General features: G+C 38.1%; 1 protein-coding gene and 1 long non-coding RNA gene across 7 annotated transcripts; one reads left to right on the top strand and one right to left on the bottom strand.

Moving 5' to 3' along the window:
• Nucleotides 1-96,504: 96,504 nt before the first annotated feature.
• On the bottom strand, nucleotides 96,505-247,885 carry Pcnx1 (pecanex 1). 6 transcript variants are annotated; one of them, XM_004837289.3, is made up of 36 exons: nucleotides 247,386-247,885; nucleotides 216,548-216,756; nucleotides 208,709-208,814; nucleotides 203,471-203,516; nucleotides 202,688-202,777; nucleotides 195,675-197,381; nucleotides 187,182-187,314; nucleotides 181,007-181,191; nucleotides 167,115-167,205; nucleotides 165,766-165,823; nucleotides 163,750-163,967; nucleotides 156,776-156,929; nucleotides 153,864-153,896; nucleotides 151,201-151,372; nucleotides 150,632-150,742; nucleotides 148,398-148,489; nucleotides 140,645-140,754; nucleotides 140,198-140,303; nucleotides 137,927-138,019; nucleotides 134,763-134,913; nucleotides 132,065-132,206; nucleotides 131,059-131,236; nucleotides 129,161-129,269; nucleotides 127,869-127,998; nucleotides 124,822-124,880; nucleotides 122,807-123,022; nucleotides 117,289-117,542; nucleotides 115,334-115,564; nucleotides 113,061-113,161; nucleotides 112,175-112,325; nucleotides 109,301-109,531; nucleotides 108,226-108,500; nucleotides 106,434-106,639; nucleotides 102,661-103,100; nucleotides 102,103-102,243; nucleotides 96,505-101,917 (listed from the first exon to the last, which is right to left on the bottom strand). In XM_004837289.3, the coding sequence occupies exons 1-36, from the start codon at nucleotides 247,536-247,538 to the stop codon at nucleotides 101,777-101,779; spliced, it is 7,023 nt and encodes a 2,340-aa protein (XP_004837346.2). In that variant the 5' UTR covers nucleotides 247,539-247,885; the 3' UTR covers nucleotides 96,505-101,776. The 6 variants fall into 6 exon arrangements, with proteins under 6 accessions (XP_004837346.2, XP_012922917.2, XP_012922914.2 ...); XM_013067463.3 differs by having other exon boundaries at nucleotides 163,750-163,952; XM_013067460.3 differs by having other exon boundaries at nucleotides 187,182-187,311.
• Nucleotides 216,062-220,659, top strand: LOC110346338 (uncharacterized). The gene is made up of 3 exons (XR_002390319.2): nucleotides 216,062-216,111; nucleotides 217,316-217,360; nucleotides 220,343-220,659. It is a non-coding gene; the product is annotated as an uncharacterized LOC110346338 (long non-coding RNA).
• Nucleotides 247,886-250,069: the final 2,184 nt, after the last annotated feature.

Here is a 250,069-nt window from a genome sequence, read left to right as displayed (position 1 = left end):
TTTCCTTTCACTGTCAGACCACAAAATCAACAGCTGCACACGATCTGGTACCAACATATAGGGGGATGATCCCCTGTTTGCGCAGGAAGCTCTGTTGTGCTATGATTTTGCTTTAGAATCATATCAGCAAGCCAGCCAAGGTCTCAGCTCTGGCCCTGATGCACGGTTGGCCTTGACATGGCTTTCTGAGTTCACCCTACTCTGGGTCACCTTCCTAGTAAAGACAACAGTGCCATATAATGGCCTGAGGCTGCCTTCTGGTCGATGCAATGGTCAGCTGGACACGTTCACTATTCTAGGATGGGACTTGTGGGTCATTAGCTTCCTCATATCCTAATGCTCTCCCTCCATTTCTCTTGTTTTTGTTTGTTTGTGTTTTTGAGACAGAGTCTCATTATGTAGCCCAGGCTGTCTTTGAACTCCTGATCCACCTACCTCAGCCTCCTGAGTGCTGGGATTACAAGAACTTCATGGTACCTGACTCCTCCATCTCAGTTTCTAATCTGCCCCCATGTTTATCTGTGCTTCTCCATCAGTAAACTCCTAAGCATTCTTCAGACTTTAGCTCAAACACACTTTCTCTAGGAATATGCCCCCAAAATCCAGGCAGAGATCTCTACCTATCCCTCTACATGATGATTTCATTTCATTTTAGATTATAGTTCATTGTTTCCCTGTCTTTTTTTACTGATTTGATAGCAAATACCTGAATAGAAAGAGACATATTTATTAACTCCCTAAATCTTGTATAAATATAGATATAATAACTATTTTTCCTTATGACATTTACACATTCATTTAAAAAGGAATACTGTGTAGATGGAAAGTAGGGAAATAACTTTCCAAGTAGGGATATTTGCCAAGTAGGGAAATAGCTGGCTTTCAAGAGATCATAAGTTATCCAGGTTGAAAATTCTGGTAAAATTGGCTATGGAAAGATAATGTTTCTTTAAAAATCATAGCAAAATACACATAATATAAATTTTACCATTTACACCATTATAAGCATACAGTTCTGTGGTATTAAGTACCTTACACTGTTGGGCAGCCATCTACCATTCATCTCCAGAACTTCATTATCTCATACAGAAACCCTGTATCCATCAAACAATAACTCCTTATTCTCTCTTCCCTCAGTCCTTGGCAACCACCATACTACTTTCTGTTTTAATGAATCTCACTACTCTAAGTATTTCATACACATAGAATCTTACAATATTTATCTCTTTGTGATTGGCTTATTTCATCTAGCATCATGTCTTCAAGCTTCATCCATGTTATAGCATGTGCCAGAATTTCCTTCTTGTTTAAGGCTGAATAATATTCCATTGTATGTGTATACATTTGGCTTACTTATTCATCTGCCAACAGACACACTAGGTTGCTTCTACCTGGTGGTCGTTGTGAATAACGCCATTATGAATGCGGGTCACCAACATCTGTTCAAATTCCTACCTTCAATCTTCTGGGTACATACTGAGAAGTCAAATTGCTGGACCATATAGTGATTCTGAGTTTAGTTTTTTCTTTCTTTCTTTCTTTCTTTTTTTTTTTAACATTTTAACTGTCATTGTTTATTACTGCCTTGGCTACATTCTCTACAATTTCAGCATCATCTTAAAGAGACAATGTGTCTATGTACAATGAAAAAACAAAATGGAAGTTTTTTCGTGATTCTCTATACTATTTTCCATGGCTATGACAGCTACACACAAGTATTCTCCTTTCCATATATCCTCACTTCTGTGGTTTGGATATGTCTGTGAGAGTGTGTCCATCAAAGTCTTGTTTTTTGGAAGCTTGGTTCTCAGTGTGGTAATAGTCAGAGGTGATTAGTTCACTGAGGTAGTTCTTGTGGGATGGTGGTTAGTTCCTAGAAAGGATTGCTAGAAAAGAACAGGACTGACACTTCCCTTCTCTCTGGCTTCCTGTCTTGCTATACGATCTTTCCCTCTTGAATCTTCTCTCACTACAATACCATCTGCTATGGTGTTCTACAACCAAGGGGGTCCTCACAGAGGCCAAGCCAATGGGGCCACTTGATGTTGGACCTCAGCCTCCAAAATCATGAGCTAAACAAGCCTCTTTTCTTTATAAAGTATCCAACTTTAGATATTTTTGTTACACTAATGGAAAATGGACTAATCTACTAACACTTCCTATTTCTGTTTTTTTAAAAATTGTAGCTATTCTAATGAGTGTGGTATTTCACTATGGTTTTGATTTACATTTCCCTAGTGACTAATGGTGCTAAGCAAAAGATAAACTTCTTTACTACATACGTTTTAGATTATTAAAGAAACACATTATGAACTACATAACACTTGGAAAATACAGAAACACAAATGAAAGTATAGAAAAATACAAGAAAGAAAAAATCTTTAATTCAATTACTTAGAGATGAATGTGGTTAATATTTTGGGATATTTCCCCATGTGAATAAATTTTTATGGCAAAAGTTGATTTTCTTGTAGTAACTCCCCACCCAATCCTATCCCCAGAAGAGACCTTTTCTGTTCAGTGAATTATTTGCCAAGTTAACTCCCTGATGGGTATGCTGGAGGAAAAAAATTATTAATTTTTGGTTTACTACTATGTTTTTGTTTTGCAAAGTGTGTATGAAACAAAGGGTTACAGGCCGATTGCTTACACAATGTGCCTTCTAGGGGCTGTTAATATTGGAATGGACACCCTTGGCCACAGAAGAGTAACAGGTGAGGTGTGGTTGCTGGCAAGGGAAGAGAGCTCTGGAGGAAAGAACAGATGTCCATGGAAGAATGTGATTACATTTCTGTACTCAACATAAGATCATCAGTAAAATCTTTATTGTTCACCAGTGCATGGTGGAATGTATTTGTTTGCTGGAAACATTGTGAATGTGCCAGAAGTAGAACAAAGATGGAGGAGCATAAGAACAAAGCTTGTTGTGGGGTTGAAACAGAAATAGATAGAACTTATGTGCTTACTAAATACAGACTTTTAGAGAACTTGGGCTGATACTATGTACACTGCTCTGTTAGCATTTTCCCATGTAATTTAATAAACGAAAGCACCCCATCTGTTGTTAAAATTGTGAACAAGTTATCAACAATCCATTCTTTCTTCCTGGGCTCCTTGATAGTCAGATATGACCATGTGACTAAATTTCAGCCAAGGGAGAGCCAGTTTGGTTGGTACCGTTCCTGGGCCAAGGTTTTCAAGAATTAGTGGTGCTCCTTTATCCTCCCTCCCCACAACCAACTTAATTGACTAAGGGGATGAGGGAGCCAAAAAATAGATGGAGCCTGGATCTCTGAGAAGCCAGTGGAAATCTGAGAGCCATCTGCTAGCCAGGATCATTTGCTTCAGAATATTATGTAGAAGTAAGTTTATGAAAAGCAAATTTCTGTTGTTATAACAGCAAGTCTGCCCTAGCTAATATACCATCAATGGATGCAATTTAGGTGGTCAATTTGCTATAGTTGGACGTTTAGACTGATGAAGTACATGTTGAGGTATACAATTGTGTGTGAGCTTAACTGCCCAATGTTGGGTGCCTTAGATAAAATACTTTGGCAGTAATTATTGAACACCCAATTGAAGCTCATAAACTAGAAGGGATTTACTGGTTAACTGGGAGGCCAGAGATGCAGTGGACTACACTGATGACTATAATGATGTGAGGACTTGATTTCTTTCCAGTGCTCTTTTATGTCAATTTTGGTTGTATCCTGGGGCTTATTCCATGGTAACTATAGGATTGGCTACAGTCAGGCCTTCACATTCCTGTGCTTTATGCAACAGGAAAGTGTATTTCCCACAATCAACCAACATAAACCCAAAGCTGGTGTTGATCGGCTCATCTTTGAGCCAAGCTCTTGTGACCTCAAGGGTTGGATGACCCAGTATGGCTTGGACCAATCAAGCATATCTACTGGAACTGAGGCTAGGCATGCTCCTGAGGTAGGTCAGAAGAAATAAAGATAGGCAAAAATGATACAAGAAAAATAATAGTTAAAAACTGTACTTTTAAGGAAAACTACAGCTTTAGGACAAAAAAGTTACACAATTTTCCCTTCCAGAAAACTCCAAAACAAACAAACAAACAAACAAGCAAAAAACTCCTAAGGCTCTTAAAGACACAATAAGCCTGTAAATTGGGCTGTAGGCCTGATTTTCACCTGAAAATTGCTCTTCTCCCGCAGACCTCTATCCTCCAGGAAGCAGCAGTATTAGTAACTAGTGTATCTCAAATTCAAACACTTGTAATTGGTTTCCATTCTAACATAGCCTGCCAGTGGGTAACCTGAAAGACAGTAGAAATACACATCCTAGATCATCCATCTTGTAGACCCTCCCATCACTAAATATACCCAGCTCCAGACCATAGTGGGCCTCTCCCTGGAGGGCCCACACTCTACTCTACCTGTGTGTGTACTTTTAAAATTCTGCCTAATAAATCTCTTTATGCCTCTCCCCGATGCATCTTGAAAATTCTTTTTCTGTGATAGAAGTTGGCAAGCCTACAACCCACCCTGTAGGTGGGAAAAGTTGAGGTTCCCATCTCCTGTTTGAGGGCTTCCTTGGACCTAGTCCAGTGACAGTCCCACGCAGACCACATGACTATCAGCAATGATGTCTATGTCGATATAGGGAAAAAGAGGCTATGCTGCCCAGATATACAGGGGAGAAGGTCTTGATCTCAGCTTTCTCTGAAATAGAAAAAGTTCTTTTGGAGAAGATAAAGAAAAGTGAAGTCATTTCCCTCTTACACAGATTGAAGTAAGTCTTTGGAGAAATTACTTTCTGCAGAAGAGACAAGAGGATTGAAACTGTGAATGAGGTAGATGATTTAAAGAGAAGGACACAGATTCAGCAACCTGGGGAAAATTAAATGACTTTGGAAACAAATTTCAGATATCTCAGAAATAATATTTTATCTGAGATACTTTCATAGTGAGATACAAAGCAGAATAAAAAGATATTGTAGTAGGACTGAGTATAATCAGGCCTACATGTTCCCTTGTTCCACACAACAGGAAAATATGTTTCCCACAATCAACTAACAGCAGCCCCACATCTTGATGTCATGTGTAGAATATTTAAGTTCAAATTTGTTTTTCAGACTTGCCAAATGATTTATATCTGCCTATGAAAAGGAATTGGATTATGGGGACACTACACTAATCAGTGGATTGATCCATTCATGAGTTCATAGCTGAACGTGCTGTTAGGGTATGGGGACGGGTTGGAGGTGGTTATTAAGGGCATGACTTGGAAGGTGTATTCTTGTTCTTCTTGTGATTCCTGGCTGCCATGTGTTGAGTATCTTCCTTCTGTCTGGCTCTTCCATCATGCTGTTTCTGCCTTGGAGCCAACTGACCATGGACTAAACCCTCTGTCACCATAAGGCAAATAAACTGCCCCTCCTCTAAAGTTCTGGGTATTAGGTATTTTGTCCCAGTGATAGGAAAGCTGACTAATACAAGACTGTTGCCTCTGCATTATCAAAACATTTTACACACTTATCATGTACATTAAGCCATAAGTCAATGACACTGTTTCTGTACTGAGTTTAAGCTGATCTTAGCTCTTTCTTCAAGCAAGATAAACTGATTTTTCTGAATATAATAATACTATGTACTAGAAATAAAAGAGAGGTAGTTTGGTGAATGGTTTTCTTCCTATATTGCATTCCTTTGAAGAGAGCAGTTAAATAGATTTTCCTTGTTGGTTCAGAGAATTGGGCCAATTATTTTAATGCAGACAAAAATAATTTCTTTTTAGCACAGATGCTCTTTGATTGACTTAAAACCCCTGCCTGTAAAATCAGCACAAACAAAACAAATGTAAAGAGATTTGCTATAATAAGATTAAGCTCAAATGGCAAGGCAGGTGTTGAATTTTAAATTGATTGGCAGTGCCAACTTCAAAGTGGTCTAATTCACCTTTTCTACTGCCCTGTGAAGGGAGTCCCTTCTGTTTGTTTTAGTGCAATCCTCATTTTTCCAATACAGTATAACCTTTGATATCCAGCTCAACTTCTACTTCCTATTGGAAACTTCCTCGTCTATTCTAGCCTTTATGTCCACCTTACTATTTCTCACTGAGAGGGCACTAAAAACATAAGCATAAATGACACAGGTTGAAATAAACTCAGATCTCAGTGTGCCAGGTATCTAACCAAAGGCAGGTTAGCGGTCCACGGTCAGCCTCAGTTTCCTCCTCTGAAAAATGGGACTAAAAGAGTAACTGGGAGAATGAAATGAAAGAGTGCACCAGGACACCTAGCACCGTGCCTGGCTAGAAGTAGTAATCAGAGAATCAATCAGCTGTTATCAATATTTCTACATAGTTTCCTCCTTCCACTTGGAGCAGATCCATATTTGACGAGTAGTCCATTGGGAGTGTACTCCCCATCCCCTTTACCCTGCATTGAAAGGAATTAAAAATGCTTTCCAAAGTGGAGATGATTGTTGGCCAGGTTGGCAAGGAAGGCCAGTGGCTGCAGGGTTAGGTCACACCACGTGAGGCTGTTCTAAGATAGGCTGCAGTGACTTCTCCATAAATGGGACAGGGAACAACCAAAAAACTCCAGCCCACTTAATGGACCAAAGGTGACTGGGGCTGAGGCTGTAGGGGAAGAAGCTGCACAGGGACTGTGTGCATTAGCACACTGTTCACGAAGACATTGCTAGTCAGGAGTTGGTATTTGATGCCTGCTGAAACAGATATTTGGATCATGGTGGAATTTAGAAATGAGCCAACTCATGTATAAAAATTTTATTTCTTAAATTCTGCTCAAGTCCATCTACTATAACAAAACACCATGATGTAGGCGGCTTATAAACAACAGGAATTTATTTGTCACAGTTCTGGAGGCTAGAAAGTCCAAGATCAAGCTGTCAGCACATTCGATGCCTGGTGAGGGCCTGCTTCCTGGTTCACAGATGGCTGTCCTCCCTCTGGGTCTTCAAGATGGAAAGGGCAGGAAAGTGTGGGGTCTCTTTTATAAGGGTGGTAATCTCATTCATGAGGGCTCTGGCCTCACCACTTAATTACCTCCTGAAGCCCTATCTCCTAACATCCTCACCTTGGAGTTTAGACTTTCAACCTAGAATTCTGGGAGGACATAAACTTGTAGACCACAGAAAGTTTGATCTCGATTGGATGGAAGAGACAACGTGAGGCATTTTTAAGACAATAATATATTTTCAGTCACCTAAAAAAAAGGCAAAAAATGAGCTGCTTACAAAGATCTTTAGGAATTTGTTAATTCAGACAAGCCTGTAAGATCCTGAATTCAGCAACACAAGCTAACTAGCACTTGTCTTTGGAGTAATGGAAGTTTATTTATTTCTCAAATATAAATATCCATGGCTTGTTTGTGGCCAGTGGTAAGAGCCTGATCTGCAGAGTGATGGAAATCAGCACTGAGCTCTGGCTCTGTTCCCCATGAGACACATAGTCTGGGGCCAGTTCCAGATAGTCCCCAACTACTAGTTTCCTTATCTTTGAAATGAGTATACATAATAACTCTCCCACTTTAAAAATTTGCCATAAGTATTAAATGAGCTAATTCATGCAAAGAACTCAGCCTCGTTATCTGACATAAAAACATTCAATAAATCCAAGCAATTGCTATAATAACTATTTCACAATTCAGATTTCTTACCACTTTTCTTTAGCATTGTCTATGAAGGCTCAGACTAAAGCCTGTTTAAGCACAATATTCACATGAAATTTGGAGACAGCAATTTGCTATTTTGAGGAATTTGCAATTTTTAAACCAATAAATCTTTGCTCTATTTCTCTGAGAATATTAAGAATGATATGGATAAGGGTTATCACCAAAAATCTGTGTAGGAGATGAAAAAAAGCTAGACCCAAAGGTGAGGGGGGTTGATATAACTAACAGTTATTTCCCCAAGAAATCAGCTCTTTTTTCCAAATTGAGTTTTCTTACCCTCAGCAAAACATGCCTCGATTTCTACTCTGTTCTCAGAAAACATCAACAAGTCAAAGACTCAGCAAATTACCCATGCCCTTGAACTGAATCTCTGAGTTATGATATTATGGGGAATCTCTGAGTTATGATATTATGCATCTAATACAGCAAGAATGAGCTAAAAAGTAATTCTCCTTACAGAGCTTTGAAAAATAGGTTGTCCTCTGTACATATTCCAAGGTGATGTCATTTTCTCACTGTCACTGGGAAGGTGCCAGGGTGCTGGGCCCCAGGCAATGAGAGATTGTACCTCTCACCTGAACCCTCTTTTTGAACGATAACTCCTTTATAAGGCCATGGGCCAGGACTTTCTGCTTGTGAAAGGAAGTGCTGTTACGTGGTCTGCATGAGGCCTGAAATTCCCATGTCAATCTTATTTCTAAGAGGGTTCTAACCAATAAGTTTAAAGCCACTGCTTGGGCTGGCTTTGGTGAGGCACCAAAGGTAGTGGCAGGTGACAGGAATGACTACTGACTTCTGATGCTTCAGCCTAGTGGGAAAATCAGCAAGCAAACAGGAGTTAATTTTCACTGTTATGAATGCCATAAAGCAGAGTAGTATGGGTTTTATATTAGGAACAAAGGGAGTGGCAGGGGGGATAGTTGGGCAGAAAATTGAAAACACAGCTTTTATATCAAAACAAGCCCAGATACATAACGTAGAGCACAAATTCTGCTTTAGATATAAAGAAAATCTGAGACTAGCTATACCTCCTCCTCACCAGTGTTAGATGTTGAGCCTTCCAGTGGTGGCTATGTAGGAGGAGTCTGAGAAACCCTGGCAAGGGCACAGAGGGTTTGGGTTTCAGAGGTGGAATTTGCCAGTGGAGAAATTCCTCCAAACCCATGAGGACACTTACAGGATGGATGGAGGGCAGCCCATGGTGAGGAGACTCCTGGCCTAGATTGGCAGCCACCACACCATAACCTGTCATAGCTTATTTCCCATTCCACAATCTACAGAGCTATTGTGTCTCCTCAGCCCAGGCTAACCCTTCTTGTTTCATGGTACCATCTAATCTTCCCTTAACATCTGATTCACTCCTCTCTCCTATTGTATTTGGTTCACCTTCTTTTAGGGCAACTGTTGACTTTTTAAGTCCACCAGTTGGGACACAGTAGCCTTATAATGACAGCCATTATTTGGACGCTCCTCCGACCCTCCATCCTCAGCCCACCGCCTTCAGACTTCTCTGACTAGACTTTTCTATGTTAGGCATTTCTGAGGCCCTGGGAAGAAGCAGTAAGACAGCAGTGCAGTGAGGAGTGGCCAGTAGAGAGAAAGAGACAGGCGGAGAGAAGACAGCCTTCTCCTTCACAGAATGTGAAGAGAATGGGAGGCAGCCATGGCTTCAGATGTAGGTGATCTGGGAAACTTCCTGACCAAGAGAAACTAAATGTTTCTGGGAACTCATCCTAGAATTACTGAACCCCAGAAATCCTGTACATCTTCAAACCTATAAAGGCCCAAAATAAAATATAGTAAAAGATAATTGGAAAATTTAAATGACTCCTTCAAATCTTTAATAATTCTATTACTACAGGATTCCAGGTATAGTATTTCATTTTGTAATGGTATTTCATTTTCCTAGGTTACTTGACACACATCCTTAGAGGTTGTCTTAATATTGAAGTGGTTTGTCACAAACAAAATTTTTTCCTTTGTGGGAATAATTACAGTGAGCAAAGTGCCAGTGTTGATACATGGATGCTGGTAATTAATCTCATGTTCTTTTTAAAAATTATTTTTGTTGGTACATGTTTGCAGCACATAATGATTACATTCATCGTGGAGAATTGGCATGCGTACATAACACATCTTAATTCTACGTCCCCTTCCCTCCCTCCCACCCCTCCCTCTATCTCTTCGTTCCCTTCCCCTTTGCAAAGATCTATCTCCCTGTTTCCTGTTTCTCATGCTCTTTCAGATTTGCACTTCTGTATACCAGCTTCACTGTAAAATTTGGTGCCTTAAATACTAAATATATATATTTAAAACCCAGAGAGTTTATTTTGACAGGATGCTACAGTTTGAATGTGTTGCTGGGATTCGTGCATTGGATATTTAATCCTTAATGAGACCCTGTTGAGGGGTGGGGCTTAACAGGTGGGGTTTAGGTAACAGGGGATTCATTATTATGAATGGATTAATGCATTCAAAGGCTCTCAGAAAGGATTCACTCTCTTATGCTTTGCCTTCCTCCTTCTGCCATGTGTTGATGAAACAAGAATGCTCTTGACAGATGTTGGCACCCCGATCTTAGACTTCCTAGCTGACAGAACTGTGAGAAAATAAATTTCTATTCATTATAAATTTCCTAGTTTCGGGTGTTATGTTATAGCACCACAAAATGAACTAAGACATGATATATTTCAATCCAGTTGGAGAAAAAATAAAATACTTAAGAGTAGTGACGGGTTAATATTCTAGTTTGAGGGGACAGAGAAAAGCTAGACTTCCCCACCCTACCTCACATCTTACCCAACAATTATATTCCTTGTGATTAAAGAGCTAAACATAAAACAAAAATAACAACTTTAAAATATATATAGGAGAATCATTTTTAATCCTGAAATGGTAAAATCTCCTAAAGCAAGTCTCCAAATCTAGAAACTGTAAACAAAGTAACTGACAGCTTTGATTACATGGAATTGCAAATTTCGTATCTACAAACATGCCAAGAACAAAATTAAAACAAAATGGCCATACTGGAAGAAAACAGAGGTATATTTCACAAGCTGCCTCCCCGAGCAGTCTTTTCTCAGTAGAATTCTTATCTTTAACACCCAGACATCATAGAATGTGCACATCTCTCTAATCCAACCTTTTTAGGGCCAAGTTCTATACAGAAAATTTTGTTTGTATATCCCCCAAATTCAACATTTTAAACAAGGTAGTATGTTGGAGGAATTTTCCACTTACTTTCCAAATATAAGTGTAAGAATGTCAGAATCACAAGCAGATGTTTTGATGATGCCAAGTTTCAACGAGGCATGAGAGCTAGGGTGCTGGTGGCGCTTGGAGAGGCTGCACACGCGCAAGTCTGTTAAAAGTCATATTAACAGTTTGGTGATTGGGAAGCAATGTTTTGTGTATCTTATACACTGATTAATTTGGTGCCTCTCCTGATATTTTTCTGTGCTTGAGAAAATCGGCTAGTAGCATTAACTTGACAGGAAAAGTGCTCCTGCTTAGTATTTTCACTCAGTGTCTGGTTTTTAGGAATATATTCTTCATATAATCAAGACAAGCTTGTGGCCACAACCACTAATATGGGTAAAGGATTAATAAAGAAAATACTTCAAATCATTGGAAGAAAAAGACAAAATACAGAAAAGATGAGACAATCACTAGAATAGGTGAAGAAAGGAGACTATAAAATAAAAAATTATGAAATTAGCCAATACATTTTAAAGATTTAACCTCTTTGTAAGCAATGAAATGTATTTCATACATTAAAACAATGAACTACCTTTTAAAAGACCCACCAGATTTACAGAAAAGAAAAAGTTGATAATATTAACAATTATTGAGGATTTGGGAAATTGGGCATTTTTACATTGCAGGTGACTACGAATACAAATGAAGGCATTTTTCAAGATAAATTGGCAGTGTCTACTAAAATGTAATGTACACAGGCTGTACTTTAATGATTTATTTCTAGAAATCTATTATTCAGAAATATACCTAGAGCTGGGTGTGGTGGCACACACTTGTAATCCTTGCACTCAAGAGGCTGAGGCAGGAGGATCACTTGCAACTTTGAAGCCAGCCTGGGGTACAGAGTGAGTTCAAGGCCAGCCTGAACTACATAGTGAGACCCTGACTCAAAAAAATAAAATAAAAACACACACAAAAGAAATACACTTGTGCATGAAGATATGTGCATGTACATAAATATCATAGCATTATTTGTACTCACAAAAAGTACTGAAAAGATCCAGAATACATTTATTTTTAAACTAATTTATAAAAACATGAATACTGTACATATTAATAGGGTATCATGTAACATTTCTAGAATTTAAATATATTACAGCATGAAAGAGTGATTGTTAGGAAATGTGCTTGTTAGAGAGAGGCATAGGCTTGCACCTAGTGGCAGGAAGGTCCCTGTGTTAGTTACTTTTTCCTCCTTGCTGAGACAAAATAACCAACACCCAGAGTTAGAAGGGAAGGGATTTACTTAGCTAACATTCCGTGGAGGTTTCAGTCCGTAATCAGCTGGCTCCAAGGCGGGTATGGCAAACAAGCATTACAGAGGAGAAACAACATGGTGTGCACAAGGTAGCAAAGGCAACAAAAGAACTTCACTCATCTTTCTGCCTCCTTAATCCCACCCAGACTACCAGGATTAGGGCGGTGCCAAACCACTCACTGTAGTAGTTTAGTAACCACATGTCCTTAACCCCAGCATCACACATTCCAGATTCAGCTACCTCTGACTGAATGAGGTTTTCGGGGGACATCCAGACCTGAACCATAACAGTGCCCGAGGCATAGTAAGTACAGAGAGCACATCTCAAAGCAATCCACGTACTGGTCCACAGTATTGCGTATGCCTGAGTGTGTATATGTAGGCAAATGCATAGGAAGGAGGACTGAAAGGCTGCACTCAGAACTGGTGAGAGCAGTTACCTCTGGGAGAGAAGTAGCTGGAAAAGCAAACATTCTTCTTATTCACTAAACACTGCCATTTCTTGCCTGGTGGTACCTCTCTCTGCAAGAATGTGGATATATTCTCACACTGTTGACTCCAAGAATGGCTGTATAACTTGCTTTGGGTAAGTAAGTAATGTCAGTCACTTTGGTGCAGTTTTGGAACTCAGGGCATTGCTTGCCTTGTCAGCTTCCTTCTGCCAGAAGACTGGCGATGTTCAGGTAGAGTTTTTACTCAAGATGGAGTCCTTTTCCCAGTCTCACTTTCTAACTCTGCCTATGCCTCATGCTGACATTCATTTTTGGGATGGGAGTCAAGATCCTACCAGTAGGCCTCATTGAAGTTCCCATCTCCTCTACAGGGGACTTCCTCAGACCCTGTTTGGTGACAGTAACTCTTTCGTAAGGAAATAGTAATTATTAAGTATTTCTAATTCACAAAACTAAAAATCAATCAATCAATCCACCTTCAGGCCAAATATAATTATCTACTGTTTCAGATGAGCAAACTGAGGTTGAGAGAAATGGATTAACTTCTTTAATTTTGACAACCCATTGGCAGAGGCTCAATCTCAAATTCCTCTTGTTCAAGTTACCTCCTATCCACAGAGGTGAATCAAGAATGGCACCAGAGTGGAACACAGGGCTGTGCAGCACAGAAAAGGAATGACTAAGCCTTGAATCAGACTGTTAACCTTTAGAGTAGGATGCAAACATCCAGCTTTTTGTTCACATTGTTCCCCAGAGGGTGAGGCTAAGCCTTGGTTTGTGGAGCAGCCTGGAAATCTGACTTAGGTTAGCTATGGTTAGCATTCCTTCCATTTCTGCCCAAGTGCCTGCCCCCCCCCAAACTGAAAGTAAAGCTCTCACTTGCTTGAGGCTTGAGGGTGGGGTGAAGAAAGCCCTAACAATAGGTCTGCTGTTATACAAAGAATTCTAGAAGATGTAGATCTAGGCAGAAGCAACACTTGGGGCCCCAGGTTCCAACCCACCCAATCCCTTGTGTAGCCAAGGTTGGAAAACTTGTCACACATACCCACCAGTAGCTCACTGGTCTCTTCCCATCCTTCCTGGTTAACCACTCAGCACCCAGAAATATCCTAAGAGATCTAACTTGGGTCTGTTGTTGGTTAATGAAAAGAGCTAAACCAAAGGGGATAGCAGGGCTCTCAGCCCTAAGCCTGTTTTCCCATGGGGTTCATTTCCCTACTCAGTGGGATTAAGCTGAGAACAGTGAGCAGGGGAGTTTTTGCCAAAAGAGCCCAAAAGGTCTGAGGAAGAGAACTTGGGGTGTTCACCTTCCCTAGGTTCTGCTTTAGGGCTGAAGTTTTGGGGGCCAGCTGGTCTTTGTACCTGAGAATCAACAAGACCCCAGGGGCATTCAGAACACAGACAAAAGTTTGTTAGCCATAGAAGAGCCATTCTGGACAACTTATGGGGCACAAGACAGGTTCTTGTGAGTGGCTGAGCTCTGTGGCATCGGTGAAAGTCAGGGAATGAAGGGATTCATAAAATTCTCTCAACAAGTGCCCCAGCAGCTGCGAAAATGGCAAATAAAGAGACAGAAAATGGTGGTGAGAGATGAAATGGCAGTTACCTGGTGACATGGAGAGATGCCCAGAAACATGCGCTTCTCCATGGAATGTGAAAAAACAGCATAAACATTTCAATGGAGCAACAGGTGGCAAAGGTGTCACCGGAGTTACGATTCAGTGAAATACAGCATCAAGTTTATATTGATGTCAAGGTTTATTTTAATAGTGTTATCAATCATATAACACTACTTAGGTGTTTAAATCATCAAGAGTCAAAAAAGTGTTGCTTCACTTTTTGGTTATATTCAACTGCTCTTCTTGAGGGAAATTTTGTGCCCTTGTGAAGTTGGCAATTTGAGTTTCAAAAACCAGGGATGTTTTTGATCTCTTAACCTGTGTGTGCCTATAGGGCAAAAATGACCTAAAAAAATTTGCTTGTTTTGTGCCTAGAGGGCACCTGACATCAGGCAGCATTACTCCTAGGTTTGTGTGAGGATGAGCCCCTCCCTCCATTCTAGCTCTGGCTGCCTCCCTGGCTTCAGCCTGGTCCTGGCTCTGAGGACAAGCCCAGTGTGGAGAGGATTATAGAATAAAGGGATAAACAAATGAGATCTTCAGGAAAGGACACACTTGTTGGAAAACTCCATAATGGCAGGGTTCATAGCTTCCAAGCAGCCTTTCTGACAGAAGGTCCATGCAGAGGTATGGTAGGTTAACAGGACATGTGGTATTGTATTTATTTTACCTCAGGTTGCAACAACATAACCTAAGCAGGATGGTTTAACCAAGATATTTATTTCTCACAAATTTAGAGATTGGAAAATCCAAAATCAGGATGGTGACAGATTTGGTTCTTGGTGACAGCTCACTTCCCTGGCTTACAAATGGCCACATTTTTACTGTGCCCTGATAAGACAGAGAGATCTCTGATCTCTCCTCTTGCTGCAAGGACACTAATCCCAATCTCAGAGTCCCAGTCTCACGACCTCACCTAAATCTCCTTATCCCCCAAAGGCTCCACCCTCAAATACCATCACATTGATGGTCAGGGCCTCAACGTAAGAATTTTAGGAGCCACAAATATTCAGTTTATAATGAGTGTATTGAGTCACTCCTCAAAGGTTTGATCACTGTTAGAATTCTAAAATGGCCCTTAAGATTCCTCTCCCCGGATGCACATACATGATATATGTCCTGTGCAATCCTATCCCTAGAGGTAGATGTGTCTTAACTTAATCAGGCCAGCTCTTTAAAAACAGGTCTATCACTTCTTAGCCTTTTGGTTAAGATCAAGTGTCAAAGAAGGTCTAGAGTCCAGAGATTAGAGGAGTTAGAGAGACTAATTGTGTGAGAGGTGTTTTCCTGGGACCATAAAGGACCTACCAGCTGTTTGAGAGAAGCACACGGTGAGGAAATGTGTGTGTGTGTGTGTGTGTGTGTGTGTGTGTGTGTTGGGGGCGGGGGGGGGGTGGCAGCTAGAAAGAAAGTGGGAACTTCAGTCCTGCAACCAGAAGCAGCTAAACCCTGAGGAGGGGCCCATACTTCAGATGGGACCTAGCCCAGCTGACATCTTGATTTCAGCCTGGGGAACCTTGAACTGAGAACCCAGCCACACCACGCCTGCACTTCTGGCTGTGTGATGACAAATGAGCACTATTTTCAGCAGCTAAATTTATGGTAATTTGTTACATAACATAGAACACTAATAAAATCTTTCTACAATAGATCAGTCCACATCTCCTGGGTCTCTTTGTCTTACTAAAAACAGATTTCTTTTAGTGTTATTGAGAATTTTCTCTTGTATTAATACATAGCCTCCTTTCTTTCTCCTTTTTTTTTTTTTTTTCTGTTTCCCCCTGCTGTTTCCGTTGGGAATTTACATAGTGATTTAAATCTGTTCCAAACACAGGGCTCTTTGAACTCTCCCAGAACACTGTATTATCTTCTCCCCACCCTCCTCAGTCTCTCCAGGGCACACATCATTGTGAGGCCACCGTTTCTAGCCTTCCAACCAACCTTCAGGGCTTCCAAAGCTTAACCCTGTGTTTATTGCATAACAGCAAGACATAAGCCAAAACAACTTGCTGCTGGGCTTTTAAATATAGCAACAGCAGAAATCTTTTCTGGCCTTGAGGACTAACCACTTTAAATGTCTCCTAATTTCAGCAATTTTCTGGTCTATAGAATAAAAACCCTAAAAGTGACTCAGAAGGTATTTAAGTGCTTTCACAGAAAGCCCACCACTCTGCTGCTGCTGGCGAACACAATGGCGGAGGAGAGGAAAGCCAGCTCTCCCTGGCAGCCTCACAAGGGCTTGCTGTCTGCACGGCCACTGTGTTCCTTTCTCTTGGAGGACAGCGAGGAAAGGCAAGGAAGGGAGCCTGTCAAAGTACACTGTAATAATGTGGCTCAGTGGCACGTACCTGTTCCTCCCTATCGTCCCCTTTTCTAAGTGGGGGGACCATGAGCAGCTGTATTCACCTGCAGGTTCATCTAGTTCCAAGTGGTAAAATGCCGGCTCAGTCTGGGTTTTTTGGTTTTTTTGTACCGGGGATCAAACTCAGGACCTTGCACTTTCAAGGTAGGCACTGTGCCACTGAGCTAAATCCCTGGCCCAAGCCGGCTCAATCTGGCCTAAGAACAGGGGATATCCCGGTCCCTATAATTAAGTGAATGCAGCTTGTGCTGCTTCTCCTGGTCTCCCCCATGCTCTTTCATTCTCAGGCACCAACTCCCCAACAGTGCCCCCTCCCTGCAAAAGAAAAATGCCCATTGGTTTCACTGAATTTTATTAGTATAGAGATGCACTGCAAAACCAATATAATACTGTATATAACAGTACACCATAAAATATATCCTAGTGGGATTTTCTACTTGAGTCATAAAGCTTAAATCACTAATTTCATATTTAAGATAGGAAAGATAATTGAGTGAATCATTTATGTATCAACCTTATATTTATTGAATATTTGGTAAGTGTAAAGGTATTGAGCCAAGAGATGTAAAGATGTCTAACACCCATTTCTTTTCTTCCAAGAGTTTATAATCTGCCAGTAGTAAGTGCATAGCATACATACACACAAAAGATAGACATGGTTCTATATCAGAATTAATCTGTCTTTTTAAAGAGACAGCTTACTTAAGTTCACTTAAGTCCTAGCTTGATGGTTTTTCACTTAAATTCGATAAGGCTTGGCTCAAGGGTCTGGTATAAAAAGAACCATTCAGGAGCTCTGAGTACCAGCAATGATTTTGGAGGATGAGGAGGAAACTGTAGAGTTGAAAGGGATCCTTTTGCTTAAAAATGAAGTAAGATTCTTTTGACAGCTCTGAAAGAAGCCATATGAAACCCAATGAAGAAAATTACTGAACTGTTCTTGATCTTTCTTGGCTTTTTTTTTTTTTTTTTGGTACCAGGGATCGAACTCTGGTCCTTGCACTTGCACAGCAGGCGGCGAAACCACTGAGCTAAATCCCCGGCCCCCTTTTTTGGCTTTTAACAGAACAAAATGGAAATGGAAAAGAAGCAGAAATATTTGATTATCACTGGTACCTTAACCATTTGGAGAACTCATTGGTCAACAGATTATGTAAGAAAATCCAAATCCACTGAAGGATATTTACCATAGTACGATCAGAGAGATGTCTCACACTGCGGAGGTAATAACGAGGGGGTGTGTCCTGGGCACTGAAAACGTCTGCAATGGTGGAGACCTGTCTCAGAGACATAGGTCTCAAGTCTAAACGTCTCCGGGGTAGTCACAGGTCACCTTGGATTGCTTGACTGGGGTCATGGTGGGGGTGGGTGGTTATGCTACAGATGAAAGGGGGAGACTCTGGGATTCTCAGGCCTGGGTAGAGTGTGGGGGAGTGACTGGGAGCAGAGTGTGCTCCCTGGGATGGATGAGGGGAGAGTTAGTCCTGCAACGGAGGGTGTTAATCCTGACGTTAAGCTGGAGAAAATTCTGTGGCTCAACTTTAATTTTTGTTCCTCAGCATGAAGTTATTCTGGTTGCTCCCACGACTTGGACATGAAGCCCCAACTCTAAAATAGAAAAGAGGTAGGGGCGTCATGGATGAGACAAGATCCTGTTATCGGGTTGTAGTGAGCAGCAGTGTTTTCTGGGCTCTGCTCAATGAATTGGACTGAACAAGTGACAAAGGTAAAAATTTAACATTTATTTAAGGCAAAAGAAGCGCTCAAGAAGAAATTCTCTGCAGAGTGAGTACCAGTTAAAGAAGGAACATCACAGAGTGCAGCAGAGCATGCTACTGAGAGGCTCACAGCAGCCACAAGCTTATACCAGCCCTGTCTTTTATATCCCTCTGCTGAGATCCCCTCTAGGCCGCCTCATCAAAAACTCACCTGATCTCATGCTAGAAGATTGGTATCAGGTGCAGGGCTCAGCTCAATCCCATGAAGATTCCACACCAGAACACTGAAGACAGCCTTCCCTGATTGGTGTCAGGTACAGGGCTCAGGGATTAGCAATTCTCTGCGATTGACAGGTCACGCCCAGTTGTCCCAGCCACTTTGTACCCCCCCCCCCCAGTCTCCTGCTTCATTCTCACCTGGATGAGACCCGTTTCCACCAGTCCACTTTTTAACTGCCCCATGAACTACGTCCTTCTAGGACTGGATTTCTGTGGGCCTGAGGGTCTCGTCCTGAGCCTGGGCCTATGACTCTGCTTCCTTCCCTGCTGCTGGGCTCTCCTGGTGCTAAACAAGGGATGCCCAGCTACTGCACTTTAACACCACACATGCCCCCTGCTGCTGCAGTTAACTGAGCCCTGCTGGTGACTCACAAAGAGCCTGCAAGGCTCCAGGTGAAGACTTTGCAGAGGCTTGATGGAGGGAGTGAAAGAAGAGACTGAGAGTCATGTTCCCAGAGACAGTTGGCGCTAAAATTGTCTGGGGGAGCTGGGTGACCCCACAAGACCATCTGGAGAGATCTCACATTTTCCCTGACTTCATCGCTCCATACTTTTTGGCATAGGGAATTGGAGCTGGCTGGAGTGGGTGGATGAGGTGGAATGAGTTTTTAAAAAGTCCAGACTTAACAGCTTCAAACACCAGAATAACAAAGCATTCTTATAGATCCTGCTGTGGATATTTGGCTAGTATATGAGAACGCTTGACAACCACGAGACACACAAGTCACATGCAAATGGACAGTCCCCACCAGTGCTTCCATCTTCCTAGTTGTGAGGTTTCAGGGAACCTCAGGGGATCCTTTGCCATCTCTTCCCCTCTGCACGGGACAATACAGTGGAAAGAGGGCAACAGGGAAGCTTAGCAGTAGATGGACAGTGTAAACCACTCCTAAGATCATTAAAACCCCCTCCAAAGATGTGAAAAGATAGCTCAGGCTTTGGAAGTTTCCCTGGATTTATAGGGATGACTCTGAGATGGGGGCCATGTCACATGGCATAGAATCACAAGACTACAGAGGCAGCATCAGAAAAGGGTTCTCCTACTTTCTAGGGAGTAAAGAAACCATCAAAACATTGTATTTTTTGTTTGGTTTTTTGTGTGTTTTTGGTTTTTGTGCTACTGGGAATTGAACCTAGGGCCTTGCTAGGCTAGTGCTGTACCACTGAGCTACACCTCCAGCCCAAAACATCCAGTTTTAAATATTCCTGGAATACAAAGAAACAAATGATCTGCAAGGTACACAAGTCAGTGATCTTGCAGATCACTAAAAAGCCAATTCTTTTTTTTTCTTTTGGTACCGGGGATCAAATTTGGGTCCCTGCACTTGCGCAGCAGGCAGCAAGACTACTGAGCTAAATCCCCAGCCCAAAAGCCAATTCTTATAGTTAATAACCACATATTATATACTTAACAAATTCTGAGAATAGATTTTTAAGGGCCCTTACCACCAAAAAAATTAAAGATGTGATTCACTGCATGTTAATAATTAGCCTTCTCTAGGGCTGGGGATTTAGCTCAGTGGTTCTGCCGCCTGCCTTGCAAACACAAGGTCCCGAATTCGATCCCTGGTACAAAAAAAAATAGCCTTCCCACAATGAATACACATATCAAAACAATATATTGTGTGCCATAAATATGTACATTTTTTATTTGTCAATTACAAAACAAGAAAAAGCTGACTCTCAAAAGTGAAGGGTGGAGCAGATAGCACTAAAGGCCTATATCAATAATGGAATGGCAAACCTTTTAGAGCTCGAGTGCACAAACTGCAATCCAAAACCCACTTATTTATTAAACCTGAATACAGAGGTTTTAGTTTAGAAAAACAACCATTACCTGATGCTCAGCTGCTGGAGAGACTTGGCTCGTGTGCTGACTGGACAGTTATGTGTGCCTGCTGCAGCACAAGAGCCATAGGTTCATGTGGTGTAGTTTCACGCGCCATAGGTTTGCCAGCACTGGTAAACTTTTCTTTATTCATTTTATTCTGAGGGTAGACAACTTCCTTGGTGGAAGTAGTGTGGCACAAGATGGGTGTCAGAGGCAGGCTGTGTGGCAGGGATCTCAGCTGGTCCTTTTCTAGCCATGTGACCTTGGACAATTTACAAAACCTCTTGAGCCATAATCTTTCTACGTCGAAAATTAACATCATAACAGAACGATGGCACCAGACATGAAGAATTAAATGAAAGAATTATTGTAAGCCCTTAGCTTAGTGCTGGTGCACAGAAGAATCTGAGGGAGACCAGAGTTTTGTGAGAGGGGGCAGGTGGCAGGTGTAAGAGGGTGAAAGCAGGTATGTTAGGCGGGGTCCTGATGGGCCTCACCCATTCTGCAGCAAGCTCCTCCTCAAATCTCCACCACCTGCCAGGGCCTGGGGCAGAGTGAACACTCAGGAGATGCTTGTCACGTTGAATGGAGCCCTGATGGGGACAGATTCACAGAAGGTGAAAGAGAGGAGAGGTGGGAATGAGACAGCAGGAGGGAACAAAGGACACAGCGACAAAGCCCAGACATGGAAATTCCAGATGATAAACTCTAACTTTACACCGTCTATAGAGGCCCCATAAAACTAATGGACTTGTGATGGAATTGTTTCAAAGTGCTTTGGAAGCCAGGTGGGAAGCTTATGTAATAGTTTTCACTTGCAAGCTCATGGGAAAGTAATGAGCCCTGCCTGCAGGGGAAGAAGGTTCTGGTTCAGGCACCCTCAGCCTTTCTCTGACTGAGGCTGCTAAATCGGAGCCCTCCCATGGCTCTGCAGACACCCTAATGAAATACCACCTTCTCGGTGATGCATCCCTGGGCAGGTGGGGAGCAGGCGTGGGGAACGTGTTGGGAGGTGGGGCCAGGCAGGGAGAACTGGATGTTCCACCCACCCAACAAACACATCCCACATCACCCACTAGAGGCTAGCGAAAGAAACAGCAAGAACAAACCAAATTCTGAGGCTGGGCACTGGGGGTGGGGTGGGTTGGTTTGTGAGCCTTCAAGAGAACTCTCAGTTCCATGTGAAAGCTGTTGGGAAACTGTGAAGTGCTGCACAAATATAAAGGTTTGTTCATTATTCGTGTGTGTGTGTTTGTGTGTGTGTGTGGAGAAGGAAAAACACCAGACCCAGAGAGAGAGGACAGCATTCTTCCCCCTGCTCTGCCGCTCAGCATGTCAGACAGACCCCACTGATCATTTTGTGCCTTAGTTTTTCATTTCCAAAACAAGGATAGCTTCCCTGACCCCATCCATGGCCAAAAAACAATCCCTTGCTTCTCTGGCGCCCAGGTTTGACCTGCATGTCATTATCTGGCGAGAGGTTTTTTATATTACTTCAACTAATTGTTTATAAAGCTTTTGCCTCAGCAGATTATAAGCTTCATGAAGATAGGGACTGGTGGGGAACATACTCAATAATGAGTCATGTTCAGTCATTCACTTAAGGATTTTCTCAGTAGACTAGGCCTCATGCTAAACTTTAGGAACACAGCAAAGAGCAACTCACATAACATTCCTGCTTTGAGTTTGCTTTCTGGAGGGGAAGATAGGTGACAACAACAAAACAAGCCAGAAAAAAAAGAAAAGGCGGCAAGCTTTTGTGTTGTGCAACTCCAAGGGGTGTTGTTCATGTCGAATACAATATGAATGGTGCCCCCTAGTGGTGTATGGAAGACAGCTGCCCTGCTGATGTCATATCCTTAAGGCCTAGCCCAATGCTTGCTACACAGTGAGCGTTCTGTAAAAATTTAGAGAGTAAATGAGTGGATACATAAGTGGTTTTAATGAGGTAGTCTTTTAATAATCCCACTATATTTATTCTTCTCTCCTTTTCATATACTTGCTGGTCCCTTGAAGGCAGAAGGACCATGTGACTGGTTCTGCCTACTGTGGTGTGAGCGCAAGAGGTGGGATTCACGGCTGGGTGGGCCCCTGACTCCATCCATCTGTCCCATACTGCACTGACTGAGGCAGCTGCAAGACTGTGGATTCTCCATCACCCTGACCCTCTGTTTGACTCTGTAGAGCACAGTCGACCCTCAGAGGGTTAGAAGCATTTGCAAGACAAGCCTTTGTTGGGCTGGGGATGTAGCTCAGCAGTGCAGCACCTGCCTGGCAAGGGGGAGGCCCTGAGTTCAATTCCCAGTACAGAAAAAAAATAACCCTTTGTTACGCCACTGAGACTTTGGGATTGCTGGCTACCATCGCACAGCCTAATCTGTTTTGACCAATAGGTCAGAACGTTATTAGCCTCCTGTCAGTTCTCTGAGGAGGGGGCTGGGGGGCCACTTATGGGGCTCAGGATGTAAAACAAAAGACCTGATAGAAGAAAGAATAATGCACATAGATTAATAAATATTATCAGCCTCTTTTCCCTCCACTGGAATTCCTCAGCTCTTGGGGAGCACAATGGCTAGATTGTTCACTTCCAAAGGGTGCGTTTCCTTTTACCCCTTCTTGGCCCTCTCTGCAGCAGGTGAGGTATTGTTGCCTTTTTCCACATAGGAAAAAACAATCTGGAAAAAGGACACAGGAAACCTAGGCTTCTAGAATGGAAGCAATCATGGTCTTTGGCCACCCAGGCGCCTTCAGTGTGGCTCACATAAAACAGACACTTGCAGCTTGCTGTGAGTCTGGACAGAAGTAGGGACCAAATGCCCCATTCCCCCAGGATGGGAACCCAGTGCCACAGATGTTTCCTTGGACCAGGGGTTCACGAGGAATCACCTGGAGGGCTTGTTCCGTGTCACCCCCACCTCCAGAGTTTGTGATGATGTTACTCATTTGGGGTGGGGCCAGAGAATGTGCATTTCTAACAGGTTCCCGGGTGATGCTGCTATTGCAGGGACTATATTGTGAGAAATCTAAGACTGATGCTCTGCCTTTGAAAGTCAAGAGTCAATGCAATCCCTCTGAGATTAGTGACCTAACCTGCTATTAGCCATTAATAATACAGGATGACTAAGTTTTTCAGGTTACCCAGATTGGAAGGATGAAGGAAAGGTAGGTTTCAGGGAGGGGAAGGCCTGGGGAAAAAATTCAGTTTGAAGGTTGCTGCCCAGAGAGGAGGGGCTGACGATGTTATAAAGGGAGTTCCTGAATTGAGAGTCAGGAGGAAGCTGGGGCCCTGGGGAGACAAGTTTGGGTGCTGAGTCCAAAACCTGTAAGAGACCCTGCAGCTGCTGGCTCTGAATGGAGCTGAAGCAGACCTCACAACTCTTGGGGGAGCCCCCAGGTTGCCAGGTTGCTAAGCCCTCCCCACAATACTTCCCAGGAAGGATCCCTGCAGGACCCTAGACCCTGCAAAGGCAGGCACGAGGTGGTGCAAAGTGCTTCAGCAGCTCCTGGCTGACTTATGATCAGTGGTCCCCAGCAGGGTTGTGCTGTGCCAAGGGTTAGTGTGGGTGGCCGTGACTCACTCAGCCTGTGGGGAAGCAGATGCTGCTGCCGCAACCAGTGCTGCCACGGAAACAAGCTAAATAAATCCCAGATCTCAGTAGAGGACAGAACAAGCAACTGCAGCCAGTGAGCCGGGCTGCTCTGGGTCTGCTCTGGGCTCTGCCTCCATGGCAGTGCACACAGCCTGCAATAAGCCCTCAGCTGTGGGGCTGGCTGAGTACAGGGATGTCCTGGCTGATGTCCAGTGACCGGAGCATGTGAGGAGGGGCAGGCGGAAGACTGCATCTGATGGTGGCAGTGTGGGAATGGTGCCCATGTGCATTGGAGGAACTCAGGCCAACCCTGGGGTACTCAGCTCACCTAATCACACAGATCCCCCTCCTAAAACCTGAGGGATCTTTGTGCTTATGGATGAGGTGGGGAGAAGAGACTAGAATTTCATTTTGCCCTCTCTTCTCCCACTCCTATTTGGAAAGGACAAGGAGGAGCTGCCTGAACTATATCCTCAGAGAAGCATCCCTTTTGTTGTAAGCCAAGAAGGGGAGCAGAGGCCAGAGAACACCTTTACCCAACTGAAGTCCCTCAGCTGTCAGAGCCAGAGTGAAGCCGGGCTCCTGGAGTCCTGACCACCTGCCCTGCATCATTTTCCCCTAGACACTTCCAAGTGGGAAACTTGATAGGCCTTGAGGGACTTCCCTTCACCATGAATATCTGCTGTTGGAGGCAGTGGCTATGCTGTTAATAACACACTCTGCTTTTCCCAAAAGCAATATAGCCTGTTGCCCCATTTCAACTCCTAAGCCAGGCTACTGAGATTCCCCTGGCTCTACCAATCAGACAGTGGAAATCCCAAGAGTCTCCAGGTTTTCCCAGTATCCTATCATTACCAGGTTGGGAACAGAGCCCATCAGACCAGCCCTCCCTGGGGCAGGCAAATGCCTGAACTCGCCAGTTCCCCTGGCTGATTCTCCAGCCATTTCTTCAGAAGTCCCCTCTATCTACTGCCAGCTCAGGTGTCCAACTGGGCCTAGCAGCAACTTATCTTAATGCCCAGAGGTCCCCCAGTCCCCCAGTCTCCTCCTTCCTCGAGCCCCTCCCCTAGAGAGAGGGCTGTGAGCAACTTTAGCCCTTGACTTGTCCCTCAGGTTTATTTCATGGGTGGAATAAGGATCGCCAGTACACCTCATGCTCCTTCCCGCCTTTGCCCGCTCCACTTCTGTAAAGGAAAATTCCTTCCCCTGCACTCCCATCTCCTCCCTCCCCCGCCTGTCTTTGCTTTGTTAATTATCACCCCTCTTCTAATTGTTCAACTTCTGCTCCTCCTCCTCAGCCTCTAAACGTGTCTGCATCTCTCCCACATAGAAAGAAAAACTAAACCAAACATGTGTTCCCCTCTGGTTAGTTTCCTTCTCTACCTGGAAAGAGTTTTATCAGAGTAACCTGCTCCTTTCACTCCTTTTTTCTTCTACTGGATCCAAATCTCTTTCTGGGACCTGCTAGCTGGGTGAGCTTGGCCAAAACACTGAACCTCAGATGAGTAAACTGAGGAAGAATAAACATTCACTTATTTTATTTTATTTTTGGTACCGGGGATTGAACTTGGGACCTTGTGCTTGTGAGGCAGGCAGCGGAACCACTGAGCTAAATCCCCAGCCCAAACATTCATTTATAAATGAGGATAATGATACTGTTTTGTGGGGTTGTTATGAAATTTACGTGAAATTCTATATGCACAGCACTCAGCCTGTTGCTCAGCATGGAGGAGCTGCTGAGTGCATGGAGGAGGCTCAGTGTTATCTAAATTTTGCCATCACTTTTCTGAAATTGTTCCTGCAAGCTCACTGAGGGCCTTCTAATGACCTGTTACAAAGTATGTTCCCCAGTTCCCATCCCACTTTCCCTCTCATGACCATTGCTGGACTGTATGGTTGGTCTACAACCTTTCCTTGTCCTTGGCTTTCATTTGCCCTGCCTCTGTCTGCTCCTTATCCATCTTTTTCCATTTTCTTCTTCCTCCATCTAAATATTGGTGCATCCAGGTCCCTGTCAAGTTTCTCATCACACAATCCCCCGGGCCTGCTCATCCGTGTCCAGGACCTACATGTATCTTCCAGATTAATCTTTACAATGCATACAGAGTCCCAAGTCATTGCTCCCTTGTTCAACAGTCATCTGTGGTTCCTTGTCTTCCCCAGGAGAAAATCTACTGTCTCTGGTTCTGGTCCACAAGGACTCACAAAGACCTACAGTGTTGGATCCCAAGAAGATTTTCTAGTTTTACCTCTCAAACATGCCTGGTGGCCCTCGTCCTTTGTTGTGCTGGAAGTGTCTGCTAGGATGGGCACTCAGAGTCCTCAGTATTTATTTTCTTGCTACTGGGTGTGCTGCCAGCAGGACACTGAATTACCAGCCTTCTTTGGAATTGTCTCAGCCAAAGAGATTCACCTCATCCACCCTCACAGTGCCCTTTCCAAGCAGCCTGCATCCATGTCATCTGTGAGGGAGTATAAAGTCCTGAGCCCTAATTCAGGGCATCCCTAAGAGCCACTGTGACTCCAAAGCTCCCACGGGGCTGCCAGAGGCCCTGCTCTGCTTCCTTCCCTTCCCTTCCTCAGATTCCCAACACACTTTCCGCACAAGTCTCTACCTGAGTCTGTTTCTCAAGACACAGCCTGGGACGCAGCCCATATTATCCTTTGCCTGCACTTGAGGACCCCTCTCCTTTCTCTCCTCCCTGGATTCCTTTGTTCATGCCATCCCTTCCTATTCACCTATCCTTTTCTTCCATCTCTCTCAAAGTGCTCCTTGTTGAAGGTTCAGCTCCAATGCTACCTCCATGACATTTTTATTTAATGCTCTATGTTTTACCTATCTTCCCTTCTGAGCTAGAAGATACCTCTCCCTTCTTTTTATCTGAGCTCTGGAATTTCCCCAGACCTAATTTGTGACAGTCACGACTATGTGCCAATTAGCCTGGGTCATGGGGTACCCAGAGATTTGGTCAAACATTATTCTGGGCATATCTGTCCAGGTGTTTCTGGATAAGATATACATTTAAATCAACAGATCGTACTTAATGGTGATCCTCCTCCAAACAAGAGAGAATTCTTCCTGCCTGATAGCCTTGCACTTGGGATGTTGGATATTGTCTTTTCCTGAGTCTCAAGCCTGATGACCTTCAAACTGGAACTACACTACCAGTTCTCCTGGTTCTCAGACCTTTGGACTAGAATTAAACCATCAGTTATGAGTCTCCAGCTTTCCAACTCACTCAGCAGATCTTGGGACTTGCCAGCTTCCATAATTATGTGAACTAATTCCTTATAATAAATCTCTTTTGCATTGGTTTTGTTTCTCTGAGAACCCTGACTAATACTAGGGGTATAATTAAAGAGGTCATGGCTGTGGAAGCACTCAGAACAGTTCCCAGCACATAGCTATCCTTGTACAACGCATGTGAGCTATTATGATGTGCTTTTTACTATTCTAGGTCTGGGATGTTGTTTATATAACTTTGATGTGATATAATAAGCCCAGAATAAATATTTACTTATGAAACCCAATTGTCTTCTGGCTTAAATTCTCTATCCATATATTATCATGATTTCAGCTCTCCCTATAGTGTCCCCAGCTCTCTCTGAGGGTCTCTAAAATGATGCCTTAGACGTGTCCACTGTCCTTCTGTCAGTAGCACTTACCATGATGCCCATATCTCAGCTCTTCCTCCCCTGCTCTGGTTCCTCCCTCTCACCCTTCCTGGTGTACATCATGGCCACACCAGAATTTGTGGGCTATCTCAGACATTCCCTAGTCTTCAGGGCTAGCCTTCAGGGCTGAAGAGGGGAAGCTGGCTTCCAAGAAGAGGGATAGAGGAAGGCTTTCCTTTCTTAGCTACATGTCTTGTTTTGAGCCCCAAAGCAGCTATACCTATGCTCAGGTTTTCTTGAATGTTTCCTTACTGCCATCCCCAGCTGGGCTCTAAACTAGTTCACAGGACCAGCCCCTGCCAACCCCACAAAAGATGTCTAATCTCCTTTTCATCTCTTCTGGACTTTACTAAAAATCTTTTTTCATACGTCATGGAAGAAAAGCTTTGGAGCATGGAAAATGGGTAAGCAGAGACCCTGTTGGAGATGGGGTACAGGAAAGAGAAGAGAGAGGGCTTGATTGCACATAGGAGCAGCTACTGCTGGCAAAAGATACCCAACCATATTTAGGAAATTCCTGTGGAATGGAACAGAATCATCTCAAAAGTAGCAAAAGGGTAAGGCCATTGGGGAGTGGCTCTGATCTTGGAGCCAGTAGGTAGGCTTTGAAAGGTGTGGAAGGAAATGTTTCCTTTGATCAGAGTCCATAGCTAAGAACCACCAGCCAGGCAGGGCTGGCTTGTCTCCCAGGGGAGGCAATGAAAAGGCTCCACTTAACACCAGCTTGGAATGTTCAGATTTCATAGTAGAAGCAGTAGGCTTCCCTGCCCAAGCACTTGCAGCTCCTGAGTGGCCAGTCTGACCATTGCCCTCCTCCCGTTGGAGCACAGCCAGGGTGATCCTGGGCTCTGCTGGTCCCAAGAAATGGTTTTCATTGGAACTGACTCACTGGGACTCGAGCAGGAAGGACCTGTGCCTTCCATCATTGTACTTTGTAGGGAACAGGGGAAGGGGACATTACCAGAACCTCTGCAGTTAGTCCTGGTCTCCTGCGAGCCACGGCAGCACACGGTGAATTACAGGAAAGGTAGACAAATGAGACTGAGAAGAAGCTGAGCTTTTGGTCTGATCAGTGCTGCTCTGGGCGGCAAAGACAAAGACCCCTAGCTTGCAGCACCTTTTATTTAGTACATCCAAAGAAACAAATGTAACAAATGAATAATGTAGATTTTAGTATCATATTGGGATGAACAAGGTGTAACAAAAGACTGGGTGGGGGCAGCACGGTAATCTAAGAACAATGAGGAACTATGCAGATGAAGATTTAGTTCCTCCCAGGAACTACACAGATGAAGATTTGGTTCCTCCCAGGGCGTCTCCCACAGGTGTGGTCTTGTCCTGGAGCATCACAGCATCTTGGGATCATTGAGATCTCCCTTGTGACCTGAGGCCAAAATGGAAGTATGTCTTGGAGTGTTATAGCTGGCCTGTAGGCAGGAGAACTAGGCCTACTCAAATGATTTTTCCTTAGAATTATGTAGCATTGCTCCCAACAGTACTTTGTAGACAGAGAACTGACTCAAAGTGCTGCTAGAAATGATAAGGCCATTCTGTTCCACCAGAGCCCAAGTTACTGGTTTTCTCTTCCCTAGATCTCAGAACCCATCTCTGGGCCTGGTGAAGCATCTATAAATGGGGCAGGAAGGCCAGTACACTCACCACCTCACCAGAGTCTTCCTTCTCCAGCCACTGACACATAGACTCTCACCTTCTGGGCTGTGGCCAGTCCCTCTAATGCTGGACCACCTGTCAGGTGATCAACCTGTTTCCCCAGAGTAGTTTCAGAGCAGAAGGGTGCCTGCTTGATTAGGAAGACTGTTGAGTGGACTTTGAATAGCAGGAATGACTTCCAAATTTTGATCTGAAATCTGCTTCTTTGTAACTTCCACTGACCTCATTCTGTTCTCTGGTCTTTGAATGAAAACATTAAATCCATTATCTAATTGGTCTTAAAGTAGCCAAAGGAGTCAAGGATGGAATTGTTTGTGAGTGTCTAGGCAGGCTGAAGAACTATTAAACAAGCTGCAAGTGGAACTGGGGCTAGAAATCAAGGGTCTTAATTTCTCAGGTCAGTTATTCCATTTTTCTGTATTCATAATCATTGAGAATTGTTGAACACTTACTGTGTGCAAATGGATATGTGATGGGGACATTAAGACGCTGTCTCCTTAGGGTTACCCATTCAGCTGGGAGAATTTCACACACACAACTCTCTCTCTCTCTCCCCTCTCTCTCTCTCTCTCTCTCTTTCCTTCCTCTCTCTCTCTCTTTCCTTCCTCTCTCTCTCTCTCTCTTTCTCTTCAAAGCACTTGAATCCCAGCCTCATCTTCCCCCAGGCAGGTCAACATGGAAAAGCAGGCTTCTTCCTTATGTTCAACTGCTCCCTCCAGCATAGGCTGACTCAGGAAAGGAAACACAAACCAGAGAAGAAAAGAGCTTGAACTTGGAAGGAAGAAGAAAGGCCTGAAGAAGAGTTTGGAAATGATATCTGTCAACACCAGGCTGGGAGAGAAACCATGTGGGCGGGTAGGTGGGTGGGAGGCGAGGAGTGGAGAAAGCTTGTCATGCCTACTAGGTACCAAAGCTTAGTTGTGTAGTGGGAGGAGGGGAACAAGTGCCAGAATTGCAAACCCGAAAGTCAAGGGCCTGGTCTCACCTAAGGCAGGTCCTAATCATTTCCAAGTCAGCTACAAGACGTAGACTGGGGCCAGGCTCCATCGCCAGAGATGTGCCTTCATCTTTCTTAAAGGCATGATGCTGATTTCAGTGTCTAGCTGAGTGCCAAGCCATCCTTAGTGCTTAGTAATCCAGGCTTCACTTTTCCAACCTTGGGTAGCAGCAATGACTCCATCAAATAATTTGGACACAGGGAGATTATTACAGGCAAATCCTGACATGGTTGGAAGTAGAAGCAGTAGAGACTTGGTGCCCAAACAGAGTTTACAGATTAGGTGAGATTTGCTAAGCCTGACTCTTTGGAAGCATGGGAGATAGACTTGGGAAGGTGAACCTTCCCCTCTGTGAGGACTGAATTTGGCCAGGATGTCAATGAGTTCAATGGCTAGTATTGGCATCCTGGGCCACCAGTGTGGATCTGGCAAAAGACAGCACAAAAAGAGAGGAAGGAAGACTGGGGATTTAGCTCAGTGGCACCGTGCCTGCCTCCCAAGCACAAGGTCCTGAGTTCAATCCCCAGCATGGGGTCGGGGGTGGGGGTGGGGGAGGGGAAGGAATATTCCTAAATAAGCAGGCTAAGGTGCCATGATAAGAAATGGAAGTTATATCTGAGCTTTTGCCCTATTTTTGTCACTAACAGCTATGTGGCATTGGGAAATCACTATACCTCTCTGAACTGTGGTGATGACATCGCTCACATGAAAATAAGATAGGATCTGCTCTACCTCCTTAAAGGTGGTTGTGATCTGACATACATTAGAGCACTTTGAAAAAGTTTCAATGAGAAAATAAATTCTTCTGGGTGAAATGTTCTAGAAGGGTGCCAGGCAAAGCCATGGGTAAGGAGTTTCCCTAAAAAGGTGTTATTTAAATATTACCACAGAAAGTGGGCTCAGGAACATGAGATCTTGGCCTTCCATTCTGTCTCAGACTCTTGGCAGGAAGGAGGAAGCTGTAAAATACTGTTGGGGAAAGAGTGGCCACCCCAGGGGACCTGCTGGAGTCTCGCAGAGATCTCAGGGCCTCACAAAAGCACAGGTGGAGCTCCCACCCTGACAGGGTGCTTAGTGCCTGGGTAGGAAGGCCCAGGCCCTGCCCAGGAAGACCTTGGGGTGCAATGCAGGCTGCAGAGATTGCCAAAAGTACCTTACCAGAGGCATGTGCCAGTGGCTAAGCTAGTGCAGGGGAGGAAGTTTGGCACCATGGAGGAAACCAGGAGAGACTTCAAGGGAGAAGAGCTCAGTGACCTGGATGGTGACAGGTCATCCTAGGCCAAGCCAGGGCAGTGAGTTGTTTGAGACCACAGGACACAGTTGGTATCAAGGGAATAAAACACTCAGAGGAGCTGAGGATTTAGCTCAGTAGTTCTGCTGCTTGCCTTGCAATCACAAGGTCCCAAGTTTGATGCCAGGTACCAAACCAAACCAAACCAAACCAAACCCAACAAAAAACCACTCAGAGGACACAGAACCAAAGTACAGCAGAAGCCAACCAGTTTCCCAGCCTGGAGGAGCCACTGCCAGAGATGGAGCTGAGCATCCCTGAGTGGAATCTAGCCACAAGTAACTTAGGAATGGTCAAAGCTTTAGGGTAACACATGGGTCCCTGGCCTGCATGCTTTGTTCAGTAAACTAGGCAAAAGATAACCATGGGATGATTCTATTCACTTACAGAGCCAGGTTCAGTGCAGACAGTGAGCAGGATTTCAGGACATGGAGATCAGAGATGATGGGTAGGAAGGTAGGACCCAAATTTCCAGGGAAGGTCTGAGTGTAGAGAGAGGGAGAGGGTGAAGTCCATAGTCAGAGACAGGATATGCTGCAGAGTCTGGCAGGAGTGCGTTCGGTAAGATGGAAATTAAAATGAAAAGCAAGGATGGAAAGCCTGGGAAGGCCAGGGATTAACTCATACCAAGAAATTTTGACTATCCTGAAGGCAATGGGGAGCCATTGGTGGTTTTGAGACCCAATTACCCAATCTGGCTGGCCACAGAGTGAGGAAACTCAAGGCAAAGAAAGACCACTTACTAAGAAGGAATAGAGGCCTTAACTAGCATAGAGGTAGTAGAGAATAAAAGACAGATTTGGAAAAAATATTGCGAAAACAGAATGAGTAATACCTGGTAATGGTTTGAATGAGAGAACTACCCAAGAGAAAAGAACCTATGGAGACTAAGTTTTAAGCTTATAATGGGAAAAATGTGGTGTGAACAGAGTAAATGTAGCACTAAAATTTGAAAATATGGAAAGCATAGGATGTTTAAGGGGAAAGATGATGAACACAGGTGTAAATATGTTGGAATTGAGGCATGGGTCAGGTCGTCTGCATGCTGGCATCTATTAGCTATTTGGAAACTCAGTTCTGCCATAAATGAGAAAAGTGGTCTGGAGACAGCCTCATCTAGGGAGCCCCAAAGACATGGAGACAGATAACTGATATTTAAAAGAAGAGGGTGCAGCCAGGTGTGGTGGCACGTGCCTGTAATCCCACTGTTCTGGGAGGTGGAGGCAGGAGGATTGAAAGTTCAAGTTTGGCCTAGGCAATTTACCAAGACATTGTCTCAAAAATTTTTTTTTGTTCAATTTTAAAAAGCTGGAGATGTAGTTCAGTGAAAAGGCCCTAAATTCAATCCCCAGTACCACCACCACTCCCCTACAAAGGAAAGAAAGAAAAGGACATAAAATAAGTGAAAAATTGAAAAAAATCATGAGAAATACACAAGTATAAGTTTAAAGGAAAGAAAGATGGATCCATGAAGAAGGCAAAGAAGCGGTCAGCAAAGTAGGAGGAGATAGAAATGCCATATTCTTGATGCCAATGGAGCTGCTTCAGAGAGTGATATATTAAGATTTAATAACTTCATATTTTAAGAGAGTAAAACTGACTCAAATCAACACACACAGAGCAGACTTGGCTCAGTGACCAAATCGTGTGGAGTCATGATATTGGCTGGAGTGACATTTGCTCTTCTGGGGCCTTCCACTAATTTATCCCACCTTCCCAACAGCAAAGATTTCCTGCCAAGACATCCACTCTTCCCCACAGAGACAGGTGGGTGGGTACGTTAATTAAGCAGAAGGCTTGTGCCTCCAGCTGGGACAATCCACAAGACATCCCTGGATGTCAATCTCACACAGGATGAAATAAAAACATAGAAGGGGAGGACTGCTGCCTCTCCAGCATCTGCCTGAGTGAACTGTTCACCTTGAGACCATTCTTGTCTATCATACTTCTTAGGCCTGGAAGTAGCCCAAATTCCCACCTGTTTCCAACCTGGGTCTTCAACATCCATCCATTCTCTGAAAATCAGATCTCCTTCAAATACATTTTCCTGAACCAGAAGTCATTAGGCTGCTTGCAACAAAGAAAGCTTGACCAAAGGCAGCCATAAGGACACACTTTCTCTCAGTAGTTTGGGTTTCTTCTTCCATCTTGACTTCTTGCCTCGTCAGGCCTAGCCTCAGCAGCTTCAATTCCACAGAGGAAAAACCTAGAGTTGACATTCTAGTTGTGCCCATTGCTCAACAGTCACTGAGGTGTAGGAGGTGGAGCCATGTAAAAAGACAGCAGCTCTCTCTCCTGATTTTGACAAATAGAGGAGGTGCCATCCCCTTAAAGTTGGGCAGATAAAACCATGCTTCTCAAACCCAGCATGGAAACCTATGATTCCATGGGGCTGGGGCCGTGACTGCATTTCTACCTGGCTCCTGGTTAAGGTCAGTGCTGCTGGAGCCTGGGCCACATTTTCATAGCAAAGCTCAGACTGTAAACAGGGAGATTTTGTAAGCTGAAGAGGAGGCAGTTAGGCAATTTAGGAGATCTTTGGTAATCAAAACAGCTGTTTTCAGTAGAGTTACTGGGGTGAAAGCCAAATTCTTGGGAGCTAAGAGTGGGGTGAGGTGGGAGGGAGGGAGGAAGAGCAGATGACAGAGCGTGTGGCGCTCCTGGGTGTGCAGCAACACCTGCAGCCTCCCACTGCTTGGGATGGCAGAGGATGTGCTTCTCAGAGGGGATCTCTGGGGAGATTCATGTTCAGGATGGCAGAAGAAAAGCTTCTCAGGGGGAGCTCTGGGGAGATTCATGTTCTTGCTCATCAGAAGCCTGTCTAGCTCCCCCTGCCCAACCTCGCCTCCCACTTTTCGCAGTCCAGTGACAGTCTCCTCTCATGGGTCCCGGGTGACCTGGCCCCTCAGATTCACTCCCTCCTTTGCTCACTGGGCACTCTTGGCCTCTGTGGGGGTCTTCGAGCTTTTTCTCTCCTCTTCTTCCATCCTTTCCATGCGTTCTTTTCTGTCTTGTCACCTCTGAGATAAAGTGAGTCAGAACATGTCCTTTCCCTGCTTCACTGTGGCTCTCAAATTACTCAAGAGAAAGCACAAATCCTCACAGTGGCTTCCAAGGCCTTATGTAATCTGACACCCATTTCTCTCAGCCCTCACCTTCCACTCTCCCCATCATTTCCAGTTTTCCAGCCACAAAAGCTTCCTTACTTTTCCTCAGACACTTCACCCAGGATCCCCACTTCGGCTCCTTACACTTCTGTGCGTGGCTGGTTTCTTCATCTCCTTCACATCTTTGCCTGAAAGTCACACAAAATCTTGCATATGAATGTTTCCTAGCAGCATTATCCACGATAGCCAAAAGGTAGAAGCACCCCCAGAGTTCACCGACAGATGAACGCATAAACAAAATGTGGTATATTGATCCAACGAAATAGTATTTGGCCATAAAAAGGAATGAAATACTGATACACGTTATAACATTGCTGAACTTTGAAAACATTGTGTTAAATGAAAGAAACCAATCTTAAAAGAAGATATGAAATGTTCAGAATAGATAAATCTATACAGTAAAAAGTAGATTCATGGTTGTCTATAGCTGAAAGGAAGACTGGGGGGTTATAGCTCATGATTACTGAGTTTATTTGGGGAGTGATGAAATAGTTTTTAAATTAAGGTAATGGTGCATAAATCTATGAATACACTAAAAATTTAGATATAAATTTTAAACAGGTAAATGGTATGATATCTTATACTATAAGTCAGGGTTTTCTGGGAAAAACAATAACCAATGGGATACACACACACACACACACACACACACAGATTTATTATAGGAACTGGCTCACTTGATGGAGGCAGAGAAATCCTCTGACCTACTGTAGCAAACTGGAGACCCAGGAAAGCCAGTGCAACAATTCAGTCTGAACCTGAAGGCCTGAGAATCAGGAAGCCAATAGCCTAGGTCTGGGTCTGAGTCCAAAACTCATGAGCCAGGAAGCTCTGATGTCCAGGGCAGGAGAAGATAAATGTCCCAGTTCAAACAGGAAGCAAATTCACCATTCCTCCACCTTTTTTTGTGTGCTGGCCTTCAACAGACTGAATGATGCTCTCTAGCATTGGGCCAGAGGATTTGTCTCAATCTACTGACTCAATGTTTTATCAGCTATCTGGGCATCACTTGACCCAGTAAAGTTGGAACATAAAATTAACGAGCACATATATGAATTCAATCTCAATAAAACTGTTAGTAAACAAAAAGTCATCCTGTAGGCCTGCCTGGACCATTCTGTTTGTATTGCAAGCCCCCTCCTAACCTGTCAGTCCCACCTGCTTACTCCATTTTTTTCCAACACCTAACGCCTTCTAACAAACTATACTATTTACATTTTAGTAAACATATTCTCTTATGTTTCCTGCTCTTCTCCTCCGCTACAAAGTAAAGCCCAATATAGGGAGAGGATTTTTTTTCCTTTCTATTATGCTCACTGATATACATTGCCTGAAGAGATCTGGAATTTGGAAATATCTGTCAAGTAAATGGACAGACAAGTGCAAAAGAAGTTCCAAGTAGAAAGCATAAGGTAGAGTACAGAGCAGGTGCTAAGTTAATGCTTGCTAAATTAATGCTTACTGCTGGATCACAGCACTGTAATCTGGAGAAAATTGGAGGACACGTTTTGCATACAGCACCTCTCTTTTGTATTCTGTTATTTGCTAGAGGTAGCAGCTTCCTGAAGGAGCCCACAGGAGAGATGAAGCCACAAGCTCCCAAAAGCCTTGAAGTATCAGACAGCAATGAGCAGATGTCACCTGGAGACCACCCTCTGCCAGAAATGTGCAGCTCCATACTTGTGATAAAATATGTAAATTACAATTCACCATTTCAGCCATTGTGAAGTGTGGCATTAAGTACATTATGCAACCATCCTGCTATCCACATTCAGAAACTTTTCATCATTCCAAGATAAAACTCCACACCCATTCCACCATGTCTTTCCCTTCTACCTCCCCCTTGTCCATAAAAACCACCATTTTAATCTATCTCTTTGCATTTGACTACCCCAGATACTGCATAGAAGTGGAATCATGCAATGTTAGTTCTAGTGTGGCTGGGTGATTTCAGTTAGCATGGAGTCTTCTAGGATCATCCATGTTATGTCATATGACAGAATTTTCTTCTTTAAGACAGAATAATATTCCACTATATGGACATACCCATTTGGTTTTCCCATTCATCCATGAATGCAAGTGTGGTTGCTTCCATCTTTTCTTATGAACATGGGCATGCAAATATCGCTTCAAGACCCAGCCTTTAATTTTATGGCACGTAAAACCAGTAGTAAAATCGCTGTATCACATGGTAATTCTATGTTTACCTTCTGGAGGAACTGCCGCACTATTTCGCACTTGGTTCTGGTGTCTGCATTCAGTGAACCCGAGGATGACACTCCAGCCCTCCAGCCCACATCCATCTCAAGAAGAGCTTCTTGTCCAGACACTGTGCAGGGCAGGCAGTGCTCTGTCTCCGCCGTCATCTAGGAGGTGGAAGCTCTCATCCTTATTTCACAAGTGGGATGAGGCTGGGACCCAGGGTGTTTGTGAGCTTACCTGCTTCACAAAGCCAGTAGGCAACAGAATTAGGGCCAAGTACAGTTTTCAATGACTCTGAGTCCTATCTTTCACACTGTCAGTGCCTAGTGGCCTCCTGTGGGGCTAATCTGATTCACAGACACTTTTTTTTGTAATTACATTTAAGCATATATTAGCTTCTGTGGGAAATACTGTTCCTAATTATTCAATGCCCTACACTATGGAGGTGCATGCATCCTTCGAGGTTGAAAATAGATCTAGCCATGGCCAATTTAGGATGAAAGGATCACGGGTACCCATTGTTTTAGGCATGTGGTCCATTTCTTCCTCTGCTTCTTTTGCTACTAGAACAGTGTGTACCAGAGGAGCACTGCCATGTCAGCCTGGAAGCCAAAACAAAGAAATCATGTGGACAGAGCCTCAGCTGCCCTGAGCCAGGAGCAGAGCTGCCACTGACCTGCAGGCTTCCAGAATACGAACAAGAAAGGAATCCGGCATCCAGGGCACCAGACCACCTCCTCCAGCACCAAGGAGGTGAGCCACCCCCAGCACTGAGGAGGAGCCTTCTGGGCTGCCAAACCACCACCCCCAGCTTCAAGGAGGTGAGCTACGTGGGTGCCAGCAACACACACTCCCCCACCGCCGTTGAAATGAGAAGAAATGTAAACAAATCTCAAAAACAGACTTCCAGATCACCTAAAGCAACCCCAAAGGGAAATGAGATGGAACAATCTGATACTCAACCACCTGAACTCCCTGAACTAGCAACAAAAGAGGATCTGGAGAAAATGAAATCAGAAATAATTTCTCAGATAACAATAGAGATTGTGCCCATAGTGCAAGACATGATTAATAAATCTAGAGAGGACACAGATTAAGAAAAATAGAGGAGCTGAGGAACATGATGGAATCCCAACTTAGGAAACAAAGGGAATCCATAAAACAGATGCAAACAGATTTCCAGGACATTAAAAACTCCACTGAAAGTTTATGCAGCAGAATGAGCCAATGTGAGGACAGAATTTCAGATATAGAAGATAAGATTGCAATTAGTGACCAGGAAAAGAAAAATTTCTTTAAAATAGTAAGGGACCATAAGAAATCAATCCAGCAGCTGATAGATGATGCAAAGAATAATATAAGACTGATTGGAGTCAATGAAGAAACAGGAGAGATTCCAGATGACAGATGACATAAAAAAATATTCACAAAGTGATGGCAGAAAACTTCCCAAGGAGGGGAAAAGAACTTGACATACAGATAAGTGAGGCATATAGGACTCCAACTAGCCTTGATAAAATAAAAAAAAACTACACATAGGCATATAATAGTTAAGATTCCAGAAACCCAAGAGAAGAACAATGTTCTACAAGCAGGTAGAGAAAAGAAACAAATCACATACAAAGAAAAGCCCATCAGAATCACAGCAGACTTTTCAACGCAAACCCTCAAGGCAAGAAGAGATTGGAGTGACATATTCCAAGCCCTAAAAGAAAACAGCCTCCAACCCAGACTGATATACCCTGCAAAACTGTCTTTTAAAATTGATGGAGAAATAAGATACTTTTGTGACAAAGAGCACCTCAGGAACTTCATGAATACCCAACCAGCATTCCAGAAAATTTTAGACAATATCCTGGGAAAAGACAATGAGGATCACGACACCAGGAATCCCAGCAGAATGAATCCACTGGGGACAACAAGAAATTAAAGCAAAAGGGGAGAATCCAACAAAAAGAAAAAGTCATGACAATGATAAGTCAATATGTATCAGTTATAACCATCAATATTAATGGTCTTGATTCATCAATCAAAAGAAATAGACTGGCAGAATGGGTCAAGAAGCAAGATCCAACAATGTGCTGCATACAAGAAACACACTTAATTCAAAAAGAAACTCATACACTGAAAGTTAAAGGGTGGAAAACAATACTCCATGTGACAGGAACCCCCCAAAAAGCAGGAGTAGCTATCCTCTTTGCAGCTCAAGTGGATTTCAAACCAACACTGATTAAGAGAGACAAAGAAGGACACTACATTCTTGTAAAGGGAGCAATCCAAGAGGAAGAGATGACAATCATTAATATCTATGCACCAAACACTAGTGCACCCAACTATATAAAACAAATACTAATGGACATGAAAAATCATATAAGCACTAATACAATAGTAGTGGGGGAACCTCAATACCCCACTGTCACAAATAGATAGATCAACTAGACAATAAATAAGCAACAAAATACTAGAACTCAATCAAACTCTTTAATAAATGAACTTAACAGATGTTTACAGAGTCTTCCATCCCACAAAATCAGAATACACATTCTTTTCAGCTACACATGGGTCGTTCTCCAAAACAGACCACATACTCACTCATAGAACATATTTAGGTAAGTGCAAAGGAATTGTATATTATAAAACCATAGTGCAATGAAATTGGAGATCAATAGCAAAAGGAACCGCAAAAATTTCATGCAAACATGGAAATTGAACAACACACTTCTGAATAACCAATGGGTCACAGAGGAAATTAAAGAAGAAATCAGACAGTTCTTTCAATTAAGTGACAATGACAATACAACATATTGGAATCTATGGGACACAATGAAAGCAGTCTTACGAGGGAAATTCATAGCAGTGAATGCTCATATTAGAAAAACAGAGTGAGCCCAATTAAACAACTTGATGCTGAACCTGAATCTTCTAGAAAAAGAAGAGCAGGACAAACCCAAAGCTCATGCAAGGGAGGAAATTATAAAGATCAGAGCAGAAATCAATGCAATGGAGACTAAGAGAATGATACAAAAAAATCAATGAAGCCAAGAGTTGGTTCTTCAAAAAAATAAATAAAATTGACAAACCCTTAGCCAACCTTATCAGAAAAAGGAAAGAAAAGGCCCAAATTCATGTAATTAGGAATGAAAAGCATGAAATTACAATGGACCCAGTCAAAATCCAGAGGATCATCAATACCTACTTCGAGAACCTATACTCCAATAAGATAGAAAACACAGAAGAAATGGACAGATTCCTAGATATGTATGAATTACCAACACTGAACAAAGAAGACCTAAAAATTCTAAACAACCCAATATTAATGAGATTGAAAATGTAATTAAAAATTTACCAACTAAGAAAAGCCCAGGTCCTGAGGGCTTCGCTGCTGAATTCTACAAGACATTTAGAGAGGAACTACTGCCACTACTGTTTAAACTCTTCAGTGAAATTGAAAGGGAAGCAATACTCCCAAATTCATTCCTGGAAGCAAGCATCACCTTGATCCCCAAAGCAGAGAAAGACCCAACTGAAAAAGAGAACTATAGGCCAATCTCACTAATGAACATAGATGCAAAAATCCTTACTAAGATACTGGCAAATAGAATGCAGAAGATCATACACCCTGACCAAGTGGGATTCATCCCAGGGATGCAGGGATGGTTCAACATACACAAATCAATCAATGTAATACACTATATCAATAGAGCCAAGGACAAAAACCATATGATCATCTCAATAGATACAGAAAAAGCATTTGACAAAATCCAACATGCATTTATGATAAAAACCTACAAAACATTGGAATAGATGGTCTCTACCTCAAACTGATAAAAGCCATCCATGAAAAACCAACAGCCAATATCATACTAAATGGTCAAAAACCAAAATCCTTCACACTAAAATCAGGAACAAGACAAGGATGTCCACTATCACCACTCTTGTTCAATATAGTTTTGGAAACATTAGCCACAGCAATTAGACAAGAGAAAGAAATAAAAGGAATAAAGATAGGAAATGAAGAAGTCAAATTGTCATTATTTGCAGATGCCATGACACTCCAAGAAGATCCCAAAAATTCCACCAAAAGTCTTCTAGACTTAATAACCAAATTCAGTAGAGTAGCTGGATACAAGGTCAACACACAAAAAGCAATAGCTTTCCTCTACATGAACAACAGACTGAGAGAGAGAAATCAAGTAAACAGTTCCTTTCACAATAGCATCCAAAACTTGGAAATATCTAGGAATCGACCCAATGAAAGAAATCAAAGACCTCTTCTCTGAAAACTATAGCACTCTGAAAAGAGAGATTGAAGATGATATCAGAAAATGGAAAGACATCCCTTGCTCCTGGGTAGGAAGGATCAATATAGTGAAAATGGTCATACTTCCAAAACTGCTATATAGATTCAATGCAATTGAAATCCCAGCAGCATACTTCATAGACCTTGAGAAAACAATCCAAAAATTCATTTGGAACAAGAAGAGACCCAGAATAGCAAAAGTAACTCTAGGCAACAGAGACATGGCAGGGGGTATCACAACCCCCAACTTGAAACTATACTACAAAGCTACTGTGACAAAAACAGCATGGTACTGAAAAGAAACAGACTTGAGGACCAGTGGAACAGATTAGAAGAGGCAGAAACAACTCCAGACACATTCAGCCACCTCATCTTCGACAAAGGAGCCAAACACCTTCACTGGAGGAAAGATAGCCTCTTTAATAAATGGTGCTGGAAAAATTGGGTTTCATCTTGCCAAAGATTAAAACTAGACCTATATCTCTCTCCATGCACTAAACTAAAATCAAAATGGATGAAAGATCTAAATATTAAAACAGAAACGCTGAACCAGCTGAGATAGAGGTTACGTAGAACTCTTGAAGACATTGGTGTAGGAAAAGATTTTATGAACAAAACCTCAGTTGCCCGTGAACTAGCACAAAAAATCAACAAATGGGATCTCTTCTTATTAAAAAGCTTCTGCACAGCAAGAGAAACCACCAGCAGTGTGAAGAGACAACCCACAATGTGGGAAAAAATCTTCACCTGCTCTTCCTCAGACAAAGGTCTACTATCTCGAATCTATAAAGAACTTAAAATTATCAGACCTCCCAAATTTAAAGACCCAATCCAAAAATGGGCACCTGAAATGAACAGATATTTCTCAGACAAACAAGTAGAAATGCAAATAAACATATGAAAAAATGATCAACATCACTGGTCATTCGAGAGATGCAAATGAAAACAATGCTGAGATTCCACCTCACCCAGAAAGAATGGCTGCTATCAAGAAATCAACCAATGACAAATGCTGGCAGGGCTGTGGGGAAAGAGGAACCCTGCTCCACTGTTGGTGGGAGTGTAGACTGGTGCAACCACTGTGGAAATCAGTATGGAGATACCTCAAAGGACTATGACTGGAAGTCCCATTTGACCCAGCTATTCCCTTGCTGGGTATCTTCCCCAAAGAATTAAAAGAATCATACCACAGTGATATATGTGCACCCATGTTCATAGCAGCACAGTTTGTAATAGCTAAAACTTGGAAGCAGCCCAAATGCCCATCAACTGGAGACTGGATAAGAAAAATGTGGTTTTTAAAATAAAATGGAGTAGTACTCAGCCATAAAAAATGAGACATTAGAGACATTTATAGCTAAATGGATGCACATCGAGGCGATACTCTTAAGTGAAATAAATAGGACATACATGTGTAAATACTGAATAGCTTCTCTAGTGTGAGAAACTGAAAGTGGAAATAAGGACTAAATGGTAAAATAGATAATGTGAAAGAGGAAGAAAAGGGGCAAAGGGGAAGTGGGAGGGGTAGGGGAAAGGAAAGAAGGGAATGGAATTAATATGAGAAAATGGAAAAATGGAAACAAAGTCTTTGTAAATAGGGAGGGCTGGAGGGGTTGAAGGGAGGGCAGGGGAAGGGGGAAAAATAAGAACCAAGAGAGATTATGTAAAGGTGCAAATTTCCAATGATGAATGTCATTATATTGTATACCTAAAATGTACCAATAAAATTAATTTTTTAAAAAAGAAAGAAATGTGCCTGGTGGTTGGTTCCAGGAGTTTGTGGTTATCCTATTCCACAGCATAAACTAGCAAAAGTTCTTTGAAACAGCCTGCACTATACAACTCTGGAAAGTGCATCTTCAATTTCAAATTTCTGACTTGTTTGGAGAAAATTTGATAGGCCATCACTAGACTTATATTGTCACCTGGCTGCCGGTCGCCAGAACTGTGTGGTACTTGCAGCTTTTAGATGGATCCTTTGTCTCCCCCATCAACCGCTGTTGCCTGGCCCAGCCAGGTTTTTAGGCCAAGTATCCAAGTTTTGCTACAAACTGGGAACTGTGCCCTTAGTAACTCAGGAGAGACAGGAGGCCGCCACCACCAGCCTGAAGATGCAGGCTCCAGCTGACGTCAGTGCAGCTATGTGACCTGGTTCCATGCCATCCTCTCTCCATGAGAGGAAAATTTCAGGACATCTCCAAGGTGACACCCTGGCCAGAGACTCATGGGTCTGCAAAATCTGAAGCCAAGGGAGCAAAGGGTAGATGGGTCAGTAAAGCATTTCCCCCAGCCAGGCTGTAGAAGGGCACAGTGGGGAGAGAGGATAGATGGATAAAATCACACTTCACCATCACCGCATACACACCTCCACACTCACTGATACTGAGTCTCAGAAGGAATGATTCTCAGATAATATTTGTTTCTAAAGACAATGAATAATATGGAGCCCTCAGGTGCACAGATCCAGCGGGGGTTTCTCAGGGCCTCAGAATTAATTTGAGGTGCTCTATCCAGACATTGTCCATTTCTTTCCCACCCAGGCCATCAGCATGGGCCCTCCTTCCCTTCTCAGCTTTGCTGAGGGCTTTGGGTAGCTAATTGCCACCCTTGGCAATAAGAGAGAATTGGCCAATTGGATTTGCACAGAAGCCACTGTGAAAGCAGACTGGCTGAATATGGGAGATAGAAAAATATTTGACCTCTGCCAATAGCATGCAAGGGACACAGGGCCTCTGAGGAATATCACCTCAGGCTTGTAGTCGGCCCTAGTGGTCTCAAGGGGGAATTCCCTATGGGAAGGGTGTGTTTCTGAAGAAGAAGGAGAAGGGGGAGGGAGAGGAGATAACACAAGCAAACTATGCCCAAATGCATTGTCTTTGAAAAAAGAAGTCAAACAATAATCTCCAACATTTACAGAGGGCTTGCTACATGCCAGACATCATGCTAAGTGATTTGTGTGTATCATCTCACTTAATTCTAACTTTATGAGGTAGATACTATTATTAGCTCCATTTTACAGGGGAGCAAATTGAAGCAGAAAGGAAAGGTAAGTAACTTGGTCAGGTCTCCCAACTAGCATGAGGCTGATTTAAACCCTGGGCAGCCTGGCTGTAGAGCCAGCTCTGATCACTGTACTATTTTGCCTCTAGAGCAGAGATGGTGAACCTTTTAGAGATGAGTGCCCAAACTACAACCCAAAACCCACTTATTTATTGCAAAGTGCCAACACTGTAATTAAACCTGAATATTGACAATTTAGATTAGAAAAAACAACTCATATATTAACTTCTTTTGTCTTAAAATAACATGTATGCCACAGGGTCACCACCACTGCTCTACACCATGCAGATGTCTCTAGGGTGAAATGAGAAAGACTTCTTCATCCTCCATTTATATGGTTAAACATTTCATAATCATTTTAAAAATAAAATAGGAACATTCTACTTTATGCCCCCCAATCCTGTCTCCAAGGGCAAACATTGCCTATTAGTTCTGTGGATATATTTCCAGAACTTATGAAATGCTTAGATATGTATATATCTCCAATATGTGAATTAATTATAGAGATATGCATATTTCTAGAATATTCTAAAATTTTATATTTGTCATTGAACAGTGCATCCCACAGATTTCCCTGTATCAGTACATGTAGATCTATTCATCTTAATGGAGCATAGTTTTCAACATTATTAGTGGATGCATATAGCATAATTTAATATTCATTTTTCTTTTTCATGGACATTTAGATAGTTCTTTTTTTGGCAGTTATCATCTTTGCAAATGTTTTGTGCATGCATATTATAGATGTTTTTCCACACCATCATCATTACCAGATAGTGTCAATTTTTTTCAATTTAATGAGCAAAAATATCTTGTTATTTTAATTTGCATTTTCTTGATCATTTTTTCTTTTTACTATCCACTCTTATTTCTTCTCCAGCCAAAAATTAACACTTTTTGGTAGCAAGGAGTTAATAAATGCATAGGCACAGTTATAGGTACTTCATTTGATTTTTAAAAATAGAATAATTTCTTAAATACAAAACGTGATTCACAAATGCCTACATTTCCCTAAACTGGTCCGCATGTTGCTGTCCACTGCCCTAGCCCAGTTTAACACAGAAATATGTTTTTATAACAGGGTTACTGAGTTCTTATTGCCCCCCACATCAATTCCTGACCAGGTGGACCCAGTGAACAAATGTGACCTTATTTGGAAATAAGGTCTTTGCACCCGTAATCAAGTTGAGCTGAGCTCATACGGATTAGGGCAAGCCTAACCTCATGACTGTTATCCTTATAAGGAGAGAGAGGTTTGGAGAGGAGACAAACATGGTGAAGAAGGCCCCTTGGTGATCCAGGCAGAGATGGGCATGGTGCAGCTACAGGCTAGAGTGACAGGCATTGCTAGGAGCTGCCAAAACCGAGAGAGAGAGACAGAAAGGATTCTCCACTAAGCCTCCAGAGAGAGCATGGCTCCAAGGAAGCCTTGATTTCAGACTTCCAGACTTCGGAATGTGGAAAAAATGTTTCTGTTGTTTTAACTCCAGTTTGTATTTTGCACCAGCAGTTATTTGCCAAAATAAGTTGGACATTGGGAGACAGTTAGAGGACATTTTTGTGCATCCTCTTGTGACTTGAGTTTAGGGAGGGAGCTCTTCAAAAACAGGATGCTGGCTCCTATCTGAAAACTTTTCAAACCTGGAAATTTGCTAGGTCTCTAGAGTGTGATATGAAATTATACTCCCACCAGATAGCCCCTATGATGCTTGCTTTAAAATAGTACATGGTTGGTTAGAGTCACCTGATGGGAGCTGAGGCGATTCCCCAGCCCGGAGATGGAGAACTTGGACTTGCCTCACCTGTGGGGAAGGCTGAAGCTTTGCTGACTTTTGTCATAGCACCTCAGTGAGAGGCATAAAGAGCTTTATTAGGCAGGATTTAAAGTACACAATCAGAGATGAGAGATTTGGGCCCTCAAGAGAGGTAAATTGCAGTCCAAAGCTGGGGAAATTTATGTTTGGGGGATGGAAATCTGTGAAAATTGTGAATTTATAGAAAGTTTGGGCTTGGTTTACAGGAGAAAAATGATGTTCCACCCACAGGTAGAAAGGTAATGGTTCATGTCACAGGTGAAAGATGGCCCATATTACAGGAGAAGGACTCAGGCCCAGATGTTTGTGTGTGTGTGTGTGTTTGTTGTTGTTGTTGTTGGTGGTGGTGGTTTGTTTTTAAGATGGGTGACCTAAGATGTTTTGCCTAAAAACATTCTTTGAAACCTCTGAATCTGTTTCTCTGTCTATCGTCAAGTTTCTGCCCTTTACCCTATCATCTAAGCTAATTTATGGGTTTATAGTATCTTTAAGGGGTTTGGGGTGTGATGAGCCTGGAAAAACAAAACAAGCCTGAGAAGCAGAGGCAAGTGTAGGAGGGCAGATATGGATAACCGTTGGTAACTTAGTGCCTTGAAGTGTGAAAGTACAATTTTCCTTGTCTCCTTTCTACCTACCATATTCCTCCTGTTCTGTCTCATCTAGAGACTGAAACAGGTGAGGATAGCACAAATAAGAAAGAAGCAATGAGGTTGCTTTTCCTGTCTTTCTATAGGGGAGAGATGAGCTCTGAGGGGGAAGGACACCCAGACAGGAGGAGGAAGAGGGACACAGATCCAGCTCTCCTGCACCCCAGGTTACTTGCAAAGGCTGAGGGAGGCAGTGCAACCAGAGCTACCCATAGCCCCTCATCCACAGTTGGCATCCATTCCCTTTTACCTAGAGTTCCAAGTGGACCTGAGATATCATGGCTGAGAGAGTGGACTGCAGGTCTAGGAGGCCTCTGAAGCTGGTTCTCAAAGCTGCCATTTCCTGAGCTCCTCACCCAGCCCTGACTCCCTCCACTGCATACCTTGCTGCAGGGAAAGGAGGTTAGTGTCTCCGGAGTGCAGAACCCCATCTGGCTCCAGCTGGAGGGAACCAAACTGCAGCAGGAAGCTGGAACTGGAGCTGAACTGCCTCCAAGATAGTGCTGGCAGCTCCAAGCGAGGACTGCAATGAGGATGTCACAGCTCCTCTACCGCCACTTCTTAGGGGCTCAGGTGATATGGCCATGCCCACTAGAAAGCATCCAGAGAGCCTGGTACATACAAATCCCTGGCCCTGGAGGGGAGTCCTACTCCCCCACCCAGGCCTACAGCACCCCTGCTGGTGCCCTCTTGCATGGTTGATGCTCTTAAGGGTATTCCAGAGACACTAGGGTTTGGGCAGGGAAACCCTGGCAACCCTGAACTAGCTTGCTGGCCCTCTTGGACTAAAGCTCATGGGGACCCAGTGCTGGCTGCATCTCAGGTGAGATGGAGTGGACTTTCAGGGCTCTGACCACAGGATTCACTGCCTCCAAGGCTCTCCCCAAAGCTCTGACTCTTGTCCCCTGAGTTGTAAAGGCCTAAGCCCTGTAAAGCAACTGAGCGGGGAGCCTGGGAAGAATGCTGGTTTGAGGGACTTGTGAAGGGTCCATCAGTCCTTTAGGACCCCTTCCAGTAGCATTCTGAACCCAGTGTCCTCCCAGCAGCAAACACTGCTCTGGGGAAAGGGGAAGAGATTTCTGCATACTGAAAAGTCTACATCGTAAGTATACAGCTGGCTGAATTTTCACAAAAGGAACACATCCGTGACAGAATGCTTTCATCACCTAGAAGCACCCTATCCTTCTCACATTCTCCTAGCCCCCTCAGGGTCCCTACCTAGCCCCTTCTTACAGCACAGATTTGCCTATTTTTGAATTTAACATAAGTAGAATCATATGGTTTTACCTGGGTTTGGCTTCTTTGGGGCAACATCATTTTGTGAGATTCATCCCCACTGCTCTTCAGTGCTGCAGAAATAGGTGTGAGGGGCAGAAGAAAGATGGTGCTGGTGAAAGGAAGTAGGAAGGCAGGGTGCTCATCCAGCAGGTGACCTCCACACTCCTGATCCCAAGAGAGCTGGGCCTCCATTTGGACCTGTGCTTTATCAGAGGAAGTACCAGCTTGTGATGAAGGGAGTCTCACCAGCACAGTCTGGGAGTGGCAATGGAGGCACACGGACCCTCATTTCCAGCTCTACACTCCAGATCCTTTCTCAGAACGTGCCAGGCTCTGGAGGGGGGAGGTGTGTGCAGCAGTCTTGTGAAACTTCCCTGGGGCAGAGTGGGGGCACACAGGCCACCTGAGGCAGACAGGGACAGCTTAGATCCCTGGCTGCAGAGAAGACTTGGTCTGAAATAGAAGGCCGATGAGTAGATGGTGGAGTCCAGGGGAATGAGGGCCTTAGGCAGATTACTGAGCAGGAGGGGAAAGAGGAAGCACCTCGTGGGGAAAAATCAGTGATTCTCTGTTGATGCCGTGGTTCTCGGCCTGGCTGCACAAATCACTTATGTGAACCTGGTGCTAGAGCAGCTGATTGATTAGTTTGACGTGGAGCTACTTGGGCATCAGTTTGAAAGCTCTCCAGGTGACTCCAATGTGTGGCCATGAGTGAAAACCATGGAAGGGCAAGGTTCGCCCAAGTGCCTTCAGGGCCAGAGGGAGCCAAAGGTGCTGCCTTATAAGGAAAATGGGGAGCTTTGCTAGACAACTCTAAGGGTCCTCCTGGCTCTTGACTATCAGTGTCCCTTCCATTCTGGAGATGTCCTCTTTCTAGGCCCCTGTCCTCTCAGAGTTACCCTGAACCTTCTCAGCCACACCTGCTGCTCTACACGGAGAGTCAGTCACACTAAAAGGCAAATGACTATAAGAGTCTGGGTGCTATGTCTCCCAGGGTATTGGTATTTCAGGAACTGGAACATCCTGAGATAGCGGGCAGGTCCTGGGACATAAGTCAAATAAATTTAGAGAAAGAGCACTGGACAAAGGGTCAGAAGATCTGAGTCCTCACTGTGTGACTGTGAGTCACTCCATCATCTGGCTGTCTGATTTCTCACCTACTGACTAGGAAAGTATCTAAAGCCTTCATCTGTTTTTTTGTCAATTGTGGTAAAATAGGTGTACAATAAAATTTACCATTTTGTCCTTCTGAGGGAGATGCCATTGCTGGGGCTGTGAAGCTCTGTTCCATTCACTTCTGCTCTTCCCTCTGCTGTTCACTCTGGCCAGGGGATCAGTCAGTCAGGAAGTCTTGTCATAGCCATGGCTTTTGAAGAAACTAGAAAGACACTCATGGAACCCGAGGTGCAGGTTCCTGGAACTGGAATGACTCTAACCAGCTGCAATGTGAAATCCCTGATGAGGTATATGTTGACTTGATCAGAAGTGGGAAGAAAAAGAATCTTAAAGTGAGAGAGCCTAGTTGGATGCCCCAAAAGACTTGAGAATCTCTACTAGAAAAATGTCTCAGGGTGAGGGTTCAAGTCATGGGACTTCTTCCAGATGAGGGCCCCTACCCCAGCCACTAGTGGATGTGCAGTCCTTCTGAGGTTGTCAGGCAGGGAGCTTCCAGCCAAAGCAAGCCAAGAGTAGAGGTGGAAGTCACCATCGCAGATGCCTAGGTCAACTCTTCTAACTCTTAGTTATTTGAAAAAAATTTGTGACCTTGTTAAGCATCGTTAAGTGTATAATTCAGTGGTATTAAACACACTCACGCTATTATGCAACCATTATCCATTTCCAGAACTTTCTCATCTTCTTAAAATGAAGTTCTTTCTCCATTGAATAATAATTTCTGGTTTTTTGAAACTTGAAGACAAGAAGTGGATTTTTGAGGATTTGGGTGGGAGAAGCCTTGTAGAACTCCCAATCTATAGCAATATCTAAGACTGGTACTAACCCTATCTTTGTTAAGTGGAAACAGTCTGAGTTTATCTGGGCTGCTCTTCTGTTCTGTAAGGATTGGGGCTGTGTTTTCCATGCCCGCTGTTTCTTCCCACTGGCCCTTGGACTCTGTGCCCATTCGGTCCTTGACTACTTGGGGACACTTCCTTTTCTTGGGCTCTCAGGCTTTGTGAAGAAGGTTCACATGTGCAATTGCATTTTCTAATCCAGAATGGCTGCTGGCCAGGACTCCATCACCCAGGGCTTGGGCCAGGGTGGATGTTGGTATTAACTGCCCACCTAATAATGGAGGGAAGCTGGGGACACTCACTGTGGCTTTTTTAGATAAGACACCAGAGACCTGGCTCTTTCAGCCAGCCAACTTCCTTGTGTCTTTATGGGCAACCCAAAATCCCTGGCAGAGGATTAAAATAAGCCAGTAGGGGGCTGGAAGGAATCAGAATATGGAATATTGATTCATTTTAGAAGAGGAAACATCAAAAGTCCTACAAGATGAATTTTTATTTCCATTGTTTGGAAAGAGACCTCCCCAAACAAGAGATCTTTCCCTAAGAGACCTTTCAAGGTTCTGTGCTGGAATGTTTTTTAGCTTTGTTCACAAGAGATACCTGCAAAGACTCGGAGGAGTCCCACACAAGGGCACATACAAGGGCTGTGTTAACCAACAAAGTCACCTGAGGGAGGTATCTCAAGCTCTGCTGAGTTTCTCTAGGGCCATGACTCTCATTAGGGCTGTCTTTGTTCATTTTCTGTTGCTATAACTGAACATCACAGGCTGGGTAATTTAAAAAAGAACTTCATTTCTACAGTTCTGGAGGCTGGAAGTCCAAGGGTGAGAGCCTATATCAGGTGAGGGTCTTCTTGCTGGTGCGAACCCTGCAGAATCTCAAGGTGGCCCAGGGCATCACAATGGGGAGCTGAGCTAGCTCAGGCCCCTCTTCTTTTTCTTATAAAGCCACCAATGCAAGCATGAGGGCCCATCCTTGTGACCTCATCTAGTCCTAATTACCTCCTAAATACCCCACCTCCAAATGCAATTAAAGTTTGACTTTGGGAGTTAAGTTTCAATGTGAGTTTGGGAGGAAACACTCAGACCCTAGCAAGGACTTATGCTTTTACCAATGACCGTGGGAAGAAGAGGCTGTATTGGGGCTGATGCCATGGCCAGGGGCAAAGGTAGCTCCCTAGCCTACTGTCCCACCAGAAGCAGAATCTTGGTGTACTCCTGAGGCTTGTAGCAGGCAGTGGGGACACTGTGTTTCAATTCCCTAATCCCAGTGACAAACTTTCACTGTTTAAAGTGAAATATTGACTTTTTAAATGACTAAGGATTTTCTATGTGTCTTTAGGTTTTGATTAAAAAAGTAAACTTTTGTTGGCTTTATCAAAGTTTGGTGATGAAAAAAAGATGTGTGCCTTTAGCTTTTAAATAAAAAATTAAACTTTTACTTTATCAATGAATAAAGATGTGTACTTCTGGGCCGGGGATTCAGCTCAGCGGTTCCGCCACCTGCCTCTCAAGCACAAGGTCCCGAGTTCCATCCATGGTACCAAAAAAAAAAACCCAAACAAAAGATGTGTACTTCTGTGGAACAAAATGAGCTCTTTGGGTGTATGTGGACCAGAGACTTCGGGATGGGGCAGATGGGGGCCTCACAGTGTTATCAGAGCCTACTTCCTACTCTGGCTTCCTGAGCTTGCTTTCGCATGTATCCTCCTTACCTGCATAGAAAATTGCAAGAACTTCCTGTATTGTCGGGTGGATCTCACATGTATCTCTTCCCTTCTCCAATTCCTTTCTGCAGGTTACATTCCCCGAAACCTACCTTGCTTCCGGTTATTTTCCTCTTGCGATCCTCCATTGCTTGTAACTTGGGCATTCCAGACTCCAGGTCATCTGGCTCCCACCCATCTTCTCAACCTCAAAGTGGCCCCCACCCTGATGGTTCTTTGGGCTGCAGCCTATACTTTGGTTGCTCCATCTCTCATGTTCCTCTCCTTAAACCAATCCTTCCACCTGGAATGGCTCCCTGTGGCCTCTTCACAGCACCTTCACCAGGAATTCCCCAGGGCTCCGCAGTAGGAAGTGATCTGTGATCCCTTAAGTCCCCTCTGGAGTCCATTGGTGCCTCCCTTGTGGCACCTTTGTACCTTCTGCCTGGGTAGAATCCTCATACCCTGTTTCCCCACAAAACTGTGCAGTCCTCAAGGACAGGACTTTCCCCTTCATCTTTGTAATCCCAATTTCTGTGTACAGTAGACACTCGATAAGTGTATTATTAAGTAAAGAGACCACCAGCTGCTCAGTTTGTTGCCAAAGCGCTCCCCTATTATTCCTCACCTTGCAGGAAGGGGCCGTGGGGCTCCCTATACTGACTGCAATTGCTGTGATCCACTGGTGCCAGTCAGTGCTGTGGCTTTGGACTGAGATGTACTAATGAATGGCTGCCTTGGGAACTGCCCAAGGGACATGGTAGTGATTGCAGAGGAGCCTTGGGAGCTGCAGCTGAAGTCACCTGTCTCTGTCCTAGACTCCAGTGCCCTGCCTATGTGGAGGGAAAACTAATCCTTCCCTCCCTCCCCTCCAGACTCTGCATGCTAGTTCTGTTTACCTAAATTTTCAGGGGGTCAAGGGGTCTCTCGTAACTTAGTGTGCAGCCTCCAGCTGGGGGCAGGTGGTGGGAGTTCACATTTCAGCACCTGCCCCAGAAGGCCTGGCTGCCTTGGGGGGTTAGGATTGCTGGAAGCCCCACTTCCTCTCCAGACCCTGAATGCAGGGATCAGGCTTTTTAAGGAGGGACTGAGAGCTAGGGCCAGGTCAGCTTCCCTAAGGCCTTGGGATGGAGAGGCTCTTCATGACCCCAGGTCCCCCACTTCCTATATCCTCCTAGTTTAATCACAAGATTTCCTCTTCCTCCTCCTCTTCCTCCTCCTCTTTCTCCTCCTTCTCCTCCTCTTCTTCCTCTTCCTCCTCCTTCTCCTTCTCTTCCTCCTCGTCCTCTCCCTCCTTCTTCTGTTTGTTTTTGGCTCATGCCCATTTTCTGCACAGTAAGAACTCTCATTTATAGCACAAGCAACATAATTTATAGCACAAGCAACATAAGTTCCAGGGCTTAAACACACAGGATTTACTGTTCTCACATGCTAAGGAATCTGAAAGTCCATAGCTCTAGGATTACAGTACTGTAGCAACACAACAATATAAAAAGGCCCCAGATTCTTATTTTCTTTACTTTCAATTCTTCTTGGTGTGTGGCTTCTCATTCTTATGACTGTGGCCTAAGAGTCACAGAAAGACTGCCACAGCCACTATTATGTCTGTTTTCAAGGCAGAAAGAATGAAGAAAAGGGACGCATCAGCTGTATTTTCTCCTTTTATCAGAAAGCCAAAGCCTTTTACAAAAGTCCCCTGGCAAAGTTTTCCTTGTTTGTATTAATTTTCTACTGCTGCTATAATAAATTGCTATAAACAGTGGCTCAAAACAGCATAAATTACTATTTTCCAGTTCCAAAGCTCAAAGATTCAGAGGAACCTAGCTGTATCATTCACCCTCTCATTTGCAAGGACAAAATGCCCAACACCTGCAACTTAAAAGGTGAAGTTTATTTTCACTTACAGTTTCAGAGGGTTCAGTTCAGGAACAGTCAGCTGGCTGTAAGGCAGAACAGCAAGGTGGAAGGGCCTGGCAGAGGGAAGCTGCTCAACTTATGGTGGTCAAGAAGCAGAGAGAGAAAGGAGGATCCAGAGACAAGAATACATCCTTCCAGGTCATGCCTCCAGGGACTCAGCTCTTCTAACCAGCCCCTACTTCCTAACAGCACATTCAGCTGTGGACCTGTCAGCCCACTAATGAGTACAGCTAGTGCCCCCATGATCCAGTCACCTTGTGGAAGCCCCGCTTCTGAACACATGAGACTTTGAAGGGACATTTTATGTCTAAATGGTCCTACTAGCTTTGACAACCAGAGTTTTCATCCTCTTCCCTTCTCTTCCTTCCTAGCCCTTCAAAGAAAAAAACTGTCCTAACAAACTAGTTCTTGTCATGGGCAAAGAGGAACAAATTAAAAGATGGAAGACACAGGGAAGAATTTACGGAAAAGGTGTGTCAGTGTACATGATAAACATCCAGGAGAATGAAGAGAAAGGAAATAAATGGAATCAGAAAGGTCTGGAGGTCAGGGATTTTCCCCGTGTTTTGAAGAAAGCAGTGCAGTACCTGCAATTATTAGTCTTCATCGCTGGGTTAGAAAAATACAAGTAAAGATTGTGAGTGTTCTGAAATTGCTCCAGGTTACCCAGATGCCTGGGACTGTATTCTGGAACTCACCCAGATAGTAGATTCAACATAAATTATTACAAGTAGCTACCTTTCCCCGTCCCCTTCCCCCGGGCCCAGGCTTACCTGTTAGTGTCTGGAAAATAGTAAATGCTGGCTTCAGAGTCTCGTCTGGAAAATAAGTGTCTGGACAAGAGGATCTCTGAGCTCCTGTCCGGTTCTGATAACTCACAATTGATGGAGCACTATGTGAAGTCTAGTTCAAGCTACATCTTATAGCTTCGGATGCCTTGGATGTCCCTTCCCTGTGTTCTAAAAACTGGGCTTAGAACATAAAGAATAGGCCGGGGATTTAGCTTAGTGGTTCTGCCGCCTGCCTCACAAGCCCAAGGACCGGAGTTCGATCCGTGGTACCAAAATAATATAATCTTTGGAACTCTTGCCACTCATAAGATTACTTCTTCCACTTTCAATGTCCTCAAATGCAAATGACCTTGCTAATGCCCAGCTTTGGAGGGGTTGGTGTGACTATTAAAGATAACATAGGTAAAGTAAGTGGCATATAGTAAGCACTCAGTGAAGACTAGCTATTATTAGTCCCACTAAAAAAGAGTTTTTATTCCTAAAAAAAAGGAATGAAAGATGAAACTTGATAGTATGTGAAAAAAACCAAAAAACCCATCCACACTCACACATAAGCTATCTTTAGGATGAGGACAATAAAAAGATATTATAAGAAGCAACCATGTTGTAAGTTTTGGTTCCAGATCTCAGAAGGATCCAATTGTTTTTCTGTTCTACTCTTCCCACCCTCGAGGGGGCAACTTATCTCTGCACCTGGTAAGTGCTACACAGGGCAGGCAGAGTAGCACATCTGTTCACTGGAGAGAGGAATACTTGTTTGCATGTCCACTTTCAGAACTTTGAAAAAGATTCTCCTGCTCTGTGAGATAGAAGTCCTATAAACCTCACACAGGACTAAAAAACTTTTCTGTGTTGGCAAAGTTGTGTGACTCATTTCGTTCCAAGATGGCCCAGCCCTGAAATTTAAATTAATTGCAATTTTAAAATTCCATCTCTCAATCACAACTGCTGTATTTCAGATGTACAATACCACTCGGGTGGCTGTCACACTGGACAGAGGGAATTATAAAACATTTCCATCATCACAGAAAGTACTAACAGTGCTACCCCAGATGGATTCATTTAGCTTTCAATAAAAATAAACTTTAAAAAAAAAAATTCCAGCAGCTAAAGGACTAGTCCTGATAAAAGGGCCATCTGCCACTCTGGAAAGGACCATTTTCCAAGAACCCATCATGTGAGATGAGAGCCAGTCTGATGACCCACAGGTGGAAGATATTGTGAAAAGCCCATCCGTGTGGACTCCAGACAGCAGCAGAATGACTTTCAGTTCGAATTAAGAGCCAGCAGCTTCTTGGAGGAGAGCTTAAGCAGTCACCATTCCCAGCTGGACTACCAAGCGATCTCTCAGATCCAGGCTGCCGAAGGAAGTCAAGGACTCTGGTCCAAAGGCCCCTCGATACTTCGCACTACAGCAATTGAAGGTTGCTGGCTTTCCTCTCACCCTTCCTGAACTACAGAGAAACTGACACACACGTCCGTGCCACCTTTTCTGCCTGTGAGAACCTCGCGTGCTCTTCTCCGCTTTCTCAAATGCCACTTGCTCCTTCCCCATGAAGTCCTTCCTTGTGCTTTCTTTGAAAATCTCCACGAACACTTTGCATCTTCTGCGTGAACACAGGTATTGGTGCTCTCTTCTCCCTGTCATGCAGTGAACTTCTTAGGGTCAAGGCCCTGTGTCTTTCACCCAGCCCAACACAGGATACCGGATCTTGACCTGACAGATGTTAGTTAGCAGAACCTCTCCTTGTCAACTCTGTAGGGTCCACACAGCCATGTGCTTTGGCTGTGCTCTACACACCTGCCACAGAGAACCCGTCTGGTGCCCTCTGTGCTGGCCACTGGTGGCCTCCCTCAGCATCTGACAGGGCACTGGCCTGGGAAGGCCACAGGGAGCTGCAGGCCTAATTGGCCAAAGCTCCAAACATGCTCTGCCCCTTCCTTGCTAGTCGACACTGGGAACATTATTTCACCTCTCTGGTTCTCATTTTCTGCAAAATAAATGTATAAATCCTTTGGAGTGGCCGTGAGAAATAAAAATAATGTACTAAAATGTCTGGCAAATATCATCGCCCTCGTTATTCTTGGCAACAGTCTAGGAGGCAGGTCCTGACTGTATCTCCAGAAATGTCTTTCTAGTTGAAAGAACATGAACATTTTAGTAAATGTTGTTAAGCTTCTTTCCACATTTTGGAAGATCATCATAAAGAGGTTACCTGTTACATCACGAAATTGCCAATACTGTAGATGATGGTTTTAGATCATTGACATTTTTGTGGATCCCAAAATGCCTTTTTTTCTAAAATTCCATTTTAGTGAACAATTTTGGCTTATACTTTTTTGTTTTGTTATTCCCACGGACACACTCTCAGAATCCCTTTAATTTCCCAGTTTTGGAACCATACCCCACTTAAGCAGAAATGGTCAGCAGCCTGAAAATTTGCACTCAGATCAGCCCAACACCTTCTAAGAAGCTGGTTTTACTAAGAATAGCACTTCCAAGTAGCCACCATGTAAGCAGTGAGCACCCTCGGCCCAAGCACACTTACCCAGCTAAGGAGGCCTTGCATCCTGGGCCCTGCACACTTGGAAAGAGAGCTGGAGCAGATCAGGATAAACAGGGTCTTGGAGCTGCTTAGTTCAATTGAATACAGAGGCAGAAAAGGGGGTGGGTAAAGGCAGGAAGACAGGCCAGAGATACAGCCTAATGATATAGTCAGATACAGCAAACGTGTATGTAGATTATCAGTGGTAGTGATACCATGTATTCCTGGTCCGTGGTTCTGCAAACATCAAAGAATAAAGTTGCAAACCAAAGAAGGAGGTTACAAAAGTTTTATAGGAAATAAGGAAAAGGAGAATACCTCTTGGATTTCCAGGTAGGGTTCCAAATAAGGTGGCTGCATGGCATCTCAATTTAGAATTATTTATAGGCCAGTAGAGTACAGGAATTGCTTAATCATTTAGTGTTCATCATGGGTGGCTCTGTGGATTAAAAATGACCAACTAGGGCTGGGGATTTAGCTCAGTGGTTTTGTTCCCTGCTGCGCAAGTGCAAGGACCTGAGTTCGATTCCCGGTACCAAAAAAAAAAAAAAAATGACCAATTGGGACTCAGGCTCCCTAGTCCAGTTCTTTCACACAGTGTTCACAGTGTACTGGGATCTTAGAAGGAACTGGTAGTAGGGAGTGGTGGTAACTCTCTTCAGGATCTTAGCAGGGAGCAGGCTGTATTTCACTCTGCCTGAGAAAATTAATTCTTTGTCCGAAGTCCCAGTTCACTCTCTGCTCTTAATTTTTATCAGTATGACTGGTCACCCCACTCTATCTCAGGCCCTTCCACTAGCTCGCTGCCTAACTCCCAAGCTAACTAAATAAACTGTCTTCTACAGTTGCATTTGTTTGCAAAAAGGAAAATTTGGAAGCAGCCTAAATAAATGACCAACAATAGAGAATGCTTTTGCAAGAATAGAAATATTAAGTCAATGAAGTTGACATTTGAGTAAACATTTGAGTTTACAAAAGATTCATGACATGAGAAAACCAATATAATATAATGCAATGTGAGAACAGGATGTGAGTTTGTTGTAGGGCTTAGTGGAGGGGTTGTGGTGAATGGAAATCCTTTACCTCTTAATGGAAGATAAATCAGCATTGCATGCCTTGAGCCTGAGGAGACTCAGAGCCACTAGGTCCTGGGACACCTTGGTTTGAAGTGGCACTCTTGGATACACAGTCTGCACAGGACAAGAAGCAGAGAGATATTAAATTCTGGGTTGAGTGATCTCATCAGTTCCCGGGGAAGACCAAGCCAGAGGGTCAGCCATGGACAGGGCCAGCTGCCTCATCACACCTGTGTGACTCTCGGGCCTTCCCTTGACATATCACATGGCTGCTCTTCGCTCTGGTCTCTGCAGTGACAGCTGAGCCAGCTTCAGTTGAAATACGTGTTCACCTTCATGAATGAGCCACTGTCTGCTGGCTCACATTAGGTAAAATTTGCTTTTTTTCTTCTTCTTCTTGAAAGTCAGGTCTACTCCCCTGCAGACCCAGACTGGCTCCATGCGCTGGGGGCAGATCAGTTCAAGCCCAACTGAACTTGCCCTTCCCTGCCCATACCTGACCTGACCTGAGGCTTGTCAGATGGAAAGAAAAACCAATAAGTGCATCTGTGGTCACTGAGGGGACAACTCTCAGGATGAAAGGGGGCCACAGTAAAGGTGGACAGAACCTGGGGCCCCTGAAGTTCTCACTGCACCCTCTTCTGGCACTTAGGGACCACCATCCTATCTGGAGGCTTTTAGTTAATGACGTAACTGTTTTATAAACAGTTTGCATCTTATACTTTCTACCTGATAGCAGTGGGGAAGCAAAAGAATGAAAGACCTGAAGTCATACAATAGATTCTAGTTCTTATCCAACACTGACTAGCCAGGACCTTAAGAAATCTCTTAAATAGCCTCGGTTTACTCCTCTGTAAAATGGAAGTGCTCTCCTGGCTTCTTGTCAGCCCAAATATTCTATTACTTTTCAAGTCCCAAACAGCAACTTAGCATATTTTCCTAATTTACTTACCAAAAAGAATCACTTTGTACACAGAGCATACAAAATCCCTTGCCTTCATTAAAAGCAAAAACAGGGCCGGGGATTTAGCTCAGTGGTTCCACCGCCTGCCTCACAAGCACAAGGACCCAAGTTTGATCCCCAGTACCAAAAACAAACAAACAAACAACAGAAACAGCCTACTGACCAAATTTTCAGCCCTGATATTCTACAAAGTTGTTGCTGAGCACTGAAGCATCTGAGGGTGCTGTGCTGCTGCCTCCTGCCTTCCTGCCTCCCTGTGTGAGAACTAACACATCCTGTCGGCACACACAACTGGCACACACAACGTCCTCACAGGAAGAGAAAGGAATGTTATCTATCGTTTAGATCTGGAATGTCCCACAGCCTCTTGCAGTCAGAGGTAGGGCTCTGGAAGGTCACTGTATTGTGGGTTGTTGCGGTACTCACTGGTGATTAATCCTCTAACGAATTCCTTCCTGACTTGCCGTTAGGAGGAGGGATCTGGTCGGAGGAGGCCGGTCACTGTGGTGTGACTGGAAGGGTGTAGATCTCCCTCCCAGCTCCTTCTCCCATTCTCTGTTTTTTGGCTGCCATGGGTTGAACACCTTTTCCTCTGCTATGCTGTCTCTGCCTTGGATCCAGCGGATCATGGACTAAAATTGTGAGCCAAAATAAACTTCTTTATGTTGTGGGAATCCAGCATTTTTGTCCCAGTGATGAGAAAGTGACTAAGACAGAGGACAAGAAGTCTTCACCATTCCCTCAGGGATGCATGCAAGGCTCTGACCTTTATTCCTGGCAGGAGTGAGCTTTGCTCAGCTCCAAAACGACATCCTCTTGTGAAGGGCGTCCTTCCAGAAGATTCATCAGCATTCTTTGCAGTCTCAGTGAGTGCTGTCTTGACCAGCTCAGCAGCAATAATTACACCCATTTCTAGTAGTGAAGAGGAAAGACCTAGGCAGGTGATTTCATTGCACTGTCTTCCTTCTTTTAAAAATGGCCTTCTTCTTTTTAGAGGGGTGAGTAGTCTTCTATTCCAGGGCTACATCCAACATCAGGAATAGAGGGAAACCATGGGACAGCCCAAGGCTCACAAATATCCCTCTGGGGACAGGGACAGAGATGCCTCCATGGTTTTCAAAGCCACTTCAGGGTTCCCTTTCAAAGCCAGGGTCTGTTTAGGGGCAGAGTTGCTACCTGGTTGCCCAAGCCCTGTGTAGTCTTCTAGAGTGGACTTTGATTTGTTCTCTCCATTCCACTTCTGGAGTTTTGCATCTGTGAGGATATCTATATGGATTTCCAGCCATCTGTCAGCCTAGGTCTATACACCCAAGGCTGCATTGTCATGTAGCAGGCTGAGGCATCCATAAACATGAGAGTGACCCACACCCGTATCTGCCTCATTGCCCTGCTAGCTGCCTTACACCTATTTGCTAAGAAGCCTATGACATCCCAGAGGGATGGTGCCAAAGTCAACAAAGACATTCTCTTTACTTTCAGCAAATGTCCAGTCTAGGTCTAAGGACCCCATAGAGCTACTAACTCTAATTTCTATTACAAAATTAATGCATGTTAGGATTAGAAAATACAGATCATGAAAAAGAAAGAAAAAGCAAAAATCTCTTATTATCTTATCACTCAGACATAGCTGCTGGAGCCCTGGAATATATTCTTCTAGGCTTTTGTGTTTCAGCAATAAACAAAAAGGACCGTTCCATACATACAACTTTACACCTTAGTAGTTTCCTTCAAGAAAAACTAATGATTACCTTTCTTAATATATGAATATTCACGTTAAATGTCATTTTCACGGCATCACAGTACTACAGTCACACACACACACACACACACACACACACACACACACACCCCAATTTATTTAACCGAATTTCTAGCATGGGATAGCTAGATCCTCCCATGTTTCCAGAAAGCATGGTGCTTCTTTAACCAACATCACCTAACCATGTACGTGAACTGTTTATTATTTCTTACTCAGAGGCCTGGATCTCCTTATGCATGATCCTTCTTGCTCCGCAGAGCTGGTGGAAGAACTTCCTACCATCAGCCTAACTTGAACAGGGACCTCTACTGGCCATGCCATTCCTAATCTCACTTTTATCAGAACCTCTGGGTCTTATGGGTGTTACTGAGTCAATTTACAATCCCCAGGCCCTCACCCGGTGAACCTGTGTGGTTTTGTATAAGAAGTAAGTCCCAAGAATACAGCCCTATGCAGGCAGACAGAGGCTTCTCTAGTCCAAGTCCACTTAGAGGCTTAAAATGAGGGCTGGAGGCTGGGGCCTTGCCTCATCCTCCTGGAGCAGGAGTCCTGCTCTAGAGCCCCAGTTCCATGACTGGATGCTAGGTGCACCATGTTGTTAAGGCTTTGGAGCACTACTGTGAAGTAGGCATAGTTTCTGCCTTTCTTTTACATTGAGGGAATGGAATGCTGAGGGAGTAGGTGATGCATTGAGGTCTAGCAGCTTGCAGATCTAGGATCTCTATCTACTCTGCCGTGCTGGAGACATAACCTGCACTGCCTGACCCTGTCTCCTCCAGGCTGCATGAACACAGAAATGACTGCTGACCTTCAGGCACAAACAACAGTGCCCATAGCTACCTTGTAGGAGTCAAAGCTGAACTGCTGTAACAGAGTCCTAACAAGGCAGTGGGTCCATGACATTGCATTGAATGGCTAAAACTGAAAAGAATTGACAGCCAAGTGTTGGCAAGGATGTACAACTAGCATTCTTATACATTGCTGGAGGGAATGTTTGGAGTATTAGAGTTTCTAATTAAGTTTAACACACATCTATGTTATGCTTATCCTGTGCTAAGTAGCAATATAGCAATTCACTCCTAAGAATGGATCCAAGAGAAATACGAATATATGCCTACACAAAGACTTATATGAGTGTTTGTAGCTACTTTATTCCTGATAGACAAAAAGTAGAAACAATTCAAATGTCTGTCAATAAAAGAACAGATAGTGTAGAATTCTACCAGGCAGTAAAAAAGAACAAACTCCTGATAATATTCAACAATATGAGCGAATCTCAAAATCATTACACTGAATGAAAAAAGTCAGATACAACAGAGTTCATAGTGAGCTCATATATATTTCCATTACAGGAGATTTAGGAATAGGCAAAACTAATTCATGTTGATAAAAATCAAAACAGTGTTTGCCTGGTGGTAGGGGCAGAGGTAGGGATGAGGGATGAGGCTGCCTAGACAGAGCAATGAGAAAATTTCCAGGGAAGATGGAAATATTATATATAGTGTGGGCTGATGGCTCATGTAATCTTTTTCACGAATTCACCAAACTGTACACTTAAGGTGTATATACTTTGCTATATATAAATGATACCTTAATAAAGTAATGTTAGCATTCAGAAATGCAAAGACTGAAACAAGTTTATTTCTCTTCCACACATCAGTCCAGGAGGGATAGTTGAGCTGTGCTCCAAAAAGTCATCAAAAATAGGTCATTGTCATCATTTGAATGTACATCTTAGTGACAGCCACTGATTGGAGGAAGATGTTCAAAGAGGCGCGCTGAGCAATGAAAGGATACCTACAATTTTTTTCTCACATTCATTTGGCTGGGTTTTGGTCACATGACAACGTTCTCTCTCTGTACTTGGAATTGTAACCCAGTCCATACTCTTGGAGGAGTGTGGAATGAGCTTTGGTGGAGAGCTGGTAGTCTTGGGCACATTTGGTTTCTTCTGCTGCTGGAAAACTCTTGCAGCTCTTGGAGCTAGCCTTCTTTTCTCCATTCTCAGAACCCCCATCAAGTTCTTTGTGCTGCAAAAGAGGCACCATGTGCTTCCAACCACAGCCAAGACCTTGCCAAGCACACTGGCAGAATCCCTGTGCTGTAACTTATAGAACAACATTCCACCTGAAGAGACAGTGGCTTTTGAAACCATGTGGGAAACACTTGTAGCTCATTAAGTATCACAAGTTCCCTGGGGAAGAGCACGGGTCCCTTCTCCATTGGTTGGTTATTCTGAAACAGGAGACAGAGGCTGGAGAGATGGACCCATCTCTGGGCCATATGAAGGCAAGCTCTGGGCTGGAGACAAGGGTATTTTCTCACTGTCGTCAAATAAGTTGGGCAGTGCCAACCCTGAGTTGAGCCAATTCCTTAATGGGGATAAACTTCCTTCTAATCAGGCAGCTGATTACTGGGAAGCCCCAAGGAAAACTAGAAGGGGTGTGAGCGTTACTCGGCATTTGCCACATATTAAACCCCTGGGGAATTTCAGATAGAGAAGCTAACCTTTACAAAGAGTGGTCTTCACAGAATGCACTACAGTGAGTGTGAGCCTAACGAAACTGTGGGTTCTGTGCAATAATGAGGGTCAGTGGAGGTTCCGGCATCCTAACACACACCGCTCTGGTGGGGACCCTGATAATGGGGAGGCTATATATGTGTGGGAGCATGGGGCTTATAGGAAATCCCTGTACCTTCTCAGATTTGCTGTGAGCCTAAAACTACTCTAAAAAACAAAGCCTGTTACTCTCAACTGCTGTTTCCCCTTAAGTCTAAAGGACCTGGAGAGCAGGAGTCAATTCAAGGCCCCATGCTCTTCCAAGGCATCTCTGTAATTAGCAGTGTGAACATGGAGCCAGCAGGACCAGCTGGGGAGCCAGAGAAGACTTGGCACTGGCTCAAGATATCCAATCCCCAAGTATTCCAGGAGGTGACGCTCCAAAGTTTACAAAGCTCAAAGTGCCCTGCCGAGGCTACTGAGGTGGGAGATCCCCTGCAGCTGAGCTGACTCTTCAGCACACACATGAATGTCCAGACAGCCTGGGAGGATAGGAGGAGAGTACTGGCACATTCACTGGTTTTCCCAGGCCTATATTTAACTCTAATCACTTTTGATCGAGTCATTGACTCGTTCTTTTATTCACTCAATACAATTTTATTGAATTCCCCTCAAGGGCAGATCTAACTTTCATGGGACCCTGATACTTATTTTGAGAACCCTGTAAGGAAAATTACAAATGCAAAACTAAGTTGAAAAGTAATATTTAGAATGAGAAATTACAACATAGTACCAATGTCTTGGACACTTGGGTTGCTTTATGCTGACTTTTTCTGGGGCACAACTGACCTTGGGTAGAAAGGCATGGTCCATGGCAACCCGTCCATGACTCCCTGATCTTATAGGAGCTGTGCTTATGAGGTTGAGCTCCACTGAATCCCCAAAAGTTCCACTTCTGTGCTTGCTGTCTACAGTAAGGAGCAAAAAGATAGCATTCTCTCTTGGTATCAAATGCCACCAAATGATCACACTATATTGGAAACTTAGTTCTAGGGAGGAAGGGAAAGTGGAAGGAGGGATTGGAAGTTTGGGTAGACAGTGGAGGGTCTCCAAATACACTCTTCAATTCTGATGTGGCTTTTGTTCATGGGTGATCCCCACCCTGCCCCTGGGCCCTGTACTGTGAGCTGTCTCTGCCAGGTAGGTGAGCTGGTTACCATGCTCAGTGCCCCAGAAGGCCCCTCCTTCTCTGACATCTGGGGAACTTGCCATATTTCTATGCCCATCTTAACCAAGGACAGGTTTAGCCTGGCTTTCCTTCCAGTCTCCACCCCCAGGACACCTCCTCATTGCCTCAGCTGCGTTCCAGTGGTCTGCTGCCACAGGGCATGTGGAAGGCGGCAGCTGGCACCACACTGGGAGCAACAATGGAACTGCATGGCTCTGTAAGCTCCAACCCAACAGATGCTGGCTGCTGGCCACTGCCCCAGTGTTCAGATTTGGAAAGACTATCTCTGGAGTAATGCCATGAGATGCACCTAGGGGACAGCATGTGGGGCTAGGTCTGGGGTGGAAAGGACAGGAGCCACCAAACAAGCTCATTCCAAGCACCCCTTGTGACCACTTACTCTAGTCATGGGCTTCATTCCTATGCCATTTGGAAAGGAAGAAGCACTGGCACCAACTCAGTGCCTGACACGTGGCAGGCTCTTGGCAATGCTTGTGGAAGGAGAGCATTGATGCATAAAAGAGCCAAACCCTGCTCTGTGCTTTCTGAAGAATGAAAGCAGCTGTGCGTGCTGAGGGCTGTGCTTTGCTGGATCCCTGTGCCACACAGCAACCCCAGCTCGGGCTTTGGGAGAAGGTGCCTGAGCTACTGGGGATAGCTCCATTTCCAACAGAAGAAGGCAAGAGATGTCACTGCCATCAGTGGGCTAGGCCAAAGGTGGGAGGCAGCAAAGCAGGCAGCCCCTTCCCTAACAACCCAGCAGCATGGCCTCCCTGCTCCTGCTGAGCTCAGCACTGCTAAATGGGGAGGGGGCAAACTATTCTGGAAGAAGGCACTTTGGTGGTGGCTTCCCACTGGCCACCAGGTCCTGGTCTTCTTGGCAAGACTTCACTTGGAAATAAATCTGTCTTCCCGATGCCTGACAAATCCACAGCCCTTGTATTGGAGTTTCTCCTGGATATGAAGGCAAGATCTCGCCACACTACAGACAGTTTGAGGACCAGAGTAGTGATGCCATGAGATGAGCCCTTCAGTCAGGATGAGGGGCAAGGGACCCAAGCTGAAGAATGTGCTGCTCAAGGATGTCAAAGCTACACTTGGTGCATCCTACTTTCCCTACTGGGCAGCCCATCTTGGATAGCCATCAGAGTCAGCACAGGGAGCAGAGACTCTCAGCCCTGCCCGCAGGCCTGCGATTTTTCCACTTCCTCTGACTGGCTCTGCTTCACATGTCTCAGGCCTCCTGTCTCACTTCATCATGGCTGAATTCTAGAAATTTCCAAAAGTCAGAACCCACCTCCTACCTGGACCCCATCAGTGGCTGCCCATGGCATACCTAGGTAGAAGAGAGGTTCCAGATGGCAGTGCCAACCTGCTCGCTCAGTCCAGGGATGCAGGGGCTTGGCAGCAGCTTTCAGAGAATGCTCCTGACTCAGCTCTGGTATGTGCTGTTATCCTACCTGGGGAGGACAGACAGGGCAGACAGGGCTAATTCCCATTTGATTTAGCTGCTCACTGCACATGGCCCATGCCTGGGAGCTCCTAGCATGTACATACACACACACACACACACACACACATTTTCTTTTATAAAAGGAGAATATGAAGCAATAAGAACACTAAGCACAACTCATATGGCTATGGTGCTGCACAGCTTACAAGGAGCAGGCCTTGAGAGGGCACAGTCTCCTCTCTTCCTGTGATCAGAACATGTGTGCTTGGTGTGAGATTAATAACTAGGAGGGAGCTGGTCACAGGGGCCCACACCTGTAATTCCAGCTACCTGAGCTGTTAAGGGAGGAGGATTCTGAGTTCGAGGCTAGCCCGGGCAGCTTAGCAAGATCCCATCTAAAAAAAAGTGATAATAATAATTAGGAGGAAAGAACCAGCCAAATGATGCTTGCTAGTGAAATTAGCAGAGTTAGGAGTTTACAGCCAGGCAGGGGAAATTATTTGACCTCTCCAAGCTTCATTTTTCTTCTCTGGAAGACAGGGATAAAATACAACTTACCCAAGCATGCCTCATGCCCAGAACTTGGTTTCTGGTACTCTTCTCCAATCCAAGGAACCAGGGGTCCCAGGAGGAAAGTGCTGATTGTAGGGCCAAAGCAGGAAATACATGATGAGCTTGGAGCATGCTGAAGTACTTAACAACAAAACAGAAAAGAGAGATGGAATGAGAGAGAATGGAATGAATTCTTATTAGCCAAAGTAGGAACAACCTGAGTACTAAAAGATTATAACCCAAAGTACAAAATAATGGTAAGCCCATATTGATTTAATAAGTGATTACTTGAATAGGTATGTGAATGAAAAGAGACAACTCTTTCATGCATACAAATTCCACATTATTTATATAGGTTCTCTGCCCTCAAGGATAGGAAGCATAACTCCTCACTTAAGTATGGGCCACACTTAGTGACTTCTTTCCAAAGAGAACAGTAGGAAAAGGTGAGGAAAGAGAATAAATTTACAGTGGAGAAACCTGTCCAGACAATCTTGTCCAGACAACCAAGGTCAGCATTGAAAAGTCTCTGTATTATCTTGGAACTTTTCTGTAGATCTAATTCTGGTGTAAAATGTAAACATTTATTTTTAAAAGGTTATCTACCTCACAAGACTGTGAAGATTGAAATGCACCGAAAGTACTTAGCACAGTGCCTCGCAGTAAACTGCACCTTGGTTATTATTAGTTGCCAGAGAGTAAAGAAACCAGAGTAAGAAATGCACTGGAGAGTTTATGCGTGCTGAATGATGACTCTAATTACCAGTTCTGGCTACAGCACCTCACCAACACCACATCAAAGCTGCCCGCCCTGTGGAGACAGCCACCACCTCAAGGTTGCCTAATTTGTAACTAAAACTCCTGCAGTTCAGTGAGTGAGTGGAAGAGGCAGGGCCGTTGGTGCACTAATCTGCACTAATCGCAGCCAAGATCAGCACAGAAGAGCTGGCTGATTTCCACAGAGCCAATCAGAGTGAAAGTATGAACAGCTGCACCCTAGGGACTGGCGATGCCCCCCCCCCCCCCCCCCCCCGCCCACAGAGCTTTTGTGGTTGGATGGTATTGGCTTCCCCTTCAGGGATGCTCACTGCTGCCTTTCTGATTAAAGGTAGAAACTGGCCAGTGGCTCTGGATCTGGTGTTCTAACTCAATCGCTTGTACCAGCCAATGATGAGAGTCCTCCTGCCAGCCACCATCCTGGTACCAAGTAACACAGCTCACTCTAAGGCTAAGCCCTCTGCAGCTCTGACTCAGTCCTCACCCCGAGGGGCTCTATCCAGGTACAGCCCAGAACAGTGAATATGCCAGTGGGCAAGAAACCCAGTTCTTAGGGAGTTGTTTTTTTTTTTTTTTTTTTTTTTTGCATTCTTGGGATTGCAAGTGACAGAAATCCAACTCAGCTAAATTGGGATTAAGTGAAAGCAGTGACATTTATTGGAAAGAGAGAGATTAGCTCACACAATTAGATTTTGGGAAGGCAGATCAGGGCTGCTGTCTGTGGGTTTCCTGTATCTGCCCCTCCTCCTTGCTGGCAAGGTCCCCTGAGGGCTTTCCCCCGCCCCCCGCCCCCCGCCCCCCGCCCCCCGCCCCCACCCGGGCAGACAGCTCCTCAGCTGCCATTACCCCAGCTTCACCAACAGAAAAGAAAAGGCACCGCTCACCTCCCTCTCCTAGCTGAGTTTCACCTTAAAAAAAAAAAATCACAGGGAAGGAATTGGATTGGTCACCCTGACACATGTGCTCACTCCTAGGCCAATCAGGTACCATGGAGGGTTCCCATTACTCCCTGTTTGGGTTCATTTAATTCGCTCGAGTGTCTCACAGAACTAAGGGAAACACTCTGAGTGGTCTATTATAAAGACTACCACAAAGGCTAGAGATGGAGAGGCACAGGATGAGGTGTGAGGAAAGGGGCGGAGCTTTCATGCCTTTTCCAAGCCCCACCTTCCAAGCACCTCCCTTCTAGGCCTGGGGAAGGACCCTTCTGGAATGAGCAGGGTCTTAAGACCCACTATTCAACAAGGCAAGTCAGAGAGGCTTTTATGACCAGCTCTGAGACAGAAAGATGTGGGAAGATTAGAGTTTCTGTGACCCACCTTGGAGAAGAGAAATTCTGCTTTCCGTGGCCTGCCTTGTGAAGGGAATCAGGAGCCAGGAACCATGGATGAAAACCAAAATATATATTTCATAACCTCCTCCTGCCCTCTCTTCTCTCTTGTGGTTTGTGGGGGCTGCAGGATCTAAATTCCACTGTGAAAGAGCCCATTCCTTTGAGTCATTTCTTCCCTTTTACAAAATGTGAATACTCTTAAAAAGATAACACAGGTTTTCTTCATGCTAAAGTATTATCAAGTGGCTCCTGCCTGCCAAGGAATGTGGCACCTCCAGGCATTTCTTAATCACTCCTTCTCCCAACAGCAGAAAATGAGAATTAGGAAATCTAGATAAGGAAATTTCCTGAATTTAGAATGGTGAGCCTAGAGAGATGGAAAGTCAATTCGTGGTTGCTCGGGCTGGTTGAAATGGGAGTGACTGGAAGCGGGCATTAGGCTCCTTTTTGGGGCAGTGGGAATATTCTGAAAGTAAACAGTAGGAATGTTGTACAACTCTGTCACTATACTAACAATCACTGATTCAGGCATTGACTTGTGCATTTTAAATGCAAGGATTTATAGTATATAATTATACCTCAGTAAATTGATTTAAAAAAATTTTTTTGCTTAAATTCTTTTATTGGTACATTTTAGGTATACAATACGTTTACATTTATCATTGGGTGCTTGTACCTGTACATGATGTATCTTGGTTCTTATTTTTTCCCCATTACCTGTGCACCCTTCACCCCCTCCACCCTTCCCTATTTACATAGATTTTGTTTGCATTTTTTTTTCTTTTCTCATAATTTTTCCTTTCCATTCTTTCCTTTCCCCATCTCCTCCCACCACCCCTACCACTTTGGGCCTTTTCCTATTTCAAAGTATCAATTATTAGTTATTAATCCTTTTAATCCTTATTTACACTTTCAGTTTCTCACACTAGAGAAACTATTCGGTATTTACACGTGTGTCCTATTTATTTCACTTAAGAGTGTGGCCTTAATATGCATCCATTTAGCTATAAATGACTCTTAGTTTCTTATTCTTTATGGCTGAGTAGTACTCCATCTTATTAAAAAACCACATCTTCTTTATCCAGTTTCCAGTTGATGGGCACTTGGGCTGTTTCCAAGCTTTCACTATTACGAACTGTGTTGCTGCTATAAACATGAGTGCACATATATCGCTGTGGTCTGATTCTTTTAATTCTTTTGGGAAGATACCCAGTAGGGGAATAGCTGGGTCAAATGGGACCTCTAGTCCTAGTTCTTTGAGGTATCTCCATACTGATTTCCATGGTGGTTGCACCAGTCTGCACTCCCACCAACAATGGAGAAGGGTTCCTTTCTCTACACATCCCCGCCAGCATTTGTTATTGGTTGATTTCTTGATAGCAGCCATTCTTTCTGGGGTGAGGTGGAATCTCAGTGTTGTTTTCATCTGCATCTCTAGAATGATCAGTGATGTTGAACATTTTTTCTTATGTTTATTTGCTGTTTTTACTTCTTTGTCTGAGAAATGTCTGTTCATTTCAGATGCCCATTTTTGAATTAGGTCTTTGAATTTGGGGGGGTCTGATTTTTTTCAGTTCTTTATATATTCTAGATAGTAGACCTTTGTCTGAAGTAAATTGATTTTTAAAGAAGAAATATCTTTTTTTTTTTCCAGTACTGGGGATCGAACTCAGGATCTTGCACTTGCCAGGCAGGCCCAGCACCACTGAGCCACATCGGGGCCCAAGAAGAAGTATCTTAAAAGAAAGTTTTTAAGTCACTTGAGTGAATGAGAGTAAGACTGTTAACATTTTGGCATAGCCAGGTGATTCTGATATCGGTTAGCTCCTTCTACAAGTGGCTCACCAGTTAAACATTACTGGATTTTGTGTTGCTCACCTCTCCTTCTGGAGTTGGATTCCAGGTTCTTCTCATCTGGGAACAAAGAGTTGAATAAAACGAGCAAAAAGCAATGGCAAAGTTTATTTGAAAAAGTAAAAGTGAAGACTGAGGAAGAAACTGGCACTGCAGAGCAAGATTGGGCTGAGGAAAAAGCAAGATTAAAAAAGAACAACAACAACAACAACAACAAAACACTCTGAAGCAAGCAGGATGGGCTATCCTGAGAAAAGCCACCATGGTGAGCTCTTCTTGATGTCCGTGTCCTTTTGTGCTGTCCAAGTCTTGAGGAAACCTTCGAGAACATCTACAGACATGTCTTGAGAGGGGGTGCTGGAATCTCAGCTTCAGGCTGATGGCAGGTCAAGGCCATCTTGTTGAAAACCTGCTCAGTTCTATGGAGAAGTCCATGTGCAGGGCTTCTGCCCATTTGTTCTGGGATTTTGTAATTAACAGGTCATGCCTACTTCCCCAGCCGGCTTTACCACACCCTAATCTCCTATGTCAAGACCTCCCTGAGGATTCAGCACTCTGCTAATGTGGAGCCTGCTGCCCCTGAAGGACTATGAAACTGGATTGCTGCTTCTGTCACCCCTGGTACCAGGGCTAGCTCTGCCCTCTGTCCTAATGGCCCTGGAGGCAGGGAGCGTCACCCATGGGAAGGGTCAAAGCTCTCAGATGTTCATCTTCACCACCTAAGGTCAGCAAGCTCACCCCATGTTTGCCTGTCCATCTCTTCTCTCTACTTTGTATGGTTGAGGTGACAAAGGGACTTCAGACCACCCCATAGAACCCTGGCATGGTGATCTGTCCTCAGCTTTGTTTCTCTATGCAGCCTGAGACTGAGATTGAAGAATGGGATAAGGACTGAAGTGCTGGATTCCTCCCCAGCTTTACCCCCCATTCTGCAAAGAGGTTACTGGGTCATGGCTCAGCTATTAATAAAATGCCATATTGATACCTATTCTGCACTTGATTGTGTGTGAAAAAATAAGACAGTATTTGAGCATTTCTGGTCTCCTGCCATAAAACAATCAAAATACCACCCAACCACGACTGTAACACCTTTGAGCGTTCCCGATTGAGTTACTGGCATGCTTATTTGCAGGTGTTGTAGGTTCAGCTGTTGGGCTGCACAAGAGAGCTGCACTCATAGAGGAGCCTGAAGTGAGTGTTACTAGACCAGCACTTTTCATACTTTCATGTGCACTTGCATGACTGGGAGAGTCTTTGTAAAATGCAGCTTCCATGGACCACAGGTTTGAATTACTTGCATCTAGAATTTCTCTGCCTGATGTGGGAAGCTTCTGCTGCTTCTCCTGGAGCATGCACCTGCAGCAAAAAGGCCAGCCTGTTTCCGGCACAAGCTCATGGGAACCACTGGGCTCTCTGGTGCTCGTCAAGGAACTGTTGGCTTCTCCAGCCATTCAGGCTCCATGTTCTGCAAAGGCAGCAGCTGCCCAACTCTCTGCCCCATAGGAGAGGAAACGATGAGCTGCTGATTAAGCAGGATGTGCTCCAGCTGAGATCAGCCATTCACTGAGGACTCCCTTTGTTAGGAGAGGACAAGTGCCATATGTCTCCTTCTCAGCACCTTTGAGGCCTGAAGCCTGCAGGTGGTGGATGCGTGCTGGATTGCTGCCAACAATAGATACAGAATTTTCTGCCAAAGGCGGAATCTGCCAGCTCTGAGCTCCTATGGCTATTCTCAGAGTCAGACATCATGTGCTTAGCATGACTAGATGCTACAGACACAGAGATGATGGAGACCTGGTCTTGTGTTTGGGAGCCTACTACCCCGAAGCAGCATGAAGTATTAATGACCTGTGGTCCACAGTTCAGTAAATAAGAGGCTCAACTACAGAGAAAAGCTGCTTGGGAGAAGGGAGCTATGTGAGACAATGTGACTAGGGAGGAACTTCCTGGTGGAGATACCAACAGAACTGTGTCTCAGAGGATAGGCAGGACTGAGAGGATCGAGTCTGAGTGGAGAAATTTGCAAAGGGGAAGCAGAGACACATTTGCAGAGAAGACTTGTGTAGCCATCCTCTGAATCCACAAGGTTGCATTCTGAGACCTCCAGAGCATGCCTGGCACCGCACACAGTGCCAAACCCTCTATTCTATGATTGTCCCTATAGATACACACCAATGGTGAAGTTTAATTTACAAATTAGGCACAGTAAGAGATAAACAATAATAACTAATAATAAAAGGACAATTATAATATACTATAATAAAGTTGCCAGCATCAATATTCTTGCACTTTGAGGCTGTTAGTAAAATAAGGGCTACTTGAACATAAGCACTGTGATACTGTGACAGTGGATCTGATAGCCCACATGCTACCGATAAACTAATGAGTTGGTGGTGTTTCTGGTGTGAATACATTGGACAAAGGGCTGATTCACACCCTTTGTGGGACCAGGTGAGATTTCATCATGCTATGCAGAATAGCTTGCAATTTAAAACATATGAATTGTTTAGTTCTGGGATTTTCCATGTAATATTTTCAGACCACAGTTGACAGCAAGTAACACAAAAATCAAAAAGCCAGACTGTGGGGCTGGGGATTTAGTTCAGTGGTGCTGCCACCTGCCTTGAAAGTGCAAGGTCCTGAGTTCAATCACTGGTACAAAAAAAAAAAAAAAAAAAAGCCAGACTGTGAATACTGGGAGGCTATAGCACACCCGGGTAGGCATAGAGATATATAATTAATCAGGTCCACCAAGGATTTACTTAATGCTGGCCACTTTGTAGACACAATAGAGCAGAGGCAGTGACAGAAAAGCAAATGCTGTTGAAATAATAATACATTTATGCATAAAATATCCAGAAGCTTCTGGTAGAAAAGGGCTATGTGGAAAATAGTAGTACAAGTGTTCAGAGAAGAGATATACTCCTCTGGGCCCTGTCTTTGGGTAAGGGCAGGTACCTAGAAAGCAGGCAGCAAATTATCCAACTAACCAGGAATTAGCCTTCTGGTAAGGATGGTAGGACTTGCTAACAGGACTGGAAGTCTGCCCCTTTTCATTGACATTAACCTCTACTTCACCTTCTCCCCTCCCTGCCTGATGCTAAAGGGTCTGCTCAGTACCCCAAGGCTCGGTGACGTGCCCCAGACCAGCTGCTATAGCTGTAAGCATTATCTGACAAGTATTAAGAAGAACTACCAAGACCTGGAAAGAAAGCCAAGGGAATATTTGTATGTCTTTTCAGTGTTACACTGAAATACTGTTTAACAGTCTTGCCCAACATAATCAACCTTCTAGGAGAATATATTATTGCTTGACTATGCACTACATTATTAATTTAGGTCTTAGACTCTGTGAAGTCATACTAGCTTGCAAAGTTGTGTAAAAACAAATAATTACTGTCTAGTAATTTCCAAGTTTAGTTTTAATTGTCATATAGGGCATTAACCAGTTTTGTATCTACCCTATGCATATAGTATTTGTTCTTAGCAAGACTGTATACACCCCAATGCCTCAAATGTTGTTTGAACCCATGCTGTTTTGTTTCACAAGTAAATGAGTCAATTAAAATTTTCAATATATATGCACTTTGAAAATTATAATCGTCTAGTTAAAAATTGAGGGTCCTAAGGGCTATAAAAAACAAAAATGTAACTTGCTATCACATAATAGTATTAGGGCTTTTGTTTCTGGAGTTTTAGGGCACATGCCCCAGCACCCAGGGCCTAACAAACCAGGCTCAGGCTGGGCCACCAGCTCCATAAGGCCAACCAGGGAGAAAGCAATGGTGAAGAGCAGGAAAGGAGTTATAATCAGCATAGCTCTATGGGAAGCATAGATAAAGAGGTTCAACAATCTGTCTTGGGCTGACAGAAACTTTGGGGCTTTATAGAAAACAGGAAGAAAGGCAAGGGTAGAAGTTTTGCACAGCTGGGGGGTTTGCATAGCTAGCAGTGCAGGTAATTTTGATCAGGGCAGGGTGTGGTTGATCAGCATCTCGGGACTAGGTAAGTGAGGTCCTGGGAAAGTCATTATTATCTGAGGGGGTGGTTTTGTTCCCATGATGAGCTGAGGGCTCCTGCTCTGGAGGGCAGCACAGTTCTCATCATGGGACAATTGTTCCTGCTTGGGGACGACTTTATCAGGGGATGGTCTGTGAGGATCTGTTATTCCTGGAATCCAAGGTGATCCATCACAGGTTTATGACAGTGGCAGGAGACTTCTAGGCATCACTCCTGCAGGTCTGGATCTGGATGTTATAAAAGCTGGCAATTCAATGTTCCTGAAAAATCTTGAAAAGTAGTTACTCTTATCTTGGTGTCCCCGTCTTAAAAAAGCGTAAGATTTGGGTAAATTTAGGGCTAGTAAACCTTGTGATATAGGCATTTGTTACATGATTGGGGTGCCTACATGTAGAGGGGAGATTTATAAAATGTAGGCAGACATCAAGTTTAATCCTACTCTTAGATACCCATTGGGGAGCCTGTAAGACCCTGGTACATTTTCTGATAGACTAAGTCATTACCAAGGTCTACTCTTAACTAAAGGAATCAAAGGCCAGGAGGAGAAAATCCACTGGGAAGAAGAGCTCAGATAGATTAACTCACTACAATCCTAAGGATTAGGATTGTTAATAAGAACCAAGAAAGATTATGTAAAGGCGCAAATTTTCAGTGATGAATGTCATTATATTGTATGCCTAAAATGTACCAATACAATTAATTAAAAATTTAAAAAGGATTGGGATTGTTTCACAATGTGTGGCCTGTGGGTGACTTCATCAGCTAGAAGCCCCCACAAACTTCGGAACCTGAGCATGGCAGTCATGCTTAAGGAACAACAGCAAACTATTATATGAGTGTAACATTTGAAAGGCACCCCATTTCAGGCAACTGGATCAGGCTGAGAATCACCCTGGAAGGGCAGGGCTCTGGTCACATCAGGCTGGACAATACCACTTTCATCAAGGTGCCATACAGCAGCAATGATAACCGATGCTGAAGACCTGTTAGCGTTCTGACCAGATATTATCTTTTGGCAAAACAGATCACAGCAATTACATATACATGAAGTATGTAAGAGATTTCCTTTTCAATAGAAATCTGTTGGCTAAAAAGGGAAAACTTGCAAAAGTCTGCTCTGGAGCTGTAGGCAAGCATGGAATGAACTACCTACCAACCCCACGAGGGAGAAAAGGAAAGCCTAGACACGAGTGTCTCCCAGTGGTCACGTGCAGCACAAGACAGGCCATGGAGGCCAGGATGGGATTATGTATCGGTGCTCCACATAACAAAGCACCCCACATTCAGAAGCATAAGGCAACGGTCAGTATTATGTTGTTATCATGAGTCTGCCAGTTGGAAGGGGGCTTCAGCCTATCTAGCCAGGGCTCTTCCCAGTGACTTTGCCCTACTCTGACAGCTGAGGTGACTCTGCTTTTCCCTGCAGGTCTGTTAGCTGAGGGCAGCTGTCCCACTCTGTGTAGAGTCGGGGTCCCAGGCTAAAGGATGGCAGTTACTAAGTAGGAGGCCAAATGGAAGCTTGAGGGTTCCTATATACTTTTCCATTTATATCATGGCCAAAGCACGTCACAGAGCCAAGGTCAAGGTAAGGAAAGTTCCTTTTGGCTTTAGTTAGGCCATGGCCAGGATGTGGCTGCAGGAAGGGTGACAGTTTGGGGCCGGCCATTCCCATGAGCAGAGAAATGGCCCATGGCATAGCTGTGCCTCAGGGTGCCCGGCCTTTCCTGGCCTCTAGACCACACCTGCTGCCTGGGCTATTACCCAACTGAAGGGCACTGGGACTGCAAAAAAGTACAGTCTTCTCTGCACATGCCTGCTTTTCCCTTTCCCTTCCCTACTCTTGTGAACATTTTAATCATTTCGGAGCCACTTCCTGCAGCCCATTAAAATGGTTCTTGTTTCACCTCATTGTGCAGGGGAGGTTTCAGATCAGTTTAATTACCATGTTGGCGCACTGTGGACAGCACAATATGTCACATGGATCTTAATGCAGACCCTCTGTTTTTACTGTGATGAAGTCAACAATTACAATAAAAATTCTTGCCGCCTTTACTGCCATCCCTTGGAAGATGGAGAAAAATTCTAATGAGTAAACCGTGGACTATGATTTGGGGCCTCTGGACACACGGAATCAAACAACCACACTATTGAGTGAGACCCCCAATTACGTGTCAGGCACATGCTGAGCGCTTTAGACACATGAGTCAGGGATGGATCACCCTGGGGAACCCTGGTGGGTATTGGGCATAAGCTAACTTCCATGGGGTAAGGGACTGAGGGCGGTCACTGGCCAGAATTCAAGGAGCTGACGAGGGTGGGAAAGTGGGAATGTGGTTTAGATTAGAAACTCTTTTATAAATTTACTGGCACCGTCAAAGAGGGCCACTGGTGTGTGTGTGTGTGTGTGTGTGTGTGTGTGTGTGTGGGGGGAAGAGAGAGAGAGATTAAGAACTGAGGACACATTCCAGCCCTGCCCCTATGAGCAGGGATCCCCAGCCAGGGTCATGCAGATGGAGGTCAGGGCAATGAGGAGTTGGGAACACTCTGTAGCCAAGGCCACCCCGCCCCGTGACTCCTGAGGGAACTAAGAGCAGGGCCGACAGGGCTGCAGCAGCCAGTGAGAGGCCCCACTGCACTGAGGTGCATGTGCATTCTCCACTGGTCCCTAAGGTGGAGAGAAAGGGGTGCCAAGACACCTTGAGTCCCAGCTGTGATCCTGTTCAATAGCAACAGCTCAGATTCCACCGGCAGACTGGTGGGATTCTCAAAGTCCTCTCCACAAGGAAACTGCAACAGAGACCTGATGCCTGCAGCCAAGCCTGCTTTAAGAGGCTGCAGACTCTCTAGACGGACTCCCTGGAGAGGAGGACTAATGTCACGATGGTGACAGGGTGCTCATGCCATTTGTTTTGAATAATAAATGAAACATGTCCTTATGTATATTCCATGCTGGAGACATAGAGCACACAGTCACACACCTACTTTCCCTAATCCCTCTCAGCCTTAGGAGATGAGTATCATTACTACTTCCCACTTACATGGAAGGTGCTAGGGGCTTAAAGGGGCTCAAGCAATTGCCCAAGTCATGTCTTTGATCCCATAAATAGTATTCAGTCTATCTCTGAAAGACTTGTTCTACTCAACCTTTATTCGGCAAGAGTTGGCCCAAAGCTGGTGAGTGCTATTCTCAGGTATGGCAGGGGAGGTTGGCATAGTCTGGCCAGGGGTAGTGGGCTGGGTGGTCCCTGTATTGGGACTCAGAGGACCCTGAGGAGCCTCAGAAGTGTGAAGGACATGGGGCTTTCCCAAGTGCCTAGGATGCAGATTTAAATCATGGTTATCTAAATCTCTAAGGGATGGATGACTCCAAAGGGTTGGGGAAGTGGGAACAATAAAATCATGGACCATAAATATTGCATCCCAAATATGTGTGAGGCACTGTGAAATGTATATATCACTAGGCTTTTCATTAAAATTTTAAACAAGCAGATGAATGTGTGCTTGTAAAAATTCGAACTGCAAATGCATGTAGAACAAAAAGTGAACACCCTTGACACATCCACCCTCCTTTCTTGCCTAGTGAATCCCCTGTCCCTCCTCTTAGATGCCTTTTTTCCATGCTTCTGCTTAGTGTGTTTCCAAAGCTTTCCACAGTCATATTTGTAAAATAACAACAGAGAGCACTGTGCCTGAGGCACCACTTACTATTCTGAGTTCACACACAGATGCACATTTTTTCTTTAACAGGTAAATAGGATCACATTCTACATATTTCTCAAGCCTGATTTTTACTTAATATGTTTTTGAAATTTTTCTACATTACATCAGTATTTATGAATCTGTCCCCTTTTCTAAAAAATTATCTTTTAAAAAGCAGTGCACACATTTGGTAAGAACTTTAGTGAGAAGAATGAATAAGGAAAGGTAAAGTTTCTTGCCTGCCCATTTAATTTTGTTCTGAAGTATATGCATCCATTGACTAGGCGCCTCATTCATATGTGTGTATATTTTACTTTTTAATAGTTTTGCAACCCTATTTTTCATGTCATAGAACTTGGACATCTTACCTTATTACCAATAAATATTCTCCACATTCATGTTTTTTGGGGGGTTTTTTGGTACGGGGGATTGAATCTCCGCATTCATTTTAACTGCTGTATAATATTCAATTGGACAAATGTATTATTCTTTATTTAATCAGTCCCTTACTGGTAGATATCATTCAGATTGTTGTTAGGGTTTTTTCAGTTACAACAAATGCTTCAGTGAATGCTCTTGTGGTAATCTGTGCTTATATACATGAGCTTTGTATAGGAGGACTGCTCAATGGCCTCTATTAACCAGCGTCTTCTGCTTTCTTTATTATACTTTCCTGAATTTTAGTAGGCACATGCTGTCCAGAATAAAGAGTACATTTCCCAGCATCCTTGCCTTTGGGTATGGTCATGTAACTGAATTCTAGTCAATGAGATTTAGCAACCCTCAGATTGTGGCCTTCAAGGGACAGACTGTCCCCTGCCTTTTCCCAGTTGGCATTAGCTACAGAGGGGTGCTGTCTACCACTATGCAGATAAGCTGAGCAGTCTATGATAGCAATGAAATATAGACCCTGAGCCCCCAACATCATGGAATAATATGCCCCCCAATACACATCAACACAGCCCTAAGTTGATTAAGCCAAACTATTATGTTCCAGAAAGAAATATGCCACTATTGTATTTAAGCCATTGTTATTTTGGATCTCTTGTAGAAATCGATCAAATATCCTAATCAAAAATAATGTTTTCACATTTTCTGATAATCCTATCCTCTTTCCTTTTCTCCCCCAGCCCTGGGAGGGGAGTCTTTCCGTGACTGCCATTCCAGTTACCTCTGGTCCTTACCTGTTTGACCTGCTCCTTATGCTAAATTCTCCCATAGACTGTCTCCTGTGGATCTATCTGTGGCTATGAGACTGTGTGTGTGTGTTGGGGGGCCGTGTCTCATGCACGCATCCACCACCTGAGAGTGGACAGCAACAAGGCTCTCACACCGAGGTGCTGGCTGCCTACAGTGCCATCATCAAACTCCCCAGGATGCACATGATCATTCTGAGTGATGAGAACACCAGACCCTAGGCTCCTATCACCTCAACTTGTCCCTGTCAAGTGTCCCCACCTGTCAAGAAGGAAGCAGGGCAATTTGTGGATTGTCTCACAAAGACCCAGGTTCCTGAGCAGAACAGGCTGGTGTTCTGCACACACATTGGAGCCTTCCTTGGCTCCACCGGGCTCTTGTGAGAAACAATAGCTTTACGCCATGTGAAGCCTCTGGTGGAATTCAGGAAAACAATGGCAATGCAGTTGACCCTCCGCAGACTCAACAGACCTGATGGAAAACAGTGAGGGGCTGGGGGATATGGCATCTGTACTGAACATGTACAGACTTTTGAAAATATTCTCTAAACAATACAGTTTAACACCTATTTACATAGTGCTCACATTGTCTTGGGCGTTGTTACGGTTTGTGTCTGAATGTGCCCCCAAAGCCTCATGTGGTCATAGGTGGGGCTTTTTCAGAGGTGGCTGGATCCAGAGTGTGTGACGCTGGGATGGACTCATAGTGCAATGCTAGGCTGAAAGGCACTAGGATTAAGGCTGTGAGTGCTACCTGCCCTGAGTCTGGATAGGATGAAAAGGGAAAAAAGATGCTGTTAAGGTCCCTTGTTGCTTTTGCTGTCTACTGCCAGCCAAGTTGCCCCTCTGCCATGTGCCACCCTGCTTTGGAGCCAGCTGATTATGGACTGAAGCCTCTACAAACTGTGAGCCAAATAAACCTTTCCTCCTTTAACTTGGGTGCCTGGTATTTTGTCTCAGCACTGAGAAAAGTAATTAAGACAGGCGTTAAAAGTAATCAAGATGATAAGTACAGTGGAGGAGATTTGTAGGCCGTATTCAAACACTATGCCATTTTATATGAAGGACTTGGGCATCTAAGGATGGAAGTTCCTGGGGGCGGGTCCTGGAACCAGGCCCCCATGACACGGAGAGATGAGTGTAATCATTCATGATCTTGACCTCAGGAGCTGCAAGACCCAAGTTACTCATCTATTTTTTAAATTTATTTTTAGTACCAGGAATCGAACTCAGGGACTCTCACCTGCCAGGCAGACATTGCGCAGCTGAGCTACATTCCCAGCCCTGACCCATGTTATTTTAAAGGAGAGTCTCCATTGTAGAGCCCACATTGACATTTGCAGTGAGAGAACCCAAACGGCAAGTGTAACTAAGTACAGGAAATGGTGAGCAGCCAGGGAAACTGCCAGTGTGCAGTGATTTAAACAGGGCCTTTCATTCATTCATTTCTTATTCCTCATTTGGCTGGAGAGGTATGTCTTGGGAGACACACACATACACACCCACACCCACACCCACACCCACACCCACACACTCATCCTATCCCCAGCATGGGCTGAGCTCCTGCTGCCATCTTGTGGCTGTATCTGTCAGGGACACTAGAAAGGCAGAGCCCCTACTTTGCCTTTCCTTGCATTTCACTTGCAGGGATTTGGAAGCTTTCCAGATCCTAGGTGCTCTCATCATTTCTTTCAGAATAGAAGGAAAGGCTACCTCTGAGCATACTATTTTCATATGTGTCCCTAGCACGGTTTCTTCAATGGTCCACCATAGTTTAGGTCTCTAGTCCTGCTGAGCAGCACAATTCAGTGACATGGGACATGCGAAGGGAACTGTGTGTTTTTGTTGATACGGGGCAGGTAGAAGTAGGTAGACACAGATACTGTTGTACTTAGATTTCTCCAGGAGGATGCTGTTTCCTTTGGAGCTGGAATTTGGGTATCTCTTGAGAAAGGAAAATTATGAGCTCCAAAGCTCACCACATCAAAGGGTTGTCTTGTCTTCTTAGCCACATCCTCCCTTCACACTGCTGCACATTGAAATCTGTCTCAACTCTTCTGTTGGCATATGATTTTCAATTGAAAACTTCTGAGGTCAAGGACCTTTCATGTTCATAACCTACATCTAGCACAGCTGAACACAGAGGACACATTAAATGTCCATCTTTCACATGTTGCCCTCCTTCCAATTCCCAGTGTCAATGTAAGATGCTCTGTGACACCTGATTTCCCATCATGATGTGACAGATGCTCATTCCCCTTGACAGCACAAAGCTAGGCTCCACCTCAGGAAATGCCCTCCAGCCAAAGAAAGCCAACTTACCCAAGATTAAGTTTTCTCCATTAACTGGTCCCTCTTGGCTGGGGTGGCCCTAGCCCCTGGGCCTGAGATCAAGACAACTCTGAGGACCTTCAGAGACCCAGAGCTGGCTGTAGGAGTGTCTGAAGCCTGTGTTGTGATGGCATTGCAGTACAACTTCTCCCTCTGCTAGAGCATGCTTCCTTCACCCTTTAGGACCGAAGGCTGTCAAGCACTGGAGAAAGAAGCAAAAGGCCAAGGACAACTACTCACCTATTTAAATTAAAGCAAAGTATCAGAGTCATAAGAGTCATGGTAGCATCCAAAGAGAGTTTCAACTCCTTCAGCCAGAGGGCAGAAGCAGCTGAGGCTTAGGCAAGTCTGCTATGCCAAGGCCTGGGCCCTAGCTGGGAAGCAAGGAGTTAAGACTTGACACAGGGATCATATCTTGAGCTTCCAGTGAGACTGACTGAAGCCTTTGTGTTAGTTCAACTTGGTGCGTTTGAGAATCTTAAAACTTCAGAGCCTCCAAACATGGAGCTGCAGATGTGACCCACTCCATTCTGCTTGAAGACAACTTAAAGGCTGCTCATCCCATTTATAGTCTATTCTCACTTCCCCTCCTGGCTGTTAGGTCAGTAACTGTGATCAAGCCACAACAGAAACTAGCTAGGAAACTGCTGGGTCTCCTAGTGGAGAAAGGGATTATACACAGATGGAGCTATAAGACCCTGCTGGTGTGTACTTGCAGAAATAGGGAGAACATACATGAGTTTGGATTTGGAGGATGCTGAATCAAGAGAAAAAGAATGTAAATTTGCATAAAAGAGTTTATCAATATGAGAAGTTTTCTGACTATTCTGCTATGTTGTTTCCTAAAACCTTGTGGGGAAAAGCAGTAGCCCACACTCAATGAAATGAAAATGCTACAACTGCCATGGTAAGACAGGTGGAAAAGTAGATCCAAGGCCCAGAGGAGGGGGCCTGCTAAAATGGGCACACTATATGTCGTCAAAAAACCCCACCATCCAACTGTGTTCCATGGGGGGCAAAGTCAGAAAGAACACTGTTTAGCAAAGTGATTAAGAAATGTGCCGATTCCAGGAGTCCCAGCACTACTGAGAATACCCAGTAGGCCAGCGCTCAGACTAGCAGACCCTGTTACAGAACTAGCTGTGTTGACAGCAGTGGGAAGACAGGGTCTCAAATGAATTGAGGCCAGTAAACACATGACCTCAGAAGCAAGGTAGATGTGATTACTACAGTAAGGAACAAGGTCAAATGCTGCAGAACACTACAATGGTAACTGTCACAAGCGGCACACGAGAGGCCACTTGGACACAGGCTTTGTGTGAACAATAAAAGCTTTATTCCTATCTGGGTTCAAGCAGATACTGAAATCGAGGAAGATTTCAGCAGCTAGTTAGGAGGGAAATTAAGTTTATTCAGGGTTTGAGAAGGGGGCTATCATCTAGAATGGAATTCTTATGACTGAGGGTCCAAGGAAGGTTAGCGCAGATGTGTATATAATACTGTACTCTCTGGTGCCAGGGAGGTTATGTATCTTGTCCCAAATTATCTTTATGGTCATCTCTTGTTTGTTGAGGATAGCATGGCCCTTTTCTGTTGTTTGCTATGCAGGTCTTTTTCAGGCCAGGCATGACCGTAACACCATGTCAATCAGCCTGGACAAGTAAGAAATGGGGAGTATGGTGGCAGATGAATCCTATAAATATTCAGGAGCTTGCTGGGACATCCCTTTTAAAATAAAGGGCCCACTTCTCTAATCACTAAAAAGGAACCAAAATGTCCCAGACATTACTAACTTGGGTTGTGAGGTCGGCATAGTCTATTTGTGGAAATACTGCTTTGTCCCATTTGCTAAGTCACATGGAAAGCTACCATCTTTGAAGGACACGCAGAATAGGAAACAGTTCCACAGTAAGTCCAGGGTGTGGTGCATGCAGTTTTGTCACCTGGTCCAAACAGCACGGTAGATCTTATGATATTAAGGAGAAAAATACTGCTTAGTTTACGGCAACCTAATTGGAGGCTCACCAAGTAAAACCCATAGGCTTCAAGAGTAAGGCCAAAGCATTTATACCACAAAACTGAACCTGTTTTAAAAGGTCCTGGGTTGCTACTGGGCCTCAGTAGAATGTGTTTAGTGTCATCAGACACTTAGCATTAAGTCTGAGTGAGCCTAGCAGCAATCCAATCTAAGATGAAAGTGATAAATGGGATACGGGGCATAACCCTCAGGGAGGGATAGTGGTATGAGCAGGCTGTGAGGGAAGGTGGTCCAGGCTCCCTCCCAGGCCACTCATTACTATCGTGCAAGTGCCTTCCCTCTGTGCACATGTAGGCCAAGTGGGTACAGGGTGACTCTTTCATAATCAACCCACAGAGGAAAAATGCCAAGTCTGGTTCACAGATGGGCTTGTACAATAAGAAGATGCAAGCCAGAAATGGACTGCTGTTGCAGTTCGGCCCCATTCTAGTGGCCCTTGGAGGTAATAGTGAGGGGAAATCACAGAAAGGCAAAATTTATGCTATCCAGTCATTGGTTTTGCGTGTAAATAGCCCCAAGGGTAGAAACAGTGTAGTCTCAAAGAAGTAGAAAATGACTTGGGTGCTTGGTTGGGGCAAGAGAAAACTCAGACTAGGGACAAGGGCAGAAGCATCTAGAAGGATCTGTAGGAGTGAATTTGAAGGGTAAAGACCTTTGAGTGTGTGTTAATGCCTGCCAGGGCTGTAGAAAAGCACTCAGGAACCACACAGTTTAAATGATCCAGAAAATTTAGATCAGCAATTTCTTCACAGGCCACTCCAGTGGAGTAGGAGACCTCTCAACAGCAAGATAAAGGCCCTTTCCAAGGCTTAAAAACTAGTGAAATCATAGCTAAGATCGACTCTACCAACCACAGGAGAGTATAATGGTGTCCTTCCCCCTTTTCAATAGCTGTCATGTTTTTGTTTTCATGAGGTAGGGCCCAAATCACCTGTAGGCTTCTCTCTGGCCTGAATTCCAAGAGGGTGACCTAATACAGGTTGAGAAACAGAGACATTAATGGGAGACACACTGGAATTTGTGAAAGTGAATAGTTGTCTAGTTTCCAAAAAGAAAAAGATAGGATCCAAGTGAAGGAAGGTTTTTGTTTTTGTTCTTTAGGGTTTTGTTTGTTTGCTTGTTTGTTTTGGTCTCTTATCCTCTAGTCCATATTTCAAAGAAAAAGTAGGTTGACAGTCATATAAGATGAATCATAATCCTGGGAAGTGAGTGGTTTTTAGCAATGAAACCACTTCCCTGCCCCAAACACCCATCCACTCAGCTCAGAAAAAAAATAAAATTCACTTAGCTTTTACCTGAAGCACATTTTAGTCCTTAGATTATCAATGGAGATTTTGTTTAATTTAGAATGAATCAAAAGGTTAAGTTCAGGGCTGGAACTTGCATTGGCTACCTCTCACCTCTGCTATTGCTGCAGCAGTGACTCTAGTGTGTCATGTCTGACACAGAGGAGAGTTAAGAAGTACCTCAGGCCGAGAAGTCAGTGCCTAAGAAAGAGAACATGGAAAATTCTGACTTGTAAATCACAACCAACATGGCTTCCTAATCTAACTAGAACCTGCAAGAGTGCAAGAAGTTAATGAGATCCTGTGTATCTTTCATTGGTTTAGACATATTTGCTTTATCTAAGTTATCTGGCTTATCTCGGATACATTTGGGGCTGAACAGGACACAAACTTCAGAGTAGCTGCCAGACCCACATCTACTTCTAAGGCCACGGATTCTGTTTCTCCCAGGCCCCTGCTTTCTAGTGGACTTGGTTTATACTATGTCCAATCCTCTTTATCCTGGCTGGATAAAATCTGTAGGCTAGCTAGCAACAACTTATGGCTAAAATGAAGTATGTAAAAATATACAGAATCTGAGCAACATAATAAAATTGAATGAGCTGATATATACGTGTAGAATGCTTTCATGATTGTAGAATGCACCCTCTCCCCACAACCCCTTTACAACATTAACTACAATTGATAATAGAGTGAGTGGGGCACAAAGCAAAGGTAAACAAATAAGGGTATCATGAAGTTTCTTTGGCTCCAGTTAATCCATAACTAGAAAATCACTGAATATTTGGAAAATTAACTAATAAAAGCCTAATCAATAGGTCAAATTAAAAAGTCATAATAAAAATGCAACAGGTCAAAATCTGTATCAGCTAAAGCCAATGCTTAGAGAATAATCTGTAACCTTCAAATGCCTAAAACAGAAAAGAACAGGCTGCCTTTCCACTACTACCAGCCAGGAGGAAGGGGCTTCCAGGCTGCCATTCCACCACTTCCAGCCCAGAGGTAGCAGCTTCCAGGCCACCATTTCATTGCTCCCAGCCCAGAGGAAGGGGCTTCCAGGCCACAATCCCACCACTCCCAGCCCAGAGAAAGGGGATTCCAGGCCACCTTTCCACCACTCCCAGCCCAGAGGAAGGGGCTTCTGGGCCTCCATTCTATAGCTCCCAGCCCAGAGGAGGTGAGTCATGTGGGCACCAATAGCAGCCCCCCGTCAAAATGAGAAGACATGTAAACAAGTCTCAAAACCAGACTTCCAGATCACCTACAGCAACCCCAAAGGGAAATGAGATGGAACAATCTGACACTCAACCGCCTGGACACCCTGAACTGGCAACAAAAGAGGATCTGGAAAAAATGAAATCAGAAATAATTTCTCAGGTAACAGCAGAGATTGTGCCCATAGTGCAAGACATGATTAATAAATCTAGAGAGGACACAGATGAAAAAACAGAGGAGCTGGGGAACATGAAGGAATTCCAACATAGGAAACAAATGGAATCCATAAAACAGATACAAACAGATTTCCAGGACATTAAAAACTCCACTGAAAGTCTACACAGCAGAATGAGCCAGTGTGAGGACAGAATTTCAGATATAGAAGATAAGATTGCAATTAGTGACCAGGAAAAGAAAAATTGCTTCAAAATTGTAAGAGACCAAGAGAAATCAATCCAACAGCTGCTAGATGATGCAAAGAAGAATAACACAAGACTGATTGGAGTCAACGAAGAAATAGGAGAGTGCAGATGACATAAAAAAATTGTTCACAGAAGTAATGGCAGAAAACTTCCCAAGCAGGAAAAAAGAACTTGACATACAGATAAGTGAGGCATATAGGACTCCAAATAGCCTTGATCAAAAAACAAAATCAAAAACAAAAACAAAAACTAAACATAGGCATATAATTGTTAAGATTCCAGAAACCCAACAGAAGAACAAAGTTCTACAAGCAGTTAGAGAAAAGAAACAAATCACATACAAAGGAAAGCCCATCAGAAGCACAGCTGACTTCTCAATGCAAATCCTCAAGGCAAGAAAAGCTTGGAGTTACGTGTTCCAAGCCCTAAAAGAAAACAGCCTCCAACTCAGACTGATGTACCCTACAAAACAATCTCTCAAAATTGATGGAGAAATAAGATACTTTCATGACAAAGAGCACCTTAGGAACTTCATCAATACCAAACCAGCACTCCAAAACAATTTTAGATAATATCCTAGGTACAGACAATCAGTATCACAACCCCAGGAAGGACAGCAGAATGAATCCATCAGGCTCAACAAGAAATTAAATGTAAAGGGGGAGAATCCAAAAAAAAGAAAAAGTCATGACAATGATAAGTCAATATGTATCAGTTATAACCATCAATGTTAATGGTCTCAATTCACCAATCAAAAGAAATAGACTTGCAGAATGGGTCAAGAAGCAAGATCCAACAATGTGCTGCATACAAGAAACACACTTAATTCAAAAAGAAACTCATACACTGAAAGTTAAAGGGTGGAAAACAATACTCCATGTGACAGGAACCCCCCAAAAAGCAGAAGTAGCTATCCTCTTTGCAGCTCAAGTGGATTTCAAACCAACACTGATTAAGAGAGACAAAGAAGGATACTACATCCTTGTAAAGGGGACAATCCAACAGGAAGAGATGACAATCATAAATATATATGCACCAAACACTAGTGGGCCCAACTACATAAAACAAATACTAACGGACATGAAAAGTCATATATGCACTAATACAATAGTAGTGGGGGACCTCAATACCCCACTGTCACAAATAGATCAATTAGACAAAAGTAATGAAATACTAGAACTCAATCAAGCTCTTGAACAAATGAACTTAACAGATGTTTACATAGTCTTCCACCCCACAAAATCAGAATACACATTCTTTTCAGCTGCACATGGGTCGTTCTTAAAAATAGACCACATACTCGCTCATAGAACATGTCTAAGTGCAAAAGGGATTGAAGTTATCCCCCTGTATATTATCAAACCATAGTGTGATGAAATTGGAGATCAATAGCAAAAGAAACACCAAGAATTTCATAAACACATGGAAATTGAACAACACACTTCTGAATAACCAATGGGTCACAGAGGAAATTAAAGAAGAAATCAGACAGTTCCTTCAATTAAATGACAGTGACAATACAACATATCGGATTCTATGGGACACAATGAAAGCAGTCTTATGAGGGAAATTCATAGCAGTGAATACACATATTAGGAAAACAGAGTGAGCTCAACTAAACAACCTGATGCTGAACCTGAAGCTTCTAGAAAAAGAAGAGCAGAACAAACCCAAAGCTCATACAAGGGAGGAAATTATAAAGATCAGAGCAGAAATCAATTAAATGGAGACTAAGAAAACAATACAAAAAAATCAATGAAGCCAAGAGTTGGTTCCTAAAAAGAATAAACAAAATTGACAAATCCTTAGCCAACCTTATTTTAAAAAAGGAAAGAAAAGACCCAAATCCATGCAATTAGGAATGAAAACATTGAAATTACAACAGACCCAGCAGAAATCCAGAAGATCATCAATACCGACTTTGAGAATCTATATGCCAATAAGATGGAAAACACAGAAGAAATGGACAGATTCCTAGATATGTATGAATTACCAAAGTTGAACGAAGATCTAAAAATTCTAAATGACCCATTATCAATCAATGAAATTGAAAACATAATTAAAAACTTACCAACTAAGAAAAGCCCAGGTCCTGATGGCTTCACCGCTGAATTCTACAAGACATTAGAGAGGAACTACTGCCACTACTGTTTAAACTCTTCAAAGAAATTGAAAGGGAAGCAATACTCCCAAATTCATTCCTGGAAGCAAGCATCACCTTGATCCCCAAAGCAGAGAAAGACCCAATTGAAAAAGAGAACTATACAGCAATCTCACTAATGAACACAGATGCAAAAATCCTTAATAAGATATGGTAAATAGAATGCAGAAGATCATCAGGAAGATCATACACCCTGATGAATCCCAGGGATGCAGGGATGGTTCAACATACACAAATCAATCAATGTAATACACTATATCAATAGAACCAAGGACAAAAACCATATGATCATCTCAATAGATGCAGAGAAAGCATTTGACCAAATCCAACACACATTTATGATTTAAAAAAACCTACAAACAATTGGAATAGAAGGTCTCTACCTCAATCTGATTAAAGCCATTCATGAAAAACCAACAGCCAATATCATACTAAATGGTCAAAAGCTGAAATCCTTCACTCTAAAATCAGGAACAAGACAAGGATGTCCACTATCACCACTCTTGTTCAATATAGTTTTGGAAACATTAGCCACAGCAATTAGACAAGAGAAAGAAATACAGGGAATAAAGATAGGAAATGAAGAAGTCAAATTGTCATTATTTGCAGATGACATGATACTCTATATAGAAGACCCCAAGAATACCACCAAAGGTCTTCTATACTTAATAACCAAATTCAGTAGAGCAGCTGGATACAAGGTCAACACACAAAAAGCAATAGCTTTCCTCTATACGAATGACAGACTTACTGAGACAGAAACAGGGCAAATAATTCCTTTCACAATAGCATCCAAAAAACTGAAATACCTAGGAATCAACCCAATGAAAGAAATCAAAGACCTCTTCTCTGAAAACTATAGCACTCTGAAAAGAGAGATTGAAGATGATATCAGAAAATGGAAAGACATCCCTTGCTCCTGGGTAGGAAGGATCAATATAGTGAAAATGGCCATACTTCCAAAACCGATATATAGATTCAATGCAAATCCCAATTGAAATCCCAGCAGCATACTTCACGGACCTTGAGAAAATTATCCAAAAATTCATTTGGAACAAGAAGAGACCCAGAATAGCAAAAGCAATTCTAGGTAACAGAGACATGGCAGGGGGTATCACAATCCCCAACTTGCAATTATACTACAAAGCTACTGTGATAAAAACAGCATGGTACTGGCAAAGAAATAGACTTGAGGACCAGTAGAACAGATTAGAAGATACGGAAACAACTCCAGACACACTCAGCTATCTCATCTTCGATAAAGGAGCCAAACACCCTCACTGGAGGAAAGATAGCCTCTTTAATAAATGGTGCTGGAAAAATTGGTTTTCATCTTGCCAAAGATTAAAACTAGACCTATATCTCTCACCATGCACTAAACTAAACTAAAATCAAAATGGATTAAAGATCTAAATATTAAAATAGAAACGCTGAACCAGTTGGAACAGAGGTTACATACAACTCTTGAAGACATTGGTGTAGGAAAAGATTTTATGAACAAAACCTCAGTTGCCCATGAACTAGCACAAACAATCAATAAGTGGGATCTCTCCTTATTAAAAAGCTTCTGCACAGCAAGAGAAACCACCAACAGTGTGAAGAGACAACCCACAACGTGGGAAAAAATCTTCACCTGCTGTTCCTCAGACAAAGGTCTACTATCTAGAATCTACAAAGAACTTAAAAAGATCAGACCTCCCAAATTTAAAGACCCAATCCAAAAATGGGCATCTGAAATGAACAGACATTTCTCAGACAAAGAAGTAGAAATAGCAAATAAACATATGAAAAAATGCTCAAGATCATCACTGATAATTTGAGAGATGCAAATGAGAACAAAGCTGAGATTCCACCTTACTCCAGAAAGAATGGCTGCGATCATGAAATCAACTGATAACAAATGCTGGCGAGGCTGTGGGGAAAGAGGAACCCTGCTCTACTGCTGGTGGGAGTGTAGACTGATGCAATCACTGTGGAAATCAGTATGGAGATGCCTCAAAGAACTAGGACTGGAAGTTCCATTTGACCCAGCTATTTCCCTGCTGGGTATCTTCCCCAAAGAATTAAAAGAATCATACCACAGTGATATATGTGCACCCGTGTTCATAGCAGCATGGTTTTGTAATAGCTAAAACTTGGAAACAGCCCAAATGCCCATCAACTGGAGACTGGATAAAGAAAATGTGGTTTTTTTAATAAAATGGAGTACTACTCAGCCATAAAAAATGAGAAATTAGAGACATTTATAGCTAAATGGATGCACATTGAGGCAATACTCTCAAGTGAAATAAATAGGACACACATGTGTAAATACTGAAGTTTCTCTAGTGTGAGAAACTGAAAATGTAAATAAGGACTAAAAGGTATAATAGATAATGTGAAATAAAAGAAAAGGGGCAAAGGGGAAGGGGAAGTGGGAGGGGTAGGGGAAAGGAAAGAAGGGAAGGGAATTAATATGAGAAGATGAAAAAATGGAAACAAAGTCTTTGTAAATAGGGAGGGATGGAGGGATTGAAGGGAAGGCAGGGGAATGGGGGAAAAATGAGAATCAAGAGAGATTATGTAAAGGTGCAAATTTCCAATGATGAGTATCATTATATTGTAAACCTAAAATGTACCAATAAAATAATATTAAACAACAACAACAAAACAGAAAAGAACAAAGGCTGAAAACCAAAGAAGTGAGGGTCCATCTCAACAAGTTAAAAAAAACAGAATAGCAAACTAAGGAGGAATAAATACAAATGTAGAAGTGAGGAAGGTAAAACAAACAGAAAGAATAGAAATAACTGACGACCAAATGTTGGTTCTTTGCAAAGATGGTTTCTTGCTGAGCCTACTCAAGAAAGAGAAGGCAAAAATAAACAGGACCAACGATGAAATAGGGCACATTCCTGCAGGCATTATACATACTATGTAGATGAAAGAATATTACATTATGACAGTAAATTTGCAAATGAAAATGAAATACACTGCTACAACACTGATTCTCACAGCATAGTGTGCAGACCTATCGGGGGTACCCAAGACCCTCTTAGGTAATCCATGTGGTCAACATTACTTTCAACTACTGCCTTTTTTTTTTTTCTGGCACCGGGGATTGAACTTGGGACCTTGCACTTGTGAGGCAGGCAGCAGAACCACTGAGCTAAATCCCCGGCCCTCTAACTTCTTTTTTACTAACTGTACCAACATTTACAATGATTGTACAAAAGCAGTGGTAAACACTGCCTCAGCAGCAATCAGGCAATGGCACCAAACTATAGTAATAGGTTTGATAGTCTTTTATCCTAAATACTTGGGAGGAGTTTTTCTGATTTTGGAGTTCTTTGGATTTTGGGATATTTGCTTAATTTTCTATGTTGAGCATTTCTTGTTTGACAATCTGAAATTTGAAACTTTTTGAACCATAAGCACATCAGATTTTCAGATTAGGGATGCTCAACCTGTAGTTGCCTTTAGTGCTCACTTTAGCAACACACATACTAAAACCTATTAGTAGCCTTTATATTCTTTACCACCATGCACTCACGGTGGGGGGTCAGTTTCACTTAAAAATGTCCTTGATGTAGTGAAAATGATTAACTTTATTAATCTTACTCGGGCCAGGGGTTTAGCTCAGTGGTTCCGCTGGCTGCCTGCCAAGCACAAGGTCCTGAGTTCTATCCCCGGTACCAAAAAAAAAAAAAAAAAAAAAAATTCTTATTCCTTTAGAAAACATTTTGGTATCCTATATGATGAAATGGGAAATATACAAAAAACACATCTTTAGCATAATCAAGCACATACAGTTTTCTTAAAGAAAAGCCTTGTGTGAGGTATTGACCCCCACTTAAGCTATTCACCCCCTACCCCACAGTACTGGGAAATGAACCCAAGCCCTTCACACTAAGCTTTCCTTAGATCTTAAAAACATTTTTTTTTTTTTTTGCAGGGTCTCACTGCTACATCCTCACACTCTTAAAAAAAAATTCTGAGACAAGGTCTCAGTTTCCCGGTCTTGGCCTGAATCTGTGATCTGCCTACTTCAGCCTCCCAGAGTACTGGGATTAACAGGTGTGCACCACTATGCTTGGCTGTTAAGTCATTTTTTTTTCCTGGAATGCCGTTTTTACTTCAATGATTGGGACAAACTATAATGATTCAGAGTTCAGTATTTGATAAATGTTCTCTAAAATGGATTTAGCCTATTGTGTCACGTAAAGCTTGACAGTATTTATGGGCAATGATAAAATTTGAGCTTTCAAAAAAAACTGGAAGTTTAGAAAACTTGTATGATAGCTTTGTAGCTTCCTAATAAGTGTTTCTGATTAAATCAATGTTGACATGAACAAATGTTTTTTACATAGTATAAAATGTGTCAACATTTCAAAACTCTGCATAACTCATCTTCTAAATGACCGTAAGTCACAGATTCATTCCAAGTAAGATAAACCAGGAAATTTCAGTGTAACCTAAGACAAATGGAATTTCATATTGAAACTAACCTTTCAGAAACTTCCACTTGTCAAATTTTAGTGTATGATCAAGAGAAGACCCCCAATTATCTGAAAGGGCCATTAAAATACTCCTCTTTTCCAATTCACCTCCAACCAGGAAGAGGGAGAGTGAGCAAGCTGTTTTCTTTACATACTGCAACCTAAATAATACAACAGACTGGATGTAGAATATATGGGTCTAGATGTCTTACACAGTTTTTTTTTAGCTTGGAAGCATTGCTTTTGAAATAAAGATGTTAACATGTATTAATTCATTTAGAAATAACAGTATCTTTAAATTAGCTTGTTTTAACTCCTAAGCAAATACAAACCACATAAGCAAATGGTCTTTGTGGGTTGTAATTTTTAAAAGCATAGACAGCCTAACACCAGAAAGTTTGACAACTTACCAAAACTGACTAAATAGAGAAAGAAAACATGAATAGACCTTAAACTGAATCCAAACTCAAAAGCCTTCTCCCAGAGAGCACTGTAGGTCCAGGTGGTTTCACTGATGAATTTTTTAAGTATTCAAGGTCTAAATAGTTCCATGGAAAGAAGTAGAAGTGTCTTGAGAGAAGACAGGCCTGAGGAAGAGGGCAAATACTGGAACCGATGTTCACCTCAGTTTCTGTTGGGTTATTTTAGGTCTGCCTGGGATACATCCTAAAAAAAAAAAACACTTCTTAGGTGGTATGAGTCTTTGTTTCTTGAGAACCAAACTTGAGTCCTGGAAAGCAATGCACAGATTTCTTCTGAATACAGTGGTCAGTTACTTGTGTACTATGTGGCAACCATGCATAATGGGCTGGGATCTGATTGTTAGAGCCAGTCATGGTAACTCCAGTTTCCTTGCCAGTGATTGCTTTAGGAAATCTGGACATCAGGATAAATTAAGAATCTGGTGTTATGTCAAATCTGTATTAATGGGATTCAAGGAGAAATATGTTGAGGCTTCTAGGGATGTTTCCTCTCAAGAGGTAATAGATGTGGTTTTTCTCTTTCTGGATGATGATGTGTATAGAATGAACTCAAGAACCAGAGACAGCTGGCTCTTGCCTGAAAAGTAAGCTAGTACGCAAAAGATGGTGAAGTAGAGAAAATTATAGGTAGGCAGAGCCGGAGTAACCTGAATAACCAAGGCTGAAACCCTCACCTACCTTCTTTTTGGTAGTAAGCACATCTACTCTTCAGCAACTTTGAATTTTCATTCTTGCACCCAAGTAAACTTATTATTATAGAATTAAAGAAAGTCTTACAGTGCAAATGTACAAAGAGTCAGCCCCGTGTTTATAACCTAGACAAATCTGCATTTTGACTAAAGGGGCACCTTACTTTAGACATTTGTACTACACTGTACAATTACTGTGACATCTGTGACATTGTATTACTTGGTATATACGGAAGAAGTGATAACTGTGTAACAATAAACTAACAATATTATGAACACTATACTACAGTGGTATCTATACCAGGATATTGAATTTATATGATTAAAAAGGTTGAGTATTTGCTTCAAGATGAGACCAGAGTTGATTCTTTAGTGGGTCACCTAATTATGTATCCATACAATTGTAGTCTTTGGAAGCAAAAAGGAGTCCTGGACTAAGGAGTCCCTTTGTCATAGTTTGCTGGGCACTGAAACTAAATGGTCTCTTAAAAGTCTTCCAGACAAGATAGATTCATCTCTCACCACTGTACATCTATCCTGAGAAATTAGAAAGCAATCTAGGGATCCTCCAGCATCAAATTACATGTACATTTTCCTGAAGCATGCAGTCTAATTATAATTAGTTGCTTTTGATAAGCACTTATAAAGGAGGAAATAAAAAATATCTTGTATAAGAGCTGACTGAATGAGCTGGGTGTGGCAATACACCTGTCCTGTGGTATCAGCACTTGGGAATCTGAGGCAAGAGGATCAACAAGAGTTTGAGGCTGGCCTAAGCTACACAGTGAGTTCAAGGCCAGTCTGAATTACATAGCAAGACCTTGTCTCAAAAACAAACAAAAAAAGCTGACTGAATAACCACGATTCTACATTCAGTTGTGCTCTTACTTCACAGAGTGCTGCTTTTCCCTATGCCAAGGAACAGCATGCCTACATGGTGGGATTCAATAGCTATGGCCACCAAACAGTTTTGGGTTCTTTAGGAGGAAAAGTCCTAAGTAAATTGGATGTTAAGAATAAAGAGGTTTCGCCAGGGATTTAGCTCAGTGGTTCCGCTGCCTGCCCCGCAAGCACAAGGACCTGAGTTCTATCTCCGGTACTAAAAAAAAAATAAAAATAAAGAGGTTTCATTAGGCCCAAATTTCATATCAATAGCTCCTTCAATTTTTGGTTCCAACAATGCAACACACTAACACAGGGAATTCCTTTTTTGGAAACGTGTTTCATTTAAAGATGCTTCCTATCACTACAGAGAAAGCATCCTCTAACACTTAACACTATGTTTCCAGTTGTGCCACTATGATCTGGAAAGGAGACAACAAACTGTTTGGGACTCTGATGCAGAAAGTAAATAATCTGTATCCTGCCAATTCTGACTGTTACTCTTAGCTAAAATGATGTGATAAAGGCTTAATAAGTGACTTAAAAATCTACATCTATTCTCATTCCAAGTTAGACTGCATCTTAAGTAAATATATGTGAAGTTCACTGGGTTACTATACACACTAAGTGCATTAACTAAGTTGGTACTTGCCTTTGATGACCATAATTCTTTCTTCTGTATTGGTATATACTATGTAAATGAACACACACATATTATCATCCTATTTGTTCCACCTAATGGGGTATCATTAATAAGTAACTTCCAGTTCAATTCAGAAGGTGAGAATTACAACCTTTCTACCAAGAGTGAAGGAGAGCCTTTTATAAAATAGGGAATATGCACTCTTCTATGAAACAAACTGCATGTTTATAGGCCAAAAGACTTTTGTTTAAAGTGATTTCTTCAGAACTAAGTGTATGTTTTAAGAATATGCCACACAAACCTTAAGGTAATGCATTCAAGTTTTTCTTAATTTGATAAAAATGAACAGAGGACAAAATGAAAAAACAATTTATTTCCTGTGTTTTATCCACTGTCAATACTGTACTTTTGATGCAATATATTTGCCAAAAAACCCATCAGCTTTTATTTTCCATTTTAAACAACTACAATATTTACAGGTTTAGAATAACATTCAGACACACACACACACACTCACAGACACGCGCAAATACATACATATATCCTTATCTCTGGTTTACACTGAATGCTGGTAAAGGCGATGAACACTTTCCAGAGCCCATGATCAGAAAAGGGAGACCTATTTTTCTTTACTCTCCTGGAGCCATTTTTAATATTCCTCCTTCCATTTCCTCATGTGGAGCTCATTGCCAGCCTTATACAGGGTTAACAATTATTTTTTACAATTTACTTTTAAACTATAAGCTTTTAAAAAGCATAAGCAGATACAACCCTCTCCCTTTCTATTATTTTGGTTGTAGAATCAAGTTTCATATATTTAAAAAAATGTTGTTCAGCCATAAGTATACTAAACCCAAGAGTCATCTGGAGCAGCCATCTCCTTCTCTACTACTCTTCTGTTCTGAATTCTAGGGCATCGGCTCATCTGCACAAGTAACACCCAGGAATTCATCCCAATACATGTCAGATGACCTCTGTTCCTTCCAGCATGGCTCCACTGAATTATAAATTGTCGCGTACAGAGCTGAGGCATATGAAAAAAGTAAACCCTATGTAATAGGTATAAGTCTTAGAACAAAGTTGCCATACAATCTTGCAGTGACAATCAGCTCTAGTTCCCCCATGGAGCATTATGTTGATCTCACAACAGGGCCAATAATGAAGTTCAGCTCACAAATGAGTTATTTACTAATTCAGAAAGAATATGTGGCTTACAGATAACACAAAGAAAGTCCATAACACATAATTCTTGACCGGTGACTCTGGTGAGGTGATTCATAGCAGAAAATATACCTCTGTTTCAAGCAAAATTAATACTCTATGCATATCCTACCAAATCTATTTTATAATAATTAATTCCTTTCCAATTACAGTTCTTACCTAAATATTTAACAAGGTTAAAATAATAAGACCTGGTTGTTTATCACCTACCATATTTATAAAAGAAATGAAGCAAAGAGGAGCTGGCTTTTCAATGCTTATTTTTTTAAAAGGTTACACATATCCAACATAGTATTAAAATTTATGCTGCCTAAATATATGGTAATATCTAATTTCTTGTTTCCCCTGCTCAATAAAAATCTATATCCATATAAGACTAACACAGACAATTCAAAGTCCATTAACAAGTTCCATGTACCATCTTATCCTTGACATTTTTCTCTCTGCTGATCTTAGAGTGAAAGGGAAAGCCTCTGGAATAAAAAAAAGTATTTTATATCTTATTTGAACAACGGAAGGTTAAATGAAAAAATTAACTGTGTCTGTGTTTGGACAGAGTAACTTTATATGATTGCATCACATTATGAAAGAGAATGAGAGTTAAATACTGAGGATTCAAAAAGCACCCCTGGCCCAAATAACAAAAACCAGAAAGGGGTTTGTTTATATTTATGAAAAAGTAATTCGAATATAACAATCTGGGGAGTGGTTTAGGAGTTAGTCAACATAAATTTTTTAAATTCCCACATAAAACTACTATTATTTATTTTCTCAAGTCACATATTTATTTAGGATGAAATAGGCTTAAAAGTTGGTTCAAATTTTAAAAAACACTATTTTAGACAAATCATAAGATTAAACAACCCAGTTCTGGATGAACAACGCAGTACAACAATACACCAAATGAAATTTCTAAGCAGAAGTGGAAGAATGCTGCTTAGAGAAAAAGTAGAATTTATTAAGGCTAAGTTATCCTTGTTTAGATGTGAAGGTGTATTTTATATTTTGATAGGACATAGGGAAAAGGAATATTTCATTTTTTAATAAGCTATAGTTTCCTATATAAAAACTTGTTTTTTCATTGCCTGACATCTGGTACCCAGAATATTTTTAAATTTATCTTTCGGGATAGAAATATTGTCTGATATTTTCTGTTTCAAGGATTAAAAGGTATTTCAGATATACTTGAAATATTTTTTGAAATACTTCAAGTCTAACAGAATTTAATATTCTGGCAATGAAGGCAGATATGCTGATTAACTGTGTTCACTAATTTCTTCAGCAGTAATTACTTTTCTCTTATCTTAAAAAACTATACAGACACCCTCACCATCACTCTCTCAAATTCCATAAATATCAACATGTTATGTTAATCTAGATTCTTGGAAAAATTAAAGCTTTTTAGTAAAAAGTCAACATTTAAAGTTATCAAGTATTGAAAATGGTATACAAAGAGTTCACACCAAGGTAAAGGTAAAAGATTACCAAAGGCTTAATTTGGAATTATAAAATGGTTTTGTCACTGAGTAAGAGGAAAAAACTTTTAAAAAAGGTAACCATTTCCAACTTATGCCAGGTTACTCTCTCAAAAGGAGAGTAAAAAAAGAAAACACAAAGGATTCAAACACACATCTGTACTTAAAGAAAGTAAATAAAAAGGTAATGTTTTAATTACATATGTTTGGTTCTAAATTATGGAACTCTGAAAAATTTGAAAATTATGAACTAAAATGAATGAAGTCTTGTACACTAATGAAAATGGTTAAGGAGAAAATCTAAACAAATAGCTTATTATTTCTGTGGGGAGGAGCCAAATTGTATGTCAGTTTATTATATAGAAAAACATGCTTTATAATATGGATCAAATTATTAAGACATGAGTCTTTAATTATCATTATTTTCCTTGATATAATTAGAAAAGTGTTATAATTTTTAAGACTAGCAGTTTTAGACTAAAAAAAGAATGGAGCTTCTCTTAGGGTTCCTAACTTATAAATTCATTAGTTATATAATAACAAAAGCCAACTTTTGAGAAAAATGTTCACCAACTGCTATTCTGAAGTAAGACTCAATATATATGTTTCATACAAAACCCAGTCTTGTATTTGGAATCTAGCTTTTCAGTATATATAATGTGTCTAACAATTTGGGGGAGGGTGGCTAGGAATAAACAGAATTCTAGCCTTTCTGAATGAATCATCTCGAGTTCTAATTTTTTTGTTTTTCTTTTTCTGTGTGGGAAAACCGATCATCTCCCATCTAGGATTGAAAAGCCTCCATTTAACTCTGCATCCAGGCAATGATCATGAAAAGATCATATTCATTTCAGAGAGGTGGTGAGTAGCAGGGAACATAATTCGTTTGAGAAGATTTACAATAGATCACATTTGCAGTGTCAAAAAAACCCACAAACCACTGAACTTATACTGTAGATTTGCCAAAATGAGGAAAATTTAGAATATAATGACACCATTAGAAAAACACATTTTTTAAATGGTCAATTTAAAAAGGGTTCCTTTGTGTAAAGGCTGGGTAAATCATTTGACAAATATTTCTAGGCAGTAAAATTTGCAAAGTGTGAAGTCTATGGAAATGTCAACAAAAGGCACATTGGGTTCTGAATGAGCACAAATTTTAAAATTAGAAAAAAAAAAAAAAGGTTTGAAGTGGAAATGGAGGAAGATTCTGTATATCAGCTATTTACTTTCTCAGTTCCCATCCCCTCCACTGCCATGTTATGCTACTGTGAGATGTACATCAGAACCAGAGGGAAAAATACCTTTCTTCTTACCTCATTGAAATATACTATAAACTTTTGGGGTCCAATACAGTAGCCACTAGGCACATGCAGCTACTGAGTATTTGAAATATGAACAGTGCCACATGTTGAAATGATAATACCTTGGATATACTGGATTAAATAAAATATATCAAAATTAATTTTACTCGCTTCTTTTTACTATCTATTCTTAGGGGGTAGAGAGATGGCTGCTCCTAAATGCTCAGAGATGGGCAGTTTTCTTTGGCATTTCAAACCAAAGTGGAATTTTTCTGAAGAATTTAAAAATGCTAAAAGTTGAAAATTAAATCTAAATTGCAGTTCTCATTTAGCCCAATTGTAAATCTGAGTTATGTATTTCCCTGAATATAATCTTTTAAAAAAATCAATATAATTTATGAGACAACATATGAATTAAGTCAATTTCACAGTTATAAATATTTCAAATTGCAAGTACACTATAAATTACAGGAAATAAAATTCAAGTACTAGAAAAAAAAGGGGAGATGGAAATAAAAAGCAAAGTTATTAATGAGGAATATATTGATAAGAACTGCACCATTGGATAATTTTGTTTGAAAAAATTTTACTTGAGAAACTGAACTTCATAATAAGTAACTTCAAGAACTAAGACTCTTAAAATAAAAAGCAATCAACCCTGTCTTTAAATTCCTGGACAGTTACCCTTTTTCTTTAAAAAGTAAAAGCATTTTCTTCCCAGAACCAAGCCCAGCAGAGCCTGCCCTGTGCAGAGAAGCACTGGGGACAACACACTGGGAGCTCATCTGAGATGTGGACACAGTAGCTGGCAGTGGTGTTCACATGACTGATCCGCTGACCACTGGCTCCGGGAAATGTCAAGGATGAAGTTATGTGTAGCTTGAGATTTCGTATTCATCTTAAAGAACACATCCAATGTACTGGCATGAAGTATAGACTACTAACAAAAAAACCGAGCAGCACAGTTCCTGTTAACTATATCAGAAAGGGAAGGGTTAATCCCAAAGGCAATTTAAATAATGGTATTTTATTTTATATATAAATAAACATTCTGAGAAATCTCAGAATTTAGTGCATTGTAAAAAATTAGTGCAGTTTTTTCCATTAAAGTTTATAGCTTTCAAAGACTAAGATAAATCTACCTCTGTTCATCTTCTTTCTTGCTGTACATTAAACTTTTATACTGGTATGTATCAAATCGAACACTTCTACATGGGTCTGTTTGTAAAAATCAATGACAATGGATTTCATGTTCCATGACAAAACATGGCAATTATTTTTGGCAAACAAATTAGAAAAATATGAGATTGTAGTTTAGAAATGAAGAGTTTGTTGATTTAAAGCATAGGCAATGCATAGGAAAAACATTTTAAAGATGTATTTCAACAGAAATTTATCCTTCATGCAAATGTTTTCTCAGCAGCTAACTTAAAAAAATATTTCAGCTTTATCTGGGGATGAAGACAGGGTGGAGGATGAAGGAGAGGTGCTTAGCCACATCAGTGTTCTCCAGGCTCTCCCACATAGGACTGAAGGGATCCCTGCAGGCATCTTCTGCTTGCTCCTCTCTTTTTCCAAGGTCTCAGAAATGAGACAGTAAAGAAATGCAGCTACAAAACACCGGCTCATACTTCAGCCCCAAGTTCTAGTACCCCAGTTTCAATTACAGTCACATATTTGTCATCAATCTGGACCAGAAGCACTGCCTTGTCGATGTGGGATCTCGTACCTGGATCTCTGCTGCAAGGCACCCATCGGTGAATCACCTGATAATTCAGAACAAAGCAATCAGTTAATGAAGGAGACCCTGTGCACACTCACAAACTCTTATTCCTCAGGAGTGGAGGGAGCAATTCGGTTTGAGAATTAAGCACAAATATATAAATCAGCTAAAATCATGAGTACAAGCGAGTCAGACTATAAAAGAGTCACAGCATGTAAGAAAACTTACATGACCTTCCATGCCCTCCTGAGGACTCCACTCTTTCCAGCTGTTTCTTCCAGCTTTTAATCGAATTCCCTCATCAGGCCACTGCAGCTCTTTCCTTTTTGACAAATTTATCCCTTCCAGAATCTGACTGGGATCCACGATCTAAATTGTAAATAAGTAAGAATTATTCCAATTCATTTTTTTCCTTGATGAAAAATAACATAATCCCAAACAAAATTTCTTTCCTAAGACTCTTTGTATTTCAAGTTCTTTACTGTACATAATGAAATTGTTTTTAAATCTAAGGAGCCACCTCTCCCAATCTTTTCAGCTACTTGGAGACCTTACTGAACAGGCATGTGTCAATGCTGAATAGGGATTGAGTATCACCATAGCAAACCCAGCTTGCTTTATTCATTTTAAGCTGGCAGAAACTTTTCCCCAAATATTCAACTAAATATTCTAAATATTCTGACAAATAATATAAGGGATATTTTCACAAGAGTCCTTCAGTCAGCAAGTAAGACAAAAACAAAAGAGCAACAGAAACAGCGCAAGAAGACCTCTGCGCTTACTCACTTGGACTCTGTAAATCATTTCCCCCTTTCTGGCATGTGAATTACTGGCAGGACTTAAGGTGTTCCCTGGTTGGGCATCAGTGGCACTGCTCTGACCTCCCTCTGTCCCAAGAAAGCCCACGAGAGTGTGATGTTTGCAAGCTGGGATGCTTTGGCTGGAGCTGCTGGAAGAGGGAAGGCCATGCTGCACACAGGCTGCACTCTGGCTGGAGGGCTCCACGGGGTTCACCATAGACAGGCGGGACTGGATGGATGATGGCAAGTTTCGAAGTGATATCTGGCTGGTGGAAGAGCGCCGACAAGGCACAAATCCTGTGGTGGACATCCGGAGGGATGAATGCCGGCTGCTGTAGCAATAGGAAGACTGGCTGGCTACGGAGGCCCGAGCAGGGGACTGTCTGACCAGGCTTGATTGCACAGAGTGAGTGCTGTGGCTGGTGCCTGGAGGGAGCAACAAGAACAACCTTCACTCCAAGCAGAGTCACCCACCACGTTTTTCTGCTACAGTTTCTAACCTGCTCCCTTTAGCAATCACTTAGTAATTTCACAAAACTTGGTATTTATGCCCCAAATGTTTAAAATTATCAAAAGTAAATAAATATCTGAGATCTGTTTTCTTGTGTGGTTTTTGTAATGTATTCTTATTTCCTAAAGTTTTTTTTAAAAATTCACGCTCTGGGTTAGGGTATAAGACAATTTTCAGCAGACATCAGGATTTAGGTTGTGATAAATCCTAAAATATCTCACAAAAATATTTTAGAAAAACAAGAAAGACTCTTTAATACATCAGAAATGAAGTATCTCATGGAAATGAGACAGAAATATTTAGAAGGAAATACTGCATGATCTCACTTACATGTGGAATCTAAAAGAGTTGAACTCATAGAAGCAGAAAGTAGAGAATGATGTTTGCCAGGAGAGGGGAGAAGAGAAGTGAAGAGATGCTGATCAAAGGGTATAAAGTTCCAGTTAGGCAGGAGGAGTAAGTTTTAGAGATGTATTATTGTACAGCATGGTTACTATGGTTAACAATATGTTGTATGCTTGAAAATTGTTAAGTGAGTAGATCTAAAAATGTTATCATAAAAATGATATGTAGTATATGAAGTGATAGATGTATTAAGAAGCTTGACTTAATCATTTCATTATGTATTCAAATATCAAAGTATCATGCTGTATACCAAAAAATATGCACAACTTTTACTTGTTAATTAGGAAAAGACAAATATTTAAGGACCTTCCCTGTGGCAAGTTCTACAGCTACTATTTTTCAAAGTACATTCCTCCCCTTTCAATCTATTCCAGTGACGAGTTACCCCCCTACAGAAACAATGAACATCACAGTCACTTTATGCATATACTACTACTGAAGGTAAATTATCAGTGATACTGAATAGCAGATTCTTTCACATCCTTCAAGTAGCTTTTGGTGATTCTCAATGTTTTTCTGACTAATACGAGTAATGTGAAAATCATCAGGAAGTAATCATTAATTATACTGAAAACTTAGCCTTATGTACTTTATACCTGAAAATAAAAAGCTAATCAGTGCAAAAATGTGTATTTTAAAAAGCCCATTGAAAGTTTCTGATTTTTACTGAGAAGAAAAAAAGAACATCATGAATGTTGATCATAGATCTCTACTTAGTCTTTTTTTTTTTTTTTAGATCTACTTAGTCTTAATTATCATCTCATTGGAATTGTTTCTTAAAGCTGTATCTGCTCCTTGTGTGGAGGCAGAGGAGAGACAGTGCTGACTCTACTGACTAAGTGCAGGGAAGCATATGAAGCCTGATTTGTGCTGCACTCCAGGACGACTGGAGGCCTCCTGTCAAAGGTAAATTTGTAAAAGTACACCTTCTTGTTCTTGGGACAGGGAGAGTTTTCCTTAAATAGAATTTTTTAAGAAGTGCTAAGCAAAAGGAAAAGTGAAGTGTTCTACATTAAAGGACTTCCCATTGTGAGAAGGCAAGTCACTTTACAGGAATAAAATGAAAATCAGGAGGCAGGCTTCAAAAGATATGTTCAGACACAGAACACATATAAAAATCAATTAGAGTATGACCTTGATATGCAACCATTTAACTATAAATGTCTCTAGTTTATCAATCTTTATGGCTGAGTAGTAGTACTCTATTTTATTTTAAAAAACCCACATCTTTATCCAGTCACCAGCTGATGGGCACTTGGGCTGTTTCCAAGTTTTAGCTATTACAATCTGTGTCGCTATAAACATGGGTGTGTATATATCACTGTGTTATGATGCTTTTAATTCTTTTGAGAAGATACCTAGCAGGGGAATAGGTGCGTCAAATGGGACTTAAATAGGACACACATGTGTAAATACTGAATTGTCTCTCTGGTGTGAGAAACTGAAAGTGTAAATGAGGAACAAGTGTGTAATAGATAATGTGAAATAGGAAACAAAGGTTCAAACGGGAAGGGAAAGTGTGTGTGTGGAATACGAGAAAAGAAGGAAAAATGGAAACACAGCTTTTGTAAACACGGAGGGGTGGAGGGGTGGAAGGGAGGGAAGGGGAATGGGAAAAAACAAGAACTAAGATTTATCATGTATAGATACAAATTCCCAATGATGAATGTGATCATAATGTAATACCTACAATGTACCAATAAAGTTAATTAAAAAGAAACAATAAAAGGGCTGGAGATGTAGCTCAGTGGCACTACGCCTGCCTGGAAAGCACAAGATCTTGTGTTCAAAACCCCATACCAGGAGAAAAAAAAAAAAAAAAGATAGCCAAGTAGAAAAATAGGTAAGAAACCAGTATAGACCTTCTGGAAAGAAAACATTAAAAAAATCATTAAAAACTTGCAATTTTGGGTAACAGACCAATGCAAATTAAAACAATGAAATTAAAAACCACTCCCATCAATTAGGCAGTGGGACAAACCTGTAATCCCAGCACTCTAGGAGGCTAAGGCAGGAAGACAGCAAAGTTAAACCCAGCCTGGGCAACTTACTAACTTATCAAGACCCTGTTTCAAAATAAATAAAAACAAAAGGGGAGCCAGGGATTTAGCTCAGTGGTTCCGCTGCCTGCCTCACAAGTGCAAGGTCCTGAGTTCGAACCCTGGTACCAAAAACAAAAAACAAAACAAACAAAAGGGCTGGAAATATAGATTTGTGCAAAGGCCCTGGGTCCAGTTCCCAGTACCACGAACCAACCAACCAATCTCCACTCAACATGTCTCCTGTCTTCCGCAGCAAATTGGGAGCAGAGGGGAAAAACAATGATACTCAAAGTCAGGGAAAGATCGATGAGGCAAACATTTCTTTATGGCTGCTCAGACTATCAACTGATGAGAAAACTTTCTGGAAAGATTTTCGGCATTAGATATCAAGAGTCTTATTCTTGTAAGTTTTGTCCTACTGATTTTTAAAGTCTGTAGCCTAAGAAAATATTAAGTGATTAAAAAGACTTACCTACAAAGATTACTACAATATTATGTCAGAAGAAACCAAGTCACTGTCCATTAAGAAGTTAAACAACATATAATTAAATATTACCCTTTAAATTATATTTTCAAAGAATCTTAGTATTTTGAAAATCTTTTTGTCAAATATCAAGTAGATATATACATTGAGATTATACATACATATGAATAATATAAACAAACAGGATAATATAAAATTGAAAGTCGAGAAAATAATCTATGTATTTCCATGTAGGTAATATGTATTTCTCTTTTTATATGCATACTAGTGGCCCCTATAGCTAAGGGGCTGACACTGCACATCTGCCTATGTATTACCGAGCGCTGGAGGGTAAGATGTGACAGGGGGATGGAGCCTCACTCCTGATCCCTGCCCAGGATTTCCAGTGCTTCCCTGGGATGTGTTGCTGTGGGGATCATTGGCAGTTGTGGCATTGTTACCAGCACAGGAAGTTCCACCTCCAATGTCAGAATCTTCGATATTGCCCCCACTGTTACATCCAGCTCCACAACCTTTCCTTAGCCTAGGAACAAATGCAAGGTGGGAAGAATTACCTCCAGATTACTTCAAATCAGATAGATTATTCTTTTTCTGATCATTCAGAGCTGTTACATACTAATGTCCACCTGCGAAAGTTGTCCTGGTGTAATCAATATTGGGAACAAAAGAAGTCTTTTTTTCAAATGGTTTAAGAACTACACCTTTTTATACTCACTGCTTCATGTCTATCTAGTGTACTTCATTTTATACTCTATCACCTTTATACATTATAATGAAGAACAGTAGAAAACATAGTTGTACCATAAAGATCACAGCTGGAAACAGAATTCTTGCCAGTGTCGGTTCAGTGACTCTAAAGTATGCAACCCCTGAAAATCTATTTACACTGGACTGTAGCAAACTTCAAGAGACTTGGTTGTGTGTCCCCCCCGCCCCCCGCCCCACAACTATAGGGCAATGAGCTGTCCTGGCTGGCTGTGACTGTCTCAATGTGGCACTGAAAACCCTGTACTTCTGTGCCTGAGACACTTGGTCTCAGGGAAACCAGAAGTGGGTACACGATCTCTATTTTTCTTAGGGAGAAAGAGCTTCACTTCTTCCGGGTTAATTCCAGCAAAAGAGGTATTTTTTTGGAAAAGAAAACTTCTTTGAAGACTACCCTGGCTTACGTTACTCCTCCTGTTCTGACAGAATCTGATGTTAAAATGGTAGGACTTACTCTTTAAGAATTGAGTACTCTCAGAAAAAAAATTTAAAATACTCAATTAAGAGTTTGCTGCTTTAATCACCAGATCCTGTTTTCCTTAAGCTCTGATATTTAAGAATCTGAAAATGATGTTCTACAATTTTTCTTACCATATACCAAACTATGATGTTCCTAAACCTTACATTATAATTTACTAGCAGAGAAGAAACTCATATGCATACTTCAACACACTGAAGATTTAGATTTGGGTGATCAGATTGTTGCACAAGGGTGGGGAGAGGGGACAGAATGTATCACAGAACCAGGAGTTAACATGTAAAGGGGGTGCCCCCTACTGCTGCAACAGAATGATAAAACTGCAAAAAGTAATCAACTCACAAGTTTCTTGTTTTTTCCTTATTTTTCCCTAATTGGCTCATACATTTTAATACTGGCAATAAGGCTGCACCAGAGTCAAAAATATTTTAAAAAGAACAAGGAATTATCCAAGGTTCTATCAAATACCAGAGCAATGATTCTTTTCTTTTTTTCGGGTTTTTGAAACAGGGTCTCATGTAGTTCAGGCTGTTCTTGAACTCACCATGTAGTCCACACTGGCCTTGAACTCACAGTGATCCTCCTGTCTCAGCCTCCCTAGTGCTGGGATTACAGGTGTGCACCACCACACCTGGCTCTAGAGCAAGGGTTCTTAATCAGAGATATTCATTACATTTATCTAATAAGATTTGGAAGATAAAAATGCTGAGATTCTGCTTCCTGAAGTTCAGATATAACAGGTTTATATTGTGCCATGGCATCTATATTTTTTTCTACAAACTTCCCAGGTGAGCTAATGCACATTGTCTCACAAGATAAAGAGGGTTAGGATGTATGCCACTCAAAAATGTAACTACATGCCTTACCTGTGCCAAGTTGACACTATGAAGTTTCTGATATTTCCCAAGCTGATAGGTCCTCCAAGAATTTCTTTGAGCTGCTCATGGCTGTCAGAGTAAGAAGTTGTCAGGGGAGAGACGAAGATCGGGTAGCCAATAGGCTGATCACAAGACGAGTTTATCATGTTTCGTAAAGCTTGCTTTGCATTCTGGATGCTACCTCTCTCTGGGTTACGGTTACGCAGGAAAACAAGTTCCTGCTGCTGCCCAGCCCAAAGACCTCGAACACACTCCTTATTCACCTAGAAAGCAAAACACATGAGAGCCAGTGAAGGGGCCAAGAAGACAACTCAGAGAACAAGACGGGCAGAAATGAAAGTGACACAATGGACAGAATGACAACTTGTTGGCAAAAGCTGGAAAAAATATAACTATCATAATACCTGAATAGGAATTAACCAGTTTTCCTTTGTTATTAGTGGACTGTTAAGTAAGAGCTCTTTCCCCTACTCTGTCTTATAAAAATATCAAATACAATGAGAAGTAGCATATATTTCAAGTTGAAAGGATTTTAATGGTATCTGAGAGCTGATTAAATGATGCAGATAAAAATAAATCATCACAAACTATCAAAATAAAACAGAAAGTAAACCTCCTAAAGCTTTGAGATATATAGGTACACATATCCCTGAGAAAAAGTTAGAGTGAATCAGTTATAGTTAGCTTCTAATCACTATCAAGCATAAATTATGCTGTTATTTTATAACCTAAGAATCACATTACCAGTATTAGCAATATGGTGACTTTTTTAATAGATGCTGCCCAAATTGCATATATAGTAGATAAAAGACCTGATATAATAAGAGGTGCCAACGCTGAAGTAAGCAAAACTTTTAAGGCTTTATAGCACTTGAGAAAATGTCAGAGAACAGAGTAAAGCACTGACTAAATAAGTAAAAAAGTACCCACAATCAATAAATGCTAAAGTAGTACGGTCATATTTATTTTTTTGTGTAAAAAGTTTCAATCACTATAAAAAACTTTGAATCAAGTTATCCAACTTCTACTTTTTTAGTAACAAATAAGTGACTACAAAACTCACTTTTATCACCCTGAAACTCAGGTATCGTCTGTTGAGCATGATGATTTTATATTCATTGGTGCCATCATCCATGACATGCCGCAGAGCGAGCAAGGAGGGAGAGTTGGCGAGGACTGCACTCCGCCATGCAGGGTCCCCTTCATGGGCTATCACAAGGTTCTTCTCATGAGATACAATGGCTTCATAGAGCACAGTGGGGTCATCATACTCATCTGGAGAAGTGAAATGATCCTAGACACAGAAATATAAAATATGTATTTTTTATGGAAAAGAAAAAAATGACTTCCAAGATAATAACTCCTAAGTGAAAATTCTTCCAATCTATCTTAATATAAATATTTCATATGAACAAATTAGTATTATTAGGAATAAAATTATAGATTCTTAATTATAACTAGGTTAGGAATTAGCTCATTACTGCTATACTACATCTGTGAATTCTTCAGTCTAACCCTCTCTTCTAAGTTTTAAACAAATATAATTTCTAATTTTTATGTTTTTTCTCTTTCAAGCTGATTTTTCCTATCCTTAGTCATTTTGTTTTCAATTCAAGTTATTTCATTGTTATCATTTAAGGAAGATCTACAAAGGTGTCTATATGGTGTTTTTTTCACAAGATACTTTTCCCATAAACCAACATCTCTGGAGTAGTTTTAAGATATCATTTTCCTTAGTCTCTAGTTAAGTTATGGCTCAAAGCTCTGACCTCTGTGCCCAGAATAAGTGTCCCAGTTCTAGATAATCTAGTCAGTCTTCCATGAAGAGACTCTTGGTCTTAACAATCACTCATTCATTTGATAAATACTCAGTATCTACCACATGCATACTGCAGGTAGCATGGATGAAACAAGAATATGTGAAATGTATTTTTTCTTTTACAGAACTACAAACTACAGGGGATACATACCAAAATAATCACAATGCAAATCTGAATTTCTAAAATGACAGATATTAAGAAAATACAGTACAAATACTGGCTGCCTTCATATTTAAGAGGCTGATATATTTCCATATCCAAGTAAAGTAAGTCATTTGTAGTCTAGTTTAATGACTGCAGTGCATACCCTCCAAAAAGAGGAAGAATAAGAAGGCAATCCCCTCAAGGATGTAAGCCCTTGGTGCAGGGGGATAAGATCTACAAAAATACTACTGTACATGTGAAAGATGCTTTACAATGTAAACATGTTTGCAATATATCATTTCATTTTCCTCAGACAAGAACTTTGTCAAGGAGGTCAAGATAAAACTTGCATTTTACATTATCTCAAAATTGAAACTCAAAAGGAGCTGACTGGCTTCCTAGGCTTACAAAGTTTGTACGTGGTAGGACCAGTCTTCAACATTGCTTCTAACACTTCTTTACAACATTTTTGAGTGTACTCCCCTCGATTAATGTCTTGCATGAGAATCCTGGACCCTGAATCTGCTTCTATAGGACCTAGTCTAACATGACATTCATAACATGAAAGGGATCGGCAACTACAGACTCCTGAACATCATACAACAGTCCTCCTGGCCTTTCTATCAGCACTGAGTTTGCACTTCCCTGTACCAGCTGATTATCTGATGTCATATAATGTGCTTTCTTATACCAAACATTTCCACTAGGGAAAAAATGAGATTTTTGTACAATAATATTAGTAATTATCTGAATGAAAAATGAAAGTTCAGATACTGGCAGTAATCACATTATTAATAAAATGGACACAAAGTTGGAAATCATTAGGCATATGCATAAAGTAGAGAACGTTTAATCTTATTCAACTATTTCCTTTCAGTGGGCTTAAAAGTGTGAAAACTTTGGAGGTTTAAAAAATTTTAATCTATCCTCTTTTAAATACAGTGAATTTTGTCTCGAAACTTTAAAGTCACTATGAATAAGGACAATTCTATTTGGTCTCAAATTAATATTTTCCCCATTGTCTTCAAAATAGGATTCTCTTTTTCAGAGATTTTCAAATAACCTATTGCTTATTAGTAATGCTCTTGAAGAATATGAGAGGTTACCATAATTCTAATACTTTAGATTGCAGTAAGTCACTTGAAGAGTAATTTAACTTTTATTTTGTGAGAAGATTCAATCAGATTTGGGCACAGCAAATCCATTTCCCACCTGACCCTACCATAAGATCTGATAACTGGAGTCAAGTATAATGATCACAGGATCTCAAGTGCCAGGACTTAATTTCACAGTATATTCTCTCTTTTTTTTTTTCTTCCTTTTTTGAGACAGGATCCTTCTATGTAGCTGAGGCTGGCCTCAAGCTTGCACTGGTCCTCCTGCATCAGCCTCCTGAGTGCTGGGATTGTAGGTGTATATCACTATGCCTGGCTCACAATATATTCTTGAAATGATCTAAGAGTTTGGAAATGTACTGTGGCTTTCATTTTAATTGTATTACCTTACTAGAATTATTTAAGGCTAAATCTGTCCTAAATTACTATCATTCTATGTGACACAGTAAACAAAATGCACAGCTTAGAAACAGCAGCACTTAGATCACTCCTCAGGTATTAACTACTCTGCATTTTTCACAGGCATTCATTCAAGGAAGAGGCATGAATTACTATCACATAAAGTCAACTCAAATAGTACAGGGGTCAAACACCTTTATTTTCAGCTTATCACTGCTTAAATTTTTCTCTAAGTTCATTCATATCCGGATTGGTTACTCTCTAATAATAATAATCAAATTTACTATTTTAAAACAAAAGTTCTGGTTTTTAAGATTTACTGTCTTTCTATAAATCATGGTTTTCTTTGGTTCAGACAAGAGCATTTCTCAAAATGTTCCTAAAAACATAAAGCAGAAGACAAATGAAGTACCAAGTATACACTAATAAATTAAAAAAAAAAAAAGCTCATCTTCTTACCTGATGAAGTTTAATGGACATACGAATTCCAGGGACTACTACTTTTCTTAGCAATTCCATGTCAGCAAAGATCCATTCATCTCGCATTGAAGAAATACGGAAATCTCCTTTAAATAGGGCATGCAATCCATAGAGGAATGACTCTAAATTACTGTTAAGACCGGAGATAAAAGTTCACATATTTTGGCAACACTGATTCTTACATTTGGCTGTGCATCAAAATCATCTGGGAATGTTCTGAAAATACAGCTTCCAGAAACTAAGGTCAGAACTCATAAATCAGACTCATACAAGGGCTCTGTTCGACCTGTGATTGTTGTTTGTGAACCACTATTAAATAGTGGGTCCATGAAAACAAACAGATAAAGAGCCCATAAGTTAAAATAAATTAAGGAGTCTAATGTAAAACATGTGGTTACAGGAAGAATTTAAAACATGAATTTCTTATTTCTAACTCATTTGGATATTCATGTCAGGAAGTTCAGTTTATATTTAAAGTCCTCAAATCTAATACATAACTACATTAAAAATACGAATGCTCTGGACAAAAAAATACAATAAAATATGAAAAAAATAAAAGCAGGTAAGTATTTTAGGAAAATATACATTATAGATGGGAGATCAATCAAATTCAAAAGGTGATAATATCTTTAAATGTCTTATATACACATTATCATCAGCTATTCACATGTGCAAATTTTAAAACCCACTTCTGTTAACCAGTTAGTAGAACTCAACCATGTTCAGCAAAAAAGATCTACAGAAACACAAAATCGAAGGAGACGGTGGCAACAAAATAGCATAAAATAAAGCTTCCACTAAAACATATTTTAGACTTAGATCATACAGCTTTCTATACTCTCTGAAAACAGAAATGCTTGTTTACCTGGACATATGGTGGGATGCAGTTCCCAAAGCTCTTCGTCCCAGAACACAGAGTCCATAACAAAGAGTTACCAGAGATGAATCTTTGTCCACATCCAGTGGCTTTAAAAAAAACCAAACAACTAGCTATCAGAAAAATATGTACATATTTAAGAAATCAGAAGATATTTAATCAATAAATTGGAAAGAGGATAAAGAACTCAATTAGTACACACTTAGAGAAGGAAAGGATGACTTTTTATTTCTGTGTAATAAAGAACACTGCTTTAGAAGGAAACATTCTTGTGAGGCCACTTCTCAATACTCTGGTGAGGGTCCTGGAGGTTGGAGTCAGCAAATTTCCATGGCTTATTAAACATCCCCAGGAAGAGGTCATTCTGGGAATGATGATTCAGAGAACAGAATGCACCACTGTAGGAGGTGGGGTAATTGTGTTCAAACAAAAGCTAGAAAAAAGAAAACCGAGAGCAGATGGGAGACTATATAGCTGGAAAAACGTTACTAATAGTTTCTTCTAAAGGGATTATAATGACTAGAATATATAAAGCTGACCTGGTGATAATAAGCTCTCTAAAGAGAATGGGGATACTTATGTTTATAAGTAAACCTTTTAAATATATGATATATCAGCAACCAGGAGGGCTTCCTTGAGCTATGTCCATGACCTCAACAATAATCTCTAAGAGAAGGGTCCTTAAATTTAGGTAGATGAAGTCCTGTTTCTCAGTGAGTAGTGAGCTCCCATATCATTTAAGCCAGAGAAAAGATATTAGAATAACATGACTACCCCTCAAAGCCACACCTCCCCAGAGGGTCCAACGATTCGAGAACAGTATGCAAAGCATTTTAAGTATATTTCCTTTATGAAAAAAATAAAACTAGTCTGCCTTGAAAGCACAAGGACCTGAGTTCAATCCCCAGTACAAAACAAACAAAATAAAACCCCCCAAAATGTTTGTTGTATATTTGAAAGAAGTTCAACTTTGAGGTTTGCTATATCCAGATGTTGTTTGTTGATCTTTCTTTGAGCCTCTTAGGTTATTTATTCTACTTATTATTATTTCTATAAAAATGTTATACTGATCAGTATATGTTGCACATCCAGTATAAAAGCTCAAAAGCCGTACTCAGAGAGGAAGTACAAGGATTCTCCCTTCCATTCTTACAGATGAAGTAAAGATAAAAGATGCTGATATGACAAGGTGCTTTAAAGTGCATGGAAAGGTCTAAACCAGGTGTTGACTCTGAAGATGACCAGTGTGTTCACCCTAAACCATAACAAAAGCACTGGTTGTTAAGGTGTCTCACTATGCTACATGGTATCAAGGAAACAGGATGCTGCTGATTCAAATACCCAAGGCTGCTGGTTGGAAAGCAATCTTGGTGGTAGGAAGTAGCTCTGTAATCACAGACCTTGGTACTGTGGTTATGTTACATGAAGTCTGACCAGGGTTATGGCAATGCCCTGAGAGTCATGCGACCTAGGAGGAAGAAATAGTTGCTAAAGTCTGTAACTCATCTTACTTTTAGGATAAGTTGTTCTAATGTGTGGATGGAGATACACTTGAATTAAAAATCGCCCAGGATGATTCATATTTTACATCCCCAGGATAGACTTAATAAATTGGAATTTCTCAGTTAAGGCCTAAGAATCTTCATTTTTACAAGTTTCTAGGCCATTTTTTAGTTACACTAACATTTGAAGATCCATGGTCTAGATGTACACTATGTAAATATAGTAGCCACTAGTCGTAAGAGTTATTACACTTAAATCAATTAGAATTAACAAAATTTAAAGTTCAATTCTTTAGCTGTACTTGGCCATATTTCAAGTGTTTAAAGCCACATGCGATATAGACAGCCCAGGATACTTCAATCATCACAGAAAGTTCTAATAGATAGCGCTGGTCTAGACTTTCTATTTGGGACAAAGATTCTCAATTATTCTTAAGTTTAGTGGGCAACCCTTAAGAAAGACTAAATTTTAGAGAATAATGTGTGTAATCTGAATTTGTGTGTATACAGATTCATGCACAGAATGGAGGAGTGCTGCCTGAGAATGAGATCAGAGCACTCCAAAAGAACAGAGGGGGGTCACTTTCCTTAATCTGTTTTGGCAGAGTTGGTCTGGCCCAATCATAACAACCCAGATAGGTTCTCTTACCTAGAAGACCAGAAAGAAACAGCTGAACCCCAGAATAAGTAACAAGGATACTTTCCAGCTTTGGAAATATCTGGATTCAAAGAGTTGCAAATGAAATAAACCAATCCTACCTTTGCTCTCCGGGAAGAGCAGTACTCTATCCAGTTGAGATAAATCACACAGAAACTCTCCCTGGATATGCCTGCCAGCCGATGGTCATAGTCTTCATCAATGTTTGGATTAAATGTTGGGTCTACATCAACATAGTTTCGATCTGCACAAAGACGAAGTCCTTCCTGCATTGTCTCATTAGCTAGCCACTCTTCTAATTTAGAGGAAGTTGTAACATAATAAATGATACCCTAATGTGGAAAAGAATTCAGGTTAAAATACAATTTGAATTAACTCCAACTCCTCAGTAAAATAAATTCCAACTGTTTTTATAGATAATATAACTCAAAAATATTTTATTCTAGCTCAATACTCTGTATATGTTTTAAGAATGCTATAATATACATCCTTTATAGATGAAAAAACATCTAATACTTTAAAATCACAACCATAAATTTGGCAAGGCAACTTGCAGTCTATTGATTTTAGTGCTTCTGAATTTAGGACACTGTAAGAAAAGAAAAAATTTTACTGTGCTGAATTAATTTTGAAAAAATTTTTATTGAAAGTTATTAAAACCATCTGGTATACCTAGGTCAAATTATAGAAATATAGCTAATCATAAAGCAATGGAATATATTAGAACTATAGACAGAAAATGCACACACACACACACACACACACACACACACACACAGAGGTTAAAAAAAAAAGTAAAATCAACCTCACTAGCTTTCTGTGGTTGGATTTAACCAAATATTGAAGGAAAGGCCCAAATAAGGTAGTACTTAGAAGTAACATCATAAAATATGGAAACTTCAGATGAGGGTAATTAAAGCTTAACACATACTTCCTCTTAAAAACACTGGCTTTGCCTAGAAGTCCTCAAATTACTACTATGCTGCATTTTCATAAGACTGTTAGCAAAAATGGAATATTTTGTGTAGTAAAGGATTAATCCTGCCCAATGAGGGGTCTTACCTTTGCTCCTGGGTCTTGGAAAGTAAATCTCTAAGCCTTTGAAAAGTCCTGCCTCATAAGACAATCTTTATGTAGCTGGGGACCTAGAGTTGCAGGCTATCAACTTGACCTTTAAAAGTCCAAGACACTTGTGTCATCCATGTGGGTGGTCAACCATGTCTACATGACTGCATTCCAATAAAGATGGGGACCCCAAGCTCAAGATAGCTGCTTGGTTTTGGCAATACTCTGTGAATATGCCACACCTCGGTGCTGGGAAAAATATGGATCTGTATAATTCTACTGTGAGAGGACATCTGGAAGCTCCTTACCATGATGTTTCTTGGACACTGTTCTTGGCTGAGTTTAATCTGCATCCTTCCACTATAATAACAGGAATATAATGTGAGTATAATGGTTTTGCTGAGTTCTGTGAGTCCTTTTAACAAATTCCTGAAACTACAGGTGATCTTGGGGACCCCAAAACTGCAGCTGGTATCAGAAATGTGGGTGATCTTGATTTTTGCAATACTTTGATTCAGTTTGTCAAAAGCAGTGCAAAACAGTAGTTGACAGCAAGGACCTAGGAGTCAAACACACTTCACTTTTAAATCCTAAGCTCTACTTACTATTTAGAAGATCTCTGGCAAATAAGCTTCTGATACTTAAGTTGTTTATTTGTTAAATAAGGAAGTAACACTTCTTTAGAGAATTAAGATACACATAAGTGTGTATGCATGCATGTGCGTGAATCTTCCTTAGCATAGTGCCCAAAACTTAAAGCTACAAAGGCTAGCTATTACTAATGAACAAAGGAACAAGTTCCACTAAAGAAACAGCAAGATCTTTGTAGGTATATTTTTATTGACTTTTCTACATACTAGAGAATTTAAATCACCACTCAGAAGCAAAGCACACATTTAAAAGTGTGTGGGTGTGCCTTTGTGTGTGTGTGTGTGTGTTTCACAAGAAATGCTTAGATTATCCAAAGATGTAAGTAGGCACATTCCCTTACCTTGACATAGTAAGTGGTGAGTACTTTCCGAAGATCGAAGACCTGAAGCATAGAAGCAGCACTATTATCAGTGATGCTATAACCTTCCAGAATATACTTAGTAACTATCACTTCCCAAGCTAGCCAACGTTGACTAAAGGCAGCATTAAATGAAAGCACATGAGGAATATGGCCAGGTTCGCAACAGCAAAATCCTTCATCTTCTTCTACACCTTCGGTAATGGCCTCCACTTCCCGTTGTTGACAGTAAGTACCTTACGAAAACAGAGACCATTACAAAGGAGATAAACCAGAAAATGGGAAAAATCAATGCCTCAAGGACCAAGATTTAGAAAAAAAATGGATGCATTTTATAGCAATTAAAAGTATGTGACTTACTTGCCTTAGAATATGGACTAACAAATGATACAAACTCCAGAAACTGGGAAGACTGTACGTTCAGTGCAGAATCACAATGTATATTAGTACATTAAAATTCTGGGAATTTATGCAGTAACTTAATTTTTAAAAAAATTTTATTATAGTTTATTAGTACATATTTGTAGTACATAACATTTAGATTCCTTATGGGAAGTTGGTACATGTACATAACACATTTTAATTTCCTTTTATCTCCTTTCCCTTCCTCTCTCCCGGCTCCACCCATCTCTTGAACGCTTGCCATTTTTTTTTTTTGTACATGCTTACAGTAAATAATGTTTACATTCTTTGTGTGGAGTTGGTACATGTATATAACACATCCCTTTTATTTATCCCTCATTCCTCCCCTCCCTCTTCCTGCCCCATCTCTTGATGCCCCTACCCCTTGGAAAAAGATCTCCCTATTTCCTATTATTTATCTTTTATTTTGCTCTTTATTTTTACTCTGGATTTCTCATGTAAGAGAAACCATGTGACTCATAGATTTCCAAATGGGTTTACAACTGCATTAATATAAATGAAGGCCAAATGAATAAAGATCCATCTCCTGAAGATTTAATTCATAAAGGACAGTGGAATGAGGACTGAATCATCACAGACACACCACAGTCTTGGTTAGATACATGTGGAAATCAGAATATGAGCTCCAGTACCAGTATCATGTTTATGCTTCAAGTAGAAATATTATATACGTCTGGTTTCTTTGGCTATGTAACTTGTAATAGTTAATTATAATTTAATATTAAATACATAATTACAAACTTTTTACATTTCCCATTCTAACAATGGTTGATATGACTACATTATTTTTTATTAATAAATTTTATTTTATTTTATCTCATTCCCACCCCCTCAAGCCTCCTCCCCTCCCTATGTACAAAAGCTTTGTTTCCATTTTTAGTATGACTTGGGGCCTTCAATAGCTCAGTTGGTAGAGTGGAGTTGACTGTAGCTGATTAAGTTTTGGTATGACTACATTATTGTCATTGGAGATTTACTTGCTGATGTAATTTTAATTAGGTATTAGGTCTCACTGTTCTGCACTAGCAAACAAATCTTTGACATTACACTCTTTTATACAAGGTATTTATCAAATAGGCATTCTTTGCATTAGTGTTACTAAAGTAAAAACACAAAAATAGATTAAATGTAGAATTAGAATCAAAGCAATCTAATGCTAACAAAGTATCTTTTCCATTAATGTAAATTTTTATTTTGTTTTGTGGTCTTTCTGTCATTTAATTTGTAAATTTCCTATATTATGTAAAGTCTATACAGCAATTATATATAGGCACATATTTAGTTTCTATTTCTTTCTCGTGCATGATTTTTTTTCTTTTAAAGGGAATATATACACTATGCACATTTAAAAACCATTGTTTTGAGAGAAATAAATGCTAGTGGTGTTACAATGAAAGACAAAGCTAAAGAGGTTATTCTGGCCAAGCTAAGGAGCTACAGTGGTCCCTCAAGTTACAACAGGCCTGACATATGAACAACCTGGGTTAATTGTGTTAATGGAAGTTTCATCTGCCTCATGTTATTTAGTGTGTACCCAGGTAAACATGCAGATCTCAGCTGTACTGACTTATAATCAACTTGAGTTACAACCAGCCCTCGGAACCAATCGAGTTCATAAGTCAAGGGTCTATTATCTAGTAATAAGTCAAGGGAATACTATCTAGTAATCTAGAACTCCCAACAATTTTATTATTTCCTTTTCTTGCTTAAATACATTGGCTGACATTTCTAAACTCATGTTACTTAGTGTAACGAGAAAAATCCTTGTCTTGAACTTACCACTCACAAGAATATATGCAGGGGTAGACTATTATACTATATAATACTCACTATAGATACACATACACTTGCATATTTTTCAACATAATGTTTGCAATTTTATAAATTATGTATTAAAGAATGGAAATAAAAGTTAATCCAATGTTTTCTGGTATCTTTTGAGAAAATCATACTGTTTTTCTTCTATGACCTATAAAATAGAAAGAATTCTGCTACTTGCTAATACTTAAATTCAAAAATTAAAAATGGCTGAATTTGTGCAGGGTACTTAAAAAAAGCACTGCTAAATTCTGCTTATTCTAAAATTGAAGAATTTTGCATGTATAGTCATAAGTAAAATTCAACTAGTTTATGTTAGCTTAGTCGTATTTTGATTATCAGTATGGCATTAGCTTGTAAAAAGCCTTGAGAAGTTTTTTCTTTATCCATGTGCTAGCACAGGTCAGAGTGTAGAATAATCCAATTTCTAGAAAAAGTGTCCTGAACTTGGGTTGTTGTTGTTTTGACTGTGGCATTAAAGCAAGACTATTCCTTTGGTTTTATGTTATTTTATTCATCTTGCTATCTTTTCTGGGAAGCTGCTAAAAGGTTTCTAAATGAGGAAATAACACAACGAGAGCACTGGTCACTACATATTGCACAGGTCACTTTGTTGGTGGTATGTGAAAAATGGATACAGTGAGAGGGAATCTGGAAGTTTTGACAATGACTCTGTGGAGGTCTTTGTTTAGAGCAGCAGAATTAGGTGACTGGGGTATCTGAACTAAAGGAGGACATGTTTTTACTCTACCACAGCAACTCTCCTAAGACTACAACCCCAATATACCCTAGTGGTATATTTTCCTTAGAAAATGAAGTCACTAATAAGTACAAGAATTAATAATAATAATTGAAAAAAGAATTTTGAGACTTGGAAAGTGATTCTACAGACTCTATGAGCCAACTATTGCCACTTCTTTCCTAGATTAGCTAGATCTTTCACCCATTTAATAGTGCATATAACTAGTAAAAATAAGTAACAATCATGACAACTAGATTAAAAATTAATTCAATCAACAACAAATTTTTGACATTTAAACTTTGAAATGGAAAATGTTCTTGGTAGAAGTAACACAAAAAGCTTGGTGGAAGCTATAATCAGAAAATGCTGATACAGACAATAAAGTGATAACACATTTTTGTCAGATAAAATTTACATGGAAAAGAATCTTGATAATATTGGTACAATAGAAATGGAAATGAAGAATATGAATGAGTTTAACCAGGACCTATAGGCAAAGGCTAAAATGATGTGTATGAAATAATAAAATAATGTGTGTGAAAAATAACCAAAGATCACATCAACATTTGAGCAAGAATATAATCATATCTCATGAGAATCTTGGGATAAACAGGAGAAAAAGCCTACATTATTTAGTCATTCTATAAAACTAACAAAACATTTATTATTATACACTGTTGTGTGATATAGGTGCTGATACAAAATGATGCTAAAACAAATGTGACTCCTGCCCTTTAAGGACCTATACTCTTTTTTTTTAAGGACCTATACTTTTAAGAGAAGGCTGGCAACCTTCAACTCTGGGCCAATTGAAGCTAAGAATGTTTTTGTATTTTTAAAAGATTGTTTAAAAGGTGCAAGGTCCTGAGTTTGATCCCTGGTACCAAAAAAAAAAAAAATCAACACAAAGATTGTTTAAAAGAAACAACAATAGGAAACAGAAAAGCAGACTTTGTGAAGATGGAAAGGGGATCTAGTGATGGGAGAAGGAAGAGAAAGGAGGGGAAAAGGAAGTAAAAAGGATTAAGATGCGATATATACCAATATTCCCATGATAAACGCATTTATTATGCATTGCAAACATTTATTAATCCCACATACATGTGCATGCACACGCACGCGTACACACACCATACATAGAATCCCACTAGTACTTTTCTTCAATTCCATCCTGGTCAAACTATATGAAAATTTTAGTGCCATGGATTTTTCAATTAGCTATGGATGGGGATGTAGCTCAGGTGCAGACAGCTTGTGTAGCAAGTGTTGAGACTCTGGGTTTGATCCCCAGTATTGCAGTTGCTAAGGAAGATCTCCTAACATTTTATACAAATACAAATACAAATATTAGCTATACCAGTTTCTCCATGTACATTTGTTAAAATGAAAAAAAAATAGGCACAAAAACTTTAAAAGAAGTTAAAAGTGCTAGCAGTGTAAATGTGGTGATAGGAGTGTGCTGACTTTCACATGAGTTTAGTTGGCTTATACTTGAAAAACATGGGGTAAAAGTACAGAAGAGATGCAGCGCTACATAAATAAAGTCTCATTTCTAGCAGACAGAGTAACTTCTAGAAAAGTACTTGCTCTACCTAAACAGATTCTCCATAACAAAAGCTCAAACTTTCTGGTTAATAGTAGTGAAAAATAAAGCTGTGGGGTATGGATCTGGTTCAATCCTCTTTCTCGTCAAATGCTTTCTTATTTCCTATTCCAGACTAAAAATACTCCAAAGAACTTGTTAGTGTAGATCACGAATTCTTTAATAAAAGATCTTAAGCCCAAATGTTCCCTACACCAGAAAGATACTCAGTAACAGGACTTGGAATTCCAATTAAAAAAGTGACTACTTGGACTTATAAGCCATTCAACTTACAGGACTATCTGAATCTATAATTTTCTATGTAGAAATGCCTTTGTCTGTCAGTACATAAAATTGCAGAAGGCTGGTGGAAAGGGGGAATCGGTGTAACTGCTTATATGGATATCAGGTTTATTTTTGGAGTGATGAAAATGCTTTGGAACTAGACAGAGGTGGTAGCTGCACAGTACTGTGAATTACTAAATGCTAGTGATTTCTTCATTTTTGGTTAATCTTAGGTTATGTGAATTTTATTTCAATTTTTAAAATGTTGAGGACAATGGCATAATATTTTCAGGAACATAACTCAATTAACTACTCTGCATCACACAAAAACTCAGCATGCTATCTCTCTATGCATTGAGCCAATATATTCACCTGGTCACAAAAGAGCTAGCAAGAGACCAACCACAGAACAACAGGAGTTCAGTATCTTCAGGTGAACAAGTCAATTATGCACACTAATGCTACTATTTTCACATATAGCACCATACTACATAAATGACTCTTCTGTGAATATGAAATTTGAGAGGGAAACTCTTAACAATTACTCTGTAACAACTTTTTTATCCCCCAATCTCAAAGATTCAATTTTATGACTTTTGATTTTTATAGGAGTACATTTTATAAAAATAAAAAATAAATGGATGTCTTACCTCTGAATTCAAGTCCCCGTAGCTGGAAAGTGACCAGGCCATTGCCTATCTCTATAAGGTGTACTAATGCATTGAGATAGTCAGAGGCAAGGATGAAACAGTCCCCAGTACTGTAGTTTCCCCATCGTCCTAGCAGCAAATCACCACAGAGGCTGTGTTGTAGGGATCTGGTTAAATGTTCATAAAAGATAGAATTCAGATTGTTGTCATCTGATCCTATAAGAAGGGAGTAAAAGGAAAAAGATCAAAACATTAAATTTCACCTTATATCACTTTTATATGACAAATATGATTGTTTAAAAAACTCCCAGTTAGGGCTGTATTTGTATTTAACTGACAGGAAAGATAATACTCATATCCTTATAATTTCTCTGTCTAGCTCAGTGGTAGGCTGCTTGCCTAACATTCACAAAGCATTGAGTTCAATCCCCAGCACTCCAAAAAAAGGGAGAGGGGAGAGAGGGGAGAGAGGGGAGGAAGGGGAAAGAGGGGAGAGAGGGAGAGAGGGAGAGAGACTAAAAAGATGAAACAGGATGAGGAAGATTTCCAAATTGAGAGTTATAAGTAACATAACCTCCCTGATGGTTCCCATGTGTGTCATGGGAGAATTTTATTAGATGCAATCTAAGGACTTTTCTACCTTCTTAATGTCTGTAATTTATAATTCATTGACTATTATGGCTATTTAGTGAAATGTGCCTTATGATTAAAGCCATGCAAGAGAGATAAAGAAGATAAAAGACTTCAGAGAACAAAAAAAACTATCTGGTAAAGGAAGTAGGTAAAATAATACAAGATTTGAATAAACAAGGCAATCCAAAACAGAGAAGTTAGCTAAAAAAAAATCTGAGTATCAAGATAGCTGATATTAATCATAAATAAACTACATATACAGATATAGTAACAAAAAACCTAACCCACATTAGGGTTAGGCTGTAAGAAAAGTGTAAGTATAAAACATGATTCAATAAAGGAGATGACCATATCTAGAAGTAATCCATCCAAAGCAATAATCTGTAAATGGTACCCAAAATATAGTATTAGAGAATAGCAAGAGTCAAAGCTTAGTAATCATTTCAAACTTAGTCTAACTAAATATTAAAAGAATAGAAGGGGAACTCTAAATTGAAATGCCATTAAAACAACTGCATCTAATTCTACGTCTTTCCCATTACGAAAGTGTACTGATTTGTTATGCAGGATGGTGTCCTTAGCAACCTGAGATTTCTAGCCTCTTGTAAGGTCTTTTTCTCATGATAACAGGTACTGATATCAAATAACTAGTTCTTCTTACTCCAATTCTATAATTAAAAATCAGTGTGATTCTTATAGTTTCGTTTCTCAGATGGCTTCTCAAATGTAAGGTTTCTTACAGTATTGAAGGAATTTACGAATCAAATTAATACAAATATTCTAGTCCACTTGAGAGTAATGTTCCCTTTGGTAAATTAGTACACTAAAGTTCTGACTGATTCATTAGACTCTTATGGTTAAGGCAGTGAGATTCACTTTCTCTGTCTCAGATTACCACTGAATAGGATGATAAAATGTTTCCCAAATGACAAAGCTAAAAACCAGACTTCAAATAATGGTACCATGACCAAACTGCCACCCACGGAAGCCCTATTTTGAGTGTTTATTTTCCTCCTCCACCCAAATAACATCTTTTTATACAATAGACTAAATAAAATTAATATTTAAACATTCAGGGAGGGGTGGAAGCAAATACATGAATAAAATATGTATCAGTCTGACTGCACACCCTTCAACACATATCACCCAGTTTTACTTTAAATGCTTTCTACCTAAGAAAAAAATCTTTGAATGGCATTTAAATAAATTTCTATAAACATTATTAAAAACATTTTATAAATGGTTATACTCTAATTCATACATACTTTGCTAAAGTAAAACAAAATAAAGCACCGGATGTATAGTTTTTTAAATGATTATTTGGAACTCATAGTGGATTCCCAATATTCCTTAGACTTGCCTCCTTACTCATCCATAAATACCTGGATTTCTATCAAGTTGAGAAGCCAATCTGGTATTTGAATGATCCACTCGTTTTGTGCTGAAGAAGACAAAAATAAAACATTTTTATTAACTTCATACTTTAAAAATTTTTAATAATTAAGAATGAATGAGAAACTACAGGATATAGTTGAAATAAATCAAACTGTTTAGGAAAATCTCTGGGGGAAAAAAAAATCTGTGATTAGTGTACTCTTTGGTACACAGATTTAAAGATAAAGTTATGTATTTTCCCCTCTCACCTTCACTACACATAAACACAGCAATTTTTTTCCTTGTGTGTTGCATTGCACAGTGTGGAGAAAGACATCTATGATGGTATCATGATAAAAAACTGTCCAGGATGAAAAAATGTGGACTCTATATGTATGGTTCTCAGAAATTCACTGTGAATGAAACATTTTCTGCAGAGGAAGGAACATCTGTTAATGCCCAGTGGTACTGTAGTCTGTAGAAGAGCAATTCCCAAAATGTGGTCAACAGAACCCAAGAATCTTTCAGATCAAAACTATTCTCTTGGGCTGGGGATTTAGCTCAGTGGTTCCGGTGCCTGCCTCGCAAGCGCAAGGTCCTGAGTTCAATCCCCAGTACCAAAAAAACCCCCCAAAAAACAAAACTATTCTTCTAACCATTCTGAGCTGTTATTTGCCTTTTTCACTATGTTAACAAACTGCACTGATGGTGCAAAGGCAGTGGTGGGTAAGAGCTGTGCTGTCTGAGCAGGAATGAAGGCAGTGGCCCCAAAAGGCACTATCCTTCACTGTCAAACATGCACAAAGAGACAAATAATTCATTCATTCAAAAATGTCCCTAATGATGCAGTAAAATTATTTTTATTAAATCTCAACATCTTAGTACAGGACTCTTTATAATGTTCTGCATGGCAAAATGAAAAACTATACAGCACTTCTGCATTTGGCTGTCTTGAAGAAAAGCAATTGTGCACCTGTGTGAACTGCATGCTAAACTAACAGCTTTTTTTCTTAGAACACCATTTTTACTTGAACACCTGATAGAGAAACTGGAAGATAATTCAGATGTGTTATTGAACAGACACTGCACAAATATAAAGAAAATAAATCTGCATTTCAAGGAAAACAACTGGAAGTATTTGTTGACAGTGATAAAGAGTCAAGCAAAAATTAGAATTTGAGAAAACTTGCATCTACTAACATGAGTTTGGTAGCTTCCCAATACTTAGCAACTTTTCATTTTGAGGTTGATGGTGACACTAATGAACACAGTTTTTAAAACACTACATAATGAAATGTGTTGCTCAGCAAAGAAATACTTTCCAAATGACCAATAAATGATGTAATAAAATTATGCATGAGTAAAAGATCTATTCAAATACAAACAGGTGAATTTGGTGAAACTGTTTCAAAAGTTCACAGACACAGGTTAGGTTGCATACTGCGACTTTTAATAAAGCACTATTTGTTGAATTTTAGTAAAGGATCAAAACATATCCAAAACTGTCTTAAAATATTCTTTTTTCAACTACCAATTGGTGTGAGGCCAAAGTTTCTTCATATTTCAAGCAAAACAATGTTTTGCAACAGACTGAATAAAGAAGCAGATGACAGACTCCATCTGTCTTTTAATAAGCCAGACATTAAGAGATTTGAAAAACTGTAAAGCAATACTATTTCTTTCACTAATATTTTGGTAAGTGAGGAAATATACTTATTTTTAATTTAAAAATATTATTTACGCTAATATGCAAAGGATATATTCTCATTTTTTAAATAAACACTTGAAAATTTTTTTATTTTTCTATATTGTTCTTACTGATAGATAAGATTTACTGATAGATAAGATTTATATTTCACTGATAGATAAGATTTATATTTTAAAAACTGGCATTTTCAATAATTTTTAAGAGTATAAAGGGATTCTGAGACCAAAAACTTTAAAAGCTGCTATCATAGAACATTACTTTGGACTAGAAGTTGGCACAGAAAAACAGGATATAAATAACCCTGAAATTCACCAAAACAGGAAACATCATATGCAGTTTTAGATAAAGGACCAGAGCAAAATTTTCAAGCCCACAAGCTAGTTCATTATTTCAAAAGTGAAACCACCATTTTCCCAGCGTCTATATGCCAATGTATGAAAATACAGAAAGCCAGTCATAGAGATAGACAGTAAAATTATAAACTAGTATAAGCTCTTTCCAAATCAATGTGTTAATGCATATTTAAAATATTTGTGTTCTATAACTCAGTAATTCCTTTTACAAATAAAAAAAATGAAATTTGAAAAGATTACATACAAGGATGGTTACTAAACATTAAATAGGCAGTCTAAAAAGCTAAGTTTAAATGGAGAAAATACTTTATGCACAAAGATGGTCATTAAAAACTTTTCTTTATGGGGCCGGGGATTTAGCTCAGTGGTTCTGGCGCCTGCCTCGCAAGCTGAGGACCCGAGTTCGATCTCCGGTACCAAAAACAAACAAACAAATAAAAACTTTTCATTATGAAAAGAGATCATTCATACAAGTTTAGGTCTAGAAATATCCACCTGTATCTAAGAAAAGTGTAATTCATTTTAATAGTGATAATGATATAACTTGGTACCACATAAAGATTCAGAGTATTGTAATATGGAATAATTCTTTTAAAATCACTGAAAGAAAAGATATAAAAGTGAGTATATTTAATTAGAATTATGTTTTTAAAAATCTCGAGGAGAAAAGATGAGAAAATAAAGTCATTTCTTTTATACAATTTTCAAATTTTAAAAATACTTATAAATTTCTTCCAGGTATGGTGGTGCATACCTGTAATCTCAGCACTTGAGAGGCTGAGGCAAGAGGATTGCCATGAATTCAAGGCCAGCCTGAACTACTTAGCAAGACTCTGTCTCAAAAGAAAATTTATAAATTTCTCAGCATAAATATTTGAACATATCAAATTATGAACCATAAATAACTTCTAGTAATAATGCTATCAACAGTTTTTCCTTGCAAAAAAAAAAAAAGGAAAAAGAAATTGTCTTTCAAGTATTTCACTTTACTCACTTATAGTCTCTCTCCCAGAATTTCACAGGTCGGACATATGAAGTGATGAATATTGCACTTCCCAGAAAGGGGTTTAATGGGGTAGAGAAGAAAGCTGACACAGCAGCCTGAATAAACAGCATGGCTGAATCTGGGGAAAAACTGGATAAGGAACTTAACACTGATCTGAACACACATGCTAAAAAACAGAAGAAAAATCTCACAAATACATTTACGTTACAACAATTAGAGCAGTGATGGTGAATCTTTTAGAGCTTTCAATGATAGAAACAGCCCACTGCGGCACGTACTATGCCACAGGTTCGTCACTACTGAACTAAGAGAACACAGATGAGGATGTCACAGGCCAGCATAAGGGCCTCCCAACAGAAAGATACACAGATGAAGGACAAACTGGTGTGATGTTTTGAAGGGAGCCAAAAAGATATGTCTTAATAAGTATATGGTAAAAGTCTGTATGTTGATCTTGAGAAGAGATGCATGGGTTTAATTTTCTAGAAGGTTAAAACTAAAATCTGCAGATACCAAAAGTCTGTTTGAACATCACTGGACTCACTAACCCTTAGTGTTATTTAGAAAATAAGAAATGAGTACAAGCTGGGCGTGGTAGCATACAACTGTAATCTCAGCACTCAGGAGGCTGAGGCAGGAAGATTGCTGTGGCCAGCCTGGGGTTCATAGTGAATTCAAGGCCAGCCTGAACTACTTAGTGAGACCCCGTCTCAAAAAAACCAAAAAGTGGTTCTGCTGCCTGCCTCACAAGTGCAAGGTCCCAAGTTTAATCCCTGGTACAAAAAAACCCACAAAATTCCTAGACTTTAATAACATTCAAATGATTTACATTTAAAATATAAAATTTTTAGCCAGGTGTGGTGACACACACATGTAATCCCAGTGCTCTGGAACCCTGAGGCGGGAGAATCCCAAGTTCAAGCGCAACAGGAAACTTAGCAATTTAGTTTGTTTCAAAATTAAAAATAAAAAAGGGCTGGAGATGTAGCTCAGTGTAAAGACTGTGGGTTTGATCCCTAGCCCCACAAACCAAATAAAATTTTAAATTAATAGTACTTATTATAAAACCTTAATTCTCACATCCAGATGATCTGTAGGAAATAATGTTAAACAAGTTATACAATCTAAATAAATCAGGACAGCCATAGACTCAAAAGATTATGTGTTTTTAATATGTTATACAGTAACCTATATTTTATGTCTGTGAAAGGTTCTGTCTATAAACCAACATTCTCATCAAGGATATAACTACCCACTCTCACAAAACATTAGAAGGATACGGGGCACTGCAAAGGGCTGAGCAAATGCATGGAAAGCAGAACCCCATGTAATCTGCCATGGAGCTATATAGGTATACACGAACTGCAACTTATAAAGGAGTTCCCAAAGCTGCAGGAAGAAGAGAAAAACCATCAGTAAAGAACCTTATCAGATATTTGAATAAGAAAACAAAAGACCCACAAAATATATTTTCTTCCTAATAGGAAAATGGCATTAAAATAATGTGCCATTTGTGTAACAGGAAATGTTTTATGAATTGAACTTATTTTTAACATACTGAACTTATTTTTAAATAAGGATGCTATTTTTAAGCAAAGACAGGTAGCTGACTTGTGCAATTGTTTCATGCTTTTAAAAGTTTAATGCCCGCTATCAGCCAGCCATATTACTACTACTACAAGCAAAACAAAGAAATGTAGGAAGCAACAAAGTAATTTTCCTGCAACAAAAAATCTAGATGTCTGTAAAGCTTAATGCATGTATTTATTCTATCCTCAAGTACATTTTCCTCAAGTTTTAGTGGTCTAGAAAGAGTACATTTCAAATGCAATGTCAAAGGAATGTGAAAACAGCAGTTATAATATAGTTGCCACTGCCTGTCTGCATAGGAATTTAGTTGTATGTACTACCATTAGGGATCTGTACAAAGCTTCAACTTTGTCAATGGAAATACAATACCATTTTAATGTTAATGTTGGAGTACTGCTGTCAAGCATATTTTCTACACTAAAACAGGGACGCTGTATTTGTCTAAGATTACCTCTGCAAATTAAGAAATACAATTTTAAATCTAAGTATCTAAGTTTATGAGAAACTACGTGCTTCTTTACACAAAAAATTCCCTGATTAATTTTCTGATTTCCTCTGGTTAACAAACATGCTCACAACAGGAAATAGGTGATATAAGGCATATAAATTAGTGGCTGAACAAATTTAATACTGAAATATTTTAGAAAGTTTTCATCACAACATTGGAACTATCACTAAAACTTTGTTCAGATTAATGGCCTTCCACTTTTACTGTTCCCATCCTAGCTCAGATAAGATATCCATCATATCTGAATCACTGTCACAATCTCTTAAACTGTTCTCCATACCTTCAGGTTCTCTCTTCCCCACTTCATCCCAAAAGTGGCTGACCAGGCTAACTTGCCTAAAATTGGACTTTCATTGTGTTTTGTAGCTGTTCATTTGCTTCAGCTGTTACCTATCAAATGGGATAATATATGTCAAAGTCCTTTGGTCAGTGTTAACATGAAATCTAATTGGTATTTAATTTACAAGCAATCTGACTGTACAACCTACTTAATTTAGAAAGGTAATGTGGTTTAGCAAAATGACCCTTGCACTGAGAAGGAGAAGACTCAGGTCTTATGTTGCTTTTAAAGGGCATAAGAATACTTACAGGTGGTAATGAATTTTGGAAGCATTCTGTAAACTTCAGAATATCTTGTCAAGCTAATTTCTGGTTGCTCCTGCATGGCTTTATTGTCTTCATTCAGCTAATTAGGTGAATCTTCCACTAGAATTTGTTCCCTCCATTCATACAGCAGCCTAGAGCCCAATTCAACTATTACGACTTCTAGTTTTAAAATTATTGAAAGCCACACTCTCTTTGGAAGATCTTACATACTTAAAAATATATACTTTTCTAATTTTCCTATATACCTTACTTATATCTTTCTAGCTCTCACAAGGATCATACTGTATCTTTTATGGATTATAGTGACCAGCATTGCTTAGGGATTCTGATATGCTCCTAAATAACTGATTGATTAAAAAAGCATATTACTAAAAAGACGATAAATCAAATGAAATATAAGCATAATCTTTACTTAGTAGTATATTACTTAGATAGGTTTTACAGACAGAAATATTATTTTCAGTGATAAATTACCTTGTTGAAGAGTATGGACATGAAAAAGAGATCCAACAGCATAGTCTCTGAAAAAGCTTCATAGTCGAATTTGAAAAAGAGCACTGTAAAGATGACTGTGACATACTGGTATGTAGGGCTGCTGAAAGAGGAGCGCAGCAACTTTAAGCCAGCAATGGTGATCATTAAAGCACCTACTCTGTAACAGATAGAAAGCACAACTCATCAACTCATGGCTGAGAACAATGGAACATTTCCTGACTTTAGAAAAATCACCACTTCAATTACTAAGCTTACAATATAGAGATCGAATTTAAACTTCTGAAAACAATTTATATGGTTAAGCAAACTACCTCCTGTCTGGATCTAACTAGTACAATAGTCTCTTTTAATAGTATGTATTACAATTTTTATACTCTTTAAATAAACATGTTTTAAAAATGAATAGTATGCCGGGGATTTAGCTCAGTGGTTTCACTGCCTGCTGCGCAAGGGCAAGGACCCAAGTTCGATCCCTGGTACCAAAAAAAAAAAAAAAGTTAAAAAAAAAAAAAAGAATAGTATTATAATTGTGACATCTGGTTCTCTAGTGTCTCAGTATTTCTATCACTTTAATATTAATTGCATTTAGCATATGAAAAACATATATTTAACATTTACTCCACAACATGAACCTATTAGTAGATAGGCCTGTAAGATAACAATACAGGTAATTGACCATCCACATGGCATGACCTACATGGTACACACAAAAAAATAGCCATCTCCCAAATCTGCTATCTAATATTAAAAATTAACCTTACTTAATAATGTCATCTCATAAAGTATCAGCTGACAATGAGATGTTTGGAATAGAGAATTTGTGAAAAGTTAAATGGATAGCCAAAAGAGGGGAGTCAACATTTTGCCTGAAATTTTTAAATCTCATGGTACACCCTGTACTATAGAGACACTCAATGCTTATTCGGAACTTGATCAACAACTTAAGACAATGCTTATAACAACTCCCAGTGACTACTGTACTTACTCTGTATCCAGTTTCTTTGGACTGGCAATTGTCTCTGCACTGCTACTAAGTTCATTGAGAACAACCAGTGGATAGATGATATTCTTCTCCACAAAAAGAAGCCACACATGAAGTTTTTCAAACCACATCATAGTGGCTGCATCTAACAAGGCAACATAAGTCAAAAAGATCACCTAATATATAAAGTAGTCTTACAATGTGATGAGAAAGGAAAACCTTACAAATCAAATTTTACAATATACTATAAATTAAAAAATTTAAGAAATCCAGTACTATAATCAGTTATCAACCTCTATGAATTCTGAAACATTTCCATCTTGGTTATAACTTACATTTAAATGAATTTTATTGGGGCTGGGGATTTAGCTCAATGGTTTCGTCGCCTGCTGTGCAAGCACAAGGACCCAAGTTCGATCCCCGGTACCAAAAAAAAAAAAAATTTTGTGCTAAATGAATTTTATTGTAAACTTTAAATCCTGAAATCTGTTTTGAAACTGCACCTTTTTCTCACTTATGCCTGTATCTTATGGAGAAAAGATCATTGAAGATTATTAGGGTATACCATATCCAAAAATAGATAATCTAGTAAATTATCTGTTTCTAAAATGTGTGTATACACACACATATGTAAGACATAATATCTCAAAAGAGATACGAAAATATACTAGATTTCATATACTTCATAAGAATAATTTTCAATGCCAATAAAGTATCTCAGATAAACCTGAAGATTTTTTTTTGTGTGTGTGTGGTACCGGGGATCAAACTCAGGACCTTGCGCTTGTGAGGCAGGCGCAGTGCCACTGAGCTAACCTTGAAGATTTAATACATGGTTCTTTGGGAACCTGAAAACAGTTACACCAGGCTTTTAGGAAGTTCTCCAATGAGTAATATATATCTCTTTCAATTGCCAAAATCAGTACAAAAAAATTACCTTCCCTACAACCCAGTACTTTCAATAAGTCAAAAACACCAGGCTGGTTCAATATTTGTAAAAATTTAGACTAATTAGGATCTGAAACAAATAAGTTATTTATTAATAGTTATAATATAGCTAAAATACAATAACTATATTAATATAAAAATATCAATATATTAATATATTCTAATATAAATATATTACACCTATTATAAATATTTTAATAACTGCTATTTTTAAGGCAAATTAGATATATTACCATTTATTTATAGAAGTGATATTAATAGTTCACTATAAAAAAAACCTGAAGCAGAGAATGCGCCAGTATTGATTCCCACACAGTTTCAGGTCATTTTATTAAAAGAGCGCACACTTTGTAAAAGGTCTGCACAGTGTTACTGGTTCAAGGTACACATTAATGTTTAACTATCTCTCCAGGATCCAACTGACAATCAAGATTAAAGTGACATGCTATTTCAATAAATTTCACTGAAAGGTCTATGAAATTTGCTTTGAGAATGTGAAGACAAGCAACAGAAAGCTTTCAAAGGCTTCAGAGTTCTCTAAAAAATTCATTCATCTTCAAATGAAAGAGGAGTTTATTCTCTTTAGAGCAACTCACTAATTGAAAGAAAAGTCTAAGGAGAAAAAGTTAGCTTATTTAACCACTGGTATATAATAATGACATAGATATAAACTTTTACTATTTCTCTAAAAACGCTTACTATTTCTAGTAAGCATATGAGTCCTAGAGCCAATGAACAAGACTCTTGCACAAGAAAGAAAAGTCAGAGTTTACAGTGGGGAAGAGGAGCTTGCCAAATGGACTGGCCTATCTCTCCTTAAAGCACTTTATATTTTATCCCAAATCTGAATTAGTAACAGCAATTACAAAATATTTTCTTACTTCTTTCCACTCTGTGTTATGCTTTAGATCTAGAATATCCCCCAAAAGCTTCATGTGTTCAGAGGTGGGACTTTGGAAGAAGACTGGATGGATCATGGGGGCACTACACTCATCCGTGGATTAATCTACTCATGAATTCATAGCTAAATGTCCTATTACAAGATGGGGTCTAGTCAGAAGCGGTGGGTCACTAGGGCCGAGACTGAGAAGGGTGTATAGGATCTCCTTGGCAACTCCCTTCACTCTTCTTCCTGTCATGGGATGAACAGCTGTCCTCCACCCAGGCCCTTCCACCACATTACTTCTGCCTTGGAGCCTTCTGACCATGGGCTGAAACTTCTGAAACTGTGAGTCAAACAACCTCTCCACCTTTAGGTTGTGGGTGTTGGGTATTGTTTCTCAGCAATGAGGAAAGTAACTAAGACTCTGGTAAGATATAGTGCCTCTGGCATAAATAAGAACAAAGACCTTTCTTCTCTCTCTATGCTTTAGTTAAAAGTATTTCAAATAGAGGTCTTTAAGCAGGTTAGGCTGCCTATATATGGAAAGGAAATAGGGGAAAGAATAGGGTCTAGAAGGACGAGTCATATACAGGAGGATTCATCAGTGATAGGTCTGTAAGGAACGACCTAGGGAAGGAAGAAGATTTTTCTGTGGCAAGTTGGCCTGGTAGCACTGACAAGGCCTTTTACTTCAGCTGAAATTAAAGCATTCTGCAACAGATTTGATTTGCAAACAGCTTCAAACCTAAGGCTAAGAAATACAAGCCAAGTGTTAGCTGATGATACTTATTTAACTCAGTCATCTTATCAGCACAGTAAAGAGAAAAAAAATCACAGTATTAAAATGAAAGGTGTTTATGAAATACTTACTTCGAACTTCATATTGATTATATTCTGCTGTCTTCAGCAAAGGATGAGAGAAACAGTGCCATGGTTGCTGTTTCCTAACTTGAGGCAGAACATAGTGGGTTACGAACCCCACAAAGCCAACTAATGCATATAACACATATTTGAGAGCAGGCTAAAAGAAAAATAAAGTTGAAAAAATTAGGACTAACTGTGAGACTAATTGTGGAACTTTTAATTTCCATGTGATAATGGAGAATAACCAAGTCGATTTTAGAATCTAAGAAATGAACATTTGTTTGAAATTAACATTTCTATATCATTGTTTTTCTGATTAAACCGGCCACAAAAGGTAGTGACTGCTTTTATATATTACAGATGTTTAAAATGTGTTAACTACTTGCTTTGGTATTTCATGTCAGTGACCAGAATTGTACTGCTTCCTGCTCCAAAAATGTTTTATGTGTCCATCAGACTGATGTATTATAATTGTTCTAATGAGTGGAGATAAAGGATATGTAGCTAAGTAAAACTGTATAGGCAGAGAAGAGCAGAATAGGATAAGAAAAAAAACAGTATTCCATTTTATTTGTATGTTTATATTTGACTAAATTTACAAAACAGACAAGTACCATCTCTTCAAAAATTCAAACTAGGGCTCATATATTTGGAAATTCTGGAACTTCTCAGACCCAATGTAACCTCCATCCATCTGCACCCAAAGACCCAATAGACCTTATTCAGTCTGTAAGTGGCCAGGAACTAATAGTTCAATATTGTTTCAAATATTAAATAAAATTAAATAATTAGGCCTTCATTTCTGGCCAGATGGAGGAATAGGGATTTACCCTTCCAAATTAAACAACCCAATCAGAATAAAATATATAACCCAATGATTTGTGACAGACAAGACATATGGAATTAACCCTGAACTCTGAGGAAAGGCAACACGGGTTAGTGTTCTGACTCCCCAGTGCACTGCCCTGAGAGATCCCAGGCTGTGGTGCGCACACAAGGCTGGGGACTCTCTGAACTAAGGAGATGGAGTTGAAAGGTGGTTAAGTCTTCACCAGAGGGGACAGTGCACCAAAGAGAAAAATGCACAGGAGGAGAATTCTGGAGATCAACGTAAGATCCCTCTCAAGTATTCAAGGGGACACTAACCAGCTCATGCTTGTGAGGAAACTACGGAAGGTCAGGAAAGAACCACAGGAAAGGTGAGAGAGGAGAGCATCAGGACTCATTCGGGGCTGGGAAGAGTGTCTACTCTCTAAACCACACTGGAAAAGCCAAGATTTCCAGAGCACTGGGCAGACCCTGAAAGGGCAGTCCTCTCTGCAGAGGGAAATATCAGCTCTCAATTAAATATGGCCTTGGTCCTGAAAACCAAGGCCTGAAAGAATCAAGCTGTTAATAAGCACTTAACAGTATCCTGGAAAAAAGCTGAAAAAGTATTTCTAGAAATGCAGAATTATCCAAAAGCTAACAAGGTAAAATTTATACTGTTTGGCATTCAATCAAAAATCATCATGTGGGCAAAGAATTAAGAAACTATAAACCATAGAGAGGGATAAAAAAATCAGTCAATCAGAACCAACCCATAAATAATATAGATGTTATAATCAGTAGACAAGGACATCAAGACAGTTATAACTGACTTCTGTATGTTCAAAAAGTTCAATGGAGGCACAAGACAGTTAAAAAGACTTACATGAACTTTTAAAGATAAAAATTATAAATTATGAAATAAAAAACACACTGAATGGGATTAATAACAGGTTATAATCACAGAAGAAAAGATTAGTGAATTTAAAGACCAATAGACACTATTTAAAATTAAATACTGGGGAAATAAGAATTAAAATAAAAATATCAGATAACCGTGGAACAACTTCAGAAAGCCAAAGCTCCTTGTTACTGGAGTCTGTGCACCACAGTACATGTAAGGTGCAGAGGAATAGGGGAAGGGGCAGGGTGGGGAGAGTGGAGGACAGGGGGACATCTGAAATAATAATCCAGAATTTTCCTAATTTAATCAAAGCCATCAGTCACAGACTCACTGAACCACAAGCACAAAAACAAGAAGAAAACCACATGAAGGTACATCATAATCAAATTACTCAAAAGTGGATAGGAAAACAGAATTCTACAAGTAGTAGAGAAAAAAACAAGATATCTATGGAGGAATAAAGATAACAGCACAGATTTCACATCAGAAGCAAAGGAAGACAAAAGCAGTGGAACAAGATCTTTAAACACTAAATACTCCCCCCCAAACTTGTCATCCTAGAACTTTACACCCAGTGAAGTATTCTTCAAAACCAATGAAATAAGGACTTTCTCAGAAATACAGAAGATGAAAGAAACTGTAGATTCACACTACAAGCGATGTTTCACACTACAAGAAATGTTCTACTAAATCTTTCAGGCAGAAGGAACACAATACCATATAGAAATACAGGTCTACACAAAAGAATGAGAGTTCTAAACATGGTAATTACATGGTCCACAGATGGAAGATCTGTCCTTGAGGAGGTTTGCCCACACTTGAACCTTATTTAAATGACAAGGTTCTAGGCTTCCAGCCATATGGAAATGAGATTTTACGAGTTTTCAGGGAGGATAAGTATATCTTACATATGGGAGGGATGTGAATTATGTAGGCCAGAGGACAGACTGTGGTAATCAGCCTCAAAACATCCTATGATTCTGGCACTTAAACCGGTATGTATTCCCTTTTCACACTACATGTGACCAGGGCTAGTCTATGTGACCAACAGAATATGGCAGCAGTGATGTGTAGATTATAAAAGAGTGCAGTATAGCTTGTCTTGGGCTTTCCCCAGGCTCACTTGCTCTGGGGGATGGATACCAGCTACCATTTCATGAGGATACTCAGGCAGCCTATTGGGAGGATTACATGGAGAGGAACTGAAGTCTCTAGCCAATAGTCAGCAAGGAACTGTAAACAATGAACTATACAAGAGTGCAGCAACATAAAGGATCCTAAGCTATACTCATTTAGGTATGCTACACCCAGATTCATGATCCAGAGAAACTCTAAGAAAATGGGTATCTGTTGTTAAAAAAAGGTCATATAATTCAGTGCTATGAACAAACATTACAATCAAATCAGAAATGAGTTCTGTTATTTGTCCTTAACTGAAAGAATAAAAATGGTTCCTTACTTGCAATACCGTGAACACTGTGCTTACATGAATAGCAAAATACAGCACGCCAATTACAATGCACACTACTAGGTCAGACTGTAAACGCTCACTCTGTGGAACAAAAATACAGAACAAAACAAAAAAGAAAAGAATTATTAAACAATTATGTTAAAAAATTTTTTAAAATTCCTTTTATTTGCAACTGGCAAAGTTTAAGAAATAATGTTTCACTCATATTCCTCAACACTTCTAGGCATTTTTTATATAAAATAATTAAATACAGTGAATTTTAATTTCTTCATCAACTTCCTCATATTTTTGGTTTGGCACTATAATGCCAAGGAAATCAAACAAATCTAGTCTTGCATACTATAAACATATTGCAATAAATCCTTTAAGATGAAGATTTTCCCCGCCATTGGTCTATGCATTTTACTTGTACACAGAGGAAAAGAACATAAGGTTCTTAAGTTACCAAAACACTTACAGTATAGATCTCTTTGGATAAATTATATTTTCATTGGTTTCTTAATACATTAAAATTGTATGCATTTTCCAGTTTTACTTAGTGGGTTTTTGATCTTTCAGTGGTTACATAGGTTATCACTTCTGAAATGCTTGAGGCCAGAAGTAATTCAGATTTCGGTTTTTTGGACTTTGAAATATATCTGCACAGTCTTTAATAGTTGGGAACCCCTAAAGGAAAATCTGAAATCCAAAATGCTCCGAATTAAAACTGTCAATTTTGAGGCATTTTGGATTTGGAATTTTCAGATTAGGAATGCTTAATCTGTAGTAAAACTCAGAAACCTCTTGATAATCTGAGCCATCACTGAATAATTAGACTTATATATATCAACATGCTAGATTCAGAACACTCTACTATACTTAACATGAAATAGCCTTGCTAACTTGGACATTAGTCAGAAAAAAATTTTTTTTACTTCAATCTTATCCCAAGGCAGTTTTGCATCTCAAGTTTTCTAAAGAATACGTGAATAGTGCCTGTCCACTGAAAGTAAATATTAGGTCCAATTCAATAAGTCTTTCACAAATGGAAATAATCTAAAAACAAAAATGTTTTATGTTTTGCTCCATAAAATATGAATCTACAGAATTCATTTTTCAAATAAATACTAAAAGAATATATGTAACTTTATCATTCACTAAATTAGAAATTTAAAAGAATTGCTGCATTTATTTAAGTACACTAAGTAAGTTTTGGTTATTGTTCTCTCCTTCATATTGGAAAAGTTTTCAGACTGTCCATGAGAAATAAAATATTAGTACATGACTTACAAGTACATTGTTTTGTTTTTTTAAATCAACAAGAACAATAGAAAAACAGATATAATTTATGTTAATACAGCAGTCTCCTCTTATCCATAGGGGCTATGTTCCAAAGAACATCAATGGTTCTCTGAAACTGCAGGCAGTACCTAGCCCTAGTACCTAGTACCTATGCTACACCTATCACTAAGTGACTAATAGGATATGCTGGCAAAGGGATGATTCACAACTTGGGTGGAATGATATGAGATTTTACCTTGCTTTATACTCAGAATGGTGTGCTGTTCGAAATTTATGAATTTTTTATTCCTGAAAATTTTGTTTAATATTTTCAGACTGTGATTGACTAGGGTAGCTACAATTAAAACTGAGAATACTGAAACTGACGATGAAGAAAAGCTATTATATTCATCTTTAAGATCCTAGTCTAACCTAAACAGGACAAAAAATTCTATGACCAATGAACTTACTTCATTTCAACTGAGCTGAAAGAGTGTGATGCACTATTTTATACAGAAACCAAGTTTGCGGAATGTGCATTTCTTACAGAGATTAAGTATTTAAAATGTTTAGTATCAGAAGTGTTTTAGATTATTTTTCAAATTTTGGAATAGTTGTGTACATATAATATGACATCTTGGGGATAGGATTCAAGCCTAAAAACAAAATTTATATATGCTTCATATGTACCTACAGACATAGTTTGAAGGTAATTTTACACACTATTTTTAGTGCCCCTATGATTTGAGTATAAATCAACAAATAAGATCGGGTGTGGAATTTTCCACTGTGGTATCATGTTGGTTCCAAAAAAGTTCTGGATCTTTTAGAGCACTCTGGATCAACCTTGATGGTAAAATTGTGAGTAAAGGCCAACAGCAATGTACAACTACTCTACACTTCTCCCAATTACTAAAGACATTTAAAAGCTCTTTATTATATAACTCGATTAACTCTAAAATTTAAACCTTGGAGGTAACTTTAAAAGGTAAAACTTACAACAGAATTTCTAAGTTTTTCAGGCAGTGGGTCTTTTACTTCAGATAGAGGATCTTCTGGATTTTTCTCTTCTGTTTTTGGAAAAATCCTGGATTGCACCAAAGAACTTTACATTTAAAAAAAATTAAGAGAAAATAATTAATAAAAATGAATATTTAACCTGAAAACCAGTAATTCAAATGGCAAAGTTTATGACAGAAAACCAAAGGACCCAATATTTAATCTTTAGGAAATAACAAATTCTAAAAAGTTAAAGATGCCATAGTGAAAATATTTTTCATTAAAATATGGTTTTAATACCTGAGAGAGAGAGAAAAAAAACTCTCAGCCAACTTGATTAGAATGACTCAAGGAAAAAAAGTCTTGGAAACTATTTGAAAGAAATGCCAACTTATTAAATTATTCTTAATTTATTAAATTTCTTTAATAATAACAGATTTTACTTACAAAAGTACAGATGGATCACTGCTTTGTCGGCTGAGATGATAGGATACTGCCACTAACAAACCACAAAAAATGGAGAAAAGTACTGGAATATGCTGGCCATCCCATGAATCCTGTTGGGAAAAAAAAAAATTTAACAAAACAATGTGCTTCTAATTTATAATCTGTTGGGCTGGAGATTTAGCTCAGTGGTTCCGCCGCCTGCCCTTCAAGCGCAAGGACCTGAGTTCAATCCCCAGTACCAAAAAAAAAAAAATCCTAATTTATAATCTATTATATCATCCTCTTATGTCAGTATTTTGGAATCACTGTATTTACATTTTTAAAAAATGTAAACAGCCAGGGATTTACCTCAGTGGTTCTGCCACCTGTCTTGCAAGAGTAAAGACCCAAGTTCGATCCCCAGTACCAAAAAAAAAAAAAAAAAATTTTAAACAGCCATATCATTAGCTACATTTTATCCCAAATAAACTTAGATTTATTGCTATCTGATGAGCTAGAATCTAGCTGCTAGGTTTTTTTTTAGTATAAAGCTTCAGATTTCTTTTTTATTAAAACTATTCATTTACTGGGAATAATTTGCTTCTTTGCATGCAGCTATCAACTCTTCCATATTTTAAGTAGTTTTACAGTAAACTATGTGTTCCTTTTGAAGAATGAAATTAATTTGATATAGTAAAGTTATTATATATAATAATGAAGTGGGAAGAAGACAATACATGATAGAATACATCTCTCTTGGTATCTTTCTTTGTGTAATGTACCATGTATCTTCCAGAGTACTTGGCAGGCCTGTAGCAACTATTTTCTAAAACAATGAACTGTGTAAGGATAAGCTTCTAAAGTCAACCAGTCATGTGCACCTGCCATGTCAGCACACTCACTACAGTAGCTCTGGAGTCTATTTGCATAACAGCTGGCATAAAGTGGACAACACTGTTCCCAGGAACAGTTAACAGGTATGTCTGTCCTGTGGGGTGGACACCATTCTATGCCTTCATCTTTTACAGGGGATATAGCATGAAAAATGGCAGGAATAGGAAACCAAATGGTAGTTTTACATATAGCTTGCCTTTTCTCCTCTTCAAAGAGTCTTGGAACTTGTTGCACATTGTACAACACAGACATTTTTTATAAAGGCTAAATCAAAACCTCATGATATTGGGTATTATGTATAGAGCGCCACTCTTAGATCTCTGTATTTCCGAAGTACAGTAAGTCCCCAACATAGGAACATTCGAGTTGCACTTTCACAGGTGTACTGTATAAGACTCACAGTTGGCTCATGAACGAATCTGACCTACAAACAATTCCCCCTGAACATAATTTATTGTAATTATTGCAACAACACCTGAAAATACACAAAATTATTCCCAACTTACAGTTGAGGAAACTAAGGCACAGAAGATTTTAGTAATTTGCCCAGTGATGTGGTAAAGCCATGAACTGAACTACTAATGCATTTTAGTGTACTAAGAGGAAAGTTAAGCAACATGCAAAGCATTCTGACAATGATAGATTAACATCTAAGATAACAATGGAGAAAGCCAAGTGTAGAAGGAGTATTTGCACAGTGCCAATATGATAAACATTTCAGGATATGAGGGAGATGAAAGAGGCTGTGTGTGTGAAGGAGGCTTGGAGTGTAATTTAGGAAAGTTAAGTCTACACCTTTCATAAAGGGAGGTTCAGAAATAATACCCAGAACATAAGAAAATACAAGTAGAAGTAAAAGTTAAATCATAGAAGTAAGTACCAAAAGAGTCAACTTAAACAGTTCAAAGTAACTCTAAGGAAGAAGACTGTAAAGGAACAGCAGACTGTTTGTTGCTCTTGGTAAGGTCTTTTAGAACTACTTGACTCTGAAATATAATCATGCATAACTTTGATAACAATTAAAACTAAAACAAAAAAAAGATGTTCAGTACAACCATTTTGAAAAACTGGAAGAGAAAATGGACGTCCACAAAAAAAAAACCTGCATAAGAATATTCACAGCAGTCTTATTCATAATATCTCTAAACTTAAAATGACCCAAATGTCCATCTCTAGATGAGCTGTAATATATTTATACAGCAGGGGTAAGAGAGATTTAAAACTTTCTGGAATGGAATAGAATACCTTCCTGCAATAAAAAAATGACCACTTCACTGATACAAAGTGAATGAATCTGAAAAACATGATACTGCACAAAGTAAGTCAGACACAAAAGAATATATACAGTACAATTTCATTTTTATGAAGTTGAATTATAAACCTAATCTACATCAAAAGAGCAAGAACACCGGGGGAAACAGGAAGGAATATGAGGGAGTTTCTCTAGGGTGATGTAACTTTTATATCTTGATAGCATGCATACTGCACAAGTATATGAATTTGTCAAAAGTTACCAATTTTGTACTTAAGATATTTGAATTTCACTGTACATAAATTTTTCCCCAATTACAATAAAACAAGCATTTAGGGGGGAAAGGGATGTCTTTATTTGACAAATATTTGACACTATTTACTGCTCTTAGACAAGAGTATCCTTAAATTGATCTCAAAAGAATTATTTAAGTTAAAAATTTTAAGTTATTATGTATTCAAAGAAATTCATGTATCCCTGTTGTTTGTATCCCTCAAATTCACGTTGCAATCCCCAATATAATGCTATTAGGAGGTGGCTCCTTTTAGAGGAAATTATGTCAGGCGGGTGAAGCCCTTATGGCTGGGATTAAGAGAGCTCTCTAGTCCTCCTTTTGCCTAGTGTGGAAGAAGGCCCTCAGTAGAACCCAACCATGCTGGCACCCTGACTTCCAGGCTCCCAAATGGGTGGTTTATAAACCACCAAATCCATGGTATGTACTTTGTTATAGCAGCCCAATCTGATTAGATATCTTCTTAACTTATGAATTACATATAAACAAATTGACAGTAACTACAACTTCCACTGACTCACCAACAAGAAGGGGGGGGAAGGGAAAGGGAAAGGGAAGGGGAAAGGGAAAGGGAAAGAAAGGGAAAGGGAAAGGGAAAAGCAAAGGGAAGGAAAGGAAGGAATAAAGAGCAAAGCAAGCAAGAAAGCAAAGCAAAGCAAAGCATATCCCTCTGTGGGTTTTTTAATGATCTATGATTCAGAAGTGAGAGATGGGACAGAAACTATGAAAAAAAAGTTATGGAAGCTAAACAAAAATCCAAAGATTAAAAGATGGGGTTGTTTAACTCACTTTAGTAGGCCCTGACTATTTCTATAGTCTAAATAGTTTTGCCTTATTAAATAATGACCCAAATTCTAACAATCACTTCAAAATATGAAAAATAACTTAAAAACATAAAAAAAAGTGTTCAATAAAGTCTCTTGACTCTAACTACAGAGAAGCAACCACTATTTTCTACTTCCTGTGCCTTCTTTCATCATTATCCTATTTATCTACATAAAATAAAGTCATTGTATGTGTGTGGATTTCCAAAAAAGCCCGAAGAAAACACCAATTTTGGGGGGGCATATTTACCTTTCCTTTTAAAAAACCCAACTGTGTCTTGTGTATCATTCTAGGATACTACTCTACATTAGCACATAGAAATCTGTCTTGTTTTTGCTGTGTAACATTGCATTATTTGGGTATACTATAATTAATTTGATCCATCACAAATGACAGCTATTAGGGCATTTGCAGATTTTTACTGTTACATACACTTCTATAATGAAACCCTGAACAAAATCTTTGGTCATGTACATGACTGAATTTGTACATTTGCTAGATTAAAACTAAACTTGCCCAGGGCAAATACTATGTCCCAGAAAGAAAAAGGTTACCTGCCTGCCTACCTTAGGACTTGGAAATCTATCTGGCAATGTTACAATTGCTTCTGTTCTGCTACATGATCAGAGTTGAGAAGACCTTTGTAAATGGGGCTAACCAACATACTGTACGTGTTAACTCCTACGAATGCAACTTCCAAACAACAATTCTCTTTCCAAAATGTGACTCAAAACACAGATCTAAAACCTGTAAATGAGTGGTGCATATGGGAGAAACATGGATTACCGTCTCCAGTTCTTTCTGGGCTTGGCTCCAGATTCTTTCTCCTCATCTTTAAATGCAATCAAATGTCAGATCTTTTTAAAAACAAAACCTGGAAAAGAGCCCTCATGTGTACAACTTCCCTGCTATGTAGAAAGAACAAACACAGCTCTTTAATATCTATTCAGGGTTAACCTAAACTGACTCCGTCATCCAACAGGCCAAAGAAATCACTTTTGCTGATCAGTCATAAATATTATATTAACTGCCAAATTCAATGAAAACTTTTTTTCAATTCTTCTGCCTTTGAAGCTTCCTTTGCGAGAGCCTATTCTAGCCAATATTTAAACACTGAAATTTCCTGGGTTTTTACCCATTTTCTTTTGTCAATCCAGATTAGCAATCTTTTTCTTGTATTTAATTTTGCTGATGAGTTCTAATTCTATTTATCACTACCTCAAATCTCTCTCCAATGTAACTGCTAGATTCCCCATAAGTATCAAAAGTGTCCACATGTAAACAATCCTCTTACATATCAAACTCCAGGGTTCCCAATCTTGTGTAGCAGTGCCATTTTCTAGCCAGTACTTCAAGCCATACCCTACCCAGAAATCATACTGGATCCTATTCTGGCTCTTTTCTCTTTATCCACATAGTCCTCAAATATACTCATGAAATCTAGTTTTACTGAACTCCTTCATAATTTCAATAGTCTTTCTAGTTTGATCCCTCCTGGTTAGACTTCAATTTTCCATATGCTAGAGACAATTAATCCTTAGAATACAACTATGATCATTTCATGTTCTACCTCAAATGCGTTAACAGTCTGCCATCTTCACACAAATTCAGGATAAAAGATATTTTGAAATCCAGCTCTTGCTTACCCTTTCAACCTTATGGAAAGCCCTCTTTCCTCAAGTACTGAACCTCCAATAATTCCAAATTAGCTGCTGTTTCCTGTACACAACATATTTTCTTCCCAACTCCATGGCTCTTCATCCTCTGTTTCAACTAGCCAATTCCTATTTGTCTTTCAAAATTTGGTTAAAATCATCTCCTGGAAAATGGTCTTTATGTTTTTAATTTTAATGTAATATGAGTAGATATTAATGAAGAAAATATAAAAAAGGACTCTTCTATGAAAAAAACAATTTCATAACAATAGAGATAACAATAGTTAATATGCTATGTATCATGATCTTAAAAGAATGACCAAAATGTTACTCACAGTGCAAGTCATACACAAAAAAGATTCTCTCTTGTAAGAGGAAGAAACAAATAAAAGGACAAAACTTTCTTTCAGTGAACAAAGAGAAACTAAGAGTATAATTAAAACAAAAGAGTATATATCATAAAATATTTTTGAAAGAACTGAATAGATAATTTGGGGAATTATTTGAACTTCTCCCTACTTATTAATCTATCTTCCATTCTGTGCTCTCTCATGTTCACTCTGTCATATATACATATATATGTGTGGATGTAAATATATGTATATATATACATACATAATCTATCTCAGGTAACAGAACCCATGCAATATTTAAGCTTGGGTGTCCGATTTATTTCACTTAATATTACAGTTTCAAGTTGTATCCATTTGCCTGCCAGTGCCTCAAGTTTATCTTTCTTTATGGCAGAGTAGCACAACTCTATAATGTATAAATACAATGTTTTTCTTTACTCATTTATTTATTGATGAACATATATAGTACACTGTCTCCAGGATTTAGCTATTATAAACTGTGCTGTATAAACACGGATATCCCTGTAATATAATGACTTTAACTTTCTGGGAAGATACCTAGACAGAAAATAGTTGGGTTAAATGGAATTTCTATTTTTAATATTTTGAAGAGTCTCCACACTGATTTCCATGGTGGTTATACTAATTTACATTTCTACCAACAATGTAGAAGAGTTCTTTTTTCCCCCATCCTCACCAGCATGTTGCTTTCTTGATGATGGCCATTCTTTCTGGGGTAAGATGGTATTTCAATGTAGTTGTAATTTGCATTTCTCTGATGGCCACTGATGTTGAACATCTTTTCATTTACAGTAAGTCCCTGACTTCTGTTCTGAGAATTAATTGTTACGTCAGATTCATTCTGAAGCCTAAGCAGATAAAGTGAGTCTTACACACTCTACCTGTGAAAGTTTGCAACTCGAATGTTCATAAGTCAGGGACTTACTGTATTTATTGGCCATTTGTACTACTTCTGTGAAGTGGTTATTCACTTCAGATGCCCATTTTTATACTGGGTCTTTTATTTGGGGGGGGTCTAATTTTTTTGAGTTCTTTATATATTCTAGATGGTGTTTTTTTCCCATTTTGTAGGTTGACTCTTCACCCTCTTGTTTCTTTTGCAGTGCAGAACCTTTTAAATTTGATATGATCCCATTTGTTGATTTTCAGTATTATTTCTTGTGCCATAGGGTTCTATTCAGAAAGTCCTTGCCTATGCTGAAGTCTTCAAGAATTTTACCTATTTATCTTCCAGCAGATTAAGTGTTTCTGTTCTAACATTTAGATCTTTGGTCCATTTTGACTTTAGCTTAGTATATGGGGAGATAGGTATATGGGTTGAGATTTAATACTCTGTATATGGCTATCCAATGTTCCCAGAATCATTTTTAAAAGAGACTATCTTTCCTCCAGTGTATATCTTTTGCCCCTTTTCTGGAAAATGGTCTTTAATCCCTCTGGGTTAAATAAGGTAGTCAGTTTATATACTGATGGCACTCTGTTTTCATTATCCTGTAATGAATGTGTTGGTTGCCTTAGCAATTGTAACTAACCATAAGCAACTTGAAATGGCATTGAGCATGGTTCTTGCCACACAGTAATTGCTCTAGAAATGGTACTGAATTAATGAAGCAAAGATAGATGCTGTGAGTCACTTTCTGTAGTTTTTTTAACCTTCCCACTCTCCATTTGCCTTGCATTAACTGTTAAAAAGAAAGATAAAGGGGCCGGGGATTTAGCTCAGTGGTTCCACTGCCTGCCTTGCAAGCGGAAGGTCCTGAGTGTGTGGGTGGAAGGAAGGAAGGAAGATCAAGTGTGTGTGAGAGGTTGTCAGTTGTCTATAAAAAGTTTAAGTGTTTATGTTTACATCTTGGTAACAATATATTAAAGGTTACAAAGCTAATCCAGATCCTTCTAACCCAAAAAGGCATTAAAATTTAGTGTATTAATTTTTATAGCAAATATCTTAAATTATAGCCCTTGAACTTGCCTTTAAAATTTTTAAAAACCTTAAAATGAAAAGCAGTAGTTACACAAATTCTTAACTAGAAACTAAATTTAATTTCATATTCTATGATTACTATGCACATTCCTATTTCAGACAAGCCTAATTTTTTATAACATTTCTAATATCAACCTATGATTATTGTATGGAAAAGAATTTTCTTTTAATAATGTTTAACTGTAAATGCTTTCAGGGCTGGGGATGAAGGACAATGGTAGATCATCTGCCTTATGTGCTCAAAGTAAATGAAAATATGATGTCCAACATATGAAGACAATAAAAACTGATGATAAAATGGCACCAGGGAAAAAACATTATTAGTCAATTTAAAACAATCATCAGGGGCTGAGGATTTAGCTCAGTGGTTCTGCCACCTGCTTTGCAAGCGCAAGGTCCTGAGTTCGATCCCCGGTACCAAAAAAAAAAAAAGTGTTAATAAACAATCATCATATAGAAATGTAACCCTCAAAACAAAACATACTACAATTTATTGCTCACCTTTAAAGCTCCATAACACAATCCATACAATAAGGCCACTGCCACAATACTACAGATAAAACTGTAAAGTGCTGCAAGCAGACTTGTGGTGGCTAGACAGTAAAGGAAGAAAGATATTTTATAAACATCTATGGAAAAAAATTAAAAGGTCACAAAAACGCATTCAAAATATTATGTCACTATAATTAACTATAATACTTGTTTGACTTTTAAACATTCAGTTATTTCACTTTGTATTTGCCAAAATCTTTGACATGCCAAAGATTTTCTATCTCCAATCTTTGATATAAGATAAAATATATTCATCTCATAGCAGAAAAAAATACTGATGGTATCTTTCAAGACATTTTATACTAACATAAAATACTGGGAAATGAAGTTTGCAGATATATTAATTACTGAGATCTGTGTGAAAAAAATTTTTATGTTACCCACAGAAATAAATTTGTATTTCTATGTATTAATTCTCACCAAAAAAGTGCAGATTTAACCACTAACAATAACAACAAAAGAGATCCAATGGGACTACTGATAATAAGAAACAAAGATGGTTAAGATGGCTAGACTTTATTTTTAAAATACATGTGACAGATTTTCTTTAGTTAATTTATGCTGTGGTCATAAATCTATAGAAAAATTTTGTTTATGAGAGATTAAGAACATAATACCCTGCACAAGTTTGTAAATAAACTTATGCCAAAGTCTACTCTTATAAATTACCTACAAAAATCCCTCACCAGCTATTTAAATGAAACACTGCTAACCATCCCTAGATGCTAAAACTGGAGATGTATTTAAATGTAACATTCTTAACAATCCCTAGATACTAGAGGATGACATCTATCTATTAAGCCGTGCTGGTTGATTATCAGCTGTTTTAAATTACATGCCTCCAGAAAAATTTTAAACATTAAAAAATACTCTAGCATAATACATAGCAACACAGAAAAAGTTTAGTTTCTATTTAAAAGTTAAGGCAACGTTTTATCAGCAGAGATTATTTTAATACACACACAGTACTTAGAAGATAAATAAGGAGTGCAAATATGAAGTGTGAAGAAACAGTGGACTATAAAATTATAGCATTTCCCTTCCTTTTCAAATATTTTCTGTGTTTGCATGCTCTTCTTTTGGTAAAATGTTAAATAGTTGTAGCAAATAATGGTAAACCATGGTAGTTGTGAATAAAGTTCTGAACACCATCATCAATTTCAGAGTAATACTCGTATGATCTTATTTTTTAAAACAAAATAAACATATATGATAGAGGAATAATTTCCTAAGTTATCAAGTTATAGCCACACATTCTACTCTAAAAAACAAAAATATTTCTTAAAAAGCTTATTTAGGGCCAGGGATTTAGCTCAGTGGTTTCGCCACCTGCTACGGAAGCACAAGGACCCGAGGTCGATCCCCGGTACCAAAAAAAAGCTTATTTAGTAAGAAAAATGCTTTTAGATTTTGGTTTTGGTTTTCTATTCAAAAGATAAAGCTCTGAAATAAAAAATATAGACATATGAAAGCAAAATATCACTTCAAAATCCAAATATAATGCTATGCATCAGACCTTAATTTGAAATAGATCTTTTACAAATATCTCCTAAGTTTATGTACTGGTTCCATGTAAACTCTCTACAGTAGCTGTCCCCTTATCTGCAGTTTCATTTCCTTTTTCAATTTCAATTACCTGTGGTCAACTTCAGCCCCAAAGAATTAAATGGAAAATCTCAAGAGAAAGGAAGAGACCAATCACATCCATATAACGTTTACACAGTATATTGGTGTTATGGTTCTATTTTATGGTTAGTTATTCCTGTTAATCTATTACTGTACCTAATTTATACATTAAACTTTATCACAGGCATGTATATACAGCATAGGAAAAGGCAGGATGGATGAAGTTTTATTCTATGGTATTCACTGAGGGTCTCAGAATGTATCACCCATGTTGAAGAAAAAAACAACTGTACATATAACTTTAACTTTCAGACATTACTTTATTACTTCTTACACATTAATTCCATTATTCCTAGCTTTTTCACTAAAGTTGCAAACTTGACTACTTTTTCCTTTCTACAAATTAACTGCTTTTCAGTCTTCAATTTTTAAATGTGTCCTTTGTGTATTATTAATTTTAAAATGAAAATGGGAAAAGTATTTCAATATTTAGTTTCTTACTTCATAATCTATAAAAGTGACAATGTAATCTGTAATTTTTATAAAGAAGTACTCACCATTACCACCAAAGATATGAATATCCAATTGTTCACAAAGATACATTACAAATGTGTTCACCTGGGGCAGGAGACCAATGAAAAATACTACTGGGAAACACAGTGTAAACACTATAGAAGGAAAGAAGAATATATTAAAAAATATATTGTATTCCTCCTTTTGTTCATTTAAAGATCATAATGAGAAAACCCTAAATTAATATAAAATGACTAAGCAATTTTAAGATAAAATTAAAAATTATTGCTATACAACTGACTATTCAATAAAATCTTTCAACTATAAACAGTACCTTTTAAAATTATTTCAGCCATTTTCACATAAAAGGAACCTAAAATAAAGAATTTTTTAAACTCTCCATTGCATCTTCAAGAAAAATAGAATTACTACAATATTTGTTCATTATTGGCTTTTTCACTCATAATAGTGCTACAGTTTTGTTCCTTAGAAAGGATGACATCAAACAGCAAACTAAGCTTATTAAACTATTCTGACTTATATAATAGATTTATCATGGAACTGTTTGAAAACAAATAATGTTAAGATCAGAGATATTTTAAAGATGACTCACCTATAACTAAATCCCTGGCTGATATAAACACCAGTGGATTGGTGAAAGTTATTCCATATAATTTGAACTTGGTTGTAGTAAGATTTCTGCTACCATAATCCAAGAGCCAAATAAGACCACAACATAAACAGAAGTAAACTGGTCTACTGTAAGCAATGATACGATTATGACCCTGCAAATGATATATATTCAAAAAGTCAGTTTAGTTAATTTTAAGAGTTACATCAGCTGTTGAGATCACTCATGGCTTATATTCTCAGGATGCAAAATATTTCCATGTGGAAAGCAGAAGGGAATGAAAAATATTTTAGGAAGAAGAAAGAATAAAATGAATACTATGAAACTGGATTAGAATTACAGGTGTCCGTATGAACTCATTATTTTAATATGTATATAAATTGATACATGAATAGATAGGTATGTATACCCACATACATGTATGTACATGTATATATTTCCGATCTTCATCTACTGAGATGACCTTGAAGCTATGATATTCTAGCAACAAAGATTACTAGCATCTAAATCTTAGTTTACAAATAACACTGTTCATGAAAAAGAACCAGGGTTTCCTAAAGGAGAGGTTGGTTTAGGGTTAGGGTAGGGGAAGTGTTAAGATCAACCTGGAACACGTTGTTACTACAAAAGGAAGTAGTTAAGGAATGACAAAAACAAGTCCAAAGAACACAGAAAGCAGTTTGATGGGGTCCCAATGGCCAAATCAGAGGCAATTTGAACATCAAAATAGATAATAGTGACATTACAGTTCACTTAGTAAAATAATCCATGAGTCCACACCAGTACATACATAAAGGCAAAAGGAAAAACTATTCCTTTTAGTAAAAAATTAAGGATAAATGTAGAAAGAGTGATGAAATTAGATAATCACAATCTGGCAACCATCAAATGATAACTGATTCAAGCAAGAAACACCAGTACATACTAAAACAAGTAGACAAAACTTTGTGGAATAGCAAAGCCTTTATACAGTCTCAAAGCATCTCCCAATGACATACTAAACACAAGAGAAAAACAGTAGCATATAGTAGAGTAACAGTCTTGAGGGGAGTGGGTAGGCGTTTGACTTCCTAGAGGGGACTTGGCAATGATGGACACATTTTTATCATCACAATTGGGTGGGGGTACTGCTACCATCAGGTGGAAAAGTCAGAAAGGATTCTAAAATGAACAGGACATCGCTTCTCGGCCTTTTGGCTAAGATCAAGTGTAAAATGAACAGGACACTGCCCCACTCCACCTCAACAAAGAACTGCCTAGACCCTGTCGTCAATATTGCAGAGACTTGAGAAAACCTACAGATACTACCTTCATCCAAAAGACCAAAGTAAGCATCATTATAAGAGGATAAATTATCATATTTGTGATGTTACACTAAAAACAACACATCACTTCTGTAGTATTTCTCCTTCTAATACATAGCCTGTAACTAATCAAAGTCAAATTGTAGGATAGTGCATAAAACAACTGGCTATTAGCCACCAAAATTTTCAACATCATGAAAACAAAACACAAGAATTGCTTCAGGTTAAAGGAGACTTAAGAGACTAACTTAATCAAGGACTTTTTACTGCCAACTAAGACAATAGGTAAAAATTGAGGAAGATACGTAGATTGGAAAATGGTACTTCATTGATGTTAACATACTAACTTTGATGATTATGTTGAATGAATGTAAAAATGTCTCTAGGAAACATGCACTGAGTTATAGAGTGGTAAAGGGGCATCATGTCTGCAAGGAGAAAGGGGGAAAGGAGGAGAGAGACGGAGATAGAGATACAGGGAGAAAAGAGATCACATGCCAGAAGAGGATTAAACAAATATGGTAAAAGGTTAACAGGACATTTGGGTGAATGGTTTCAGAATTTTTTAATATCTTTGTAACTTTTCTTTAAGCCTGAAATTACAACAAAATATAAAGCTAAAAAGCAATGCTTCCATATATCATTACCCTTTAAAAATATTCTTACAAAATAATAATCAGTCAAAAGAAAACCATTTCCTTCCTTGTTTTCTTTGACTCATCTATTGCTATTAGCTATTCTAATGTACGAATAAAAAGTTATATTCATGAAAGTTTACTTTTGAACTATTTTAAAGACAATTTCTATTGAATATTCAGACTAGATCTAAAACAGATCATATGTCATATAAATACTGCTAAGCAGATATTTTTGTATAGTCACAAAGTAAATAACAAGGTTTTCATTTCATTACTTAGCTCAACAGTCTTAATTCCAGGCTAATTAATGTATTACACTTTTACTTTGCTCCCAATTACTATCAAAGCAAAATAAGTTTTCCCTCTTCAAAATTCTACTTGTCAATACTTATTCACAATTATTCAAAATTTATTAAATGCAAATAATCAAATCACGAGTTTATATGAATTATGTCTAAATTGATAACTTCCTCTTGAAACAGGCTGTCAAAAAAATCAATTATTATGCTCATTTCAACCAAGATTTAGAGTCTACCAGTACAATGTCACTTTACTGCATGCTAATAAATCACCTATACAGTGTGCTGAAACTTAGATGAGAAAATAATAACATAAATCTTAAGTTGGTCCAATGCATGCGGGGGGGGGGGCTTTGATAAATGTTAATGAACTATGAGTTACAGCCATATCAAGAGTAACTTACATGTCTGGGAGAAGAAGAATCTGGCTGAACACTCTAAAAATAAAACAGAAAGATAGATTATGCTACCGAAGTCTCAGTAATTTTATAAACAACTTTCAAAATGCCAGAAGTGATTTCAAGTAAACATACAGTCAAAAGCTGACCTACATTAATTAATTCTATTCCAAAGATGAAACATCAGCTCTAAACACCAGTGCCACTGTAATATTAAAAATTCTCATGTTTTCCCAGAATCTTATTTATTTTGGTTAATTAACAATTTTAATCTATCTAGCTTACTATTTTTGAAAAGGCATAAGGTAGACAAATTCATCTTACTATGTGGCTCATTAGTACACATAAATATAGTTAATGTAGAATTCTTTCTCATGAAACATCACTGTATTGAGAAAATGCATAATTAACATTGGTTGGCTTACAGTTCTGCCTACAGATTCCAAGCTTAGTAGACAATTCAGTGGTATTTGTATTAATTATGTCCATTTGCATATCAAAATAACCAAGGCAGTTCAGCTCTTACCTTGTAAGAGATTTATTAATTTCCTACAAAAATTATTCTAATGGTATTACATAGCTACTTCTCAAATCTTAACTTTTCTTCCAAATTCTAGTTCATTTTTTCCTCCCAATGGTTTACCAAACAATTTCACCAGGCTGGTCTTTCACCACCTTACAATTCCACATTGATCAATTTCACTGAATTTGGCATCTGGCCCTCTGCTGGATTATGAGTTCAGGTAATTTGTAAACTCTTTCAACTTCAACACCTGACTTCTAAAGACTTTTTTTCTCCAGCCTTTCTCATTTCTGCTATGACATTATTATTCTTCTAGTCAATTATCTTCAAAACTCTGTCAGCTTTTCCCTATTTAACCATATTAACTTGAAAGTAGTAAAGAAAATTAATAGGATAAGAGACACTCTACAGAAGGAATGAACTTAAAAGGCTAAAGGGAATAATGGGATAGTGGTTGAAATAAATCCAAGAATGAGAAGAGCGCTTGCTTACCATGCAGGAGCCTGTTTTGATTCCCAACACCACAAAAATTAAAACATTGTTAAAAAGAAAAAGAAAGGTAAGAAAAAAGATCAATGATTTTAACATAAAGCCATCAAGTTTAATAAAAGGGACTTGGTTATTTGTTGTCAAGAAATTGAGAAGGAAGGAGCGTAGATTTTAGGAGTTTGAATTAATATATTATGGTCAAAACCAAAGAAATGGGAAAGGAAAATATTAATTAGAAGATGATAATGTGCTATTCTTTACTAAAGCTTGTGAAAAAGGTGAAGACATTGAGAAATAAATCTGGACTTAACTCATATAAAGAGGCAACAAATAAAGTAATAAAAAAAAGGATGATTTCCCTGGCAAGGAACTGCAAACTGAGAAAAAAGGTCAAATAAAACCCTACAGAATTTTCATAAATTAAAAAGAGGCTGAAGGAACCAAAAGGCATGAGCAAAGGCAAAGAGAGTTGTCTTCAGCTTCCAAGAACTACTGGGGTTGTGCAAAGACACAGAGCAGTAGTCAGCAGGCCATGGACATGGAAGAAGGTATTAACAGATGTTAAATGACATGCCACCCACAGAAAATGGGGAGACAGAGGGCCTACAATTAGCACTCAGAGTGATTATAAGCAACCACAAAGACTGTAGTTTCAGTACTGCAATGAGGAAAGCAAGCACGGACAGGTCTTAAAGAAATGGTAGCAGATGACCTAGGTAACCTAGATGACTAAAACTGGCTTATTCCACTTAGAAAGGGAACAAGAGAAAAGAAAGGACAACTGAGAGTATAAATAGATCTAAACAATTACGAGTCTCGAGAAGGGCTCTTTCAAACTAACACGTACAAGGCAAATAATCAATACAAAGCAAAGGGAAACTAAGAAAGACAGGAAATAATCCATATTTATAGTCCACACCCATTTTAAACAAAAGGTGAAAATTTTATTGTACATAAATTGGTATATTTGATTCTCTCATTTTTTAAAGCTTAAAATTGACAGCAATTGGTATGTGTGAGCCATTATTTAAAAAGTATCAATAGCTTCTCCTTTTGATGTTCCAAAATAATCTACTAGTGACAGATTTTAATAAATTTCACCCACAGAATACTCAAAAGATAGGAATGGGAAAGTTAATGTTAATAAATCAAAAAGGAACAAATTGCAAATTCTTACTTTAACAAATATTTTCTTTTAATTACAAAGAAATCATTTTTTAGGAAATTTAATTTACATAGTTTTTTAAAATTTATATCCCTATTTTGTTCTCTACATAATATAATGTAAATATCCCTGTCAGGAGCAATTCTACATAATTTTTTGGAAAAATTATTTTACAATGGAAATTATGATTAAGCCTAGTTTTTCTGCCTACAAGCCAGCTATGGTATGTCCAGACATAACTCCATTTTCGCCTCCTGTCACAGCTAAAACGTGAAGGGTCTGGTGATGCTGTGACACTCCAGGGCAAGATTACACTAGCTGAAGACATCTTGGGGAAGGAACAAAATCTTCACCTGTTACATTTGTTACTCTCCATGCACCCAACTTGCTGTCTTCTGAGTCATCTGTTACATCTGTTACTCCCAATGTATCAAACCACAGTCCTCTGAGTCATCTAGCGGGGGTCTTTCCTCTCTGCCGCCCAGAGCAGCACTGATCAGGCCCAAAGCTCAGCTTCTTCTCTAAGTCTCATTTTTCTACCTTTCCTGTCTACCTTGTGCTGTGGCTCACAGGAGACTAGAACTTACTTCAGAGGTTCTAGTTAACGTCTCCTTTCTCTGTTACCTACATATCCCAGGAAAATTAATCCAAAAATTAACTTATTATTCAATGAACGGTATGAAAACTTCTGATTTTTAACACAAATTTTATCTCACAACATGAAAAAAACCAGGCTCATACCTTCAGTAGTGAGTACTGACAGCTGGCTATGACCAGGCAGAACTGGAAGACCCAGATGTCTCTGAAGAAGCCTTGTATAAGAAGAATGGATCCCAAAAAAGCCACAAGAATAGCCAAGATGACAGCTAATACATTTTCTAGGATCTCACGATTTCTGTAGAGAGAAATTTATGAGTAATTAAGAAGAAATTAAGCAGACTGAAAAAAGGAGTGACATCAAAGTGAAGCTGGCTGGAATGTATTTTCAGTAGACTACTAGGTTTGAATAGGGATCATACTGAAAAACTAGTTTCATGTGAACACAACACAAATTCTTATATACAAATAAAGCAGGATACAAACACTGTGGAGTTCCAATTACAATATACTGTAGCTTTCATTTCTATTATAAAAATTTTTTCTTAATATTTGCTTTTCTGGCAAGTTTGTTACAAAACAGCCAATTTGATGGCCAAAAAGTAGACATATAAAGAAAAAGTTAAGGCCAGGGATCGCAAGTGCAAGGTCCTGAGTTTGATCCCCGGTACCACACACACACAAAAAAGTTAAGTTTAAAAGGTAAAAAAACCTCAAAACAATTTCTAGAAAATTAAATTTGAAACATTTGTTATTTTATATGACAAAGTTTGTAACCAAATTTTGATACTAAGTTTTTTCTTTTCACTTGGAATAATCCCCAAACTCACTTATTAGAATTACAGGCTCTTCAGTATCTTGAGAATGAAAGTTGTGACAAAAACCACCATATCTGTCTCTATCAAGCTGCTGAAACAATTCTACATTTAGCAGCAAACTGACAATGTAAAAGGAAAATATGATGCCCAAGATATTAGAAATAGTAATGAAGGTGATTTTTATGCTATCTCAAAAACTTAATCTACCTCATTACTTCTTGGGGAAATTTTATTTATAAAATGCTAAACCACTACTTGCTCAAGTTATATATTTTAACAAGTCTTAAACGACATGGAAATATGCTCATCTCATTTGCTATCTGAAGAAAGCAGGACACAAAACCAAGCATATACTAAGATGTTGTTATTAAAAACACATACATATATTGGGCTGGGGATTTAGCTCAGTAGTTTCGCCGCCTGCTGCGCAAGCGCAAGGACCCAAGTTCGATCCCCAGTACCAAAAAAAAAAAAAACAAACCATATACATATAGGTTAAAAATGACAATAAGCCAAGAATGACATTCTAATAATGGTTCTCCATAGAGGGATTGAGGTTCTCATATCTTCAAAATTTTCTACATATTTACATTTTTTCAATGAACGAAATACTGAAATCATAATTTTTAAATTATTTAATAATACAATGCCACATTTAGAATCAGTTAGGCCTAAAAATTCAAACATCTCTGTACTATTTCATTTAATAGTTCTACCAGATTACAAAAGTTTATCAACAGTATTTTCCAATCAATAAACTATTGGTATTTCCATCTGCTCTTAGATGGCAGGTTATCAATTCCAGATTTGCCCAATCTGATGACTCCTTTCTACTTGTCTTGCCCTGCACACTGTCTCCCTTATAGGTGAATATGTGATTTCCTTTAGCCTTTAAAAAATTTTCAACACTGTGGATCCAATTTACCCACCAGTTCTTTTAGTAATCTCATTTTTGGTGTCATGGCTAAGAAATTTTTCCTAATCTAAGTTTATAAAAAGTTTCTCCTATATTTTGTTTTGTTCTGAACTTTTACTGTTTTAGGACTCTCATTTAATTCTATGATCCATTTTCAATTAACTTTGTAATATGGTACAAGGTAAGGACACAAGTTCTTTATTTTTATTTACTTTTTGTATATGGAAATCAATTGTTAAAAAGACTGTTTTCTACTTCAGTGATTTGGATATTATTTTGATGCCATCTGAGACTGGTGTTTTTTTTTGTAGTAAGGTTTCTGACTATAATTTCCATAGGACAATTAAAGTCATATATTTCTTTCCTTTTCTTTCCTGGTACGGGGGATGGAACTCAGGACCTTGTGCTTGCAAGGCAGGCGGCAGCACCACTGAGCTAAATCCCGGGCCCTAAAGTCATGTATTTCTATTAGATGTACTGAGAATGTATGTCCTTCAAGAAACTTACCCATTGTGAAATTTATTTACATACAGCTGTTCATAATACAATGGTACCTTGGTTCACAAACTTAATTTGTCCCTCAATTCTGGAAAAAGGGGCTAGGTTCATGTTTGTGTGGTAAAGATGTCCATAGTCATGTTCATCACTCACTGCAGAGTTCACAAACAAAAAGAAAATTTTGCCAAACACCTTTTTTGTGAACCAAATTGTTCATGAACTGAGGTACCATTGTATTTTATTATTCTTTTAATACCTGTAGAATTTGCAATGATAAAGCTCACATGTCTGCTATTGGTAGTATTGTGTCCTTTTTTGGTGATCAGCGTGGCTAAAGGTTTAGCAATTTCATCAATGTTTCCAAAGAAGCAGCTTTTGGTTTCCTTGATTTTCTGTACCGTTTTGTTTTGTTTTGGGTTTTCTTCCTGTTTGCTCTCAGAATTCTGTTTTATTCTTTACTATTTTCTTTCCTCTCCTTAACTAGGCTTAATGTGTACTTGTTCTTCTAGTTTCCCAAAATGGAAGGTGAATTCACTGATTTGAGAGCTTTGTTTTCTGATCTAGGTTATTTAAGACTAGCAGGGCTGGGTATTTAGCTCAGTGGTTTCGCCGCCTGCTGTGCAAGCGCAATGGACCCGAGTTCGATCCCCGGCACCAAAAAAAAAAGACTAGCAAATTTTCCAAAGTACGTTAGTGGAATCCCAAAAATTCCAATATATTGTTTTCACTTTTGTCTAGCTCAAAACTTTCTCCTTTCCCTCGTTTCTTTCATGAAAAGAAATATTATTTAGTTTATTATAATTTAATTTCATTGTAGTAGAGATATTATCTGAATCCTTTTTAAAATTTGTTGACTCTTAAACAAACAAACAAACAAAAAATTTGTTGACTCTTTTATTGTGGCCTAGAATATGATCTTGGTAATGCTCTATGAGCATTTAAAAGAATATATATTCTCCCATGTTTATTGCAGCACAATAAAGATATGGAAACAGTCTCGATGCTCACCACATGAATGGACAAAGGAAATGTGGTGTATATTTACACAATGGAATATTATTAGCTATAAAGAAGAATGAAATTCTGTCATTTAAAAGAAAATGCATGACCTGGAAATTATGATGTTGAACAAAATAAGCCAGGCTCTAAGTCAAATATTGCATGTTCTCCCTAATACGTGGAATCTAAAACAAAAAAGACAAGAAGGTAGAAGGGAGACTATTATAAGACAAGAGGAAGGGAATAAGTGGGAGGGAGAGGGAGGTGTAAGGGTGACTACTTCGGGGGAAGCCATTAGTAAAAGAATACACAATGAACACCCCCCCACCATGTAAAACTAAGGGGGCGGGCAGGGAGGGTAGGATGAGTGATGGTAACATACTAAGCAAAGTACGTTACATGCATTTACAAATATAACCTGTATAATCAATTTTTTAAAAGTGATAAAAAATAGAACAGTATTAAAAAGAATATTCTCATTATGGGCAGATTACTCCATAAACATCAATCAATTCAGATTGGCTAATCAAGTCTACCATATCCTCTCTGCTACAGTTTGGCTCTTGAATGTCCCTCAAAGGCCTTACACAGAAAGCTTAGTCCCCAACCTGTGGCACAATTGGAAGTGGTAGAACTTTTAAAAGGCCTTGTTAGTGGAAGGAAGCTAGGTCATTGAATGCATACTTGAAGGGGCTATTCAGACTTAGCCTCCTCTTTTTTCTCTCTTTGCTTCCTGGGTACCATGAAGTGAACAGCATCCTCCATCATGTGCTCCCACCATAATATACTGCTTTGTCGTAAGTCCAAAAGCAAAGGGCCAAGTGACCATGGACTAAAGCCTCCAAAACTATGAGCCAAACAAACCTTTCCTCTTTGTAAGCTGTCTTGGGTATTTTGTCACAGAAATGAAAAGCTGGCTGTTTTCTTCCTACATATTTAGTCTATTAATTATTTAAAGAGGAATGCTGCAATCAGCTATAATTGTAGGTTTGTTTATCTTATTTTTGTAGCCTTTTGCTTTGTTTCTAAGGTGGTGGTACTAAAGATCAAAACCAAAGCTTTGCACATACTAAACGTGTTCTACCACTGACTTATACCTCCAGCCCATATATATTCTGAAGCTCTGTTTTAGATGCAAAACTGCTGAAGATTATTAAACCTTACATGTTTATTGCCCCCTTTTCATTATAAAAATAATTTCATTATGAAATTTATTATGTGATAGTATTCTCTGTTCGGACTTTATCTAACATTTATACAGCTGGTCCAAAATTCTTTTTGCTAGTTTTAGCATGATTTATCTTTCTCTGTCTTTTTATTTTTAACCCATTTGTTTGTATATTTAAAGTACATTTCTTGTAGGCAGCATAGAATCTTTTGTTTTAATCCAGTCAAACAATTTTTAAATTTTTATGACTCTCTAATCTTGTCATTTGCTTTCTTGCCTGTCCTTTTTAGCTCATTTTAATGCTTTTTAAAACTAGAATAGTTTTTATTATTTTATTTTCTTTTTTGACATATTAGCTATAATTTTTATTGTTTTAGGGGTTGCATGCAGGGATGTCCAACCTGCAACCCATGGGCCCCTTGCCCCTTTTTAAAATTTTGTATTAAAAAAGATAAAGGAAGTTTTGTTGCTTACATACATTAACTGTATGATGTATTTTATATATGGTTCAAGACAATTCCTCTTCACTCAATGTAGTCCAGGCAAGACAAAAGGTTGGATACCCATGTTAGTTTATTATATATATTTTATGACACTATACCTTCAAAAGTGATGATATAAGAAACTCGTATACTTATTTTTCTCTCTTCTGAGTCTTTATACTGTTACTGTCATCAATATTACTTTTACATGCAATGAGCCACAAAATCCATTGTCACTTTGTTTAAACAGTCAATTATCTCTTAAGAGATTTAATTCTAAAGAAAAATATCTTATGTGTTTACTCATGTAGTTACTTAACATTCCTAGTGATCTTTATTCTTTTAGGTAGGTCTATACTTCTAACTGGTATCATTTTCCTTCTGCCTTAAAGAAATCCTTTAATATTTTTTGTAATGTGGGTCTACCTGTAAGAAAATCATCTAATTTTTCCTAGTCTGAAAATGTTTTTATATCTCCTTGCCTTTAAAAGAACATTTTTACTGGTACAGAATATTAGGTTGAAAATTCTTTTCCCTTCAAAAAGTTTTAAATATTTTTCTACTGTCTTCTCACTTTCAGTATTTCCAACAATAAAATTAATGTCTTTTTTTTTTTTTTTTTTTTTGGTACTGGGGATTGAACTCAGGACCTTGCACTTACGAGGCAGGCGGTGGAACCAGTGAGGTAAATCCCTGGCCCAAAGTCTTCTTTTTCTTGTTCCTCCACACACAAAATTTTTTTTTTCCTTGCAGTTTTTAAGATTTTATCTCTAGTGTTGAGCAATTATGTACCTTGGTATAGTTTTCTTCAGGCTTCTTGTGCTTGGGCTCCACTAAGCTTTTTGAATGTATAATTACAGTTCTAATCAAATTTGGAAACTTTTCCATTATTTCATCAAAACTTTTTCTGTATACCTGTCTGGCCTTGCAGTTGTCCCACAGCTTACTCTCATTTTGCTTTTATGTTCCTTTCATGAGAGATTAGATTGGGGAGGTTCTGTTTTTATTTTTCTCTGTTTCACTTTGGATAGTTTCTATCATACGCCTTCAAGCTCACTAATCTCTTTTTCTATAATATGTAATCTATCCATTAATCCCATCTTGTGTATCTCTTTCCTTCTCTTCCTCCCTCCTGTTTTCTTTCTCTCTTTCCTCTCTTCTTCCCTCCCTCCCTTCTTTCCTTCCTTTCTTGTTGGGAAATGATCCCAGAGCCCCATATATACTATAATTTGGTACCATGTACCAATGAACTATAAGTGCTCTAGTGCATTTTTTTCCCCAGACATGGTAGTATTCAACTCTATAAATTTGATGTGAGACTTATTCTGCTAATTGTCATATCTGTGCCACTTACAGGTTGGTCTGTATTATTCTCTTCATTACAGGTCATGTTTTCTTGTTTCTTTGCACACCTGGTTATCTTTGACTGGATGCCAGGGAGGATGAATCTTAATTGGTATGTGGAGGGTATTTCTAGATTTCTATAAATCTTTATTATGAGTTTATTATGCTATGTGGAAACAGTTTGATCTCTTTAGGTCTTGCTTTTATGACTTGTTAGGTGGATCTAAAGTAGTGCTCATTAGGTGAATTTAAAGTAGTAGCTGCTTTTGTCTTCCTGGACCCCAACCCCTCAACTCAGGAAGTCTGCTGGACTCTCAGTTCTCCTGCTCTGTGTCACAGCCTAGGAACTCTTCACATTCCTGGGGCAACTGTAGGGGTCACATCATCTGTTTCCCATCTCTCAGGAATCAATGTCCTTCACTGTCTTATCTCCAATGTCATAAAGACCAGTTTCATGTATTTTGTCTGTTTTTGTTTGTTCACAAGGGAGGATAAATCTAGCACTGTTATTCCATATTGACTGGAAGTAGCTGTTAGTCACTAAGTTTTCAATACAACTAATGTGTTTACCATCAACGTAGTGTGCTAAGAAACAAGGAAACAGAATTTTTCTCTTATGACTTTTACACTGAGGATCATATTACCTACAGGATTAATAAGATTATCAATATTTCATATATTCTACATTTCAAGTACCAGTTGAATGACTGTTATTGATATTAAAAAATATCTTTATATAAACATTAAAATTTCAAAAAAGTTTTTAATAAAGAGAATCAATCTCAAGGGGACAAAAATAGAAAAAATTTTCCAACATGAAAATGCGTAAACAGGAAGACTTCAAATTAAGAATAAAATCTTCACATATTTTTCATATCCTACTATATCCTCACCTATCAAACAGAGCCAGAAGTGTGAGTCTGTCAAAGTTGATGCCAATCCATAGCTGGGGCAGGATCCAAAAGCGGTAATAATGTTTAACCTTTTGAGCAGCTTCTTCTGTTGGACCATAAGTTGCTGCCAAGTCAGGGCTTAGATCAATGTCCTGTTGTTCCAACAAATCTGTATCGATGGTCAATAGTCTATTCAACCGAATCTGTGGGAGAGAGAGCTAAGAGAAAGTCAGCACTGCAAAGCTTGAAATATTTTTAATCAAATCATGACTCAGAGTTACTCAATCAACTCATACATTTATCAAAGGTCTCAGATACTCTAATCCACACCTTGAGAAAACTATGATTGCTAGAAAGCACAGAAGGTAACAACAGAAAATAAACTGAAATAAAGAAAATTAACAGACTTTTGGGAAAGTTTTTATTAGGAAATGTGTTTGCAATCTTAAGATTTTATGCTTATATAGCTAGCAAATCCATCAAAATCACTTGCAGTAAAGCATTAGTGACTTCTCCCTGTCACATCTATGCTCTTTTCTCATTAAGCTATGAATCTCATTGTTAATGACAAATCTGACCCCTTCAATTCTCATTTCTACATATGGTGTCCTATCACTGTTATTGCTGCTTTTAAATCTCCTTCTTTTGTTTTGGTTGGCTGCTCACCTGAGACTCTGCAGGAAGTTACTACACTGTATTTCTCTTCTAGTTAACCAGATCCTCAGTTACCCTTCACTGAAAACTTCATAAGTTTACTGTCTCTGGCACAGCATTAGGCAGTATTTTGCTATATCAAGGTTCCCAATATCATTTAAAAGTGGAAAACAATATAATCATCATCCTTGTTTTGCTTTCCTATTAAGTTTCCAGAAATACACAACAGCAAAAAGAAAAGTCTTTGCTTTTAAAATATGAATGTGAGTGTAGTCAAGAAAATTTGCTTCCCAGGGTCAGAGATTTAGCTAAGTGGTTCCACAGCCTGCCTCGCAAGCGCAAGGTCCCGAATTCGATCCCTGGTCCAAAAAAAAGACAATTTGCTTCTCATATATAACACAGCTGTTTCTATTCTAAACTTTGACAGATACTTCACACAATACTTCTATCATCTATGCTAAGGTTTCTGAAATTTGGCACTACCAACATTTTGGGCCAGATAATCCTTGTGGGGGCTGTAGGATGTTCACAGCAGCCACTGTAGGATATTTCACAGCATCCCTACCCTCTATATATCAGTACACGCTCCCAGTTATGACAAGCAGAAAATGTTTCCAGACACTGCCAAACAGCCACTGGTTGGAAACCACTGCTCTGCGCCAATTTACATCTATAGTTTTAGATCATTTTTCTTTTTTTTGCAGTACCGGGCCTTGGACTCATGACCTTGTGCTTGCGAGGCAGGCACAGTACCACTGAGCTAAATCTCCGGCCCTTACATCTATAGTTTTAAAACCCTACTCACAACTCATCTTCAGAAAGCCACTGAAGGTTAATTCCTTTGGCATTAAATTCACCTGTATATATATCTCTATGTGTTGCTTATAAGGATTTCACTCATTTTTTCTTTTCTAACCTGAAAATATAAATATATATATGTATATATATCTCGATGGCAAAAGCTATGTTTTTTTAATCCCTACTATATCTCATGTCATAATTTTTATACAGTAAAGTCATTACAACTACACCAAATCATAATACTTAAAGTGAGGCTGCCAAAGGGCACAATTAAAAATTACACAATCAGATTACACCTGTTGGTGAGTAAATGGACCTTTATATATTCTCAAAATATGAATAAGCATTTTGGGGGGATAATAAATTTCACGGTTTCTTGTTTGTTTCCTAGTGAAGGACTTATTAGGAGAGATCTGTTGTAAGAAAGGTGATTTTTGTGACCATTTTCAACAAAACTGACATTTTGAGATATAAATTTTTCTGATCTGTACAGCCAGCTATATAAATATACTTTTCAAATTTATCTGAAAATATATGTTACAAAAATAATGAAAAACCTACCACATCATGTGGGTAAAATCGCACTGAGGTAGAACTGGATACATGAGAGTCCGTGTCACTAAAAAAAAATGGATAAGAAGTCAGAGAATAAATAGCTCGTCAAACAGTGGAAAGAAAAATAAATGGCTTAACAACAGTTAAGATGATATTTATACTACTTTCATTTTTCCATGTCAACTTCAAAATGTAAAGTAGCATTTCCCAGATTTGTGATTAAGAGCATATCGTCTGGGCAGTGTCTGTGTCCAAATCTCTTCTTCGGCAAACACATTTTGGACAAGTTACCTAATTTCTTTATGCCTCCATTTTCTCATCAGTAACATAAGAGTGCCTGATCACGAGGTTCTTGTGAAACCATTTAAATGAGATAACCCAAAGAAAACAATTAATAAATTTCCTGGAATCATTAAAGATGAAATATGTATAAGCTAATATATAAAATAGCCTAGAATGTGAAATTGTTTCCATAGGTCAGTCAAGTTTGGATTTCAAAACTGGAGGCTTTTCCACATTTATAATGTAAGGAATCATTCTTCTCTTACATTACACTAAATATAACAAGTGTTTTCATTCCTCCACCCTTATAGGTTTCTACTGTTAAGAATGAGCTAACACCAATCCCAATTTAATAATTTTTTGATAGTAAATTCCTAACTGGACTGAATCAATATACTTAACTGAGTAACTGCAAGGCCCTATTGTCTTAAATGGCCCCTCAAAACTTAAAAAATGGGCCAGGAGGGCTGGGGATTTAGCTCAGTGGTTTCGTCGCCTGCTGTGTAAGCGCAAGGACCCGAGTTCAATCCCCAGTACCAAAAACAACAAAACCAACAAAAAAAATGGGCCAGGAGTAGTGGCACACACCTGTAATCCCAGTACTCTGGGAGGCTGAGGCAGGAAGATTGTGAGTTCAAGTCTCACCTGGGAACTTAGCGAGACCCTGTCTCAAAATAAGAAAAAAGAGGAGCAGGGCCAGCTGGGGATGTAGACCAGTACAAAAGCCTTGGCTTCAATCCTCAGTAGCACCAAAAAAAATTTTTTTTAATTAATGCACAAGTTAATTAACTAGAGTTAGCCACTCTATGAGGTATATAAGATTTCAAAATATGCTGTACACAAGTATATGCCATTTCTGTCAATTAAAAAAATTAAAAAAAAAAATTTTTTTTTTGGTACCGGAGATCGAACTCAGGACCTTGTGCTTGCGAGGCAGGCATGGTGCCACTGAGCTAAATCCCTGGCCCAATAAAAAATTTTTCAACAAGCTTTTATTCCTTGAAGCTTAAAGTCTTTAAACATGGCAATTATACATAAGCACATATACACTCCTAACATGTCTTCACACATACCAGATATTAGATGCTCTTCTTGCTGCTGGTTCAAAATTCACAAGTGACATATCACAGCCACCAGTCTCATAGAGCGTAGACGAGAACTTACCTAGCAAATAAATGATTTTTTAAAAAAGCCGTTAGCATTCTAAGAATTTTTCCTTCATGATACACTAAATTTCATAACTTTTTACATTTAAACAATCATCTTTTTTCCAAATTATCTTAAAAACAATGATCTGCATGTAATTCAACATGATGTGAGTTCCAAAAGAATGCTAGACACTGGGGCAAGATGCCACCAACATGTATAATCAGTTAATAGTAAAAGTCATTTACGTCAGCTTTCTCTTTTCTCCTACCAGCACATTCAAGTAGTCATATGAATTAATCTAATGTTAAAAGCCACCTGACCACCTCTTGCAGGTGGTGAGTGGCCTTTTGCAAACCTGCTTAAGTTTGAGATAGTTCAAACTTCAAGACAACAAAGAAAAAATTTTTTAAGGAGAAATGAACTGTAAAAATGAATCTAAGGAAGTTCAAGACATTGAACAAGTTATAATGTTGGTCATAATTAAACTACTTAGTGAATATTGTTAGTAGTATGATTTTATTAAGGAGCTCTATGAGATATTTAGGAATAGTAATTGTTTTATCTAAATAGCTGTACAAACTGATAAAGGTTCAGAAATTAAATCTAGTTGCAAATGTATATAGATTTTTTAAAAAACTTCTTAGGAATTAAGCCCAATTTCTCAACTGTAAGACTGTTGCAATGGTCCATATATCTATCAACATGGCACTTTCTTAAATATAGTCTGCCTGGCTGTCTTACAAAAACAAACAAATGGCAACAACAAACACCTATACTGTTTTAAAATAAGCTTAATTGTACAAAATGATTTTTGATAACGGAATTGTAAAAATCTAGATACTGCCTTAAATGCATGTTTGAGGACCTATGGAGCCACATCAATAGTAGGAAGGAAGTATAAATAAATTAACATGAGATGAGGTGTATAATTTGGCAACCAGCTATGGATAGCCCAGGCTGCTTTTCAAGAATTTGCGGTTTTTGTTTTACCAGCTAGTGTTATTGAGGTTGTTAATAAATTTGAAAAATTTTAAAGGTCAGTATCAACTTTATGGCAAGGCTAAAACTCAGATTTTTCCATGCCTATAATGCAAATAGGACTCAATAAGAATTCTTAAAATTTATGTGAAATACTCGAAAGAAATGACAAAAAGAACCCATAATATGCTAATAATATAAGTAAGGATTTACAGAACATTTCAAATATTATTTCATTCTTTAAAAGGACTGGATCTAGAGAAAAAAAAACTTTAATAAACAAAACTGAGTACTTTCTATAGATTAAGAGACAGGATATGTAAAATTTTATTTTATTATGCTGTTTTCTGTAGCAGCATTTTTTCCAGCCAAAATAATATGCTCCTGGGATCAACTAAAAAAAGATTTTCTAAGCCGGGGATTTAGCTCAGTGGTTCTGGCGCCTGCCTCACAAGCGCAAGGTCCCGAATTCGATCCCCGGTACCAACAAAACAAAACAAAACAAACAAACCAAAAAGATTTTCTATAAAATACTCAGTTCATGTGCTGTATTTTTTTTTTCAAGGAAGGATTACTCAGCATGCAGATTATCTTAAGATTCTGCTTTCTCTCCCTTGTCTTTTAGTCATGGTTAACAAACAAAAATGAAATAACAAAAGCTGCCAATTAGCCAACTTCTTAGAAGGACTACTGATAGTTTTCTTCCAGGGGTAGAGAGTGGGCTGCAGAAATTACTAGTGAAAAAAATTAAAAAAACACTGGTTCAACTGAAATTTTAAAATTTTAATTATAATTTTATATTCTATTTTTTCCTTATTTATAATAATCAAAAATTAGTTGTGCTATCATAACTAAACTTTCATTAATAGAAAAAACACTTGATTAAAATCATAGTGATAGGTCTCCCACTACCTCAGCAGCTATTATGTATAGTAGCTGCCCTCTTCCTTTCGTGCCTTGCCCCTCCCCTGTGTGACATTATGCCAAGATGGCTGCTCCCACCAAAGAACAAACCCTTCTTCCCAGCATGCCCCTGTTCCCACCTAGAGAGTAACCTAATACTGCGCACCTCCTACCATCTAGTGATGTTACCAGGTCCTCCATTCCCTAGTTACTACCTCACTCAACCCCGCCTCAGCCCCTACAAACCCCACCCCAGTCTCTACAAAAGACTCTCCCTGCCCTGGCCTTATGGCTCTTGTCTCTCCTTTGTTCAGAGACAGCCTGGTAGATCAATTCCCCTAATAAAGGCTTGTTGTGGCCTGGTCTGGTCTTGGTCTTCGGCCTTTTACCTGACACACAGATTGCAAAAATGCTGAATTTTTATAAACTCATGTTAAATGACTAAATCACAGACTAGCAAAGAACAAGGAGAGTTTGGCTACTATGTATGAAGTCTAGTAAGGATGGAATGCATTCATTTCTTAGTGGTAACATGTAATTCATATGTATTTTAGAAATTAGTTAATTCTGTACTCTATAATAGTTTAAATTATTGCACTGTATTCTGAGTAAATTTTCTATAGGACTCTTATGAATTCTATTTTAGCACATTAAAAGTACATACAACTAAGCTCAACTAAAGATGTCTTCAAAATTTCAAATGGAATAGTGAAAGAATATTGTCATTTTACTATATATGTTGTCTTTTACAGATATTTAATATTACACTTAAATAAAATAGCATTTTAAATAAATACAAACATAAAATAAATAACAAAAAGCTTTTCTAGACAAAGAGAACTATAAAAATTGAATAGTTTTATTACTATTTAAATCTACAACTGAATGCTTCTATACAAACCAGTGATTATCAAGTGATAACATTCAGAAATTTAAACAGAAGAATAAAACATGTCTAAAGCTATAACTTTAACAGACGTGCATGCCTTCAGCAGTGTTTTATTTTCTTCCTTAAGAAGCTTGTATTTGTCTACTAAACTTTAGGAACACACCCAGGCTTTCAAAAACACATAGCACTTGTCAGAACAAACACACTGTAACCAGGCTTCATGGTACACAAAACCAACTTAACTACAGAAAAACAGTTCCACGTCCCACTTTATTTTTAAGTATGGCACAGGACAGCACTTAGAAGCATGAAATTTGATTGAGGAGATGAATCAGAAAAAAAAAATCATACTAAAAAATATACAGCTTAAAGATTCATTGAAAAATTTGGTAATATTTAATGTACTAACCTACCAAATAACCTCCCAAAAGCAGCTTAAAAATAACTGAAACTGAAAAAAGTATATATGCTGTTAGTTTATAAAAATTAAGACTATCTTAATTTAGCCCAGGTGTGGTGGCATACACCTGTAATCCCAGCACTTGGGAGGCTGAGGCAGGAAGACTGCCATGAATTCGAGGCCAGCCTAGATTACAGAGCAAGACCCTGTCTCAAAAAAAAAAAAAAAAATCTTAAGAGTAGTTTTTTAATTTGAAATCAAAACTATAACCATATTTAGAGTTAGATTCAAAATAAAGTATACCCTAGCTGAGTATGGTGGCATATACTTGTAACTGCAGCACTCTAGGTGGCTAAGACAGAAAGATCCCAAGATTGAGGTCAACCTGTACAACTTAGCAAGACACTGTCCCAAAATTAAAAAAAAAAATTAAAAGGGCTGGGGATGTAGCTCAGTGTGAAGGCCCTGGGTTCAATCTCCAGCACCACATATACCAAAAAAAAAAAAAAAGAAGTAAAATGTATGTTTATTATAATCTTATTTTAATATTACACTACATTAAGAAAAATATTTCAAATTAAATTATTAAATATAAACCAAAATGAAAAGAGAACATCAATGTAATATGTCCTGTTCATGCAAACTAATTATAAACTAAGCCATCTCTTTATGATTCAACTTCCAGCTCATAATTAATTATATGCGATAGAAAAGCTCCATCATGATTTAAGGAGGAAAAAGAAATCAATTTCTGGCAAAATATATGACTAGAAGCTGAAATTTCAGATTCATAAAAATTATATAGGCCATAACATCTTTAAGGAAAAAATAGTTGGGCATAGTGGCACATGTCTGTAATCCCAGTACTTGCGAGGCTGTGGCAGGAGGACTGCCAAGAGTTCAAGACCAGCCTAGACTACATACTGAGTTCAAGGCCAGCTGGACTAGTGAGAGCCTGTCTCAAAAAAAAAAAAAAAAAGTTAAGGTGCCTGGCATTTCTCATTCTTGAATATTCAACAATGAATGCAAATGTTCACAGAAATTTGTTAATTAATCATTTTTTTGAGTAGGAGAATTTCAAAGTAATTAGAGGTCAATAAATAAGTGATGAACAACAGGAAGATGAGAACTGGAGTAAAGACCAAGGACATGTGAATCATTTGCCTGAAGCTACGAATGACATAGCAGACAAATTCTAAATATACACTAGCAAAAGACTGATAAAAGACAAGAAGAAACGAGATTCTTGGAACTTCTACCAATAAAAATCCTTACCACATGACACAGAGATTAAGCACATCAAAAATTTTAAGATTCTTTTAATTCTTTGGGGAAGATCCCCAGCAGGAGTACTACTCAGCCATAAAAAATGAGAAATTAGAGACATTTATAGCTAAGTGGATGCACATTGAGGCGATACTCTTAAGTGAAATAAATAGGACACACATGTATAAATACCGAATAGTTTCTCTGGTGTGAGAAACTGAAAGTGTAAATAAGGACTAAATGTATAAGAGGTAATGTGAAATAGGAAGAAAAGGGGCAAAGGGGAAGGAAGTGGGAGGGCTAGGGGAAAGGATAGAAGGGAATGGGATTAATATGAGAAAATGGAAAAATAGGAAGAAAATCTTTGTAAATATGGAGGAATGGAGGGGTTGAAGGGAGGGCTGGGCAACGGTGAAAAGAAAGAACCAAGAGAGATTATGTAAAGGTGCAAATTTCCAATGATGAATGTCATTATATTGCATACCTAAAATGTACCAATGATTAGAATGAATAATTGATAATGCAAAATAGGAAAAAAAGGTCCAAAGTGGTAGGGGTAGTGGGAGGGGCAGGGGAAAGGAAAGAAGGGAAAGGACAAATGATGAGAAATGGAAAAAATGGAAATAAAGTCTTTGTAAATAGGGAAGGGTGGAGGGGGTGAAGGGAGGGCTAGGAATAGGGAAAAAATAAGAACCAAGATGCATTATGTAAAGGTACAATTCCCAATGAGAAATGTAATTGTGTTGTATACCTACAATGTACCAATAAAAGAATTTAATAAAAAAAAATTTAAGAACACTATTCAACTAATAAACGTCTATTGCATTCCTAATGTTCTAAAGACACCTATGCCTCTTGGAAAGAGGTGGTTATTACAAAAATAAATCACTTCCTTCTAATCCTCCAAGCACCCACAAAACAAGCTATTCAATTTCTTGGATGATTTTCTTCTCGGACCTCCAACCTCTTTGATTCATTCCAGGTCCCCCAAGTCTAATCTTAATATTCTTTCTAAAATACTTGTCCCTTTTCTAGTATTACTCTTAGGACAAGAAAGGGCCACAGAGCAAGAGGAGATATACAGAAAAGAAATACATCCTATGGTTTTAAAAAGATTGTTAGAGTACCGCACACAGCTACATGACTAACTTAGTAATCAAATCATAAGTAAAAACAGAGCACTGTGTTTATAATACACAGTAATTATTATATGTACATTTTAATTTATTTTATTTTTACATGTTTACAGTTCACATAGTGTACAACTGTCTTGAAGAATGGTTACATGTACATATTACAGCATGTTTCTTTTTTTTGTAATCCCCTTCCTCTTATTATTGTATTTTTAAGAAAGAAATCCTTTAGGATCAGTTCTAATTTCCTGGATAGGAAATTATTATTATTAGTGGCAACAATGAGTCTCTGAGGCAACATCTTGACTTTTCACTCACACAGAAATGACTCAGTGTAAGTGCTGCTTATAGGTTAATGGGCTTGTTTCTTCTGAGAGCAGAGGCCAGCACATTTTTTCTATGAAGAGCCAGATAGTAAATATTTTAAGTTTTGTTGGCCAGGTAGTCTCTGCTGCAACAATTCAAGTCTGCCACTATAACATAAAGCAGCCACAGACAACACATAACATAAATATGTGTTTATTTTGATACGGAAAAGTTTTAGGTAACTTAATAGATTGAATATTAAGGTAATTGTAGAAGCAAAATAAGTAATGTATTCTTTTAAGATTTGCTTTTCCCATAACTCCTTGTTTAAGGTGAGGATTATCTGACTTTAACTAGTAACTTCATTAACCTAACAAAGTTACTCTGCCAGGGTGAATTTACAAGGTGTTTGGCCTATCTTGTGTCTGTGACTTGTAAATAGGAACTGGAATTGTATTTACATATCAAAGACCACTAGGGATGAGATAATGGCTAAAAAGGATATAAAAAGGGAAATGCTGAAAAGCCCCCCCCCCCACACAGATACTGACCAGACTGGTTTCTGGTGTTCCCACCCACTCACGAGAAGAAATTTTATTACTTCATCTGAATTCTGTGTCTCTGTGTATTTCTTTCCGAGATTTCTGCAACAATTTTATTTACAAAAAACCCACTGAGCTGGACTTATTCCACAGGCTGTTGTCTGCCAACCCCTGTCTTACCTAGACCAAGAACCTCAGGCTCCTAAAACCTCTTTAATTCTTGTGATACAGTGGAAATCAACCTACAATTTCAAGTTTCAGTATTTAAAACCAGTCCACCTTCCTGGAACATGCAACACTATAGTACTAAGTTTTTAAAAGAGAAGAATGCAGAAAAGGGCAGGTATGAAAAGAGGCTGGTTCAGGAAAGCTTTAGGGGGCTGGTAAGAAAAGATAGGTATTTCTATTGCTTGGCAACAGTATTACAATACTGATACATTTTACTAAATGACATTATGTTCTCTAGTTCTGACAATATGACCTGTCTTCATTCATTGTTAAGACTTCTACTCTTGCTCACGAATCCCAGTATTAGCTGGAACTTTCCAAAAGTAGATATATAAATTCACATTCTACTGATTCATCATCTGGTCACATTTTGTTTCACAGGGACAAGAATTTCTTATCTTGGTAAAATAATGCATAGCAATGATACTAATCCCTTTAAGACTGATCAAGTAAACAAAACAGCAAACCATGTAATGACAAAAAATGTGTATTTTGAAAACTAAGTTGAATATAAAGTATCAAAAGAGCTCTTAAGACCCTAGTAGTAAGATGATCAACAGCCTAATTATAAAAATGAGTATAATACTTACACACACCTCACAAAAGACATACGTATACCAAATAAACACATCAACAGATATCCATTATCCTTAGTCACAATAGAAATATAAATTAAAACCACAATGATATACCATCATACACCCACTAGATCTAAAGGTATAAAGGCTAATAATGGCAAGTAATGACAAGGATTGGAACAGCTGGAACTTGCTAGTGGGAATGCAGAAATGTTTTCCTAAAAAATTTATAGATAATTTATAATACTCAAAATGCAGAAACTACACAAATCCCCAACAGCAGGTAAATGGACAAATTATATGCAGTATGCTCACAGGAGAGAAACATTCAGCAGGAAGGAACAAACTAATGCATGCAACAATGTGAATGCAAAAGCATTATGCTGCATAAGAAACTACGCACAAGAGGCCATATATCCTGTGACTATATTTATATTAATTTCTAGAAGAGGAAAATCCTCAATGATAGAAAGCAGGTTAGAGGTTGGGAATGACCAGAGGCAAGAGGGATGGACTGTAATGGGACACAAAGAATCTTTTCAAGGTGGTGGATGTATTCTGCATCTTGACTGTGATGTTTCACAGGTGTATACATCTCATAAGACTCAGTGAAATGTACATGTTAAGTGGCTGATACTGTATCTAAAACAAATATATATATATATACATATATATATATATGTGTGTATATATATATATATGTTTAACTGATGAAAAGTAAAGAAGAACAAGTCTAGTCAAGTAAGAGGTAAGAGTCTGGGTGCATGAAGCATGAGACAATATGTTGTCACTGAAGTTCCCACAAGACATTAATCACAACTATGGAGACTGATATTCATATCTGTTATTTTGTTTTGGTGTTTCATTTCAAAATATTACCCATCAAAAAACTCAAAAAGGGGCCAGGGATTTAGCTCAGTGGTTCCAGTGCCTGCCTCACAAGCGCAAGGTCCCGAGTTCGACCCTGGTACCGAAAAAAAAAGATTCAAAAAGTATAGAAAATACAGTTCTTTACTCCCCAAGGACAAGCCACTGCCAAGAGCATATTCTGTGTTCTTGTAAATAATTTTTACGTTTACTTTATCCCAGATCAAAGGGATCATTCTCATATATACTGTTCTTAAATTTCCCACTAAAGATCAATAATATAGATATATCATCTGAATATTACATTATCAATCATTATGAGTTATGAATTATTATATTATGTGTTATTTGCAAAATTTGTGAGTTAAAATATATGAGAGTTTTGATCTCCAATTCTAACTTGCTATACAAAAATGTTCTGTCGTTTAGCAGTCCCTTTCTCCAAGACTTTTCTGACAATGGACACCAGTACCTTTCAACAGATAAAACATAATCTCAACCTTGCTTTTAATTTCCAATTTAAAAAGTATGAGCCAGGTTGAATTTTGGACCTATGACTTGCTTTCTTTGGACTCACTTTTACATCTTTTCTTTGAACTACCAACTTTTCTAGCAGGTCACTGATTTTCAATTTACTGGTGTAAAATCCTTATTACCTTATTGTGCAAAAGACTAATGACTGATGTCCAGGTCTACCTTCTCCTTATTCCTTTTAGTAACAGTTGGACCTTCTTTGCCTAAATTTCAGTTAAGCTTATGTTTGCCTAGATAAAGGTCAGCTTCTTCCAGCTGGACATTGCCATGTGACCATGTGTAGGCCAAAGATAGTTGGGAAAAAGTGAAAGGCACATAATCTCAAAGTAAAGGTGGTGTCCTCAACTAACACACTCCTACCCACCTTGACCACGTACTGGGAAATTTCAACAATCACTGAATTATTTTGGACCAAGCAGGAAAGCCACATGTGGAAGATAACAAAGGCAAACCAAACACCAGGAATGGCTCCCATTAGACAGTTATGACAGAAATATAAACTGCTTTTTTATTTTAGCCACTGACTTTTTGGGGGTCTCTCTATTAAATAATATAAACTATATTGCAAGTAATGCATGTATTGATGGACTTCAATAATTTTAAGAATGTTTAATGTTAGAGGGCAGATAACCTAGTCTAGTGTTCAATGAATTCTTTACATCATACTAGCAAGAGACAAATTAGACATCTCAACTAGTCCCTGTTATCTTCTGTAAAATTCCAAAAGCAACTGAGGCATCCAAAACTGAAATAATATTCTACAGACATTCCACAGTAACGGTGATAAACTTCTGGGCATTATCTAGGGAATGAAGGTTGGAGAAGATAAAATTTATCTTAAGTTTATTTTTAACTCATATTTGTAGGGATAAAACAGACACTCTCAAACCCTGCTAGATAAAAGATAAACTGTTATAAGCTTTCCATAAAACAATTAACAGTAGCACCTCAAAGCTCTAATAATTTTTATTCTTATCAACTGAGAATTTCACTTCAACATATTTATCCTAAGAATTAATCATAGTAATACACAAAGCCTTTCATAAAGGACTTTCAGCACAGTGTTTACTACAATAGAAAATATAAGGAAACATCTTAAAGGTGAACAACAAACTAAGTTAACTGGTCAAATAAATCATGATATAGTAATATTTTATCAATATTATAATAATAACATTTTATCTAATAAACACTATTGCTGTGCACAGTTCTAACTGCTTTGCATATTTTAATATATACAACCTTCACAAACCTATAAAGTAGACATTATTATTGGGCCCCTTTAATAAAAAAGGAAACTGAGGCATGGGAAGAGAAAATATCTTGCTCAAGGTCACATAGCTAGTTAAGTGGCAAAGCTTGGATTTGAAGCCAGGAGTCTGGCTCTAGAATCCACTACACTGTACTGCCTTTCAAAGATCTAAATGACAAAGTTTTATGCAGCCATTTAAGAGAAAAGAGTTTATAACATGCATGAATGTTCAGACATATTAAGCAAGATACAAAACTCACAATAAGTCCCAACTCTATTTTAGAAAATTATATACATATGTACATTTAAAAAGACTAGAAGAAAAAAATTACAAAATATTAATAGTGGATACCTCTGAGTGATTGGATTACAGATGACTTAATTTTCTTCAATATATTGCCCTGTATTTGTAAACTTGTATTTCTGTTCCAAGGCTGGAGAAAAACATATCCTACCAAAAGGTTGTGAAAGTAGAATATATCCCCTATACCTTGTAATACTTCTTTCTAGATAAAATGAAGCATTTTTATTGTTTCAATAAAATAAACACTTTACCTTTATTTATATACTGTTATACGTGGTCCTTCCTCCCCAAAAGGATCAAAAGCAGAATTTAGTATTTTTATACTCAAAGCAAAAAAAGAAAAGATCAAAGGTGTTGCAAAAGAATACAACTTTTTTTGTTCAAATAAATGAAAATGACCTATCAGAACATAAGAAACTAAAGTATAAACCCTGATGTTCCATTCAGTCCTCTGATTCTGTATTTATAATAAAGTACCGAGACATGTTTATGATACAGCTCAAATACACAAAGTAGTACAGCATTTTCTAAACACCAACACTAACTCTAATAAAAGTTACTAAAGTATCATAGGTTGCGTGAGTCTCTGCTTTTTAAAGTAAAACACTTCCAAGCCTCCAAATCCCATTTCTGCTTAATAACACACAGCTGCTATAAACTGCTTAATAAAAAGGATAACAGGCTTTTTCCAGGTTTCCTTTCAGTCTTCTACAATTGACTACATTTTCAAGTTAATAAACTCTGTAATAAAGCAGACTATCTCAAAGAATAACTTCTCTGTCAATACTTGTATAGTAGTGAAGCAAACAAAAAGCCCTCTGAAAAATCAAGTGTCAATTTTTAAACCCATAAAACATTAACCAAATTTAATCTTATATTTATATCTTGATAAATATGAAACTTTCTTGTGTTCATTTCTTGTCTATGTTGTAAGAATAATTTTTAAATTTTTCAAACAGAAACAAAATTAAAATTTTACATACTTTTCAAAGTATATCATTACTACTGCCACCACTGATTTCTCTCTCTCTCTCTCTCACACACACACACACACACACACACACATACACACACACAGAGGCCAATTTGTTCATTCTGTTATCTGATCTTATCTAGCACATTTTCTTTGAGATCTGTTGCACATCAACTATAGGGGCATGTTTCATCACTGCATCAATTTATTAGTATTCATTAAGAGGAAGGTAGAATTAACATAAAAATGGGAAGTAACTGCCAAGTTTTATAGAAGCAGCTCACCAAATATAAAATAGACCTAATTTGGGCACTGAACCATAGTCTGTTTTACTTAGCATTATTGTAGTTTAATTTACAAAAATTATGAAATATTGTAATAATCAAGTCTGATAAGACTCATCAGAATGAACTTAAACTTTAAGATGTAAAACATATTACATGGTAGGACTTGAGAAATTCTGACGGAAATTTCCTTTTCAAAAATGTTAACTTCAAAATTTACCCATCACCATATCACTTGAGCTTTTTTTTTTTAAAACTAAAAGACTTCATGGGAATGAAGTCTACAAGATAGTGAATCATCCCAAGTTTTTCATCTGAAACTGTAAAACAATTATGCTTGCTGAATACAGATTTGAGTGCCTCTGTGTGTGTGTATATGTACATATATATGGTTTACATAATAAAATGTATAATATATATGTATGTAATATAATCAAATATATATAATATATATTTCCACATGTATAAAGTGTATGCTTCCAAGTTTTCTATAGAAGCAGCTAAATCTGTAAGGAAGCAATCCTCTATAAATGTTCTATAACTGGCTAACATCATGGCTAACATATTTGAGTATCCAGTACTCAAGAATTATCTTACTACTGTACTGTTAATTAAAATTACACAGAAAATTAAACCATGCCACAAATATATTTTAGTTCTGGACACCCCCAATCCCAAGAAGGTTTTAATCTACAGAATGGTAAGACAAGTCAGACACATTTATTTCCAATAATCTACATGTGGCTTTAAAATGAGGCTTATAATGAAAGCTTGTTTAGTCAATTTTCAAGTAAATTAAGAATTTTTATTGAGAAAAACATCTACTTTATTTTTTACTTAATCTAATAAAAGTCTAAAGATCTGAAATGTATCAAAATGAAGTATTTTACTTCAGCCAACCTACTACCATAAAACCAATGAACAAAAAAACCCTGTAACTTTACATTTCAGATTTGTAAACCTTTGTCCATCAGAGTGAACTGGTAATAAGTATTAATGTTATTACATAACTGATTATATTTACAACTAAAAAAATATTCCATTTTCAACTTAAATAAGTAGCTATCCAAAACAACTACCTTTTCCCTTGCCAGCACTTTCCTTAGAGACTTTCTTCCTCTCCAAATGACAAAGTCAAAGACAAAAACATTCTATATTTAAAACTGAAATGTTTTACTGTCTTCTCATTGAAATGTATGAACATCACCATATATTCCAATGTTAAAAATATTTTAGATGACCATTTTCAAGTTTCTGTAAGACCTGACAATGATTATTTTCATGCATATGTATGTAAATGTATATATATTTATATATATATACATTTATACTACACTTGATCTTAGCCAAAAGGTCAAGAAGTGATATATATATATATATATATATACACACATTTATAATGTCTCCCTGTAACTTATTTTTATAAAATGGAAAAAGAGTCAATGAATAGATAGCTCACAAAGTTTTATTAAGCCTAATTTTGGCAACTTAACACTGCATAGCCTTGCAATTAAAGCTTCAACTGAATTGTCAGTTTTATAAGTGAAAAGCAGTTATGATATTGACAAAATTCTATCAAGTAAATGCTTTCAAATGAATATTTTTGAATAACAAGATTTTCTTCATTATATTTACTTACATCATTATTAATGTGCATTCTAAGCACAAGAATGCTGGATCATATACAGAAATCAAAATAGTATAAAATCCAGTCTTTAAATAATCCACAAAAGCAGGTATTTGAGTGGCTATGTACTATTACTGAGGGTTTATACTATAGTACATCTCTAAAAATTAACTATTTAGTAATTTATATATTTGTAGATATATTCACTAGAAAAAGTAAACTTTATAAAGTTATTATTTGATATTAACACAGAGCCATTATGTCCTCAGAATACTGCCTTTACAATTATAATAAATCCTACCACAACTAGACATATACGAAATATAGAATACCTAAAAGATTTTATAGTAAGAAACCATTAGAAAACACTTTTCCTTTCCTAAAGGAATTCAAAAAAACAAAAGTTGAGTCAATGCAACTTAAAAAAAAAAAAAAACCAACATTTTTCCACATGGTACAAATGCCTACGAATAACAGACTTGCCCCAATCATTTTATGAGAACACTAAAATGTACATTTATTAACATATTAGCCACTCATTAATAATGGACATGCTCAAAAGAAGGGTAGAAACACAAAAAGAAAAAAGTATAAGTCAAATTTTCCTTATACATAGGACAAATCCTATATAAACAATGCTCCTGCACACAGCTCCAAAATGAAGCTACCTCAAGAAAGAATTACAATCATTGTTACCCATTATCTGCTACATTAAAGTTTTGTACCACGAAGATTACATAAGGCCTGCATACCAAGTTCATCCTGCAAACTGCTACCGCCTACAGCAGAGGCATTGTCATGTGATGCTTCTAAGTGGACACTCCCATTTCTCACCAGCAAGGAGGCACTAGCACTGAGCACTGCAGCCTGAGAAGGGGGACGGGACTGGACTTTGACCTGGGCTGTGGACTGCTGGCCTTGCTGACCATCTTGAAGGCTACGAAAAAACATGGATTGGGGAGAGATTACAGGGAAGAAAAGAGAAAACAATAGGCAGAATGAAATCAAAATAGAAAACTGATTTCACAAAGATAACTTTTCAACTTAACCAAAGAAAGAGCCAAGAAACCTGGCAAAATATACAAATTACACTGACAATCTAAATGTTCTGGTCCTTATTAATTTGATCCATAATGATGAACTCCATAAACATTCAATTTATATGCAAATTGGTTAATCTGAAACTTTCTTCCATCTCAAAGCCAACTAAATTCTAGTGTTAAGGAAACAGAAAACAGCAAAGAAGAATTGTAAATAATTCAGTATATGTGTTGGGGTGGTCCCCAATAGTGAACCCTATTTTGCAGTCTTTACTTGAGTCTCGTAGTAACTCTAGAATTTTATTTCAAATATTCTGAGATCTCAAATTCATAGTAAAACAAAGTTTCTATGTACATGAAAATCAAAGAATCTTTATCAAATGCAACCAAGATGACAATTTTAAATTTTTTTTAAAAAATCACAAATATGAGACCCAGAAAAACTCACTTAACCAAATGAAATAAAAATGACCATTGAGGGCTGGGGATTTAGCTCAGTGGTTCTGGCGCCTGCCTCACAAGCTCAAGGTCCCGAGTTCAATCCCTGGTACCAAAAAAAAAAAAAAAAATGACCATTGGGACAGTGGCAGAAGCAGACTGATACAAAGTATTATGTACAAAAGGCCTATATATTAATGAACTAATGCCACACATTTTATGTACCACGTGTTAGTTAGCAATTATGTTCCCTTAATTTTGTTATTTTCTTTTCCAATCCATGTTACTACCTCATTAACAAGGATCCATCATTTTAGAAAAGCTTAGTAATTTTGAAACCTATAATTTCTCCAGGGATTTTCCAGTCTTTTCCAAATTTATAAAATCTTTAAGATATTAAGCATTTTGTTATAAATTTATTATTTAATTTTTATAAGATTATTTGATTTTCCTACATTATATTTTATAAATTTCAGATAATACAAAATTTAATACAATATGTAGTCAAATTTAAACTGATAAAATTCATGAAAACATTTTCATTATAATTATTATGTATCATTCTCCCCATGATGTACAATGCAACACTGCATTCTGTCAATTTAAGATTAAACAATCCCAGAGACTGTTACTAAAACAGACTTCTAGAAAAAAAAGGATGAACTCATTTAGTTACTTTATCATTTTTAATGAGTATCAACTTGTCTCTGATGCCTTGAATTCAATGGCTTCTCTGGTACCTATAAAACAAACTTAACTGCTGTAGACAGATCGTGAACTAAAAAGCTAAGTAGAAAATACTGTATACAGTATATTGCTTAGCCTTTTTGGCTATGGCAACAGAATACTCTACCCTGTCCAATACAGCAACCCGGGAACATTTAATTAAAAAATTTAGTTCCTTAGTCATACTGACCATTTCAAGTGGTCAGTAACCAAGTAACTATTGGCTACCACAGCTAACAGCCTACCTAAGTGGGCTATAGCTAGCAATTAGAATCACCATATTGGATAGTAGAGACTATAGGATATTTCTACCATTATAGAATATTCTATAAAATACCAACAACATTCACTTCTTCAGGCTTCTTTTAGAGAGTACTACAGGCTTCTTTTAGTGTGTACTATAAAAAAGTACACAATCTAAGCAGAGTATAGGAATGCATACAACATATAAGAACACCAAGTTTTGACTTGGCAAAATTCTGACTTGTTGATATTTACTGGAATTATTTAAGCTATACTTATAAAAATATTTACTTAGTAACTTCTTTGGTCTAGGATCTTTATACAATATATATAAATCAAGAAATGGTCCTGAGAACAAAGTTTTTATCTTCCTACATATATATAATTGATGTGTTACTCTTCCTCGGGAGCTATTTAAACTTATCTATAAGCCTTACCAAAATAAACAAATTTCACGAGAGAAAATAGAAAAAAACATTTAAGTAGTTCAATGGATTCAGAAAATAGCAGAATTTTACAGAATATGTATTCAACAAAATTTTTCATCAATCTTTTTCCACTTAAAGTTATAAATAAAGGTGTAGTTAGATGGACTTCAGTGTGAGCATATTTAAGAATATACTATCTTCAATCCAGAGATGCACAATGTACATCCAAATATACAAAATGTTTTCAAAATATTAGTCTGTACATAAAAATCAACTCTGGAATAAAGAAATTAGCCAAAATCTGTGATTATAAATGTCAAGCTTTTTTTAACACCAAAAGCTAGTAATAAAATGTCTACATCCCTTTCACAAGCTCTTCAACAACAATAAAGCCTGTTATTTTTGCACAAATTGTCAGGAAACATTTTCCTGGAAGGCTGCACTTCATTTCAAACTAATAACTGGCATGAATATGTCTTTTTTACAGCTCCAATTACACTGTAAACCTATCAGTTTGAGAAAAGATACTAACTATAACAAAGGCAAAGGAAAGGTAGAAATTTGGGTCTATAATTATGAGGTACGACAGGTATCACTGACATACAATCATACTAATTAACATTTCTAATTTCAGTGACAGAAAAATTGTTGGTCACAGTCTTTCCTTCCTCTGTACCACTGAAGTGGTACTTGAACATTCTGCCTTATACGGCTGTCAGTTACCTTTGTGTCTTCCCAACTAAAATGTACTCAAGTGTTTCAATCCCAGAGAAAAAAGTGTCTTGCACATAGTACACAAACAACAAATATTTGGTGGCTTTATGTCAGACCACAAAATGATCCTTATGAGTTTCTAATCATGCATTCTCATGTGTGACTATGACCTTACTACATATCTTTCAATCTTATATTTTTAAAAACAGATCAAATAAGTACACTAATGCTTTTTTCTCTGTCCTTAAATTACTGATGATTTCTCGCCACTCCAAGATATTAACTAGAATTCAAAAACACAGGAAATTAAGGTTAATACAGGACTCTTAGTTTTTTAATTGTAATTTTAGAAATACTTGTTTATAGATCATGTAACTAGTAGTAATGTAAGTAGGGGTCTACAAAACCTACCTACAAGGGTAACTTAATTTAAAAACACTTAAAATTGGGCCGGGGATTTAGCTCAGTGGTTGTGCTGCCTGCCTCAAAAGCACAAGGGCCCCAGTTTGATCCCCGGTGCCAACCCCCCAGCCCCCCCAAAAACCAAAAAACAAAACACTTAAAATATAATTAATTCTAGGTGGTGTAGTGATGTGTGCCTGTAACCCCAGCATCCAAGAGGCTAAGTAGAAGGATCCAGGGGATTATATAGCCAGTTTAAGGATGGCTTGTACTATAAAGTGAGGTCCTATCTCAAAGAAAAAAAAATCTGTAAGAGTTTATTCTAATAAGCATTATAAAAAATATGCAAAATCTCTGTTTAAGTTAACTGATGATTCACTCCTTATCCTTACAAGCACATATTTTAACAAGTTGCTTTTGGGGTGGTCATTATTTAAGTAATTCATTAAGTTTAAAATACAGCATCTCCAATTTGATCAAGGTTTTACTTCCTGTGGTTCCAGCTACCTGCAGTCAACAGCAGTCTGAAAATATTAAACTGAAAATTCCAAAAGTAAAAAATTAGTAAGTTTTAAATACCTCTCATTAAGATATATTGTTATAAATGTTCAGTTATTAATGTTATTGTCTTACTGTGCTAAATTTATAAATTAAAGTTTATCATAAGCATGTACATACTGTATAGGAAAATATATATAGGGTTCAGTATTATCTGAGGTTTGAGGTATCCACTGAGGGCCTTGGAACATATAGGGGGATCCTACTGTAGATTTTACTAGTATTTACACCGTACTATATAGTAATTGTAATGAAAGTATGGTCACATCTACCCTTTTTGACAAATAAGCTTTCCAAATTTTAAATGAACTTTCTATCCTATAATCAAAGATGAAATTACTTCATAGCTTACACTGAAAAACAACAATATACTTTATCTGAATATTTTTACAATTACAAAAATACAATTTCAGTAAGTTGATATTTCTCCTAATTCCTCACATCTAAATTTTGGTCAGCTTATTTAAAATATATGCAACTTTTATATTGGAAATATCCTCGAACCTTAAGAAAAACTACATCCTAACTACTGGAAGACTACTTTCCAAATATTCTAACGTGAATCCTTTAGAAGTAAGTTCTACATCATATCCTAGATAAGATGTTTTTAAAACCCTAGAAAAAGTTGGAAAAATACTATGTGACTGGCTGGAGATAAAACAGTAATTCTTTAATATTCCACCAGGCAGAGAAAGAAACTAATCTGTCTACAGTTGGTCAGTGAGATTCAGCAAGTGCATTTGTGGCAGAGAATAAAAAGATTTCTAAAGACTAAAAATAGAAGGTTAAAAAATGTTTAAGAAATATAAACATGAAGCAAGTAAGAAGGAAAGAAAGTTATCTATGGCAAGTATTAATCATGGGGCAAAAAGAAGTTAGAAACAAAATAGAAAAAGAAAAAGAAAATGCTCAGTTCTTTCTGCATGTTAGGACTAGGCCCAAATCCACTAGCAGAAAGGAAAGTTCCTTTAGGAGGAAAGAAAGGAGGTAGAAAGGAAATGGAAGGGGAGGGCTCGCAAAAAGCAATTTGCTAGAACGAATGTTTCTTTTAAATTGATTGTCTTCCCATTTTTATATTATAAATATTGGTTTAATCCATACTACTTTTTACATAATCATACATTACTGAATTAGGAAGTTGACCTATGAAAAATGAAGCTCCCAGCTATAACACAAAATACAGGAAAATAATTGAGTATTAAATCTCAGGAGAATATAAAATGAAATGTTTAAAGAAACAATTTTGCTATTCTCAAGAACAAGGTTTTAAAAAGAGAAGGGGAGAGTTTATCTCTTCTAGCCTACCATGCACTCAACAAAAGTTATTTCATCAAATACTCCTCCTTAAGTTGAAATTAAAATGTGACAGAAAAATAATTTGTATGGTACTTTTGGGCACAGACAATAATAAAAGTATACAATGTAATATATGCACTGCTTAAGCAAGCACATGTATTGAGGTTCATATTTTGTCTTTTAAAACAAAGCATAAGTCTTCCAACTAGATTTTTACATTTCTTATTCAATATACACTCATGAGGTTTGATGTAATTAAGAATAAAACAATTTTAAAATTTTAATGGAAAATTGGGATGGGGATTTAGCTTAGTGGTTCCGCCACCTGCCTCACAAGCGCAAGGTCCCGAGTTCGATCCCCAGTACCAAAAAAAAAGAAATTTTAATGGAAAATTATCCCCAATATTATAAATGGATGTTTTCTTACTTGGAAATATTAGAAAAAATAAAAATGGTTTTGTTGAATACCCTATAAGGGATTGAGAAATTAAAATAGATATACACAGAAATAGCAATATCCAAATGACTACACTTAACATAAATTAAATATTTTTGTTCTGTGTCACTTACTAGATCCTGGTGATTGTGAAATAAGAGACACCAAGTTTTAAGCAATATAAAATAAAATGCATTGTATTTTAGTGACATGAAATAATCAAATTAACTTATCAAGCTGAGGTCAGTTATGTGTTATTTCTCAACAACCTCACCACTTAGTCCCATAATTGTTCATATAAAACACTGTCACGACATTGGGAAGAATTATTAATATTATTAATTTGGAATATAAAAAGAAAAGCTAACTTAAAGCCTGCTATTTAAACATTTCTATAATTACTCTAAAGTGATTTTTCTATTTAAAACTGGCAAGACCAATCTGATTATTTTACTTAAAGAGTGCAACATAAGGCATGCATATTGCAATAGGCTCATGGCACATGCAATGAAAGCCTAAAAAGCTAAAATGTATAGAAAAGAAACAAAGCCAAAGCTCTTGTAATGCTTTCTTGAGTCTGACAAAAACATATTAGAAAGTTTGTTTGCATGCATGCTAAACTTGGTGGAATTTAAAAATACCATACCTTAGGGGTGATCCGATGAGCAAGGTAGGAGGGGTAGGGTTACTCCCTGCATTGTGCCGGCGCCGCACTGCCTGGCGCCTAAATGTACTGCGTTCGCGGCGGAATGACACTGTCTCCTCGCTGGCTTGTGCTGCTGCATCAAGACAGACTTAGGTCAAATGGGAGCCTAGGTCAGAGATGTAAATAGCAGCTGAGCTTGTCTTTCCCTTGATGTCCCACCCTCATGATTAAAGAGAACATGTCTACTTTAATCCAAACTGCTTTCACATATACACTGTGAATCTATCATATCAGGTAATAAGAGTATGGGTCACTTATTTAAAGTGAATTTATTTTTCAAAAACTGTGTCTTTGACCTCATCGTCTTCCCTTCAATTTCCTATTTTAACATTTCTATTGCTTTAAATATTTTCCTGAAAGTCTCGCTTATTTTTGTCCCATATCCCTCTATTCTTCCTTTAATTAAATCAATCTTAAAAGTATTTGTTAGTTTCTACTAATAGGAATAGGGGCATTAGTTTTGTACTCTTAAGAGAACAGAAAAAGCAGCAAAGATATACAGGTGCTCCTTGACTTATGATGAAGTTATACCTAATAAACCCACTGTACAGTGAAAATATCACAGGTCAAAATTCCTTTTAACACACCTAACCTACTAAACATCATAATTTAGTGGCAGGTTACAGTGCAGAGTATCTGTTGTTTTCCCTTGATTATGTGGCTGACGGAGCCTTGGCTCACTGCCAGTGCCCAACATTGAAATGGAGTACTTACTACATCATATATTGCTAGCCCGGGAAAAGATCAAAGTTCAAAACTCAAAAGTTTCTACTGAATATGCATCACTTTTGAACTATCATACTGTAAAACTGAGCTGTCATACAGTAGGGACCCCTATACTTCATGGTAGATGCTAAGGAGTAAGGCAGTAAATTTATCTCGCAGTACTCTGTGCTATGGTTTTGGCAGCATTAAATGGAATCCTGACTTCAGGGCTGTACAACTAGTTTATTAAAAATTCAAGATAGTATTAATATGTCTTAACTGTATAATACATTGCTACCATCCACATTTATTGAAAAACTATGGCCCTATTCCCCACAAATTAGAAAGCAAATAGCAGCAAAATCTCAAGTACAGCACAGACACTCACAGTCTAATCTAGAAGCCATAAAGTACAAACTAAAAAACAAATACATAACAATGAGAAAATCACAATAATGGCTTGGCAGGATTATATAAATTTTACAAAATCATTCTAATGCCTGGGTTTCTAAAGCAAACTGTAAAATGATTTTTGTTCATTTGAATATAAACTAGCTGTTGTTACCTAGTGAGAAAGGCTATTTTGATGCTAAATATAATTAAAACAAAAGAAGCTAATGCAAAAAACATTCATCCAAACACAAAAATTCTTTTAAACATAAAAAAGCTGTTATTTGAGAGATAAAAGCTCGTGTACCCAAAAATTATATACAATCAATGAAGAAATGATGCTAGTTAAATCTGGTCATTTAGAACTGTGCGGTCCAATATAATACTTAGCTATCATACTGTAATAATATCCATTAGCTACATGTGGCTAAACTTGAATAACTAAAATTAAAAATTCCATTCCTCACATGCACTCCCTAGTGTAACAGCAGCAAGTGGACACCATTAGACACAGGAGCATTCCCATCACCATGAAAAGGTGTATTTCAGTGCTGATTTAAAAAGTCAACTTGCTGTTTTGTTATCACAATCTACAAAGCACTTGAATATTTTGCCAATTCCTAACAACTACGACCTCAATGAAAACACAATCTGCATTGTCACAAAGGAAAAAATAGGCATTATCAAGGCAGTTGCTGAAAGAAGAAAGAAAACAAGCCAGTTTGAAGGAAGCAATGAAAATTTAGATCTATTAACTGACCTTAGATACCAGTAAAGTCAGATTACGGAATGTGAATCACTATTTAGAAACTCAATTCAGCAGTTATTTTGTGAGCTGGCCATGGTGGCACATACCTGTAAATCTCAGCACTTGGGAAAATGTATCCAGACATAATTTATAGGAGATAACCTAATCCATAAAATGTACTAAAATTATTCAAAAGAATTTGGAAAAAGCAGCGTGTGCTCCATGAAATGCTGAGAAAGAAAAAAGCAGATGGCTTTCTTTACTAGCTTCCTTCTACTGAAGACTTAATTTTAATGGTGTTAATCTTAAGTAAAAGCTAATTATTTCACAGTACAGAGATCAAAACCAAACAAAACATTCCAGAATCTTTTAGTCAAAAAGTTCTTTGCGTTTTTTTTTAGAAAACAAGAGGTTTTTTGGCTATTAATACACTATATTTTATCTATAAAACAGATATAAATTACCTTACTTACTTCCTTAATAGTTTTGAAAACAGACCAAGGTAAAAAGTATAGGCATCCATTGGTCAATGTATTAAAGTGGAATTACGATTATTGCCTAAATTATCCTTTGTAACACTCAGGGTGTAAATGCCTATTGTTATAAGAATTTTCAAAATATTCACTATAGCACCTGTCTTAACAATAATTAGGATCACACATTTCAACTGAAAATGCCAGGCTTTTCATTTAGACATGTGTATGTAAAGAAGAAAAAAAATCCAAAAACATCCAAGTGATTCAAAAACTATGAATAAGAAAACGTCAAATATTTCTAAGGACATATAATCAAACTGTTATATATATTTTTTAAAAATTTTTTATTTTTTGGTACCGGGGATTGAACTCGGGTCCTTGTGCTTGCGCAGCAGGCAGGGAAACCACTGAGCTAAATCCCCGGCCCTACATTTTTATTTTTAAAATTGCAAGTCTTGACTTTTTAAATATTTCTTTATTTGCATTAGAATAGTCTTCAAAGTACTAAATTTATGTTCATCGTAAGTGTAAGAGAGACCTTCAAGTAATTCAGCTTTTCTGGTATGGTGATATAATCACTCAAGGAGATTTAAACCAAAAGACAATTCATGGACAAGGCACAAATACCTTAAAACATTTCAGTAAATCTAGTCAGATCTATTCTTGATGATCACAAAAAAGTAAAATCCACAAAACACACTTTCCATCCAAGGAGTTGCTTCCCATTTATCTCAATGAAGTAAGGAAATCTACACATTTCTCTACCAAATTATTTTAGTGCAACTATTTGTTTATATGGGGGTAATTGCAACAGTAAAAGCATTAAAGGCTAACATACACATAAAAGCAAAATTTGATGAGGCAGGAGGTGAGGGTTGTCTAAATTCTATCTCAAAAACCAGAAAGTTCCGAGTATAAATATGCAGAGATAAAGATCCCTCCTAGAAAACTATTTGAGGACTGATAGGTCCGAAGTTACTTTCTAATGGTTATGTAATGCTATGGCTGGCCTCTTGGAGTAGCTCAATTCCTATTAAGTAAGTTAAAAATTTAGACAGAAGATGCTACTCAAGAAAACTGTTCTTTTTATCACAAAGTGCTTATTATGGAAAAAATATATCTAGGAAAACTGAGAAGATAAAAATGTGTGTTTGGTACCTCAAAGAGATCAGAAAAATGCTATTAGGAAATTACATTTTTAATAAAGATGACAAAAGTATAAAACAAGTATATATACATCTCAGAAAAATAAAAGGTGTGCAAATATTCTGAAATATTCAAGGTAAAAACTATTTTACTTAATAAAATTACCACAAAGAAAGAAACATCCCATTGATTTTACAAAAAAAAATTCTGAATGAAATATTTTAGTCTAGGCATGAAATCCATTTTATCTAAACAGCTTTTTCATTTCTTATTTTCCATGGCAACCAAGAACAATGCTAACATCAACATGCAAATAATGTCTTCTAATGAAGAACGAAATGCTTCTATATGCGACATTTTCAGGGAGGCCAAAGAACAATCGTAATCTACTGCACAACTTCTAAGCATCATTCTGAACTAAAAAAATTCTCATCTGTGCAAGTAAATCAACAAAGTGTAAACAACAATAAAATTATCAGCTGTGTTTTGAGTTAAAGAGAATTTGCATATCCTCTACTTATATTTTCCACAAACCCAGCAGCCAAGAAATATATTTGGTAGATGAAAAGCTTTCAAGAAACTAAGTGATAACTCTGGAGACTAATTCATACAGAATAATTTCTAAGATACACACTTTAAGAATGAATTACTTTCATAGCTAGTTTTTAATCTTTTAAATCCTTTGTGAATGGGATTAAAAGATCAACCTTTTCTCAGAAAAGTTCAAATACAATTTTGCATGTATTTTTCAGGCAATTCACCTAATAAAGGGTTACTAGTGAAAAATATATATTATACTATATATGTATGTATATGAAGTAACATATTTGAAAAGGTAAACTTCTGAAATGATGAAAAGGCATCAGTGTTTTAGTTTACATAATGAATCTGCCATCTACAAAGCACTTTCACACTTGTAAGCCTGTCAAGAGCCTGACAGTTAACTGTGAGACAGGCCTAGACAATTATGATTCCTGATTTACAACTGAAGATGAGGAACAGATTTAATTGCTTGCCAGAGTATTCAGTTGGCAGTTAAAGGTGTATTAAAATGTAACTGATTCTTTATTTCAAATTCCACTGCTGCTACAAAAAGCACACTATCTGTATCTGACAAAAATTAGACACAGATGGGTCTTGGAAATTCAATATATAAATATTTACTTCACTGATCAACATCTCTTGTCTTGATATTGCTGTAAGGGAAGGTTATTTTACCAAATATGTTTCACTGTACTTTAATGAGCATTCTTTTAGTTTTTTAAATGTCTCAGCTTTCTTCACAAGATAGCCTAAACATACTCTTAATGAATCAGTCAGCCATATACACATTTATTACAGCATTATATGTACTATAATATTAAGTTATGATACCATGATGTCTTTGAACATTATTAAAATTAAAAAGATGACTTGTCCCTGCATTTAAGGAGCATCCTCCATTATATTTCTTGCTTTGCTCTATAGTTAATACAGTTCCTCCTTTAGGATTTGCTGTACATTTCTTCTGCTGTTACTACAGTCATGAAAAAGAACATCTGTCATACAGTTGAATATTAAAAGACAAGTTATATGACATATACCATCAAAATAAGGTAAAACTCATATTACTGGATTAGATGTTAAAAAATGTTTTTCTGTTGGTATAAGAAGTTAGGAATTCAGATGCTAATTTTATTTTTAATATTGTCAAGTTTCTCACATTGACACAATATGTTTCTAACTTGCTTCTATGTGCATTTTCTTCTACTTTATTTTCATATCACTCAATTAAAAGGGTCAAACAGGACAGGATATGTCTGTGTAGCATAACAAACTGGCCTGTTTGTTAATAATAATAGAAACATTATTAAATATTTACTATGTGTCAGGCACTATTCTAAGCATTTTATGTGTATTAACTTTTAATACATATAAAATTCACAACTACCTTATGAAACATATAGTACTATCATCTCATTTTAAAATGAGAGCTGCAACTTAAAGCAAGTAAGTTAACTTTCCAACAGCCACAACAGTGGGAGTCCATGTACTAACAAAGGTATATGATTCTATGACATTAAACTAGATTCTCTCCTAATATGGAATATTTTTATTACTTTAAAATACATTTCCTAAATTTTATCCCTTCACATAATGAACAGCATCCAACTTAAAAATAAAACAAAAATTTTTGGAGAATTCATCAGTACCTCCAAATTCACTGAAATAAAATCTACTTATGGTTTTATGTCTAGGCATACGAATGGGCAAGCAGCAACATTTTTTGGAGTGCAGTATGTAAGACAGACTAGACAGCCTAAAACTTTTCTCCTGAAACAGACTGTAACAAATAATGCTTCTAGGCCAGGAGTGGTAAGTGCACGCCTGGAATACCAGCACTTGAGAGGCTGAGGCAGGAAGACAGCTATGAGTTTGAGGCCAGCCTGGGCTACATAGTTAGTTAAAGGCCAGTCTGAACTACAGTACATAGTGAGATCCTGTCTCAAAAAACCAAAGCAAACAAATAATGCTTCTATAAATAAATACCTTTAATATTTGGATCTATGTAATTTTTAAATAATGAGAATAAAAACAAATCCCCTCCAATTACATCCAATCTTCCAAAAGACCAAATAAAATCACTATATTTAGTTGTAATGAAAAGCAATTAAATATAAATCCCCAACATATTTAAGCTTTATTTTAACTCTTATTTTTATTCTAAACACAATGAAGATCAAATAAAAATAGCCCTTACAATGCTTTCCTTTGGCAAAAAATTATTTTCAACTGCCCACAATTAATTTCTCCCTCCAAAGTAGGTAAAAATTTTTTTAACTCATTATTTGTTTCTTATGAAGATGCAATTAATTTTTTTAAGTACAGACAACAAAAGCTGTAATTTGGAAGAATGAGGGTTTATATGATCCAAGAACTGTACTAAAAACCAAATAACATCTTCAGTGTAACTCTTCCTTAAAAATGGAACACCCCACATTCCCTGTAAAAAGAAAACGGCAACTTAAACATAGACATATATTTACTATAGATCGTGCACATATTTTGTCAGTATTTACATTTCAACAATATTGAGAACAGCAATATTTTTCTATTATAGTACGTATACTCTTAAAAATTATTTTGATAACTTTAAAAATTAAGCTATACTATAAAACCTAATGGTTTCTTGTATACTGCAACAAATTTATGTGAGAAATCACTGAAACACAATAGTATCTGGTCAAAAGCTCCAGGGAATTTAATTGCTATCCTGATATCAAGTGGTTACAATTACTTCAGATATAATTTGGTCTCAATATTTAGATTTGATGGACTACTTTTTTCCTTAGGCACTACAGACTATTTCTTTACATGCCTACTAGTAGTTAAAACTTGGTTAGAAACTTCTCCAAAACAAGAAAAAAAAACACAATGTTTACTACAATACAAACTTGTAAAATACTCTGGGTGAGATTTAAATTCTTAAAGATAAAAAGCAGTCATATGGTTAGAAATGTTTGTAAAAACAGAAAATCCAGCTTAATTTTTAATAAAAGCTTGAACAGTTACTACACCAAGATTATAAACATTAAAACTAACACTATAAACCCAAATAAAGGGAATAGGAGTAGAGACTAAAAAAAGTTAATGTGATAAGAACAGAAGATCTAAATCTGATTCCATTCAAGATGCACATTTCATAATCAGAAAAAAAAATCTATTTTTAGTAGGAGAAAATAGTAAGAAACAACAACTCTGAAATTGAAAAAAAAATCTCTCAAAGGCCAAACACAATGACAATACAAAACTACCCACTCGGTTCTGTACAATTCTCTATAAACTTGAAATAAATAAGCTATTACTTTAACCAAATTACCATCACTATCCTAAGAGGCATCATACACTCATTAACAGACATAAAATGCCAATGTAAACTACCAACTTCAGTTTAATAAACTTTAAAATGTAAACTTACAGAAAAAAATGAAATTTTCATAGTATCTGAAACTTGAATTAAGGAAGAAATAAAACCAAAGACACAGAAAAAAACAAATCACAGTTTTCAAAGTACATAATCAGAGCTAAAGCAGTGCTGTATTTGGAAAATTTTTATATAACAAGTTGAATGATCTAATTCTGGAAGTTCACACTGTGAACTGTGTAAGCACACACTGTAAGAGACAACTAAAAGTGAAGCAGGATGTAGACTTGTAGAGACTGGGAAGAGGATAAGGAGAGGGCAGGAAAGGGAGAGAACTATAATGGCATTGAAACTGACTGATACATTGTACACACGTACCAACTTCCCAAAATAAATCCCATCACCACATAATAACATATACTAATAAAATACAATAATTTTTAAAGAGATGACTAAAAGTGGTTTGGTGTCCTAATAAATTCCACATTTTGTTGTTGCTATCGTTGTACAAAAGAAGGGGATAACTTTTGTCCTTGTCAGTAAAACATTAACCAATGGCAACTGGCTTAGAAAAGTGGAGACCATCAAAAACAAATTCACAGCCAGGTGTGGTGCTGCAGACCTGTAATCCCAGCACTCAGGAGCCTGAAGCAGAAGGATGATTGAGAGTTTGAGGCCAACCTGGGCTACATAGTGAGTTCAAGGCCAGCCTGAACTACACAGTGAGATGAAAGAAAGAAAGAAAGAAAGAAAGAAAGAAAGAAAGAAAGAAAGAAAGAAAGAAAGAAAGAAAGAAAGAAGGAAGAAAAAAGAGAAAGAAGAAGAAGAGAGAGAGAAAAAGAACGAATGAACAAACAAGTTGACAGTAAGACAAGTGAAAAAGTGCTTGGTATTCATACCAAAACTTTTTTCTAAGACGACCATCTCCTTCATTGAAGGCTTGTTTTAATAACTCAATGGAAGAGGAGTATTAAAAGAAAGCATATTTTAGTAAGCACTACTCCCACAACAAGTACCAAATCCAAAGTGACTCTTCAGGAAGTCTCTTCTTAGGGTTTACTTACCTCTACTGATGGTATCTTGCTCCTCCCCTTCTGGAAATGCAACCTGGCTTGGCAAACTATTCCTAGATCGAGTGACTGTCTCTAACTGTGAAGCCCGACCCAATAAAGACAGTTCATCTAGCACCTCTCCCTCTTTGGCCTCAAGATCTGATTTGGAGGTGGTTAACGGCTTTATACTTTCAGGTGCCATGAGCCTATTTGAATCATTCAAGCATGCTACTGTGCCACTGTCCAAGCTCAGCACTCGGGCACGAGTCTTAGCACTATTTGTACTGGAAGGCCGTCGTGCGGCCCGCTTTTTGCTGGCTCCTTCAGGACCCAGGTGAGCTTTATGTGTGTGTTCCAAGTCTGTCCCCCTTTCCTTATGAACGTGTTTGGTCTTCAGAGCACTGTATCTGCCCTCAGGAGACTGGCATGAATGAGACGTGGTACTGGAAGAGCTATCACTGCTGAACTGGTGAGCAGACTGAACACTTGATGCTCTACTCAAGTCACTTTGATCACTAGAGTCCTCGTCGTGACAAAATATAGCACTATGTGGTTTGGTTCTGGAAACAGTTCGAAAAGAAACATAGTCCCTGTGCCGGCTCGAATCAAAACTGCTGGCCCGTTTCTTTCCTGGCCGTCTCCGGCCTGACTTATGGGCAGAGGCTGTCCTGTGGATTAAGCTAGAGGATTTGGGTCGAACATCCCCTTCCTTCTGCTTTCCGCCAGTGTCTTTACAAACTTTTGAATCCACCACAACACTGGTCTTCTCATTCTGCTCCTCTTTGTTTTCAGCAGTTTTCTCAGGTAGTCTGTTCCTTGGCGCAGGGAACTCATTCGCGTGGGGGTTTTTATTAGCTTCTTCAGATGCAGAGGTGCTAATTCTCCTCTGATTGTGTATCTCATCAGAGGCTTCAGAATCCTGGGCCTCAGGAGCCCCACTATTTGAACTCACTTCTAGGATGGTTTTTTCACTGTTAGTCCTTTTATCACTGGCACAGCTACTCATCTCCTCTGCGTCAGGACAGGACTCTTTATTCCCAGGGCTTCTCTTTCCCACTTTAGGAGACTCCTCGTGCTCTGATAAGATGCTCTCTATGTGAGTGGAGCTGGTCTGCTCACTTTTATAGCTGCTGACGGTACTGTTGGTGTCACGGTCTGTCCCACTGCAGTAGCTCTCTGTTGACCCGCTACTCCGTGTGCTGAGGCTCCGCAGGCTGTCCATGCTTTTGTCAGCATTTAATGCTTTGTTCTTCCCACTTTTTGTGGGTGGCTGAGAATTACTGTTTTTCAGGTCATCAGCATGCTGAAATTCCCCTGGTAGACAAGAACTGACCACCAAGGATTCTTTAGATCCAGAATGAGGCTTAGAAGATTCTAACTCACTAACTGGATCTAACCCACGTCTTTGCTGATAAAGAGGGAAGTCATTCAGTGATGTGTCAGGAAAAGCCACAGCAGAGCTAGAAGTCCGTGGTACACCTCGTGGCCGGTGATCTTTCCTATAAGAGTGTGAATGTAAAGGTACGAGGGAAGCTACTTCTGTGTCACAGGCACTGGAGAGAGACTGTTCGATGTGGTGGTGGTGGCTATGACTTGGCAGGCTTGCTTTGTCACTCAAGTCCCTTGGTAGGTCCTGTCCACAAGAGGACAAAGAAGGCTGAATGGAGATGAAGGAGTCATTGGAGACCAGACGGAAAAGCTTCCGATCAGTTGCCAAATCTGTTCCAAACACATATTTGGAAATGTTAACACAGATATATGATCTGCTTCTCTACTATTTTACAATGGAAAGAATTCACAGCATACAGTAAATCAAGTATAAACAATTTCTCAAGCAGTTCACTGATTAATACTTGGCCAGTCACTTCTAAGAGCTGGTTTCTATTCCACAGCTACACAAAGAAAGCTTTCTACTGATGGAATGAACTGAATTTTCACATCTTTGAGTTATTCAACTGGCCTCCAAAAAGGTTCTATAGACTATCAGCAAATTTTGGGGGGGGGGGGGGCAGAAGAGGATTGATTCTATTTAAAATGGACCTGGGTTTCTAGGCAAGCTCTATCTCCAATTTACCAGTCAAGTGGCAGTGTGTTACCCTTCTAAATCTCTATTTCTTTTATAAAATCAACCTTCTTGAATAGTAAGCAAGGAATATGGAGTTAGTAACAGTGCTTGACATAATACCATCACAACTTATGGTAGCTATCATTATTTTACCTAACATTACCAAAATCCTTTTGAAAAACAAAGATGATTATTTTACAAATCAACAAAAACCTAAGCAGAAACAGAAAAAAAAAAAATCAAAGGGTTAACCAATGCCCAAATAAAATACAGCATAAATGATACAAGATATCTTACTGTTCCTTATGGCTAAAAACTAACAATAATTACTGGGCAACATACTGCATTTTCTCTTTTATCACTGATATATAACAATTACAAAATGCCTCATAAAAAATTGCACAGCCTCCTGTATCTGTAAGACCATTCCTTTAATCCTCCTTTTATAGTAGTAGTTGAATTTCCATATATACTTTGTAACTATAATGAGAAATGTAGACATAAATATAAATAAGTCCATCTACCTATCAACCTAGGTCGTAATTTAACTTGGAATATATAGAACTGCACAAAAGTTGATTTTTAAATGTACATTTTGACAGGCAGGATGCTTAAACCTGCTGTTAGTTCAATAAAAAGAAAAATTACAGTCTTATTTGTCATAATTGTATAGGAAAGCATAACAGACTCTACAGTGACACTTTTCCCAACAGAATAAATGGTAAAACCAGAAATTTCTCCCTAAGATTAAACTGGGATACTAGAAATATTTATGAACTTAAAACAAACTTAATCTTCATTAGATCTAAATAATTAAAGACTTAAGAGATAGCATGCAGTATATACCATATAAACTGTGATTTATAAATGACTTGTTAGGCTTTTTCTTATATTTTCAAGATAAGTAAAACCAAATTATTATTTGCACACAAAAAAAAATCACTGTAGGGCCGGGGATTTAGCTCAGTGGTTCCACTGCCTGCCTCACAAACACAAGACCCCAAGTTCAAACCCCCAAAGGAAAAAAAAAAAAAAAATCACTGTACTTAGATTCTTACATTCTTTAAATTCTAAAATTTAAAAGTTAAGCTGATAGGAAGAGATGTAGATAGAGACTAGGCTGGAGCTCATCAGTGGGTGGAGAAGGAAGAGCCACTGAGATCAAAGGAGAGAAGGGTGTGTTTCCAAAAGAAGCACATACAACTATGTACAGTACACAGTATTCGATAGTGTGATAAATGACTGTTACTGTTTTATGTACTTATCGTAACATACTGTGCTTTTCATCCTTTAGAGCATAATCCTACTTATACAAAAGAGTTTACTGTAAAACAGTGTGCTGCTATGCCAATGGTAGCCTCATGTAACTCTTGTTTAACTGTGCATTTGGGTAATATCAAGGGGCCATCACAGATGATTGACGTATACCTTCTCAGTTTGCACTTAGAAGTTGGCACTCTGTGTGGTACTTTGTGATACACACAGATGAAATTGCCTAGTAACATATTTCTCAGATTATATTTCTATCACATGTCACATGACTGTATTGAAATTTAAATTTAAAAATTTTGGCCTATGTGGAGTCTACTAGCTAATTAGAATTTTTTTTCCAGACCACTATTTGTTCAGTATTAGTTTTGAAAACCTTTCTAAAACAAATCACATCCTTTGATGTCTTGTTAATGCTTGAGATGTTTTTTTAAATTATATGGAAAAATGTTTAAGTACTTTTCAGTTTTGCTTTGGTTGAGTTCTATTATAGTTGAATATTATTATAGTTTTTTCCCTTGCATTGCTTTTCTTTGAATAATTTTAATTTTTGTATATGTGTGTGTTTAGTAAATGATAATAGTTATACCTTAAAAAAAAAAAAAGTTAAGCTGAGTATGGCACACACCTGTAATTCCAGCACTCTAAGAGGCTAAGGCAAGGAATCACAAATTTGAGCCCAGACCAGGCAATTTAGCAAGATCCTGTGTCTCAAGATTTAGAGAGAGAAAGAGAGAGATTGACTGCTGGAGATGAAACCTAGTACCACCAAAACAAGAAAATAAAGAAATAGAAATGGAAAGTATACCTTTACATCCTCAGATTTTTTCTGAAAATCTGGAATAATGTGACAAAGGGAGTACCAGCTAATCAATTAACTGCTAACCAACTAAAAGTCACCGTCTTGTAAATCCAAACCAGTCAGAGAACCACAAGAGTTTACATTCAGTAATACTATATTTAACCCAGAATACTGTATTTGCCACTAGGTGGTGCCAAACCATAGCCAGGACCAAGAAGGACCTGAATAAAGGGCCTCTTCACTACCATGCCAGCTAACCACGCAGGCTTGCCCTAATAGTTTATTATCTTCCTAATAATCCAACCCCTTCTTTAACCTGTTTTTTTAAATATTTACATACAAACAACTTCTAAACTTAAAACCCCTACCCCAGACTTTTTACCTGACTTCTGATTTCAGACTTCTCTGACTGTATGGAGGTCATACTAAACACTATCTTACTTTCCCATGCTCTTGAATATATTCTTCCCTTTCAGCTAAAGGAGACTCCATTCTCCTCTTGCCTAACCCAAAAGCCTTAGAATCATGCATGACTACTACCTCCCTTACATGACATATCCAAATCCATCAACATATCTTCTTAAATATCTTCTAGAGAAACACACACACACCCTTGCCCTGGATTAATGCAACAGACTGCTAAACAAGCTCTGTGCTTCTCAGCTTTTGTCCCTTTTAATATACTCCAAATATAGGAACCATGGTGTTGTGTTAAAATGTAACACAACCATTTAGCAAGTCATCTCACTCAGAAGCAAAACTAACATCTTTAAAATGGCTAAGATGCTACAGAATTTGGGCCCTCACTTACTCAAAACAACCCACGTTATCTCCCAAAACTGACACACATTCCTACTTTCCAGTTTTTGCACTTGCTATTCCCTCTGCATGGCCATCAGAATATCTTTCCCCCAGGTACTCTGATGGCATACACCTTTTTCTTCTTCAGGTCTTTGCTCTAGGTGAGGTTTTCCCTCATTCTATTTAAAATTATAATTTCCCCAGCCCCCACCACTCCCCATCCTATGGTACACTTACTACACATATACTGACTTATACTAATATGATTCCATGCTACTATGGAAGCCATAAAAAGCTTCAATTTTTTGGGTCTGTTCACAGATTTATTTCTAGTACTGCAAAGTGTTGAGCATTTGTTAAATGTGAAATCACGAAAATGTTATATGGTAAAGCAAGTTATAAAACTGTATGAAAGTAGAATAGCAAAGTGATTAAATAATTTCTCTCTAAGCCATAATAATGCTTATCTGAAAGGTGAGAATATTATCAACTTCAGATACCTGTTATGAAGGTTGACTAGGTAAATGCCCATACAATGATTAGAGAGGAACTAAACCAGAGATTGACAAATAAGGACCATGGAACCAAATCTGGCCATGTTTGTAAAGAAAGTTTTAGTATAACAAACCATGCCCATTCATTCATATTGTTTATAGCTCCTTTCATTCTACAACTCCTTTTACTCTACAACTGAGTTGTTGAGTAGCAAAAGAGACCATATGGCCTACAAAGCTATCTGGCCTTTTTCAAAATAAGTTTACTGACTCCCTAGCCTGGACAATATGCACTCAGTGAATGGTATCGTTATCTGTGTTAATGGTGGTGTTATCTATGATAATGCATAGCTAGCTACAAGAGTAAATATAAGTCTCAAGCTTCCAGACTGTAAAGATCCTTCTTACACCTGACACTTTACAGACAAAAAATAATGAGCTATATCTCAAATGTAGTAGTTCCAATCCCTCTACAACTACTTAGGTAAGTTTACAGATTATAGAAAGGGATACTGTAATTCTCAAAGCAACTGATTCACCTTTAGTGAAAAAAAAAAAAAGTTAAGAAAGCAAGCTCTCATACCATACAGTATATTTAGAAGTCTTTTGCGGGGGAGGGGGGGTGTGTTACTCCACAAAAGCAAATAAATAATGATGGCTGTTGTAATTCCAAAAAAGCAGAGAATTACAGTGATAAACTTCTAAGTACCAGCAACAAAATATACTTGTAAGAAATAGACTTGCATAAGTTATCAAATTAATGGGAAAATACCATAATTTAGTGATCTATGTATAACTTAAAAACAAACATCACAATTAAGAATAGGAAACTTATCAGGTGGTCTGCTCACAAACATTGCCCATAGTTAACAAAAGCAACAGGTAATAAGAGAATGGAAATAGAGAGACAGGTTTCTCACCAAATTCTGGCTTCTTAATTATATATAACCTTGAGTAAGCTCCATTTAAAAATAGGGATGACATATATCTTTCTTTTCATGTTTGAAAATTTTAAAGAACACACATGAGAATGTGTTAAAATAACTATAAAAACCCAAAATATTTTTTAAAAGTAAAAAAAAGAAAATACAAGCACAAAATAATCCAAAATACTCTTTTATATTGGAATTTAATAAGGAGGAAAAAAAAAATCACATATAGCCAAATGCTACAAGGTCCATGTTGGAAATAGATACAGTTTCTCAGAGAGTCCAATGGCAAGTTGCTTCTCTAACACACTGTAACTTCTGCAGCTGGACAAGAGATGAAAAAGCTGTCATTTAGAGATCATACTAAATGGAAAATAACAGTTTTACATACTACATTTTCATTTAGCTGGTTTAAATGCTCTGACCAACTACAGGAATAGAAAATTCTTATCTCCCATCTCATAAAATTTCTCCATGTTTATTTGCCAGAACATATATAACTGAATTCAGTAAAAGTACTTTTGAAGCTATTATACCAATAAGACATTTTAATGTTTCCTAAAAGTAACTATATTAAATTTCTCTCAAAATGTGAGTGACATATTCCACAGATTCACTCTGGTCACCACAATATACAGTGTCACTGTGAAGCACAAAGTTCTTACCTTGCTCCTCGCTTCCTTCTTTACAGAGACTGGAGCTCTGGCCCAGACTTAAACTGATATCATCAGAAGTCTTAGCAGTATCTGTATCCCCTATGAAAAGAAACATGATGACACTGGCATAACCAAGAAAGAACATCAGGAGTATGGAAGATATTTATCAAGTGAAGTACTCTGTATATCAAAGGCTACAATAATGGAAGATGCACTGTAAGAAGTATAATGGACTATCGGGGCACATAATCAGTCTCACAGAACTACAATTCAAGTAATACAGACAGCTTCATAATGTTAACTAGTAAAACTGTTAAAGTAATTTTTAAAAAAGGAAATGCAAATTATAACAAATTATGAAATAACATAAATTTCCTTCCCCTAAAAAGCTGCTGGGCCAAAAATAGTATGAATACAGCTTACATAGAGGTATAAAAGAAAAGAAGGAGAAAAACTTTCCCTTTTTTACTATTTCATTTGTACTTGCATTAAAATTTTTCACATCAAATTAATTTTCTATGAACCTCATCTAAACCTATGAAAGCATTTTCTCTCAGCAACAAGTTTCTGATATATCAAACTTACACTTTATGCAATGTAATACAAATGGTCACTTTTGTAAAATTTAGATGATAAGAGTAACACAATTTAAATCAAACAACCTTAGTAAGATAACTTTATCTGTAAAATGATTTTTTCATTACATTTCAATGTACAGTACTGTTACCTTTACTACAAAAAAAAGAAAGAAATGGAAAGTCAAAGGCAATATTCAAGTCATGTCACGTCTACCTTTAATAGTTGCTGCTGTTCCAAGACGAGAGGAACCAGATCCAATCTGTAAACATACGTTAAATCAAACTAATTAAAATACTAGCTATATCATTACCAATTCAAACTAGCAAAATTATAAAATAAAATTATCAATTTATCTCAACATGCTATCAATCACTTTTATCAATATTAAAAGATACCTGTTGGGCATGTTCTGTCAGAGCCACACAACCTGCTTGCTGCAGGCACAGTTTGCACTATCTTTCAGATGTGCTGAGATTCTCAGTCTCTCCAAACGCTCAAGACTGATGGAGCCCCCAGGGCCTGATGGTCTCACCTCAAAAAATTCATGTCTTTTTTTTTTTTTTGGTACTGGGGATTGAACTCGGGACCTTGCGGTTTCGAGGCATGTGGTGGAACCACTAAGCTAAATCTCCGGCCCAACCAATTCATGTCATACAGTCATTATCATTTTTTATATTGCATCATGGCATGTTCATGTTATAAACAAAAGCAAAACCAGACACTGAGTCTATCTGAATAGACTTTGTAGGGCATATATGTATGTTGGGTTTTTTTTGGTACTGGGCATTGAACTCGGGACCTTGCGCTTGTGAGGCAGGCGCTGGAACCACTGAGCTAAATCCCCGGCCCTTTGTAGGGTATATAAAGGGAAGGTTTGGGGATGATGGAGGCAAAATATATTAACATGCTACAGAGAAACAATATAAATCTTACTGTCAAATTGTTAGTGTAACAATATGTAGCATCCTTAGTTCCCGACAAGTCAGTACTTCTTTGTAGATGGTTAGAACATGTTTAAAAATTGAAGGCATCCACAAAGTTCCATTTTTAAGCATAAACTATAATTAGAAAACTGAAATCAGACCACTTAACTTTAATGTTTATATTCAAGATGGTATAACACTTTCCTAAATTTTCACAGCCATTATTTATTATACTTCCATAAAAATCATATAAACAAGTACCACAAATTCCATGAACACAATAAGGAATCCAAATATAACAACATGATAGTTAATTACATGAAGTAGTCCCAGCAACTCTTTCTACAACTTGTTTTCATGAGGCTCAAAGAACAAGGAAATAGTTGCTAAATGCAAATTTAGCATCATAAAATGTAAAACATCATATATTTATGTATTTTACTGTTTTCCCTTTCATTGATTGAATTCAAGAGGAGTATATCACAATAAATATGCTCAGAATAAAGATTAATGTTGCCTTTAAGGAAACAAAGAGAGGATGTCCACTTCAGGGGTAAATTCACTGAGATGTACACTCAAGATGTGTATTATAGTGTGTAAGTTAGATGTCAGTGAAAAGTAAATAAAAATAAACACACAAATATGAGTGAAACTAGTAATAAACCTTTGGTGTAGCCAATACAAAATAAGCTCCAGATTTTGGTGACAAACACAAACTTCTATTCTTCAAAGTCACCGTTGTTGAATACTCTATTACTTGCTAGCAAAGGCATTCTTAACAGATAACATGGGTGATTATATTTTATTCTTCATACCTTTCTGTATTATTTATTTATTTATTCATTCATTTATTTATTTTTGGTACCAGGGATCGAACTCGGGACCTTGCGCTTGCGAGGCAGGTGCCAGAACCACTGAGCTAAATCCCCAGCCCTCTGTATTATTTATGATTCGTCCCAAAATACCAAAATATCCTATTTATGACAGACAACAGGGGATCAAGAATACAAACTACATACAGTACATCCAAATGCAATGCCATCCCCAAAGTGTCACGGTAGAAAATCATTCAACAACATTAATATCCACAATACAATCAGTTAAAAGAATTGAGTTCCGAAGGAGAGCACTACACTGTAACTCCATTTTGGTTTGTTTTGTTTTGTTGGTACCGGGAATCAAACTCAGGACCTTGCACTTGCGGGGCAGGCAGCGGCACCACTGAGCTAAATCCCCAGCCCTCCATTTTGTTTTAAAAAGATTTTATTAGCCAGGCATAATGGCGCATGCCTGTAATTCCAGCACTTTGGGAGGATGAGGCAATTTAGTGATGTAGCAAGACCCTGTCTCAAAAGGGCTGAGAGTATAGGTCAGTGCAAAGGCCTTGGTTCAATCCTTAGTATCAAGAAAAAGAAAAAAAAAAAAAGGAAAAATGATTTTTATTATTTATGTCATGAATTATGTTAATTTTCTTCTTTTTATTTGTTAAATTTTCTAAGAATAAAAAGGAAAAAAGAAGAAAATGGTATCTCCCTATACTTGGAGGCATATTAAGTGCCTTGCATAAATTAAAACATTCCAGTGTTTCTTTCCTGTGGTGAATGTCATTGGATAGGTCCAGGAAGGACTAAGAATGTGAGATGTCACAAGAAAGGCTACTGTCAACTAGAAAGTATATCAGGCAAAGTCAACCCTCCCACAAAGCATTGCCTTTCTCTCTATCTGAAATTAGTATTCCTCTGAAGTCAGCCCTTTTTCTGTACCATTCCAATGGTAATTATCACTTTGTAAAAGGACCTTGGTAACACACATCAATTTATAACTTGGTTAGTTATGTCACAGGTTGCAGTCTTTACCCCAGACCATTAAAGTGCCTTGAACACTATCAGGGACTAGAATGTTTGAGAGAAGATAAGTGACAAAAGGAAAGAGAAGGAAGGGAGAGAAAAACAGATTAAAAAAGAAAGACAACTATTAGAGATAATAAACTAACACTGTTGTTTCAAACTCTCCCAAAAAAGACAAAAGAATTAAAGGTGAGAGGCTGAAAGAATCAGGTTAGAGGTACCAAGAGGAACTGAATGATAACAAGGACTAAGATACAGCCATTAGGTCCAAGAAGTTCATTATTTACATCATTTACACAAGCAACTAAGAATAGAATATGTACCAAAAACAGTATGACTATATTGGTAATACCTGATTCTACTTCACTTTAACTTCTCCAACAACGTCATTCATATAAACAATATTGATTGTAAATGGTATAAAAATGAGAACACTTAAACCTAAAGAACACAATAGCTTCCCAATTTCCCACTATAAGAGTCACTATTTTAAGAAAAACCTAATTGGGTATTCTGTGTGTTTGTGTGAAAAGGACTCCATCCCTAGTTAAGAGAAGTTCAAATCAAAATGATGACAAAGACTAATAATAGCAAAGGTCCTGGCCACCGCCATGCTCTTTCACCTCCCTACTACAAAAATAAAGAAAAGCTGTGGCTCTCTACAATATTATTGGAAAAATGTAGTGTACCTCCCCAAGGTAATGTGACATTGCCTATATTTATCAATAAGAATAAAAGCCAAGATTAATTAAGAAACAAAACATGTAGCCATATTTAAGGATTAAATCATTTTATTTTATAGAAAGAGACGGAGGGATAAAAAAAGAATTAAGATGTGTTGTGTACATGTACCAACTTCACCTGATAAATGCAATCATTATGTACCATAAACGTGTAGATAAATAAAAAGAGACAGAAAACCATTAAGGCATCAAAAAGCAGGCTTAGGGATAGTAACACTTTTCTTCAAACAAGTACTATAAAATGTGAAACTTAAAAAGTACCAACCTAATACATATAGTATAGCATTTTCAAAAACTATTTTTTTCTTTTTTTTTTTTTAATACCAATATCTCCCATTTCATTGGTTAGGGAAAGAAGACAAATTCAAGGACCCACTTGTTAAACTATACTTGACCACAACTAGAACTATTACCAAAAATTCACTCACTTAAACTTTAAATCATGACAATACAATTCAAATAGAAGCAAATCTTCTATCAAAATACATTAGGAAATAAGACCCTGTTCAAGATTTGATTCATAGAATATGCTATTTTTCATAATATTCTTACCAATGTAAAATAATTGAAAACTATGAGATAGTCAGGAGAACTAGGTCTGCTATCTATTTTGTTAAATGAGGAGCCAATTCCAACTTTACTTTTTTATTTTTTTGGTACCAGAAATCGAACTCAGGACCTTACGCCAACTTTACTTCTAAAGGTTTATTATCTATTCACATAAAGATAATTAGAAATCATTAATTGAAAGCCAACTGTGTCCAAGACAGTATATTAAACTGCAGAAAGCAAGAAGAAAATAGTCTGTAGAGACTTATAAACTGCCACATACCATCACACACCAAAAATGAACTGCTACAATAAATTATTAAGTGTTCTATCTGCAAGAGAAAGAGTCAAAGCTGGGCATAGTGGCGCACACCCGGAATCCCAGCACTTGGAAGGCTGAGGCAGGACGATTGCTATGAGTTTAAAGCCAGCCTGAACTAAAAAGCAAGACCCTGTCTCAAAAAACAAAGAGAGAGAGAGAGAGAGAGACGGGGGGCGGGGGGCAACACCATAAGGTCTTTGAAAAGCTTTAGAAACAGGGTGGAATAAGTAGAGTTAGAGATAGGACAGAAGACAAGAACTAAGCCTCCCTCCAGAACAGAATAGAAGGAAGAAGAGTGGTTTCAACCCATAAGCTGTGTATGTAACAACAGAAATGGTGAGACAATCAGCAAGCAAGTTTCTCCCACATAATGGAAGGGCTGACACAACAAGCACTAAACCCCACAGTTACATGAAGTTCTACAATGAGAAATTTCTCCCAAAAGGTAAATTTACTGTACTCTACCTAGTGAAGTCACCTATTCATAAGGCAAGCATGAAAGACAGGGACCTGGCTTAGCCTAGGAAATGTTTAGAGTGAGTGAGAAAACTGTACAGCACAACCGAGGTTAGACCAAGTAAGAGTACAATAGGCTACAGCTGAGTGTTGAAAAAGCACTTTCAGAGTTACTGTTCTAAATAAAAAGTTACAAAGCAAGAAGATATTAGAATTGGCAAAAGCAGATTTGCATTCTACTTCTAGTTCTACCATTAACATGTCAACTGGGTAAGTTATTTTTTTTTTCCTGTCATGTTTAAACTAATAATAATAACAACAGACATCTAAACTTTTCCAATACAGATGATGGAAAGATACTAAGGGATTCAACATAAACATCTTGATCAAACTACACACTCAGGCAGTAAACATGTGGTATGTGCTCAGCAAATACGTATTTACTAATGTAAAGTCAGTTAAACGCAAGATTAATAAAGATAGTATTAATAAACAGTCAAAAAATAATCAAAGATAAATATCCAACTTACTGTTACAGACATAAGACTAATGACTGAGACTACCATCAGGAGGAGGGGGAAAAGGCAAATTAAAACAGCAGAAGTCACTACCTGATTGCTTGGATCTAGGCCAGCGTAAGAATTTCTTGAGCTGCAACCAACTGGAGGTGTACTCTCTCGAATGAACTCAGACATTTCAATTCCTCCACCAGGATCACTGTGTGAGAAACATGAGAAAAAAAGAATTAATTGTCACTATTCTGGCACCAATAATTTTCTTTTCATTCCCTTATCATTTTTTAAGCTATCTTTTTCTGTAATACTGAGGTTCTGGTTTTTAAGAGAAAAAAGTAGACTTATTCATGATTTATGAGTCTAAAAACTGGAACTATTTAATAACATCACTACTTGAAAATATTTAAAACTCTCTCATCCTAAACTGTTTGTACCCAATCCTATATTAGAAACTACCTTTAATTACAAGTAGAGCATACTAAATATTTTATGATATGTGCCATAAAACCACTCTAGCAAAGAAACAACTGCCTTTTGTTTCCCAAGAGCAAAAAGAACTTGGTCAATTATAAACAAAGAAAGTAATCAGACATCATTAACTGATGTCTCCAAGACAGAAGTCTAAGCTGCATGACGCAGTGATGGGCAAAAGAACAGTCATCCCAGTTAAACTATTTATTTGTATCTGTATTTTTTAAGTAACAATTTATGTGATACTGTTTTACAAAACTGGAAATCTAAGATTTTATTCTTGTGTATGTTGAATTTAGAAAGCCTAAGTTTAAAGCAGTAACAACAGGTATTAGAAAATCAAAAGGGAAAAAAGTACTACTGTCAAAGAGCTGAAGAAGCCCATGTAGAGTACTTAGCACCAACGGGAACTCAGAGTTTAAAAAAATTCATACCAAATTTTAAAAATCTTAGAAAACGTTATATAGCAAGTTTCCTTGGGAACACAACTCTTAGAATAACTCATAATTCTATTTTTTGACCCAAAATATTTTACTCATTCTACTTGTTATAAAGAGAGTAACCCCTCAGTAAATATTTTAGCTTACTATCAGGACAAAAGTTCTAGTATACAGGCTAAACATTATAATACCAGATATAAAATCCCTTGACATGCAGCATCTAATTCAACCTAGTTAACAGAAAAAGTACCCCAAAATTCTGAGTAACACTGAGTCTACCCCCTCAGGTTTGGAGATAGGCCAAAGCCAATCAGGAGGGGTTCTACTGTTGAGAGAGGAAATTTCTTTGTATCGGTACTCTTCACGCTGAGACTTAAAGCCTGGAGCTTCTGTATCATCTTATAACCACGAAGCAGAGTCTGTATAAAATGCTAACATAAAAAAGGAGAGCCTGGCTAAAAGAAGGGAAGCAGTGTCATGAAGTGACTGTCTGAAACTCTTCACCCTGACATACCAGAAAACATCTTTCACATAAAGCCTTTTCACTAACAGGAGCCATAAATTTCTCAAGGTTTTTTGGGTGGGGTACTACGCTGCAATCAAATATAAGCAAAAGAGAGTCTGATTGCAAGCATATTTTTCATTTAAGTATTTATTACCATAGTATAGTATTTTTATTATTATTAAAGATCTCAAAACTGTAATATTCCTCATTATTAGTAATTCCTAACTCTAGGCCACTGACTACAGTTAGCTAATGTCCAACAAGGAAAACTAGCTTTCTAATTTGCTATCTAGCTACAAAAACAAAATATTTTGGAACTTGGTTACAACTTTAATGGCCAATTCAGGGCATAAATGAGCAAAAATGTGTAAAAAAAATGGAACATACTTAAGTTTCTTAGCTGTTCAGTATTAATTTATACCAGCTGTATAGGCTACACTGAAAAATTCTTCTGAAATGGACAAATCTTAATGGTGTACACAGGGGCAACAATCACTACAGTCAGTTGATGATGAGAAACAGCCAGCAATGTTACTGTCATCTATCTCTACTGGAATGCTTGCTCTAAATTAGACTCACAGAAACCAGAAGATGGAAGGCAAAGTGAAGATTAAGGAATAAAACATTCAATATCACAGAAAGGATAGAGCCCTCATCTTCACCATTTGTAAATATCAGCTTTATTGGTATATAATTCGCATACCATACAATTTGCCCATTTAAACTGTATAATTCAGTGGTTTTTATTTTATCTGTAAAGTCATGAAACTTTATGAAAGTTATGAAAGTTTAGAACATTTTTATCATACCAAAAACTAAACCCTTTTAGCTATTTTCCTTTACCTTTTCCATTCTCACCAGCACTAAGCAACTACTAATCTTTCTGTCCCTAAATTTGCCCATTCTGGATGTTTCATATCAATATAATTATATAGTACTTTATGTAATCTTTTGTGACTGGCTTCTTTCCCTCAGCATAAAATTTTCTAAGTTCAGCCATGTTACAGCATGTATCAGCACTTCCTTCCTTTATATGGCCAAATAATATTTTACCACATGCAGAAAGACTACATTTTATTTATCTAGCCATAGGCAAGACAATCTTGTCCACTTACACATCATGTCTAATAGCAAATCCAAGTGATTACAATCTAAATATAAGGACCGTGGATTTAGCTCAGTGGCACAGTGCCTGCCTAGCAAGCATGAAGTCCTGAGTTTGGTCCCCGGTACAGTATCAAAAAAAAAAAAAGATAATCTTAAATGTTAAGTTATTAATAATAAACAAACCAATTTTCTACTAAGTACTTATTATACCCCACTCACAGGAGAATGTGCTTTTTTATACTTTCTGATGAAATCTTCCCTAAAAAATATGATATAAATATAACTACCCTCATTTAACAGATGAAAAAAACTGAAAACTAGAAGAGCTAAAGTCTTACCTAAAGTCTCGGAGAGGAGAATAACAAACTGTCACTGGCATATGGAGTTCAAGTGGGAGGTAAGAATACAAATAATACCCAGCACTCTACAATGTGCTGTTTTTTGTTTTTTCACATACTTGAATATAGGTACTCATAACCAGGGTGAAGCAAGACAAGGTTTGAATACCAGGTCTGTAAAATTCTAAAGCCCATGCTCTTTCTAAGAAACTGTATCACCTTTCAATAAAAAGGCACTGCAAATTTCTCTTCTACTTCAAAACTGAAGAGTAAACATCATTATCTAGAACAAGGTTTCCTAACTTCTGCCCTACTGACATTGGGGACCACATAACTCTTGACTGCAGAAGACTGTCCAGTGCATTGTAGGATGGCTAGCAGCATCCCTAGCTCTTACTCCCTAGATGTCAGAAATATCCTCCAGCTGTGACAACTAAAAATGTCTTCAGTCATTGCCAGATGTCCTGCAGGGTGGAGTGGAATCATTCCCAGGTGAGAAACAATGATCTAATACTAATACTGGTCAATGTTCAACACTGAGTGGGGAAAAAAGGAAGAACCCAAAACATAGAACAAAACAGAGGGATGGCTCTTTCATTATAAAAATCATGTAGCAAACTTTCTATACTCCACTCCTCTCTACAAATTCACAAGTAGAACTTTTAGGCAGGCTACACATGTTCTAAAAATAACTAAACATATAAAGTGGCTGAGTAAGAGTTTTCCTTTATTAGCAAGACTTGTAGGGTTTTAGCAATGGAGATTTCAGCACATACCTGGAAAGTATAGTAGTTTACAATTCTCACAGAAGCAAAGTGGTCTACTGCAGTAAGCAATACACCAAATTCAGGGAATCTCTACCTTTATGCCTTAATTTCCCCATCTGTTAAAAAAAAAAAAACCAGGTACAGGGAAAGGCAGAAAAGCAGAAGGGGTCTATTCTGAGTTACAGAGGAGACTTCACAAAACTAGGTTTTGATTATTATTAGAATCATATTAACTGCTCATGCTTTGGCTTTGACCAGCATGGTCAACTTCATAGCACCATTATAGTACTAAGTTTACAAATCTAATCTAGATTATAATGATGCTCATAAAAATATGAATACATAAAACAAAATCCCTAAACAGAATAAAACTCCTTCAGGAAACAGCCTAAAACTCAACTTCATATAGTTTAAATGGATCTTTAGCTTACATTATAAGCATTACTGCCATGAGAAATAGAAAACATGGTCTCCAAAATATTTGTATTCAAATCATTAAATTCAATGTGCTAACTTCCTCTCCTCAAATGTTAAAAATGTAATAAAAACATTAATGACTTTCTCTAAGATAAATATTTAAGCACTTTTCAATGGCTGTGCCACATAAGAGAGGCCAAAGAAAATTAAAGGCTCAATAAGTTCTGCTATATTCACTCATTTGTGCAACCAACTGATAGCTCTGATGCACCAACCACAGGCACTCTGTATAAAACAAGACAGCATTTTCCTTTTCTTTTCCACAGAACATAAATCAAGATTCACAAGTGTGAGGGCAAGGAAAAAGAGATACCAAAAACAAAAACCTTGCAAGGCATGGTAGCGTGGCACTCCTGTAATCCCAGCACTTGGGGAGGCTGAGGCAACAAGATCATTCTAGGAGGCTAAGGCAGGAAGATCACTACAACACTGAGACGCATAATGAGTTCAAGGCCAGCCTGAACTATATATTGAGACTCTATCTCAAAAAAACAAATACACAAATACCTAGAACAAAGATCTTACCTTAATAGAGAAGCTTATCTTTAAGATTAGAAAGAAAGGTAAGGATATAAATGCATACTATTTCAATTTAACCTTGTGCTAGAAGCCACTGCCAATGAAGACAAGTACAAAACTAGAGAAAAAGAAAATTTGTCATTACGGATAATCAAGTCATAACCACGAAGTAAATTAATATGGAAGTTTTTAATAAGGTCGTTGTATACAAAGTAAACTGCTGAATTTAAAGAAAAATTAGACATAATTTAAATTTTTTAAATAAAAGAAAAGCTATAGAATAATATTCCTTTTAATGGAGAAAATTGCAAAATTTTACTTAAAGGAATTTTTAAAGACAAAATAAATGGAGATTCACTATTGTAAAGATATGTTCTGCAGAGAAATCTATACATATTTTCAAAACAATTCCAATAAAAATACCATGTGCTTGCAGACTTATCCTGGTAGACTCTATAAAGTTTATATCAGAGAGCAAAGAGTCAAAAAGAACAAGGTATGAGGTTTCCCCACAGCCATCGAGAGCCATGCCAGAAAGCTACAGTCATCAGAACAGTGTGGTAAAGAGAGGCACAGACAACTAGATCAGCCAACAGAAAAGAGACATTGGAAATACACCACAGCTGACCTTCCATATCCACAGGTTCTATATTCACAGAATAACCAACTACGGATCAAAGCTAATTCAGGGAGGAAAAAAATGTGTCTACTAAACACGTATAAAGGTGTTGGTGATCATTATTCCCTAAATAATATAGTGTGACAAATATTTACACAGCATTTATATGGTGTAAGGTATTGTAAGTAATCCAGAGATGATTTTAAAGTATATGTGAGGATTAGCAATAGGTTCTATAAAAATACTACATTATTTTATATATAAAGGACTTAAGCATCTATGGACTGTGGTGTTCAAAGGCACATGGAGCCAATGCCCAGCAGATACCAAGGGATCACTCTGCGTAAGTATGTTACATGAAAAAAGGTATTTAAAATTACTGGGGGAAAAATGCACTCTTTAATGAATTTATTATATAAGGAATGGGACAAACCAAAATTAAGTTTGAATATTTTCACACTGACTATAATTTATAAAATAAAAAATAAAATGATAAAAATAATGAAGTAGATACAAGTGACTATGTAATATGGAGGAAGGGAAGATCTTACAAACTTGATCTTATCAAAGGCAGAAATAACAAATATAAAATAGACCATATAAAATAAACTGTGGCATATACACAGACAAAATGCCATACACTGAGTTAAAGTATTTGACACAGAAGACAGTTAATATTCTTCACAAATACGTATCTTCTCCAAATCAACAGCTAAAAAAACTACCAATACTTCTCAGTACTGCCCAAAGTACAAAAATGAGGCCCTCAAACAGCTGGTCACAGTAGTTAAATGGAAAAATCTTTGAAAGCTAACAATATATATCAGAAAACTCAGAAATATAAGTAGCTATTTCAGTAATTATACCTCCTGAAAAATTATGGTAAAACATTTAATCATTTGAAATTTAATCATCACACTGATCTAATACTGAAATCTGAATTTGAAAATAACTGAAATAACTAAAAATGTGATATCTACAATTATGACATACAGTCTAATACTATACATCAATAAAAATAATATCATAGGGCTGGGGATTTAGCTCAGTGGTGCTGATGCCTGCCTCGCAAGCACAAGGTCCTGAGTTCGATCCCCAGTACAAATTAATAAAAATAATAATAATAATAATAATATCACAGAAAAATTGTTTTCCCTGCTTCAACTGTTTACTGAGTCACTATCAGTGTCAGAGAGTGATTTAAGACCTGGTAATATAATAGTTTATAAGAAAAGTAAGGTCCCTGACTTCAAGAAGCTTATGAATGCAACCAGATGATTAAGTAAGATAATTTTAGGTAGTGATTAATACAATGAATGAAATTATTTTGAGTAAAATATGTGTTCAGCAAATAATAGGGTAATCACAAGAGAAGAAAAATGCAATTAAAAATGATAAACAAAGACTTTCAATGCACTGGGAAATACATAGAAATATTACATGTCTTCATAGAGATATACCCACTTTGCGTTACAGCATTTATACCTTAATATCTGAAGGAGTTTGTTCTATGTGAGTGGAAACATAGCACAGGTGCTAAAAGCATATATCTGAGTGCTTGGATTATTTGATCTCACTTTGGTTTCCACAATTGTAAATCAGGAATAATAATAACACCTATCTCACAGAATTGTTCTGAAGACCAAATAAACTTGCCTATGTCAAATGTTCACACCAGAACTTGTTTTAAGAATTACATTAGTTGGGGCCAGGAATTTAGCTCAGTGGTTTCGCCTCCTGCTGCACAAGTGCAAGGACTCAAGTTCGATCCGCAGTACCAAAAAAAAAAAAAAAAAAAGAATTATATTAGTCCCCATAGTTCCACCAGTCTGGCAGGCTAAGCCAGGAGGATCCCAAGCTCGAGTCCAGCCTGGGTAACTTAGCAATACCGTAAGAACTTCAAAATTTTTTAAATAAAATAAAATTTTAAAAGGGCTGGGGATGTAGATGGGATGTGTGACAATTCTTAATTCAATGTATGCAGTATTACAAAAAATGAAAAGAAAAAGTTACATTAGTGGTATCTACTATTCTTTCTGTAAAATCACAAGAAACTTCTAAATAAAACAGATCCTTCTGTCAAAGACAGAAAGTTGGTAGAACCAAGGCAATATTTCACAATGTAACTAAGCAACAAGGACGATATTTCAGCTGGACAAGGAAGGAAAAGCCTCCAGGAGGAAGTGACGTCTACCCAGACTAAATCCTGACGTCAGTCTTATGAAGCCTGAGGAAAGGAACAGCTACATTTTTAAGGTAAGAATATAAAATTGAAAGATATTTACAATAGATTAAATGAAAAATGCAAACCACGACAAGAATATATCACAATTTGCTTCAGGTATACATACACTTTATATGTGTAAATTTTTTAAATGCTGAGATTTATAAGCCATACTTAATTATTTCTTTAGGCTAGGTTTTGGTTTTTTGTGTAACTATTATACAATAGCATATTGTTCTAACTTGTTTAATAACGAGGCCAAGGATATCAACTTACTCCCCGAAGCATGACAGTTAGCTTTGCTCTGTTCTAATATTATAAATCTGTACTTGTCATTGTACCTATGGTCCTAAGATCTAATGTTGTCTTAAAATGATATAAAGAGAATAGGTACAACCCAATAATCATACCTTTATACACACACCACAATCTATATTGTTACAAAATGAGTGACAGAGCTTTCCTTACCTTGGTCCATTGCTGTCTTTTCTCCTGGTTGAACAGTTGCCTTGTTCAGCTTTGGCTCGCTGATCTGTAAATTCATTTGTGCTCCTATCTACGACTTCTCCAGCATCAAGTGCTCTGTGTAGTCGATAGTTGACCATCTTCAGAACAATGAAAACAGCAGCTACCACAGGACAATAAACTGCTACTATAATCATGGAAGAAGGAAGGGCCTTTAAGAGAAAATAATGATATGCATTTTAGACTGTTTTATATCTAATTCATAAAAAATGTGCATCTAAAATAATAAACACATTTATGTACAAAGAAATTATGTTACCACTGTTAAATTACAAAGATGTGAGTCTGTAGTGCTCAATACAGAAGCCATTGGCTGCTGTAGCAATGAGCAATGGAAACATGGTTTGGTTTGAATTGACATGTGCAGAGAAAATAAAAGAATGATGGATTTCAAAGACTCAGTATGAAAAAAAATATAAAATAACTCAATTCTTACATTGAATGTGTTGAAATAGCATTTATACTTGCTTAAATAAAATACTGAAATTAATTTCATCTGTTTTCTTTACTATGGCTACTAGAGAATTTTAAATTACCTATGTGGCTCACGTTACATTTCCGTTAGAGAATAATGATACACAGTCCATTAGCAAAAAGCTTATAAAATAACTAGAGAGCTAGCTAAGGTGTCATTATCACTCTATATGTGAATAAATCAGGTTTGGGATCCAATATAATCCCTGTTTATGTGCTCTGTGTAACTTTTTTTAGGATACAAACATTGTGTTCCAGAAAACCGGAGCTTAAAACTGTCAGGTCAGTAACCTTAGAACTGTGACTACAAAACCAGGTAAGACAGAGAAGATAAGCAAAATGCAAGTAGAATTTACTTTAAAACATTTAAATGCTTGAAATACTCAAAAATTAGTCTGTCAATTAAAAATAAAAGAATTCAGAACAGAATCAGGTAATAAATGGATTAATTAAAGTAAGTAAAGCATCCCGGGTGTGGAGACTGCAGCCCTATCACACTTCAGGATTAAGTACTGTGGAACCTGAGCAGCAGGTGCCACGCTTGGAGACCACCCCATTGGAGGCACAGCCCCAATGTCACTGTTGGCAGAGTATTAAACCGAGCTCAACTTAGCCCCTCTTTTATGAGAAAACCACCCTGGAAGTCTTTGGCTTCAAAACCCGCATTTTTTTAAAGATTCACCCTCAGCCATCTGAAAACATGATGCTAAACTGGTTTGGAAAGGGGAAAATCAATTCACTTGAAATGGCAAAACTGAAAACATCTCGATGACCCAGTTTGGTTTAGAATACAGATATGATAAAAGGTTTGTTTAAAATTAGTTATTTGAGGGCTGGGGATTTAGCTCAGTGGTTCCGCCGCCTGCCTCGCAAGGGCAAGGTCTTGAGTTCGATACCCAGTACCAAAAAAAAAAGAAATTAGTTAGTCGAGAAGTAAAGAGTATAGGTTGGAAACAGTAGGGAAAAAAGTAAATTCAAGCCTACAGATTAATATTTTTGTATTGAGTATGGACATAGGAGATTATTTAGTTTTTGAAGTAATTGGGTTAAAAAACCTTATAAGTTAATATGTATAAAAAATTAAACTCCTAATTTCAATTTAAAATGTTACTAAATTTCTGGTTTAGGCTTAAGACTTTAAGTTGAAAAATAGATTTTGAATTTTATAAAATCTACCAATACCAAGTCTAGAAGAGATAAGTATTTGGAAAGATCTGTCTGATAATTTAACCACTTAAAAATGACTGCTCAATGTATAAATGTGATTTAAAGGGATTTTTTTTTTTTTGGTACCGGGGATCGAACTCAGGTCCCTGCACTAAGGGATTTTAAACTATAAAAAATAAAAATTATTAAAATAGATTTGTGAAGTTAAATTTTAAATTCTTAGTTGTTTAATTTATAGTTTAAAAATATCTAACATACACTATAAAAAATAAAAAGTGCTCTGACTAATCCTGAGCAAAATGGCTACCCTCAAACATGCATGCATATGGCTGGGGCATGCACGTGCACACACATACAGAGTCTGATACTACTTATAAACATTTATACCAGTTGGAGAATTTATAAAAATTCTGTGTGGGCCGGGGGGATTTAGCTCAGCAGCACCGCACCTGCTTTGCAAGCGCAAGGTCCTGAGTTGGATCCCCAGTACCAAAAAGAAAAATTCTGTGTGACGCTGATTTCCATCTTGGTACGATATTAAGGGAGGTTATATGCCTACTTCACCACATGTTGTACAGCACATTACCAAAATGTCATTTTCAAATAGAAAGTGTCAATGAAAAATAAGTCAGATTTCCATCCTAATTCACTATAGTCCATATTAAGGTAAAAATGATTGATTACAACAATTAAGTGGACAGAAAGAGAAAAACCCAACATTAATCAGTGTTAGACAAACTGAATAAAAATGTTAATGGCCCCTAAATGGAAAAAGATACTTAATATTGAATGGTCTATAGTATTTGCCTCTACAAAAAAAACAGTCAAAGATTATGAATGCTTCAAACAGTCTTAAATAAACTTGCTCTCCCTACTGTTACATTGCTGAGAATGGTGCATAACTGAGTACCAAGAAACACACTTGAAATGTGAGGATTTATAGATGAAGTATAAAATTTCTTTTTCAAAAACACTGAACATTGAAAAGACTAAAAATATTTTTTTTCCAAAATGAAAATATAAGTGAACATTACATACTGGAAACCAGAATCAGATGAATAATACTTGTTTTTCCACTCAAATTACAAAAGTTGCCCATTTATTTTATGTAATGTGGTTCAGAGCCATAAACTCTGTCCGTGGTTATCCCTTGACGTTTCCAGGCAACAGAGAGGTGTGCGGTTAACAGTTTCGTTCTTCCAAAGGGGGTAAAAAAATGCATAGACACACTGTTGGGTGACTGTTTAAACTTGTTCTCTACTCCACTTGCATTACTACCTTGGACTCTCAGCTGATTTCAGGAGCAATGACATTAGCATCGGATCAAAAAGGATCACTGACCTTCCCTGTAGTTCTGATTCACTAATATTACAAGAAAATTGTAAATGATCTGGCTTTACAGGGCTTCAGGGATCCCCTAAAATCAAACCTCAAAAAAACTAGCAACTAGTTAGGCCTCACCTATTTTTCAATTTTATAGATTATATACCAAAACAGAAAAACAAGTGAGTTTATTACTTGCTTTTAGATCTTATTAAATTAGATATAAATACTACATTTTCAAACAAAAATTTTTCAGAGACATTCAGAACTAATTAGCAACTGAGCCGGGCATTTAGCTCAGTAGTGCCATGCCTGCCTGGCAACCATAAGGTCCTGAGTTCAATTCCTGGTACCAAAGGGGTAAAAAGACTAGCAATGAGCAGAAGCTAATGGGAAAGCAGGTTCTCTGAAATAAAACATACAAGACAAATAATTTAAAGGTAATTGTTTATTCATGTATTAAAATATATTTTTATGTCTCATTTAACCACCTAATTTAAATTAAAACCTCTATTTTGAAGTTTTCTGACAGGTAGCTATTGGCTTAAAAAGTTATATTCTATAATAATCATTTATTAAGTATAAGTATTTCCAAAATGACTCTTTTCATTTTAAATTATATTATTTTATCTTGAATATGATCTTCAAATTAATGCTGAGGCACATTAACAGTCCTTGAGTAATAAAAGCTGATTATGTTTTATCATGACATAAAAGTCTATCTATAGGTCTAAAATGCTTACACAAAAAGGCTGGCTTTCCTTTTTTTCCTAGGATACCAGCAAGAGTGGACACAGAGATGGAAGGTGCCAGAGCAGCTGGTGTAAATACTGATGGACAAACAAGGCCCTCATTAAATAACTATATTTATTATTATATATTATCACAGCACTGGAAGCACAAGATACAGACCTGCAGCAACAGCATCACAAGCTTTGAGTAGCTCTCCTTTTATAGCTCACATATCAGATTATAAAATCTAAAAAGTAATAAAATTAAAGCAGAAAAACTCAGTATTTTTAAACTCTATTGTGCTATAATTAGCTTCTTGATTTTTGAGATTCACTTACTGTGTAGCAATACTCAGATATTCAAACCAGCTCAGTCAGAAATCAGTGGTGTATAACCACTGTTAACAGGCTAACACTGTTAAAGGTTAACAGAATGACAGGCACATCACCTAAAATTGAGACCAAGGTTATGAAAAAGAAAACTTTTTAAACAAATCTCTAAAATATCCACCTTTAATGCAAGATATCATCTACGCTTATTTTGGGGCTTTCCATCACTGCAACTCGCTCATTATTTAAGGCAATGTTTACTAAACTTTTGGCACCACAGACTTAATAGGCATTCAAGAAACATGTGAGCTATATATATTTTAAGTACAGAATTATCACATTTTAATTTCTTAAACTGGCAAATGGATAAAGACTATAATTTCAGTAGTAAAGCTTAAATAAAATTTTTGAAATGTTAAAAAATATTTTTATGATCTTAAGAAATGGATGATTTCTTAAGCAGCACTCTCAAATCACATTCTAAAAGGGCTAATGAATTAAAATTAAGAACTTCTGTACTGAGAAATAGCACAGATTAAGTGAAAAGACAAGCCACAAACCAGAAGATATGTTAAAACATGTATTATTACTATATGTACCTGTATATATGCATATGTATACAAGATATATAAAGAATTCCTTCAAAAAGAATAACAAAGAGGCAAACAAATAAAAAAGCGCAAAAGACAGATCCTACATAGAAAGGGAAATATTTAATGGCCAATAAAAACAAGGAAAATGGGGCCGGGGATTTAGCTCAATCAGTGGTTCCACCGCCTGCCTCGCAAGCTAAGGACCAGAGTTCGATCCCCGGTACCAAAAAAAAACAAAACAAGAAAAATGTTCAACTTCATCAATAATGGAGAAAATCCCACAACAATAAACCCCTCAACACTCATCTGTATGGACAAAAATTAAGAAATTAATTTAAATTAATTATAGAGAGCCAGAACTCTAGAATATAAACTGAGAAGACAGCCGAAAACCCAACAATACCTTTTATAGGATAAAATTAAGAGAAAATCTAGCACGCCCAAAGGCTTTAACAAAAAATGAGAGGACACCTCAATTGGAATATTGTAACCTATCTCTCAATGGATATAATATGGCAGTGAAAACTAGGGCTACCTGCAGCAATGCAGATAAAATGCACAAATGCAACATCAAATGTAAACTTATGCTTTACTATAAAATATTTATAATGAGGAAAAAAAGCTAAAATTTATCATGAGTGTAATAACATTTGTGACCTATAAATTCATCTCAATAATAGGTGATTTAGCAATAGATCAAGTTCCACATGAAGGCAGTTTCTTATCTTCCTCCATTTTTAAGAATTTTAAAAAAAATCTTAACTCTCAATTCCATGCCACAGGGTACAGCCAGAAGTGTTAACAGCTTATCAGATAGCTCCAGATATTCAGATCAAATATAATGCCAAAAAGCTTTCTGAGAAATAAGATAGACATTAAAAAAATGTTGGCATGCAGACAAACTGGGGGAACCCCTGTGCATTTCTGGTGGGAATGTAAAATGGTGTGGTCTCTACAGTACGGCGGTTTCTCAAAAAGTTAAAAATAGAATTATTGTATCATGTGCTCTAGCAATCCCAAGACTGCATATACATCCCAAAAAACTGAAAACATAATCTCAAGGTGCTATACGCATATATGTGTACTTCACAGCATTATTTATATTTGGGTGTAAGCAACCTAAATGTTCACTGATAAATGAACAAACTACATAGTCATACAACTGAATGTTATTCAGCCTTGAAAAACAAGGAAATTCTATCATATACTAACAATATGGGTGATCCCTAAGGACATTACGGTAAGTGAAAAAAGCTAGCCACAAAAGGACAATTATTTGATGAGTCCATTTATATGAGGTATTTAAAGTAGTCAAATTGATAGAAACAGAAAGTAAAGCAGTAGCTGCCAGCGTCTGGCAAGAGTAGGGGGTGGTGAAGGAAAAAGGAATGTTGTTTAATGGGAATAGTTTCAATTCTGCAAGATGAAGAAATTTTGGGTCTGTTGTGCAATAATGCAAACATATTTACCACCACAGTAGTCTTCCCTTATCCACGGGGCAGATGTTCCAAGGCTTTCAGTGGATTCCTAAAATTGCAGAGAATACCAAACCCTGTATGTGTATTTTTTCCTACATACACATGGGCATGATAAAAATTAATGTATACAGGGCCGGGGATTTAGTTCAGTGGTTCTGCCGCCCGCCCTGCAAGCGCAAGGACCCGAGTTCGATCCCTGGTACCAAAAAAAAAATAATGTATACAGGGCCAAGGATGTAGCTCAGTGGCACAGTGCCTGCCTCACAAGCGCAAGGTCCTGAGTTCGATGCAGTACCAAAAAAAAAAATTTAATGTACACATTAGGCACAGTATGGTATTAATAACCTGCAGATTTTAGCAACCTCAGCATATGATTTTTCTTTTTCTTTTTCTTTTTTTGGTCCTGGGGATCGAACTGGGGTCCTTGCGTTTGTGCAGCAGGCAGCGAAACCACTGAGCTAAATCCCCGGCCCTAGCACATGATTTTTCTTAAGAACTTCACTTTTTCACTTAAAGGAAGCACTTTAATGCATGTCTTTGGCATATCTGAACTGCCAGCACCACTACTCTGGAGCTTTTCACATTTCAGTATTAAGTAAAAAGTAAAGATTAGTTAAATGCAAGTACAGAAATACTGCCACAACAGCTGATAACCAGGTGGGTAATACATACAGTATGGATATGCCCTACAAAGGCATGATTTACATCCTGGACAGGAAGACATCTACCCAAAACAGTGCTCTATTTAAAACTTATGTCTGGAATTTTCCATTTAATGTTTTTGGACATCGGTTGGCTGCAGTTAACTGAAACTGTGCAAAGTGAAACTACAGATAAGAGGGACTACTATATACTTAGCCCTCCAAGGCCAAGGCTGACCTGAGAAATACAAGCAAACTCTTCTTAAATATTGTTACATATACAGTACTGGGTACACAGGTTCACCATCAAGAATAAACGAATGTTTGTACATTGAAATCTTAAACTATAACGCTTAAAGCCCTCAATTTATTTATAATCTACATTTTTAAGGGTATGAAATATTGGACAATGTATTATATATGAGATACTGTAAACTCCAGTGAATACTGCTGTATTTCTTAATAATTTTAGGTTATAAATGAAAATTTAAAATGTAAATATAAATATAAATGTAAATTTGCAGTGCTTTAATTTTTTTCACATTTAACCACATGCTAATAATGAAATCTATCTCTCAGATACATGTGATCTCCACTGTAACTTTTTGGTCTGAAACTTCCTGAGGGTTAAAATGGTTCCGATTTTTTTTTCAAGATAAATAGTGGTTAAAATGATAAATTATAAGTATTTTCCACTGCAATTTTTTTAAAAGTTCGATTATAAAATATTTCATTTTGTTTTCTCTCCAGAGAGAAAAATGAAAAGTTGAGGAACAAGCTGGGAGACCAAGCCATTTACAACACCATTTAGTTTTCTTAAATTCTAACAGTTTACCCTTAACATAAAAAAATGTGGTCCTTCATCTAGGAGAAATAGGTCCAAGATATTCAAGATGCCCACTACATTTCTGACAGGGACAGGAGATTTAGCTCAGTGGTTCCAGTGCCTGCCTTGCAAGAGCAAGGTCCCGAGTTCGATCGCCGGTACCAAAAAAAAAATTTTTTTTTCTGATAAAAATCCTTGGGGGGAAAATAAACCTTGAAGAAGCCACTTTGTGTCATACAAATGGTCACACTAGAATGATCACAGGCATGAAATAACTTAATCTTATATTTCATTTCAAAAAAATCAAGTGAACGATTCTCTCCTATGGCTAGCAGTCTTTCACATGATGCTCATTTCCTCCAGCAGCAATGTAAAGACATGCTCACCTATTAGTCAGCTTTCCCATCGCTGAGACACAATACCTGACAACCACAACTTAAAGGAGAGGTTTAACTTGGCTCAGTTTCAGTTTTGCTGGCACCAATGCAAAAACATCATGGCAGATGAGGGTAGCAGAGGAAAGATGCTTTAATCCACAGCAGCCAGGAGCAAAGCTGGGAAACAGCACCAGACAGGAAGGGGCCAGGGACCTGATGTTATTACCCAAGGTCATGCCTCCATGGCCCATCCAGAAGTGTGCCCCATAAATCTCCTAGGTGGCTCCCAAGCCCATCAAGCTGACACAATTAACAACTGACCCCCGTACTTACTGTCTATGCTTTACTTTGGATTCATAATTTTTCCTATTTCCTGCACCACTCCCAACATTTGAAATATACTGCTGCCAAAGACTTTTTCCATCCATTAAACTTGTTTCAATGCCTCTTCTGCAGTCTGTATTACAAAGTGATTTTCAATTAAATCTAACAGTATCAACTAACATCTAATATTTAGTAAATATCAAGTGTAATGCACATTTCTAAGTGCTTTATTATAGTAACTCATTTAACCATCATAATCACCACATAGAGTTTGGCTCTATTTTTCGCCTCATTTACAGATGAGGTTGAGGAACAAAGGAGGTGAGTAACTTGGTCTCAAAATGAGACATTAGCAGCAGTTTGGCTCCAGAAACAGGAGTTAGCAAACTTTTTAAAAAAATGTTTATTGACAAATAATAATTACATATCTTTATGGAGTCCAGTGTGATATTTTGGAACATTTAAACACTGTGTATTGATCAACTCAAGATACTTAGATGATCCATCATCTCAAACACTTTTTCTTTGTGATGAAAACATTCGAAATTCTGTCTTCTAGATATTTTTTATTATATTACTTAATATTGTTAAGCATAATCACCCTTTATGTATTAGAACACTCCCACTTATTCCTCCCATCTAGCTGTGACTTTAGTACCCTGTATTAGTTACTTTTCTTTCCTTGCTGAGACAATATATCGGACACCCAAAGTTAAAGGGGAAAAGGTTTATTTAGCTCACAGTTTGTAGAGGTCTCAGTCTATAATTGGCTGGCTCCAAGGCAGGGTGGTGTCGCAGAGGAGAAACAGTTCATGGCAGGCAGAAAGTAGCAAACAGCAAGAGGGGACCACAGCTCTTTCTGTCCCTTATATCTTACCTAGGCTACTTAGGGAGGGTGGCACTCACACCTTTAATCCTAGTGCCCTTGATCCTAGCATTGCACCATGAATGGACCCCAATGGACTCAGCCATCTCTGAAAAAGCCCCACCTACAACTGCATGAGGCTTTAGGGGGACATCTAGACACAAGCCATGACAGTACTCAATCAGCAAACTTTTAGTGTGTAAGGGTCAACAGTAAGTATTTCACAATTTGCAGATAATCTGTTGTTACTTAATTCTGCTTATAGGGAAGGAGTAGCCACAGACAATATGTAAACCAATGAGCAAGATACATTCCAATAAATTTTATTTATGAATGCTGAAATTTGAGTTTTACATATATAAAGTTCTTATGTCACAAAGTCGTATTACTCTTGATTTTTTTAACCATTAAAAAATGTAAAAACCATTCTTAGCTTCCAGGTCAAATAAAAACTACATGGGACATAGTTTGCTGAACCCTGCTCCAAATGAAAAAAATTATTTTCTTGTCTACCCAATAACTCAAACAAATCATCCATCTAGCACTTCTCCCTATTATATGCCAAGTACAAATCTGTAACCTCCAACAATGCCAGTTTTATCCACCTGTGAAGCAATATAGCTGTCAGCAAACATAGGCTAGTAAGTGCTTTTTCATAATGTATGCCCCTGACATCAAGGCGCATTCACCAGTGTCACTTAATAACAAAATGATGAAAAACACTTATCTCGGCTTGCTCTCCAAGCAAAATAACTGTAATTAACTTTCTAAAGGAGTTCTAAGGTTTTTTTGGCAAAAACATATAGTATGCCTACATTTTACAACGAGCAACCAGAATTGTGGATACTACCTCTATTGTCTTCCCCTTCAGTGAGAAAAATTAGCAATGTGCAATGGAAAACAATGGTTTGTAATTATTATAGAAAATAAGTTCCATAAAAATCACAAGAGAAATGATAAAAACTTCAATCGCCTAATGTTACTATGTGACAGTTTCGTAACAGACAACTAAGGACTAAGAACAATACAATAAAGGAAAATTTAAAAATAGATACAAACATGAAGACTGAGTCTTGTCTAAAGAAGGTTAACTATCAGAGAATCACAAAAAAGTGAAAAGCAAAAAACATTCCAGTCAGCCTTTCAAAATAATAAAATACCCAGAAGTTCACACTTCTCTACACCTCCACCTCCTTAGATATTTTTCCTCAAAATGTTTAGCTATAAATTTATAACTAATAAATACAACTGCCACCCCCTAGAAGCTGAACAAATATCACCTTATGATAGCATTACAGGTTGCTATCTAGCTACTAGAAAAAGTTGATTAATAGTGTTATCTCGGGGCCAGGGATTTAGCTCAGTGCTTCTGGCGCCTGCCTCACAAGCGCAAGGTCCCAAGTTCGATCCCCGGTACCAAAAATAAAAAATAGTTTTATCTCCAAATTCAAAACACTAAATTTATCCAGATTATTTTTTTTGTAAATCCATGCTTCTCTCTTTGGGAGCTTTGAAATGTGGCCAACTACAGCAGTAAAAAAAAAAAAAAAAAAAAGTGTGTCTAATTATTATAGGCAGCTAAGTTAGACAGACATTAATAAACAGTACGAGAGAGACTGGGCTCTCAAGAAATTCAGCAGAAAAAATACAGGTATCAGAATTGCAGCTGGAGGAACACCTGAAGACGATCAGGCTTCAAGATACACACACAATGACCAGGCCTACATGCCTCCCCAAGGGATAAGCAGTAACTTGGAATTATACTATAAATGGGTAACACCTGGTTCAGGAAGTACAGGTAGACATCAGTCACCCAGGTGAGTGATCAGAGCTTTCGGATTCAGCCTTCCCAAAAATGCCTTTGTTCTTTCCATGTACCCTTGCAATATCACGTGCTTCCCTACTGGATCAATATTAGCTAAGTGTCTATACTTGTAATCTTATTGGTTGTTTATAGCTTGACCCAGGTTGTACTCACCTCGAGATTTTTGTACCCACCTCGTGATTTTCTATAAAACATTCTCAGAGAAGTGACCTCGGTAGCAATCCACTTGCAGGTCCCCTCTTGTCGCTCAGGAACTCTCTCAATAAATCTTTCCTACTCTTACCTCCCCTGCTCCTTAGAATTCATTCTTTGATTTCAGGGGACACAAATTTGCTGTATCTGATATCTAGCAGGTTGGGAGTTATATTTCCCCTTTATTATAATGAGCAATAAAAAAAACAAATTTCTGTCATATTTGGAGAGGAAAAAAAATGAACTTAAATTTTTCTTAAAGTTCTATTTGCTCTGCCAATCTCTTGTAGAAAGAGTAAAAAAACAAACAATAAATGATGGCAAAAAATAGCTGGTAGATAAAAATGAGCAGAATTTTAACCTAGTAGAACTCAGATGTTGATCCTATCCTAAACTGTAAATTCCATCCATCGTATCATCTGTATAAAATGTTAATACTTTCTTTCAGATGAAAACTAAACAGAACAATAGAAGTTCTAGTTACTTTCTTTCCAGTCTGCCCAAAATTTTGTCAGTCCTATGGCTGTGGTCATTGAGAGCAAATAACTAATGGGGAAAACAGCTGGGCACAGGGGCACACACCTGTGATTCCAGCACTTGGGAGGATGAGGCAGGAGGATCACTGTGAATTCGAGGCAGGCATGGGCTACACATTGAGTTCAAGGCCAGCCTCAACTACATAGCAAGACTCTGTCTCCAAAAAGAAAAACAAAACATAAAAAAACTTGGCATGTCTGTAAAGGTCTACTGAGACTGCCAACTGGCCCTGAGTTCTAGCTTTTCTACCACAGTATATGCCTACCTCAACTCACTCATCCTGATGCAAACATCCCTTTTAGCTTACTCACAAGAAGGATAAATGGATAAGCTATTTCTATAATGTGTGGAATGCAGTCTCAGAGCTATACCTTTTGTTTCTGGCAAATGGAAAGAATGCTGCAAAGTGGGAAGAAGAAAGACTTAGTAATCAAATACTGCCCATAAAAATAGAAAATGGCTGTTAGTTAAGAGTAGTAAGGGGAGAGGGTAAATCAAAAAGAAAATGAATGTTTTTAATAAGCTTTCCAGTTTTCACATGCAAACTGCCCCCAAGGACTTAGAAAAGGCCCTGGTACCAACAGGTATGGCTCTAGGGATTTAGCCCTCTTGCCACAGCCTCCTTTGGGAAGTGAGGTAAAAGCATTCTAGTTAGATGTTTCATTTCAGAGGACGGGGCTGCAGAGAAAAAGAAGAAAAGTTCTCTTGATGTTGAAATTTGGGCATACTGTACTTTCCCAAAGGGAAGGGGAAAAAAATGTTGTGCAAATCCAACTACACACTAGGTCAAATTAACTTCTGAGGGCCAGCCAGGCACCTCTGTAACTCAGAATACATCGTCTCCAAAGCCAACTGGTTCACAAGTGAGCTACTATAACTTGAGCCTATCCGTACTTCTGCAACTTTCAATTTTATCTACACAATATCTTAATACAAATAGGATCATTAACAATACTATCTTTTACATGTTTATATTTGAATTTCATATCTACATCACTCCCTAACATATATTAGTATTAACATGTTTAGCTGCAGTAGAATGTTTTCCTTAGGGAGATAAATAGTCAAAATGTATCCCTTCTCACTCCACTAAAAAGGGGACCAAAGTAATATAGTACAGTATACTCAATTCATTATCAACAGATATTGAGTCTAATACTGTAAGCAAGTAAGTCACTGTTCCAGGACCTAGAGATGGGCAGCCTAAAGCACCGATGAGGAAAAAAAGACCACAGAAATGAAAAATGTAGGATTAAAAAAAGCACTCAAAGAAATAAAAGGACATGTACTGAAAGATCAAAATTGTACATATTTTATAGAATTTTCCTATAATTTTATTTAAAGAAAAAAAGGGTTGTTCAGACCATTTGAATCTATAAATTTTGGTGAAAGTTAATGTCTTCATTCTGAAAGAATTATTAAACATAATTTGAGAGACATTAATAATGTTTTGATTTATACATAGTTTTCTAAGTAACCTAACTATTTGGAAAGAGGGTGGGTTATCCTATATTAGGAACTATCTTGATTAATATGTCCTTTTGTAAATTAGTGATACTTTGGTATATAAATCACTTTTTATTAGTTTAATTAGCCTAAGTAAATCCCAGAGTAAAGTGATGCAACTGAATTCCCAGATAGTATATGAGAATAAGAAGCTACCTCAAAACCAACTTAGTTTGACCTATTTCTTAACTGCATTTTTCTGATATGCTCTACTGAAACAATTTTTCAGGACTCAGAGTAAGTGAAATTAAGCATTCATTAACAAATTCTGTCCATAAGACTTCGCAATTCTGAAGAATGGCAGCTAGATTATCTTGCCAGTGCATCTCACAAAATGCCACTTCAGGATGTATTTAATAGCTTTACCTTATAAACAAATACATATAATGAGATTCTTAAAGGTAAAACTATACTCTTACAGATACAGTAAGCTGTACAAACATAAGTAACAATAGCTCAAATTTAAGCTCATAATAAAAATAATTTAATCCAGTGGCAAAAATAATATGCCAAAGGAAGAACCAAAACTATAAGGATCAAGCAGAAATAAGTATTTTAAAATATTAATACATGTAAAAAATAATTATTAAAATTTATTATTTGGTTATATTTTTGTTTTACTATAATGTGGCAGAATAAATTGCAAGCTGAAATCCTAACACAAAATGAAAATCAGTAAGATTTATAAATTAAAAGAATTAATATAAATTATATTAGCTCTCCTAAGAATAATTCCAGAACTCATATATTATAATTTCCATCACATTTGCCCTGAGCTCATTCAATCTATTTGAAAGAGATGATGTTACTGCATGTTATATAATCCACTTCTACCTTTGAAAGACAGTGTGAAAATTGAGTAATGTTCGAGCACTAGATTTAAGTAAGGTAAAGTAAAAGTGAAAGATAGCTAACAAAAAAAGAATGAAAGAGCACTATGTATCTTACCAACACCATTTCCTCATTTTCTATTATGGCAACTCATACGCACAGAACAAATCAGAGCTTTATTCATTCAACATAGTATCCACTGAATGATTATATACAAAGTTTTATACTCTTCTAAGGAATGGTAATACAGAAATAAAAGAACCCTTCTCTCCTTACGTTATGAGAATGATTAATTTGATGTTTTACCAAGTGCCAAATGCTTTAAATGGATTATCTCTCAACAATCCTTTGAAGAAAGTATTATTATTATCTCCATTTTACAGATGACAAAGCTGACACTATGAAGTCATTTGCCCACAGCTGGTAAGTGGCAGTAACAGGTTTATAGCCAAACAGTCTGACTCCAGTCTGAGTTTTTAACCAGTGCTAAATGGTCTCCTTCCAAGGCAGTGTTTCTCAACTTGTTTTCAGTACTGCCTTCTTATGGAGCCTTTTTAAGACTTTTTTTTCTAAATCATGTCCTCCACCCCCCAGACATTTTAATATCACATATATACTCGGTACCTGTGTATACTCTATCTGTACTTCATTTTAAAAGAGTAGGTTTTTACTCACTCTAAGTTAATTTTTGCCCCCTTGAGGGTCACACCATAACCATGGAGAATGTATGTTCTAGGGCAGTTTCTCAACCTCAGCACTGTTGGTGCACTTTGAGTCAGACAATTCTTTAGTATTGGTGTCATCCTGTGTATTGTGAGATATTTAGTAACAACCTGGGCCTCCAACTATAGAGACTAATGACACTGCCAATCTAGTTATGCTAAAACCTCCCACAAAAAGTTTCCAGCCTTTGAAACACGCAACTAGGTGTTTTCATTCACTTTTTTGGGGGGGTGGTGGTGCCAGAGATTGAACTCAGGACCGTTCACTTGCAAGGCAGGTGACCAAACCACTGAGCTAAATCCTCGGCCCTGTCATTTACTATTTATTAGGACTGCGGTTCGATTTTGTTCATAATAAACTGGAATGGGTAAGACATAAATAGACTACACACACTGCACCTCTGTAGTTAGAATGAAGAAGCAGGTGTAATGGTAACAGCAATGGCAAGGAGATAGTATCTGATACAAAAAATACCAGGCAACTCCACATTAGACCAGTAAGTGAAAAGACATTAAAGTTTAATAAAATCCATTTATAATGCATGTTACAGAACATGGCTAATGCCAACCCCAAATTATCAGTGAGACAAATTATCTCACTTAAGTATATATGAGAACCATAACTAAATCCCTGGGAGAACATTACTTTATAAATGGGCTTCCACTGTATTCAGATAATATGCTGATCAAGAACGGAATCAGGATTAAAGATAGAATTAGATGGTGATGCGAAAGACAGCTCTGAGAGTTCTAAAAATCTCAACACATACTGGAAATGATCAGGGGACACTTAGTTCATCTCAAATCAATCATAGGTAAACTTTCAGCTCACATTAATCAGAAAGAAGCACCCTGCACAACTGTGTAAGGGAGGATGGTGGAAGGTGATTGTGGTGGTAGTTCTGGGGTCAAAGAGAAAAAACAACAGAGGCAGTCTGTGCACGTCTGAGCCAGTGGTTTAACTTCTAAGAGCCTCCGTTTCTTTCATCTGTAAAACGGGAATAATGGCATCTCCATCTCCCAAGGCCATCATGAAGATTAAATGAGAAACACTAAGAGAGAGTACATGGATATATAACGCAATAAATATTTGATGCTCATAATGTTTAAGTGATGCAGTGACAAAACTAAGATGAGTAAACAAAAAGACCTTTGCGCACACATGGTTTAAAGGAACTAAAGCTGAGTTTCAAAAAAAAAGATGAATTAATGAGATTTGTGGGACCCCAGAATGCACAGAGGTATACTTTAGCCAGGTGTGACCAGAAGTCACTGGAAAATGGACAGAGAAATAATTCTAAAATACAGATGAGTCTCTATTTCAAACAAAAATACTAGAATTCCCATCAAAACACTAGAATTTCCATTAAAGCAAGGAACAAGGCAAGGCTATCCATATTTGCAACATTATTTAATACAGATGTGTAAAGTACCATGCAAAGTAACTACACAAGGGAAAAAGTATAAATAGCAAAAAGTAAAAGTGTTATTTACAAATATAAATGCATATATTAAAATTCTTTTAAGTTGAAAAATACTATACTTTTATATTGTATCTTTCAAAAACATTGTATCTTCTTGAGTGAGGATTACACCTGTAATCCCAGCTACTCAGGAGGCTGAGGCAAGAGGATCACAAGGGCAACTTAGTAAGAACCTATCACAAAGTAAAAACTTAAAAAAGAGGGCAGGGGGAGGTGAAGATTTAGTTCAGCATTCCCTGGGTTCAAACCTGAAAAAGCCCTTTACATACCAAAGGACTGACATTTAAGATATACAAAGTAGTTTAAATTTATATGCTCAAACTTTAATACAGGACAAAGAGCTAATTTTTATATAGAGAGAGGTCTCACAAATCACTTAAACAACACAACTTTCAAAAAAGAACAAAGGATACAGAAAGTTTTTTAAAAAAAAAAGATATAAGATTAAGGACTCAAGATTAAAGAAACAAAACAACATGGGGCCGGGCCGGGGATTTAGCTCAGTGGTTTCACCGCCTTCTGCGCAAGTGCAAGGACCCGAGTTCAATCCCCGGTACCAAAAAAAACATGCCACTTTACACTAACATACTGAAATATGTGTAATAACCAATGTTGGTTAGAACAAAAAGAAACAAGTCTTTCCACATACTCATAAAGGGTATAAAATGGAAGATTTTTTTGAGGTGTTATACAGGCAATATCTACTTTAACTTTAAAAGTGCATAACCTTGGGCCTAGTAATTTCTTTTTTTAAAATTTATGTCATAAATGCCCACAAGTAGTGGTGGAGTGTATGTTTAGTATATGCTCAACCCACACCACACACACACACACACACACACACACACACACGCACGCGCACACACACAATCTTTTCTTCCCCCTCTTTTGCAGGACTGGGGATTGCACCCAGGCCCTCCTATATGCTAAGCAAACACTCTACCACTGAGCTACATCCCCAGTTCCATTTTATTTTAAGTCAGGGTGGTCTTGATAGCTAGCCTCCAAATTGCAATCCTCTTGCCACTCCAGTACCTGGGATTACAAGCATATTCCACTGAGACTAAATTCACAAGAAAAATCTTACATACATAAATGTTCATCAATATATTGCCACAGTGCTATTTACATTGGCAAAAAATAAGGTTATCAACCTAAACTTCCCCCAAAAGGAAACTAATAAGTTGTAATATATTCACACAATGAATTATTATACACATGGTCCAAAAAAATCAGGAATAACTATGTAAGTAGAACCTACAGCACCAACATATATGCATGTGTATACAACACTAGGAATTGTTAAATATCATCTCTGAGTGGAGAACTGATAAAGCAGAGAATAGAGAAGAAATTAAAGGATTTTTATTTTGGACCAGGTATACCTGACTACTATCTAGAACAGTTACTATAGCTAGTATTTTCAAGACAAAAATCTAATAAAACTAAACGGTGAAATGCTCAAGAAATACACTACACTGGGTTGAAAGCAATTAAATGTAATTATTTTCAGTACCATAAAAGTCCACACTATAACCAGAATCAAAGTTATTCAGTAATTTACTCACTGCTAGAAAAATAGAGATGAGCCTAACCTGAGCAGAAAACAGGTTATTTTTCAATATCCACAAACAACAGACTCAGACCTCCCATGGTGGTGACCAGGAACTTGAGGGTCAACTAAAATCACCTATGGGTTTTTTCTGTTGGTGCATTTTGGGGGAGTTATTTTTCTGAATATATATGTCTGGAATCTCCCTCAGACATTGATGCATTAGAGTAAAACAGTGGGACCTCAGGAAAGCTATTTCCATTTATACACGGTGTTTTGGTTTTTTTATTGTTTTGTTTTTGAAAAGAAAAGGATTATAGCTCTCTCCTATGAATCACCTGTGTAGAAGACTGTATCAGGTACCATAGGTGGGTAATTCTCAAGTGGAGTATCATGACACAAACCAGTAAGGTATAAAAAAGAATCCTAATAAACATTTTAGTGTGGCTAAACAACTTCCTTTAAAGCAAAACAAAAAAGATTCATAATTATCCTTACATTAGTCTCACTCTAACTTGCACTATGATATAAAATTTCTGCTACAGAAAGAAGAGAAATGAGCAATAGTTTATATATCCCTTAGAGAATTCTGAATCTCCTCACGCCTATAAATAACCAAAAAATAGAAACTTATTAGCAGAAAGCCACAGGTCAATGCCTGGAGTAGTATGAAGGGCTATGTGGTACACTTTGTGATTTTACACTTACTTTGATTTTATTTTGCCTACAGATACATCTTTAAAAGGGAAGAAATCTAAAAGACACACAATGAAAGCTTGAGTAATACTAAGACTGCATTATGACAAACAAAAACGATGTAATAAATATCAGTCAGTAATTCTGTAATGTCACTAAATTGAAGGGAAAGTAACAGAAATTTGCAGAATATTAATTATGTTAAAATTCTAAAAACTATATCTTGGGACACTAAATTATGGTTTAAGTTTACAGAAGCCACAGAAAATATGGATAGGAATACCACAATTAACAAATCTTTTACACAGAACACTGTAATTGGCCTATACTTTTAAGAAGTTAGGGGGCTGGGGATTTAGCTCAGTGGTTCTGCTGCCTGCCCTGCAAGCACAAGGACCCGAGTTCGATCCCCAGTACCAAAAAAAAAAAAAAAAAAAAAAGTTAGATGTGAGAAAAATAACTAAATTCTAACTGGATCTTAGAATAGAAAAATGACATTTTTAAGGTAACTAGGGAAATCTGAATATAGACTAGATGTTACATACTAGGAAATTATTATCAAGTATCTTTAATGTGATAAGGGCATTATAATTATATATAGAAGATGCAGCCTGAAGTATTTTAAGGGTGAGGGTCAGGATGTTTGCAACACGTCTGCAACTGAATCTCATCGATCTACATGAGAAACTACAAATTCTGTATGACACAAATACAGTACAATTTTTCAGAAGTTTCTGTCAAATCTAAATGGAGGTATGTGTGAATATGTACTACTCTTTCAACATTGCTGTATATGTGAAAAATCTTCAAGTTAAGATATTGGGAATTATAAGATTAGGTTTATTCTTCAATATACCATACTATGTACTTTAATATTCCTGTGGCCTAAGGGGTTTTTAAAAAATGTTAGAGTTTTTTTGATAATACATTATACAACCTTTTTAGATTGTCCATCCTTTCTTAAATCTTTAAATTGGGGATTGCATTACCAAAATAACAAAACAAAAAAAAACTGTTTACTGCCCTCTTAAGTTCCTTTCAGTTTTGTCATAAAGGCCACTGATGCTTAGGGAAATGATGTGTAATGTATATGTGTGGGATAAATAAAATATTTCTAAATGCAAACAATAATTCATTTGGGTTTACTTAACTGTTTCTACTTCTTTTAAAGATTTTTGACATTACAAATGGTAATCTTATGAACACAATATTCTCACGAGTTAAAAACTGAAATCTTTAACACGTGGAATATATTATAATAAAATACTTGACAGGAGAGCAAAATACTACACCTAAGAACATATACTCTCTTAATAAACAATTTTTTCCCTCGTACATAGATCTGTTTGTTTTATGGGAAGGTTATGGATATATTGTTCTAGCATGGAAAACAAACCCCATGAAGATCCCACCATAAGGCCTATCATAATGCCTGGCACACAGTCATTGTCTTAAACGTATGGATTACCCGCTGCACAAAGCATTCTAGGAAATAATTACATCTTCCTTCCAATTTCTCAACACTTTATGACACATAATTAGTCATATTCTACCTTGTAATGTACCTATGTACTTGTCTCATCACTTCTAACTTATAAATTAGGAAAACACTTTCTACAGAAAGGGACAGAGGTCCACTCTGCTATGAATAAACTGTAAAGTCTTTTTCTAAAAATCTTTTTTAGAATTTTCATTTTATATAATTCTCAATACAAAAGATGTCTCTTTTAAAATAGCTTAATACAGGTTCATGGTGAATGTGCAGTTCAACAATACTATATTCGGTAATACTATGTATCTAGGACAGACATAAAACCTCTATTACAAATTATATAAATTTGCAAAGAATAGAATCCCAGACTGTTAAAACAGTAAATCGTATTAAAATTTATAGCATCAAATGCAACACAGAATCCTTGGCTGGATCCTGAAACAGAAACAGGACAACTGCTGAAATCCACAGAAAACATAGAGTCCCTTACTTAATAGTACTATACCAATGTTAATGTCTCAATTTTGATAAACGTGTCCTGGTTATGAAACATTTTAATACAAGAGGAAGCTAGGAAGAGAGTGTACAAAAATTCTCTGTACTGCCTTCCTAACTTTTCTACACATCTAAAATTATGTCAAAATGTAAAGCTTTAGAGACAGTAACTATCATAGTTGGACTTGTTTAGCTTATGTCTAGACCACACTTGAACAAGGAGTAAGGAGGGTTAGAAAAAAAAACAAAACAGGCAGCTATGTGATTCAAGCTTCTCAAATCTGTGACTAATCTTCCTGGAGCTCTGGAGCTCTCGGGGTTCTACTTGGTTTATACAAAATGCTACAGAATGGGATTTTTTTCCCCCCTTAAAACCTCTAAAGGAAATGGCTTGCTTTTCCCTCCTCACCTCCCTTTCCTTATCATAACAAAAAGCAACGGAGACTTTCAAGTTATAAGATGCAGCCCCTGAGGTTCCAAGGATAATGGAAGAACTCTGAACCATTTTTAAATTCTACCGAAGAAAGCATCCAATTTTGTGGAGGATAGACAGAGGAATAGGAAAGGGTAGCTGTTTATTTCCCTGCGACTTGGTAAAGTTCATCTATAGGCAAAGAAGTTAACAGTGGTACAACCCACATAACATTTGTATTCCTTCTTTAAATGAAAGATGTATTTTTATTAGTACATGTTTGTGGTACACAGTTTACATTCTTTGTGTGGAGTTGGTATATGTACATAATACACCTTCCTTTTTACCATCCCCTTTCCCTTCTCTCTCTTCACCCTCCATTTTCATCTTCTCTTTTCCACACCATTAGTTTACACTAGTCTCCTGTTACTACTCTTAGGTGTCCCAGAACACCTACCCAACAGTTCTCAATCTCCTAGCCGTCTGATTTAACTTGGATTAAATAACAGAAAGAAGCAATCAATCTCCTCTCTGAATTATCCGAGTACAAATAGGAAAAATCAGAGCAAAGGTGCAGAAAATATTTTTAATTTGGACTAAGTTTTAATTAAGCACTTTAAGAAAAAAATCTACCTATATTAAGACAAAATGTTATGAAAATTACTTTATTCAACATTCCATTGAATAAGTTTACAGTAATAACACCCTGTTTTAGAAAGTGTTGGCGGGGGGTGGGGGGGGTGGGTACTGGGAAGTACTGTCAGTATAGTTGGTGGAAATTTAAATTAGCACTAACCTTCTGGGGGACTATTAGGCATTTTTACCATTATCTTCTTTTTTAAAGTATTGTTTCCTTGGCTCTGTTCCCCTCTTGTTTTTCCTACCATTCCTGTCCTCTTTCCTCATTTCTGTTCTGCCCACGGTCATTTGCTCTTAACCGAGTTTTAGGTTCTCCCTCGAAAGTCTTATATATGCCTTTAACTTTCCCCCCAAATGTCTCTCCTGAACAACCCTCTTTAATATTTATACTTCAAGTTCTTCAAGCTCAAAGATGACCCTCAAGACTGTTCAGCCATCCTACCATCCCTCAACAGCCAATTCACTTTCTCACTCACCAAAAGGAAAGCATTCCACACCTGGGGCTCTTTCTCAGACATCCTCAAATTTCTCCCCCTCCCCTCTTCCTTCACTCTCCACAGAAAACACGCAAGTCATACATCAAGGAGATTACATAAATCATAGAAGACAGACCTTAATTTATACCAACAGCTAGCTAGCTTATCCCTCCTCCATCAGCATTTGTATCTATTTCTAGAAATTCATAGACAACTAGAATAAAGATTCAACTACAATAATACTCCCTCCAGTGTTTTCTAAATAGCAAAAGACTGGGAATAACCTACATAATCAATAATGGGAAAATGAGAATAAGATACAGTGCAACACACCCCTGCTATGGTCTACTATAGAAATATTAAGTCACTTTTTCCCCACATGGAAACATTCCCAAGCAATAGTTAAGTGAAAACAGGAAACTTCTGAACAGTACAAATTCTATGAGCCTATTTTGGGTTTTCTTTCTCATTTTAAATGTTTTTTAATTTTTAAATTTTTACTAGTACATGTTTGCATTACATAATGATTATATTCACTGTGGGAACATGGTACATGCTCATAACACATCTCAATTCTCTTTATTTCCCTTATCCCTCCTGTGGTAGATTAACTAATGGTCAACTTGGAACGCCCAGCTGAACTGAATCAGTGTGGTTTGGGCATGGAAGATCCACCTGAGGATTGTCGCCAAGGGCATAAAGAGAACTGGAGGGTAAGATCCTGGGCTGTTGATTTTCTAAAAGATTGCTGTGGTTGGTTTTCCTGATGCGAACTTCGCTGAACATGGCTGTTCTCATCAGAGGAGGAACTCGGGTCCTCGCTGTCACTGGGAATGGCTGTTGTTCCCATCAGGGGAGCTCTGATCTTCACTGTGAGCATCACTCCCTGGCTCCAGTGTAGATCCCTCAGCCTAGTGGCACAAATCCTTTACCCCACCAGCACAGGCTTTCCGGCTTGCCCACTGGTGCAGATCCTTGATGTGGACAAACATGAGTTTTGCTGTGGGCTCTAGGCCTTTTTTAAAAAATTAATTTTATTGGTACATTTTAAGTGTACAATATAATGACATGCATCACTGGAAATTTGCACCTTTACATAATCTCACTTGGTACTTATTTTTTCCTCATTCCCCTGCCCTCCCTTCAACCCCTCCAGTCCTATTTACAAAGCTTTTGTTTCCATTTTTTCATTTTCTCATATTAATCCCATTCCCTTCTTTCCTTTCCCCTACCCCTCCCACTTCCCCTTCCCCTTTGCCCCTTTTCTTTCTATTTCACATTATCTATTATACCTTTTAGTCCTTATTTACACTTTCAGTTTCTCACACTAGAGATACTATTCTGTATTTACACATTTGAGTCCTATTTATTTCACTTAAGAGTACTGCCTCAATGTGCATCCATTTAGCTATGTCTCTAATTTCTCTTTTTTATGGCTGAGTAGTACTCCATTTTATTAAAAAAACACATTTTTATCCAGTCTCCAGTTGATGGGCAATTGGGCTGCTTCCAAGTTTTAGTTATTACAAATTGTGCTGCTATGAACATGGGTGCACATATATCACTGTGGTATGATTCTTTTAATTCTTTGGGGAAGATCCCCAGCAGGGGAATAGCTGGGTCAATTGGGACTTCCAGTCATAGTCTTTTGAGTTATCTCCATACTGATTTCCAGCTCTAGGCCTTTAGTTGTACTTCTGTGGGACACTGCTGTGGGATCCAGACCCTTGGCTAGATTCTTTGGGTCTCTAGTGTTCAGCTAGATCTCTTGCACTCCTCTGCACTTGACTTTTTGGGTGACTATTATAAAATAATACTATAAATTATGTGTCCTGTATTAAATCTATTTCTTTGCAAAACCCTGACAACACTTCCACTTCCATTTTAAAAAATGTTTTCTTTTTGTCACCATCAGATTTATAAGTCTATCAGATTAATTACCACAAACACAGATTAACAGCCAGAAAATGGGCCAAAAATATATAAAACAATTATACTAATTCAAGGTACACTTTTAGATACATTGGCCATGCTGGATTACAGTAACTTCATTTTTTTTCCTATTGTCTTTTATTTTGCATTCTATTTATATACTCGGTTTCTCACATAAGAGAAACCATTTGATATTTGTCTGAATTACTTCACTTAACATTACAATCTCAAGGTACATCCATTTTCCTACAAATGACTTGTTTACCCTTCTTCATGGCAGAGTAGTATTTATTGTCTATAAATACATTTTCTTTATCCATTCATCTCTGGTGGATATATAGGTTTCTACCAAGATTTGGCTATTTTGAATTGTTAAACATGGGTATGCATATATCACTGTAATAAGATGTCTTTAACTCTCTCAAGAAGAAACCTGTAAGGGGAATAGCTGGGTCAAATGGAATTTCTAGTTTTAGTTTTTTTGAGGAATCTCCATATTGATTTCCATAGTGGTTGTGCCAGTTTATACTCCGACCAATAACGAAGAAGCCCTCTGACCCCTACAGCCCCTCCAGCATTTATTACCTGACTTCCCGGTGACAGCCATTCTTTCTGGAGATGGAATCTCAGTGTTGTTTTAATTTGCATTATTCAAATGGCCAGTGATGTTGAACATTTTTTCATGTATTTATTGGCCATTTGTACCTCTTCATCTGAGAAGTATGTATTCATTTTAGATGTCTGTTTTTTAAAGGGTCTTTAAATTTGGGAGATCTAATTTTTTTAGTTCTTTATATAGTCTAGATACTGTATTAGTCCTTTTGCTATGAGCCCATTTTTGTAACCAAAAAATATTTATAGGTCCAAATACACTTCAGGAGGGCTGGGGATTTAGCTCAGTGGCATCACCGCCTGCCTTGCAAGCACAAGGTCCTGAGTTCGATCCCTGGTACCAAAAACAAAACCAAACATAACAAAAAACCTAAAACAAATACACTTCAGGTACTAAAATGTTCAGCAGACTGGGGCAATGGGAGGTCCTCTTGCCTCAGCCTCATGAATAACTAGGACAACAGACTCTGTAATTTTTTTATCTAACTAAAAAAATCAGAACAGTTGAACAAATAACAAAAGTTACAACAAAAAGTTGTATTGGCACAACAGAGGAAAATCTAAGCACTAAACCAAAGTACAGTATTAAAGACTAAAACACAGGAGAGGATGAAGAATACAGTTACCATTAATTTATTGTAAATTAAAAGTCTCACTTGGAAAGAGAAAGTTATATTCAATAAAGTTTTCCAATGTATTTGAGTTCTGATTAATACTACCTTTAGAGCTAGGAATGTAGCTCAGTGGTAGGTGCTCGAGGCCCTGGGTTCCATTCCCAACACAGCCAAAAAGGGAAGGGTTTGGCAGAGATACCCACCGCTATGTTGGAGAGAGCGCCTTTATACACAAAAGGCAAAACTGAAAAAGCCTAAGCCCTCCTCTACAGGAAAATTGAAAAGTAAACAAACTGTAGTACCTTCATACTAGTGAATAGTACTCAGCAATGAAGAGGAACAAGCTTCTGATATCACAACACCCAGGATGATCTCAAACACATGCTGAGTGAAAAAAGCTTACAGAAAGTATATGCAACATAACTCTATTTATGTGAAGTTTTAGAACAGGAGAAACTAATCTATGATGAAAAAATGAGAACAACGGTGAGAGGATTAACTGGGAAGGCCAGGGGGAAAAGAACTGGGGTGATGTGATGCTGCTTTACAATACGATGAGTTTGCACTACACAGGTGTCCACATTTATCAAAATCTATCCAATGGTCTACTTAAGATCTGTGCCTTTACAACTCTAGCTAATGGCCAGCTTAAGTATTTAGGATGATAGGTATTAATATCTCTAACTTAATTTACATGCATCCTCCTAAAAAAAAAAAAGTGGACAGATTAATGGATGTATTATAAAAAATGTAAAATCTAGGTGGAGGATAAACTTTTTTCAATTTTTCTGCACCTAAACGTTCTCATAATAAAACACTGGAAAATTTGACTCAGTCAAGTCAGCTAAAGAAAACAAACTACCTGGTTAAATCTAAGTATTCAAAGGCTGGAAAAGAAATAGAAATTTTCCTACTTTTTCAATTGCCAAATGATTTTATGGCTTGGAGAAATTTCTCAAATGGTAGAAACCATTCCACTTCTATTTTATTTTATTTTTTAAAATTCTTTTATTGGTACACTTTAGGTATACAATACGTTTACATTTATCATTGGGTGCTTGTACCTGTATACGATATATTTTGGTTCTTATTTTTTTCCCCATTACCTGTGCGCCCTTCACCCCCTCCACCCTTCCCTATTTACATAGATTTCATTTCCATTTTTTTTCTTTTCTCATAATTTTTCTTTCCCTTCTTTCCTTTCCCCTTCCCCTCCTACCACCCCTTCCATTTGTATTTTAAAAAGAGAGAATATTTTAGGAATCACTTGCTATTTTTGTAAATTCACAAACATCTCTATAAGTTGAAAAACGAACACTTTCTTGGACTTCATTTGTAGACCATGGAAGCCAGGGCCTTATATATGCTGAGCAAGGCTCTACCATTCTCCCACACTGTCAGTCCCTTATGTAAACAGACTATAATGTCCTATTTCATCAACTGCCCACAACTCTTTATAGAAGAAAACAGCAAGATGAGCAATATGTTATGGTAATAGTTTGACTTAATAAATCCAGAGCTACCTACTCCTCCAGACATACAGCATTAGAGGAAATACTGTTCTAATTAGCCATTCTTTCAAACGACATTTACTGAAGGCAATTCTAAAGGTGAATAATTTCTCTATTTCATAAGTATTTTCTTGCAAAATACTCATGAAATATCTCACAGATGAGTAAATCAAGGTCCAGGAAGGTAGAAAGTCTTGCCCAAAAAGACACACAATCCACAAAACTGAGATTCAAAAATCAACATAACACCAACTCCAGTCAGCTTTCTACCATGCAAAAAACACCAACCGACCCTCCAAAGCTCACCATCTGTGGCATGTCATGTACAAAATAATTACAGCAAGATAAATGGAACTTAGTAACTTAAGGAAAACATAAAAGATGATCAGAGTTAAGACAATTTTTCTTGACTTTTCACTACACAGAGGTTCTTTAATTGCAAAAACTACAATTCCACCTTTGAAAGTACCCAGAAAAACTCCTGATATAGAAGATGTTGAATCCTATACAAAAAATCACAAGACTCTTAACTCAATGTGCGACCTCTCCACAGACTTAGGCTCTTTAAAAAGAAAAAAAAAGGGAACCTGCACAACAGCTCTGGCTTCCAAAGGCTCTGTGTAAATCCCAGCTCACCTATCTGCTAAGGACACGAACCAAGTCACTAATGGCTAAGTCTCATGAGGACACAGGGTTTGGGATAAAAAAAAATCTCCAGAGATACTGTGGTAATTCTTTGTTACCTGGAAAAATACTAGTACTGTTATATCTGATTAAATATTTCTAGCAGCAAGAGTGTGTGTGTCTGTGTGCTCATCATTGGTACATGATTTTTACTGATTGTAATAAAGATCATTGGTCTTTAAAAAAGCTATACACATACTGAATAAAGTCATTATCACTTGTAATTATTATTGGAAGAGCATACAAGTGATAATCTATGGCTAAGCCCAGCACTTGGGAAGCTGAGGCAGGAGGATCACCAGTTCAAGGCCACCCTGGGCTATACAATGAGTTCAAGGGAAGCCTGAACTACATAACGGAACCCCGTCTCAAAAAGCCAAAATAAGGGGCCGAGGATTTAGCCCAGTGGTTCTGTTGCCTAACTCGCAAGAGCAAGGTCCCAAGTTCGATCCTCGATACCAAAAAAAAAAAAGGCCAAATACATAGGCCGGGGATTTAGCTCAGTGGTTCTGGCGCCTGCCTTGCAAACAGCAGGTCCCGAATTCAATCCCTAGTACCCCCCCGAAAAAATGTGGCTTTTTTTGGGCAGCCTGCTATGCAAGCTCAAGGACCCAAGTTCGATCCCCGGTACCAAAAAAAAAATAAATAAATACATACATACATAATAATCTCTGGCTAACATTTTAACCCAGAATGTTAGATTTTGCTTTATTTCAGGTATATTCTATCTGCCTCAATACTACAGTACAAATATATTTCCTAAAATGTTTACAAATCTTCTTTGCTGACCTCCCCCAACTTAGATCCATGCCCTGACATAAAACTTCTAAACTTCTAAAGAGATAACAGTTCTAATGCTTGCAACTGCTTATTATTCCCAGGCTAGACTTTAAGTTCCTTGAAGGCAAAGTGTAGCATGTTCATTTCTAATCATTCACATTACATCTATGTGCTTGGAATAGATCTAAATTCTGAGATTATAGCAGTGAACAAAATAAAGTCCCTGCCTTAACAAGATAACAAAAACTTTAAACAAATACACATACCAGTTAGTGATACATACCATTTAAGCAATAGTAAGCAGACTCCAGAGCGTGGTAAGAGCTCACAAGTTGCTGTTGCTGAACAGAAAAGAAAGGATGTCAGGGGAAGCCTCATATACCAGAAATCTGAAGTAGAGAAAGCCACACAGGTACTGGGAAGAATAAGTCAGAGGGAAGAGTAAGTGCAAATGCCCAAGGGCAGACATATAGTTGTTGGGAAGACACTGAGCAAGCAAATGTGTGGTTAGGGAAAGGGACAGACACACAAGGGAAGGCAGGCTCTAAAGGCAGAAGAGTGACATGATCTGAAAGAATCGCTCAGACTTCTATATAAAGAATAAAGAATAATGAACAGAAACAGTGAGCCTCACTGGAACACTTTATGAATCCAGAACGGAAAGAATGGTGCCCTCAACCAACAGTGACGACAGTGATGCTGATAGTGGTGACAATGAGCTGGGTATCGGATGGGTTTTGAAGATACAACCAGCTAGGCTTGCTGATGCACTGGATGTGAAAAGAGAGAAACAGAAAAGTCAAGGAGAGCTTTTAAAAGATTTGGGAAGGGCTGGGATATGACTCAGTGAGTGGTACAGTGCTTGCCTAGCAATCTGGAGTCCTTGGGTTCCATCCCCAGCACAGCCAAAAAGAAAAAAAACAAAAGACTTGGAATTGCCTTAATTGAAAAAATTAAGTCAGAGTAGCAATTTTATTTTCCCAGATCCAGCAAAGTATCTAGTAGACTGTAGGTACTCAAATATTTGCGATTTAACTGATAAACTCCCAAAGTCAAGTAAATTCAATGCACTGGTTTCCATTTGCTCTAATATTCCTTCAGCAGTGTTTGTTAATTACACAAAGAGACTTAACCATGATCACACAGTTAACTGTAGATGCTAACACAGAAATTTTACACTGGGACACAGCAACTACTAATCCTAACAGCTCAGGAATCATTTTCCATTTTAAATCTACAACTCTCCTGGATACAAGAGAAATCTGCTATGAAAACTCTGACATCCTGAGGATTCTTACACCCGAAGTAATTAACCTGTTCATGAATGATGTCATATTCCTGGAAGGTATAGTGGTTCTATTAGAACTCCCTAGGCCAGAATTAATTGAAATTATAACACTACATGATAAAACTTTCAGAATTCGACAAGACTCAACAAGTCTCCTAAAAAGCGTCTAAAAATAGCTTTTTAAAGCTCAAACAATGAGTCCCTTCAAAACAATTTCAAAGAAAAATTGGAATCTGCTTGAGAATGTGAAATTTAGCACATCTTCTCCCAAGCAGGTATTTTTTCTGCCAATAAGGCTAAGTGAAACTGCGAGTCACTGAGGAAGAATTGAGTGTCTTCACTTTTGGCGCTTCTCAGTAGAATTGCGTTCAGGGACTTTAGTCTAGGTCCATGAAAAACCATAGGTTACCAAAAATATACTCAAAGAAATTCTCTGAAAATAAAAGTTACTATGCTTTCCTCCTTCCGGTTACTTTAAATTTTTAACTAAAACTTTTAAGTATTATTTCTCTCCACAGCAGTTTCCCTAACGCCCCACTGTAACCTACTGTGCTTTTTTTTTTTTTTTTAAGTGCGCTTAAAACTTTCAGGGAAAATAAGCATAAAAACATATTCACAGAAGCTGGTCCTAGTAGATTAAGCAACAGGCAGTACTGTACTTTCCTTTTTCCTATCAAAGGCCTCGAACCAACCCAAACAAATCTCTGAAATGCCAGCCAGATTCCCCGTATCTCAGTCGCTCCCTCTCCCCAACGCTGGCCTGGAAATGCCGTAGTCACTGACCTCGGAGCCGAACAGAAAAGAGCCGACGGCGAGCAAAACACAGATCAAGAGGCACTGACAGTTACGGGCCAGGTTTACAGCCAACACCGCGAAGCGAGCGGGAGCCCGGAGCCCACACGCGGTCACGCTCCGAGCGGGGTGCACACGTCCTCTCCCCACTCCGAGGCAGGGAGCGCGGCGGGGCGGCGGAGGGGGACCTCGCAGGGGGACCTCGCAGGGAGCGCCCGGGGAGGAGGGAGCGCCCCAGGTGCCCGGCGGAGCGGAGAGCAGAGACGCGCGAGCGGCCTCAGACCAATCCGGAGAGCCCCGCAGAGGCGAGCCGCCCGGCCCTGCGCTGACCCCTGGCGGGCAGGGCGCGGGGGTCGGGCTGGGGAGGCCACAGGTTAAAGACCCCCAGGAAGCGGCCCGGGAATCCGCTGTTCCCGGGAGCAGGCGGGGGCCCGGGGGCGAAGGCGACGGCTGCTGTTGACTTGATCCTCGCTGCAACAGGGGAAGCCCGAAAGGGAGGCGAGAGAGGCGGCGTGGGGGAAGGGAGCCCGACACCGGGATGCGGCCCCGGGGCGCAGGGGCACCCCGCCCTCACACTCACCATGTAGAGGGTGAAGGGCAGGCCAAGCAGAAAGAGCCACAGGTAGAGGTGCAGCGCGTTCACGAAGGTGGCCTGGTGCGGGTCGTAATACCAGCCCCCGCTGAGCGTGGCCCACACCCCCTGCCGGAGGATCTGCAGCGTCTGCGACCCCATCCCCACCCGGCGCCGCCGCCGCCGCCGCCGCCGCCGTCCCCGCCCCGGCCCCAGCTCGGCCTGGTCGCGGGAGCCCGCAGCTGCCCCGTCTATCCTCCGGAGCTCCGGGAGAGCGGGCCGGCGCCGCGGCGGCCGCTAGTGCTGTTGCAGGAGGAGGAGGAGGAGGAGGAGGAGGCAGAGAGCCGGGAGGAGGAGACGGAGGAGGAGGAGGCGGCGATCGGCGGGGCGGAGGAGGGTGACGGGGAGGAGGAGACCGGCCTCCACAGCGCCGCCGCCATCTTGTCTCCTAACACCAGGCGCCCGAGCCCGGCCCACGGCCCGCGCCACCCCCGCCTCTGCTGCCGCCGCCACCGCCGCCGCCGCCGCCGCCACCGCCGACGCGATTCCCGCCGGCCGCCAGCTTGGGCCTAGCGGAGCTAGCGACCCGGCGCCCGGGAGGGACGCGGAGGAAGCCGCGCCCCCGCCGGCTCCTCCCCTCCTGTTCCCCCGCCCTCTGAGTGGGGCCTGTAGGGCGCGCGGGCGCCTCCTGCCGGCGCCCAGGAGAAGGCCGCGCGGCCGAGGCCGGAGTCTGCGGAGGGCGCGGTGACCGGCTGGGGGGCCCCAGGGGACCCAAGTTGTGTCCCTGGTAGACGAACCTGGCGAGTTCACTTAGTGCCTGAACTGGGTCTTTCTGCAGCCAAGATCTACTGTATAGGCTTTGTCTTCAGAAAAGCACCCTGGCTGATGTTTTGTGGTATGAAAGACCGAGGAACGATTGAAGCCAGGAACTCTGAAGGCCTGGGAGAATTAGGTGCGGCTAGTGGCATCGCTGAAAAACCACAAATGCACACAGTTTGCGTAGGCTTTTGGAGCCTACCCAGAGACGAGTTGAGTGAAAGAAAGGCACATCCAGAATTGCAAGGATTTACTACTTTCAAAGAGACAAATTGATAGAAGTTGGAAGAGATATAAAAGCATGGAGCCGGCAAGTTATCTCTTGTGCACCATAACTTTATTTTTAGCAGCCATTTTTTATCAATGGGCCAATCTAAACAGGGTTGAAAGATTAACTGTGACTCCACCCCAAGTTACAATAGTGTCTTGTACTTTTTATAGCTGTGAAAACTGCGAATCATTCTTGGCTCTGTGCATGTCTGATCTCATTGAATGAATTTCTTTTTTTAAAAGTTTGAAGGTTGAGTTTATCAGAGCAGTGAAAGTACTCTATATTCCCAGATTAAAGTTGCTGTCATTGAGGGAAGCGAGACAGCCAAAGAAACCAGTGACATTGTAAGGTGAATAGTGAAAAACCATCGCAATATTCCCGAGTAGCATGCTACTTTATAATGTACAAATATTTCCTCAGCGGTTGCATCTAACCTTCACAGCACTGCTGTGAGGCCAGCATAAACAGGCCCTTCTCCCTTTATGAGTGAGGGGTCTTACACTCAAGGGCGCTAAATGACTGTCCAAAGTAATAAGTGGTTGAGAACTCAGCTGTCAAGCAGTCATCCTCACCACACGGAGATTTCAAAGTTTGTATTTTTTCAGTGCTCTCTACCTATCCACTTGGGTAAGAATTTGAACTGATAACTTCTGGTTACCTGTGGTTAGCTTAAATATATGACCACTTGTTCTCAAAGTGAAGTTAAGGGACATCACCTAAGAACTTGTTAGAAATTCCAATTCTCAAGCACTGCTCTCCGGAAACAGGGTGGTGGGCCCTAGCAATCTATTTTAAGAAGCCTTCCGAAGGATTCCAGGAGACCTTCAAGGTTGAACTACCACTGTGAAACAGTCTTGATTTGTTTATTTTCTTATACTCACAGAGCCATTGAGTTCCTATGAAGTAGGTATCTTAAAACTGACAGATGTGAATGAACAAGGCCAAAATATATTTCAAAATATATCTAGAAGCAAAATTGAGATTGGAGAATGTAATGTTAAAATTAAAGTAGGAGTCTTGTGGCTTGGTTGCAAACCCAAGGTATTGTCAAGTTTTAATTTGTTTCTCCTAAAGGAGACAGGAAAGCTCTTGGAGGAGATTTTGGATGTGATCCCAAGCTTTCCCACACAAAGAAAGATGTAAACAAGGATAAAATTCCAATACCAAATCAGATTCCACACCAGAAAACATCCGATGTGGTTTAATATGAAAGGATTAAGTATAATAAGGGTGAGGTAGACTGGGAGAAATGGAGACTCGAACTAGATACATCCATGGAATGAGAGGTAGACCCAGCTGGCCTGATAAATGTTCAGCCAGAAGATAGTATCTGAAGAATATGGAACTGGCGCCAAGCCAGAAAAGCAGCTAGCGCAGGCTGGTTGAGCAGAGAATGTGAGCATTGTAAACCAATGGACAGCTGGAACAAAGCCTTGGGAAATCCAGGAGCAAGCAAAAATGGGGAAATCATGGCAAGCATTGAGAAAATGTGTTACTTATAGCAAGGCCCTGGCCTCATTGCTGAAGTTTTCCAGGTCCAAATTCAGGTCCTTGAGCTGATATTCTAGACCATTTTGGGGAACTCAGGAGAACAAGACAATTGATT

The sequence above is a fragment of the Heterocephalus glaber genome, unplaced genomic scaffold (assembly GCF_053883595.1).
Source record: "Heterocephalus glaber isolate CG9 unplaced genomic scaffold, H.glaber_assembly_v1.0 deba00001608, whole genome shotgun sequence".
Taxonomy (NCBI): domain Eukaryota; kingdom Metazoa; phylum Chordata; class Mammalia; order Rodentia; family Bathyergidae; genus Heterocephalus; species Heterocephalus glaber.
Note: the sequence above shows the minus strand (reverse complement) of the source record. Positions and strands in the feature narration are given on the sequence as shown.

Excerpts from the sequence above, each read along its gene's own strand:
- Pcnx1 (XM_004837289.3), bottom strand. The coding sequence starts at position 247,538 with ATGGGGTCGCAGACGCTGCAGATCCTCCGGCAGGGGGTGTGGGCCACG. Across the intron at positions 138,020-140,197 it reads AAAAACTTAGAAATTCTGTT|AGTGAGCGTTTACAGTCTGA; the intron begins GTAAGTTTTACC and ends TTTGTTCCACAG. Across the intron at positions 103,101-106,433 it reads ATCTTACCCTCCAGCGCTCG|GCACCAGCCACAGCACTCAC; the intron begins GTAATACATAGG and ends TGCTCCCTCCAG.